Source organism: Xenopus laevis, chromosome 2L (genome assembly GCF_017654675.1).
Source record: "Xenopus laevis strain J_2021 chromosome 2L, Xenopus_laevis_v10.1, whole genome shotgun sequence".
Classification (NCBI taxonomy): domain Eukaryota; kingdom Metazoa; phylum Chordata; class Amphibia; order Anura; family Pipidae; genus Xenopus; species Xenopus laevis.
Window position 1 is genome coordinate 69,000,998 of NC_054373.1, and position 280,552 is coordinate 69,281,549.

At 40.7% G+C, this 280,552-nt stretch overlaps 2 protein-coding genes, 4 long non-coding RNA genes and 2 pseudogenes across 11 annotated transcripts; 1 reads left to right on the forward strand and 7 right to left on the reverse strand.

The window, feature by feature from the left end:
* Positions 1-4,473: 4,473 nt before the first annotated feature.
* On the reverse strand, positions 4,474-54,016 carry LOC121399960. 2 transcript variants are annotated; one of them, XR_005965381.1, is made up of 5 exons: positions 53,790-54,016; positions 14,069-14,181; positions 13,732-13,775; positions 9,152-9,182; positions 4,474-5,116 (listed from the first exon to the last, which is right to left on the reverse strand). It is a non-coding gene; the product is annotated as an uncharacterized LOC121399960 (long non-coding RNA). The 2 variants fall into 2 exon arrangements; XR_005965380.1 differs by having other exon boundaries at positions 9,139-9,182.
* eps8l3.L (EPS8-like 3 L homeolog) lies at positions 52,193-109,498 on the forward strand. 3 transcript variants are annotated; one of them, XM_018241130.2, is made up of 20 exons: positions 52,195-52,371; positions 71,837-71,879; positions 78,160-78,233; positions 88,997-89,061; positions 92,792-92,947; positions 93,287-93,430; positions 93,711-93,787; positions 93,936-94,054; positions 94,251-94,375; positions 96,858-96,933; positions 97,054-97,118; positions 98,643-98,717; positions 98,802-98,950; positions 100,203-100,302; positions 101,197-101,231; positions 101,349-101,439; positions 102,341-102,439; positions 103,774-103,859; positions 104,294-104,426; positions 109,127-109,498. In XM_018241130.2, exons 2-20 carry the CDS (start codon positions 71,854-71,856, stop codon positions 109,130-109,132), a joined length of 1,701 nt encoding a protein of 566 aa, XP_018096619.1. In that variant the 5' UTR covers positions 52,195-52,371; positions 71,837-71,853; the 3' UTR covers positions 109,133-109,498. The 3 variants fall into 3 exon arrangements, with proteins under 3 accessions (XP_041437933.1, XP_018096619.1, XP_018096620.1); XM_041581999.1 differs by lacking the exon at positions 98,643-98,717 and having other exon boundaries at positions 52,193-52,371; XM_018241131.2 differs by lacking the exons at positions 52,195-52,371; positions 71,837-71,879 and adding an exon at positions 76,914-77,150.
* A 15,294-nt stretch (positions 109,499-124,792) lies between these two features.
* Positions 124,793-127,989, reverse strand: LOC121399961 (annotated as a pseudogene). Its single transcript, XR_005965382.1, has one exon. The product of XR_005965382.1 is annotated as an uncharacterized LOC121399961 (transcript).
* LOC121399962 lies at positions 124,793-128,416 on the reverse strand. Its single transcript, XR_005965383.1, has 2 exons — positions 128,005-128,416; positions 124,793-126,302 (listed from the first exon to the last, which is right to left on the reverse strand). It is a non-coding gene; the product is annotated as an uncharacterized LOC121399962 (long non-coding RNA).
* A 93,199-nt stretch (positions 128,417-221,615) lies between these two features.
* On the reverse strand, positions 221,616-224,673 carry LOC108704539 (annotated as a pseudogene).
* Positions 224,674-227,531: 2,858 nt separating this feature from the next.
* LOC121399963 lies at positions 227,532-229,073 on the reverse strand. Its single transcript, XR_005965384.1, has 2 exons — positions 228,488-229,073; positions 227,532-228,191 (listed from the first exon to the last, which is right to left on the reverse strand). It is a non-coding gene; the product is annotated as an uncharacterized LOC121399963 (long non-coding RNA).
* Positions 229,074-231,877: 2,804 nt separating this feature from the next.
* LOC121399964 lies at positions 231,878-234,156 on the reverse strand. The gene is made up of 2 exons (XR_005965385.1): positions 232,834-234,156; positions 231,878-232,537 (listed from the first exon to the last, which is right to left on the reverse strand). It is a non-coding gene; the product is annotated as an uncharacterized LOC121399964 (long non-coding RNA).
* Positions 234,157-257,277: 23,121 nt separating this feature from the next.
* Positions 257,278-274,667, reverse strand: psma5.L (proteasome subunit alpha 5 L homeolog). Of its 2 annotated transcripts, none has more exons than XM_018241128.2 (9): positions 274,558-274,667; positions 270,221-270,287; positions 267,974-268,100; positions 263,900-263,967; positions 263,672-263,779; positions 263,040-263,098; positions 262,826-262,928; positions 259,642-259,728; positions 257,278-257,508 (listed from the first exon to the last, which is right to left on the reverse strand). In XM_018241128.2, exons 1-9 carry the CDS (start codon positions 274,584-274,586, stop codon positions 257,431-257,433), a joined length of 726 nt encoding a protein of 241 aa, XP_018096617.1. In that variant the 5' UTR covers positions 274,587-274,667; the 3' UTR covers positions 257,278-257,430. The 2 variants fall into 2 exon arrangements, with proteins under 2 accessions (XP_018096617.1, XP_018096616.1); XM_018241127.2 differs by lacking the exon at positions 274,558-274,667 and adding an exon at positions 270,851-271,227.
* Between the last annotated feature and the right edge of the window lie 5,885 nt (positions 274,668-280,552).

Below are 280,552 nucleotides of genomic sequence, written 5' to 3' on the forward strand. Positions count from 1 at the left end.
TTCGCGAACTTGCGGCGGACGCGAACAGCCGATGTTCGCGCGAACAAGTTCGCCGGCGAACAGTCCGCGACATCCCTACTGATTACACTAGTCTGAAAAAAAAAGCATAGATTTTTGTGGTTTTATTGGATTTTAGTAATTTATTTGAATTTCACACTTTCTGTATTATTTTGTTATGTCTTGTAAATTTTATCTACTATATATCCAATCGGGCGTCTCTGTGTGCCACATAGTTTGGTAAATCTGTGAATATTGGGCATCAAAGTGTTCAGTAGACACCTGTCGTTCATATTTAGGATGGTTTATGCAGATACTTTACGAAATGTGGGGCATATAATGGGGTAGATTTCAAGCTTTGAGACAATTTTCACAAATTTGCTAAAAACCGTTACGTTCAGCATTGCTTTGCAGTTTGGCAGTTTGCAGTAGAAACACATATTTACCCATATTGGATTCGTCAGAATGTGTGCTTTCTGAAAATATATGGTTTTTTGGGGTCTCTGTACTGTTAGGGGGTCAAATGTCGCATAATACACACACCAGGTGCTTATATTGCAGCAGCCAGCGCGTCAGCCGTGAAAATGTATATACACTATTGTCATTTGGGGATCTCTGTGCGCCACATTGTTTGGTATATCTATGCATATTGGGCATCAAAGTGTTCAGTAGACCACTGGCCTTCATATTTAGGATGTTTTATGCTCATACGTTACAAACTGTGGGCCATATAATGGGGTAAAATTCAAGCTTTGTGACGATTTTCAGAAATTTGATAAAAACCGTTACGCTCAGCATTGCTTTGTAGTTTGGCAGTTTGCAGTAGAAGCACATATTTACCCATATTGGATTCATCAGAATGTGTACTTTCTGAAAATATATGGTTTTCTGGGGTCTCTGTACTGTTGGGGGGGTCTAATGTCACATAATACACACAGCAGGTGCTTATATTGCAGCAGCCAGCGCGTCAGCCGTGAAAATTTATATACACTATTGTGATTTGGGGGTCTCTGTGGGCCACATAGTTTTGTATATCTATACATATTGGGCATCAAAGTGTTCAGTAGACCCCTGGCATTCATATTTCGGATGTTTTATGCTGATACACTACGAAATGTGGGGCATATAATGGGGTAAATTTCAAGCTTCGTGACGATTTTCAGAAATTTTATAAAAACCGTTACGTTCAGCAGTACTTTGCAGTTTGGCAGTTTGCAGTAGAAACACATATTTATGCATATTGGATTCGTCAGAATGTGTGCTTTCTGAAAATATATGGTTTTCTGGGGTCTCTGTACTTTTAGGGGGGTCTAATGTCGCATAATACACACACCAGGTGCTTATATTGCAGCAGCCAGCGCGTCAGCTGTGAAAATGTATATACACTATTGTCATTTGGGGGTCTCTGTGCGCCACATAGTTCGGTATATCTATGCATATTGGGCATCAAAGTGTTTAGTAGACCCCTGATGTTCATATTTAGGATGTTTTATGCTGGTAATGATACATGGACAATACGATGCTGGAAAGTTCAAGCTTTGAAGCAATTTTCAGATATTTCACCAAAACCGCCAAATTTGGCAAAGCCTCGACTTAGTAGTTTGGAGCAGAAAGGCATGGGTACCCATTTTAGATTCAGTAGAATGTGTACCTTCCAAAAATATATGGGTTTCGGGGGTAAACATATATTTCTGTGTTTTTACCCCACAAAAATGCAGTCAATGTGTTGATTTTCCATTAGCTGAAGTTACCCACAGGACTATTTGTATGCGCTAACTTCATTTTGGGGCCTCTAAATGCCAGATACTTTGGTGAACCTATGAACAATGGCCACCAAACTGTTTGGAGGACCCCTGGCAATCATATTTAGGGTGCTTTTTCTTGGTGCGTAATGATACATGGGTGATATGGTGCTGGGAAGTTGAAGCTTTGAGGCAATTTTCAGATATTTCACCAAAACCGACAATTTTGGGAAAGCCTTGCGACTCAGTAGTTTGGAGCAGAAAGGCATGGGTACCCATTTTAGATTCAGTAGAATGTGTACTTTCCAAAAATATATGGCTTTGGGGGTAAACATATATTTCTATGTTTTTACCCCACAAAAATTGCAGTCAATGTGTTGATTTTTCATTAGCTGAAGTTACCCACAGGACTATTTGTATGCGCTAAATTCATTTTGAGGCCTCTAAATGCCAGATACTTTGGTAAACCTATGAAAAATGGCCACCAAACTGTTTGGAGGAACCCTGGCAATTACATTTAGGGTGCTTTTTCTTGGTGCGTAATGATACATGGGTGATATGGTGCTGGGAAGTTGAAGCTTTGAGGCAATTTTCAGATATTTCACCAAAACCGACAATTTTGGGAAAGCCTTTGCGACTCAGTAGTTTGGAGCAGAAAGGCATGGGTACCCATTTTAGATTCTGTAGAATGTGTACTTTCCAAAAATATATGGTTTTGGGGGGTAAACATATATTTCTGTGTTTTTACCCCACAAAAATTGCAGTCAATGTGTTGATTTTTCAGTAGCTGAAGTAAAGTCCTGAACAATTTGGATGCGCTAACTTCATATTGGTGTCTCTAAATGCCAAATACTCTGGTAATCCTATGCATAATGGGCATCAAACTGTTCAGTTGACCCCTGGCAATCATATTTCAAGTGCTTTTTCTTGGTACCTAATATAGTTTGGGATATGCGGAGCAGCAAAATAAAACCTTTGAAGTGATTTTCCAGAATTTTGAAATTTTTCTAGAAAAACTGCTATGTTCAGACAAGCTTTTATGTTTGGTAGTTGGGAGTAGAGAGACATAGTTACCCATTTTGGAATCAGCAGAATGTGTACTTTTCAAAAATGTATGGTTTTCTGGGGTAAACCTACGGTTTCAGGATTTTTTGTCTTGGAATCTAAAGCATGCCGTTTTCTGCCTTAGTGCTTTCAAAATTCGGTAATATACTGCAGGGAGTTTTTGCTGAAGTCCTAAATCTCCCTAAAACTATACATATCTGGTATTGGCACGTTCAAGAGACATAAGGTTTTCCAAATCAGTTGGATTTTCATCCGTAAAATGAAATATTTTTCTGGTATAAATTGATATACTATGAAAAATGGTAATTTTTCTTTTTTTTTTGGTATTTAGCACTATAAATTTTTTTGCACAGGTGGAAATACATAAAAACTCAGGCACATTTAGAAAGCTCAGTTTCTACCGAAAAAAACAATGTATAGTTTTCCTAGGTAAACTATAGGTTTCCCCTTAGAAAATGCCCCTAAAGTGAGAGAGCACAAAATGTTTAAAAAACGGCTGGCATTTCGCGTAACCAAAATGCTGGCACTTAAAGGGTTAAAAGTTTTTTGTTTTTTTTTTTGTTTTTTTTTTTACATTTTCCACTTCAATATGGTTGCATGTTTATAATTATAACAAGTCCCCTTTAAATGAAGACTATGCTGGAAGCAACTTTCTGTACTGTATATTTAGCTATAACCATTTCAAGTACCCTCAGCACTACACTTAACCTACAAGACATTAGAGGGAACAGTGACATTGGTACTGCATACGCAGAAAATATTTCCCAATGTACTATATTTATCCCCTTACAACCTAACTATTGTTGTATCAAAGAGGACATCACAGGGTTGTCAGGAAGATGGTATTGATCATGGAAAATAAGGAATATACAAAAATATATCTACATCTACTTCATTGCAGGTATGGGAATTTGTATAGAAGAATTTAACCCAATTTCCCTATGCAGAATCATGTATTCCTTGGTTCCTTTGCAAGACTATTTGTTCCCTAACCGCAATAACTTACTCCCTTTTCTCCCTCTACTTCATAGGCTTCCTCCCATATTTTAGCCGAAGACATATTACATCAGTTGTTAAAAGAATTGCAGAACTCTCATATTAATTTTTTTATGCTTCCTCCTCATTAAATCTCACACAGAAAGACTACTTGAGAGAAGAGATAATTAATATGCATTTGGGAATTAAACCAGTCAAGTTCTCAGGTTTCTTTTACATGGATGGAGTAAACAGGAAGGACATTGAACCAGAGAACAGAATATAATACATTGTTAATTATGAGTATAAACAGCTTTAAGTCTACTTGAGAAAAGAAAAGCTCTAAAGCACTAAACTTTTACGTTACTAATATTTATAAATGCATTTTTTAATAACGTTATAAAAACATTTTACTACTAATTGTCTATACAATGTACTATATTTATATTTGATGGCATTACTGCCCAGTTACATGCTCATGGAAGGGGGAGGTGAAGGGTGGTAAGAAAAATATATACAAAATATAATAGACATCTGAATGTAATCATTGCCTAAAGGGGTTGTTCACCTTTAAAATTAACTTTTAGTATGATGTAGAGAGTGATATTTTGAGACAATTTGAAATTGGTTTTAATGTTTTATTATTTGTGGTTTTTGGAGTTTGCAAGTTCAGCAATCTGGATGCTATGGTCCAAATTACCCTAGCAACCATGCTCTGATTTGAATAGGAGACTGGAATATGAATAGAAAGAGGAGTCATAAAAAGTATCATTAACAATAAACGTGTTGCCTTACAGACCATTTGTTTTTAGATGGGGTCATTTGAAACCTGTAAGGGCCCGAAGGCACAGTAGGAGTGCGGACCAAGGAGGAGGCAGGTAGTAGCCGAGTTCGTGGTAACAGAAGGATAAGGCAAGAGAATAGTCGAGGTTCAGGCAAAAGGTTCAATCCAGGCAGCAAAGGGTCAATCCGAATAACAGGCAAGGTAGGTACACAGGAAATCAGTCAATAATATCACACCCAGGAATTCACGAAGATAAACCTATACTTGGGCAAAGTCTGTAGTGTCCAGAGGGCTTAAATAGGCAGAATTGGCGCCAAAGTTTGGGCGCAATGACGTCATGACGCTGACGCCGGCGTCAAGACGCTGGCGTCAGGACGCCGACGCACGTTCTGACGCCGGCGACCATTCCGTCGCCGGCGACCAATCAGCGGGCGAGAAGATGCTGACGTCATCATGCTGTGACCGACGGGATCCACATGGGGAAGCAAGGAGTCGCCATCTTGGACGCCGTGGCCATCTTGGAGGTGAGTAACTTCCATTTCCATTACAAAACCTGGAAAGAGTCAGAAGAAAACGGCAGATAATTAAAAAAAAATATATATAAAAAATAAATAATGAAGACCAATTGAAAAGTTGCTAAGAATTGACAATTCTATAACAAACTAAAAGTTCATTTTATAACATGACATTTCAACTAGAAAACAAATGATTGCTGCTGAAAGCTATACTTGATTAACGCACATATAAGGCCTACATGAACAGCAAACAGAAGTGTTATGAATTTGGGGATAAATGTAATAAACACTTCGCCCAAAGATTGAAAAAAGGAATCAGGCCACTCATATTACTTCGATAAAAGACAGAGACCAGAAGTTACATCATGATACACATAGTATAGTTAAAATATTTCAACAATATTTATCAAACATTATATGGATTACAAGAAGGTCTGTTTGAAATATTTTATTTGGTTTTCACAATAAACAATAAAAATCAATATGATAAATAGAATGCAGAATAAGAAGATGGGCTGCAATTAATACAATGACATATTATACAAAATGTATAACTTACAATGAAGTGATATATAAAATAGAAACTAACAAGAACTAACTAACACTAACTAAGCGAGTGGATGCAGAGACATTCATAAAAGAAAAGAAAGCATATTGTCCTTGGGAATGTCAAATTAGCCACCCTACGATCATTTTACAAATGAAGGAACTGAGATATTTGACTTCTGGTATTGGAGTCACAAAACTCAAAGTAAGGAGACCATATATAAGTCTAAATGAATCTTTGGAATTATTTCCTTTGTTTTTACTAATAAAGCTTCCTACCAACTAAGCTGGTTTACGTAAGCAATTATGTCTGTCAATGAGGGGGGCTCCTTTTGTAACCAAAAATTAAATAAAGCCTTTCTGGAGGCAGCCAAAAATAGGGTTATCAATATTTTATTTTCTTGGGACTTAAATTCTATATTAAAAATTGAAGAAAACCTACTCTCATCTAGAAGCAACAAAGCAAAACTTGGAGATTATTTAATTTTTATTTTCAAATTATTGTTCAGAAAACTTGTGACTTCCCTCCAAAATATACTGATCTTTGGACCATAGCTAGTGAAAAAGGGGCACATTACACTCATCACACTTGGAACAATATGACACAGGACTAGAAAAGGTACCGTTAGAAAATTTTTCCCATAGCCTAAGTGAACTAACAAAATGTTGTATCCTCCAACTCTCTGCCAAAATTAAATTATTGTAATTACAAATAGACTTCACCAAATCTGAAGAAGGAGACACTTGACATTGTAGAAACTCAGTCCATTTGTTGGAAACAAAGTAACGGGTGTGGCTCTGACCCATAATCATTCCAGAATTTTTTAGATAGTTAATAGAAATCAAATAGGGAATCTCCAAAAACTCTCCCAAATCTTCAGCTAGTCTATAATCAGACAAAACAATGTTTCTATTATTACGTAAAAAAGAAAGGCCAAATTGACAAGCTAGGTAATAATATCAGTCAGATTCAAAAAGCCCATAATATTTTTTTGAGTCTTGACCAAGATAACAGAGTCTCATTGGGTGGATCTAATAAATCTTTTACTAAAGACTTCTAATTTTTTCTTCAAAGAAAATAAAAAGGACTCAAGACTTTTGAAAATCTGAGGGTTTAAGTAAGAGTTCAGCCGGCATAAAAGGAGTTACCGTATAACTGTAGCTATGTCGAGAGAAAAAAATAGAGTCCCAAAAAAGAGGATTTTTAAAATTGCTAGGAATACTAACCCATTTGCTATGTAAAACAGATACAATAGCAAAGTGAGGTTCATGAAAAACTTCAATTTCAGGATTTGTAAATTACCTTGAGAGATCCACTCAATGAGATATCTGGTAAGGGCTGATAAAAGTTCTGAAATTGGGAAGATTTAAACCTTCAAGTTTAACTGGAGCTCTCAACTTATGGAGGGCAATCTTTGATTTTTTTACCATTCCATATAAACTTTTAAACTATTAAAGAAGAATCAAGTTTCTGACTAAAGGGAGATTAATTAATGGGTATATCAGCTTGGGGAATATCAAAGATTTAAAGCATATCGCTCATCCCTTAAAATCGAGGGGAGCATTGACCCATTTTTCACACATGGAAGAAACCTTCTGACAAGCTGGACTAATATTTAATGAATAAAATTATTTAAATCTGAAGGAATTATTAGTCCTAAATAATTTATCTGATTTTTGGGGTATTTCAATTGAAATTTCTTAAGTAGAGAGTTTGAAAAAGAACTATATATATATATATATATATATATATATATATATATATATATATATATATATATATATATATATATATATATATATATATATATATATATATACACAGTGGTTGTAGCACCCCATACCCCCCCTTTAAACTAGTGGTGATCCTATGCTTTTAAAATTGGGCGTTTGTTTTGGGAATATCTCTCCTTTAAAAGCCTGATTGCTGGCTGGGGAGGATTTAGCCCTCAGTGAAAAAACAGCGTTCAATGGACATTGATTACAGGTAATGCTAGAATGCACATAAAAAATAAATAAAACAAGTTAGGGACCGCCATTCGGGGTTTACCTTGATGTGGTATGGTGGCTTATCAATTTTATGATCATAACTTTGTAACAAAATAACCCCTGTTTGGGTACATATGCAATAGCATTTATTATACTTATATATATATATATATATATATATATATATATATATATATATATATATACTTTAAAGCCTTTAGAGTGCTCCCACAACCCCCCTGTTTTGATATTATATATATATATATATATATATATATATATATATATATATATATATTACTTTAGATTTATCAACATTAACCTTTTAGCCAGAAAAAGACTGGAAAATCTTGGACCAAGTCAAAAACAATCTTGAGTGAAGACTCTGGGTTTCATAAAATCAGATCAGAAACAGATCATCTGCGAAGGCTAATACTTTGAGTCGTCTATTATTGATGGTAATTCCCTTAATAAACTTATTCAAATCAAGGAAACGAATTAATGGTTCTAGTGCAACATTAAATAAAAGGGGCGATAAGGTACAGCCTTGTCTTGTACCCTTAAAAATTTCAAAAGGTGATGACTTAGCTCCTCCCAAGATTATTTGCGTTTTGGGACTATTATAGAGGCATTTGATATATTGTTCAAATGGGTCCATGATACCAAACTTTTTAAGGCACATAAATAAATGTTTGCATGTTACATTATCAAATGCCTTCTCAGCATCAATATTAATAATGGAACTAGAAATTTTATGTTTTTGGCGACAAATAAAATATGAATCAAAGCCCTAATATTTTTAACTCTTGATCTATTTTTAATAAAGCCATTTTGGGTTTCTGAAATTATGAAGGGAAGAATTAAAAAGAGAGCCTATCAGCAAGGGCCTTGGATAGTATTTTGATATCCTGATTTAATAAAGAAATTGGTCTATAGGAGGAAGGAAGGGATAAGTCTTTGTCTTTTTTCGGGATGACCAAGATTTTGAGAGTTCACTAGAGGGTAAATGTTTTCCAAAAAATAATAAATCATTAAATAAATTTGTTAGAAATGGTGAAATTTTGTCCTTCATTATTTTATAAAAAGATAGAGTTAGGCCATCAGGACCACCTGCTAGAAGATTACAAGAAGGGATAGTGCAAAAGGAAAACTAAATGAAATAAAACAGTTTATAAAAAAACACAGTTGCCATCTCTATCAACAAATAAAAGGTCTATATTGGACTCACATTCCAAGAAATAGGTGATACTATAGACAATGGCGGCTGAGAAAAGACCTGATCGGTTCAGTGCTACATATTATAAAACATACAAGAAAGAATTAATTCCTTTGTTAAGCTCAAACTTTAACTCTATAGACCAAACATAAGGTTTTCATAAACAAGTGAAAGAAGCACACATAATTATCATTCCGAAAGAAGGGAAAGATCCCAAGCTATGTGCCAGTTATAGGCCAATATCCCTTATAAACATTGACTCAAAAATCTATGCTAAAAAAATAGCAAACAGATTTAAAAAATACTTACCGAAGATACTTACTGAATTCATGAGGATCAGGCAGGTTTTATACCTAAAAGAGAAGGAAAAGATAATATCTATAAAATCCTTTATCATTAATGCATTTAGTTAAAACAGAAAAAAAACCTTGTCAATATAATTTACAACAGATGCTGAAAAAGCATTTGATAAGGTAGCTTGGCCATTTCTGGAAAAAACAATGAAAGGTTTTGTTATAGGTGAAGTAACAATAAACCGCATTTTAGCTTTGTATAAAGAGCCATATGCAAGGGTTACAGTGAATGACACTTTATCTGTCCCCATGAATATACTCAATCGTAACAAGCCAGGGGTGTCCTCTGTCGCCTTTGCTTTTTGTGTTAGTAATAAAGACTTTACTCTCCCACATAAGACTTAATTCAAAAATCAAGGGGATAAAGATCAGTGATAGTATACAGAGTATAAGACAGCAGCTTTTGCTGACGACTTGTTATTTATTTCTAGTCCAATTCTACTTGGGGTGGCAATTAAAGGGTTAATAAACTAGGTAAGGAGGTCTCCTTACCTAGTTTATTAACCCTTTAAGTGCCACCCCAAGTAGAATCTACGTTCTGTGGAAATGACACTTGAAATGCCACAGAATCTACGTTCTGCAGCATTTCAGGGTTAGGGAACGGAGGAGCGGCTTTTCAAGCTGCTTGCTCCGTTCCTTTTAGTTCCCCAGCCCCGGGCAATGAGCAGGGGCTGGGAACGAGTGGCCCCTGAGGCGTGATCGCCCAGGGGCCCCAAGGCAGCAGCAGGCAAGTGCAATATATGTGCCCTGCTGCTGCCTGCACTTTCAGAACGGAGGAGCAACTTGTAAAGTCACTCGCTCCATTCTTAGTGCTCCATTTAGGTTCCCCAGCCCCTAGGCAATGAGCCTAGGTGAAGAACAAGGGGCCCCTGGGTCCCGATCGCCCAGGGGCCCCTAGGCAACAGCAGGCACGTGAAATCTACATGCTCTGCTGCTGCCTGCACTTTCTGAAGAGAGGAGCGGCTTGTAAAGCTGCTCGCTCTGTTCAGACTCGTTCCCCAGCCCCCAGGCAATGAGCCTAGGCAGGGAATGAGTGGCCCCTGAGGGGCCCCAAAGGCAGCAGCAGGCACGTGCAATGGACGTGCTATGCTGCTGCCTGCACTTCCTGTCCGCTAAGCTCCGCCCCTTTTACAGGTCATCAGAAGAGGACGGTGCCATCTCTGCCTGCAGCTCTCCTGGACGATCTGGACCCTTCTACAACCAGGTTAGTGCCCATCCACACGCACAAACACACACTTATTTTCCCATTACACACTTACATTCACACTTACACAAAATCACATACATTTTTGGGGGATCAGGGTGGTCACACACATTCACAGCACCCCCAAACGCTTGCACACACACACAACATGCAATTGGTCAGTTGTACACACACATACACACTTACACTAAGTTGTCTCTTTTTTGTTTTTTTTTGCCTGAAAAAAACAGTTTTATTGCCATTGTGAATAGTGTATTTGCTAATTGCACTGCGCAATACCTTTTGTATGTTATTTTGGTGATTATACTGCAATTTTGGTGATTTTTGTGCATTTTTAGCCATTTTATTGCATGTTTAGCCATTTTATTACATTTTCAGCTTTGCAAAGGTGTTGTTCCCCTATTTCTGTCTGTACAACCTATTTGCCCATGCTAAAATATTCAACCATTGATTCTGACTGCTGATTATAGTAGGCGGGAAAAAAAAGCATTGATTTTTGCGGTTTTGTTGGATTTTAGTGACTTTATACCATTTCGCTTTGTTCTTTACTTCATTTTGACCATGGAAATTTTGTCTGCTATATAACCATTTGGAGGTCTCTGTGTGCAAAATAGTTTGGTAAATCTTTTCATATCAGGCATCAAACTGTTCAGTATACCCCTAGCGTTCATATTTAGGATGCCTTTTGCTGGTACGTTATGAAATGTGGGGTCTGTAATGGGGTAAAATGCTTGCTTTGTGACTAATTTCAGAAATTCCATAAAAACAGTTATCTTTAGCATTGCTTTGCGGTTTGGTAGTTTACAGTAGAAAGATATAATTACCTGCTTTAGATTCGTCTGAATGTGTACTTTCAGAAACGATATGGTTTTCCAGGGTCTCCATAATGTTAGGGGGTCTTTTGGTGCATAATGCACATACCAGGTGCTTGTATTGTAGCAGTCAGAGTGTCATATGTGAAAATTCATATGTTCTATTTTCATTTGGGCGTCTCTGTATGCCACCTTGTTTGGTAAATCTTTTCATATCAGGCATCAAACTGTTCAGTACACCCCAGGCGTTCATATTTAGGATGACTTTTGTTGGTACTTTACAAAATGTGGGGTATATAATGGGGTAAAATGCAAGCTTTGTGACTATTTTCAGAAAGTTAAATAAAAAAGCCTTATGTTTAGCATAGCTTTGCGGTTTGGTAGTTGGCAGTAGAAAGATGTAATTACCTGCTTTAGATTCGTCTGAATGTGTACTTTCAGAAACTATATGGTTTTCTAGGGTCTCCATACTGTTAGGGGGTCTTATGGTGCATAATGCACATACCAGGTGCTTGAATTGTAGTGTCATATGTGAAAATTCATATGTACTATTTTCATAGTACATAGTATGCCACCTAGATTCGTACATCTTTTTATATGAGGCATTAAACTGTTCAGTACACCGCTGTCGTTCATATTTAGGATGGCTTTTGCTGGTACGTTACAAAATGTGGGGTATATAATTGGGTAAAATGCAAGCTTTGTGACTATTTTCAGAAATTCTATAAAAACTGTTATGTTTAGCTTTAGCTTTAATAGTTTGTAGTAGAAAGATGTCCTTACCTTCTTTAGATCCGTCAGACTGTGTACTTAAAAAAATAAAGAAAATATATGGTTTTCTAGGGTCTCCATACTGTTAGGGGCTCTCATTGGGTGCTTATGTTGTAGTAGCCAGAGTGTCATACGTGAAAATTCAAATACCCTATCTGGATTTGGGGGTCTCTGTATCCCACATAGTTTGGTAAATCTATATTTATTGGGTATCAAACTGTTAAGTAGACCCACGGCATTCATATTTAGGATGCGTTATGCTGGTAATGATACATGGACAATACAATGCTGGAAAGTTGAAGCTTTGAGGCAATTTTCAGGTATTTCACCAAAACTGCCATTTTTGGGAAAGCCTTGCGACTTAGTAGTTTGGAGCAGAAAGGCATGGGAGCCCATTTTAGATTAGGTAGAATGTGTCCTTTCGAAAAATATATGGTTTTGGGGGGTAAACTTATTTTTCTGTGTTTTTACCCCACAAGAAATGCAATCAATGTGTTGATTTTTCAGTAGCTGAAGTAAAGTCCTGGACAATTTGGATGTGCTAACTTCATATTGCGGTCTCTAAATGCCAGATACTTTGGTAAACCTATGCACAATGGGGATCAAACTGTTCAGTGGACCCCTGGCAATCATATTCAGGGTGTTTTTTCTTGGTATCTAATATAGTGTGTGATATGCGGAGCAGCAAAATAAAACCATTGAAGTGATTTTTCAAAATTTTGATAACTTTTTATAAAAACCACTACATTCAGACATGTGAATGTTTAGTAGTTAGGAGTAGAGAGACATAGTTACCCATTTTGGAATCAGCAGAATGTGTACTTTCAAAAAATATATGGGTTTCTGGTGTAAACCTACTGTTTCAGGATTTTTCTGGCCTTGGAATCTAAAGTATGCCGTTTTCTGTCTTCTGCTTTCAAAATTCGGTAATATACTGCCAGGAGTTTTTGCCATACAGATGTCCTAAATCTGCCTAAAACTATACATATCTGGTATTGGCACGTTTGAGAAATATGAGGCTTTCTAAATCAGTTGGATTTTCATGCGTAAAATTAAATATTTTTCTGGTATAAATGCATATATTGTGAAAAATAGGATTTTTAATTTTTTTTTGTATTTAGAGCTATAAATCTTTTTGTAGAGGTGGAAATACATGACAACTCAGGCAGATTTAGAAAGCTCAGTTTCTCCCGAAAAAAACAATGTATAGTTTTCCTAGGTAAACTATAGGTTTCCCCTCAGAAAATGCCACTAAAGTGAGAGAGCACAAATGTTTGAAAAACAGCTGGCATTTTGCGTAACCAAAATGTGAAATTCTGCTGGCACTTAAAGGATTAAAACATATAAATTATTTCAGAACCCTATCAAATTTTAAGGTGAATTTAACGAAATCTCAGATCTTAAATATTAATACACCAATATAAAGGCAAAACTAGAGCACAGCTTCCCATTAAATGGGCAAATCATAGCATCAGATATTAAGGAGTGAATAATAATAAAATAATATTGTAGAAGAGATCCAAAAGAAATAGGGAAGGCATTCCAGAGATATCTGGAACTATTGCCAATTACAACATTATATTTACAAAAACAAAGAGGTAGATTGGAATAGAGAGCCAACAAAATGGGAAGCTTTACTAGAGAGTAAAGAAAGTTTTACTAAAGCAATTTCAACTATATATAAAATATTAATATCAAACATCTCCCTTGTAAAAGATACAGCACATAAGGAGCGGGAAAAAGATTTAAACATTATAATTACCCCTTTAATGTGGAACAAGATCCTGGCTTCAACACACAAATCATCTAGAGCGGCAAGAGTGGGAGAAATTATTTATTAATTAGTAACAAGATGGCATCTTACTCCAGTTGAATTGAAAAGGATATTTCCAGAGAGCTCAGATATTTGTTGGAGATGAGACAAGATAGAGGGAGATATGGTACAAATGCATGGCTTTGAAGGAATATTGGAAGGAATATTGGGGAAAGATTTTGAAAGTAATAGCCAAAATAACTTCTTTAAGAATCAATGAGGAGGATTTGCCACTAATCCTGCTAAGCTTTGTAAGAGATAAAAATGGATTGTCAGACCCACTTACTTTGAATTTGTTAAATGCAGCAAGAAGCTAGATCATTAATTCCCAGACATTGGAAAAAGTTGGGTCCCCCGATGTTCATGGAATGGCAGCAGCTAGTTGAAGAAATTAGAAAGCTGGAAGAGATAACCCATATACTTCAGAACATAAGCTAAAGTTATTGGGAAACATGGTTACTTTTTCTTAACAAATAGACATAAAAGCGAGGATAGAATAAATAGAAGCAGAACCAATAACCAGAAGAAAGATAGGGTTATAGGGGCCGTACAGGGTATGTTTCATTATGTTAAAATATTTATGTCTATTGTCCTTTGTACATTAAGAATTTACTTCTCTATTTTCTGTATCCCTTTTTAACCCAGAAAAGCTTTTGTTAAATTAAAAAAAAAAAAAAAGTGGAGTGGCCTTATCTATTACTTGTCTGCATTGTATTTGTTTACTCTGTTAGTAGGATATAAATATTCCATATTAGCTATGAACCCTCAGGCATATGCACATATGATACTCTTGTAAGGTACATTAGCACTTTTCATTTACCACTGACTGTCCATTACTTAGATGTGTCATGTTCTTAAAATTGCACAGATTGGGAGGATGGTCACTCTGAAAATGCCTTACGTTTACCACACATGGTTCTAGTGAATGCAGGCTGAAGTGACATTTACTTTGTGGACTGAGGTCTCCATGAATCTGATTGAAGATGGATGAAAATAGCTGAGACATTTTAGGGTTATCAATGAAATCTATTCAAAATATTTACAGTAACAGGGCACTACCCTTTAAGAGTAGTCTCTGATTTACTTCATCTATATTTTGTCCACTGTAACTGCACATATTGTCCACTGAAGAAGTTATGTTTCCCACATAGGCAATTCCACCCAATCTAGTACATGTATGTATATTTTCATATAGTGCTACTGAATATGAAGAATTGTACATGTTTACAATACAGTACTATTAACCCTTTAACCACCAAGCACGTACAGCATATGTGCTGGCGGTTCAGGGCTCAGGCTGCCAAGAATGTACACTGTACGTTCTCCTGCAGCTGAGCCCTTCTCTCTGCTTTGGCTCTGCAGAGAGTCAGGAGGGTAGACAGCCCCCTGGGCAACGTGGCTGTCAAGTCGGATCTGCGATGCGATTGTCCCAGATCCGACTTCAAAGTAGCAGAAGCGCAATGGAAGCGCTGCTGCTACTTCCTTAGCTGCTCCACGTCGCACAACCCGCCCACTCACTTCCTGCTGCGCATTAACTCTGCTGACACGCTGCCACGAGTCCTCCTTCGGTTCCAGCGATCCTCCTGCTACAAAACCGGTAAGTGCACTTTTTTTTTTTACACACTTACCTGCACATACACATACTTACAGTACATTTATACACTTACACATACATTTTAGTAAAGATTGGAATTTTTTATTTTAGCACACTTGGTCTCTTTTGTACACTTATTTACATGTATTTGCACACTCAGACAACTTTTATTAGTGCACAAATATGTATACACAAAAACTCACAAACTGGTGTTTCTTTTTTTTTACTTATTCATTGTACCGTTTGTTTTGCCTAAAAACATGTTATTTTGACAGCGTGACTATTGGATAATCGATTTCGGCCACTAATTACACTGTCGGATCAATTATTTTGTTATTTCATTGATTTACGCTATTTTTGTGCATTATTGTTCCTTATGTATCTTTAGTATAGTTTTGCTGTTTGGTGCTTTGGTATAGAAAGATTTTTTCAAACTTAGTTTGATTCACCAGAATATATGCTTTCCAAAAATATATTGTTTTCTTTTTACATGTCTTACGGCACATAACGCACAGTTGGAGCTCTCTTTTCTGCAGCTTAGTTGGCTAGCGTGAAAATTCATATGCATGTTTTTCATTTGGGGTCCGTGCATGCCATATACTTTGGTAAATCTATGCATATTGGGCATCAAACTATTCAGTAGACCTCTGACGTCCATATTTAGGGTGATTTTTCTTTATACGTAAAACATTGTGTGCAATAAATGCGGCAAACTGCAACAATTTTAGGCGATTTTCAGAAATTTTGTAAAAACCTCTACGTTTAGAAAAGCTTTGCAGTTTGGTAGTTTGGTGTAGAAAGGCGTCTTTATCTTTGTTGGATTTGTAAGAATGTGTACTTTCCAAAAATATATGGTTTTGGGGGGTCTTTGCTGTTAGGAGGGTCTTGAGGCACATAATATGAAGTCAAGGGTCTATGTTCACAGAAGGCAAATCGGCAGCAGAGAAAAATCATATGCACTATTTTTATTTGGGGTCCGCACATGCCAGCTGCCTTGGTATATCAATGCATATTGGGCATCAAACTGTTCTGTAGTCCCTTGGCATCAGTATTTATGGTGTTTTAAGAAATTGGGTGAGATAAATGCAGCCAATTGCAATATTTTTAGGCAATTTTCAAAAATGTAAAAACTATTGCTTTTATCGCCAAATTTAGGAAAGGCTTGCGACTTGGTACTTTGGAGTATCAAGACATGCATACCCAATTTGGATTCGCGGGAATGTGTACTTTCTGAAAATATATGGTTTTCTGGGGTGAATGTACCTTTGCCCCTCCCAAAAACAATGTAAATGTGTTGATTTTGCAGTACCTGAAATGACAGACCATATGGGGGTCTTCCTTTTGGGGCCCTATATGCCACGTGCTTGGGTACACCTATACATATTGGGCATCAAACTGTTCAGAGGACCATAGGCTTTCATATTTGGGGTGATTTCTCTTGATTCCTAAAAGTATGTGGGTAATGCTGCAGGGTAGAAATTTTGAAGTCTTTTTTGGAAATGTCACCAAAATCACCAAATTTAGAAATGGTTTGCGGCTTGGTACTTTGGAGTATAAAGACATGCATACCCAATTTAGATTCGTGGGAATGTGTACTTTCCAAAAATATATGGTTTTCTGGGGTGAACTTAGTTTTTTTTCTACATTTGCCCCCCTCAAAAACAATGTAAATGTGTTGATTTTGCAGTATCTGAAATGACAGACCATATGGGGGTCTTAGTTTTGGGGCCCCTATATGCCACGTGCTTGGGTACATGTCTTGCTACAAGTTCCCTTGGCAGACTTATCAAATATAGGGGTGGAAATAAAACACACACACATTGATCATCATTAAAGAAGAATAATATATTGTAAGAAAAAGAATACAATACCGATTGAAGACAACACAACGTCTAGCCGAGCTTCCCTTGGCAGACTTCTGAGAGGAACATCAGCTGGGGGACCCCGGGCCCAAATCAAATACATCGACTCCCAGAGCACATCAATCGGCCAATGGTCCTTACAAGACCAACTATTCTACACAACACGTCTGCTTGTAGGTGAAGTCCCGAAGCCCCCCCAGCTGAGCTCCTTTTTATATTGGTACAATAACAAAGTAATAGATCATTACACATAGACATATATAATAATAATAATAATAATAATAATAATAATAATAATAATAATAATGGCTACATGCCCAGGACATGGCCATGAGAATGACCATGAAAATGGAAATAACCATGTGAATGAAAATAATTGCTGTGTATAATTGCTGTGTATTTTGATTATAACTATGTGAATAAGATATGAGCTTCCTCCTTAATAAACATATTTATATGTTTATGAGTCTATTACCTTAACCCCTACTATTCCCTGTTCTCCTGCTAATGACTGAATAACTCAACTCCAGCTGTTCCTTGGTCTTCTGCTAATATCAGTACATCCATTTTACAACTAAGGAACCATATTGAATGTACTTGATCACACTCACATTCATACATGGCCTGCCATGTCACATTTGTATCACAGTACACCTATACATATTGGGCATCAAACTGTTCAGAGAACCCTAGGCTTTCATATTTGGGGTGATTTCTCTTGATACCTAAAAGTATGTGGGAAATACAATGCTGCATGCTGGAAATTTTGAGGTGATTTTTGGAAACGTCACCAAAATCACCAAATTTAGGAATGGTTTGCGGCTTGGTACTTTGGAGTACAAAGACATGCATACCCAATTTAGATTCGTGGCAATGTGTACTTTCTGAAAATATATGGTTTTCTGGGGTGAACTTGTTTTTCTACCTTTGCCCCCCCCCAAAATCTATGTAAATGTGTTGATTTTGCAGTCCTTGAAATGACAGACCATATGGGGGTCTTCTTTTTGGGGCCCCTATATGCCACGTGCTTGGGAACACCTATACATATTGGGCATCAAACTGTTCAGAGGACCCTGGGCTTTCATATTTGGGATGATTTCTCTTGATACCTAAAAGTATGTGGGTAATATGATGCTGCAGGGTAGAAATTTTTAGGTGATTTTTGGAAATGTCACCAAAATCACCAAATTTAGGAATGGTTTGCCGCTTGGTACTTTGGTGTAGAAAGACATGCATACCCAATTTGGATTCAGGGGAATTTGTACTTTCCGAAAATATATGGTTTTCTGGGGTGAACGTACTTTTTTCTACCTTTGCCGCCCCCCAAAACGATGTAAATGTGTTGATTTTGCAGTATCTGAAATGACATAACAAACGGAGGGTCTTCCTTTTGGGGCCCCCTATGCCACGTGCTTTTGTACACCTATACATATTGGGCATCAAACTGTTCAGTTGACCCCAGGCTTTCATATTTGGGGTGGGAGATATGTTGCTGTAGAGTGGAAGCTTTGAGGTCATTTTTCAAAAAATTCACCAATTTCTATAAAACATTATAACTTTAGGAAACAAATACAAAGATATTTTTACCCATTTTTGATTCACCAGAATCTGTTCTTTCTAGTAATGGGTAGTTTTCTAGGGTAAACCTACTGTTAGCGGAATGTTTGGCCTTGAAATCAAAAGTATGCCGTTTGGGGAGCGGTGCTTTGGAGATTTGGTTGTGTACTGCTTGTAGATTTTGAGCTATACAAGTGAGAAATCTCCATAAAAATATATATATTTGGTATTGCCGTGTTCAGGAGACATAGACCTTTCTAAATTGGCTGTGTTCGCATACATAAAATAAATGATGTTTCTGATATATGTGATTGTTCTTCGTGAAACATGATTTTTTTTCATTTTATTTCCCTTAGAAGCCTATATTTTTTTTACAGAAGTAGAATTACACCAAAATTCTTGCATATTGTGAAAGTTCAGCTTGTCCTGAAAAAAACAAACAAAAAAAATATTGTTTTCCTGGGTAAACTAAAAGACCACCCCGGGAAAGGCCCTTAAAGTGCCCAAAAACTGCTTGGCAGTAGATGTTCGCATCTAGGACAAAACTGCTTGCAGGGAAAGGGTTAAGACAGGTACAAACCTTTTTCTAATTAAAATTAAATACACAGTAACAAATATGTGGCATAGCAGGAAGGAGATCCCTGCCTCTAAAGGTTAGTAAGTAACAAAATACTTAATAAAATTGTGTCCAAAACTATTTCTGGAATTCCCCTTTTTTGGAACCGACCCACAGGTGAAGCTCATTCTCCTCGAGCGTAGTATTCAAGCGAAAAGTAAGTTGATGAGGGTCAGCACTAAAAATAGCTAGGAGAAAAAAAGAATATGGTAAATAGAGAACTTATAGTGTAGTAATTCGTTATGAGTGTTGTAGTTCAACACCTCCACCTCAGAGACACTAATCTTCGATGTGTACTTATTTTACTTTTTACACACCACGTGTTCAATAATATGTGGGTACAGATAGAGCCACCCTGGTTTGTGTGTCTGGTGCGCTGTAACTAAATGGGATACACGCGCTATGCGCGCTGTATGCAGTTCCCCATGTTGCCTTGACGAACAACAAAAAGTTTCATTCAACTGCATTACTGAAAATGAACACCAGGTGGCGCATGGTACACTTTGCCCTTAATAGGAAGAACTTGACATCTGCAAACTGCTTCGTATGCAGAAAAGTAAATCACATAAATGTATTGATTTTAGTCTGGGAAACTTGCCAAAACATTCCTTCAACTTCAGTTACTATTCTGTGCCACAGTCTGGATGATTTGAAAAATCGTTTTGTCACTTAGGTTGTGTTCAACTCTGAGATGGTTATGGAGTGCTAATTCCAGCATTCTTTATTGTTGGACTCTGTAGCCTAATGGTTTAGTTATTCATTTTTGAAACAGAGGATCATGAGTTCAAGACCTATAGCTGACTTTATGCAAAATGATTTACATTCCCTAAAATTTCAAATTCAATATTATATGCCATTGAATATTAAACACTAAAGACTGTTTTATAGCATATAATATTGAATTTGAAATTTTAGGGAATGTAAATCATTTTGCATAAAGTCAGCTATAGGTCTTGAACTCATGACCCTCTGTTTCAAAAACCAATACCTAATTCATTAGGCTACAAAGCCCAATGGCAAAGAACACAGGAATTAGCACTCCATAACCATAAGAATGTTATAGAATGGCCAATTCTAAGCAACTTTTCAATTGGTCTTCATTATTTTGTTTATATTTTTTTTTAATTGTTTGCTTTCATCGTCTGACTCTTTCCAGCTTTCAAATGGGGATCACTGACCCCATCTAAAAACAAATGCTCTGTAAGGCTACAAATGTATTGTTATCGCTACTTTTTATTACTCGTCTTTCTATTCATACAACAGTCTCATATTCAAATCAATGCATGGTTGCTAGGGGAATTTGGACCCTAGCAACCAGATTGCTGAAACTGCAAACTGGAGAGCTGCTGAATAAAAAGCTAAATAACTCAAAAACCACAAATAATAAAAAATGAAAACCAATTGCAAATTTTCTCAGAATATCCCTCTCTACATCATACTAACAGTTATCTCAAAGGCGAACAACCCCTTTAATGCATTTGGACAAAATAGTCATGCGTATAAAAATTGTAGCTCGGGTCAAAATTGTTCTGCATCAAAATTATTTTTACGCCCATTTACATCAAATCATTTGAGAATTTTTTGCTGTTTTGCATTTTTTACTCCGTTTCGTGAATTTTGCAGCAAAGCAAATCAAGATAGATTCGCCCATCACTATTCTCTACCCTTTCCTACAACAAATGTCCTAGGTGTGAACCTTTTTAAATTATTAGGGCAGAGACACACGCTCAAATTCAGGGAGATTAGTCGTCCAGCGTCAAATCTCCTGTTCTTTGGTCAACTAGTCTCCCAGAACTGCTTTCCCCTGCCTTCCCGCCAGCTATGTAAATTGCCGGCGGGATGGCACTCGGAGCGCTTTGTTTTCCGTGGAAACTTTGGGCGACTTCGAAAAACGAAGCGATCCAAGTGCCGTGCGACTAAATCTCCCCCCCAATTCTGAAGGTGGCCATAGACACACAGATCCTATCGTACGAATCGAGGATTCGTATGATTTTCGGATCATGTGTGGCGTTTGCAGACATCTTTCGTCCGGCGGAGATCGTCATTTGGTCGATCGGTCAGGTTTGATTTTGACCCGACCGATCCCGCCGGAGCCCACGGCACATCGTAAGCGGATCGCTCGGCCATACAGCCAAACAATCAGATTACCACCGATATAGCCATGTTTGTTAATGGCATATCGGGGAAAGATCCGCTCGTTTGGCGATGTGGCCAAACGAGCGGATCTTTGCATCTATGGCCAGCATAAGAGTGTGTCTCTGCCATTAAACCCTTGTTCTTTCAAATGCAAATGAGCTGGCTTTGGCAACCAAGGTCAGATGTACTTAGAACAATGCTATCCAACTGACCCCTTGTATGGCTCCCATTAAAGTCTGGCTGCTGTGTCTGTACCTTGTGTAGATTTTACATTGTGCTGGTACTGAGATTAACTGGCCCCTGCATTGTTCCACCTCAGATTCAGGCTGTAAATCCCCGTTTTGTTCACACCTGTAAATCCCAGTTTTGTACACAGTGAGACTCAGACTCTACATTGTTCACCTCTTCATACCCACAGTACCACAGAGAGAAGAGGCAAATGGATTTAGGGTTAGACAGACAGATTATCATTCGGGGGGGGGGGTTAGTCGTCCGGCGACAAATCTCCTCTTCTTCGGTGGTAACTAATCTTCCCTGAACTGCCTTCTGCTGCCTTCCACCTGCTAGAAATAAAAAAGCCTGGGGGAAGGCACTCGGATTACTTCATTTTCCGAATCGCCCAAAGTTTCCTCGTGAGGCACTTTCCCAATTTAGCACATGGTAAACTCCAGCACACAACCCCCACTGCTGTTCTTATATGTACCAGGCAGCTGTTAGGGAGCTGCTATCTCGTTACCTTCCCATTGTTCTGTTGTTTGGCTGCTGGGGGGGGGGAGGGGGGTGATATCACTCCAACTGGCAGTACAGCAGTAAAGAGTGAAGTTTATCAGAGCACAAGTCACATGACTGGGGACACATGTCTAGCCCTATGTGAGATTTCAAAATGAAATATAAAAAAATCCATTTGCTCTTTTGACAAATGGATTTCAGTGCAGAATTCTGCTGGTGCAGCACTATTAACTGATGTGTTTTGAAAAAAAACATGTTTTCCCATGACAGTGTCCGTTTAATCACCTTAAATGTTTATTCCTGGGATGAATTACTGGGGCAAAATGAAGTCATTACTGGGATTTGAGTTTAGGACATCTGTATATTTTATATTTAAGCAGTAACAATGAGCATTGTTGTTGTTTACATGCCAGTGGTGCAACTATTTTTTACTTTGCCCTATTAACCCATCCCAGGAATACACATTTAAGGTGATTAAGGTACGGCCAAAAGAAGGAAGGATTGTTTGGAGACTGACTACTGCTGACTAGTGATGGGTGAATAAATACGTCAGGCATGGATTCAAGGCAAATTTCCAAGTTTCACCACCCGCAAACAAATTTGTGAAACTGCGGCAAAAATTTGCCAGTGAAAAATCTGCTGCAACAAAAAAATTTGACGCACGTCAAAATTGATGCACGTCAAAATTTTTTTCAATAATTTGCATGTGACTGAGCACATGCGCCGGAGTACTGGGGATTATGTGTACAGGAATATGCATCCCCAGTGTCGGAACCAGGGGGGCCCGACGCTCATGGGCCCCCGTCGGGCCAGAACCCCTCTCTAGATAATTAGATTTGAGCGAGCTGGCACGTCACACTAAGGGGCCAGGAGGGGCTGTGCATCCCTAGTGCTTCTTAGATTCCAACTGGGCTGTATGCTGCCCCTTAAATCTTGCTGCCGTAGGACCATGTCTTTGTGGCCGTACCACAAATCCAGGCATGAAGGCAAGTAAGGCCATTGCTTTGTGCCCAAGGTCTTAGAAACCCGGCCAGATACAAGGCCAAAGCATTCTACAGACCAAATTCTACATCTGGGGATCTCTCCAATAGTCTTATGTTATGTGACAAGGCAGGATTGAGGGTCTAGGGTGGCAGCTTTAGGAGGACAACCACAAGGCAACTCTATATACAGGCAGGGCTGTTCCTGCCATGAGGCAAGGTGAGCACCTTGCCTCAGGCGGCAGTGAGCAGTCAGTTACAAGGGGCAGCAAAAAAAGCATCTCCTGTAACTTTAAGAGCCAAATTTTTGGTTTTCCGAAATGCTGTAGCACTCATTGCGCTAACTTTTAAGCATGGAGCAGGAGAGAGGGCGGGATCGGGGTTGCTGCCTTAGGAGGCAGCAGCCCGTGGATCGCCCCTGTATACAGGTATGGGACCTGTTATCCAGAATGCTCGGGACCTGGAGTTTTCTGAATAATGAATCTTTCCGTAATTTGAATCTCCATACTTTAAATCTACTAAAAAATAATTAAACCAAATAGGATTGTTTTGCTTCTAATAAGGATTCATTATATCTTAGTTGGGATCAAGTACAAGCTACTGTTTTATTATTACACAGAAAACGGAAATAATTTTTTTAAATCTGGATTATTTGGAAAAAATGGAGTCTATGGGAGGTGGTCTTCATGTAATTCTGGCTAACAGGTTTCCATATAACAGATCCTATACCAGTATTAAAAAAAAAACCATTAACCTCTTTAAAAAAAATCATAATGGGTGAATTTGATCACGATCTGCATGATTGTACTGTGCATACTCCAGTCTTGGAGGTAAAGGGGGCTGCCAGATGGCCTGTGCCTAGGCCAGGCAGCGCCGGATTTCACCAGTGGGCGCCCCCTAGGCCACGCGGTCCTAGCACCCTCCTCCCGCACTGCTCTATGGATCACAGGTGCACTGGAGCTTCGCATCCCCAGTGCTCTTCAGCAAGTAGCTGGGCATCTTGTGGCCCCTAACAACTTGCCGCCCTAAGCCCAGGCCTTTGTGTCCTCACCACAAATCCGGGCCTGAGGCCAAGCCTGTACTGAAATAAAGTTCTGGGAAAGGGGCATAGCCAAAAAGAGAAGCAGAGCCTTTATAATTTCATTTGCAAATTTTTTTAGAAGGGTGTTAAAACATATTGCTAGACAGCTACCCCTCCATGTGTAAAAGATTGAATTAATTGCCTAATTAATTTTGTGTCACTGACAACATATACATTGCTTAGCATGCCCGCAAGTCATTAATAAATATTAATGCAGTAACAAAATATGGGGAGGTGGGCCCAGGTGCAGGCTGTGCCCAGCCCCCTCCAAAATCACACCCCCCCACCCAAAAAAATCACCCTTATCCACATTTTTTTAGCTTACTCGAACTACCAGTGGACTTGCAGGGGGTGTGGGCCCTGGTACAATTGCACCCCTGCTCCCTCGGTAGTTCTGCCACTGACATTAAGGTAAGCAAAAGTGAACACAGGCTAGGTGAGCTTGTGCACTCAATTTTTCATTTTACAATCGCAGTGGCATTCAAAAAGGCACTGTAATTTTATTAATGCATATTCTTCATAGCACAATTTTTGCGTAAACTGTTACAAATAAAATAAAACTGAGATAAATAATGTAAAAATGTAATTTTTTTAATGATATTGAGTTAAGTATAAACTAAAAAAAAAAAAAAAATATTGAATATTATCAGGACTTGAACAAATACCCTTTGGTATTAAAGCTCCTTACTCTAACCACTTTGCTACAAGGCAAGTCTGCTTTATTTGGTTTCCCAATTAATAGTACCTTAACAAGTACTCAATAATATTTTATCTGTGGAACACTGTAATCTCAAATAGTTATTGAATATTAATAATTAATATGTAAATCGAGATTACATTATAATATTATAATAGCTGATGTGAGATCAGCTTGTATTGTGTAACCTGCACTGCTTAATATGTGCTAATATAAAGCTGTCCCTACATAAAACTTCTTAGAACTACAGCTCTCCATCAGAACTTGTGTTCCATACATATTTAAATAATTTTTCATGCTGTCCACCACAATAACCATAATGATCTGCTGGTATTGCACATATTTAAATAAAGGAAAATGCGATAAATGCGCCGAGGCAACTCTAGATAACTCGCTTGCTGCTAATTAGCTAGCGTTACAGCGCGTTAAACCCACCAAAAAAAGTGGCTGCATCTGTATATAGTCAGCATATAGCTCAAAAATCACGAGGTGTAGCTTCCAAATAAAGTTCTTTACTGTAAAAAGATGTGGGGCAGCAATAGTGTAAAACCGTTTTTTTTTTTACCGATAAAAATACTTAAAACTGTGCACTCACAGATTAGTAGATAAATACAGGCATATCGGGTCATCAAAATTTCCTCGCCATACTGTATCAAGTACCCCAATGTTTGTGGTTAAACTCTGACCAGCGTTGTTGCCACGTCCGTGTATGGGTTGCCTGGCGCTTAGAGACAACGTCCACAGTCTTCACCTGATGCGTTTCCTCAGAGGCTCAAATTTTAAAGTATACGGTTCTCTCCTTTTACAGATCCCGGGTGACGCGTCCCTGCACTTCCTTTCTATCGTTGCGGTGCGTCACCATGGCAAATTTACTCTAATGACCGATCCGTTTCCCACATCGCAAACCCATTAATACTTTCCCACTAGCATATTTTGAATGTCCCCAACATCGAATCACACAGCACTGTGCTGTGTGATTCGATGTTGGGGACATTCAAAATATGCTAGTGGGAAAGTTTGTGAGTACCCAACTATTATTGAACACGTGGTGTGTAAAAAGTAAAAAAGGTACACATTGAAGTTTAGTGTCTCTGAGGTGGAAGTGTTGAACTACAAGACTCATAACGAATTACTAAACTATAAGGTCTCTATTTGCCATATTTTTTTTTCTCCTAGCATTTTGTAGAAAACATCAAAAGGCAGAAGGCGCACACTCCCTAGTTATAAATCAAAAAATACAAAAAGCAAATATATGCGAGGTGCTAATCCTAAAGGAGGCTACCCATCTGTAGTTTCCAATAAATCATGCATGAAACAAAAAAATAAGGAAAGCACACTCTGTTAAATCAAATAAAGAAAAATGTATTACATGCTAGTTACCCCACATGGCAACAGCATGTCGCCCTATGCGTTTCGACCTGCTAGGGTCTTCATCAGGGGCACAAAAAAAATCATAAAAAAGGCAGAAAGAATTATACAAGCATGTCAGTTAAATACCTTGTGGCATGTAAAGCAAATCAATAGCAAACAAGCACGCATCAGCGTGTGTGACGTCACTTCCGTTTTCCAAAGTGATCAACCCGCACAACATGCATTATGGGAACACTTCCGGAACGCAAATGCGTTCCAAAAACCGGAAGTGGACGTTATATGCGTTTCAAAAAACGGAAGTGGACGTTACTGAAGCGATTGTAAAGCAGGGGAGCAAAGAGACCTAATGGATGTGATACTACAATGTTACAAATGCGCTGGAATGGTCATATGACTATTGCTTGATGTCACTAGCGCTCCTAAAACAATTTTTGTGAAACAAATAGCATTGTGGGATACCCTCTGGAACGCAAATGCGTTCCACAATGCGGAAGTCTCAAACCAATTGGAGCTACAGGGCCATAATAGGACATTCAATAAGTGTAAAACATGAAAAGCATGAAAAAAAACATGACACACAATATATGTATGTTATCCACACTGAAAGACTATGAATAATGCTTCCCTTTGGTCCATCATCTTGAATAGACATCGAACATATCTAGCATATAGCGGGGAAAAAAATATATTAACCCCTAAAACAAAAAGAAAAATATATTACTGGATGGAATATCATACATTATTCATCACAACCATTATCTATACAAGGGCAGTCATACATACCAGGGGCGTATATGTATTAGGAGTCTTAGAGCATTTCCAAAAGATGAGCATAGGCACTGTATCAGGATTATCTTGTCTGTAAAAAGCAAGATAAATTCAATGCATCATTTAAACCCATAGGAGTTACGGTATCAAGGCGGAAAATCCATTCCGCCTCTCTCCTCAAAAGTAAGGTATTTTTATCAATACCTCCCCCAGAGGAGATTATTTGATCAATTCCCATTAAACGTAAGGATGATATATTATGGTTGTATTCTTTACAATGTGTCACCAAAGGAGTAGTATCTGTCAGGACTTACCCCGGTGGTCTAGTGGGCAGCGGGGTCCACCGCCGCTCCTTCGGCGTGGACGCCCGCTGCGCAGCTCCTGCGGCTCCGGCTCACTTCCTGGTGCCGGTTTCCCCTAAGGCGCGCGCGCCGCGCACGCTCGGTTCATAAAGGCGCAGTGACGCTGGCGTGTGACGTCAGCGCGCAATGGCGTCAAATTCAAATGTATTTAAGGGGAATTTAGGTTTTAGCAAGTTGCCCGTTGTTAGGTTCAAATTAGCTTGTTCCTGGGTGCTATTACATTATCCCTGATATCTCTGCCGTGTTTGACCCTTGCCTGCCTGATTTACTACGCTGATCTCTCTAATCCTGACCCTGCTAGCCTGTGACTATTCTGATATCTCCAATCCTGACCTTGCCTGCTTTCCGACTATTCTACGATCTCTAATCCTGATTCCGGCCTGTCTGACTATTCTAACTGCTTGTGCTGGCCCGGCCTGCCTGTTCCTGGTGGCTTCCTATCTTCCAGTATCCTTGTAAACAGTCATGCCCCATTGCCTGCCAGAACTTATGCCTTGCACCTCTCGTTAAGTCCAGGTGGCATCTGAGTACGCCGAGGGCTCCTCCCGAGGCCAAAGGCGGTCACTTAACTGGTGAAGTCGAGCTTGGCATCTGTTCTGGTGTAGGGTGCCGACCGTGACAGTACAACGGGCCCATGAGACGGAAGAAAATGGAAGAAGCTCCTGCTATTCCGCAAACCACTGAACTGCTGTATTCGACCCTCCTCCAGCGCCTCGATGAACAAGAGGGGAAGCAGAATTTCATTATTCAAGGTCTGCGGTCTCTCTCTGAGAGGTTGGATGCACAGCAATCTGAGATTCCTGAGGGGTCTACTTCGTCAGTAACTCCCGGTAATAGAGATTTTTCCCATGACCCAAAAATCCCCTTTCCTGATAAGTTTAGTGGGGATAGGGGTACATTTTTTGTTTTTCAAGAGGCTTGTAAGTTATACCTCAGTTTTTTCCCTCACAACTTCCCTACTGGTGAGGATGAAGTAAGGTTCGTTATGACCTTACTACAAGGTGACCCACAAGTCTGGGCACTAAGATTACCCTCCTCTGACCCTGCCCGTTTATCCCTAGAAGCATTTTTTGCTACCATGGCCATGTTATACGATGACCCGGATCGTGCTAGTTCTGCCGACTCCGCTATTCGTAAACCCCGTCAAGGGAAAAGAGTTATTGAGGAGTATTGTACTGAATTCCGCCGCTGGTCAGTTGAGACGGGGTGGAATGATACAGCTCTTCGTAGTCAATTCCGGGTGGGTCTTTCTAGCCCTGTCAAAAATAGTCTGGTTAATTACCCTCCTTCTTCCACGTTGGATGACCTCATGTGGTTAGCCATTCAAATTGATAGGAGGCAAAGGGAAAGACGAGCTGAGGAGGATATAGTTTTCCCTACTACATGTATTGACGAGTCTCCAACTCCCTCGTTTCCTAACCCTCAGGGGGAACCCATGCAATTGGGGGCTACACGCCTGTCTTCCGAGGAAAGGGCCCGTAGGCGATCCCTGGGTCTATGCATGTATTGTGGGGATAAGGGGCATTTCCTTAAAAATTGTCCCAAGAGGCCTGGAAATTCTCAAAACCTTTGTGGAGAAGGGAAGCTCCATTTGGGTAGAGAGATTCCCTCTTCCCAATTCGCCTCAAAAAACTTAGTACCTGTAGTTTTATCCTGGCCTGGGGGTTCTGTTACAGTTTCGGCCTTAGTGGATTCGGGGGCTATTTTTAGATGCTGCCTTCGCAGAAAGGTATAATATTCCCCTTAATCCCCTCACACCTCCTATGAGGATTTCTGCTATTGATAAAAGCCCACTGGGGTCAGGTTTGGTAACCCAAAGATCCAAAGCATTATCCATGTGTGTGAACAATATGCATTATGAAAAATTAGCTTTTCACATTCTTGATGGTTCCTCGTCCCCATTAATTCTGGGGTTACCATGGCTACAGGTGCACAACCCCCACATTGATTGGGTAACTGGGGAGGTTATTCAGTGGGGTTCCAAGTGCCAAGATTCATGTCTAGCTTCCACTCTGATGGTAGCTGGTACTTCCTTAGAGAAACTCCCTTCTGTTGAGCATAGCTCTAAGTCTTGTTCGGGGGTACGTAGTTCCCTATCGGCAGTTCCATCCGCTCAAAAAAGAGCAGTAGTTAAGTCCCATAGGGAGGTACCCAAATTTCAGGTTGGGGACTTGGTTTGGTTATCCACAGGGAATATTAAGCTTAAAATTCCAGCTCTTAAGCAGGGACCCAAAGTTATTGGTCCATACCCTATTGTGGAAATTGTGAACCCAACCTCTGTCCACCTTGAGTTACCTGAGATATTTCTGTTATCTAACCTGTTTCATGTTTCTATGTTAAAACCAGCCATACAGGTCCACCAACAATCATGTCCTACTCCAGTGTTGGTGAAAAGTCTGGTCAAGTCTGATGCCAGGGTAGACCACCTTAGGAGACAGTCCTATTCCAGGTCTCCTGGTAAGCTTGAGGGTCCAGTGGCCCCTCCTAGAGGGGGGGTAATGTCAGGACTTACCCCGGTGGTCTAGTGGGCAGCGGGGTCCACCGCCGCTCCTTCGGCGTGGACGCCCGCTGCGCAGCTCCTGCGGCTCCGGCTCACTTCCTGGTGCCGGATTCCGCTCGGTTCTTAAAGGCGCAGTGACGCTGGCGTGTGACGTCAGCGCGCAATGGCGCCAAATTCAAATGTATTTAAGGGGAATTTAGGTTTTAGCAAGTTGCCCGTTGTTAGGTTCAAATTAGCTTGTTCCTGGGTGCTATTACTTTATCCCTGATATCTCTGCCGTGTTTGACCCTTGCCTGCCTGATTTACTACGCTGATCTCTCTAATCCTGACCCTGCTAGCCTGTGACTATTCTGATATCTCCAATCCTGACCTTGCCTGCTTTCCGACTATTCTACGATCTCTAATCCTGATTCCGGCCTGTTTGACTATTCTAACTGCTTGTGCTGGCCCGGCCTGCCTGTTCCTGGTGGCTTCCTATCTTCCAGTATCCTTGTAAACAGTCATGCCCCATTGCCTGCCAGAACTTATGCCTTGCACCTCTCTTTAAGTCCATGTGGCATCTGAGTACGCCGAGGGCTCCTCCCGAGGCCAAAGGCGGTCACTTAACTGGTGAAGTCGAGCCGAGACCAGGGTGCTTGGCATCTGTTCTGGTGTAGGGTGCCGACCGTGACAGTATCTTTCCCAATTTTTATGACACTTTTTGTGTTTCAAGAATCTGTCTTGCATCTCTTGATTTAATGATACTTGTTATAGAACATACAAGTAATAATTTATCTAAAGTTAGGACGGAAATACTTAAAACTAAATTAGAATTTGATAAAGTTTCAAACCAAGAGGAGAGAAATACTTTTTCTACCGAATTGGCCAACAAATTGGAGGTATTCAGAAAAGACTTGCTAACATTTAAAAAGAAAAAAACTTCTGCAGGTGGTTCAGGACTATTAAGACCGAAAATGTGTACAGGTGGTTGAGGGGTGATACCTCATTTCGGTGACCACGTAAATTTAGATTTCATCCACAAGGAATAAGATCCTCTTCCTCTGGAAGCGGAGCTGATCCAGATGATAGTGATTCCCCTGGAGAACTACATAAGTCTGGTTTTTTATCCAAGGCCAAAAAAAATCATTCAAGAAAAAAAACAGGAGAGGAAAGTCAAAGGGAAAACAGTCATACATTACAGGAGGGATCTCAAGGGACCAATTTGAGTCCTGTCAAAACTCGCAGCAAGAGAGACAAATAATATTCAACTTATCGTCTAAAACATTGACAGATACACAGGTTTGTGTACTGAGTAGGGGTTTAAGTTTTGTCAGTACTACGAACTTCAACCCTTTCAACTTTGAGGTTGAACTTTTCAAATTTTGTCGCCAACTGAATCTTAATTCTTTTTTTCTCTCTAGATCCACTGAGGAGCAAGCTGATCCAGAAGCTGAGCAACAGGCCTCCACAATGTCAAGGCAACTTAAATTAAAGTCCACTTATATGCCACCCACTTATATGCCACCCATGCCCCCAGGATTGTAAAACCGGCAGATAAGGGTGGAGGCATAGTTATAATGGATTATGTGAATTATAAAGCAGAGGCTTTGTGACAGTTAGCTGATGTTTAGTGTTATAAGAAGTTGTCGTTAGACCTCACAGTCGAATATTTGGGAAAAATCAAGGATATGGTGAGGGTTGCTCAGGAAACACACCTTATCGATGCAAAAACTAGTGAGTTTCTCATTATGAACTATCCTCGTCGCCCTTGCCTATATCTTCTCCCAAAGATCCATAAGTCTTTGGTCAACCCTCCTGGGAGACCGATTATATCAGCCTCAGGCTCAATCAGTCAGCCCATTGCACAATTTGTGGATTTGTTTCTTCAATCATATGTGACAAAGATTCCGTCTTTTATTAAAGACTCTTTTGATTTTCTGTCTAAATTGCATTCTATTGAAATTGATCAAACTAAACTGACAAATATTATATTAGTTACTATGGACATCTCCAGCCTTTATACTAATATACCTCATGATCTAGGCAAATCCACAATTTTTGCATTATTAATGAATGGGCAGATAGAAAATACTTTGGCCCTTTTCATTTACCAATTGCTTTGTTTTATACTAGATCACAATTATTTTAGGTTTGAAAACTTGACATTGTGGAGGCCTGTTGCTCAGCTTCTGGATCAGCTTGCTCCTCAGTGGATCTAGAGAGAAAAAAAGAAGATTCAGTTGGCGACAAAATTTGAAAAGTTCAACCTCAAAGTTGAAAGGGTTGAAATTAGTAGTAGGGACAAAACTTAAACCCCTACACAGTACACAAACCAGTGTATCTGTCAATGTTTTAGACGATAAGTTGAATATTATTTGTCTCTCTTGCTGTGAGTTTTGACAGGACTCAAATTGGTCCCTTGAGATCCCTCCTGTAATGTATGACTGGTTTCCCTTTGACTTTCCTCTCCTGGTTTTTTTCTTAAACAATTTTTTTTGGCCTTGGATAAAAAACCAGACTTATGTAGTTCTCCAGGGGAATCAATATCATCTGGATCAGCTCCGCTTCCAGAGGAAGAGGATCTTATTCCTTGTGGATGAAATCTAAATTTACGTGGTCACCGAAATGAGGTATCACCCCTCAACCACCTGTACACATTTTCGGTCTTAATAGTCCTGAACCACCTGCAGAAGTTTTTTTCTTTTAAATGCTAGCAAGTCTTTTCTGAATACCTCCAATTTGTTGGCCAATTGGGTAGAAAAAGTATTTCTCTCCTCTTGGTTTGAAACTTTATCAAATTCTAATTCAGTTTTAAGTATTTCCGTCCTAACTTTAGATAAATTATTACTTGTATGTTCTATAACAAGTATCATTAAATCAAAAGATGCTTTTGTTTTCTGCCAGAGATGGTGTGCTATTTTAAACAAAGCATCTCTTGATTTAATGATACTGGTTATAGAACATACAAGTAATCATTTATCTAAAGTTAGGATGGAAATACTTAAAACTGATAAAGTTTCAAACCAAGAGGAGAGAAATACTTTGAGCAGATAGAAAATACTTTGGCCCTTTTCATTTACCAATTGCTTTGTTTTATACTAGATAACAATCATTTTAGGTTTGAAAACATATTCTACAGACAAAAGCAAGGCACAGCGATCGGAAGTAATGTGGCCCCATCTTATGCCAATCTTTTTATGGCACAGTATGAAGATCAGTATATCTATAGGTCTGAATTTTGGCAGTATATTTTGGGATATTATCGCTATATAGACAATCTCTTTTTTCTCTGGCAGGGAGATGAATCTTCTTTGGTCTCCTTCATTGATTACTTTAACAACATTCCATCAACAATTTGCTTTACGGCATCTTGGAGTGTGACTGCAGTTTCATTCCTAGATATAATGATTACCTATCAATCAGGTAAATTTAAAACAAGTATTTTCCGTAAATCCACAGATCACAATAATCTTTTACATGCCACAAGTTTCCATGCACCGGCATTAATCAAAGCCTTACCATATTCACAAATGCTTAGGGTCAAACGCATCACATCTGAAACAGAGGAATTGGGGAATTCATTACCAGTAATGGCTGATAGTTTCGTGAGCGAGGATACACGCAAGAAGTGGTGGATCAAGCTATAGTCAAGGTAAATACAGAGAGGCAGAGAAGAGATACCACTAAAGAAAAGAAGGGTTTTGTTACATTTAAAGGGGACCCGTCACCCAAAAAAATTATTTGAAATCCTATTTTATCATGTTAGTCAAGCAAAATGAACTTTAATGACACTGTATAAATTATTTGAATCTTGTTTCCATCAGTCTGGAAATTCATAATTACAGCAAGCAGGCAGGAGCCATTTTGTGGACACTGTTATTAAGACAAGCCTTTCATCATCTTAGAATCATGTTTGTGCACCAGAATGGGGGACCTGATGTCCATCCCCATGCCCTGGCTACACAATTAAATGGTTAAGAGAATGGGGGAATGTAGAGAGAGCAGTGACATCTAGGAAGTGCCTAATGGAGAGTGAAAGTAAGTGCTTGCCCCTCGTCTATGCCTAGGCATAGAGGAGGGGCAGGCAATATTTGATTGACAGCTGATATTTTCAAATGAGTTTACAACAGCTATGAATGCTTTAATAAAAAAAAAAGATTGGATTTCATATTTAATTTGAAAAGGACTTTTATTATACAGATTTTTATGCCTGGGTGACGGGTCCACTTTAACATATTGTGCGTACACATTGGCATCATTTACAAACAGATGCAATTTTGGGACCTGTCTGTCATGATACCCCGATGTTTGCTTACAAACAGGGTAAAAATTTAAAGCACATTACTCGACACAACATTTTTTGGCCAATCCACAACCCGGTAACTATATATGTTATAATTGCTCGGTATGCAATAGCATGTTACAAGGGACATCTTTCACACATCCATGGACATCACAGAGATTTCAGATCAAACATTGAATTACTTGTCAATCCACATATGTGGTTTATATGACTGTTTGCCCATGTGGTCTTTACTACATAGGCAAAACAATACAGAAACTCAAAGACAGATTCTTGAAACACAAAAGTGTCATAAAAATTGGGAAAGATACTAATCCTTGTGGTGACACATTGTAAAGAATACAACCATAATATATCATCCTTAATCTCCTCTGGGGGAGGTATTGATAAGAATACCTTACTTTTGAGGAGAGAGGGCGGAATGGATTTTCCGCCTTGATACCGTAACTCCTATGGGTTTAAATGATGCATTGAATTTATCTTGCTTTTTACAGACAAGATAATCCTGATACAGTGGCCTATGCTCAGCTTTTGGAAATGCTCTAAGACTCCTAATACATATACCCCCCTGGTATGTATGACTGCCCTTGTATAGATAATGGTTGTGATGAATAATGTATGATATTCCATCCAGTAATATATTTTTCTTTTTGTTTTAGGGGTTAATATATTTTTTTCCCCGCAATATGCTAGATATGTTCGATGTCTATTCAAGATGATGGACCAAAGGGAAGCATTATTCATAGTGTTTCAGTGTGGATAACATACATATATTAAAACCAATAAAAACACTTTAAAAAAAAAACACATACATATATTGTGTGTCATGCTTTTTTCATGCTTTTCATATTTTACAATAATTGAATGTCCTATTATGGCCCTGTAGCTCAAATTGGTTTGAGACTTCCGCATTGTGGAACGCATTTGCGTTCCAGAGGGTATCCCACAATGTTATTTGTTTCACAAAAATTGTTTTAGGAGCGCTAGTGACATCAAGCAATAGTCATATGACCATTCCAGCGCATTTGTAACATTGTAGTATCACATCCATTATGTCTCTTTCCTTCCCTGCTTTACAAACGCTTCAGTAACGTCCACTTCCGGTTTTTGGAACGCATTTAACGTCCACTTCCGTTTTTTGGAACGCATTTGCGTTCCGGAAGTGTTCCCATAATGTATGGGGTGCGGGTTGATCACTTTGGAAAACGGAAGTGAGGTCACATGCGCTGATGCGCGCTTGTTTGCTATTGATTTGCTTTACATGCCACAAGGTATTTAACTGACATGCTTGTATAATTCTGCATTTTTTATGATTTTTTTTGTGCCCCTGATGAAGACCTTTGCAGGTCGAAACGCGTAGGGCGACATGCTGTTGCCATGTGGGGTAACTAGCATGTAATAATTTTTTCTTTATTTGATTTAACAGAGTGTGCTTTCCTTATTTTTTTGTTTATAGCTATTTTTAGCGCTGACCCTCATCAACTTACTTTTCGCTTTAGTAAGTTACAAACCCAAAAAACAAGGTTGACAAAGCTGTACCAGAGGAATCACAAAATAGTTCCAAGACAAGGTAGTGACATTGTGAAGTTTCCTTATCTGCACAGCTAGGGGCATATTTATCATATTTATTTGAAAAACTTCGAAATTCCAATTTAAAAAGACCAACTGAAATTAAGTCAAAGTTTTATTTGGCCGAATAGTCCGTTTTCGATCGAATAGGTCTGTATTTGGCCAAATTCGAAACGTATGAATCGAAGTAATAGAGCATTTGATCGCATTCGAATCAAAGTTTTTCAAAGTCGACCAATGGACTCCAAATAGGTTCTAGGAAGTCCCCCATAGGTTAAAACAGTAATTCGGCAGGTTTTAAATGACGAATGGTCAAAGTCGAATTTTTAAAGAGAAAGAACATGATAAATTTCAATATTCAAATTGTTTAATTTTTTTCATATTCAAAACAAATTTGGACTATTCCCTAGTCGAAGTACACAGGAAATAGCTTAAAATTCAATTTTTTTGAATTTGAAAATTCCCCTCGATCTTTGATAAGTCTGCCCCCTAATGCCCAGTTCTTTTCCCACCTCAATGACATTTGCAGTTCAATTTCACTCAAAAGCCTGTCATTATAAATGCCTCTGAATAAAATGCACCACTACTTATACTGTTGCTGGTGTTGTTGCTATCACCATTAAAAGTAAAAAGTAACGTAAAGCTCCAAAACATTCACTTACCAGATAATAGACAAGATTCAGTTCAATGAGAAAGAAATATCTACTAACTGAATACCAGAAATTCCTATGGACTGTAATGAAGTCTTCTTAAAGGGATACTGTCATGGGAAAAAAATTTTTTTTCAAAATGAATCAGTTAATAGTGCTGCTCCAGCAGAATTCTGCACTGAAATCCATTTCTCAAAAGAGCAAACAGATTTTTTTATATTCAATTTTGAAATCTGACATGGAGCTAGACATATTGTCAATTTCCCAGCTGCCCCAAGTCATGTGACTTGTGCTCTGATAAACTTCAGTCACTCTTTACTGCAAGTTGGAGTGATATCACCCCCCTCCCTTTCCCCCCCAGCAGCCAAACAAAAGAACAATGGAAAGGTAACCAGATAGCAGCTCCCTAACACAAGATAACAGCCGCCTGGTAGATCTAAGAACAGCACTCAATAGTAAAAACCCATGTCCCACTGAGACACATTCAGTTACATTGTGAAGGAAAAACAGCAGCCTGCCAGAAAGCATTTCTCTCCTAAAGTGCAGGCACAAGTCACATGACCGGTGGCAGCTGGGAAATTGACAAAATGTCTAGCCCCATGTCAGATTTCAAAATTGAATATAAAAAAATCTGTTTGCTCTTTTGAGAAATGGATTTCAGTACAGAATTCTGCTGGAGTAGCACAATTAACCATGTGTGGGGGCTCCCGACTGGTTGTCCCAATCAATATCAGGCCAAAAATTAGCCAGATATCGATCGGTCAATTTGATTTTTTGTATGATCCAGGACTGCATCGGCTAGTTGATGCGGTCCTGCGACCCATTGGAGCTCATTCGTAGTATTGTAATCCGATCGTTCAGCCCCAGGGCCGAACATTTAGATTCATCCGATATTGCCTAGCCATTAGTGGGCATATCGGGTTAAGATCCACTCATTTGGCAACCTTGCCAAATGAGCGGAACTTATAGTGTATGGCCACCTTAAGATTTACATCCCTCTCGAGTCTATCCAATAAGTATTTGTAGGGAGAGTGGGGTTTTTATGGGTGATCTTAGGCAAACAAACCTAACATCACGATGTACAATGCCAAGAGGCAGTTGAAGTTGTGTAAAGGTAATCACCACTGTACTCTGGAACAGCTGAAATACTTCCTCATACATAATGGTCTGGACCAGTTGTCCACTGTATGGGTAAGGGACCCTGGTTCCATTCAAAGCAATCCTCAAGGCTACAGCATCAAAATGCATTACTGACAACTCCTGTGACAATAGTTTGGGTACAGCTCTTTCCTATTCCAACACAATAATTGCCAGTGCATATATAATATGATGCCGACAGACATTATAGAACTTCATGTATCACTTCTCTGCATACATGTAGTATTGGTCTGAGGCTCTGGAATTTGAGTTAGATGGACATGATGCATCTCAAGCTCTTGGAACTGGCTGTAGATTTCATGGACAGAGGACACAGTTTAGTGAGAGCCTAACCATAATTTTTAATTTAGTCCTTCAGGTGAACATTATTTATTTTGTGGATTTTCTTGTCCATTAACCTCATTTTTGTAGGGCAATACAGGTACATCAGGTAGTGTGTGTACAGTTATGGTTCAATTTACATAATTATGACAAGGTTGATGATGATGCCGTTAGGAGTAATTATGCACAGCTGAAAGTTCAAAGGTTATGTAGATTATAAAGGTTAAGTATCTTTAGAAAAATTGATAGCGGTTATAATTAATCATTAACTAGGTTATCAAGAAACTGGATGGAACCTGATCAATTTTTAACCCTGCATTTGTAGCAACTTGAATTAAAAATGCCTATAACATATTTTTAGCCTGTAATGTTTAGGTGTGCTTTCTAATTGCTTCTCGTCTCCTGCCAATATATGTATATGTTCTTCCCGCACTAATGGGTATCTGTTCCTTCTCTAAAAATATCTCCATAAATAATATTTTCCCTAAAAACATTTCTGTATGTATATTGTATTCTATATTGTGTTCTAAAAGTGCCCATAGTAATTATGCATGGGGGAAAAAAAATTAAATCAAAAATTATTTCTCTGTACGTGGAAAAACAGAGAAAACAACAATTACAAAAACATCTTCCTAAATTGTGTGGCCTAAGCTGTGAATGAGGGTCAAAAAAGATGATATGTAGGCGTATTTGCCATCCTATCCTATATCAGGCTCAATGTTAAGACAATTCCTTTCCAAGGAGTTTTTATATTCTCACCAGGCTGTGGTTGGTTTTTCTCCAGATAATCTGGTTTTCTCCTACACTCTAAAAATATACAAGAAAATACTGCAGAAGGATAAAAATAGTAATAATCATCATACTGCATCTGTAACATTGTAATGAGCTATGTTGTCTGTATGTTCACCTCATGTTTATGTGGGTCAACTTAAGGTGCTTTGCTTCCTACCAGAATACAAACTGGTAAGATTGGTGGCTTCAAATTGCCTCTAAAATACATGTGTGTTTGAGAAGGTGAGAGAGCAGGGATTGATTTAAATAATTGAACATTCCCAGTAAAACACTAGAAAAATAGAAAAGAGACTTGAATGTAACTGGAAAGATTTACATTGCTCTATGATGAATCAGTGATGAACAAATATAACAATACAACAATATTATCTTATCTTAACTGCATAACAGTGTCTAAAGGGGTTATCTTTTATCTTATCAATGAAATTATGTATAATAATGTACACCCTGTTGTAAAATATAAGGATACCAAAAGCCACCTTGTTCCACAAGCTGTCTTTGTTATGGAACTCCAAGTGACTCATATTCTTATATTTTATGACAAGGCTAAATTATTGCCTATGTAATACACCAATGGTAAGTTGTGTTATAGTGAGTCAAGTGTGTGTCACAAATTTCTGATAGTTATGAATTAATAAAAATAATCTACCCTCCTTATGAGGATATTAGAGCATGTCAAATTTCTATGACAGTCCAAAAAAGACCCCTTCCAAAGTACAGCCCCTCATCAAGAAGGTGCTCAAAAGTTTATTTGGAAGAAGTCATGCCAAATAAAGTAAAAAAAAACAAAAACACACACAACAGGTAAGGCCTTTATGTGTAAAATAGATTTCCCTTGAGTCAAAAAGCTTCATTTACAAACAAGCATTTTTCTTATGCTTTTTGTTGGAGACATAGCAATCAATCAGTTCTTTGCTTTTGTTTTCCAACTTGTAGGTGACTGCTGAGATGCCAATGTTTTACACAGCAATGATAAATAGGCCCCTAAGTGTGTACAAATTATAGGAACAAACTGCCATGTTTTTTGTATCTCAATAAAATCTCCTTGATCTTGGCATTAAACCAATTTTTCTAGCAGCAAATATCTATATACAATCTTATGGTATTTGATAACAGTCAGCAAAATAATCTATTTTAGATAATGAACATAGAGCTGTTTAGCAGGATTCTTACTAATGAGTTCTTGAGCATTTGCTTATTAAAGCCCTCCAGCCAAATAATTTTGTCCATACTCAATGAAAATGTAATTTAAAAAAAATATACAAACAGTTTTGAATAAGACAAAAATATTTTCAAATGTAACTGCAGTTCTTCTCAAGGTCTTTTAATCAGGTTTAACCCTTTACCCGCCAAGCACGTACGACGGCAATATACCTTGTACGTTTTTGCCGGCGGGCATGCTTCCTGCTCTTCCGGGGCTGCTGCTGTGGGCGGAACGCCACAGAACACCCCCCCTAGGCAATTAGCTGTGGGGCCAGATCTTACTCCCAGGTGCCAGATGACCCCCAAAACAACAGGTACATCAGCAAGGTTTTGGGGGGTCATCTGTCGGTGCCACATGTTCTGCGGTGGCTGTGGAAAGCCGCAGATCAGCAGCCACCCCCCCTAGGCAATGAGCAGTGGGTCTGTTTAGCCAGCCAGGTGCCCAATGACTCCCATGGCGACCCCAAAACAGGAAATGTCAGCAAAGCCGTGGGGGTCATCAATAGGCACCTCATGTTCTGCAGTGGTTGCTGCTGGCTGCAGAAAGCCGCAGATCAGCAGCCACCCCCCCCAAGCAACGAGCAGTGGGGTCAAATGAACCCGTCGGGTGCCCGATGACCCCCACTGTGACCCCAAATAGCGGGATCATCAGCTAGAGGTGGGGGGGGTCATCGTGGGTGGCTCCTCTTCCCTGTTTGATCTGCAGCCAAGTCCCTTAGGCAAATAGAAGTGGGGCTGGATTCTTCTAACATGTGACCCCCATGGCGACCCCCACCGTTCTAGAAAGTTACAGGGAGTTTGAGAGTTCAGGGGGTTGGGCTTGTAGTAGTTGTTTTTTTTTATTTTCTTTGTCTGATATGTTTATCTTATCTTCAGTTTCTTTTCTAAAGTCTCTGCCTTGCCTGTGTTGCAGTAGTTTTGCATAGTGTGATCCAGTTAACTTTTTTCTGGCAGTGAAATCACTTATTACTTGATTTTCTGTGTGTCACTGTCCCTGAGTGTTCTTTCGATTAGGGGATCTTTTTTGTTGGCAACATGGCAAAAAGGGATTTTACTGTTGAAGAGGCTGCTGCCCTATGCATGACCTCTAGCTCAGAGGAGTTTAGTGACTCTGATTAGGAGTATGTGCTCCCTGAATCAGAAAGTGACTCTTCTACTGAGTCACCGGGTAGTAGTAGCACGGTTACTGCCCTTGAGGAGCCCATGGAGTTGGTGCAAAATGTAGAAGAGGACGTTGATGATCAGGAAGAGGGCAGCCTGCGTGGGGGCCTTCTAGTAATTTTACCCCTGACATCCCTCCATTTACTGCAGTCTATGGTGTTAAAGGACCAGTAACATCAAAAATTTTTACAAAAAAAAATTCGTTAGAATACAACTAAATAAAAACACCAAGACAAATTTAAAATTTAAAATAGCAAAGCCTTTATTAAGAAATAACTTACAGAAACTCCACTTCCTGTCCTCTTCAGAAAAGGCGATATGGCGACCATCCATCCTGTGGCGCTTGATTTCTCCTCCCTGGCTATTCATTGACAGTGTGTAGATCTCCTTCTCCAGCCCTTCTTCATCCCTCATCCCCCCTCCCAGAATCAGCAGTAGGACGGCGATGTTCGGTGGGCTCAATCTCCCTCAGTGCGGGGAAGAAGCTCTCAGCAACTTCTGTGTTGTATTGATATTCTGGGTTATGTTTCAAACCATGCTTTGAAATATACCACACTCGGCTGCAGTACTGAAAAAGTTGTATATTGGTGTATAGATTGTGGTGTACTGATTGACTTATTATAAGAATTGGCATCCCGCTTTGTGCAAAATTTATTTTCAGAGCATTTTTTGTTGTGGTTAATTTGGTATTTTCTTTTACCTAACCTGTTCCTATAGTTAGAGGTAGCACTAGGGGGTGTAGCCAAGTGAGGTGTTAGTTGAAGGACAAGCAAGCCTAAAAATTTGTGGAGCGCGATGACAGATAATTTCTGTCATCGGATGATATAATCTCTCTGATGCCACAAAACATTTTTTTTTTTACCGACACCTCATAAGCTCCCCTCTGAGTGCGGTTCACCAGTATATCGGTATTTTGGGGCAACATTGTGTTAGTTCTCACTAGAAATTTTGATTAGTATGGGCTTCGGCTTTTTTTTTTGTAAAGTTTCCTTGTGAGGTGACAATCTCCCTGAATCTCCACGTGCGTTTCTGCCCTTATTGTTGGCATCTCAAACGCTCACCTTTCAGTGCAGTTACAGGTGCCTGTGTTTCTGACAGTATGAATATGTAGTGGCAATTTATTTATTTTTTTATAATTGTGCAGATTTTCTAGTTCTAGTTTCCTAGGTGTTCTAAAAGTAAAAAATAAAATAAAATAAAGATAAAAGCAGCCTTGCCAAAGGACATTGAAGAGTACATATGAAACAGAAGATGCTTCACTAAACAGATAAAGTAGAATATTCATTAATATTAATTAGATTTTTGTTACTTGTCATTGAGGTTTTGGAGAGAAATATAATTGAGTGTTTATAAAGAACTGCGTCCAATTCTGCAAGAAGGAAAGCATGGATGGTGCCCGCTAAATAGCTGCAAGTGTGCACGTTCAAGGAATATTCACAGGTAAGGGGGGTATTTAGACTAAAAAACTGCAAGGTGGGCACTTAGAGCACAGCCTAAATTTAGCTGTTGGCCCCTGTTTTAGGGTGTGTGGTGGCTGTGTCTTTAGGTGCATCCGTACATGTAGGGTATTGTTTTGTTCAGGAGAAGTTGCACATTGATACGTAGCAGGTTTTTTTTAGTTGTCATGGTACTTTTGTGGAGAAATCCAACCTTGGAACTTTTTTTTCAGACCAAACCACAAATTTCTATGGAGAACTGCGTCCACAAATCTGCATGTAGGAAAGGAAGGATGGTGCCACTGAATAGTTGCAGGTGTGCACTTTCAAGGAATATATAGTTTGTGGGGGGTATTTCACAGGTAAGGGGGTGTTTAGACTGAAAAACTGCAAGGTGTGCACATAGAGCATAGCCCCAAACATTCAAGTTAAAAATTTCCCTTGGGGTGTTTGGAGGCAAAGTCTTTAGGTGCACCCATACATGCAGGTTATCGTTTTACTCAGTAGAACCTTTTCTTTCATATTTGGGTTCATTTGAATATTTTTAGTGGAGTCATTTTGTCAAATTCAGTTCTGACTGTAATGGTGTTTCAGAAAAAAAAATCCCCAAAAATATTGCTGCGTTTAAGGGTGATCTGTTTGACGGAAGCTACATTTAGAGCAAAAACTACACCACAGCTAAAAACCTAGAGAAACGCGGTTTCTAAAAATAATAACTTATGGCGGTACATCACTTATATCGTTAGATATGCCACGTTAACCTATAGATGCTCTTATCTGTTGTGTTCCAATGTAAAATTGTTCAAAATGCTGTTTTTTATTGGGGTGTGTTGTGGACAAGAAAAACGGGATACCAATACATATATGGTATCGTTGAATTCAGCAGAATCAGGGCTTTTACAAACAGTAAAAATTTGTCAGTAAACATAATTCTCCCTTGAAATAAATATGTATAAATTATTTCACTTTATTTTTTTTTATTTTATTTTATTTTTTACATATTTCTGTTATATCTCCAGAAAAAGTACAAAATTTCGTTTCAGTGTTCAAGCCTAATTCATTACAAAAATAAACCCTATTTAATGTGTCTTATTTCACATAGGTTTTCTTGTCAAAAATCCTCAGTAAAAGTAAAGAGTGCAAAATGTCTAAAAACTGCTTGGCAGTAGATGTTCGCATTTAGGACAAATCGGCTGGCTAGCACCATTATTTTTCGAAGGCAAGAGTATAAGTGCAGAAAATGTAAAGAGTTCCTATGGTGCTTTCACTTGCAATTATATTTACAAATAAATTTAAAAACAATGAATGTATTGAAAAGTTAGATAGAATGACATTTTCTTTCACCAAACTAAACATAGATTTTGGACAGTATATTAATTCACTCACTATTGATCACAGTTATAGAAGGGCATTTTTTTCACCAGTGCCACTATTTTCTGCCAGGTGTTGGCGGTGCACAAAACCCATAAATATATTGTACTTCTATATTAGCATATTAATATGATCAATGTGCCATTACCACCTGGATGATAATTTGTCACCCTTAATATAATCAATGTGCCATTACCACCTGGATGATAATTTGTCACCTGAATAATTCATTTGTCAATTTTATCAGGCAAGATATGTGTATATGGACATTCCAAGCCCCACAAATTGTGTATCCACTTAGAAAACCTAAGGCAGGTAAGAATGGAGCTTGGAAATAATACAGAACTGTCAAACTATTATGGTAACTATTATGGGTAAATGCATAAAGGCATACAGAACAAAAGAGGACCAAGCTTAATCATTCTTATCTCTCTGCATTTTAGCAGTTATACCATAATGTAAACACTATCCACACAGAACATTTTGGATGGATTTGTTTAAAAGCACTATATTTCTGCATCTCATATGAACTCTGAATGTTATCTAAAATGTAAACAAGTAGTCTATAAAAACTGTGTCTTGCACAGCTTTATTTTAATGTTTTGTAATACAGCTATTGGTATGTGTTACTTAAAAGCTTCCAGCAAGATTCTGTATTTCTAACATACAGAAAATGCATCTGTTTATGTGAAGAATCATTAGAGAGAGATATCAAACAGCATAAGGCCGTAATTTTAAACTGCAGTGTGGGTTTATTTGAAGCAGTGGTTACCAAGTGTTATCAAGTGTGATACAGGAGGAGTGATCATTGAGCTTTATACCCTTGTGACCTAAAACAACTTCCCCGTAAACCTCTGAAAGTGACAGTGATTCATTGTTCATAGTCTGTCGAAATCCAATAATGGTATCCTTCAGGAGTAAGCAGTGTCCAAAGTCCCACACCAATAAGTCATATCAAATTATCCATAAAAGTCCTTGCGGTATGCAAATATACATATAACATAATGAAACTGCATCAAGCCTATCATTTTTTATAATCAACTAGGTATTGCTTTATCAGCCTACCATAGGGTCGCGCAGAACATGTATAGGGTGTACAGATAAATAGCAACATTTTAGCCAACAATTATCTCCTGTACTATGTGAACTGTTACATTTAAAGTAATCTTACAAGTTGCAACTATTAAAGTTGTCATAAACAAGCTACATTTTATTATACTTGCCAGCATTTATTAGAAGTCCCCTGTACACTGTTATGTTTATATTTACTTTACACAGCAGGAGCTTCATGATGTAGCATTGAATTCTAGCTGTCCAATTAATAACTAAAAGATAAATTACTGGGGGGCGTGGCCAGCAGCCGATGTGAGTAGTTGCACTAGCTAAACGCTCTGTTGCCCAGGCCTATTACCCTGAATTTAATGTGCCATACCAGCGCAACCATGGAACATCAAAGCAACCACTGGGACCCGCTTCCACAGAGATTGATAATAGGGCAGAACAGATTGCAGAAACGGCAAATTGCCTTGACAAATACACAAGGGATAACAGAAATCCAAGCCTGCAACATCTACACAGCGTGGTGCAGCATCCCGCCTGCATCACTAGCTCCTGCAGAGCCAACAATGCAGGACCTGCTCCAAGAGATACGAGCATCAAAAGAGGCATGTACAACACGAATTACCTCCAAAATGGAAGAGATAAAGATTGATCTGTCCATAATAAAGCAGGAAATGCAGAAACTACGGGAGCGCACTGGTGGAGGTGGAGGCCAGGGCGAGCACTGTGGAGGAGATAGTGAGACCTATGTCCGACTCGGTCCTGGAACTGCGCAAAGCCCTCACACACACACAAGGCGGATGACCTGGAGAAAAGGTTGAGAAGGAACAAACCCAGGTTTGTGGGGTTCCTGGAGCACGAGGAGGGCACCACCCCGGAGCATTTCCTCAAGCAGTGGCTGAAAGCAGTACTTGGTGAGCCCAATTTATCTACCACATTTACAATAGAAAGGGCCCATAGAATACCATCCAGGCCCGTGCCTCCCTGAGGCCCCGCTAGGCCTCTAATTGCAAAACTGCCAAATGCCAAAAGCAAAGGGCAAAGTTCTTTGAACCCTAAAGAAGACTCTGGGAGGCCAAACGTAAATACGCCATGATGTACCCAGCCCGACTGAGAGTTATAGCGGATGGCAGAACCCTCTTCTTCATCAACCCACAACTGGCTGGAAGGCAGACAGTAATGGAGGGAAAGAAACGCACCCCTGGATCCACCCCAAGATGTACACCTACAAGAACTGTAAACAACGGTCGCTGCCTAGAAGGACACAGGTGAGTACAACAAAACAACTACCAGACTCATTGGGACAGCCATTGTTCACATGCAACAGCACAGAACCTGTATACAGAACATTGGACAATAACAGAAAGCAGATACCATTTGGACTTATACAATGAGACTTGGGGGAGAAGGCCAAATCCCGAGACAACCCATCAGAAACAGAGGGTGTAAAAAAAAAAAAAAGGATAGAGATAGATATATATATATATACACACACACACACACACAAATACAAGATTCCTCTGCACTCAACCCATTATCAATATTTTTAAGACAGAGACATTTTGTGCATGCTGCTACTGAAAAATGCCTTACCCTTTAAACAAAACAGGGATTGTTTGTCCATATATTGCAATATATTTAAACTGGCCAACTAAGTCATCCCATATCTGGCCAGTCCTATGCTTAATTTTCATCTGATTCATTAAGAATTCTATTGCTTCATTATACATTTTACAAAGGGACTAAACATTATTATACATTAACCAAGGGACTTTCCCTTTTTGTTATAGTTATACAGGAGCAGTGACCAGCTCCATGTAGTAGCTGCCACCCTTCCCAGCTATAGAAAAGGGCAGCCAAGTTTGGGAGTTTTACTTTGAAAGCAGCAAGTAAGTTGCATGTAAAACTTAGTCCCTTTGTAAAATGTATAATATACATTTATATATAGATATAGATATATATAATCCTCCAATGAAGAAGCCGCACTCACAGGTCTTGTCCAAATGTATAAACTGTTTATTTAAGGAACTAACGTTTCGGCTGCATCTCAGCCTTTGTCAAAGTCACTTGGTGGCACGCACCCAGGCAAGAATATCCGCATTGTCGGGAGTGCTGTGATTTTGGGGGATTGAGATTTACATGTTGATTGTCAATATCAGGCAAGGCAATGTTGTTAAACACTCCACAGCTGCAAAACCATTATACTGTACCTCTAAAGCCACTGTATAAATACATAGGTCGTATAAGATATTAAGTTGGAATGTCAGGGTGCTAAATGACCCGATCAAAAGGCGGTTGGTAATGTATTAAAAGGGAAAATGCTAAGCTGGTATGCCTCCAAGAAACAAACTTTGTAGGGAGCAAGATTTTATCCATAAAAAAAACCGTGGGTCGGCTGGCAATATCATGCCACACACAACTCACTCCTCAGGGGTAGCAATACCTTTTGCAAAAACAATTCAATTGCAAGAGATATGCACAGACCCATTGGGAAGTTTTATATTTGTGCACGGGTACATTGCTAAGCAAGAGGTAATAATTGCATCTGTATACATACAAGGATAAAATAGTGACTCAACTAGCAGAATTTCAAAGGTCCCATCCCAGAGCATAATTGATTGCAATGGGAGACTATAATAGAGTGCTGAACCCCGAACTAGACAGATGGCACAAAACAGGAAAAAACAACCAGAGAAAAACCCACATATTTTAAAAACTTGGCGAGCTCCCTGGAAATGGTAGAAGCATGGAGGCACACATGGAAGCAACCCAACAGTACTCCTGTTTTTCAACCTCACACTTAACCATGTCAAGAATAGACATGGCCTTAGTGACCCACAAAACCCTACCCTTAATAAGCCACATTTCCTACAGAGCAAGGAGGGGTATCTGATCACTCGCCACTAGTACTAAACCTTGGTTTATCCAAGACACCACAACCACCGAGATGGTCACTAAATCCCATATGGGTAAATATGTTGGATAACCAAACTAAGCTAGATCAGATAACAACAACATCATCATCATCATCAGTAGAGCAGCTGAAAACTATACAAGAACAGTATGCAAAGCTAATGCATGACAAAGCGCAAAATAAGCATCTTTTTTCCCCAAAGCCAGGGTGTTTGTGCAGGGGGAAAGGGCAGGGGAAACTACTTGTATATGTGGCCTCTTCACAAAACCCATCTACAACAATTACGGCCTTAACAAATGCACAAGGTACATTAACTACAGACCCAGATGAGATCAAACAGATACTTAAGCAGTTTTATTCCTACTATACTTCTCTTGCAGGGAGCAAGTTTTATAGATACCTTTTTGGATAGTATAACGCTCCCAGCACTCCCATGTAAAACAGGATTTATACCTAACAAAACAACAGCCCACAACATCAGAAGATTATTCGTTAACTTATCCCTAAAAACCGATGGCCCGAAAATGAGAGCAGTGCCTGCATTAGACAATATGAAGGCCTCTGATATAGTTGAATGGCCGTATCCCGGAATAGATTCAACATACAGTAGGCCCCCACTTTGCTGCACTTGTCCGCCTATTATACACAGCTACCTCTGCATCCATTAGAATAAATGATGGAATACTTCCCCTTTCAATCTACACAGGAGCACCTGCCAGGGCTGTCCCCAGACCCCACTCCTGTTTGCTCTCACTATAGAACCATTTGCCCAGGCCATAAGAGAAAATGCACAGATACAGGGCTTCCAAGTGGGTAGTATACATGAAAAAGTACAATTGTATGCGGATGACACATTAATATACTTGAGAGACAGGGGAACACCTCTCAGATTGCCCATTCGAGGTGGTGGACAGATTTAAATATCTAGAGATAACTTTAACACTACCAATACATAGATACTTGGATTTAAAGGTTACTCCTCTACTTAAAGGTTATTCCTCTACTTAAAATGGTTACAGAAAAGTGCAAAGCATAGGATAATCTAATGGGAGGACCAGCTGGAACGATATACCTGATAAAAATGATTTTAGTCCCGAAAATACTCTACATCCTCTGGCAAGCCCCAGTATGGATGGACAATACTTTCTTTGTAAAATTAGAATCAATCTTCAAAAAATTCATATGGGGCAAAAGCAGAGCCAGATTATCCCTGTCAACACTAATAAGAAGGCAAGGTAAAAGGGGATGGCTCTTCCAGATATGCAAACATACTATCTGGCTGCCCCATACCTCACAATGCTAGATGACCGAATAGATCAACCGCTATATAAGCTGTGGAGGGCCCTCACCCCAGAGCATTGGCTTTGCCACATTACAAGCTCTAATAGATGGGATGCTGGTAAAAGTCCCACTTAAGTGCAAGGCCAGCTGGGAAACTGATCTAGAACAGCTTACAGAATACCAATGGACTCGTGCACCTGTATATGGTACATAGAGACTACTACATGAGGCACAGACTGCACAAGATGTACCCGCAGACCTCACCAGAATGTAGATGTAGTGTCAATGTGGGAACATTAATACATACAGTATGGGAATGTCCGGTGTTAACAGAGTTTTGGAGAAGGTACTAGCAAAACTGTCAAGATAAGTTACTCATTAATGTGCTTGAATCATAGAAAGCTGTTTAAACTATTCTGATCATTTATTTCAGTTTAAAGGAAAACTATACCCCCAAAATGAATACTTAAGCAACAGATAGTTTATATCAAATTGAATGACATATTAAAAGAATCTTACCAAACTGGAATATATATTTACATAAATATTGCCCTTTTACATCTCTTGCCTTGAACCACCATTTCATGACTCTATCTGTGCTGCCTCAGAGATCACCTGACCAGAAATACTACAACACTAACTGTAACAGGAAGAAGTGAGGAAGCAAAAGGCAGAACTCTGTCTGTTAATTGGCTCATGTGACCTTACATGTTGTTTGTATGTGTGCACAGTGAATCGTACGATCTCAGGGGGCGGCCCTTATTTTTTAAAATGGCAATTTTCTATTTATGATTACCCAATGGCACATACTACTAAAAAAGTATATTATTATGATAATGGTTCATTTACATGAAGCAGGGTTTTACACATGAGCTGTTTTACTCAGTATCTTTTAATAGAGACCTACATTGTTTGGGGGGTATAGTTTTCCTTTAATGCATTCTACTTGACTAATCCATCTACCTTCTTTTTGAGGCAACAATTTATAGTACTGTATTAGCAACATAATATAAATTGCCCACCTAATACTAAGTGAATGAATATATAATTACCCAAGGTTTTGGGTACCAGGCAACAGGGCCTAACACAGCGTTAGAAAGCTAAAAAGCAGAAGTTGGGAGTGACATCCACTCACTACAACCTTTATAGATTACAATTTCGGCTAACTAACTATATAAGAAACATTTTTATTTTGCTTAGTCTATTTAGCCAGTTTTGATTTTTACACTGAACTGTTCCTTTAAGGTAAAGGAAGAATTAAATGCTAAACATTATTAACAGGGTCGGACTGGGCCAGCAGGAAGAAACCTGGTGGGCCCCTGCTGGCCCAGCCCTCTCGCCTTATCAGATAAGCCCCCCCAAAAATATATGTGGGCAATGCGCGCCGGCCTTAGTGCTGCCAATGCGCACTGGCGTTCGCACATGGGTCATAACTGTTCAGTGAGTTTGCAATTGATCCTCAGCATTCAGCTCAGATTCAAAAGCAACAGTTATGACTCATATGGCCCCCTCAAGTCACTGATTGGTTGCAGCCTGGTAACCAATCAGTGGAAATCAAGAATTCAGACCTTGGTCAGCAAGGCCCACAAAAGGCTGGGGCCCATCATTTTTTAAGCCTCAAACTTGAAAAGTTTACGTAAATGAGCTGCTGTGTAACCACTGGATATTATATGATCAATTGCAATGAAACTCAGACATCATCATCATCTAATCCAGGAGAAAAGTTAAAAACTACTTTTTTGGGCAAAACCAGTAGGTACTTGCAAGCAAGGGACAGTGACATTTCATGTTCCTATATACACACACACACATTTGGACAAGCAATGCAATATAACTTTTCATCTGGGAGGAAATATTGTTCCCCTGCAATGGTCCTCTAATCTTGCGGTCCTATCAGATTTTAGCATTCCATAGGGGCATTTGTTTTTTGCATACCATCAGGTATTACTTTTAACAAAAGCAACACCCAACTCAACGGCAAAAACCTATGGTATGGGCAGTCATTTTTTTTTTACTTGGAAAATATTCCTATATCTTGCTGTGCTTTTAGCACAGAACAGACTGTGTATGCATTATTATGTTGTTATATATATATAAAGCTTACTGGCTTGAGGGAGTTCATAACCCTTATTTCATGGTGCAGTGGGGGCCCAGCAATTAGGTCTTTGCCACTGGTACCTTAAAGCAGCCGTAGCATAGGGCACAAGCAAATGCAACAATGGATGTACCTAGGGGTGCAGATAATCTGTCATCTGTTGACCAATTAGACCATTCCATAGTGTCAAAGAATTACTTAGCAGTGCATTGTAGCAAATGACAAAACATGTATCTAGTGATTCCTATCAGTTCAAATGGCTTAGCTTCAAACTACCATCCTTTTAAGCAAAATCTTAGGACTGTCCACCTGACCAATGAGGCTGCAAGATTCCAAAGTATTCAGCAATGCATTTATTGAAGACAACATGTACTTTGACTATGTGATCTATATCCCCATAAACCTGCTTGGTTTCCTGGGTGATTCTCCGTATAAGCCTGCCGATTTACCCGACCAATGGCATTCCATAGTCCTGAAGAACTCCTCAGCAGCTAAATGTTTTACAATCTAATATACAGATTAATGAATTGTCTGGGGACTACACTAGATATTTATTGGTGATGGAATAATATGATTTGTGGGATTTTGGTTTTATCTCCGCTTTTCTAGTAGGTTCTATTGGTTATGTCTAAGATTTCTTTTATAAGAAAAGATATCTCTAATGAAATGAATATAAAAGGTAGAATAGTATTGCTGTATTAACATGAACAACAATGTATTCAACAGGACTAAGTGCAAGAGTAACAGAAGGCAGATGAGCAGGAACACAGTGCATGGGGAAGGAGGAGGAATGAAATTGGCACAGTACATTAGTACAGGTGTGGTAGGTAGGGGTGGGGGAGCTAATTTGCCTGGGCAAAGGACAGAGGGAGTGTCTCTTAGAAGATACTCAGATCTCATTTACAAAGAGTTCCTGAATCCAAAGACAGCTAGCTGTCTTGGCTTTACAATTCTAGCATTTATTTATATATTAAACATATCGGACCAAAACATCAGGTTTAGTGGATGGACTTCTGACATTCCAGGGTGCCATTTTTAGACCAGGTAAGAAACATGTTATCACACGTACTATACTTTATTAAGGAAGTATTTTACTTTAAAGGGAAACTATTTTAATATAGAAAGCTTGAGACATTAAACCTAGGTAAAGAATATCGTGAATAAGTATTTATATAAATCTGCTCTCAGTGACCATTGCAAGCTTCTCTTATTTAAAACGAGTCATCTAACTTCATATATTTAAAATATGCATGCTTTTAATAGGCACGTATTTATAATTTCTCAAGTTACAGTAAGACAACACCAAATTACACGTTCTGGTAACTCTGATTTAATGGCAAATTGTCATCATAAGTGATAAGTGCTTTACTATGTAAGTCACCTGAAATCTCCATTCAGAATGGATGCCATTACAGTGGAAATTTACCCCCCTTTTTTTTTTAAAGGGGTGGTTCACCTTTGAGTTGACTTAGTATGGCTAATTCTAAGCAACTTGTTGGTCTTTTTTATAGTTTTTCTTCCAACTCCTCCCAGCTTCCAAATGGGGTTACTAACCCCATATAAAAGTGTTCTGTAAAGCTGCAAAAACATTGTTATTGCACTTTTTATTACTCATCTTTCTATTCAGGCCCTCTCCTAGTCATATTCTAGTCTCTTATTCGAATCAATGCAATGTTGCTAGAGTAATTTGGAACCTAGCAAACAGATTGCTGAAATCAAAATCTGGAGAGCTGTTGCATAAAAAGCTAAATAATTCAGAAATTAGAAATTGTCTCAAAATATCACTATACATCATACTAAAATTTAATTTAAAGGTAAACAACCCCTTTAATTTAACGTATTCAGTCAGGCTTATGTAGAAAAGTTGTAAAAACATTATCTGAAATTCCAAAAATAAATGGTCTTAAAATGTTTTTACACAGATTTACAGAAAGTCATGATACTCTTAAGAATAACTTTACAACCCTCCATATCATAACAGTGGTGCAACCCCTCCCTCACCTTGTTCCACTGTGAAGTGATGGATTCTGGGACTTGATGTTCCTTTGTTTTCCATAGTGAGTAGTGTACAAAAAGCATTGCGAATCCCAGACATCACGTCACAATGTCACAATGTGAGGAAGGGATTGGCTCACTCTGTAAGTCTAAGGGAGGTGAGGAACTGGCACTTGCAGCATGGCATTTTATCCTTTTAATATGTGGCTTACAACGAGCTTTTGAAACTATTGGAGAAAATTTGCTTGTAAGCATAAGGGCAGTGGAACATGTGATATTGTGTGCTCCTTGGGTGTGAAGTTTTGGGGGAACACAGCAGGGCTCCACCACAACTGCAGGCCACTCAGACTTGCAGGAAAAACAATCTGTTTATTTTTTAACTAAAAAGTTTCCACCAGCGGTGAAATGGCAACGGAAAAATAACTTGTGTTCAGCAACAAAAGTCCAAAAAAACTGATTTTACTTACTTTAGTAGTTACAGCATCCATTACACAAGGAGACTAAACAGGCACAGGGAATTCAGCACGTGAATAGAAAGCAGCTCCTGCTCACCTTCACTTGCTGCTCACTTCCTTAAAACACCCCTTGGATTGGATGTCCAGCCCATCAATCTGGTTGGTTAACCCTGTGGTGGCTCTTTAAAGGGTGAATCTGTCCCTTCAGACTTGTACAACAAAAGCACCCAAAATATATAAAGATAAAGATATGGCAGAACATGGTAATGCCAAAGGGAAAATGCCTTCTAATTAATGTTTACATTCTTCAAATAGCTTTACCTCTGGCAAATCCAGTGAGCTCAAATTTAAAAGCATTTTAAGCAGTCTTTTGCAGACAGAGTGAATTTTCAGTGGGAAAATTAAAATACTGTTGGCAAGATAAAAGAATAAAATACTGAGGTTCATTTATAAGGACTGGGCAAAATTTGCTCCTAGCCCATAACCCATAGCAAAAAATCAGTGATTAACTTTTTTTCAGCCAGCTGCAGGTTAAGCAGGTTAAACATTGAAAGAAATCTTTCTGAATTCCTACCATTGCATAATGACTGCCACATACAATACTTTCCATTCCCCAGGTCACTGTTTTACAGTCCATAGAGTTTGTGGATAAACATTTTCTTTTTTCCATTACATTAAGAAGATAAGTTAGGATGCTTCTCTTCCTTTTTTACTTTGTGTTTGTATTTCATTTCATACACCGTGAATTGAAGTACAATTCTTTATGTTTGTATTTCATTTCATACACCATGAATTGAAGTAGAATATAATAATAATAATAATAGTTATAATAATAATAATAATAATAATAATGGGTATATCTCAGATATTGATTAGTAATCTCCAATAGTAAATTTCAAACATGATTAGTTTTTTATTTTGTTCCTGTTAAATTGGCATTAGCTCTTTATCCAAAAAATCTTGCCATAATGGGACTTCACAAGACTACAAAAAGTGTATAGTATCCCTTATCCAGAAACCCATTATCCAGAAAGTTCTCAATTAGGCCAATTCCCATAGAGTCCATTATAAACAAAAAAATTGTTTTTAAAAATAATTTCCTTTTTATCTCTCTAATAATGAAACAGTACCTTGTACCTTATTGCAATTAAACAGCATGAATCCATATCAGTGGCAAAATAGTCCTATTGGCTTTATTTGATATTAAAATGTTTTTTTTAGCAGACTATGGTGATTCAAATTATGAAAACATCTTTTACCTTGTAAATCCCAGGTCCCAAGCATTTTAGATAATGAAATAATAGATCCTGTATTATGCATGAAATGTGTATACAAGCCCGGATTTGAGTGCCCCTAGCCTCAGGGTCCTAGCAACCGGCGTCTTCTTGTGCTCCCCACCTGCACGAGCACACGTGTACAAGCGCTGGGATTTAGCACTTCTACAATCTTGCCACCCTAGGCCCGGGCCTTTGTGGCCTCGCCACAAATCAGGGCCTGAGTGTTATCCAGCTCACACTCTATTTATAAGGCTGGAAGGGGTATTCACAGCACTTGAAGAATGCAGTATTTATTATAACATTTTTTGATGAAAACAAAGATCCAGTTTTGATTCTATACATACAGTAAGGGGACTTATTTATAAATGTGAAGTGCAAAGTGCAATTAATGGATGCAAATCACCATGTTTTTTTTTACCCACTATGCAGCATTTTGACCAAAACTTCAGAAAAATAGCAGAAATCTGCTTAGTAGTGTACTGCAAAAGTTGTTATGTGACAATATGGGTACAAGCTAGAATTCTTTTTTAAAAAGATGTTCACGTTTTGCCAAAAGCAATCAATTAATGTTGTGAAAATGTAACAGGTGGATGGGTCAGGGGCTGCCCTAACCTTCCTTGGGTTACTATACACTGGTTCCAGGACCCGGGCAATAGGTCCTACTCCCAGCAACTACCAGTAGGCACAATATAATTAGACTCTTCATCTTCAGGTGGGGCCCCTGCTTACAGTATGGAGGAAGGGATACCACTCTGGTATAAGCACACATTATTCACTCTTGATGAAATAGCATTGGGAGCCAGTGGTTCTTTAAAACAGCCAAATATTTATTGAATTGGTGGTACACTTTTCAACGGTCATTTACATATTCAAGGTGAATGCTCGGATGATACACTCCACGAACAAGTAGTGGCAGCAGGTAATTTACACTATTACAAAGAACAAGTAGAAGGTGGAATGCAAAACCAATATATTAAAAGTACAATTTATTATATAATAATTAAAACACTGGCCAGCCAGGAAACACAGTGAATAAATTATGAATAAATAATTCTAAAATCAGTAATAAATACAATCCAGGTGGGCAATCACTTTTCCTGTATAGAAGATGCAAATGACTGTTCCTTGGTGTTGGTATATGCTTGTAATTTAAAAAAGAGGATGGTTGTGACTTGTAGTTCAACAAGACAGAAAAGTTATTTCTCAGAAGTTAGAGCTGGAATTTTGAAGCAGTGGAGTGTGCAGAGTATTTAGTTAGATATATCAAACAGGCCAGCCGGTAGATAGCTGAATTTAGAGGGCAGATTATAAAAAGGGGTATATTGGGGCGTCCCCCACTCCCTCCTCCTCCTTGCCAGCTGCACAGGCCCCCCAAAAGAAGTTGGAATAATCTCACCAGATACACAGTTCCAGAATTTCTCAAGGGCACAGCCGGATTTGAACTCTCAGCAGCCTTAAGCTGCTTAAGCTCCACAGTGAAACGCAATCTCTGATTTCTTTTCACGATCTCCCACTGCTTCACCGATTTCATGATCTATTGGATCACGAAGAACCAACAACTTGTAACTTTTCACGATTTTTTCGTGATTTTGATTAAAAGCATAAAAAACCAAGGACCAAGGAATGATCCCACCTGTGCAGTTTTGACCAATATAATACCCTTTCCCCATCCGTCACAAGAACTTCTTTGCATAATTTACATTATTACTCACCAATTCCCTCTGATCCTTTGTTTAATCAGCTTTTTCACTGGGTCGCCTTGTCTGCCTTTGGTGCACAATCCCCATGGAAGGCAAATCTCACAGCTGGTCTCACACTCCAAGGATCTCTCTATCTCTCTACAGTCTGTATTAAACACTGCTGCAAGAATTATCCTCCTCTCATCCAAAAGGGTATAGGCCCCTCTGCTACTGAAGTCCTTATCATGGCTTCCTATAAAACAAAGAATAACTTATAAACGCCTCCTCATAACCTTCAAAGCCCTTCATTCCTCTGCACCTAAATACATCTCATCTCTTGTCTCTCTATATGTTCCTGCCCGAAACCTCCGCTCCTCTCAGAGCAACCGCTTGGTTGTACCCCCCACTACTACTGCTGTTTCCCGTATCAAACCCTTCTCTCTTGCGACTCCTTATATTTGGAATGCCATTCCTGAATCTCTCAGGAGAGAATCCTCCTTCAATGTTTTTAAAACAAAACTCAAAGACTACCTCTGGGAGCACCTGGATAACACCTGAACTGGCACTTATATAACAGTGTAACAAACTGTAACCCACAGCACCTTATTACCCCTCTGAATTGTGTCTGTATGTTACCCTTCCATTTAGACTGTAAGCCCTACGGGGTAGGTTCCTCTAGCATTTTGTTTCCTTGACACTGAGCACTTAATCTGCATTGTAATTATATTTTATATTTTTGTGAATTGTATTCTAATAATGAACTTATTGTTACTTTTTATTCCAATGACCCCTTGTTTGTTACTACTAATTTATTGTTTTGTTGTACAGTGCTTTGCCCTCAAGGAGCGCTTTACAAATAAAAATATACATACATACATACATCCCTGAGCCTAACCATTTCAGTCCCTAACCTGGTGGCCTTGTAAACGCTGGGAGCTAACCCTTCACTAAACATCTCGTTGGAGCCTTAGCTGCTCACTAACTTTCCTGAACCTATCTGTCACTCCTATAGTGACCTATTACAGTTGCTGACCTGACACTTGCTTGCTCCTATACTGAGGTCTACCTCCCCCTCAGGCCCTCTCAGCCACACACCACCTCCTCCAGCGAGCGGGTGCACCAGAAAGAGGCAGAACACATGTGGCATACCTTTTTATAACCTCTGGAACATCCGGGAAAAAGGACCCACCCTAGCTGGCTTACTTAAATCCCTGGGGCATAGAAAGACCTTACCCTTTTATAGTTTTTATCAAAGTTAATGTGTGTTCTCATAGGGCTCTTAAAGACGAGCATTTTTACCTGTGCTCCCCTGCGTTCTGTTTTTCTGCGTTCAGCCGCAGGGGAGCGCAGGAATAGACGCATTACATTTTTTCCAATGGGGCTGTACTCAGGCAAGCAATTAATAGCTACATAGAACCAGAAATTCAATTAAGTGAATTAAAATACAATTAAATCACCAAACTACAATAAAAACACTAAAATAAACTAAAAATGGTTTACACAAGATGGTTAGCGCTCACACTAGATACAATAGTCACCCTGGACAACAAAACAATTTTAGAGCGAATAAGAAAAAAAAAAGGTTTGTGTGTGTGTGTGTTTAATAAAGTGCTACCTGGCCAGACAGCACAGAAACTAGTGCAACTACCATCAGAATTTAATAATCAGCCTTGTAGCATCGACTTATATGACAGGCCAACTTAATTTTCTGCTTGATAATCTGCAACAACCCCTAACATTAGCTTTTCAACAGATGCTCAAAGTACACTGAGCATGTGAGTGTCAGCAGAAACTTTCCAAGATGGTGACACCACTGTGTCAAGTTTGAAGTCCTGGATCATTGCTGATATTGAGAAGTTGAAACTTTAGATTGGTACAATAAGTTCATTATATAAAATATAGCAGGTTTAGCCATATTAATTTTTAGGCTTTAGTTCTCCTTTAAGCATGCAGGCAGATTCCAATGGCAGTGTATTAGTGGGCCACTTCTGGGTAGCAGGAGGGTTTCACAAGGGCTGTATTTGAGTGGGGAACAGCAGGCACGTCTCTGTCTCATCTCTGTCATCATAATCTGCCTACTGCTCCTAATGAGACTATCAGGTCCCACGGGCCCATATTCAGACATCCACGCTCACTAACTAAAGGGTTCAAAAGGCTTTGAAGGGGTGAGTCACCTTTAAATTACCTTTTAGTATGTTATAGAATGGACAAATCTAAGCAACTTTTTAATTGGCCTTCAATATTTTTTATTTTTTGAATTATTTGCCTTCATCTCCTGACTCTTTCCAGCTTTCTAATGGGGTCACTGACCCCATCTAAAATCAACTGCTTTGTAGGGCTACAAATGTATAGTTATTGCTACTTTTTATTACTCATCTTTCTATTCAGGCCTCTTCTATTCATATTCCAGTCTCTTATTCAAATCAATGCATGGTTGCTAGGGTAAATTGGATCCTTGCAACCAGATTGCTGAAATTGCAAAATGAAGAGCTGCTGAATAAAAAGCTAAATCACTCAAAAACCAATTGCAGATTGTCTCAGAATATCACTTCCTAAGGGGTCAATTTATCATGCTGTGTATAAAGTAGAGTGAAACAATAGCAGTGATGTTGCTCATAGCAACCAATCAGATCTTTTTTTCTTTTTGCCTTCTTTTTGCCTTCATTTTCTTTTTTTTTCTTTTTTTCTTTTTGCCTTCATCTCCTGACTCTTTCCAGCTTTCTAATGGGGTCACTGACCCCATCTAAAATCAACTGCTTTGTAGGGCTACAAATGTATAGTTATTGCTACTTTTTATTACTCATCTTTCTATTCAGGCCTCTCCTATTCATATTCCAGTCTCTTATTCAAATCAATGCATGGTTGCTAGGGTAAATTGGATCCTTGCAACCAGATTGCTGAAATCTCCACGTTATGCCTTACCACCGGCTAGAATCTAATTCGCCGACAGGATGGCACTCGGAGCTCTTCGTTTTCTGAAGTTCCTCGTGAGGCAACTTCGGGTGACTTCGGAAAGCAAAGCGCTCCCAGTGCCATCCTGCCCTCATATTCTAGCCTCATATTCTAGCCAACGGGAAATCAGTTCCTGAAGAAGAGCCGATTATCAAGCGACATATAATTATAATATCGTCTATGTAGCGCCGCCCTATGGCTCTATGACAATATTATAATTATATGGAAGGGACCAGAACAAAAACTCTTAGATATGGAGATTAATGTAAAGACTTTTTTAAGAGAGTGGATTCAAACAATTATGTACTTCCGATAAGTAACCACCATCCACAGTGGGTAAGGAATATCCCTTTCGGACAGATGTGTAGGATAAAAAAGAATTGCACAGAAGAGGCAGAATTTTCAAAACAAATATATTTTATTAGTAACCATTTCAAAGCTAGGGGCTATAGGGAAGAGTTAATAAAAAAGTCACAAGAACAGGTCCAAAAAAATAGAAAGACGAGAACTGTTAGAACCGGAAAAAAGGAACCCAGAAACAAATGACACAATAGTGTTCTCTACAACATACAACCCCTTAGCAAAAGAGGTGAAGAAAATAATAAATAAAATTTGGGAAGTTCTATTTTGTGATGACGATTTAAAACAAACAATACCCCAACACCCAACAATAGTGTTTAAACGAGCCAACAACCATAAACAAATAACTCATTAACTCAAACAGAGAGAATAAAAAAAAGCCAGTAAAAGATTGGGCAGGTTTTCATCCTTGTGCCTGCTGTAGGGCATGTAGATACGGACAAAAAATAAATCATTTTTGTCAACAGTAACAAAAGAAGAACACAAGATAAAGGAAAGTATCAAATGCACAACTGAAAATGTAATTTATTGCATACAATGTCCTTGTAACCTACAGTACATAGGAAAAACAAATAGAAAACAGCGGGACAGGATTAGAGAACACCTGTTAAATATAGAAAAAGGTGTAGAATCCCATAGAATCAAGGTGATACACGGCAGTAACCCTAAGGGCTTTTTGTTTTGGGGAATAGAAACCCTAAGTAAGAAATGGAGAGGGGGAAACATTATAGAGGTAGATGTGAGAGTAGATGGAGATTTTAACTTGAGGTATTTTCTATAAGAAACTTTTTATTGACAGTATCTGACCAATTAATATGTTTTTTAGGATGAGATTTTTTGAATTCATGTATGTGGGAAGTAAATAATTTTTAAAAACTGTGAATATTGTCATAAGAAAAATCTGATGGATTCATATACGTAATAAAAATTTAATTTTAAAACATAAAAATATTAATGAAAAAACAAACAAGTATTTGAAGTTGATTTCAGTGTTTCCCCCAAAAAACTTTTCAACTAAGATAAAAAATCCGTATTGCTGTGCATATTCCCCATCAGATTTTCCAAAATATGTATATTTGTGTGAAATGACAGAAGATTTTAAATATTGGGATGTGGAACACTTTTAGCGAAGCGCATGGTTACCATGGCAATGGGACGCATGAAAGAAAGAATAAATGCAAATTATATAGGAGATGCATCACCTAGACAACCAGGACTGGTAATAAGGAAGTGGAACTTGTACAAACACAATCTGCACCTCTGTGGAAGTCGGTAAGTGACATTATCCCCAAGCGCTGAGGAACCTACACGCGGAGGGAAGGACACTGCGGCTCAGAGTCAAACCACCAGCGTCTCGTTCTGCTAAAAAGCATAGGCGAGCAACTGAAGGGATGATTTGATATGCCTAATTCTTACTACAAAATTATGAGTGCATTTTTATTAAGATTTTTTAAGTAATAAAAGATTTAACACTATCAGTGTGTTCCACATCTGTCTGCAGCAAGGATCGCACCTGGAGGATATCCCATCTACATTTGTGATAGGCTGGCTTTATATTGAAATGTTTGTGAGTACCCACCTATCACCTGCACGTGGTGTTCAATTAATGAATAGGAAAGCAGTACTCTTAATACACAAGTGGGTGAAGGTGTTGATTTACAACTCTCAAAAAACTTACTACACTATACTGTATATTCCCTATTTGCTATATATTTTTTTTCCCTAGCTTTTCAGTGCTGACCTCTACAGTCTGTTGTGCCTTTTCTGGTTGAAAAAAGACAAAGTCCATCAAGTTCAACCCCTCCAAACGAAAACCCAATATCCATACACACACCCCTCCATACTTTCACATAAATAATATATATATATACCCATATCTATACTAACTATAGAGTTTAGTATCACAATAGCATTTGATATTATTAATGTCCAAGAAATCATCCAAGCCACTCTTAAAGACATGGGCTAGGTATGATGTACTCATAATATAACAAAATACATAGAAAATAATTGCACACAAAAAACCAGGAACACATTTTTTTGGTTGGAGGGTAGGCCGCAGCACTGTTTTTATTAGCATTTTAACACTACAAACAAAAGTTTAAAAAACAAAAGTTTAAAACAAAAGTTATAATTTTTTGATATCATAAAAAAAAACGGCCAGCCTCTGCTCATGCCCAGCAGGCCACCATGAGACTATTCAAAACTTATCAAATTATAATATCCATGCCATATTTATTTGTTATGGCCACCATGTCAAGCGCGTTCAAAACCTCTAACTGCGTTTGACAACCCTCCAATAAAAAGTGCCTTCTCCAGTGCAGTCTGTAAACCATTGTTAAAGATATCGTTCCCTATGTCGGACAGGTGAACACCATCAGTTCTATAAAGACCCAATTCAACTGGTTCCAAATCAAAGTGTCTAAATACAATAATACTGAGAGTTTTTGAAAATTTGCTCACACAATGGTTTACTTTCTTTCTGCATTTTTCAAGCAGTTTCTTTTCTGGTGAAAACCAAACCCATTGCGGCACAATTTCTGACCAAATAATGATCACATCTTCCATCATTGCCCGAATTTGCAAAAGATCTCTTTTAATTTGGCTCATTAAATCAACTGTTCTACTCTTCCCAATGTCATTCCCACCAAGATGAATGAGTATTATGTCTGGGTAACCCCATTTAACAAGCATCTGTAATAACACTGAGATTAAACCTCTGATACCCATGCATAATATCTTGCATTTTTGTCTGTCCAAGCTCAAATTGACTCCATATGATCTGATGCGTGCTCTCCTCCTTTTTTACCAAAAAATATAGGAGTGTCCTAGCATACAGATCTTTATCGTAGGGCCTAAAGCCTAAAAAATAAAACAGAATTGTAAACCATACGACCCATAGCTTTAATTGTGTTCTCGTTGAGACCCAAAATAGCCGCCTGCGTAGCAGCCCCAATCCGAAACGAATGTGTTTTAAAGCCTTTAGTAGGAATGCCCAGTTTTTGTAAGCACATCTTTTGCAAGCTGGCAAATTGAAATCTTGAAACAAATTTACCATCCTGGTGAAGAAAAAATGGACCTGTGAGCTTCTGTCTAATGGCTGCGAAATCTAAAAAAGATTTGATTGGACATAAGGTGCTATTGTACAAAGGACCTAACCATGAGATTAAACCTTTTGCATTCTTGTCTGTTTTAGAGTTGTTCACAACTATTTTTAACTTTCCATCAATAATGGTTAAATCATCAAACCTGCAATCCACCCTGTTTTATTCTTGATGGGGGAACCACTTTGCTTACCCGTAATGCTGCAAAAAAGGCAATTATGAATACAGCTCTAAACAATATACATTCATAATCACTCAAAGCAACTCCAGGTAAAACAAATACCAACTTACTCAACAACTCCATCGTAATGGGTTTCCTTGTATCCACAGCTTTATTTCTTCTAGCTATACCTTTCAATATCTGTTTTACCAAGTGTATTTTAGTAAAGTCAAACTTACCCATAAGTTTTAGGAAGAAAGAAATTCCAGCAGTTAATTACTGCTTCTTTTAACTTCACCAAACCAAATCCCATAGATACTCTGGGCACGCAGTTCCTTGCACTTCCGCTCCTTCCTCTAGTCCCCAGAATATCCCAAACTGTAGACGAGACAAAATCCCGTGTCTATCCAATTTTGAGGCCACGTACCTACACTCCACTGACCTTCAAAAAATGCACCATAGCCAACTGAAGAAGCTGCATCCGTAAATAATTGTAAACTATCACTGTCAGGAAATTCCTTTTGCCAACATGACTTTTTGAGACCATTAAAATATATCAGAAATTGCTGCCAAACTTTGAAATCCTCCTTCGCATCAGCTGTGATTCTAATATGAAAATTGGGACTTTTAACTCCTGCCATCAGGCTTGCTAATCTTCTATTAAAAACCCTCCTATGGGTAATATGTGTGTGGCAAAGTTCAAATGCCCAATCAAAGATTGTAGTTCCTTCAATTTCAATTTTCTTAACCATTAAAGCTTGAGAAATTAACTTTTTCAGCCTCTCCAATTTTTCCATAGGTAACCTGAACTCCATATTAACTGAATCAATTTCTATACCAAGAAATTGTATTAATGTTGTAGGTGCAACCGTTTTCTCCTCCGATAGCTGCACACCAAACTCCTTCGCTATCCACATAAAAACCCTAATGACAGAAAGTTTCTGTTTCCTTTGGGCCAATAAACAAAAAATCATCTAAGTAATGGATAACAAAAGAAGATCCGGATTCAAATTTTACAGCCCATTCAATAAATTTGGCAAAAACCTCAAAATAAAAACACGATAGTGCACAACCCATATTTAGCCTTTTATCGTAATAATAATTTCCATCAAAATGAAAACCTAATACCCAATAGCAGTCTGGGTGTATAGGCAAGAATCAAAAAGCAGATTCTACATCCGATTTAGCCATAAGGGCTCCTTGCCCACATTTTCTAAGAATATCCAAGGCTTGATCAAAGGATGTATATGAAACAGAACATAAATTATCATCAATTCCATCATTTACAGAATTGCCACAAGGGTATGATAGGTGATGAATTAACCTAAATGTGCAAACTTCTTTTTTAGGAACAACCCCCAATGGTGACACTTTGAACCTTTGGAATGGAAATTCGTTAAATGGACCTTGAATCCTATTCAATTCTAACTCTTTTTGTATTTTATTCCTGACCACATCCTCATGTAACTGAGCTGATTTCAAATTATCATAAACACATGTTGACAGCTTAATGTTCTCAATTGGAATATGAAATTCTTCACTAAAACTTTGCCTAATTAACATGGCCATCTGTTGGTTTGGATAGAGCTCTAGCTAAGGCAACATTTTTAACCAACTCACTGGGGTTTGTCAATTTTTCCTGACTGCTCTTTTGATGTTTTGAGGTTAACTGCATATTTCCTTGCACAACGAAAGGAAGGATGATTACCGTTGCAAACTGAACATTTGTGTTTGTATCTACAATTAGCCTGCCATTTACACACTGACTCATTATAAGCCCAACAACAATTTGGTTTGGCAGCTGGATTCTTACCTGTGGTATTCGCAGCAATAGGGGGTCTAGGAGCTAGCATTCCTAACCACAGATCTACATTTTTATTTCCCCAAGTGACTTCTGGGTGGACTGACATTTTTTGTCTAAATCTATCGTCATAGAAATACCATGATAATCCACGATAACTTTTGTAAGCTTCCAGGATAATATCAGCATGTTTAAACAATTGCAGTCCTAAGTCAGCACATTAGCATAGATACAAAAGGCTTGCAACCAATTCCGAAAAGTACACGCTATAGGTCTCCTTCTGTCTTCCTCGTTATCTACCTTGTCAATTTTAAAATCTTTTGCAGAAGGAATGACAAAATGTCCATATATTCACCTCTAACATTTTTTTCCTTAACGCTAAGATGCAGACCCAATGGTGTAGTGTTACATGTTAAAGCATCTTTTTAACAGACCTCAGGTACTTTAGAACCTGAATTAGCTGCAGGAGCTATATTGTTAAATAATGATGATAGCGAGTTAATCACCTCTCTGAAAGTTTGTAGTTCAATATTACCTAAGGCACTTGCGACGTTCTGTCCCTGTGATGAACCTGCTTCCTGTGCTGTTGGTGCTGGTCTAGGGCTTGCTGTAGATGTGGAAGGTCCTGCTATGGGTAAAGGCAGCAGTTCCTGAGCGTTGTACACAGCTTTTTTATAGTTAGGCCCACTTGCAACAGCGGACCGACTAACTGCTCCTGGAACCACTGCCTCCCCCCCTGATGTGCCGGACCTCGCTGGAACCTCCGTGCGTGCTTCCTGTCTTGGGGGTGAAATGGATGGCCACTCTCCCTCTGGGTACTGCTGGGCTGCGGTGCTCCTCTTGGCCAGCTTCTTAGCTGTAATCTTCTTGGATGAGGCAGCTCTCTTCTTTCCACGAACAATCTACCTGCGAGATGTTTACAGCTGGCTAGGCTCCGCCTCCCGTTCCAGCACGCTGGCCACCTCCTCTGACATAGCATCGTCGTCTGTCACTTCCTTGTGTACGCGCGGGTCCTTAGAGCAGTTCTGCAGAAGCCGACGTAGATCTTCAACGCTGGCGGAGTTCCGCACCCACTGCAGGACCTGCTAGACATCCATGCCGGCGCTCATCCTCGAGTCCTCAGCCGCAGTCCTTCTCCTCTGCTGCCTTTCGCCAAAGAACTTGCACGATGTTGCCGCAGGTTGTGACCAATCACAGCAGCGAAAATCACCTCACCTGCCGGGCATGTACACTCAATCAAGAAAACGCTCGGCAGGTGAGGTTAACCCCACACAGACATCAACCAGCCCATGCCTGCACAGGGATAATTCCCTGCATAGTACATTAACAGAGTCAGCCATCACAACATCACGAGGCAGTGCATTCCACAACCTCATTGTCCTCACTGTAAAGAACAACCTATGTTGCTTCAAATGAAAGCTCTTTTCTTCTAGTCTGAAGGGGTGGCCTCTGGTACGGTGATCCTTTTTATGGGTAAAAATGGTCCCCTGCTATTTGTCTATAATGTCCTCTAATGTACTTGTAAAGTGTAATCATGTTCCCTTAGCAAGAAAAAGAAAACAACCCCAATCTTGACAGTCTACCCTCATAATTTAAGTCTTCCATCCATCTAACAGTTTAGTTGCACGTCTCTGCACTCTCTCCAGCTCATTTATATCCCTCTTAAGGATTGGAGTCCAAAACTGCACTGCATACTCCAGATGAGGCCTAACCAGGGACCTATAAAGAGGCATACTTATGTTTTCATCCCTTGAGTTAATGCCCTTTTTAATGCAAGACAGAACTTTATTTGCTTTATTAGCCACAGAATGACACTGCCCATCATTAGACAACTTGCTATCTACAAAAACCCCAAGATCCTTCTCATTTAAGGAAACTCCCAACACACTGCCATTTAGTTTATAACTTGCATTTATATTATTTTTGCCAAAGTGGATAACCTTGCATTTATAAACATTGAACCTAATTTTTCAATTTGCTGCCCAGTTTCCCAACTTAGACAAATCACTCTGCAAAGTGGCAGCATCCTGCATGGAACCTATAGTTGCACAGTTTAGTATTATCTGCAAAAATAGAAACAGTACTTTAAATGCCCACCTCCAGATCATTAATAAATAATGTGAAAAGCAAAGGACCCAGTACAGAGCCCTGTGGTACTCCACTAACAACACTGGTCCAATTAGAAAATGTTCCATTTACTATAGAGAACTGGTATAATTACCCTTTAGGCTGTATTCTTAAAGGTATCTTGAACCCCTGCTTCCATCCAAAGCAAAATCCAGTAATGCAAACGAGTTTGGGGAAAGAATACCAACAGGCGCAAAGTTGCTGCACAGGTGCCTTTATTCACCATCACACGGTGGTAATGTTCCATTTACCACCACTCTTTGTAGTCTATCTTTTAGCCAGTTCCCTATCCAGGTACAAATACTATGTCCTAGGCCAACATTCCTTAATTTAACCAGTAACCTTCTGTGTGGCACTGTATAAAATGCTTTAGCAAAGTCTAAGTAAATCACATCCACTGCCATCCCAGAATCTAGGTCCCTGTTTACCTTCTCATAAAAGTTAGTCTGGCATAGTCTTACACATAAAACCATGCTGGCACAAACTCATAGTATTATGATTTGCTATGAAGTCCAGTATGTTATCCTTTATTAACCCTTCCAAAAGCTTTCCTACCACTGACGTCAGACTAACTTGCCTATAGTTTTGATGCTGAGAACTGATCCCTTTCTGAATAGCAGCACCACATTAGCAATTCGCCAGTCTCTCTGCGCTATGCCAGACCTCAATGAATCCTGAAAAATTAAGTAAAGAAGTTTGGCAATCACAGAGCTAACCTCGTTAAGTACCCTGGGATGAATACCATCTGGCCCTCGGACCTTTGTTTATCTTAACAAGTCTCTTTTGACTTTCCTCATGTGTGAACCATGCATCATTAGTTGTATTACTAGAATTGGGACTATTAAGAGGGAAACCTTCATTAACTGATTCCTCATTTGTGGAGATAGACTAAAAATATGAGTTCAGAAACTGTGCTTTTTTTTTCATCAACCAGCTGACTTCCCTCTGATATTAAAGGTCTTACCCCTTGTTTTCTACTTTAACATATTTAAAATAATAATTTTGGATTCTTTTTACTGCTTGCTTCAATATACTTTTCCATATCAATTTTAGCTTGCCTTATAGTTTTTTTGCATGATTTATTGTACCTTATAAATGATTCAGCTGTCCTAGCTAACTTGAAAGCCTTAAAAGCACACCTTTTCTTACCCACCTCAACACCAAAACTTCAACCCCAATTGAACCAAAAAGGTTTTTATTTGCAATGACGTTCCTTGCTTACAAGGGGGTTGGTGACCAAGAGTCAAGCAAAACTACCCAATGAGAAAGTTGGTGAAGGAACAAAGAAGGCCACTTGAAGTATTGATTTATTATACCAAGAGAGAGCACACTCCATGAAAGCTGGAAGTGATTGGCATCCTGACTGTGTACACACTGTTCAATAAATTGATTTGTTGTTTTAAAGAACCAATGTTGTTTGAGAAATAGTGAATGTTGTGTGCCCATACCAGAGTGGTATCCCTTCCTCCATTCATAAGCGGGGCCTACCTAAAGCTGTAGAGTCAAATTATATCAGTGCCTACCAGGGGTTGCTGGGAGATAGACCCCTTGCCCAGGTCTTGATAATAGTAGACAGTAACAAGAGGACACTGCCCAGGTCTTGAAACAGTAGACAGTAACAAGAGGACACCCCTGACCCATACACTTGTTACACATGCATAATGTATCTAAACTACTAGTATTCATATCAATGATAGTCACTAGCTCAATGAGACAGGTGGGAGGCAGAGTCTATGCTGCAGCTGATAAGAGCAGCTTCTAAACTCTCTATCTGTATAAAAGATTTATATTATAACTAAGGAAGAACAGGACCCATCCTTACTGCTGTGCAATATTAGAAAACAATTTACTGTACGTAACCATAACACCAGATACATATTTGTTTTACTACATGATACCTAGCAGAGTTTAATATATTCTGTAACATCTCTAGTCTGATAGAACCTTAGAGGAAGGATAAATGTATTTGTTGGTCATCAAACAAAATAGCAGAACTTAAAAATTGCGTCAAGCAGAGCCTTAAGATGGCCATAGATGCAAAGATCCGATCCTCGAATCCACAAACAATCAGACTTCCTCATCTCCCGACCTCCCACTAACCATTCAGATTAAATAAAGTAGTAAAAGAACAGATCAGCCGATGTTTTGCCCCTGACAGCAATTGTACGAAAGTTATGTTGGACAAAGCTGGTGACAGTCTCCCACTGAAAATCGTCCGAAAAACGTATGAATCAAGGATTTGTACGATCTGATCTTTACGTCTATGGCCAGCTTAGATATGTAATAAATCAACAGTTGCAGCTGGACTTTGGATTTAATGTGTAGTTACCACTTGTGTTTGACTGGGAGTGACAGATGCTTGACTGCATTAGAATTTGAGATTTTCTAAAATTCATTTTGCCTTTAAAATTCTTTGTATAAATATTTTAAAGCCTGGACTTCTAAAAATGGTATAATAATAATAATTAAAATTAAACAGCAATTATTCCCTCAAACAATTGTGTTTGGTACAGGGGAATACTTGCATATGTTGCATACATATCTCCCTGTACAGTCTATGATAAAACCTGGTATATTGTCCCCAGGGTCCTGACCCTTGTGGGTCCCACTACCGCAGGCCCACTGCCTGCCTCGGGCTGGGGCAGATTGGTTTGCATAGGCTGCATGAGAAGGTCTGAAGTGAGGCGGCTGGGGGGGGCGAGGATCTGTAATGAGTGTGAGGGTCTCTGCAGCTGAAGTGGTGTTATAATCTGATATACAGGTTACATACAAAAATACAACCAATAATTTACACAAGATGTAACATAGTAACATAGTAACATAAGTAAGGTTGAAAAAAGACACATGTCCATCGAGTTCAACCTTTTTTTTTTTTTTTTTATTAACTACCTATCTGCCAGTTGATCCAGAGGAAGGCAAAAAAAAAAACCCATGTGAAGCCTCTCCAATTTGCCTTAGAGGGGGAAAAATTCCTTCCTGACTCCAAAATGGCAATCGGACTAGTCCCTGGATCAACTTGGACTATGAGCTATTTCCCATAACCCTGTATTCCCTTACTTGCTAAAAAGCTATCCAACCCCTTCTTAAAGCTATCTAATGTATCAGCCTGTACAACTGATTCAGGGAGAGAATTCCACATCTTCACAGCTCTCACTGTAAAAAACCCCTTCCGAAAATTTAGGCGGAACCTCTTTTCTTCTAATCGGAATGGGTGACCTCGTGTCAGATGGAAAGACCTACTGGTAAATAAAGCATTACAGAGATTATTATATGATCCCCCTTATATATTTAAACATAGTCATCATATCACCCCTTAAGCGCCTCTTCTCCAGCGTGAACATCCCCAATTTGGCTAGTCTTTCCTCATAGCTAAGATTTTCAATACCTTTTACCATCTTAGTTGCCCTTCTGTGTACCCTCTCTAATACAATAATGTCCTGTTTGAGTGATGGAGACCAAAACTATATGGCATATTCTAGATGGGGCCTTACAAGTGCTCTATACAGTGAAAGAATGACCCCCTCCTCCCTTGACTCTATGCCCCTTTTAATACAGCTCAAGACCTTATTTGCCCTTGATGCTGCCAAAGAAAGCCCTGCTCATTAAATAAATATATACATATAAGAGTCTTTATTCAGGCAGCACCACTTCTCAATATAACATTCAAATGGAATATGTATCAGGAAGTTATGCCAACTTCTCAATTACTAAAAATGAATTTATTAAGTTATGTTTAAAGCATTTTCACAAACAGACAAGTATTTGAGTAAACTTCCGATTTTGCCTGAGGAATGTCACTGTTAGGGGCAGATTCACTAAGGGTCGAATTTCGAAGTTAAAAATACTTCGAAATTCGACCCTCGAATTGAAATCCTTCGACTTCGAATATCGAAGTCGAAGGATTTAGCGCTAAACGTTCGTTCGATCGATCGAAGGATTTTTCGTTCGATCGAACGATTAAATCCTTCGAATCGAACGATTCGAAGGATTTTAATCCAACGATCGAAGGAAAATCCTTCGATCAAAAAAAGGTTAGCAAACCTATGGGGACCTTCCCCATAGGCTAACATTGACTTCGGTAGGTTTTATCTGCCGAAGTAGGGGGTCGAAGTTTTTTTTAAAGGGAAAGTACTTTGACTATCGAATGGTCGAATAGTCGAACGATTTTTCGTTCGAAACGTTCGAATCGAAGTCGAAGGTCGTAGTCGAAGGTCGAAGTACCCAAAAAATACTTCGAAATTCGAAGTATTTTTCATTCGAATCCTTCACTCGAGCTTAGTGAATGGGCCCCTTAATGTCCAAAACCCCATTCTGCATAACAGGTCCCATTAATATATATACATATATATATATATATCAAAACAAGCTACTGGTTTATTATTACAGAGAAAAAGCAAATTATTTGTTTAAAATGCAGTGGGAGATGGTTACTCCAGGTTAGTCAGTCAAATCTTCCCATATATACCCAGATTATTAAAAACGAATTTATTAAGTTATGTTTAAAGCATTTTCACAAACAGACAAGTATTCGAGTAAACTAATTAGAGTTACTTTCCCATGTTTTATAAGTCTAATTATATTTTTCTGTTGGAATTTCAGCATTTTTCATATTGAAGATGAATAATTACATGGATGCAATCGAGTAAGTAATTATTTTCCTCAACATAAACTACTTTTCATGATTCATTGGGTTGGATAGTTTTGTGTCATCTGCAAGCACTGATACATTACTTACAATACCCTCCACTAAGTCATTAATGAACAAGTTATACAAAAGTGGACACAATCCCAAGCCCTGAGGGACCCCACCTTACCATACTCCATGTAGAGAATGTACCATTAACAGCCACTCTCTGTACCTGATCCTGCAGCCAGTTTCCTATCCATGTGCAAACAACTTTATTAAGCCCAACACACCGTAATGTATAGAGAGCAGTTGTTTGTGGGGCATGATAACGCTTTGGCAAAATCCAAATAGCTCACATCTACTGCCCCCTCACTGCCCAGCATCGTACTTACCTCATCATCAGATATGTCTGACATGACCTATCCTTCAAAAAGCCATGATGCCATGATGTCATTCACTTGGACAAAATTTTTAATTTGATCCCTTAACAAGCCTTCCAATATTTTGCCCACTACAGATGTGAAATTTACTGGCCTATAATTGCCAGGCTAAAATCGTAATCCCTTTTTAAATATTGGAATGACATCAGCTTTTCTCCAATCCATAGGTACTATACCAGATGAAAGTGAATCTGAAAAAAACAGAGATAGGGGCCGGTCTAAAACTGAACTAAGCTCTATTAGAACCCGGGATTGTATGCCATCTGGCCCTGGCGCCGTGTTTACATTAATTTTTATTAAAACTTTATGAATCATATCCTGAGTCAGCCACTGACTAGATTGAGCTAAGCCATCAGTCCAGCTATGAAGTGATATATTGTATACACTGAAGAAAAGAACTGATTTAGCACATTTGCCTTTTCTGTATCTGTTACAACCATACTGGTACCATTATTTAAAGGAGCAACACTCTCAACTTACATCTTTAATATACTTAAAAAACTTTTTGGGGTTAGTCTTAACCTCAGCGGCAATGCACTCTTCATTTCCTTTCTTTGCCTTCCGGATTGCTGTTTTATAACATTTATTATAGTGTTTATATTCATTAAATGCAGTTTCTATCCCAACAGACTTGTAGTCTCTCTTCTTTCCTATTAACTTCTTTACTTATATAAATAATTTATATTTTCATTCAACTGCTCCGTCCATTCCTTATCCTACACGTTCCTTGTCTAACACGGTCCTTATCTTCAACCCGACATGCTGCATCACCTTTCACCCCACTCCACCTTCTCCTGCCTGTTTTACTTCCACTCCCTGGGCCTGCACTTAACCCGTAACCTTCTGGCCAATGCATTTTTTTTTTAGACAACTTGCAGAAATAAAACAGTGGCACGGTTATGGCAGCAGTTCCCCAGCCTCCATTTTCTCCTAAGAAAAAAAAAGCTACGGTATTCTGAATCACTGCGTCCCGCCCGATGGGATGCAGTTATTGAAAAAAAAGGTTCACAGAAATAGACGATGTTGCTGTATCCCTCAGAAAGGAGGGGGGAGATAACAGAAAGTTTATATAGTGTAGTAGTTTCAATATTAAATAAACACACCCACAGTGTCCTCCAACATTTACTAAAAACACTTTTTTACTGTGATGCAAAAAGAAACATACAATTGTGTGTTAAGTTAACTTAATCACCATGTGTGTTCATTTAAAACTTTTTTCACCCTAAGAATCTACAAAAAACCAACCTTTGGCTTGGAAGATGAGGAGTTTGTAAATAATTGGAATAGATCACTAGAAGAATGTAGCAATAAACTTATAGGACTTATTATACAGAACACACAAAAGACTTATAAATAGTTGATAAAAGAATTAAAGAACTTCAGAAAGAAATTGAACCTTTTAAGGGAGTGGAGGAATTTGACACACTAGAGTTAGAAGCCACTAGGAGATTGCACATACTAGAAAAGGAAGTAATTGACACAAAAAAGAGAAAATTTGGAAGGGATAAGGAGGAAAACAAAAGAGGAAATAGTGGAAATAATAAATTAAGATATAAGGAGCACAATTTAAAATACACATATATAGAGAAACAAAAAGGAACCCTTGCCAACAAAAAATTGGGACAAGCCGAGATATGGAGAAATCAGGAAGATCGAGAATTGAATATAGATTTCAGTAATAGTTTGAGTAACCCACTAAGAAAGGGGAACACGAAAAAAGGAACAGATTCACATAAAAATGGGAAAAAAGAGGGTAAGACAACAAACACCAACACAGAGGGATTTTTTAGAGAGGGGACACCAAACCAACTGGGGGCAAGGGAGGGGACACCAATCCAATTGGGAAAGAGGAAAAAATTGGCCATACCAACACAGATATCACAAGAGAGAGGATACAAGAAGCAACGAAACACAAGGGGGAAGAATAAGATACCAACAACCAGCAAATGTGGGAAAATGGAGATAGGGGAGAATTATAGGAATGAGATGCAGAAAGGAGTGAGAAAAAGAAAGGAATATTTAATTTGAGTACACATAATTTAACAAAAATGCAGGAGAAGGTACTTCAGAAAGGCCTAAATTTTGCACCCAGTAACCAACCAAACTGTTTCAATTTATTCATAGATGCCCAGAAATTTATTCAGAAGTTAACTTTAAAAAAATACTTCCTGAATAATAATGCAGAAATTAAAAATTATGAGACAAACATGACCACTACAGTAAAAAGAAAATCAAAATTTATACCCTCCCAAGAAAAAGGGAAAGCCATTGAAACTTATGAAAAACTAGTGCTAAAAGACTTAGAAAAAATAGGACAAAATAAGAAACAGAATATAACGAAGTCAGAAAGAGAGGCCTTAAAAGAGTTAACAGAAAACAAGACAATAATAATAAAGCCCGCAGATAAAGGGGGTGGTGCAGTTATTATGAATGTAGAGGATTATAAAAAGGAATGTGAAAATCTGTTGGGTGATACTACCACATATAGAAAGTTAGACAATAACCCAGGTGAGATTTTCCAAAAGAAATTCGAAACCCTAATATTTAAAGCTGAACAGGATGAAGTAATTAATAGGACAGAAAGGGAATATATAATTAATAAACATCCCAGAACCCCCCTGTTCTATATCCTACCTAAAATTCATAAAAACCCCACTACACCACCAGGAAGACCAATTATTTCAGGTATCAATTCCTTGACTAGCAATTTGTCACACTATAAAGATACAAAACTACAGCCATATGTTAATACATTGCCATCCTATTTAAAGGATTCAACCCAAATATTAAATATTTTAAAAGGATGCAATTGGGATCCAGAGTGGCTTTTAGTCACTCTGGATGTCAAATCATTGTATACAAGTATTCAACACCAACAGGGGATCAGGGCTGTGAGAGGATTGATGCATGCAACCGAGAAAGGATTACCAGGCAGAGCGCGAATCCACACAGTTTCTAGGGGATCAGGGCTGTACAACACTTCCTAGCAAAAGATAATGACACTAATCAGGAACAAAAGGAATTCATAGTAAACAGTATGCAGTTTATATTGGATCATAACTATTTTTGGTATGATGGGGGTCACTACCTCCAAATATGTGGGACCGCGATGGGAATGAGGTTTGCGCCCAGTTATGCTAATTTATTCATGGGACATTGGGAAGAGGTTATATTGAAATCTCTAATACAGGACGAAATTAAAAAATTTTCTACAACAGATCAATTCAAATGACTTTAATCTAGAGTTCACTTTGAATTACAGTAGTAAAAACATAGAATTCCTATATTTACAGATATATATTGCAAACAACAGACTACAGACACAAACTTTCTTTAAGGAAGTAGATACAAATAACTACATTTTGGCCTCAAGTAACCATGACCCCCAATGGATAAGGAACATCTCAAAGGGACAATTTAGAAGAATAAGAAAAAATTGAAGCAGTATAAAAGACTATGATGCACAATCAAAAATCTTAAAAAATAGGTTCCTGGAAAGAGGATACAGGAAAGAAAATATACAAGGGACATTATAGGACATGAAGAAACAGGATAGAGACAAAATATTGAAATACAAAAAAAAAATACATCAAGGAACCAAAGTGGAGGAGAAATTTAATATGTGTTTTGTGACGCAATATAATTCAAAGGCAAAGGAAATCCGTAAAATTATAGAGAAACATTGGAATGTACTGAGTTTGGACAAGGAATTGGAAAAAGTTCTCCCAGAAAAACCTAAAATTATATTTCAAAAAGCCCCCAATATAAAACAAAAATTAATACATACCTGTATGACAAAAAATGGTGAAAAAAGTGTGACATATATCAGGGGTGTTTCCCATGCAGTCTATGCAAGGCATGCCAATTTAGTATGAAAACAAAACGTTTTATAAGTAAGACATCTGGGGAAAATGTTGAGGTAAAAGATTGAATAAAATGTGACACAATAAATGTGATCTACAAATTGGAGTGTCCATGTGGCCTCCAATATGTGGGGAAAACAAATAGGAAACTAAGAGAGAGAATGAGGGAACATATAAATAATATAAGGAAAGGAAATGTAAAACATCTAGTGCCGAAACATTTTTTAGAAAAGCTTAACAAAAATCCAACAGGTTTAAAATGGGTAGGGATTGAAAGAGTTAAGAAGGATTGGAGAGGAGGAGACTTGGTCAAAAAGACCCTACAAAGGGAAAGTTGGTGGATCCATAGGTTAAAAACCTTGGTTCCACAGGGTCTGAATGTGGATTTTAATCTTAGAGCCTTTTTGGACTAAAAAACCAAAACTACCTCCTATCCAATATCCCTGTATTAAAAGAATGGGGTAAATGAGAAAGCCTTTTATGAATAAATTTGTATGGTGTTTTGATTGCAACTACAAATGTACATTTTTTAGATTGTTAATTTTTAGATTGTAATTTTTAGATTGATTATAATATATTGTGAAGCACAATACAGCAATGTGATGTAACTGATATGATATAGGGAAAGATTGCTTCATTTTAGCACAAAAAGGAGTTAACAGAAGATTGTGAAAATGTTTTAGAGGAATAAAGTTTTTTGAAAAGACTTGTTGAAAAAGAAAAAAACGATGGGGGATAAATCAGTAGCAGAGAGCAGGGAACGTCCGCTCAGGAGGAAGCCGATAGGCGAAACGCGTTAGCGTGATTACGCCCCTACGCTCTAACCGCGCAGAAGCGCCAAGCGTATTTACGCCTGTGATTTGGAGCAGCGCCGCTCGTGATTTCTAAAAAAAACAGCACAAAGTTCCAAGGGACGCTGAGGAAACCCAAGTGCCAGAAGGACTTTACAAGGACATTTCAATGTGCTGTACCAGAGTGTGTTTGTGAGTGTGTTTTTACTTTTTTATTAAAATGTTTTAAAAGCGCTTCTGCACAGGATACTTTGTTTTATCTCACCATCAAGAGACTAAGGAAGAAGGAGCCTGGAGTAGAGACCATCCTGTCTGTGTTTCACATTAGTTGAAACTCACTTCTTGTGAGTATATAATACCACCGGAAAGCAACAATCCGGATTTGTGTTGCTAACCTCACTATCCCCTAGTAACGGATCCACCCACCCCCACCTGTTCTCTCTCTCTCCCTGATTGAAATAAGGGTGAAAAAAGTTTTAAATGAACACACATGGTGATTAAGTTAACTTAACACACAATTATATGTTTCTTTTTGCATCACAGTAAAAAAGCGTTTTTAGTAAATGTTGAAAGACACTGTGGGTGTGTTTATTTAATATTGAAACTACTACACTATATAAACTTTGTTATCTCCCCCCTCTTTTCTGAGGGATAAAGCAACATCGTCTATTTCTGTGAAGCTTTTGTTTGGGCAGAGGAGGGCACTAAAAGAAGTTGCTGGATTTTGGGGTAACTTCAATCAATCAATTTTACATTGAATTCAATCAATTTTACATTGAAAAAAAGGATAGTATTATGTAGAAAATTCTGAGACAATTTGCAATTGGTTTGCATTTTTTTATTATTTATGGTTTTTGAGTTATTTAACTTTTTAGTCAGCGGCTCTCCGGTTTGCAATCACAGCAATCTAGTTGTTAGGGCCTAGATAATCGTAGAAAACATTATTTGATTTGAATAATGTATTCATCAGCAGCTTTTGTCAAGGGTTGTCACATTACCAGTATTTTACAAGCTTAGCCAGGAGAATGTTGTCAATTTTCTTCATAGGAAATAAATATATTAGAAGATTTTTTCTGTAAAAATGTCTGAAATTGTGAACTACAACATCTAGCAGCTTTATCAGTTTTCAGCACTGGGTGTTTATAGTGTAACAACATAAAGATACTCATGATGGATGGATTATCATCTCTCTCCTTTACAGTGGCGTATTGGCACAGCATGAAGGCTTGACACGATCCAGAAGCATAAGTAGACCAACTGCCAAAAATATCTATCGTAAGGACTTTTTTTTTTCAAATGTATTCTAATACAACCTCTGTAGACTCCAGGTCAATTGTACTACATATATCATAGGGTATTTTCCAACTTGATCAGGTAAACATGGGAACTTTTAACAGTGGTTTGAGATAAAAGTCTACAAATGGGTCCAAGGAACAAAGCATGGGGGAGACCCAAATAACAATAAAGTACAACACAGAAGAATAAAATGAAAAAAGTTAACATGCAACTAATACAGTAATCTGAATCTATGATGGGGATTTAATAATATATAAAAGTTAATATAATGTACCAATCTAGTAAGCATTGTTCAGTCTATGCTTTACAGTCTTGTCTCAAGAACTGTTATTAAAATCTAGGTAATACTACCTTTAACAAAGTACATTTTCCTTAAAGATGTGTTTCTTTCATTAGTAAGCCTACCGTTCTGTTTTTAGGATTCAGTCCGATTAGCTTTTAGTAGTTCAGTCTCCCTGACCTGGTATGAAACTTTAGGCCACACTTCTGGCTTGAACTCTGCAGGGAAATCTTTCAGCTGGTGATGCTTCTCAATAATATTGATGAAATAGCCTCAAATACAGTGAACCATTTAGCATAAATATCCCAAAAATGAATCATATAATCTCATTATAGCACACAAAGAATGTAAAAAAACATGTATGAATCCAATAAGATTCTTTCATCATTTTGTACAACTATTATAGAAATTACACTCCCATTGCCTGTAGTACAGTTATGGGATCCAAATTACAGAAAGTCTGTCTCCCATGGACTCCATTCTATCCAAATAATACATTTTTTTAAATGATTTCCTCTTTCTCTGTAATAATAAAATAGTACCGGGCGAAGTCAAGATGGTGACCCGAGAACACGCATTTTTGCTGAGCTCCGTCACTAAAACATAATCCTGCCATAAATCCTAACATTCTAAAAATAAATTTCACATGTGAAGATTGCTGATCCCCTTGACTAAAAGATGGGCAAACATGGGGTAAAGAATACTGCAACCCGGATGGAGAAACACTTGTCAGCCAACGACAACCGAGGCTGAAACCACTCAAGACCAGGTCTCAGTTGCGCAGCCAGCCACGTTTGTATGTACAGTGCCGGTGCCCCCAGAACAAACAAACATGGACCTCCTGGCGGCGATCAATAAGGTCCACTCCAGCATGTCCTCCCAACTGGAGACCATCAAGTTGGATAGGTGGCACTTTGTCGAAAAGTGTCTGAAACTTACCCTAGGCACAGATACCTTCTCTCCGTTACTTGTAACTGAGCGTGTCTATAGAGTTCCCTGGATACCTTGCAACTTGGAATGTGCAGCTACTTCTATCGACAGAGCCTATATAGAGACAAGAAACTCTATCTAGCACAAGAACCAATACTTCTCCTCAGTTAAAGTTATATCAGTTTGGGGCTAAGGCCCACCTTGTCAGGGAGCCGGGAGGTCCCTCCAGGGAGGTAGTCAGGATCGAGGAGGAAGCCCTCTTGAGGGAGCAAGGTCGCGGTGTCCAAAGGGTTAATCAAAAGAGTAGTCGGGATCCAGGCAAGAGTTCACAGGCAGGCAGATATCAGCAAAGTCCAAAGTTCAGGCAAAAGGGTCAGGATATAAATCAGGAACAAGATTTAGCAAAATAAGCTCACAGGAAACCCAGGATACACTTAGGGAAAGTATTCCTATACTTGGGGGCCATTCTGGTGTCTAGATGGCGTTTTTATTTTGAATTTGGCGCCATTGTGACGTCATTGACGTCCTAACGCCGACGTCGGCGCGCTGACGTCATCGCGCCGGCGCCGCTACCCACGTGGCGGCCATGGGCGCCGCCATTTTGGGAGCGATGCCGGCAGGGGAGGACGCGCCGCCCGGAGCTCCAGGACCTGCTCCAGGCGATCGTGACAGTACCCCTCCCCTCACGGGGGGCCTCTGGGCCACCAGGACTTGGCTTCTGGGGAAATTTAGAGTGGAAATCCCTCACAAGACGAGGAGCATGCACATCAGAGTGTCCTTCCCAGGAGCATTCTTCAGGGCCAAAGCCCTTCCACTTGATGAGGTACTGAAGAGAGCCCCTGGAGATTCTGGAGTCAAGGATCTTTTCCACCTCATATTCTTGTTGACCATCCACAGAAATAGTAGGAGGGGGAGACTGGTTCACAGAAAAGCGGTTGGAGGTAGCGGGTTTCAGCAAAGAGACATGAAACACGTTGGGAATTCGCATCTCAGGGGGAAGCTGAAGTCTGAAAGCCACAGGATTGATCACCTCCGAGATGGAGAATGGACCCACAAACTTCGGACCCAACTTAGGAGATGGCACCTTCAACCGAATGTTCCTGGAAGACAACCAGACTTTATCACCAACCTTGTAGGGAGGAGAGGGTCTACGTCTACGATCTGCAAACGTCTTGTGAACCAGAGCGCTCTTCTCTAAGTTCGACTTGGTTGCAGCCCAAATAGCAGACATGTGGGCTGCATGGTCATCAGCAGCTGGGACGTCAGACAACACAAAGTCTTGGGGGAAGGCTTGAGGATGCTGACCATACACCGACATGAACGGAGACCTTCCAGTGGAAGTGTGGCATGCATTATTATGAGCAAATTCCGCCCATGGGAGGAGATCAGACCAGTCATCTTGACAAAGGGAGACGTGATTCCTCAAGAACTGTTCCAAAGCTTGGTTTACTCGTTCAGCTGCTCCATTAGTCTGGGGATGATAAGCGGAGGAGAACTGGAGAGTAATACCCAGATCATTGCACAGGGAACCCAAAACTTAGCAGTAAACTGAGAACCTCTGTCAGAGACCACTTCCACAGGAAAACCATGCAGACGGAAAATATACTGAATGAAGAGCTGAGACAACTCCACAGCAGAGGGAAGCTTCCGCAGGGGAATGAAATGGGACATTTTGCTAAAGCGGTCAATCACCACCCAAATCACAGTGTTACCACTAGAGGGGGGAAGTTCAACAATAAAGTCCATTGCTAAATGAGTCCATGGACGAGATGGGATAGGCAATGGTTGTAATAATCCACTGGGGCGAGAATGGCTAGGTTTGGATGTAGCACAAACGGTACAAGCAGCAACAAAGTCTTTGACATCTTTTCGGATAGTCGGCCACCAGACTAAACGTCGAAGGAGTTCAAGAGTCTTTTCAGGACCAGGATGTCCAGCTTGCTTGGAACAGTGGGTCTGTTGAAGAATGGTCAGACGTAACTCAGAGGGAACAAATGCCATCCCAATGGGGGTATCAGGAGGAGCAGAAGATTGACCAGCCAGAATTTGATCAGCGAATTGAGGGTACAAGGAAGCGACGATCTTGACAGGAGGAATAATAGGCTCTTGTCTTTCAGGAGTACGATCCACCAGAGTGAAACTTCGAGACAGAGCATCGGCTTTCCGGTTCTTGGAGCCAGGGCGAAAAGTCAAGACAAAGTTGAAGCGGGAGAAGAACAGGGCCCACCTGGCCTGATGAGGATTCAGTCTCTTGAGAGAATGTATGAACTCCAAGTTCTTATGATCAGTGTAAATCGTGACCGGAATTGAAGAACCCTCTAGGAGGTGACGCCACTCTTCGAGAGCAAGTTTGCCAGAAGTTCTCGATTCCCTACATTGTAATTCTGTTCTGCAGGAGAAAACTTTCTGGAGAAAAAGGCACAGGGGTGCAATTTCCCATCGGCAGAATGTCTCTGGGATAGAATAGCCCCAGCACCTACTTCAGATGCATCCACCTCAATGCAAAAGGGTAACTTAGGATCCGGATGACGGAGGACTGGGGCAGAAGAAAATGCGTCTTTTAGGGACTGAAAAGCTTCTACAGCAACTGGAGGCCAGGACCTGGGATTACCCCCTTTTCGGATGAGAGTAAGGATAGGTGCAATACGGGAAGAGAACCCCCTGATGAATTGCCGGTAGTAGTTGGCAAATCCGATGAACCTTTGAATAGCCTTGGTGCTCAAGGGAAGGGGCCACTCTTGGATTGCTGACACCTTAACGGGATCCATCTCGAAACCTTCTGGGGAGATGATATAACCCAAGAAAGGAATCTTAGACACCTCAAAGACACATTTCTCCAACTTGGCGAAGAGAGAGTTCTTCCCCAAACGAGAGAGTACTTATTTCACCTGGGAGCGATGAGATTCAAGGTCTTTCGAGAAGATTAGGATGTCATCCAGGTACACGACCACAGACTTTCCCAAGAGATCCCGGAAAATGTCATTCACGAGCTCCTGAAAGACAGCGGGGGCATTACAGAGGCCAAAGGGCATCACGAGATATTCATAGTGCCCATCCCGAGTGTTGAATGCCATCTTCCATTCGTCCCCTTCATGGATGCGGATGAGGTTGTACGCCCCACGGAGATCTAATTTGGTGAAAATCTTAGCCCCTTTCAATTGGTTTCAAGAGTTCAGCAATCAAAGGCAAGGGGTACCGGTTTTTAACAGTGATCTTATTAAGGCCCCGGTAGTCAATGCAAGGACGTAGGCTTCCATCCTTCTTTTCCACGAAGAAGAAACCTGCCCCGGCAGGAGAAGTAGAGGGGCGGATAAACCCCCGCTGGAGATTTTCCTGAATATAGTCTTTCATAGCGGAAGTCTCAGCCGGAGAAAGAGGATAGGTGCGACCCCTAGGGGGCATGGTTCCAGGCAGGAGATCAACAGGACAATCGTATGGTCGATGTGGAGGAAGGAATTCTGCAGATTTCTTACAGAATACATCAGAAAATTCCCTGTAGAAGGAGGGTAGAGTCTTCAGATCAGACATAGAGATATTCACCCTCTGGAGGGGTTCAGCAGGAAGACAGTGCTGCTGGCAAAATGGGCTCCAATGGGAAATCTGTCCTGCGGACCAATCAATGGTGGGATTATGCAGGCGCAGCCAAGGGAGACCCAAAACAACAGGAACGGATGGGCAGGAAATAATTAGGAACGATAGTCTTTCTTTATGCAGAGTCCCAACCTGCACAGGCAATTCCCCAGTCGTCTTAGAGATAAATTCAGCCTCCAGGGGTCTGTCGTCAATGGCAGTGACACGAAGCGGAGTGGACAATTGGAATAAGGGAACTTCCATGTGTTTGGCGAAAAGAGCGTCCATGAAGTTCCCAGCAGCTCCAGAGTCAATGAAAGCTGAGCCGACAATGGTTTTAGTGGCTAGGCGAATCTGTAAAGGAAAGAGAAACCTGTGAGTGTTCTCTTGAGACTTCGGAGTAGTGCCCCCTACATGAGTTACCCTAGATATACCTCGGGGAACAGAACTCGTGGGCTTCACCGGACAAGAGTTCGCAAAATGAGACTGTCCGCCACAATACAGACATAAGCCAGCCATTCGTCTACGGAGTCTTTCTTGTTCGGAGAGACGAGCCCTTCCAACTTGCATCGGTTCCTCCGGAGGAGAAGGAGAAGCTTGAGCAGCTGGAGTATGCAAGAGAGGTCTCTGGAAGCGAGGTGCCAACAAGGGTTGAAATCTTTTACAACGCTCCCTCTCTACTTGATGCTCTCTGAGACGAGTGTCCACCTTAATGGATAGTGCAATCAGATCTTCCAGCAGATCAGGGAACTCCCTGGAGACAAGATCATCTTTAATGCGAATAGACAGACCTTGATAGAATACGGCCTTATAGGCATCGTCAGTCCAGGAAGTCTCAGCCATCAAAGTTCTAAAGTCAATAGCATAGTCTCTGACACTGCGGTTTCCCTGCCGGAGTTGTAGAAGACGAGACGGAGCATTAGTGACCCGACCCGGGGCATCAAACACAGTACGAAATGCTTGAAGAAAAGCCTTGGCATCAAAAGTCAGTGGAGAATTCTTCTCCCAAAGCGATGTTGCCCACTCAAGCGGTTTGCCCACCAAACGAGACATCACATAGCCCACCTTGGAACGTTCATTGGGGAAGTGCGAGGGTTGAAACTCGAACTGGATCTGGCACTGTGTAGCGAAACCTCTGCAGGCCTGTGGGTCCCCACTGAAGCGAGGAGGCGGCGGAATACGAGGCTCACCAGGCGAGCAACCTGTGGTAGACGAGACGACCGTCACGGGAGGATTTACAGCAGCTTGGGAAGCAGAAGGCGCTGGAGGCACTCGAGAGAGAAGGGTATCGAGTGCCTGCCCTATGCGGTACTGCTGGGCTTCATATTCCTCCATGCGGGATGCCAGTCCGCGGAGCGCTTGTCCGACATCAGGCGTAGCTTCCTCAGTAGGATCCATGGCCCAAGTATAATGTCAGGGAGCCGGGAGGTCCCTCCAGGGAGGTAGTCAGGATCGAGGAGGAAGCCCTCTTGAGGGAGCAAGGTCGCGGTGTCCAAAGGGTTAATCAAAAAAGTAGTCAGGATCCAGGCAAGAGTTCACAGGCAGGCAGATATCAGCAAAGTCCAAAGTCCAGGCAAAAGGGTCAGGATATAAATCAGGAATAAGATTTAGCAAAATAAGCTCACAGGAAACCCAGGATACACTTAGGGAAAGTATTCCTATACTTGGGCGGCATTCTGGTGTCTAGATGGCGTTTTTATTTTGAATTTGGCGCCATTGTGACGTCATTGACGTCCTTGCGCCGACGTCGGCGCGCTGACGTCATCGCGACTGCGCCGCTACCCACGTGGCGGCCATGGGCGCCGCCATTTTGGGAGCGACGCCGGCAGTGGAGGACGCGCCGCCCGGAGCTCCAGGACCTGCTCCGGGCGGCGATCGTGACACACCTCAGTTGGCAGGTCGGGACATTTGGATTTTGCAGGACTATACTTGTTGCTCCTACTACTGTTTTCACCAACTTTTTATATTCTCTCTTCTCTGTTCTTCAACCCTTTCCTCATACATCTATTGAACCGTCATGTCTAAGCATGTTAACTCACTGTTTGATTTAATACCAGCCTGCATGTTTTCTAAGGTGACACCTATCAATGCTCAGTGGGTCGATCCCCAGAGTGGGCCTAATCCTACTAAACTGTACCAATATCCTAACGATGCAGATTGTTTCACTCATCTCCTGGAATGTTAGGGCATTAAACTCGAAATTCAAAAGGGCCCTTCTATTCGATTATCTCAAAAAGCACAGCCTGTCACTATTGTTACTACAAGAAACTCACATAAAACTGTTATCCCTTAAAAAAAACCCTGGGTGGCAAACGCCTACCATGCCCTCTTTTCCACCCACTCTTGAGGGGTCTCGATTTTGGTCAGGAAAAGAATCCTCTGATAACAATCCAGACTGATTACTATGGAAGATACATAGTCCTCTAATGCAGACTGAATAATCAACTGCTTACCCTGGTAAACATATATCTCCCTCCCCCCTTTTCAACAACGCTACTTGGCCATATCACCATGGTCCTTGCCTCCCTCCCGACAGCACCAATATGCATCTTTGGCGATTTCAATGCCATCTTGGAACCGTTAATCGATAGGCTCCATCATGTGGGCACCCACATTCAAAACTTGTTCAAATGGGCGGAAGCCCTAGCCCTTACAGAAGTGTGGCGATGAAAGCACCCGCAAACCAAACAGTACCAATGCCACTCAGTCCCTCACTTCTGCCAAATAGTGGACACAGCTTCATACCTACCTAGGGCCTTCTCTGATCACTCCCCTCTAATGATTACAATCCTTTCAGTACAAGCTGGAGACTATCCCCACTATCTCTTACAGTCCCCCCGGTTAGAGAAAAGGCCCATGAGGAATACCTCTGGTACTGGGAATTTAACCAAGCCTCAGCACCACCAGGAACACTATGGGAGGCATCCAAAACCGTAGCTTGCGGCGTCCTAATAGCCACAATAGCAAACACCAGGAGAGAAGCCAGAGACAATCAATTCTTATAAGACAATCCACCCAAGTAGCTGGCCTCCGCAGGAGATCACTAGAAGAAAAAATAGCTCTCTACGTGGATGACCTCCTGCTATTCCTAGCGGACCAGTATGACTCTCTCAAGACCACACTCACAATACTGGAACAGTTCAGACCATACTTGAGCCTCACAATCAACAAAACCAAATCAGTCTTACTGCCAATTGACCCAATACTGCCCCCTCACTCGAAACATATGAAAAAAAATGGCTCACACGTTTCAAATATCTAGAATAGTGATTACCCTCCAGAACTCACAATACATTACAGACAATTTGGAACCCTGATACAGCAGCTTAAATCAGCACAGGACCTCATTACTGATCACACTTAAGGTGAACCTCGACAAAATGATTTATCTCTCTAAGCTACTCTACCGACTCCACAATTCCACAGTATGGGTCCCCCTAAAGCTGTTCTCCCAGATAATGTCTATACTTACTCCATTTCTATGGGCCAACAAGACTCCCCGTCTATCCTGGAAAAGACTGACAGCCCCAGTGGATCAGGGAGGCCTAGCATTACCCCACCTATAGTTATACTTCCTAGCAAGACAACTATACCACATTCACACTTGGTTCCACATGGAAGATGAAGAGCCTGCCCTAGTCTTATTGGCAAGCCTGGTGGGCTATGCAGGCATCAGAAACCTCCCCTAGAGGAGACTGATGGATTATGCCAAGCAGCTCTCAACAATCACACAATAACATCTACAATCACATCAACAACTCCCTTCAAGGCATGGAGAGCCACATGTGGAGTGATGGCTGAACAGCAACCTTCCCCACCTTCGAGACCTGCAAGAATTTAGCTACTGGCTTACACGAGACATCAAAGCCCTGGGTGACCACTTAGTGGAAAACCAGTTTCCCACTCTCAATCAACTTAAAGATTGATCAGGACATCAAGACATACACCTATATACAGTAAATATATGCAGCTACGGCACGCATTTCGGTTCCAATTCTCAAATTTAAAAGTATGTACAGTATGCTACACCCACATTTGGGTTTATAATGTCCAAAGTAATAAGGTGTTTGAATCCACAAACCATGTGCAATGTTGTTGGTTGCTCAATCAAGCAGTGACCTGGTTTCGCCACTTCCAGAAAATGTATCATGTAGGAATAGAGTTTCACTGGAGAGCAGTATTTTCAAGTGCACCAGAGGAAGGACCCATGAGGTCCGAAACATGTAGTGCCTTGCAACCATAATAAATCACTTGAAAATACTGCTCTCCAGTGAACCTCTATTCCTACACCCAGGACCGCCATCAAAAATCGCAGGGCCCCATAAGACAAAATTTCCTGGGCCCCCTGGGCTGCGCCCACCGCAAGCCCCACCTACAGGTCCGCCCCCCACCACACAGTGAAAAAACAAAAAATATTGGTGGCTAGGGTTCCCACATGTTAATAAAAAATAAAAAGATATTGGTGGTCAGGGCCCCCCATAAAAAAAACATTTGTGGCCAGGGCCCCCCCATTAAAAAATATTGGTGGCTAGGACCCCACATGAGAAAAAAAATTGGTGGCCAAAATTGGTGGCCAGGCCCCCCCCACACACACACACATTATAAGAAAATTGTTGGCCAGGGCCCCTTAAACATCCATGCCTTCCTGAAGTCAGCAGCTCTCAGAAAGATGGCTAATCAAGTAAGTGTGGCGTGGGTGGGCCCCCCTTACCCTCGGGCCCCCTACAACTCTCCCCCCCTGTCCCTCCCTGATGGCTGCCCTGCCTACACCCACATTTGAGCTGGTCCTCATGAACCCACAGTAAACTGACTGTAAACTGACCTCCAGACTCTACAAAGCACTACTCAAAACATCCCCTTCTTCCTTTGACAAAGCTCTACCCAAAGGCAATCCTTTCTACAGGCAATAACAGATGAGCTTTGGGAAGAGGCAACAGACTCTATCTACTCTGTCCTAATCTACTCTGACTTATCCAACTAAAATTCTTGCATCAAGTCTACATTACCCCTAGCAAACTGAATAAACAAACCCAGGGGGCATCTGCCCCACATGTGGGGAGGGGGAAGCAACCCACACATCAACAAATACTGGAAATTAATTGTGGAATACATGTCCGATGAACTAGCCTACCAGGACCCCTGCTTCCCAGAGGTGTGCTTACTAGGCCTGGTGGATGACATACTGGCTCTGAATAAAAACCAGATCACTAATCCGAGTGCTGGTATTGTATGTGAAGAAGCTTTCTATGATCAAATTGATGGCACGCCAACCTGCCACAGTGCCCGCCAGGATAGCACTGATTAATAAAACACTCCCACTGATTAAACTCACATATGAGGGACGAGGCTGCCCAAAGAAATTTGAAAGAGTCTGGACCCCCTGGTTGCAAGCAAACCCTGAAACACAAATTGAATAATTAACCAGGAGTATGATACCCCTCTGACTAGTGATATAAGCAGGACCCTAACACAACTAGCCCCAGTAATAATACCCAATGAACTAAGCCCAATAGATGTTAATATGCAATGTTACAGTAAGTGTGAATATACCTTGCAGAACTGACTAATGTTAAATGTGATGGTTCGTTCTCATTGTTTTCTATCAACTCTTGTAATGTTAAAAGCATAAATAAAACCTTTAAAAAATAATAATAAAACAGTACCTTGTACCTGATCCAAACTAGGATATAATTAATCCTAATTGGAAGCGAAACCAGCCTATTCCGTTTATTTAATGTTTACTTGATTTTCTAGTAGACTAAACGTCTGAAGATCCAAATTACGGAAAAATACATACAGACAACCCCAGGTCCAGAGAATTCTGGATAACAGGTCCCATACCTGTACTACATCATGCAACTTTTATTGCCCATCTTAATGCAATGCATTCATGGCAATTTTTGAAATTTGGAGTATATCTGATTTTTATAATTATGTCTTTTTTTTTTCAAATCTTGTGCAGAACAAAGAAAAGAGTACGTACAATCATTATCTACAGCTGTCACCAACTTTCAGCACCGAGTAGAGGTAAAAAATACATTAAATAACAATGAATGAATGAATGAATAAACAGTAGTATTGCAAATTAGTGAAACAGGAAATGTCTTTTGATAATTATAAGTACTGATATGGTTAATATCGGATACCGAAGTCTAAGGATTTTGCGCAATTCCTTCAATCGAACGATCGAAGGAATAATCGTTCAATTGAACGATTAAATCCTTCGAATCAAACTATTCGAAGTATTTTAATCCATCGATCGAAGGATTATCCTTCGATTAGAAAATCGTTAGCAAGCCTATGGGGACCTTCCCCGTAGGCTAACATTGGCCTCGGTAGGTTTTAGGTGGCGAACTAGGGGGTCGAAGAGACAGTACTTCGATTATAGAATGGTCGAATATTCAAACGATTTTTAGTTCGAATCCTTTCGATTCGAAGTCGAAGGTCGTAGAAGCCAATTCGATGGTCGAAGTAGCCAAAAAAAACATTCGAAAATCGATTTTTTTCCCTCTATTTTCCTCTATTCCTTCACTCGAGCTTAGTAAATGGACCCCATAGGATCCCTATACATTTACTATAATTTTCTTTTGAATATTGTATAATATATTAAGACTAATAGATGAATGTTCAATTATTTAGATGAATGTTCAATTATTTTGCTGCTTCCAGTCTTCTACAAATGTACTCTCTAATTAGCTTGTTGCTTTAGTCTTGCCATTGTGTTATGCCGCCTGGTCACAGCCTTCCTAATCATCACCCACGGTCACTTTGTTAGGTTGAAAAAAGACACAAGTCCATAAAGTACAACCTTTTAACTCTATTTTAACCTGCGTAACTTTTAGTTGATCCAGAGTAAGGCAAAAAAACCCATTTGGAGCCACTTCGGTTTCTCTCAGAGGGGGGAAATTCCTTCCTGGCTCTAATCCCTGGATCATCTCCCTCCCTTGCTAAAAAGCCATCTAACCCCTTCCTAAAGCTATCTAATGTATAAGACTGATTCAAGGAGAGAATTCCACATCTTCACAGCTCTCACTGTAAAAAACCCCTTCCGAATATTTAGGCGGAACCTCCTTTATTCTAATTGGAATGGGTGGAAAGCATTAGAGAGAAATGATCCCCTTATATGTATATAAATAATTATCATATCACCCCTTAAGCACCTCTTCTCCAGCGTGAACAACCCCAACTTGGCCAGTCTTTCCTCATAGCTAAGATTTTCCATCCCTTTTGCCAGCTTAGTTGCCCTTCACTGTATCCTCTTTAATTCAATAATGTTGAGTGCTAGATACCAAAACTATACGCCATAATGTAAATGGGGCCTTACCAGTGCTCTAAACATTGGAAGAATGACCCCCACTCCCATGAATCTATGCCCCTTTTAACAGACCTTACTTGCCCTTGAAGGGGCTGACTGGCATTGCTTGCTACAGCCAAGTTTATTATATACAAGGACTCCAAGGTCCTTTTCCATAGTGGATTAGACTAGTGCAGTCCCATGAAGAGTATTAGTGGCTTGGATATTTTTACATCACAGGTGCATGACTTTACATTTATCAACACTGAACTTCATTTGCCACTTAGCTGCACAGATTGGCAGTTTGTCAAGATTCTTGTTGCAAGGATCATTCTTGATTGAATTAATTGGGCTGCATAGTTAATGTCATTGCAAACACTGATACATCACTTACAATACCCTCCCCTAAGTCTTTAATGAGCAAGTTAAATAAAAGTGGACCCAATACCTATCCCCGGGGACCCCACTAAGAACCTTACTCCAAGTATAGAATGTACCAATGACAACTGCCCTTTGTACCCGATCCTGTAGCCAGTTTCCTATCCATTTGCAAACAACTTCAAATCAAATTCGTCTGACATGACCTATACTTCATAAAGCCATACTGATTATTGCTCATAATGCCATTAACTAGGACAACATTTTGAATGTGATCTCTAAACAAGCCTTCAAATAATTTGCCCACCACAGATGTCAAACTTTCTGGTCTATAATTGCCAGGCTGAGATTGTAATCTCTTTTTAAATATTGGAAAGACATTTCCTCCAATCTATAGGTACCATGCCACATGAAAGCTAATCTGAGAAATCAGAAACAGGGCTGGTCTAAAACTGAACTAAGCTCCCGAAGAACCGGACTTAGTTCTCTCTTGGTGGGTGCAGGGTCCAAAAAAGGATAAGGCCCTAATGTGGGCCGAAACGTCGGAGCTATGTACGAAATAAAACACTTTGGTTAAATGAAAACTTTGGTGTGCGGATCCTCACTTACAAATCGTTATATATATATATATATATATATATATATATATATATATATATATATATATACATCTCCCGCCTTGATTACTGCAACCTACTCCTTGCAGGTATTCCAACAGGTCACCTTTCACAACTCCAATCTGTTCTAAATGCGGCTGCTAGACTCATTCATCTATCTCGCCGCTCAACATTAGCTGCTCTCATATGCATGTCCCTTCACTGGCTCCCAATCTCCTCTAGAATCAAATTCAAATTACTAAAACTCACTTTCAAGGTCATTAATAATGAAGCCCCTCCCTATATTTAATCTTTGATCTCCAAATACACTCCTTCACGAAACTTTCGTTCTGCTTCTGATCTTCGCCTCGCTTCTCCTCTCATCACCTCTGCCCATTCTCGTCTACATGACTTCTCTCGGGCTTCTGCTTTTCTCTGGAACTCTCTGCCTCGAGCTGTCAGACTTTCTCCTTCTTTCCAAACTTTTAAGTGCTTCTTAAAGACCCACCTGTTTAAAGAAGCTTATTTAATGTGCCTTAATTAATCAATCATTGCTGTATCATAAATCACAAAATTGTTTCTAAAATCCCAATGTCTCAATTGTACCCTAACCTTTACTTTGTAAATTTGTAGGGCCCTCTAATCCTATTGTACTCTGTAACCCTTGTTTGTTATCCACCATTTATTCCCTGTTTGTTATAACTAAGGTAAAGCACTGCATATCTTGTCTGCGCTATATAAATAAATGATGATGATGATGATATATAATGAAGGTAGGTATCAGCACTCACAATATAGTAGTCACGGCTGCCTGGTTGCTGTCCTCGGTGAAGATACATACATTTGCAAAGATGAAGCTGCACTCAAAGTTTCTATTTTTTATTTTGATTGTTGTTTCTGTTTATTTACTGATTAACATATGATTATCATTGTACATAGCACATGTGTTTTCTCACATGGTAATTTTGTATGTATGTATTATTAGCACGGAAGTATACCAATTGGTATACACGTCACTTCTCATTTGTTTCATTGGTTTCTTGCCACAGTGTGTTTTTAAACCAGTGTTTGTAGTTCACTTTGAGAAAAGATGGTGTACCAGCCAAAACTTCAGTTGTGCCAAATAAATATGATTTCCTCTTCATAAGACCTGCGAGTGCGGCTTCATCTTTGCAAATTTATTTAAATAGTGTATATTATATACTTACTGTCTGATACCAGTGAGATGTCTCCTCGATGTCTCTTCGTGGGAAACATATAGTAATTCCTATAGATGCATTGTAGTACAAAAGTAAAAGTTGATCAAATAAAAGGATCTGATTATGATGACAAACTGACTAATGATAAAGCGTTAGCTGGCACATTGTAATAGTCCTGATTAAGTCATAATAATTTGTTTTTTAAAAGTATATATTTCAAAGATACATGTGTCAGAACACAGCCATCAATAATCACATAATACTACATATTTGGGTTTTTCTGCCATCAGCACCTCTTGACATGTGACCTGGATAATGAACGTCGCAATGTAGAGGACTGTTTGAAACATCTTAGTTTCCTTGAGGCACAAGGAAGAGTCTGGGGTCAAGGATTGATTCTACAGTTGGATAATGGAGAAATATTACTGAAGGACCCAGAAACCAAGGTAAGACCTTTTGCAGGAATGTAACCATTTAACATTGTAAATAGGTAACAAAACCAAGATAAATAAGGCATTAATCATGGGTGAAGTCATGTTTTTTATGTTTATTGACTTGCTGCCACTAAAATTACACATGCAGGCATAAATCATTGTCACTTTTGGGAATTTCTGTGATTTTTAAGCATTTGTTATTAATGTGAATTTCACAGAATGCATTTCCATATTGGATCAACTTGCAGTTTAGGTTGAGTCACTTAAATATAACTGTTCAAGCTGTTTATGGTATTTTATGATACTACCAAGTGTAGTTAATTTGACTTGTACATTATGTCTTCATTATAGGACAATCTGGAGCAAGTGCCTCTGAAAAACGTTGAAAACTGCAGTTCTTTGTTAGGGGGTTCTACGTACAATTCCCTTCTCACCATTAAAGTTCAGAGTCAACAGAAAAAAAGCATCTTCTTTTTCCAGTGTGATGAACAGCCAGTGAGTGATGCCACTACAATGGCAGAAGTTAGATATTACGGGGTTTATTTATCAAAGGTCGAATTTTAGAGTTACGTGAGCTTTTTTTAGACCTCGAATAAACTTGTTCGAGTTTCTAATTTAAGAAAAAACTTGAATGTAAAAAACTCGAATCAGTGAATCAGTTTAACCCAAAATAATCGATTTTTGACTCAAAAATAACCTTGAAAACACAACTATACCTTTAATAAATCTGCCCCTATGTTTTATTAATTTTTGTATACCTTCCTCTCCTTCTTAGGCTGATGTCCTCCATACAAACCTAGAAAAGGCATTAAAGCAATTCAGATTAAACATAGAAAGCAAAGATACCAACAGGTATTTTGGAACTACCAAATCTCTATTGTAAAGCACCGTGGAATATGCTGGTGCTTCTTAAATCATTTTTAACAATAGTACTAATAATTATATTATTATATTAATTATGTATGCTGTGTGGCTGACAATGTATCTTTTTTTGCCTTAGGTATAACTTGGAGAACTCCCAGCCTCAAAATAGTTTTTTAGAACGGAGTCAATCACCACATTCTAGTGGAGACAGGCACAGTCCCAGATTACAAAGGCAACACATATACCCCGTCGATGGTGCGTGGAAATACAGTGTTTTTATAAATAAATGGATGCCAGTAATGCTAAAAATTTTCTTTAGAAATAAAGTGTCCACATAAGGATTTCAATCTCAGGGTTCAGTGCTTTTTCAGGCTATATTTCTGATGTGCTGACATCTTGCTAAATTGCTTATATTAGTAAATATTCTTCTCAGTGAATTATTTTATTTCAGAATCCCCTATACAGCAAAGGAGATTTAAGCACCCTGAAGAATTCCATGCTCCTCCAAGAGCCAAGCCTCCCCTATCCTTCCAACCAAGCCCTGTCAATTCAGAGCCAGAGCCAGAACATGATATTGTGAGTGTTTTCATTGTGTCCTGTGAAGGCACATGGTCTAATGTATGTATGTATGTATGTATAAGCATGAAGCTAATTATTCAGTAGGTATGGGGACTTGTCTGTAAAGTGCCATGATGTCTGCAATAACTATCATCACACATAAAAATATATCATAGAACATCATATTACTTTTAAGGGATTCTGTTACGGTTTTTATGGTGTAGTTTTTATTTCTAAATTACATTGTTTACACTGTAAATAGTTCACTCTACCATGTAAAATTTAATTCCTGAACCAACACATGTATTTATTTTTTAGTTGTAATATCAGGTCATTTTACCAGGTCATTTTGCCTGGTCATGTGCTCTCAGAAAGTGCTAGTGCTGCACTATGGAACTGCTTTCTGACAGGCTATTGTTTCTCCAATGTAACTGAAGGGTTTGTGTTTTGAAAAAAACATGTTTTCCCATGGCAGAATCCCTTTAAGGTTCAAAGCATATCACATGTTGAGCCACAAAGAACTGCTGTGGCCAAAATTGCTTACTTCTAATTATTAACAAATGCTGGTACTGTCATCCAATGAATGCTCAAAAGCACTGCATTTTACATGAACCCTACCAGTAGTATTAGACCAGTGGAAAAATAAATTTCCTATTCAAATCAATGGAAAGTGACTACTTAGGGGGTAAAGCAGGACTGCAAACATCATCACAACCTGAGAATGATATTATATGATAATACATTCATATGAACAAGTTTGGGAACCCGTCTTAATACTTTGGAGTTTTGTTTATCAATGAAGTAGCAACTTCATTTTAATATATAACATGCCTTAAGCTCCCCATAGACGCGACGATTCTTCTTGCCGAACAACCGATTTTAAGGAAGCCTGACCAATCCTTCGAAATTATCGTGCGGTTAGTGTGATTCGAATAATCGTACATCTTACGATTTTTCGGCCGACATCTGTCAGGAAATTGATCGGCCAGGTCAAAAAATCTTTGTCGGTCCCAGTGCAATCTATCTATGTTTGCAGGGCCAAGCAGGCAGCTCCCCTTTGTTTTCCTGGCAAATTGGTCTTTTTAGTTGGTGGTAAATTCATACGATCGTACGATCGTTCTGAGAAGATCGTGGTCTCACGATCAGGATCTGATCTTTTAAAAATCTCAACATCTATGGCCAGCTTTATAGGAACAGTAGTATTTCAGCAGTGACATAAAGTTTATTGGATTAACAGAAAATATGCAATATGCATCAAAACAAAATTAGACAGATGCATACATTTGGGCACCCCAACAGCAGCAATATGTTCTTGCAGGTCTTTGGAGGTGATCTTTGGGTTGTCTGTAACCATTCTCACAATCCTCTGCATATACCCCTCCTGTATTTTTCTTGGCCTGCCAGACTTGGGTTTTACAGAAACTGTTCCTGTGGCCGTCCATTTCCTGATTACATTCCTTACAGTTGAAACTGACAGTTTAAACCTCTGAGAGGTTTTTTAGCCTTCCTCTAAACCATGATACTGAACAGTCTATGTTTTCAGATTTTGAGAGTTGCTCTGAGGATCCCATGCTGTCACTCTTCAGAGGAGAATCAAACAGAAGCACACCTTGCAATTGGCCACCTTAATTACCTTTTCTCATGACTGGACACAACTGCCTATGAAGTTCAAGTCTTAAAGAGCTAGTCCAACCAATTTGGTGTTGCCAGTAATCAGTATTGAGCAGTTACATGCATTAAAATTAGCAAAATTACAAGGGTACCCACATTTTTGCACAGCCAGTTTTTCACATTTGATTTAATTTCATACAACTGAATACTGCTTCACTAAAAATCCGGAATGACTTTTAATATATTTTACACAAGGGGTACATTAATTTTGTTATACATGAGTCTTGTGATATAAATTTTATCACCAAGCACCATTTATCAAGATATAGTTTACAGAATAGTGATGACTATCTATAAAGTCAGTGGAATTTGTAGGTTTAGCTGCTGCTTGAAGTTTTCCTTTTTTATTACAAATTTTCCTTTTTATTATATATTTTAAAACTATTACCCTTACTCATTTCAGTTGTTCTGGAAAATAATCCTTTTAAGGTCTCAAAATCCAGCAGTCATGTAAATGGTGGGTTTCAAACTAGATCTTGAATGGTCTGAATGGCGTTAAGATAAAATTTCACTCATAAAGCAGTACAGAAGTGCTGCTGTGATTACAGTTTCCTAAGTTATAATAACTTTTTAATATTCCAATAATTCCACTTTATTAAATATTTTCATTACCACATTGTTTGTTTTGTTGATAGTGCCCTTTGCCTGTTTTAGTGGTGTTTTTAAACCAAAGTAATTACGCTTATATGCTCAATAGTAAAGGATGCAATCATATTTATTTCATTTTATATCCAGATATGAACTGGATCACAATTCAGTACTGAATGCAGCAAGCAAGGCATTGAACTGGAGTTCTGTTTTTTATGCCGTTTATCTATTCCTCCCACAGGAAGTTTTGAATCATGTCCTTTGTGATATTGAGTTATTTGTTGGAAAACTGAATATTGATAAGAAGAAAAAGAAAGGTGAGCAGATTTAAAGGCAGAAATACAGATTTACAAATAAATGTTGAAATAAAAAAGTAATATTAAGCATTTATGATGCATTAACCTTTTCTTCCACATTTTTTACCAATCTGTCTACAGCAACGTTTCCTGATTCAGAATTTGTAGACTGTCTGCAGAAAGTCAAATATGCCTTTATTTTGTTGGTAAGTTCCTGTGCAGTATGAGTATGAAACATATTTGAAGTACATTTGGTTGAAAGCCTACAAGCACAGTAAAATATACCAATAGTATGAAACATATTTGATATCTCTAAAACACAACATAAAGGGATATCAGAAGCTTATATTGCATAAAGATACAAAATTCTGCAGTGTTTGCTTTGCAGTACTGTGTTATAAAAAGAACAGATGTTGCTCATAGCAACCAATCAGATCTTTTTCTTTTGTATGAGCAACATCAACGGTACTGCTTCACTCCACTTTTACACAGCATGATATATAGGCAAAGATCCTAATTTCCAAGTAAAGCAGTAGCTCAAGTCTTGACAAGTTAAAAAGGCTTTATTGAGACAACATAGGCCTAATGTGTTTTGTGCCTGTGTGAGCACTTATTCATAGGCTGTATGTCTCAACTAGGTACAATCATTTTAAAGGAGTGTCGACCAATTAGAATACATTACATTCATCACAAAAAGTTTTGACCAATAGGCGAGAAGCTCAATTCACAGTTTGCATCCTGAAAAAAAGAACCAATAGAAATATTTTACACAAAGACACCCCATATAAAAACTTTACAACCAATATAAAGAAAGAAAATTGAAGTAGAAAATAAGAAAATTCAGAAAAAATAAGAAAAATTAAACTCACATTATAAACATAACAGAAAATTGTATGTTATTATATCAAGAAAATTATCAAATAAAAAAATAAAGAATGAGGATTCGTATAATGAAAAATCATCAGAGGGATGGCACTCGTGGCTCTTTGTTTTACGAAGTCACCCAAAGTTTCCTCATGAGGTAGGTTCGGAAGACTAATCTCCCCAAATCTGCTTGTGTGCCCTTACACATAGATAAAGAACAAACATCTCAAAATCATGTTTTGGTCCTTGCCATATAACCAGTAGGACATCTATATAGCGGCCTTAATAGACCAAAAAGTGTTTAGGGATTATAGATTATAGATGTACAGGTCCTCCCACCATCCAACCAACATCATAACGTTAGCATATGAGGGTGCAAATTTAGCCCCCATTGTTGTACCTTGTTTTTGTAAATAGCATTTGTTGTTATACAGAAAGTAGTTGTGATATAGTAGAAACTCAATGGCTTCCAATAAAAATGATTGTAATTGCGTTGAATATGTACTGTATTTTTGTAGGTGATATTCAATGGCTCTTAAGCATATATGATGGGAGATGCTTGTATATAATGATGTGACGTCTAAAGAGGCCCATTTAAGGGTGGATAAATTTTGATATGTTGGCTGTCCCTGATGTAACTGGGTAGTTGAAGGACTAGTGGTTGTAAATATGTGTCAATAAGCTGTGCTAGAGGTTCTCCTAAAGAGCTAATTCGATAAAGTGGTGTGAAAGTGATACCTTTACTGGCTAGCTGAGATAATAATTACAGCAATCTTTAGAGGATTTCAGTTCCTTTTCAAAACGGATTACAAAGAAGTTATGTTGGCTCATTTATTGAATTTACACAATAAAAATTCTTTTACTAGGGGAATGTCCATAAACGAATGCAGCAACCAAGTGCACCTGATCTCATCCATTTGGTGATGGATACTCTGGCCAAGGTTAGGATGACTGCTCCATGCATTACCATAATGCAATTTGTTCTTATAAGTCTGTCATAACTTGCACCATTCTCTCTTGTATAGATTGTAGGCAAATGTCCACGAAAAGACTTGCCACCATCTGTGGTATCTCCACTACTTACTGAGAAGGCACTGATGCTTCTGAGTTCTTGTGTGACAGACAAAGAAAAAAAATTCTGGGAAAGCTTGGGGGTTGCCTGGATGAAGACCAGGTTAGCATAATAACATCATAATATAGAAGATCTTACAAAAAAACAGGTACTGTAAATGTAGAGTACACAAATAAAAATCGTGTTTAAGCTTAACAAAGAATTAGGCACATTATACTTTGGACTTTTGTACCTGCCCAAGGAAACCTCAAGATCTGTGTCTCCTGAAGTTGTCCCCAGCAACTCCCATTTTCTACTCTGCTCACAGCACATGCTTTGGGCTACTGTTTGTGACTAAAGTTTAGGAATACAGTGCAGTATATTGAATATAAAAATACACTACAGGGCTGATTAGTAACTAATTCAGATTCTCATTACATGGAAACTCAGAAACCAGTGCAATTTGACTCAGAATTTAATAATCTGCCTTGTAGCATCAGATTCCAGTACATGCAAAACTAATTTTCTGCTTGATAATATGGAACAACCCCTGATCTTACTTAGCTGCTCAGAATACACTGACCATATGTAATTGTTAGGTACACCTAACAAAATCCAATATGGTGACCCCATGTGCCCAATTTAAGACCCAAATAGAGATTATTGTGACATAAGGCACATTTAAAACTCAAACAGTTACAGCCAATACCAGTCAATGCTTCAGCAAGTCAGTATGTCTGTGCAGACCAGATTTAATTCCAAAAACACAGCAAAATCAGCCAGTATTGTTAGTTGCCAGAACAGATTTGAAAAGTGCAGGTTGATAAAGGGACTCATGGTTACAAATGATTATTACATTAAGGGGCAGATTTATCAAGGGTCGAATTTTGAGTTCATTTTTTTCTTTTGAATAGAATTTTTTGAATTCGGATGAATGGGATCAACCTGCAAACTCGAATAATTCAAACTGAATTCGATTTCGAGTTTTTTCACCAAAAAAAAACGATTTTCAGGATGTCTCCAAACAACTTCAAATTCATTCCAGGATGTCCCCCATAGGCTAAAACAGCAATTCAGCAGTTTTAAGGTGGCAAATAGTCTAATTCGAATTCTTCAAATTCGAAGAGCCAGTACATGATAAATTTAAATTTACATTTACTTTTTTTTTTTTTAAAACTCAAACCGAATTTTAACTATTCCCTACTCGAATTACACTAAAATAAATTCGAAAATTTGAATTTTTAAATTCGAAAATTACATTTTCACTTCGACCCTTGATAAATCTGCCCCTTAATATACAAATATTAAAAATATGGTGAACTTCAATTATATTATATGTTAATATATATGTTAAATTTCAACATATTAATCCTAGAGCTGAATGGCCAAATGGAAAGAATATTCCTCAATATGTTCCAACTTTTTCTGATGGGTGGGTCATCCCTGACATCCCTTTTAGTGATGTTTCATCCCAGGTATGTAGAGGGAAGACACTGATAATTCAATCTATGTACAAAAATCTAATATATCAATGGACAAGTCTTTACTGCTGTGATTAGCCCTGTCCTTGAACTTATACCCACTATAATCATGCCTCCAGTTAACTTGTGGTTGGCAAGATATTATTGGAAGGAAAATTATTCTGGTTTGGGAATGCTTTGGTACTATTTTCTTGTTTACTTCACACATTCACACATTCAACGCATTCAGGGGTAGATTTATCAAAGGTTGAGTTGTGTTTTCCCGAAAAATTCTAATTTTTAGAGGGTCAAAACAAACTCGAATTTTTGGGGTTTTGAAAAAATAAGCTGGAAATAGCTTGAATCTGAAAATATTCCAGTGAAAACCTGTCAATGTCATGTAGAAGTCAATGGCAGAGGTCCCTTGAAGATGTTAATAGCCTTCATGATGTTCAGGTTTTTTCAGTGGGTTTTCCATGGAAAACTTGATTAATTCGAGTATTTGGGTTTTTAACCCCTAATTCACTGATTCAAATTGTTTAATCATTTAAAAAACATTCAGTTGTGAGTTTATTCAGGGTATAAAAAAAACCTCACAAAGCACACAAAGCTTGACCTTTTATAAATAACCTCCTCAATGTGTCAGACAGATTGAAAAGGTGTAATGGATGCTGACATTTGTCCTTGCAATGTTCTAAATGTCTTCAAATACCTTTGTGGGCTACCAAAACTCTTAAAACAATGCTTCAGATTTAGAAAGTTGTATGTAGTTGTATGTAGTTTTTTGTCTTCCCAAATATGCTTGATCAATACAAACAGACTTCTTATTAGGACCAAGGGTACACATTTTTGTGTGAATTACTAATTTAGTTTGTTTTAAAATAAACGTTTTAATTAATTTAATTCTAGAAGTCACGTAGTCCAGAGACACCATTACGCAACAGGTGAGTGCACTTTGCTCAGCATTATATCCCTCGTCACCCTCATTAATTTGTTATGTCGTGTCTGAACGCCCTACTTGATTTGCATATGCTTATCATATCCATCTTTCCTTGATACAGGCAATTTCAGCCACTCCTTAAGAACGTCCTTCATGACTTTGAAGCAAGAAATAATCGAGAACTGTCAGTAAGAAAAGGCAATATTGTGAAGGTGAGATAATTTTTTCAAACATAAAGTCCCCCATAAAGTTAGAAAAAAAGCAGATGAAGCATAACCACGTTAAGTGAAATACGTTACATAAGTATTAAGTATATGCATGTTATTTAATGGATTATACAATTAATATAGTATTTAATTTTGCACGATTTTATATATGTGTGTGTCACTTTTTCTTGAGAAAGGTCTGTGTTAAGACCAAAACGATGAGCTTTGAAAAAAGGTCACGGATACAATTTTTTACAAAATTCTGTATTACAACTTGCCATCCAGGTGTTTTTTGGTGTGTACCCTCTTGCATATGATATATGCATGCACAGGCAAAAGGAGTAGTAAGAGCACTCCAAGGTTAATCAGTACAAGTGCTACTGAGCATGCTTCAGTCATGCTATAAATGGTTTTATCAGTGCACATTCCTTGACCCAATATTTGCTAAGCCACCATAGCATCAAAGTAAACCCCAATGGCATTCTACAGAATTTGATACAAAAAGGATAAATTATATCTTATGTGGAATCCATGTACAAGGTACTGTTTTATTATTACAGAGAAAAGGGAAATAATTTTAAAATGGAGTCTATGGGAGATGCTCTTCCCATAATTAGAAACTGACTGGAAAGTGGGCTTCTGGATAATGGATTCTATACTTAGTAATATAAATAGAAGCTGACATGATGTCTCTTATTAATTTAATCTTATCCATAGACTGGAATGAAACTCTACTGGCCAGTCATATATGAATATATATATATATATATATATATATATATATATATATATATATATATATATATATATATATATATATATATATATATATAAACTAGAATTCTCCAGTGTATACACTATAGTTCTTTTTTAATGCCTGTGTTCCTTGCCTCTCTTTATTTGTCAGGTTTTGGACCAGAGCCGGCAGTGGTGGATGGTGCAGAATTCTCAGGGCCAGCAGGGATTTGTTCCAAACAACATCCTGGAGAATACAGATGATGATCAGGTACTGTGAAAAAAATAACTGGGGAAGTTATATGGTTTCTGAACCAGAGACAATTTTCAGTTCCAGAAATAAAACTAAAGAATAACAAAACAAAACCATACAGAAATGTAAACAAAATACAACATATAAATAATTTACAGATGAATACAATATGTTAATCTTAGTTTGAACCTCTTATTTTTTGTAACCAGGATTTACAACACATCAGAATGCACATCAGAATGCTTCATGAAATTGCTTACTTTCTCCCAGTCAGGTTTTACATGTTTGCACTTGCCCATCCATGGATGTGGTTGATTTGTGGATGACTGCATGCATGACTAAAAACAGTATAATTAAATTTGAGTTCAAATGCAATTGTTAACTTGAAAAGGCAGATCAATTTTTCTAATTCAGAATTTTGGACTTTTGTTTTGGTGACTAAGATAAGAAAGGAGACAGTAATAAAAGATATGACCTGTACTTAACTGTGCAAATGATTATTAATTTTGTGTAGTTATTTCTACAACATAGTTAGAAAATTTGACAAGTGAAATGAAGGGGGAATTCAGATATGCTTATGTGATACTCACATGTTTTCTTCTTCTTCTTCTTCTTCTTCTTCTTCTTCTTCTTCTTCTTCTTCTTCTTCTTCTTCTTCTTCTTCTTCTTCTTCTTCTTCTTCTTCTCTTTCCAGCTCTGTGAGGCTCCAAATATATTATTATTGCTACTTTTTATTACTCATCTTAATTACAACCGGATTGCTGAAATTGCAGACTGGAGGGCTACTGAATAAAAAGCTAAATAACTCAAAAACACATATAATAAAAAAAATTAAACTAGTTACAAATTATTTTAGAATATCACTCTCTACATCATACAAAACGTTACTTTAAGGGTGAACAAGTCTGACTGAAGTCTCAGTGGGGGGAAAAAGTGCTGCTGTGATGAGTTATCTTTTAGGCAATTATTGAACAAATAGCCAGGGGCCAGATACTTGGGCCTTGGGAATTATAGGAAAATGGGTCTTTCCATAATTTGGGTCTCCATACTTTGTCTGTAAAAAATAATTGAATCATTAAATAACCCGCCACGATTGTTTTGCCTTCAATAAGGATTAATTATATCTTAGTAAGGATCAAGTATAATATGCCTTACAAATTTGATTAAAATGGAGTCTAAGGGAGATGAACTTCCCGTAATTCGAAGCATTCGGTTTTCTGGATAATGTTTCCCATACTGTAATATTGATATTTTCCTTATAGTTATAGGAAAACATCAATATCACTTTACTGAGTGAGTAAATAAAACAACAGAAATTCAAAATGAAGCTCACATATTATGTGCCTATATAGGCTCCTATAAATTCAGTGGTACTTAATCCAGGCTCTCGTCCAGAAGAGGTGAAAGTGTGGCTTCAACAAAAAGGCTTCTCCAATATGTAAGTAAACCAATTTTACACTTATGTTGTCCTATTCTATTCTACTGTATCTGCATATGACTAATCTCTGATTTCATATACAGTAATTCCAGTTATAATATTTAATGTATTGCCTAAATAGAGGCATATGTGTCTTGAGGCAAGATTTTACATGGGCCCTCCTTTAAATAATCGCTAAAAAAAGACCATGACCCCAATCAACACCGGCTTCTGAATTGTACACCCACAAAAAAACATTTCCATAAAACCTATAATACATAGGAGACCGTACCCTGACTTCTTGTAATTTAAATTGTATTCTTCTGCAGTGATTTTTTTTAAAAAAAAGAAATTGTCAGAGTCCCCTCAGTTAACAGTGCCTTGGTGTGGTTACACTCCCCGCCCCCCCCCCCCAGTTACCCTGCTCACACTCTTTTTTTTTTTTTATCACGCAGCACTGTGAGATGTCTTGGAGTTCTTCGAGGAGATCAGCTTTTGGAGCTAAGTCGTGATGACCTGAAGGCTGTGTGTCCTGAGGAAGGGGGGCGTGTGCATTTGCAGTTGAGAACAGTGGGAGCATCTCTTGGGGTAAGGTCCTTTGCCTGTACTGCTTGTACAAACCAACCAAGTACATTTTTATTGGAACCGACAATACAGGTATGGGACCTATTATTCAAAATGATTGGGACCTGGGGTTTTCAGTATAATGGATCTTTCTGTAATTTGGATTTCCATACCTTAAATCTAATAGAAAACCATTTAAACATTAAATAAACCCAATAGACTGGTTTTACCTCCAATAAAGATTAATTATATCTTAGTATGGATAGCGTACAAGGTGCTATTTTATTATTACAGAAAAAAAGCAAATCTTAGTGCATTTCGTTACTAATGACAAAATAAATGGTAGATGGAAGACCTTAAAGAGTGATTTCAGGAATCTAGGCTCTAAGATCAAGGAAAGGTCTTCCAATTTCATCTTTTCTGAAATTTTGCCCGTGCCACGTGCAAGTTTAGGAAAACAGCGGGAGTTTAGGGAGCTAAATGCGTGGCTCAAGTCTTCGTGTAGGAAGGAAGGGTTTGGGTTCCTAGAGCACTGGGCTGATTTTTCCTTGGGGTACAACCTATACAGTCGTGACGGTTTGCACCTCAATGGAAGGGGGTCCACGGTGCTAGGGGAAAGAATGTCTAAAAGGTTGGAGGAGTGTTTAAACTAGGCAAGGGGGGGGTTGATATAAAGAATTATGGGGAAGCTAGGGTAGACGGGCAGTGGGGTTAGTAAGGGGTTATGGGGAGTGAGGGGGGCATATAGTTTACCAGCTAAGGAGGTCCCTCTGTTACAAGGAAAACAGAATAATACTAACTTAACATATAATTCTCCACTAAGTAATGCAAATTTCAAAAGTCAAAGTTGTAACCTACGCTGTATGCTGGCAAATGCACAGAGTTTGTCAGGTAAAATGGGAGACCTAGAATTAATTGCATGCTCTAAAAATTATGATATAATTGGTATCACTGAGACCTGGTGGGATGAAACATGTGACTGGATTGTGAATTTAAATGGTTACACCCTTTTTAGGAGGGACAGAGGAATTAAAGGGTGGAGGAGTGTGTTTGTATGTAAAGCCTGAATTAAAGCCATGCGCTAAAGAAATAACCATAGCTGGCACTGGTGAGGGTGTAGAATCCCTCTGGGTAGAGATTTTGACTGGGCAAAAGGTTACAAAAAGAATTATCATTGGTGTATGCTATAAACCACCTCGTATAAGTGTCGAGTATGAAGCCCAGCTACTCTTGCAGATACAATCGGCTTCACAGCTGGGTCAAGTTGTTGCTATGGGTGACTTCAATTATCCAGACATTGACTGGGGTAATAGGGTTGCTAAGACAGAAAAAGCTAGTAGGTTTGTAAATATGCTGAATGACAACTTTTTATTCGAGCTCGTTCAAGAACCTACTAGGAATAACTCTCTTTTGGATCTTGTAATAACTAATAATACTGAACTCATCTCTAACATTTGTGTAGGTGAGCATTTAGGGAATAGTGATCATAAAATGGTCTCCTTTGAGATTCTGTTGTAGAAGCAATTCTATAAGGGAGTAACTAAAACACTAAATTTCAGACGTGCAAACTTTGACAGTATAAGAGTATCTCTGAAACATATTAAGTGGGAAATGAGTTTCACAGGGTTAAACACAGAACAAAAATGGGAAGTCTTTAAAATGCTGCTTAATAAATATACTTGTCAGTATATTCCACTTGTAAGCAAGGAACATCGTTTTGGTTCAATAGAAGCATTGGTGTTGAGGTGGGTAAGAAAATACATGCTTTTAAGGCTTTCAAGTTAGCTGGGACAGCCAAATCATTTATAAGGTACAAGGAGGCCAATAAATCACGCAAAGAAGCTATAAGGCAAGCTAAAATTGATATAGAAAAGGATATTGCAGCAAGCAGTAAATAAAATCCAAAATTATTTTTTAAATATATTAATAGTAAAAAAATGAAGCAGAAGGGGTGGGATCCTTACTATCAGAGGGGGTCAGCTGGTTGATGAAAACAAAATAAAAGCGCAGATTCTGAACTCATAATTTTCATCTGTCTACACAAACGAGGAACCAATAAGTGAAGGTTTCCTTCTTAATTATTCCAATTCTAGTAATACAACTAATGATACATGGTTCACACATGATGAAATTCAAAAGAGGATCCCGTTCTCTGCCTCAAAACTATAGGCCAGTTAGTCTGAAGTCAGTGGTAGGAAAGCTTTTCGAAGGGTTAATAAAGGATAAGATACTGGACTTCATAACAAATCATAATACTATGAGTTTGTGCCAGCATGGTTTTAAGCGTAATAGATCTTGCCTGACTAACTTAATTTCTTTTTATGAGAAGGAAAGTAGAGACCTCGATTCTGGCAGTGGATGTGATTTACTTAGACTTTGCTAAAGCATTTGATACAGTGCCACACAAAAGGTTACTGGTTAAATTAAGGAATGTTGGCCTGGAACATAGTATTTGTACCTGGATAGAGAACTGGCTAAAAGATAGACTACAAAGAGTGGTGGTAAATGGAACATTTTCTAATTGGACCAGTGTTGTTAGTGGAGTACCACAGGGCTCTGTACTAGGTCCCTTGCTTTTCAACTTGTTTTTTAATGACCTGGAGGTGGGCATTGAAAGTACTATTTCTATTTTTGCAGATGATACTAAATTGTGCAGAACTATAGGTTCCATGCAGGAAGCTACCACTATTCAGAGTGATTTGTCTAAGTTGGAAAACTGGGCAGCAAACTGGAAAATGAGGTTCATTGTTGATAAATGCAAGGTTATGCACTTTGGCAAAAATAATATAAATGCAATTTATACACTAAATGGCAGTGTGTTGGGAGTTTCCTTAAATGAAAAGAATCTAGGGGTCTTTGTAGATAACAAGTTGTCTAATTCTGGGCAGTGTCATTCTGTGGCTACTAAAGCAATAAAGTTCTGTCTTGCATAAAAAAGAGCATTAACTCAAGGGATGAAAACATAATTATGCCTCTTTATAGGTCCCTGGTAAGGCCTCATCTGGAGCTTGCAGTGCAGTTTTGGACTGCAGTCCTTGCTGAGGGATATAAATAAGCTGGAGAGAGTGCAGAGACGTGCAACTAAATTGGTTGGAGGGATGGAGGACTTAAATTATGAGGGTAGACTGTCAAGGTTGGGGTTGTTTTCTCTGGAAAAAAGGCGCTTGCGAGGGGACATGATCACACTTTACAAGTACATTAGAGGACATTATAGACAAATAGCAGGGGACCTTTTTACCCATAAAGTGGATCACCGTACCAGAGGCCACCCCTTTAGACTAGAAGAAAAGAACTTTCATTTGAAGCAACGTAGGGGGTTCTTCACAGTCAGGACAGTGAGGTTGTGGAATGCACTGCCGGGTGATGTTGGGATGGCTGATTCAGTTAATGCCTTTAAGAATGGCTTGGATGATTTTTTGGACAGACATAATATCAAAGGCTATTGTGATACTAAGCTCTATAGTTAGTATAGGTATGGGTATATAGCATTTAATTAAAAGTAGAGAGGGGTGTGTGTATGGATGCTGGGTTTTCATTTGGAGGGGTTGAACTTGATGGACTTTGTCTTTTTTCAACCCAATTTAACTATGTAACTATGTAACTTTATTGGAGACAGCTTTCCGTAATTCAGAACTGGTTTTCAGATAACGCATCCCATACCTGTAGTTAAAAATGGATAATTATGTGATTATTTTCTTTTATCAAATAGGGATGTGCTGATGCTCCCCTTAGGGCCCCATTCACTTGGTATTTGTGCTAGAACAAACTCAAGTTTGCTATACTGTAGAGCAGGGGTCCCCAACCTTTTTCATCCATGAGCCACATCCAAATGTAAAAAAAAGTTGGATAGCAACATAAGCATGAAAAAAGATCCTGGAGGTGGGCTGTAAATGGTTATTGGTATACCGTGTGTGGACTTGCACAAGAAGCTCTGTTTGGCAGTACACATGTTTTTTATGCAATTAAAATTTGCCTTCAAAACTGGTCAAAAAGACCAACTTTGAAGCCACTGGGAGCAATACCCAAGGGGTCAAAGAGCAACATGTTGCTCATGAGTCACTGGTTGGTATCACTGCTGTAGAGAGTAAAAATAACACAACACTTAAAAGGAATAGGTAGGAACTATGGGCATACCTCCCAACTGTCCCATTTTTCACGGGACAGTCCAGATTTCGACAGTTCAGTCCGCAGTCCCGGGTTTGTTACTGAAATATCCCAACTGCACTTCTGCACTGAACAGCCAGATAAAGATACAAAGTTTCTAACTTAATTGGCTTTTGGCAGAGAGCCCAGAATAGATACTTATATACTTTTGTTATAGTTTAAGATAAGAAAGTCTCTTGGGAGAACTGAGACTCGCATATTAAATGGCAATTGACCTTCATTTGCAAAACTGTAATAACACATACAAACCACAGAAATGTGTTCAAACTTTCATAACCTGACAAATTTGTAAAATTTGAACATGGTAATTGGGGGGTGTGGCCACAGAAAATGGACATTGTCAAAAAAGTTGATGCTCTCCGCGTATCTGTTTTTCTGTTTCCAAAATGTTGGGAGGTATGTATATGTACAAATAGGAATGTAATGATAAACATATACACATGGGTGGTCATGGTAAGTAACCTAATGATACTGTATAGCTTGCATCCTCTGATAAGTAACAGGTTTTAGAAAGTTCATATAGCTATATTTCCAATTAATTTCTGTCTCTATTGTTTCAGACATGAAAACACTTTGGAACTGTTAAGAAGTTACAATATATTTTCATACTTGGTCTGCAAGGACCTCCAAGAGGATCTATGTGGAGTGAAGCTGTACCTTCTTGTGTCAAAAATAATTTTAGACTGATCCTTGAACTTCAAACTAAATTTTCTCAATAAACTATGGAAAACTGTACCCTTTTCCAAACACCATAAATATCATCAAAATGCAATTATTTTCTACTCTGTATGTTTATATATACAGTAAAATATCCATAATTGGCCTTTAAAGGCCCTCTAAACTTAGCTATAATTTCCCAGTATTTTCCCCTCTAACTGTATGTACACTATTAATTCTCAGTTGTCAATAAATACAGTATTTTTTGCATCTAAGCTAGGCTTGTTCCTAAGAACTTTAAATACATGCCAATAAATTATAGAAATAATGTATTCTCCAAACCTATTAACTTATTAATTAAATTATAAGGAACAAAGTCAAACAACACCAAGCACAGGGAGAAAATGAAGACATGGACTATTGCAGCTGGTTGTAGAGTTTTCTATGGCTCTAATAAAGTTGTGCACAGATGTGGATAGACATTCACAAGTGGATGGACAAATTGCAGATCAGCCTGCAAACCTGTCAGTTAAACCTTCAAGTAGGTATGCAAACCAATCCAGACAGACTAGCGATCCCATACATCAGGGCCCTATTTTATATACTTAAACCAAAAATTTCCCAAGGCCTCAGCCGACTGCTCTTTCTAAGAAATCCAGCCCTGGAGCTGAACCATAGCATGGAGTAAAAATTCTGATATTTTGACACATTTTCATTTCTTTGCAATGGACAAAATAGCCAAAATTGTGTGTCATTGTCATTGTATAGACAATTTACTCAGAAACCTTGCTTATCTAGATGGGCATTAAACAAATGCTGAGAGGGCCGGACCATGGCATAACTCTATACTGAAACCTTACAAAGATTTCAGTGTAGAGTTATGCCATGGTTTACAAATATATAAGTAAATCAAAGAAATATAACTCTACATAACACAAAGAACATATGCATAAGAACAACATGTCATGCTCCTTTTGATAATTAAAATACAGTTTTTCCCCAACTTAGTTTCACTTTACTTTTAGTACATTTTTGCAGCCTGGAGGTGAATGGTTGATTATACTCAGCATGTAACATTTCTAAGAGTAATTATTTTTCTAGTTCGCTTTTATAATGTACACAAGCAGGTTTTTAACACAACAAATTAGGAAAATAGGGGTTTTTTGCCTTTACTTTGCAGAGAAATAGGACTTTGCCATTACTTTATTTACTCATGAAATTGTAGTCTTCCTGACTACCCCAGGGCCTCTACCAGACTCTGGACCACCATAAGGTTAGCATCTTGTTACTTACAGTACAAAGATAACTTTACTTTATTAGTCACACAGCCTACTTCCATGTCAGCTTCACTTTCCCAAACTCTGCCTTTCTCCACGTACAGTCACAGGTCTCTTGGCACTTGCTTTCTTTCTCAAGCTCAGTCTCCACAGGCCTATTGGTTCTCTCTCAGGCTTCCTCTCACCCACCCAGAACAGCCAGAACAGTTTTTTAACATTTCCAAGAATGTGCTAGTTTCTCTGGACTCCAGTATACATATATATATTGAGCTAACATCTGCTTTTACCTGATCTATATAAAGAAGTCATGTACTTTAAGGCTAATTTTAAATATAAAGTATTATATATTATGCTGTGCTATACAATAATGGCAAAGTGTAACCATTAATACAGATTACGTACAAATACAATAGCAGATAGCAAAATGCTTTTAAAAAGCAGTGTAATACATGGGTACAGTGGCATAACTACAATGCATTGGGCTGCCAGAAGACTTGCTGTAAGATGCTATAAACAGTCACTATTATAGTGGGCTAATGTAGGGCAGTTTGGACCTCATTGTACTTGAAGCCTATTTTGAATCCCTGTCTGGACCTGCAACCCCCCTTAAAACCACCTGCTCATGTTCCCCGATTGTGCAACCTTAGGTAGGAGAGTGCTGGGGAGGAGGATTCCTAATAACTGTACAGCAGTACAACAGGCCCTCTGTTATGCTCTTGTTACTCCACTGTCTGAAACTATTACTTCTGGGCTGGCAGGACACTGGGAAAAAAACATGCTGGCCCAGACCCACACCCTGCATTCCTCCTAACCCAGCTCTCTCATAACCCAGACAGCAGCGCTTGCGCTCTGTAAAAAGTTACATGTGCGCTAGGTGGGGGCTGGTGGGTGGCAGCAAAGTGTTGACTTTGCAGTTTGGGGAATGTGTGGGGGGACCCTGAGGCTGCAGGCCCTGGGCCCCCCATTCCAATTCTGCCTGAAAGAACAGGCTGTTGTGGGATTTTTATGTCACCCTCAGGCTCAGTGGGTAGGACGTCTGGGCCCCTAAATTTGATTCCGATGTTTGGGTACTATCTGAAAGGAGTTTGTATTTTCTCCCAGTCAGTGTCGGACTGGGACACCATGGGCCCACCCATAAACATTTAACCAGAGGCCCACTAAGTAATCTTAGACCAGGGGCCCACTCTCACTACTATTATACTCACTCAACCTCTATTCCCCTAGTCTCTTTTCTTTACATACTATAAACTAGTATTCCATCTATTAAGCCACTTAGTTCTCATTGAAATAGGGAATGGCCATGAAACAGGCCAAATGTCTAGCAGCATGAGGGCCCCTGACTCCTGGGCCCACCGGGACTTTTCCTGGTTCCCGGTGGGCCAGTCCGACATTGCTCCCAGTGACTGTGTAGGTTTCCTCATACACTCCAATAACTAGGCTCCTATTTAAACATAGTGTATGAAAATGTGACAAGGATTTTAGACTGATTTGAATGATAAACATAGTAACATAGTTACATAGTTAAATTGGGTTAAAAAAAAAGACATCAAGTTCAACCCCTCCAAATCAAAAACCCAGCATCCATACAAACACCCCTCCCTACTTTCACACAAATTATATATACCCATACCTACCTATTTGATAAAAGAAAATAATCACATAATTATCCATTTTTAACTACAGGTATGGGATGCATTATCTGAAAACCAGTTCTGAATTACGGAAAGCTGTCTCCAATAAAGTTACATAGTTACATAGTTAAATTGGGTTGAAAAAAGACAAAGTCCATCAAGTTCAACCCCTCCAAATGAAAACCCAGCATCCATACACACACCCCTCTCTACTTTTAATTAAATGCTATATACCCATACCTATACTAACTATAGAGCTTAGTATCACAATAGCCTTTGATATTATGTCTGTCCAAAAAATCATCCAAGCCATTCATTAAGGCATTAAGTGAATCAGCCATCACAACATCACCCGGCAGTGCATTCCACAACCTCACTGTCCTGACTGTGAAGAACCCCCTACATGCTTCAAATGAAAGTTCTTTTCTTCTAGTCTAAAGGGGTGGCCTCTGGTACGGTGATCCACTTTATGGGTAAAAAGGTCCCCTGCAATTTGTCTATAATGTCCTCTAATGTACTTGTAAAGTGTAATCATGTCCCCTCGCAAGCGCCTTTTTTCCAGAGAAAACAACCCCAACCTTGACAGTCTACCCTCATAATTTAAGTCTTCCATCCCTCTAACCAATTTAGTTGCACGTCTCTGCACTCTCTCCAGCTCATTTATATCCCTCTTAAGGACTGGAGTCCTTAAACTGCACTGCATACTCCAGATGAGGCCTCACCAGGGACCTATAATGAGGCATAATTATGTTTTCATCCCTTGAGTTAATGCCTTTTTTTATGCAAGACAGAACTTTATTTGCTTTAGAAGCCACAGAATGACACTGTCCAGAATTAGACAGCTTGTTATCTACAAAAACCCCTAAATCCTTCTCATTTAAGGAGACTCCCAACACACTGCCATTTAGTATATAACTTGCATTTATATTATTTTTGGCAAAGTGCATAACCTTGCATTTATCCACATTGAACCTTATTTTCCAGGTTGCTGCCCAGTTTTCCAACTTAGACAAATCACTCTGCAAAGTGGCAGCATCCTGCATGGAACCTATAGTTCTGCACAATTTAGTATCAACTGCAAAAATAGAAACAGTACTTTCAATGCCCACCTCCAGGTCATTAATAAACAAGTTGAAAAGCAAGGGACCTAGTACAGGGCCCTGCGGTACTCCACTAACAACACTGGTCCAATTAGAAAATGTTCTATTTACCACCACTCTTTGTAGTCAACATTCCTTAATTTAAGCAGTAACCTTTTGTGTGGCACTGTATCAAATGCTTTAGCAAAGTCTAAGTAAATCACATCCACTGCCATCCCAGAATAGAGGTCTCTACTTACCTTCTCATAAAAAGAAATTAAGTTAGTCTGGCAAGATCTATTACGCATAAAACCATGCTTGCACAAACTCATAGTATTATGATTTTCTATGAAGTCCAGTATCTTATACTTTATTAACCCTTCAAAAAGCTTTCCTACCACTGACATCAGACTAATTGGCCTATAGATTTGAGGCAGAGAACGGGATCCTTTTTTGAAAAGAGGCACCACATTAGCAATTCGCCAGTCTCTCGGCACTATGCCAGATCTCAATGAATCCTGAAAAATTAAGTAAAGAGGTTTGGCAATCATAGAGCTAAGCTCGCTAAGTACCCTGGGATGAATACCATCTGGCCCGGACCTTTGTTAATCTTAACATGTTCTCTGTACTATATAAATAAAAGATAGTAAAAGATAAAAGTGGAAGGTGCTATATAGCAAGCAAATGGAAAGACTCAACCCCTCCAACAGAACAAGAATTTCTGAAAATGTTCAATAAAAATAATTTGACAAAAAAAAAGATAAAAGTGGAATTCAATCATACAAGGACATGGCAGATACTCTGGCCTAAAAGTAAACTGGTAGAAGTCTGTACTGTTCCCCCTGGATCAACCTCCTGCCTAATCAATATCCCCCAGACAAGACCTACAGGTGGTTGATAACTTTAAATACTTGGGCCTTTAATTAAACAAAAATATAACCGAGTTTACCAAGCTGAACTTAGACCCAGCAATCCAACACTTTACCAGGGTTGTGGCTGCATGGCAGCACCTGCCACTCACGTTGTGGGGAAGAGTGGCCTTATTTAAGATGGTATTTTGTATTTATTCCGTAACTCCCCAGTGCACATACCAAACAGAGTTTTTCGGAATATAGAGAAGATGGTAACAAACTTTATTTGGAAAAACAAAGCCCCCAGAATAGCTAAAGAGACACTGGATGCCCCCTTGGACAGCGGAGGCCTGGCACTGCCTAACCTTAAGGCCTACTATTTGACGGCATAAGCAGCTCATGTTCACTGGTGGTTGGTGCCTAATGCAGAGAACCCGAATATGCAACTACAGGCTGCTTTTCTGGGCTCGATAGAAGCAATGCAAAATGCTCCCTATAAAGCACAAACAGACATCCCCAAGGTGCTGGCAGTAATAACAAAGCCCACAGGGTCTGGGTATCTGCACTCAACATAACAGGGGTGGAACCACCATTGCTCTCCACAAATCTACCACTCTGGAGGAACTCCAACCTCATCCACTTTATTGATTTCCCTGACTACCAAGATTGGCTGCTGGGAGGCACTAAAAGGCTGACAGATGTTTTGGTTGATGACATATTTATACCTTATACTGTGTTAAGGGTCAAGATGTTGACTCCTAACCTGAGGCTGCATGCCTACTTTCAACTAAGGGAGGCTTTTATGAGACAATTTCGCTCTCAGTCACTAGTATTTGAGGAATATCCACAACTGAAGCTTGAGAGAGCAGAGATGCCGGTCAAATTGACATCCCAAATCTACTGGCTGTTGGTCTGAGCCCTTATGGCCCCGTTCCACCGCACCTACCTCAAATGGCACGACACATTGGGAGGTCTGGAAGAGGACCAATGGGAAGAAGTGACTGACAACTTATATCACTTATTATAACACTGCGTATCTTGACAGCGCTATATAAATAAATGATGATGATCAATTTTTAATATCTTCCCGAGATAGACTGATACAGTACAAATTCCTGCATCAGATTTACATGACACCCACCAAACTGTATAGAATTGGCAATTGCCATAGGTGCCAGGCTGAGCAGGCAGACTTTCTTCACATGACTTGGCAATGCCCCCAAATACAATCATTTTGGAGAGCAGTTACAACATACCTCTCAACACAATTGGCTTTCCCCCCGTTGCTTACTCCCCAATGCTGTTTGCTTTGTGTACTGGATGGAGCTATCACAGACAAATGCATGCACCTTCTTGCTAGAGGGCTATTATACTACGCAAAAAAGTGTATCATACTAAGATGGGTGGGGCCTAGAGCTCCCACATTGAAAATGTGGCAAAAGCAGGTTAATAATGTGCCCCCTTTGATTAAACTCACATATTTAGCACAGGGATGCCCTGACAAATTTGATAAAATTTGGCAGCCATGGACTGATGCCAGTGACGTAACTACCGGGGGAGCAGGGGGTGCAATTGGACCAGGGTCCGTACCCCCCGCAGGGCCCCCGGCAGATCGCGCCACGCTGTAGCCGGTTGCAGACGGCTACAGCCGCAAAGTAAGTCAGCACGGAGGGGGTGGGGGTTACGTTACTGAGCATAATACTTGTCTGCTCCTGGCAAGTGTCTGAGCTGCCAGACAGACCCGGTACAGCCCGGCCAATACATACAATAAAACAGTAGCAGCTACGGCGACACAGCAGAGTTTCCATGCAGAGAAAAGGAGGCGTGACATCAGGCAGTCACATGACTGCCGTCACGTGGTGCCCAGAGCTTCCAGGGCGCACTGTGGGAAATAAATAATAACTTAAGCGATAAGTGAATGGAGAGGTGCCTGCCGGGGTTGTGCAGGTTGAAGCACTGTCCGTATTGCTGCCGCTTTCCCTGCTGACAGTTTTATTAGGAAGAGCCCTAAGAAAATGTTTTTCTTGCTCTCCCCTCTCTGGCAGCTCTGGTCTGGCTCTGTTCACAGGGCTTTTGAACTGTCTAGGCTGCATGGGGGGGAGCAAGGGGGGGTTGAGAACAGAGCAGCAGCAGAAGAGCCAAGTGCTGGTAAGGACTTGGACTGTTTTTGTTACTAGTTATTAATCTGCCATAGTGTCATCTTGCTATGAGTTCTGGGGGTATTTTACATGAAATTGCCTTTCATTCTGCTAAGTGTTTTATGGGCATTTTTTTCAGAACACTGAGATACTTCAGAAAGAGCTAAAATAGATACTCAGCTATATATATATATATATATATATATATATATATATAAATATATATATATATATATATTCAAAGTGGGCATGCAGGCCTGGATTTGTGGCAATGCCACAAAGGCCCGAGCGGCGGGCCTAGGGTGGCAGAATAATACAGACAGCATGCCGCCCAGCCACTTACCGGGGAACACTGCTTCCCAGCACCGGAGGGGGGTAAACGGGCAGGCGATATAACTGTGCGCCAGGACTGAGTGGCCTCTGGCCACCCGCCCACTAAATCCGGCCCTGTGGGCATGGTCTAACATCTACAGTAACGCCCCTTAGTTTGCTCATAGCCATTACAGAGAGCTCCCATAGAGCTATGGCAGCATAGGTATCCCCCTATACTAAGCACAATTCAGCAGGAACAGCCCCCTAAGTTTGCTTATAGTCTGTACAGAGAGATACCATAAAAGTATGGCATCATAGGTATTCCCATGTACTAAGCACAATTCAGCAGGACCGCCCACTGGTGATCACCTGATCATGTTTGCAGCTGGGTGGAGAAAGCAGTTTGTGTGTGTGCTCGTTAACTCAATCATGAGCAATTGCAGCCCTGGAGGGAGTGGTTCTTCTTCCAAGGAAGCTGATCCAGGAAAGTCCCAGGCCTCAACACCATCTAGGCCTGGGGTGCTTCTGCAAAAGAAGGGGTTTCTGAGGGGCCCCAAGCGGAGTCTTCTGACCATGTTGCTGGATTCAACCCCAACATGCAGCCAACTGACCCTGGATTCCATGAGAACATGGCAAAAGGAATGCAGAGGTACAGGGAGAAAAAGGCAGAGATTGCTGCTTTAAAGACTCTGATAAAGAACAAGAGGCATGCGTGTGCAAATGCATACAGTCTGGCCCGGCCTAAAAAGCGGGTGATAATGCCGAGAGGTTCCGGCAGATGGAGAAAAGGCACCAGGAGGAGAAATACAAAGCGTCACTTAAAAGCAGAGCGATCAAGGAGGTACCCAGTGATGAGGAGCCTGACAGCTCTGGGGCCCTCCAGCCATACCAGCCAGCCCCAAGGAGCCCTGGCTCCCCCTCTGCTACACCCACTGGTACCCCAACTGTTTCACCTACAGGTACCCCCACTGGTACCCCCTCTGGAACACCGGGTCTTCTCAGAGAGATGAGAGCGGCAGAATCTCCTTGCACTCTGAGACCACAAAAAATGGTCTTTTCCTCTGAGGAAATAGACGACATTGACCCAAGGGAGAAGGTGAAGCAAAGGAGGCAGAAACAGCAGCCTGAAGTAAGTGACTTTATTTATTTGGCAAGTGATTTCCCTGCTCTGCCCCTGGCCCAGAATCAGCCCGTGTCTCTGGGAGTCTACCAGGCAGCCCCACAATCTGGGGGTACAGCAGCAGTAGCTGAGAATGTCGGGGTGCAGTCGCCACCTGCTGTGTTGGCCGCATGGGCACAGAAACCTAATGCTAATGTGGCTGCAGCAGAGAACTCTGGGAATGTGCCATCTGTAAGGAACGCAGAGCAGTCAGTTGAGAAAAATCCTGAAACTGAGGCACTTTGCCACACTGCTGCAAATAACAGCGCAGAGAAACAAGATGTCCCAAATGTTGCTAGGGAACTCTCACAGCAACCAGATGCTTCAGCCATTCCTACTACATCACATCTGGAAAGGACAGAGCTGGCAGTGATAATCACGTTAAACAGAACTCACAGCGCAAAGGTGCAGTTGTTGGGCAACAGGAGGATCAGAAGGATCAGAAAAGAAAGAGGATGACCAAGAAGAAGACCAAGAAGGCCACTAAAGCAGCCGTCCAGAAGGAAACAAAAGACTCTAAAGTGGACTCTTGTATTTCAGCAATTCTGGATGTTGCTGTTTCTGGAGGTGCGAGTGTGCGTGGGAGTGACTGCAGTGAGGAGGAGATCAGTGAGCGGATGCCTGAAGTTTCGGCTGGTGAGTGCACTGAGAAAACAAAATCTGTTGGTGCATCTGTGAATGTGAGTGGGGGTAAAGTGTCAGGGGGTCAGGCTGTGCAAGTGTCACATGTGCAAGAGGTGGGTGTCAGTACAAGTGCTTTGGGTGCAGGTGAAGCAAATGTTGCAATGGTGGGTTTGAGTACAGTGAATGAAGGGGCGAGTGGGAGTGGCCAAAGTTTTGCAAATGTTATTCGTGGCAAGGAGTCTGGGGGAGTGAATGGGGTGAGACAAAGAAATGTGCCTATGACTGGGGTGCGTGTGGGGCGTGGGGATCAACCCGCAGTGGCGCAATTTCCCCGGGATGGGAGGGTGTATCCCTCAGATTCTGGGCGCCGTAAGAATGTGGTGCAATTGCAGTGGGAGGGGGAGGGACCCTTGCCTGATGGAAACATCATAATTGACAAGATTTGTGATATGGGCTTTTCTGCTAATGACCTTTATTGTTTTGTACATAATAAGGTTTTCAAAGACTATTCCATCAGCTTCATGAGAGTCCAGGAGTTAGACGAGTTTTGGAGCAAATTCAGGGAGTTTTCTGACTCAGGCATGTGGGAGGGTTTTAGAGCTGTTCCCATATTTAGACCTGGGGTCTGTAAGGTCACCATCCTTCTAGAGAATGAGTCCATCACCCCTGCAGATCTCAAGGTTTGGCTCAAAAGATATGGGGATGTGATAGGAGAGTTGGAGATGGTTTTTGGGTACAGGGGGGATATGGACGGGGATCTGGCAAGCTAAAGTCCGCCTGCGCACTGTAGGCAATATACCCCAGCACATCCCCAGCTCCGCATACATTGGCCGGGATTTAGTCTGTTGCTTTTATCCCAACCCAGGGAATGTTGGAAGTGTGGCTCCACCAGGCATTTCGGTATCAGTTGCGATGTACTGAAATGCACCATGTGCCTTGGAGTAGGTCATGTTGCCAAACACTGTCCTAAAAGTATAAGGTGCAACTTGTGCGGGGTGCTTGGCCATGCGTACGGTTCCTGTCCTATTTCGTGGCAAAGCATAGATGAGGAGTTCAGGATGGAAGTGGTGGAGCCTGAGACCGAAGCCCCACTGGTTCAGGTTGTTGCGATGACTACTCTTGTGCCAGATCCTGACCCAATCATCCCCCACAATCTATCTCAGCCTCCCAAAACTCCACCGCCTCCCAAAACTCCACAGCCTTCTGAAACCCCACAGCCTCCTACATCTTTTAGGCCCATGAGGGGTAGGGGAAGAGGGAGGGGGCAGCCTAGAGGTCAGGTACCAATCCCCCAAGGAGTAGTTCAGGAGACCCCCCCCTTCTGAACTGCCAAGTGTGGCTCTTTCCATTGTTAAAAACACATTGGGGGATTGGGTTATGGCAGGTAAACCCCTTAAAGCTGCTGAGGCCAAAAAGAAGGCTTATAAGACTGTGAATGGGGGGGAATCACAGAAAAAAAGGTAATGGGGAATGTGCAGAAAGTGCCCATTCATGTGTTCAGGAGGAGGGGGTGGCCTAATTCCCCTATCTGCAAATAGGTTTGCCCCATTATCTTGGGGGGAGAGGGTAGAGCATGAGGAGCAGGAGTTTGCAGAGGAGGAGCAGCGTGTGAGTAGGGAGCTTGCAAGTTCTGACTCTTCCTCTTATTTTGAAAAAATTGATCCTGCTGAAGCAGAGAAACTCCCATTTGGTATCTCTGCAAAGAGGGAATGTTCTGATGATGATAGAAAGGCAAAAAGGAGGGTGGAAACCTCATCCTCTTAATCACCCTGTAAATGGCTGTAGTCCCTCCAATACGTGTCGTGACCATTAATGTCGCGAGCGTCAAGTCTGTAGGGCAAGGGAGGCGGCCTTCTTTTTGCTCTCCCAAGTTGAGGCAGAGATTTTATTTTTGCAAGAGACTAGATTATGTAATCCACAGGTGCCCTCCTACTGGTCTCTTGCGGCCGAGACCTACAGTGGAGTGGCGGTCCTATTTAAGACCAATAAGGTAACAGTCAAACGGGTGATTGAGGTAGAGATGGGTAGATGTATGGTCTTGGACGTCCTGCTGAACGGGCAGAATCTTCGCCTTATTAATGTGTATGGCCCTCAGACACTGAAGGCGAGGAGGGAGCTGTTTAGCAGGATCAAGCCCTTTCTTTTTACAGCCCAGCCGATAGTGTTTGGCGGTGACTGTAACACCGTGACTAGGCCTATGGATAGGGGAGGTACTGCAGGTCGGCTGGGCTACGATAGCATCTTCCTTAATAGCATGGTTAGTCAGGTCGGTCTAGAGGATGTGCACATTCACCACTTCCCTAACCGCACGGGTTTCACCTTTTTTAGAGGAACGTGTAGGAGTAGGATAGACAGGTTTTTTGTTACGCAGGACTTCATAGTGTCTCCTCCTGAGGTGACAGCTGTGGAGTTCTCTGATCACTGTATGGTGGGAGTGTCCTTGAATGTCTCAGAGTCCCCTCCGAGGGGAAGGGGTCTTTGGTGCCTGAATTCGGCCCTCCTGGGGGAGGAGTGTGTAAATCAGTCCTTCAGGGATTTTTTTCAGGCTCAAGAATCCTTGTTAGATTTCTGCAACACTAAGGCAGAGTGGTGGGAGATGGTCAAAAAGAGGGCAGCAGGAGTCTTTCGAGGCCTAGCTAATGAAATACAAATTGATAAAGAACGTGCCTACCAAACTCAGAGAAGAAAGTTAGACAGATTGGTGTCTGATGGTGGCCAAGGTGGGGAAGTTGCAAGGGTCCATGCCCTCATGAAGCAGTATGACAGGTATTCTTCCCTGGTTTTGGAGAGGGACTACGGGAAGCACCACTCGCCTGACCCTTTCCAAAACTGTAGGGAAGTGTTTTCCCGCAAGTCCATACATGGCTTGCAAAATGAGGCTGGGGTGCTAGAGACTTCGGTCCCTGGTATTCTCAGAGTTGTTAAGAACTACTATGCTGAACTTCTGAAGGGGCAGGGGCTCTCCCAGGCCAGTATGTCTTCCTTTCTGGAAGAGATCCCTTTTCTGCAGGATGAGAACATTCCTTTTGACGAATTGGAAAGTGAGATTGGAGTTAAGGAGGTCAGGACAGCGATTGAAGGCCTTGGCCTCAAAAAATCTCCAGGGCCTGACGGCCGAATTTTATAAACAGTTTGTTGATATCCTGGCCCCTCGTCTCACAGAGGTATTCAATAGCACCCTGGAAGAGGGCCTACTCCCTCCCTCCATGAGACACTCAGCTCTTATTCTCCTGTCCAAGGGTTTGGACCAGTCTAAGGTTGAGAACTGGCGCCCCATCGCTCTTCTTAATACAGACAGGAAAATTCTGGCAAAAGTCATGTTTAACCGCCTTTTTCCTTTTGCAGAAAGGCTGCTTTCCCCCACTCAGCACTGCACTGTGAAGGGCCGCAGCACCTTTTCCGCTGTCCTTAACATCCGGGAGGTCATAGAGCGGTGCAGGATCTGCGAGTGGGGTAAGTATTTGCTGAGTTTGGATCAGTCAAAGGCTTTTGATAGGGTAAACCATGAGTATCTCTGGTTACTCCTTGACAGGTACGGTCTTCCGGGCAAATTTATAAATTGGCTAAAAGTTTTGTACAGAGGGGCCGAGAGTTTGCCCCTTATGAATGGTTGGTCCAGGGAGAGCTTTGGGGTGTCTTCTGGGGTCAGACAGGGCTGTCCTTTGAGCCCTCTGCTTTATGTATTTGCCATTGATCCCCTCATTAGGCGGATAGAGGGCGATGCATTAGCGGGGGTTCCTCTGTCTCCTGGGAGGGCCCTGAAGGTCTCCGCTTATGCAGACGATGTCACAGTAGGCGTGTCTAGTGGGGAGGAGGCAGAGACTGTGGCAAGTATTCTAAGGGACTACGAAAGGGCCTCCGGGTCCTTGATTAACCAGAATAAGTGTGAAACTTTCTGGATGGGGAAGGGAGATCCTTCCTTCAGTCTCCCGGGTGTCTTCCCAGTGGCCCAGCCCAAAATTAAAATTCTTGGCATTGAATTCGATCATGGTGATTACGCCAGACAAAACTGGGAGGGCAAATTGGAAACCGCAACTGTTCTGGTGAACCGGTGGAAAGGGTTGAAATATACCCTCAGAGAAAGGGTGGATCTCATCAAAACCTACCTGATTCCAATCTTTCTCTATCTCAGCCACGTGTGCCTTTTGCCAGAGGCTTTCTATGTTAAGATCAAAGGTCTCTTCTTCCAACTGTTATGGGGGAATAAGACAAACCTCATCAAAAGGAATGTTACCTACCTACAAAGGAAGGAGGGGGGTCTCGGTATGGTGAACCCCATTGTGTTCTTTGTGAACACCTTTATTAAATACAACTATAACAGCCTCCTTTTGGAGAAGCCTCCTTTGTAGGTGGAGATCTTCAGAGTTTGGGTTCTTCCTTATCTTGAGTGCTGGCAGAGAGGCGGCTTGGTAAAGAGCGTGCGTGCTCCTTGTGACGCTCTCCCGCCTTATGTTGTAGTGAGTCTGAAAGTGATGAGGCGGTGGTGTGTGTCTGTTCGGGAGATCAGGGCTTCTCCCAGAAGGGAGATTGACGGGAGAGTCTTGGGTTCCTACTTTCATGCATCACTGGCCCTGAAGGACTGTCCAGACGAAGTGTTGAGATCAGGGCTCTCTTTAATCAACTCCCCAAGGGTCCCCCCGAAGTTTAGGGACGTCGTCCGGCGCTCCTTCCATGGGAAGCTCTATGTTAATGACAATCTGAAGTACAGACGCACCGATGACCGTGATTGCCCGCGGGAGGAATGTTCTGGGGAAGTGGAGACAATGGACCACTTTTTACTTCAGTGCCCATTTAACATAGATGTCTACAAACAAGTCTCTGTTGCCTTGGCCATTCCTTGCCTCTCTGGTTGTAGTTACCAGGAGTGGGCCTATGGGACATTCAAGCGACACAGGGGTTATGATTTGGGCACTCTTTTCTTAGTCAGCTCTGTTGTCCGCTTTTACACCTGGAGTGCACGGTGCAAGGTTTCTCTGAGGCGTGAAATCCTCCCCTGTCCAGTGGTGGTGGAAATGATACTGGGGGAGCTCGGGAAGATACGTTCTTTGGAGAGACAAAGGATGGATGAAGCAAGGTGGAAAGGCCTATGGAGTGGCATTCAGTTTGACCCACCGTGAGTCTTTTGCTAATCCTGATGTCTCTTTGGTGTTGGGCTAATTCTTTTCACCCCTGTAGATTTTGCCATTTTCTATTTTTCTGAAAGGGCTCATACAGTTTTAGGTGAGTAGCCCAATCTTTTGCCTTCCTGGAGTCAGTGTGTTCGTTTGTTATGATTAGAGTGGCAGTCAGACTGTGCCACTTGTTTTGCTTTGTTGAACTTGCATTTATATACAGAATACAACTGTATAATGTAAATAGATTTATTCTGTAATTATGTTTTTATTGAAAATGTATATATGACATTTATTTGGAATACTATTTTATTAGTTTTTTTGTATCAGGATGCAAGACTTTAATAAAGAAAAATTTCCCCTGTACTAAGCACAATTCAGCAGGAACAGTCCCTAAGTTTGCTCATAGTCTGTACAGAGAGATACCATAAAACTATCCCAGTCCCCTCAGTCTGAAAAAATGCATTACTTTTCCTTGATTTTATATACTGTTTTCCCTAATTTTACACCATTTATTTATTATTATTGTTATGGTGTTCCAAAAGTTCTCTGTTAATGTCATTAGTGATCTTAAAAGGTCTAAGATATTTGCCATGGTTCTGTGTGTAAATATTTCATTTCATTTAGTCTGTGCCTAAAGTCATGCACCAATTCACATATTGCTCTAGGTTGTACATGTAATACAACTGGCAGATGTTGTGTATTCCGCAATATTATCCGTATAGTGTATAAGAGAAATGTAGAGTCCGCAATTTACCACAGCCAGGTAAAAGATGCAACCAAGGTTCCCAGAGATGAAACGATTTATTCAGATTATCCAGCCCAGAGACAGCAAATGATACAGAGATCTTTCAAAATGTGCCCACAGGTTATACTTCCTTCCTTCTCTCTCTCTCCCTCTTCTTCCCTTTCTCTTCTCCTCTGCTTCCTAATCTCTCCTGCTCTCCTTCCCTTTCTCTTCAGCCCTCCTTCCCCTTTCTTCTTCTTCTTCTTCTTCAGCCAAAAAACCAATTCCATTGTTATACTGTTTCTATGCCATTGACCCAAATGGGGAATGGTTCTGATTGGCTGATGACAAGTTAAACAGGAAAACCAGCTAATTTCTTTAGATGTCCCTTTTACCAATAACAACTGTACAAACAGTTCCTCTTTGAAATGTAAAAGACCCTCTCCAGATGGTCTCTTGGAATGTGTCCCACCTATTTCTTATCTTGCATTTTATTACAAGACAGGATGAGCTCCTTTGAAGGAGTCATAAAAACTCAGGATGCCTTCTACCTAAGGATTAATTACAATCGGTCTATATATATATATTACTACACTCCCCCACTTGGATCAGTTCTACTCAGAATTGATCCACAACATATACAAAAATCTCTTTTTTTAAAAAAAAATTAATAAATAATATGATGCCATTATGTTGTAAGGAATGCTAAACCAAGGCTCTTAAATATTTATAAAAAAATTCTGCTAGAACTGGTTACATATCACTTCTCCAGCTCTTTATGTTCCCTCATTTAGGATGAATAAGGTATCCAACACTATTGCAAGTGGCAGTTTTGGTGTATGTTATGAATTAGACGAATGAGTCGATTCTCTCCTCAGTTGATATGTTCAGTCACCATTGAGAAATATGCACCATCTTACTGTATGAGCCATACTCAGTATTTGCAGAGAATTAGTGCAAATCCTTATGCAGACTGTGGAACTGTTCATGTCCACAAATTCCATTCTTTCCAGAGTTGGGGACTTTATGATCCAGGCAGGATTGTTTGCCACTTCCATCACTCCCCCACTTCCCTACTCATAGACAAAATAATGTCCTTGCTGCATTTGGTTTTCCTCCAAAGGCTTGGCTCTCTTTATTCCATTTTGCTCTCAGTAACAGTTGAGTTGAGTACATAGGATCTTGTACTTTTGCTGGTGTTAGATGGCATTGTCTCTCTTTGTCATCCTTCAGTCTGTATTCCTGTTCCTTTCACATCCCACCTTGCCACCAACTCTAGCTTTGGACACAATATCACCCTGACCTGATTCAGTCAGAATATTAATGGTTGTACTTTACATCTGCAAATATGCAGCAATTACATCAATATTCTGAATATATATTCTTTTATTTTTTTCTAAATCCACCCATGTCTATACATTTAGCTCCCAATACCCTCTATTGACCATATGCTAAATGTGAGCCCTTGTTTAGCAACCCTAGGCAGATACACATAATTAATCAATATATTTGTACTATCTCTGGGCAATTCTCTGGGATATTTTTTTTTTACATTAAAAACAAAACATGTACAGTATACAGAAAGAAAAACATGGAATAACAGTAATGTAAATGTTGCATAAGCAAAAGTCTTAAGTGTTTTTAGAAACTTTGCAAACAATGTCCTTTTTGTATGTTAATGAGTTCTTTTAATTTACTTCCTTTCTTTTCACAGAGGACTCTTGTCACACATCTTTAGTCCTTAATCACAATCGTAACCTGTTTTATTTGGGGAAAAACTTTAGCTCAGAGGAATTCTGTAGAACATATATTGAAATCACAACAGTATCCAGTCTACTGCACTATTGTATCCATTCAAAAGTTTGCTCTGTGGTGTCCAGCTCCAACACCTTTCCTTAATTATTATGTTAATGTATTCACTCCCCCACTTGAAAGCTTTGGTTCCTTGAGCATTTTTTTTTTTGTTGCAGGATAGACCTGTGCTTTTGCCACTCACATCCATAAAATTACTGTTAGGAAGCCATGAATAAAATTTTAAAAACAGTTCAGCATGATTCGATTATCTCCAGTCCTACTTAATTGTGGTATGAAAAATGATAAATAAAAGTAGTGACCAAAGATTCAGGTACATTGATCCTTCTGCTGGAAGACCTTTTCCTGAAAGATATAACTTGGAAAAACATATTACTCCATGTATTCCACATAAAACAACAAAGTTAAGTGCAAAAAAAAAACTATTAAAGTGTTCTACATTGGTATTCACAGGTTTATAGCTCTGTGTTGAATACCTCCCCCTTGGTCTGTAACACCAGAAGTTGTAAGAGAGACACACCTTAATTTGGACAATTCTGCCTCCAGCACAGAAACGTTTTGTTTCAAGAGATCTCTCTCAGCCCTTATGGTATCATATTCCATTTTAAGCTTGTCATGCTCTCTTTTCAGTTGGGAAAAGGGTATCCAGGATTGTCTAGGAGCCCTATCTTTCTTCTCCTGTTCATATTTCCCTCTTTCTCTCTGCCATTCTGAATTGTAAGCTCTATTCCCTCGCTGAGGCCCTCTAAAACCAGCATACTCTTTCTTTTGTTGTCCTTCTACCCTAAAAATTCTAGCGGCATCAACTGCAAAACTTTCCTTTCTACTCCTTTTCCTCCACAAATGATCTGCCCTTAATAACATGTCTTTTAAATCAGTAGGGTCAGGTGTGACTGATAATATTCCTTCCCTGACATCCTCTTCTAAAGCCTCCAACAACATCATTTGATGGAGTAAGCCACCATGTTCAAATCCTGGATTACCAGTCATCAATTGATCCATCACTGTGGCTATCCTATCACATAGTTCATATGGACATTCCTGTTTCATCTGTTTAATCTTACCAGACAATGACACATTTAAAGTAATGCCATACAACGCTCTCAGCATTTCTCTAAAAACATCCCTTGTCCTACGCTGTTGTCCACAGTTCTGTACAATCCTAACCCACAAACCATTTCCAACAACTCTTTGTAAGATTCGATCTATATCATCTGTATTCAGGTTATATGTCTCTCTAACCCTTTTTAATTCACAGAACCATTTCATGAATCTATTTATGTCATATCGTGGTACCTGCCCAATCTCTCTAACAATAGCATCCATCTCCTGAGGCTTTAATTGCTTTGATAGGAGCTGTACCTCACCTGAATTGTCAGTGTTTAATACAGTGGTAGTGACAACAGGGGCTGCTGGGAAACTAGATGCTTGATCCAATTCATTCCATGAATAAATTTGTTTGTGCTCTTTAAATTTGGAAATATTGTTTTGACAAAGTTGATCAGATTTTTCACCAACTTTATCAAAAGCAATATTTACTGCATGTTTGTGTTCCTCCAGCTCCTTCTCTATATCCTGTATTTTCACTGACAATTCATCATTTGTTTTTGTTAAACGGTCACACAGATTGGCTTTTTCAATTAATGCTTCACCAGTAGTAATGGCATGCAATCTTTTCTAGCAGAAATCTTTTCATTTGACTCTTTCAGCAAAGTTTCATACCTGTCAGTCTGTTCTGTAAAATCATTATCCTTTTGTTTAATAATTTCTGCCATTTTTAAACAACAGGACAATAATCCCTGAAGGACCATTCCTTTACGTTTTGATTCCTTAGTTTTCTTATCAAAAACCATGTCAGCTTTAAAAATTTTCATTAAATCCCATGAATCTTTACATTCCTGTGGGATTTCATATGGTCCCCCATGGTTTTTAATATAATTTAATAACCACATGCTGACATTTTCTCCCTTATTGCTTTTATCAACAACTGCAGCCATTATCAAAAAAAAAAAAAAAAATGCTAACAAGAAATAAGTAAAAAAAAAAAGCAATGTTCTTACCAACCCTTGAGGTTCACAGTCACCAGTGTCCAGACCACAGTCCTAGGGTTCCAACCTTCCTTCCTTTCAGGGCTCAACAGGGCTTGCAGGCTTTTGGGTCACTAATCCTTCACGCTTCTTCTGGTCACTAGTCACGGCACCAAAATGTTGTGTATTCCGCAATATTATCCGTATAGTGTATAAGAGAAATGTAGAGTCCGCAATTTACCACAGCCAGGTAAAAGATGCAACCAAGGTTCCCAGAGATGAAACGATTTATTCAGATTATCCAGCCCAGAGACGGCAAATGATACAGAGATCTTTCAAAATGTGCCCACAGGTTATACTTCCTTCCTTCTCTCTCTCCCTCTTCTTCCCTTCCTCTTCTCCTCTGCTTCCTAATCTCTCCTGCTCTCCTTCCCTTTCTCTTCAGCCCTCCTTCCCCTTTCTTCTTCTTTTTCAGCAAAAAAACCAATTCCATTGTTATACTGTTTCTATGCCATTGACCCAAATGGGGAATGGTTCTGATTGGCTGATGACAAGTTAAACAGGAAAACCAGCTAATTTCTTTAGATGTCCCTTTTACCAATAACAACTGTACAAACAGTTCCTCTTTGAAATGTAAAAGACCCTCTCCAGATGGTCTCTTGGAATGTGTCCCACCTATTTCTTATCTTGCATTTTATTACAAGACAGGATGAGCTCCTTTGAAGGAGTCATAAAAACTCAGGATGCCTTCTACCTAAGGATTAATTACAATCGGTCTATATATATATTACTACAGCAGAGAGGCCTTGCATATGCCCCCCATAGTGTTAAATGGGTGGTTTACCTACAGGTTAACTTTTAGTATGTTATAGAATGGTAAATTTCTTTTAATATTTATTCATTTCTCTCCTTCTGAGTCTTTCCAGCTTTCAAATGGGGATCACTGACCCCATCTAAACAACAATGACTTGTAAGGCTATACCTTTATTGTTATTGGTACTTGTTTTTTTTCATATTCCAATATTTCATTCAGATCGATTCAGTCGCTAAGGTAATTTGGTCACTAGCAACAAGACTGCTGAAATTGCAAACTGTAGAGATGCTGAATAAAATGCTAAATAATGCAAACCGCAAATAAAAATAATGAAAAAAACAATTGCAAAGTTTCTAAGAAAATCCCTCTGTGCACCATATTAAAGTTAATGTAAAGGTGAACAACCCCTTTAATGCTAAACTGATTAACCCTTGTCATTAACACAGTAAAAAATGTATTTCAGACTTCTGTGCTCATATGCTTTGAGTACAGGTATGGGACCTGTTATCCAGAATGCTCAGGACTTTGAGGTTTCCAGATAACGGATCTTTCCGTAATTTGGATCTTCATACCTTAAGTCTACTAGAAAATCACATAAACATTAAATAAACCCAATAGGCTGGTTTTGCTTCCAATAAGGATTAATTATATCTTAGTTGGGATCAAGGACCATCTACTGTTTTATCATTACACAGAAATAGGAAATCAGTTTTAAAAAGTTGAATTATTTGATTATGGATTCTATGGGAGACTGTGTTCCAGTCCAATGTATGGGGTGGGGGGTCAGTTTCACCAGTTGTAGATTTATGTACCAGGGCCATTAGGGGTCTAGTTACTCCACTGACTGATGCTGAAGGAATAACTCTCATGGGTGAATAAAATCTACAACCAAATGGGCATAAGTGAAATGTACATGAAGTATCTTATTAATTTTGGATGAAAATGAGAACTGTTAATGTTCCCCAGGCGGGACCATAACCCCCCCCCCCCCCTTTTCGATTCCTCCCCTTGTCTTGTGAATGGAAATCCATAAAAATGTATTGTTTAAAAAAAAAATTCAGTTGCTTCCAACAACAAATCAAAAAGCTTTTAAATAGGAAGGTATAACAAAACACGACTAACTCTTTACAGGCAATGGATTTCAGATCTGCCTGTGCTTTATTTTGCCATGAACACCCTCAGAAAAAGAATAGAAACCCAAAGATAGTGACATAATGGAACGAATCAGGGCTAGAATCACAACATTAAAATGCAGTCAGTTAAGTGGCTGACCAGTTTACTATCCACAATTCTTTAAAATACAATTCATATTTGATCACAGCTTAGTAAGCACAAAATCCATGAGAGGTTTAAAAAATTTCCAAGTTCCAAAATGTAAAAACAGGCAGGTTCACAAAATTCATATGAGTGGTGTTGAAATGAATAAGGAGTGGCTGAGGACAGCATCTGGTGACAGCAGGTGGCTGGTTTTGCCATATGGAAAGTTTTACCAGCCTAACCACCAAACATTCAAGTAATATTAATGTAATAGATGGATAATATACATAGCTATTCCCTCCAAAAATTTCAGCATAATAACAGGCAATTCTGCCCACCCCACATCAGTTTTCTGTAACCTATTTTTAATTGTATCTATACTACAGTTTGTCATGAGTTTGACAATTGACATCACACTCTCAATCACTTTTTCCACCTCAACTCCAATCCATATCCTCCGGACATTGCCAAAAGTCTGTTCCGCCTGCTTTTATTCAGTGCTTTGACTTTCCCACATCTTTCTACCCACGCCTTAAAAAATCTGGCAATTCAAACAAAGCACATTTCTTTTCACTCTGTAAATGCTGGTGACTGATTGCTTTATTGAAAATCACGTTACCAAACAAAATAAACATCAGGGAGGGGAAAAAGAAGGTGATCTGCTTACAGAAAGAAGAAAAAAAAGAGCACAATGAAAAATAGACTTGTGGACATGTTCTGGTTTAAAACAGAAAAGTGGACTTCCGGGGGGTGGACCCAAGAGACGGCTGCGTTTTAACAGAGCTCCTGGCGGCTGCCGATATACAAACAACTTTAGCAGCACAAACGCAAACCAAAAGCCACAAAAAACACAGGATAAACCAAGGGGGAAAGGATATTGAGGTGATACAGCTCCCCCTCACTTTGCATCCCCGAAGTCACCCCGCTGGTATAACAACATCATGGACCCAGACCAAACATAAATCAAAGGCGCAACAAATAAAGAAGGCAGTTTACAGAAAAAACAAATGGCTGCAGCTGCAAGACAACCAGTGCCTCCGAAACGGTAAGTCCGATCGTGGGAGGGTGAGCACAGTGGGAAGGGCGCAATTTGGTTGCGGGACAGAAATACATGAATATTAAATTGCTAACCATAGTGACCATGTAAAGACTTTTTACTACACACCCATGGGCATATTCTACAAATAATCTGGATCTCTCAAAAGATTTACTAAGGTGACAAATACACACCTAAACTTAAAGCAGAAAACAAGCAACAAGTGCTGCAAGATCACACAACCTACTGTATTGGCACCAGTTTTGGAATGGATAAATATCTTGGCTAAAACACTACTAAGCCTCAAAGAACAAACAGGGCCAAACTAAAAGATACTAAAAAGTCAACAGAACAACAACATACAGAAATAGAACCAGAACTACAACATTGCCAGGGAAACATCTACTGCGGAAGAACTAGTTCATATACTTGGTCCCTTATTAGATCAAAAACTAGCATCAATAAAGGAATCAATAACAGAAGTCTTACAACATGAAATCAATCACTCACAGAGGTTGACAGAGGCAGAAGACCGCATATCCTCTCTGGAGGATGATCTTGAAAAGGCACAAAACGTACTTGACACTCAACAGAAGGAAATATCTCTATCCAGCAAAACTAAAGATTCTCAATAAAACTGACGGCAAGCCACATTTCTTTGAGGATCTAAAAAAAAGCATTGGAATAAGTCAAAACCCACCAAGAAGGCTGATTTCTCAGATCAAGAGCAGTATTCATCTGCTCCACTGACTTTAAAGGTCTAATGTTCTTGATGAAACCTATCAAGATACTGAAGAAGTTGGATTGCTCTATATCAGACAGGAAACGAAGAGGAACTTCAACCCCTCTATGGCTTTTCCTGATCAGATGCAACTGAACTTGGCCACAGAGACATCTCCTAATCTTCCTGTACTAATCGATGTGGACCACTCTATATTAGACAGGAAACAAATTCCATTGGAAAGTGGAACTTCAACCTTTATATGACTTCTCCTGATCAGAAGCAGCTGAACTTTGCCACAGCGAAATTCTCTAATCTTCCTGTACTAATAGATGATATGCCGAGAAGGTTAAAATTTAGGTTGCTTCAAAGTCTAGTTAAAATACACAAACAGCTCAAAGAGTTATGTCATCTTTAATATCAAGAAATGTGTTAATAATGTTGAATTATTTAATTATATGGCTGAGATAACTGATTTACTTTGCATGTATAGAATAGTGTTTAACGGTTCCACTTATTTCATATATATAATACCTATGAATAATCTAACAAGATACCCAGGTGGTTTGATTTCTTTATATCAGACAGGAAACAAACCCCGACTGGAAAATAACTTTTAATCCCACAATGGCTTTTCCTGACTAGATACAGCTAAACTTTACTGCAGTGAGATCTCCCAACCTATCTGGACATACAATTGCCATCCTGAAAAGGGTAAAATTTAATTTGGTTCAAATCTCAAGGACCAGTTAAAAAATAGAATCAGTTTAAAGAGTTGTTTCATCCCTAATACTAAGTCATATGTTCAACATGACTGTATTATTCAAATAGTAAGGTTGAGATAACTGACTAACTTAATCATTGGGTTTTGGTTTATTCACTAGTTTCACCATAAAACGTGACCATGGGTGTGATACAAAAATGACAGCTGAGAATGCTGTCACAAAACCCTGAGTTATGGAAATTGTTCAGTTATTTTATTTTTTATGTTACATTATGTTATTTGGAGGATAAATTACGCTCAAAAACATTATATTTCCATTTGACCTTCATCAATCCCAGACACTGGCTTGCGTGCTGGGACAGCCAGACCGGGCAATATATTAGATTCAAGTCATATGTTTCTTTAAAAAGGGTATAGGTTAACTTTAAGATGGCTGGTACTAATGATACCACAGATACAACATCTGATAAGTATCTTAAAAATATTAATTATCTCATGGAATGTAGGGGGCTTAAATACCCCATCAAAAGACAGAAGGTATTAGACCATCTTAAACGAGAAAAAGTACAGAAAGCCTTTTTGCAGGAGACCTACTGGCGCAGACAGGATACAGTATTAATGCGTGACAGATGGATAAGTTCCATAACTACTGCATCCTATACGTCAAAATCCAGGGGTGTAGCAATTTTGTTAAATAACTCCTTAAATAGTAAGATTGGGAAAGTGTATAAAGACAAAATGGGTAGATACCTAATCATGGACATAGATATCTATGGGACTAATTATACACTTGTAAATGTATATGCTCCTAACACTGACAATCAAATCTTTTTTTACAGAATTACTTCGAGGTTGGACCCCTGGGGGACATCGAAACTGATTTTCGGTGGTGACATGAATACGGTGTATGACTCATATATGGACAAATCAGGTACACCCACAACGCACACATTGAGAAGAACCAAACCTCTACACACTCTTTGTAACCATCTGCAACTACAAGACATCTATAGATATTTATATCCGGACACTAGGGACTATACTTTCTATTCAGCAGTTCAAAACTCACATTCACGAATAGATCATTTCTTTCTTTCAACTAATAATTTAACATCAATAGAAGACTCCAGTATAGGTAACAGACATTTCTGACGATGCTCCTATAAGATTGATCTTAAAATGATCCAAACCACAACCCTATTCCCACAATTGGAGATTCCCAACTTACCTTTATCAGAATGAGGATTTTAGAAACTACCTTAAACAAAATTGGGCTAACTACATTGATGATAATTTAACACACTGGGATAACAAAAATTTACTTTGAGCCACAGCCAAACCAAACTAAGAGGTCACATATCATTTTTAATTAAGAGGAAAAGGTCATTTGATGAGAAATATTGTTTATTACAGAAGGAGCTCACTCTTTCATATAAACGTTTTAAACTTACCAATTCATCAGCAGACAAAAAAGAAATATACAGACACAAAGGTGCTTTTCAACACTTTATTGACAGAGCAAATGCAACATAAACTGAGTCACACAGCAAATAGATATTATCACTGGGGGAATGTCAGGGCCCGAAGGCTCTGTTGTAGTGTGGACCAAGGAGGAGACAACAACACCAAGTTCGCGGTACAAAAGGATTTATCAGGAGAATAGTCGTAAGCAGGCAAATGGTCAATACAGGCAGCAAGGATCAGAATCGTTAAACAGGCAAGAAGTCGGTACACGGATAATCAGAATAGCAAGAAATCACACCCAGGAACTATACAAGATAGACCTATAATTGGGCAAAGACAGAAAGGGCAATTGGGAATAAATAGTCCAAGGTTGGCGCCAAAACCTGACGCGGTGACGTCATGACGCCGACGCCGACGTCCTCACGTTGACGTCCTGACGCCGACGCACATTCTGACGCCGGCGTCCATTCCGTCGCCGGCGACCAATCCTGAGGCGACACGTTTCTGACGCAGTCATATTACGACCAGGAAGAGCCGCATGGTGGGGCAGGAGGTCGCCATCTTGGATGTCCCGTGGGGTAAGTTCTACACTTTCCATTACAGTACCCCCCTCCTTAGGGGGGGCCTCAGGACCACTGAGGCTAGGGGAAGAAGGAAAAAGTCTGTGGAACTTACGAACCAGGACAGGTGCATGTACGTCAGAGCTTCTCGCCCAAGAACACTCCTCTGGACCGAACCCCTTCCACTCGATAAGATATTGAAGAAAGCCCCTGGAAATACGAGAGTCCAAGATTCTTTTGACTTCAAATTCCTTATGATCGTCAACCAAAACAGGAGCTGGAGAGGAAGAAGAAGAGGGGCAAGACATAGCAGGTTTAAGCAGGGAAACATGAAAAACATTGGGTATCCGCAGCTCAGGAGGAAGTTGAAGACGAACAGCCACAGGGTTGATGATTTCGATGATAGGGAAGGGGCCGATGCATTTAGGACCAAGCTTGGGTGTAGGAATCTTGAGACGAATGTTGCGTGTGGAAAGAAAAACTTTATCACCAGGAATATATGGAGGGGAAGAAATCCTTCTTTTATCAGCAAACTTTTTCTGCACCAGGGAACTCTTCTCTAAGTTTGCCGCAGTAGCATGCCAAATAGCCAACATGTGTCACACGAGTATGAAGAGCTTCGACCTGTAGATAACCCTTTTGCTGGGTAGGGTGCTCAAACTGTGAAAGGATCACCTGCCTGTGATCCAGAATATATGTAGGAAACCAGGTACACTGTAGCACACCAGACGTGGAGATTTAGTGCATCAACATTTCTTTATTGGCCTGAAACGTTGCCTTACATGTATCTACTTTTGGGGCCAATAAAGAAATGTTGATGCACTAAATCTCCACGTCTGGTGTGCTACAGTGTACCTGGTTTCCTAAATAGCCAACATGTGAGCAGCTTGGTCATTGGCCGCAGGCACATTGGTAAGAAGAAAATCCTGGGAAAAAGCCAAAGGATTGAGACCATAAACACAGAAGAAAGGAGACTTCTGGGAAGAAGAGTGCAGAGCGTTGTTGTGGGCAAATTCAGCCCAGGGAAGAAGATCCGACCAATCATCCTGGCACAAGGACACATGACAACGAAGAAACTGTTCCAAGGCCTGATTGACCCGTTCTGCGGCTCCATTAGACTGTGGGTGGTAGGCAGAAGAAAATTGAAGAGAAATGTTAAGAGCTTTGCAAAGAGATCTCCAGAACTTGGAAATAAACTGGGAACCACGATCAGACACAATCTCGGCAGGAAAACCATGGAGACGAAATATATGTTTGATGAAAAGTTCAGAGAGTTCGGGAGCAGAAGGCAGTTTCCGAAGAGGCGTGAAGTGAGCCATTTTGCTGAATCTGTCGATCACCACCCAGATGACAGTGTGACCAGACGAAACAGGGAGATCGACAATGAAATCCATCGCCAAGTGAGTCCAAGGTCGAGATGGAATGGGAAGTGGCAAGAGTAAACCCTTGGGGGGGGAATGTCCGGACTTAGAAACAGCACAAGTGGAACAGGACAAAACAAAGTCTTTGACATCTTTCCTTAGGGTCGGCCACCAGACCAAACGAGACAGGAGCTCGGTTGTCTTCTTAATCCCTGGATGACCGGCCTGTTTGGAACTGTGAGATTGGGATAAAATGGCATGACGAAATTCCGGAGGGACAAAGGCAACACCAAGAGGAGTCTCTACAGGAGCCGAAGACTGAGCAGAAAGTAACTGAGAGGCACATGAAGGAAACAAGGCAGCAATAATCTTGGTAGAGGGCACAATGGGTACAGGATCTTCGGGGCAGGAATCTTCAGGAGCAAAGCTTCTGGACAAAGCGTCAGCCTTCCTGTTTCTGGAGCCAGGACGAAAGGTGATAATAAAATTAAAACGAGAAAAGAAAAGTGCCCACCTGGCTTGCCGGGGATTGAGGCGCTTGAGGGATTGAATAAATTCAAGGTTCTTGTGGTCGGTAAAGATTGTCACCGGAATAGATGAACCTTCAAGCAAATGTCTCCATTCTTCCAAGGCCAACTTAACGGCAAGTAGCTCCCGATTGCCCACATCGTAGTTCTGCTCAGGGGAAGAAATTTTTTTGGAAAAAAAAGCACAAGGGTGGAGTTTACCGTCAGAAGAAGATCTTTGAGACAGAACTGCTCCAGCTCCTACATCAGAGGCATCGACTTCAATGAAGAAGGGTTGAAGGGGTTCAGGGTGTCTAAGAATTGGAGCAGAAGAAAAGGCTTCCTTGAGGGTCTTGAAGGCTTCGAGAGCTTGAGGAGGCCAGAGTTGAGGTTTACTCCCTTTACGGATCAGGGCAAGAATTGGATGGATCTTGGAAGAAAAGTTTTTGATAAATTGTCTATAATAGTTGGCGAAGCCAATAAATCTCTGAACTGCCTTGATGCTGGTAGGAAGGGGCCAATCCAAAATTGCAGAAACTTTGGCGGGATCCATCTTAAAACCTTGTGGAGAAATGATGTAGCCAAGAAAAGGAATGGAAGAAACTTCGAAGGTGCATTTTTCCAATTTGGCAAAGAGATTGTTTTTCCTCAACCTGGAAAGAACTTCACGCACTTGGCAACGATGATCAAAAAGGTTTTTGGAAAAAATAAGAATTCTAAGTACACGACCACACACTGTCCCAAAAAATGTCATTGACTAATTCTTGGAAGACCGCAGGAGCATTGCAAAGACCGAATGGCATGACGAGATACTCGTAATGGCCATCACGAGTATTGAAAGCGGTCTTCCATTCGTCTCCCTCACGAATCCGAATAAGATTGTAGGCCCCACGTAGATCCAGCTTAGTAAAGAAACTAGCCCCCTTGAGCTGATCAAAAAGTTCAGAGATGAGAGGAAGAGGATATCTGTTCTTTACGGTGATTTTATTTAACCCCCTGTAGTCAATGCAGGGCCGCAAACTACCGTCTTTCTTTTCAACAAAGAAGAACCCTGCTCCAGCAGGGGAGGTAGAAGGACGAATAAAACCTCTTTGAAGATTCTCCTCTCTTCATAGCAGAAGTTTCGGAGGGAGAAAGTGGATAAGTGCGGCCTCGGGGAGGCATAGAGCCGGGTAAAAGTTCGATAGGACAATCATAGGGACGATGAGGTGGGAGAGTCTCAGCGGACATCGGAAAAGGCTTGGTACACAGGAGGGAGAGAAGAACTTGAAGACACTGAAGAAACTTTGACAACAGGAACAGCAGGTAAACAGTTGTGTACACAAAATGGACTCCAACGGGAAATTTGTGAGAAGGACCAGTCAATGACCGGATTATGAACACACAGCCAAGGCAATCCCAGGACAACGGGAGTTGAAGGGCAATCGATAAGAAGAAAAGACAGTCTTTCCAAATGCATAGTGCCCACCTTGAAGGAAAGTTCCTGAGTAGACTGCGAGATGATGGCAGAAGAAAAGAGGACGATCATCAATCGCCAGGACTCGAAGAGGGGTTGCCAAGGGTTGGAGCGGAATGGCATGGTTATCAGCAAAGGCACGATCCATGAAGTTGCCTGCAGCACCAGAATCGAGGAAGGCCTGAGAAGAGATCTTCTTGGAGCCGAACTGGATTTGAACAGGAAGAAGAAAACGTTGAGCAGAGGAATGGGGAGGAGAACAAATTCCACCCAGGTAAGTCTCCCCAAGCTTACCTAGGTTTTGGAGTTTCCCGGCTTCACTGGGCATTCCTGGGCGAAGTGGGCTTTTCCCCCACAGTAGAGGCATAACCCAGCAGCCCTTCTCCGGAGCTTCTCCTGTTCGGAAAGGCGTGCCCGACCGATCTGCATTGGTTCTTCAGGTGGTAAAGAAGAAGTAGCAGGTGCCGCAGGAGGAGGAGGAAAAAGGTTGGAAGCCGGACTGGGGAGTAAGGGTCTTTGGAAGCGTGGAGCCAGGGTGGGTTGGAACCTGGAAAACTTCCTAGCACGTTCCCTGTCAAGTTCGACTTGGAACTCCCTCTGTCGGGTGTCAACCTTCACAGCCAACGCAACAAGGTCCTCCCATCGAGAAGGAATCTCACGAGATACAAGATCATTCTTGATGCGCATCGCCAGACCGTTGTAGAAGGCAGCATGGTATCCATCATTATTCCATGAAGTTTCTGCCACGAGAGTTCGGAATTCGATGGCATATTCAGGAACAGAACGAGTCCCTTGCTGCAGCTGGAATAAACGAGCCGAGGCAGAAGTAGCCCGACCTGGAGCATCGAACACTGTGCGAAGGTCCCGGATGAAGGCTTTGGCATCGTCGATTACCGGATCCTCCTCCTCCTTCTCCCAAAGAGAAGCCCACTCCAGAGCTTCCCCTTGCAGGCGGGTGATAATATAGCCCACTTTTGCTCGCTCCGAGACAAACTGACCTGGAAGCAGGGTGAATTGGATCTCACACTGGTTGATCTGACACCACTTTGGAGACATCATATAGGAACTACAAATACAGACTAATGCCTGAGATGCCAACAACCTAGAGCTGACCTCATACACTGTCTATGGCTTTGCCCTAGTATCCAAAAATTATGGGGAGAATTTCAGGGATATTGGAAATCTCTAACACAACTAACTGCACCCGTCACATTAACACGGGCAATTTTCGGAATACCCCCCCACACAATTGAAACTTACACGTTCAGAGTGACTCTTAGCAGAAAGATTAACTGCTGCAACCAGGAAAACTATCTTACATCACTGGCTTTCTTCATCTGCTCCTCCTCTCTCATTAGTCAAACAACATTTTTCATATGGATTGGCTGGAATCTATGACAAATAAAGGACATCATACAGAACTTTTTTTTCTTAACCTGGATGAGTTACATATCCTTCCTTCCCACACACATTAAACACCTATTTACTCATTTAGACATACTACCTGGTTTTACACAGAATTACTATCTAACAATCCCACCGTACAGGAAACATATCTATATATCCTTTCTCATTCACAGAAACAGAGCCATCGATCACCCCCCAGGAGTCGCCAAATAAACCGGATGTTACATTCAAAAGGGGCGGAGTTTGCCTGCTAACTAAGATGGACGCTTGATGCGAGCGCTCCGTCTGTGAGGAGAACGGAATGAGGGAATAATATAGAACGGCTTCCCCCAGCGACCTCAACCCTACAGCTAATCATCGAGTAAATGAGGGGGAATAAGAAAGCTCAGAAGAAGAGCCAAAAAGCGGTCACTGATTTTTTTACTGCTGCCTCTCCCAAAGCCACATGCGAAGACGCGGACTCCAGCGCCATCTTGGATCCGCCACGCACCTCCAAAGCTTCTCAAGCGGCGAGCATGGCAGACGGCACTGCGGACCATTCTCCAGCTACAGCTGCACAGATCAAGGATATGCTCCAGGACATGCAGCAGACATTGTGGAGCGACATTAAACTACTTACCGAGATCTAGGTGAGCGTACGGCGCATCTGGAAGACAGGATGGGTGAGTTTGCGGAAGCGCACAATGAGCTGGCAGACGTACACACCAAGGCCCAAGCTGAGCTAGAGCGCCTTTCTGATAAAGTCATTGATCTGGAGGATAGGTCCCGCAGGAACAACCTGCGTTTTCGGGGCATACCGGAGTCCGTGCTTCCCAGGGACTTGGAGCAGTATGTTACTGATTTGCTCAAATTGACCCTGCCCGACCTCCATACTTTGGAATTGGCTATGGACCGTATACACAGAGTCCCCAAACCTAGGGCAGCGCCGGATAATGTACCCCGCGATGTGCTCGCCAAGTTTGTCTTTTATCAAACAAGGGACAAATTGCTCTCTCTTGCACGCAAGAAGGAAAATTGGCCTGCGCAATATCAACGGCTTGAAATTTATATGGATTTGTCCCCTGCAACCCTGGTGCGGCGCAAGGTTTTCATAGATATTACAAAACTCCTGCGGCACCATGACATCCCGTATCGCTGGGGATACCCAGTCAAGTTGATCGTACAACGAAATGGGATGCCCACCACTCTTTCCACAGTGAGCGACGCTAAGAAAGCTCTCGAGAGGTGGGGTCTTACTCCGGCTGCCGACCCTGGGTCTCCTACGCGGAAGCCATCATCCCCACAGCCACCGCGGAAATTTCAGCAGGATTGGCACAAAGCTTCACGCTCTTCTTGAGTTTTAGAGCTTTCTCTCATGGATGTCTAGCTCTACTGGAAGTGTTAACTCCTTTGACGACGAGGTCTGATCATCGTTCTCTTACCCCACAGGCTCCAGAACTTTTCTTTAGGAGTCGTCCAGTGGTTACCTACTGAAAACCACATTTCATAGGTTTTCTGTTCTACTTATGCATTATTTGCGTATTGTTTCTTTACTGTTAGTTAGAGTTGTTTTGGGATTTTTGTTCTTACGTATATGGTATTGTCTACTTACTATGCTAATATGTATTGTTTCCCTCTTGGGTGAGTGTGCATGCCCTGAATACAAATGGTACGTTTTTATTCTTTAAATTGCAGGGGGCTGAATTCCCCCAACAAGCGTAACCAACTCCTTCACGACGCCTGCAAATCAAACACGGATTGTACTGTTTTGCCAGGAGACATATTTCTGTAAGTCGGCCCCTCCCAAATTCCACAATAAGAGATTTCCCCATAATTTCCACGCCTATTCCAGCAACAAGTCTAAAGGGGTTTCGATTCTTATTTCGTCCAGGACACCGTTCGTTTTCAAGGGCATGCATGCTGACCCTGCAGGTAGATACTTGATGTTAATTTGTGAACTTGCTGGCACCACATTTTCCCTGATTAACATCTATGCCCCCAATGACAATCAAACTGTTTTTCTGAATAAGGTTTTGTCCAAACTTCTCCAGTATAGAGTGGGGAAATGTGTCGTAGTTGGAGATTTTAACATGATCTCTGACCCAACTGTAGATTGTCTTAAGGGTAACAGGGGCTCTATCTCTAAGTCGAAGAGCAGTCACTCTAAAGCCTTCACTAGTTTGTTACACGCGCAAGGGTTGATTGACGTGTGGAGGGCTAAACATCCTGGAGCCAGAGATTTTACATATTTTTCTCCCCGCTTCCTTACCCACACGAGAATTGATGCGTTTTTGGCAGATCCCCAAACCTGTACTCAAACTACCAAAGCTTGGATAGGGTTACGGACATGGTCTGATCATGCCCCCATAGGTCTTGAGATCCCAAATTACACCTCTCTTGGGGACAAACTGCCGTGGCGCTTGAACGGTGGCTTGTTACTTAGAGAAGAGCACAAAAAGCATATAGAACAGACTATTACACAATATTTTGCCGAAAATTCCGGAGGGGAAGTCAACCCACAAACAGTTTGGTTGGCTCATAAAGCAGTCCTTCGTGGGGAATTTATCTCTCTTGCGAAGACTCTTAAAAAATCTAGGGAGGAGACTCAGTTGCAATTGGAAACGAAGCTTAGAGATCTTGAAAAACTAGTATTTCAACGTAAAATCTCCCCATCTCTGCCGGAATTAGCTGAAACAAGACAAAAACTGAATGACATTCTGTCTGCAAAAACCTCCTATAGGCTGAAATTGCTTAAAAAGTTATTCTACACTAAAGGCAACAAAGCGGACAAATTGCTTGCAGCACAATTAAAGAAACAGCAAGCCCAATCTAGAATTAGCCACTTGGCTTCCACCCAGGGCAATATAACAGATCCCAAAGCGATTGCAGATCAGTTCGCTAAATATTATTCGGGCCTATATAACTTAGGAACAGATGCTGCCATGGTGAAGCCCACCCTGGACGTTATTAAAGCATATTCAAAGGATTTGACACTCCCTCCCCCCTCCCAATCGCACATAGACATCCTGAACGCACCGATTTCGGGGGAGGAGATTGCTGCGGCGATTAAGAACCTTAAAACCAACAAATCCCCTGGCCCCGATGGTTTTTCTAACATTTATTATAAATTGTTCTCGACTATACTCACACCATCTTTACTCCACGTCTACCAGAACATTATGGACACTGGGTCGATCGCTCCAGAATACTTACAAGCTCATATAGTAACGATCCCCAAACCTGGGAAACCTCAAGACCTGTGTCAGAGTTATCGCCCGATTGCTCTCCTGAACACAGATCTGAAGCTCTATGCCAAAATTTTAGCTCTTCGCCTAAACCAGGTTCTCCCGTCGCTAATTAATCCTAACCAAGTTGGCTTTATCTTAAATAGACAGGGCTCTGATAGTACCCGTAGATTCCATAATATCATACACATACTGAAAACTCAGAAGACCCCAGCCTTGGTTTTATCGCTTGATGCGGAGAAGGCGTTTGATAGGGTCAACTGGGACTATATGGCTGAAACTCTTAGACATTTTCAATTAGGTCCAACGTTCTTAAAAGCAGTACATCCTTTATACACCAACCCCTCTGCTAGAGTATCCACGGCAGGGGCCCTATCGGACGCCTTCCAGATATCGAATGGTACGAGGCAGGGTTGTCCCTTGTCCCCCCTCATATTTGCATTGATGGTCGAACCATTGGCTTCTAAAATTAGAGATAACCCAGACATCATGGGAATATCCATCCTTGCCGAACAACATAAAATAGGGCTCTTCGCGGACGATATTTTACTCACTCTTAGGAATATCCCGATTTCACTTCCTAATGTATTCAAGGAACTTCTGGAGTTCCAATCGGTTTCCTGGTTTAAAATTAATCACTCTAAATCCCAGGCTCTTCCATTTAACATCCCGCATCTTTCCTTGCAAAGGTTTCAACAAGAGTACGATTTTGAATGGAGAGATTCCTATTTGCAATATCTAGGCTTGAAACTGCCCAGGGACCCCGCTAACATTTATAAATTGAATTATCAGCCACTTCTTAGATTGGTGGAAGCTGAATGTCTTCGGTGGAAGGGGGAATCTGTGTCTTGGCTAGGTAGGATCGTATAAATAAAGATGAACATCTTCCCTAAAATACTTTATCTGTTCCGGACCCTTCACATAGCACTTCCCCCACATTTTAGCCCTGCTCTGCAACGCACCATTAACAAATATATCTGGGCTAATAAGCCCCCGCGTATAGCTTTTCGTTGCTCCCAGTATGCTAGAAATGTTGGGGGTTTGGGCATTCCTAACATCAAATTGTACTATATAGCTACCATACTAGAAATGGTGGTCCGCGCACACTCCCCCCCTGGTTTCCGAAATTGGGTGGATTTGGAAGCCGGCTTTGCCGTGGATAAAAATTTGGTTCAGCTGTTTTGGCTTCCTAGGCGCAATAGGCCTTCTACTTTGACCCTGCTGCCAACCACTCAGCTCTCCTTGCATGTTTGGGACACTATGACTACCAAGCTCAGGATTAGAACGTTCCCGTCTTCTTTGACCCCTATTGCAGCTTTGAAATATCTTATTCCAAATGTTAATCTCCGTTCTTGGGAGCTTTGTGGGATATATAACGTTGGTCAGTTGTACGTTGCCTCTACTATGAAGAGGTTTGAGGATCTGGTTGCAAGTTTTGGTCTGCCACACTCCCAGCATTATACATACCTGCAAATATCTCATCTGTTGAGATCCCGTTATTCGAAAGCTGCTGATGCAAGCTACAATACTGGGATGACGCACCTGTGTGGTAAAGTGTGGAATGGTAAGGGCATCATCTCGGACTGCTATCGGCAACAACTTCAGCTGCCTGAGGATTTTAAATTTTCATATATGCTGAAATGGGAGGATGAGCTCCAACTCCAGATCTCTCCGCAACAATGGTGCAAGGTTTTAGCTGCTACCAGAGGTGCTACCAGTTGTACCAACCATGTTGAAACGCACACCAAAATTACGCACAGATGGTACCTTACCCCACAACGTATTGCCTCTATGAATCCACTGTATTCCCCACAATGCTGGCGAAAATGTGGGCAACTTGGGACGCTCTTGCACATGTGGTGGCATTGCCCCGTTATTAGACCTTTTTGGACTGCTGTTTTTGGTCTCCTGACGACTCGACTGGGATACACGCTACCTTTTCAGCCCCAGGTGGCCCTTCTTCAACTTTACCCTCCACATCTTGCTGGATTAAACCGTAAGCTTCTGTTTCATGTATTCAATGCTGCAGCTAACTTGATAGCACAATCTTGGAAGCAATTAGAGACTCCTAACATTCAGCATCTGCTTAAACAGCTAGATTCTAGAGAGTCTATGGAGCGGTTGGCAGCGGGGTCACTGGAAGCTAGAACTAAATGTGCGCAAATCTGGGATGATTGGCACTCTGTACAAATCCAGTAGTGATGTTTGTGAATTGTGCATTTAGCCTATTTGCTATCGTGACTGTTTGTAGTCCTCACTTTGTTCCTTCATGCACTGGGAAACTTTTCGTATACCATGTACGATCCATTTTCTTTTCTTTTCTGTTGTTCTATTATGTTTTCTCTTTTCTGATATCTCCTCTCACTCTGCTTGTTCATTGTGTAATTTGCTTATGATGGTACTCGATGCTTGTGTCATTTGCGTTACTGACCTGTTTATACTTTCTCAGTATGTACATTTTGACTCTTGCTGTTTCACAATAAACTTGCAAGTTAAAAAAAAAAAAAAAACCCAGAAAAGTGAGGTCTTCCATTTGTAGAGGGCCCTATTTTTTGTTGCCCCAGGATGCCGTGCGGTTGTTAATCGGGGTCTTCAGGAAACAGGAGGACTTCATGTAAGCATCAAACGGTAGCTTGTATTAATACAGACTAATAGTATAAGACTAAAATGAACTGGAAGAATAAGGCTGATTAAATATGTCTGAGAAGAAAAATAAAACAAGGGAAGTGAATCAGTGCAATGAGCAGTGCCCATCTTTTGTGATATTGTCTTTGGTGATATACACACCACCGGCAATAAAGAACACAAGAGATCTAGAGGTGAATATTCAACAAGAAATAGTTTATTACTCACTGTAATTTCTGTTTCCTGGTCACCTTCCATGGCAGCATTCACTCATGGGTTAAACCCTTCCGGGCCAGCTGGACAGGACCTACTCCTAAAATCTTAAATATTGAGCCACTCCTTTACTTACCCATCTTCGTTATAAGCTTGTACACACAGGGTGAGAATTCCCTAGTAAATGCTGCCATGGAAGGTGACCAGGAAACAAATTATTGTGAGTAATAAACAATTTCCTGTTTTCCTAGTCCCCCATGGACAGCATTCACTCATGGGAACTACTAAAGCTAGACTCAGGGAGGGACTACCATACACATATGCTTTATTCAGCAGAATGTACAATCAATTGTAAAACTTTTCTTCCGAATCTAGCCTCTTGCGAGGCAAGTACATCCAATTTATAATGCTTTATAAAGGTATTAACTGATGACCATCTTGCAGATCTGCAGATTATCTCTGGCGATGCTCTGGCTTCCATTGCTCAGGAACTCGCCAATGCTCTAGTGCAGTGATCCCCAACCAGTAGCTTGTGAGAAACATGTTATTCTCCAACAATTGTTTGTCCACAATTCTAAAGACTTGGCATTTGCATTGCTTCTTTTTGGGAAAGAAGCTGTCGCGCAGGAGCCCTATCGTGATACTGGTACAAACTACTTCATTTTTCATGTTGCTCTCCAACCCCTTGAATGTTGCTCCCAGTGAACTCAAAGCAGGTGCATGTTTTTGAATTCTAGGCTTGGAGGCAAATTTTGGTTGTATAAAAACCAGGTGTAATGTCAAACAGAGCCTCAATGTAGGCTGACAATACACATAGAGGCTACCAAATCACAGCCCTTATTTGGCAGCCCAAGAAAATTTTTCATGCTTGTGTTGCTCCCCAACTCATTTTTCTTCTGAATTGCTCACAAAAGGTTGGAAATCCTAGTAGGGAGTGGGGGACGCCCCAATATACCCCCTTTTTATAATCCGCTCTCTTAATTAAGCCATCTACCGGCCGGCCTGTTTGTTATATCTAATTAAATACTCTGCACACTCCATTGCTTCAAAATCCCAGCTTCAACTTCTGGGAAATAACTTTTCTGCCTTGTTGAACTACAACTCACAACCATCCTCCACTGCTTTGAAAATTCCAGCTTTAACTTCTGGGAAATAACTTTTCTATCTTGTTGTACTACAACGTCCAACCATTTTCTTTTTTAAATTATAAGCATATAACAACACCAAGGAACAATCATTTTAATTTTCATCACAAAAAAAGTGATTGCCCACCGGGATTGTATGTATTACTTATTTTAGAATTATTTATTCATAATTTATTCACTGTGTTTCCTGGCCGGCCAGTTTTTTTGTGATTATTTAATAAATTGTACTTTTAATATATTGGTTTTGCAGTCCACCTTCTACTTATTTTTCGTAATTGGTTTTTATCCCCAATAGGACCTTGGGGATTGAAGGTGTGTAGTCTCTACCAATATAATACCCCTCCCCCGTCCGTCACAGGAATTTTTTTGTGTTGATGACATTAGGCCCAAAATTTTCAGACAATGGCGCACTGTTACTACTGCATGGCTCTTGAAATCTTTTACTGCATGAACCATTTTTTTGTTGTTTTTCGAATGGAAGACTTACTCAGTTTTCTTTTGTCTGAAAATATGCTCCAAAAAATGTCAGGGACCTTGTTGGACACAAATTGCTCTTTTCTATATTGATGATCCATCCATGCATCAGTAGAAATTATATTACTCTTTCTGTACAGTGACTTGCCTCTTCCTCTGATCTTGCTGTCACCAGGATGCCATCTAAGTAGTGGAACATCGATATCCCCTCTTTTCTTAGTTCGGCTAAGAGTGCAACTAGGATCTTGGAAAAAACCCTTGGTGATTGGGACAATCTGAAAGGAAGGCACTTTAATTGGACATGTTTCTCTCCGACTGCAAATCTTAGAAACTGACAAATTGGTAGATGAAAAATACATGTCTTTTAAATCTATATTGGTGAACCAATCTCCGACTGAAATGGCCTGAATGATTGACCTCAATGACTCCCATCCTGAAACTTCTTTTCTCTAGGAATTTGTTCAGCTTCTTCATATCTAGCACCGGTCGTAGTGCCCCTGAAGCTTTCTTCACTAAAAATAGCCTTGAATAGAACCCTCTTGTTCTTTCCGCCCAAGGTACTGTCTCAACTGTTTCGGAGACTAATAACTGCTCCATGTATTCTTTTATCAAACTTAAACCTTCTGACTTTTGAAATGAAGAAATTAAAAAATAATCTCTTTTGGTAATGTTGCAAATTCTAGGTCGAAACCCGCCTTGAATTGTGTTGCACACCCAGCAATCTTGCACATTTTCGGCACAGACTTGAGCGAAGAGAGTTAATCTGCCCCCTACCCCTTCTGAGCCAAGACACCTTCATTGTCGTTGTGATGTAGAGGCTGAGGAGGAAAAAAATACCTGCCCTTCTGGTATTTCCTCTTGAAATTTGACGGCCAGATATCCATGAAGTCTGTCTGGAATATTCTCTTCCAGGTCTATATTGTTTTGAAGATCTAAACAATCTATCCTTATCTCTGGCAAATGGCGGATCAAATTTTCCCCTTTTAATCTCTCTTTCTTGTGGAAGAAACACACTTTTCCCTCCATAAACTTTAATAATTGCATCCAGTTTCTCTCCAAAGAGCATCTTTCCTTCAAAAGTAAGTTGACCCAGATCATACTTTGAAGCAGCATCTGCAGACCAAGGTTCAGCCATAAAGCTCTTCTTGCTGCTACCGACAGTGTCATAGATCTGGCTGTGAAATGTAACAGATCCACCGAAGCTACTGACAAAATCAACTGCTGTTTCACAATCTGCTAGCATTTCTAGTAACTTCGGTCGTTTCACATTTTGCTGCATCATCCAAAGTCTTTTCTTTTTCTGACTCTCCACCTAAAGAGGACACAAATATGGTGTGTGCTATAAAATATATGTTTATATGTAGATATAGAAATGAGAGAGATGAAGATGAGGAGGGAGATGAAGAGGAGGAAGTGGAGAAAGATGAAGAGGAGGGGAAGATGAAGAGGAGGAAGGAGATGAGGAGGAGGAGGGAGATGAAGAGAAGGAGGAAGAGGAGGAGGGAGATGAAGCAGAGGAAGGAGATGAAGAGGAGGAGGAGGAATATTTCAGTAACAATCTGGGAGGACTGCTGGTTGACCTGTTAAAATCAGTGCAGTTGGGAGGTATGCTTACAGCCCAATAGAAAGCAAAAGTATATTTTAAAAAGTAGCCGCCCTAAATAAAACCCAGAATGTTAATTCCTCAATCCCAAACTCCATATTCTTCCATTCAGGGTCATCTACACTGAGGAAGTCCAGTCCTAGCTTTTCTTTCTCATCCAACCACTGACTCTTGTCATAATTGGGGGCTGAAAAAGAGAAATGTGTGTAAAACTAGACAGGAGATATTTTGTTGCAAAACCAAAATTACAAAGCATTTCTACAGAGTTCTGTACAGTCATCAGTCCAATTTTTTCTAGCCTCCCAGGCTTGCTGCACTCTATGTGGCCAGTAAAAAGGTATTTCAAATGGAAAATTAAAGAAAAAAAAAGTAATTAAAGAAAAAAAAGTATATATTTATTATACATACACCAAACTGCATATTTATTTTTATTCAACTCTACATTTATTTACTCCTGAAAACAGGTTACTCATTCTGCACAACACTTCACATTAGGCAGGCACCAATCCGGAACATCCAACGAAAGTAGATTCCAAGAGCCAAAAATGATATATAAAATATAATACTTTATTTTACATCACATCTAAAAAAGAAGAGTAACGCCTGACGCGTTTCGTGTCACAAGAACTTTACTCTTCTTTTTTAGATGTGATGTAAAATAAAGTATTATATTTTATATATAATTTTTGGCTTTTGGAATCTACTTGCGTTGGATGTTCCGGATTGGTGCCTGCCTAATGTGAAGTGTTGTGAAGTACTCCCCTATGCTGAAGGTCTGGGGCATGTGCACCCGGACCCAACTGGGAAAGCGTTAAGCTTATGATAATGACATATTAAGACTTGTGCTTCTCGTGAAACTATTCGGATTTTTTGTTACTCATTCTGCAGTCAGAAAATTATGATTAAACAATTTTATTCAAAGGAGTATTTTACCTTTTTTTTTTTTTTAATTCTGGTAGTTTATTGAGTGAATAAAAGCAAGCAATTTACAACAAATAATCAAGACAAGGGAAGCTACAGTGTACACGTCAAAATATAACAAAGAGAAGAAGGCCTATGAGGAGTTCAGTCCTAGCTATATTTGTGAAGTTTTTTTCATTTACCTTTCCTGAACCCTTTTGACTTAAACTGCTATAGGTTGTCTTGGGTGCTGGGGGTAAATGTTGGTCCAAGGACAAAAAAACTTTGAAATTTGGTGGGGACTCCCCTTTTTAGGTACATTAAATATTTAGTGTTGCAGGTATCCTGCATTATCGCTTTCCAAGTAGAGAAGGTAGGACTAGTCACAGCTCTCCAGTTCTAAGTGATTAATCTTTTTGCTAGTAATAACGCCTTAAGGAGAAAGAGTTACTGGTATATAACTTAAGGTCTTGTATTATGGCCAAGACACATGTTTTAGGTATTCTGGAAAATGTTACCTGTAGCAACCGCTCTAAAGTATCTAGTACTTCCCCCCAGTATGAAGTAAGTTTAGTGCAGCTCCACAGCATGTGTATCAACGTTCCCATGTGCAAAGCACACCTAGTGTTGGCATTAATGTAATGGTGTCTGACAGGGGTGTAGTAAGCCCTGTGGAGAATATATAACTGAATTAGCCATAACCAATAATTGGGGGATACTGACTGAGGGGCTTCCTGCTCTTCCTGCCATTCCTCATCTAGGATTGGGCCCACATCCACCTCCCATTCATAGCCCATCTAGGTTGTTTCCGCGCACTTCTTGTAGCAACTTAGCATATAACATTGTGACCAGACCTTTTGTATGTCCCCTCTTGATGTATACCAAAAGGAAGTGCGTGGAAAGTGATATGTTGTGACGTTTGTATGTGGCACTGAGAGCACGGCTGAGCTAGTGAAAGGTCAGCCATTGACTGTGTGGAATCTGGAATTGGTCCTTCAATTGTGCAAAAGAGATTAGTTTACCATCGTGCCACACATCCCCTAAAGTAGTCACACCACGGTCTGACCAAAGACTCTTTGGGCCTAACTTTACCAACAGGGGATAGTCATGGTTATTCCATATTGGTGTAAGTGGGTCCGTGACAGGGGATTTAATTAGTGTATTCGCCATTTTCCACACCTTACGTAAGGAAATGACTGGAGGGAGAGTAGTGCTTGAGATGTAGTGACAGGTTTCCCTAGGATCCATCACTGGATTATGCGTAAAGCCAGTCAACTGAGCCCATAGCGAATGCAGTACGCTATGATGCGATCCTGATGTTTCTAGCTTCAGATGTAGTCTGGAGTGGGCCCGCACCAGTCTCCTAAATACAGCATTCATTTTAAGAAAGTAAAGTTTTTGTATCCATACAGGGGCTTGTTGCAGTATATAGAGTAGCTTAGGTAGCATAATCATTTTATGAGATGCACCGGTCCTGTGGGGCCTACCCATAGGTAAGCCCATGACTTAAGCTTTTGGGACATCCAATCATTCAACGGGTCAAGGTTAAGAGTTAAGTATTGTTGGGGGAAGGTTGTGACCCTAACTCCTAGGTAGGTGAATTCCGAGACTACTTTAAGAGGAAAGGTAGTCTCTCTTTCCTCCTCTGTAAGCGGGTCCAACATAAGGGCGGTGGATTTGGATTTATTTATTACCAGCCCAGAAACAGCACCCAGAAACAGCACCAAAGTCTGCCAGGACATTCAGGGCATTAGTTACTGATTCACCTCTATCCCCCAGATAAAAGAGGGTTATGTTGTTATGAGATCTGATGATGTAGGCCAATGGCTCAATGGCCAAAGCAAATAAAAGAGGGGAAAACGGACAGCCCTGCCTAGTGCCTCGATGGACAGGGAAGGAAGGGGTAGACATACTGCATGTTTTTATAGAGGCCATGCATTATATAGTAGTTTAACCATGTTGATGTACTTTGGGCCAAATCCAAATTCTATTAACAGTTGCCAGAGATAAGGCCACTCAATGGTGTTGAACACCGTGGCAATGTCCAGGGCTACCACAATCCTCTGGCCTTGAGGGAGAGGTTAGTGTAGATATAGTGTAGTGGAGAGGTTAGTGTCTACAGATATTTAGGGCTGTGGATTTGCCTGGCATGAAACCGGTCTTGTCATCATGGACCAGGTGGTGAATTACTCCACTCAATCTCATGGCCAAGACCTTAGCTAAGATTTTAACATCTGTTAAAAGATTTTAACATCTCTCACACAACTTAGGGATAATTTCTTTTTTAAAACGTTTATATATTTCAATTGGTAGGCCATCTGGCCCATATACCTTACCATTCAGGAAGCCATCTATAGCTTCCGATGTTTCTTGTGCTGAGATATCCGCATCCAGGGTATTGACCTGCTCTACTACAGGCAGGTGAATATCAGTGAAATATGCTGCTATATATTTTCGATGTATAGAGATGGGTTTAAAAGTCATGTAAAATCCTTAGTACCTCCCTGGGTTGACTATGTAGCACTCCCTGTGAGTCGTAAAGTTCAGTAATTACCGGGGGCGGCTTGTACCCTGGCCATATACGCTAGTAGTTTTCTGGCCCATTCACCTTGCTCATAGAAGTTAGCCTTGGAGAAAAGCAGTTTCCTCTTAGTTTTTACATGCATATACACTGCATATGCCTGTTCTGCTTGGCACATCGCAATTAATGTGGGTGGCGAGGAGTCGGAATGCATACGGGCAGAAAGGGTATCCACCTCTTGACTTAGCTGCATTTCGAGTCGGTGTGAGGCTTTTTTGACAGCTGTAATCTCAGTGTGGAGGGTGGACCTGAGAGTGGCCTTAAAGGCCTCCTAAACAGTTGGTGTATTGACTGGGGTGTAATCTAAAGAGAACTATTCCTTAATAGAGTTGGCAATTGCTGCATCGTTATTTTTAATATTGAGCAAGACCGGGTTGAAGGACCATTGTCTATTACCTTGGGTAGTGGGACCTGTATGCCAAGTTATTTTAAGCGGAGCGTGGTCAGAAATACCTCTGGTCTGATATCGAGCACCTTGTATATTTGAGAGGAGGCCTCTGGAGAGAAATACCATATCTAACTTTGATAGAGACATGTGACATGTGCATGAGAATCCGCGCTGTGAGGGATGACAATGACGCCAAACCTCCATCAGAGAAACATCCGCCATCAAGGCTGCTAAATTAGATACCCTGGCATTGGGAGTATTCCCCGAGCTCCTTACTCTGTCCAAATGCTCATTTAAAACGGTGTTAAAATCGCCTCCACACACAATATGAGCATGTGGGAAATCCGCTACATACTTCACAAATTGTACAATACACTCATCTGTATATGGAGGCAGAATGTACAGATTGGCCAAAACAGTTTCTACTGAGTTAATCTTACAATTCAGAAAAATAAATCTGCCCTTAGGGTCAGATCTCAGACAATAACTGGAAGTGCACAGATTTTTTGACCAATATTGATACCCCACCAGTGTAGGGGGAGTACGTGGCATGGAAAGCCCAACCTACCCAGGGACTTCTGAGGGATAGAATCTTACTCCCTGTAAGATGGGTTTCTTGCAGTAGTAGGACATCTGTATGGAGTGATTTGATCTGATCTAGCACCAGCTTTCTCTTAACCCAGTCATTTAAGCCCCTTACATTCCAAGAAAGTGGGGAAAATATGCCATGAGGAGGTATTGTATATATTTTGACCTTGGAAAAGGCAGAAAAGACCACTCAGGCCTGTGTTGTATAGAGACATAGAGACATGCAAACATTTCAATTCCACCTGTTTATCTTTTAACATTTCTAGTGTGATCCTGGAAATAAGGCATAAGTGAGGAGTGTAGACATGCAAACATTTTAGAACTACCTGTTCATCTTTTAACATTGATAACTGGATAATGCCCGTCTCCTGTACATAAGTGTGGGGAGTCCCTCCCTTTCTGCTGAACCCCAACCGTGACAGAATTTGTTTCCTGAACCAACCAACAAAACACATTCTTAATGAAATGTAGTTAAACAGTTCAAATGCTGTACTTGACAGCTGAGAGGGTTCCGATCACAGTTTAATCCTGGGCCCACTGGCCAACAGCCAGGATACATGGAGAAATAGCATGACATGGAGAAATAACCAGAGTACAATGCTAGGAATGCCATGTTAAAACTGGGCCAGGCCTATGGAAGGCATAACGTGACACAATCATGTCTAAAATATGTCACTGCAGCTCAATTCAGGTAAGATGTACAGCACCCTGTATTTCAAAAAGTAACAACATTAGAATTATGTAGACCACATGCTCACGTGCCAAGTAGACACCCGGGAGAAGGTGCGTGGATCCCCATGACCAGTTCTGGAACAAAGAATTTTGTAATCCAAATTGGGGGATCATGAGGCCCTCTGGGAGATACACTTTATAATGTTGCGTTATCAAGCCATGTAAATCGGGTGCTGCCATTTATCTGGATCCGAAGCATAGCTTTCTTCGCATACCACGATCTTTGCCCTTGAACCTCCAGAGAAAAGTCAGGGTAGAGAGATATCCTGGTATTCTGGAAAGTGTTCTGCGGCACGTTTCTTGCCATCCTGTGTAGGGCGTCCCTGTCCTTAGCATTTAGTAGCCGTGCAATTAAAGCCCTAGGAGGAGCCCCTGGGATAGGAGCGTGCATTGGGATCCTGTGGGCCCTTTGTATTGTGAAGGCAGAGGAGAGCAGTGGCACTTTCTCTTTTGCCTCCACTCTTTCAGGGAAGCCCACTAACCTTATGTTATTCCGATGTAGGCTGTTTTCAAGATCATGCGATTTTGCTTGACACACTAGGGGTCATTTATCAACACTGGGCAAATTTGCCCATGGGCAATAACCCATGGCATCCAATCAAATTGCTGCATTCATTGTTTTACTTGCAACTGGCTTTATAAAGCTAATCACTGATAGGTTGCTATAGGTAACTGCCCATGGGCAAATTTTCCCAGTGTTGATAAATGAGCCCCAGTGTGTGTGCATGCTGGAGCTCACTAATCTGTTGTGGAACAGGTGCACGTGTTTTTCAGTGTGTTAATACAGTGTTCAGCTTCCACCGTACGTTCCCGGAGTTTTGAATGTCCTGTTTAAGTATGAGTACACCACTATAAGCTCCTCAGTTTTGTCAGTAATTAGCGTTGAGCAGGTTTCCCTGGTCGCTGCAAGCAGATCTGCCAGAGTTGGTTCTTGTATTGCAGCAGGGCTATGTGCGGGAGAGGATCCTGGGGAGGGCGATGCAGACGGGCCATCTCTGCCAGGCCCACTATCATGGGCAAATCTTCCCAGCCTCAGGAGCTTTTTTGAAGGTTTTGTTGGGGCCCATCATGGCACAAGGAGGTAAAGCCAGCCAAAGAGGCTGGGTGTAGTTTGTGGTGGAGCGGTACTTTATCTCACCGGGGAAAACTTGGTGTCGGCCAGCGGAGCCCAACAGAAATGCATCCTCACATAGATGCAGTAGCTACGCCCCTGGGGGGTCCTTAGTTAGCCCTTAGATTAGGCCTCAGGCTGGTAGGGGGTCACCCACCCACTGTATTGCTTGAAGGACTTATTATATAGCTAGTTGTGTGGGTGATAGACTTTGAGGTGCTGGGATGCTTTTTCTATAATATGCAGGGCTCAGGAGCTTGGGTATTCATGGGGTTTTCCTAGGCATTTACTTGCCCCCAGGGCTGGAACTAGGGGTAGGCAGAAGAGGCAGCTGCCTAGGGTGCAACAATTGGGGGTGCTGGGCAAACCAAACTCACCAGACACAACTTGCCGATCTAAAACGGCAGCAGCGCTGCACATGCATGTAAGCGTGTGACGTCACCGAGTATGCGCATAGGCGCGTAATGTCACCGAGTAAGGGCATAGCCTCGCAATGTCACTGTGCATGCGCATAAGCGTGTGACATCACAGTGCTTGCGACAGGGGTAGTTGGGGCGAGCTGGACAGCTGAGTCGCCTAGGGCGCACGGCTTGCCTTGCCCGCCTCTGCTTGCCCTCCTCACTTGGCCTGGTCTCTTCCTGCAGTAAGTGAGTGTGTGAGCTGCACCCCCCCACCAAAGGCCAGCTATGTGTTCTTAAAGCCGGCTGCCACTAGCTCTGAGTCAGATCCTGCTAAGGCCTGATGCGCAGGCTTATTCAGGCGTCTTATTTATTTAAAGGCAGTAAAGGGGGGCCCCAGGGCTCCAAGTCTGCGCACCCTACCAACACAGCTCACCAGCAATCTTGGTGTAGCCTCCACGGAGCTTCTTGTCCGTCTCCAGTAGGGACCGCGCCGTCAGTCGGGTCACAGCTGTGGACTGCAATCACACCCGAGGCCTTGCAAGCGCCGCTAGGCCTCAACTGGACCCTAGGGAGGTTCAGCGGGGCATCCCTGAGGCAGTCCTGGCTAGGGTGGTGAGTGCTGGGTGGTATGGGAGGATAGGGTATTTTTCCAGGTGGAGCCCTGGGAAAACCCCAAATGTGCGGCCACGCCATTGCCTGGTTAGCCACGCCCCCTGAGCCTTTAAGTTAACTTTTCGTATGTTAGACTAGCCAATTCTTATGTCTCAGTTGGTCTTTTTTATTAATAGATTCTCAATAATTTGCCTTCTGACTACAGCTTTCAAATGGGAGTCACTGACACTGGCAGCCAAAAAAATATTGCTCTGTGTTGGCTGTAGTTTATTATTGTTTGTTGTTGTTTAATGTTGTTGCTTTTTATTATTTATCTTTCTATACAGGCCCTTTCCTATTCTAGTCTCTCACTTTAAGTTAAATTAAGGGCGAACAATCTCTTTAAACGTCATCTTATAAAAGAACTTTCTAAATACAATCAATTTATAAATACAAATTAAATTATGTGGGATTAATAATGTTAGCATGGTCTCTCCATGTGTAAACTACATGGAAGATTAGCCGTTTGGCGTGATACGCCTGTCAGATGTGACACAAGCTGCATGCTGCATCACTTTGAATGGCAAATCTTCTGTGTAGTCTTCATTCAACTAGATATCATCTGATGCTGTCTGATCGACTTTTTTTCTCATTGAAATACACAATGTCTAATATAAATGCATGAATAAAACACACCATCTGACTTAACATTACAGCTATGGCGATAAGATTTTGTAGGATCCAACAAAATTGTTGCGTGGCAAGATCATATAAAATCTGACCCACAAAACCTCAAAATCTCCCATGGAGTTTAGCACTTAGGGGCAAATTTACTTACCTTAGAAATTGCACCAGCGTTGGCTTCGCCACACTACACCAGACGTAGATCGCCAGGGCTGCGCAGATTGACGAAGATCCGAAGTTGCGCACAAGTTACCGATCGCTTGCGAAGTTGCAATTGCGATGTTACGATCAGCGGTTTGAAGTTACGCTATGGCAAATTTGCATACGGCATGCAGTACTATGGCCGTATATGCAGCAGCAAACACATTACACTACACAAGGCCAGGGAACCTTAATACATGTGTTCTAATGCCCTACACATGTGCCCACAGTGTAGTTTAGGTGCCATATGTTATCAAATGTAGGGGGGAAGAAGGGTACCCAAAAAAAAAATTGATCTTTTTCAGCCTATCACCCTATAAAAAGTAAAAGACGCCAGTGTTTTTCTGGGACTTAGCAAAAATGTCAACTTTTTTTGGACCATCCATATCTACTCTATTGCACTTTGCCTGGTCTAAGGTGGCGAACTAAAGTCTGGCGCAAGAGGTAACATTCACAAAAATCCGCAACTTAGTGAATTAGCTTAGTTACATCCTTTCACCAGAGCGCAACTTCGCCTGGCATAAGTGTGCGAAATAGCGCTAGAGTAGGTCCACTTCACTAGCGAATTTACGCCAGCACCCATTAGTAAATCGTCGAAGTGGCAAAATGATGTCACATTGGCGAATTTTCACTAGCGTTAGCCACGTCCCCCTTTAGTGAATTTGCACCTTAGACTTTCCAGATCAGTGTAATAAAAAAAAGTAATACAAGACTCACAAGTAGCACATACCCTGCAGGGGGCCAATTCTCCTTCCCAGAACGGTCTATTTACGTGTGTCTGTTCCACAAAGTGCAGCCATGTGGCCCTAATTTCCCCAGGAAAAAGGTTAACCATGCTGTTTTAAAGAAGAACTAAAGCTTAACTAAAGAAGTAGCTAGAAATGTTGTACATTACATTTTGGGCTTCTGTACCAGCGTAACCAGCCCAAGGCAACCACAGTCCTTTAGCAGGGAAGACCTGTGCCTCCAAAGAAGCACAGTAGTCAGGCCCAGATTTGTTGATTTGTGGATATTGTCCTCCTTCTAAATCCTCTGATGAGTTTAAATGCTTTACAGCTGGTTATGTGCTTTCTGGGTTCTGAGCCAATCATGAGAAAAAAACATGTCACACTCCCTACCACAAGCTCTGTTAAAGAGACAACAGTCTATTTAAAAGTATCTGAAAAATACATGCATCAATGGCACCACCAAAAGTATAAAGATAAGTATTAAAGTGTGTTTTTCTGTTCAACACAAGATTACTAGTCAAGAATGATATTGAATTAGTGCTGCCTAGAATAATTAGGTGTCCTAATATTCAAAAGTAATATGGAATCTGGACACAGAATACCATAACCCACATTGCTTTCATCTAAATTTTTAAGGATACATTTTATTTATATTTTAAACAAATACGTTTGCAGCAGTGTCCCACAAAAACGTTATAAGCCTATATACAGACATGCTTTATAGTAGCTAATTAATACATAAATCATAGTTAAATAGTTAACTGATGGTGGGGCAAAATGCTGTTTGACATGCTGTCAGTAAATGACTCCTATAATTTTTGGCTGCTAGGATAAGTTACTGTCAACTACCAAAGAGCATTTTAAATTGCCATATAGAGAAAGGCAAAAGAATATAGCAAAAGAAAAAGGCAAATAATTATTTAAAATGAAGACACGTAATAAAGTCGTAAAGAAAAGGACTTTTTGAAAACATAATAAAAGTTAACCTTAAGGGCACCTATCACAACACAAATGTTTGCCCTACTGCAAATGCATGTGATATAGGATTGGGAAAGTCCTATGTCTCACACACATGTGCATTATGTGCAAGCTAAGGCACTTATTATGTGCATGAGCACAATATGGGTGCATGCACTGGGAGCTACCTCTTTGTGTTGGGGGCAGAGGGCTGGTTAGGGTGCTTTTCTTAAAAAATACTATTGTTTATCCATCTGGTGCCCATGTAGGCACCTGTTAATCACCTACTCCTGTAATGTCCTGGAAGAATTAATTTTGAAAATAAATTGCAGAGTCCTCAGAAGTGAAGAGGCAGCAGGTGGGATAGGAGCATGCACTAGGGCAGTGCTGTCCAACTGGTGGCCAGCAGCCCACATCCATCCCGTGAACCCCCTTGTGTGGCCCCCCACATGAACGTCTGCCTGCTGTGACTGCCTACCTTGTGCAGGCTTTAAAAAGTATCAGTACTGAGATTTACTGTCCCCTGCATTGTTTACACCTCAAATTCAGAGAGTAAACTCCTGCATTGTTCACACCTTTAATCTACCCTGCATTGTTCGCTTCTGTAACACCTATATTGTTCACACTCCTAAAGCCCTCTTCAGACCCAGACTGAAAATGCCCATGTTGTTCACACCTCATACAGACTGCTAGAGGGACACCAGCATTGTGTCATGACATGTCATGGCATATGGGAGGTGAACCTGGTGGGGGTTTGTTAGCATTTAAAAATACTTTTTAGGGTTCCCCAAGTTGTTTAATCATGTGCTGGGGGGTACTATGTTATCCACAGGGGAGGATGAAGTCTTGCAAGGCACTTTGTATTTGTTCAATTAATCGTGTTTTTCTAGTTTTTCTCCAAAGGCATTCTAGCCTATGGGAGGGGTTTTATAAACGATGGGGCTGATTCACAAGAGGTCAAAAAAGTGAGTGTTATTTCTAACATGCCTTAAGAATGACATCACTTCTTATATTTTTAGAATTAACATTAACTATTTTTTTTGTTAATGTGTTAGTGGCTGTAGGTAAGGCTCCAGCTCCTCATAAAGGCTTTAATTGCTGCCCTATAGCTTCTCACTACATCTTCCTCTATTAATCCATCTGATGTTGTTCAGTAATGCCTAGTCCTGGGAAGTGTTACATTTTGCAGTAATTATCGTACTAATTTATGCTTTTATTGCTTAAAAGATGTTTGTGAATTATGTGTAAGGATTAATTCTATTCTATAAATATCGCAACGCAATTAGAATACCGCCTTGCAGTAATGTAGAATTAATGCTTGTGATATGTCTATTTGAAATTCTGGATCATTGCTGCTATTGAGAAGCTAAAACTTTATGCTGGAGCAATAAGTTCATTATATAAAATATGTCATTTAGCCATATTCCTTTTAAGGGTTTAGTTTTCCTTTAAGGATTGGAACAAAAGTGGAAGACATTGTCAGTGGAGGTGATCTATGTTTTAGTGATGTTATGTTTATGTTTCAGTTGATAATAAGAGATTATTATTTCCAGCAATGATAAAATAAAAGCTAATATAGAAGTATATATCAGGTAAAAGACAGATAATTACCATAGAACCAGGGAGATTAATTATAATAATTAATCATACAGAAGAGCCAGAGGAAGTTTCTTAAGAAGAATCTACACATTGTAAACAGCAGTGAAAGAGCTAATAAATTCCCCAAAACAAAAATATAATGTGGGATAGAGTGGTTCAGTCTGCACCTGGTCTGTCTGTGCTATCCTGTGCAGTCTGTCTATACCCATATTGTGTTGATCTAGGTTCTTATGGTACACAGCTTTTACTAGCAATAACACAAGACACACAATCAACCAGATTTACAGTGGTGTACCTGATGCATGTTGTCAGAATTTTGCAAGCAACAATAAAAATGTAGTGCATATGCATGTGGTTGTATGACTATGAAGATTTTCATTCATCCCGGTATATTGTATCTAGTATAAGTAATTCTAAATCAACTGGACTTGCAATAAAGCAATCTACTTTGAATGCTTTTTATTGTGTCTGAGGATTTCTCTTTAGTTCTCATGTATGTTAAACTTAGTATTATTTAGTTCTGGTTTGAATCCCATAATACATCTGTCCTATACCTTTCAGGGTCACTAACACACTTTAGTCCCTGATTAGCCATAGAACATGAGAACAAATAGGGTATTACGGACTAAAAAAACATTTCAGTGAATGTTTGGACTTCTTTTCAATTGCCATTTCATGCAATCACCAAAAAGATTCCCTGAATCAGAAAAAAGTAATTCTTCAGATCATCACACATAAATAAATGGTATCCCCAGACAGTTTTGAGCCCAGTTTTCCTGTTGTAATATTAATGGATAAAGCTTGGTGTTTTGTCTGTGCATATTAAACACCTATGTAATTTATTAAGTGAAAAGCAATGTTTGGGGCCACTGGGAATGGTCGATGCTTAAATTGTGTTAAACATACAACCATATGTACTGTATCTAGTATAAGTAATTCTAAAACAACTGGACTTGCTGAGTAATTACTGAAGATGTTTTAGGCTTACTAACAGGCTACTGACTGGAAAAAGCAACTAGAAGCAAACAAATCAACTGAAAAGGATACGTATTTGATATTAACTGTTATTTTATAGTAAGGTTGTATTTAAATAATGTGGTCTTGGGTGCTTAATAGCAAAGTTTGGTGTGCTATTGTGTGCTAAGTTTGTCATAACCGGCTTTACATTGCTGTTAGTTTTCCCTCAGTTTGAGGGGGTGGTGTTTGATTAGTTACATCTGAACAGACTGTATAAATAGAACTCCTTGGAACTCCAGTAGAGCTTGTCCTAGTGTTTAGCTGCTCTTAAGTGTTAGCTCTTTAAGTGGGGGATCTGTAAGTAGGGATGCACCGAATCCAGGATTCGGTTCGGGATTCGGCCTAATCCTTCTGCCCGGCCGAACCAAATCCAAATCCTAATTTGCATATGCAAATGAGGGGTGGGAGGGAAATCACGTGACTTTTCGTCACAAATCAAGGAAGTAAAACATTTTTCCCCTTCTCACCCCTAATTTGCATATGCAAATCTTTCACAAAGGATTCGGGGGTTCGGGCGAATCCAAAATAGTGGATTCGGTGCATCCCTATCTGTAAGAAGAGTTACAAACACACAGTGGAGTAAAATAGGAAACGAAGGATGCCTTCCAGGCAGCTCTATATACCAGGCAGATAAACCAGCCACACCCTCCTCCTAGGCGAAACACACCTCCCTCAGCTCATTGGTCAGTACATTCGAGCATTGCTTTAAATAAGTTTGCTAGATATGGAGTGTGTGATATCATCTGCTCCTACTGTATCATGGCTGCAGAAGGAGGGAAAAGTGGTTTGAAAAGAGAGAGGATTCCTGCAGAGAAGCAGAATTTCAGAGGGAAGTTTTATGTAGGAGACTGCACAGAACTCTAGAGAAAGTCACATACAGGTGGTAATCTGGGTGCAGGCAGGGAATCTGTGTGTGTGTGTAGGCTGTGTTTTTTTAGTGAACTACACTGACATCTTAATGTGACATGGAGGCTCTGAGGACAGAGAGCTGCACATTGTCTTTCTAGCTCAAAACATAATTGCTTCCCAACAATCCGTTTTACATATGTGTGCAATAAATATGCTGTACAAGAGATTGTATTGTGTTTCTTAATGCTAAAATAGTAAGATGTAACCATGTGCTTTCTGCCTCCCAGGATGATCTCATTTATGTCCTGCCTGTTAGAATGGTGATGTTACTATGAGCTGCCTGACAGGCTGGTGTCATCCTAATGCATGGTGTTCTCTATAATTTTGTTTTTTTACCTCATTCCATTCTTATTCTAGTACTCCTTCCGATTCTGCTTCTGCTGTATTTCCTCTCTATATATTCCTCTCTGAGTCATTTTTGTCTCCCACTTCTGTTAAGCTGTCCATTTTTACCTTCACCTAGAAGAGGACCTGAATAGAAAGATTTAATTTAATAAAAAGTAGCAATAACAATAAAAGTGTAGCATTACAGAGCATTTGTTTTTAGGTGAGGATCAGCGACCCCTATTTGAAAGCTGGAAAGAGTCAGGAGGAAAAGGCAAATAATTTAAAAACTATACAAAATAAATAATCAAGACCAATATAATTGAAAAGTTGCTTAGAAATATCCATTCTGTAACATATTAAAAGTTAACTTAAAGGAGAACCACCCCTTTAAGTAAATCTTTGCTTTCTCAGGCAACAAATCTTGGTTTACTTCAGACAGTTCTTTGAATCACTGGCCAGAAAACATACTCACTGCAAATTAAGCTAACGTTTCCTCATGAGGAAAGGAGGTTCAAACTAGGTCAAAAGTTTGTTCTAAAGCCTAATTTTTATATTATTTTTTTTTCCCTGTTTTGATCTGTAACTGGGATAATGAGTGCTAGCAAGATTGAAGGTCTGACTCAGTTCACAGTCTGCCATATGTATGCAGATTTGGAACAAGAGATCCAAAATGCTTACCTCTGTGGTGGTTGTGAGCAAATTGCCACTTTGGAGGCTCGAGTTAGAGCACTAGAGCAACAAATTGCAACACTGGGGTCGATTAACAATCTTGAAAGGAGTCTTTTGCTCACTGAGCACGACCTAGTGGGGTCAGATAGTTTGGGGGGAAAAGAACAACAGCAAGATGTTGAGGCAACTAGCTGGGTGACAGTTATAAAATCTAAGGTGGGCAAAAGGAAAATGGAGGCTGATCCGGAGCTTATACATCGCAAAAAATTTGCCACATTGTGTGAAGATGATGGGAGTATGAACTCTGGATTGGCAATTCTAGATGGGTCCGATCTCTCTAACAGCCGGGAGATCAGTTTCTCTAGTAGTGGTGTGGAGGAGAGTAGAGTCAGGCATAAGCAGATTGTGGTTGTAGGGGACTCAATTATTAGGAAAGTGGATAGGGTAATTTGTAGTCCGGATCGCTACAACCGAACAGTTTGCTGTCTACCTGGTGCCAGGGTTTGGCATGTGGTTGATCGGATAGACAAATTATTGGGTGGGGCTGGGCATGACCCAGCATATCAGTACTAATGACAAAATAAATGGTAGATGGAAGAACTTAAAGAGTGATTTCAGGAATCTAGGCTCTAAGATCAAGGAAAGGTCTTCCAATGTCATATTTTATGAAATTTTGCCCGTGCCACGTGCAAGTTTAGGAAAACAGCGGGAGTTTAGGGAGCTAAATGCGTGGCTCAAGTCTTGGTGTTGGAAGAAAGGGTTTGGGTTCCTAGAGCACTGGGCTGATTTTTCCTTGTGGTACAACGTATATAGTCGTGACGGTTTGCACCTCAATGTAAGGGGGTCCACGGTGTTATGGGAAAGAATGGCTAAGAGGTTGGAGGAGTGTTTAAACTAGGCAATGGAGGGGTGGTGAGATAAAGAATTATGTGGAAGCTAGGGTAGCTGGGGCAGTGGGGTTAGTAAGGGGTCATGGGGAAGGAGTGAGGGGGGCGTACAGTTTACTAAAGAGGTCCCTCTGTTACAAGGAAAACAGAATAATACTAATTTAACATATAATTCTCCACTAAGTAATGCAAATAACAAAAGTAAAAGTAGTAACCTATGCTGTATGCTGGCAAATGCACGTAGTTTGTCAGGTAAAATGGGAGACCTAGAATTAATTGCATGCTCTAAAAATTATGATATAATTGGTATCACTGAGACCTGGTGGGATGAAACATGTGACTGGATTGTGAATTTAAATGGTTACACCCTTTTTAGGAGGGACAGAGGGATTAAAAAGGGTGGAGGAGTGTGTTTGTATGTGAAGCCTGAATTAAAGCCATGCGCTAAAGAAATAACAATAGCTGGCACTAGTGAGGGTGTAGAATCACTCTGGGTAGAGATTTTGACTGGGCAAAAGGTAACAAAAAGAATGATCATTGGTGTATGCTATAAACCACCTCGTATAAGTGTCGAGTATGAAGCCCAGCTACTCTTGCAGATACAAGCGGCTTCACAGCTGGGTCAATTTGTTGCTATGGGTGACTTCAATTATCCAGACATTGACTGGGGTAATGGGGTTGCTAAGATAGAAAAAGCTAGTAGGTTTGTAAATATGCTGAATGACAACTTTTTATTCCAGCTCGTTCAAGAACCTAAGGGCATCTCTGCAACATATTAAGTGGGAAATGCTTTTCACAGGGTTAAACACAGAACAAAAATGGGAAGTCTTTAAAATGCTGCTTGATAAATATACTTGTCAGTATATTCCACTTGTAAGCAAGGAACGTCGTCGCAAAGCAAAACCTTTTTGGTTCAATAGAAGCATTGGTGTTGAGGTGGGTAAGAAAAGACGTGTTTTTAAGGGTTTCAAGTTAGCTGGGACAGCCAAATCATTTATAAGGTACAAGGAGGCCAATAAATCATGCAAAGAAGCTATAAGGCAAGCTAAAATTGCTATAGAAAAGGATATTGCAGCAAGACGTAAAAAAAATCCAACATTATTTTTTAAATATGTTAATAGTAAAAAAATTAAGCAGGAAGGGGTGGGACCCTTACTATCAGAGGGGGGTCAGCTGGTTGATGAATACAAAATAAAAGCACAGATTCTGAACTCATATTTTTTATCTGTCTACACAAATGAGAATATAACAATCTGTTTACCTCGGATCCCGGAGGAAGGTAGCTGATCCAGGAGAACTGATGGTAACAGGAACCTCTCTACGGCTCCGGTATTCACCGACGCCCTTTTGGGGCCCCGGGCTTTCTGCTGCGGAGGTGGTAGAGAAGCCAGGCGAGTTACCAGGAGCGAAGTAACAAGGGATCAGGCAAGGCGTAGTCAAGTGCAGGCAAAGGTCGTTTCCAGAAGATGGGTTTCAAAGAAGCGAAGTACCAAGGGGTCAGGCTAAGGCGTAGTTAAATGCAGGCAGAGGTCGAATTCAGGCAGCGAAGGTTCGGAGGTCAGGAAAACAGGCAGAGGGTCAAAACCAGGAAACTCGAACAACCAGGGCTTTAGCAGGAACAGTAGGAACTGAAGCCAGCTTGGGCAATGTGAGGAGGAAGAGGAAGGTATTTAAGGGAACAGGAACCAATCAGGAGCAGGCTGTGGAAGACAGACACATCAGGGACCAATAGGTATTTAAGGGAACAGGAACAAATCAGGAGCAGGCTGAGGAAGACAGACACATCAGGGACCAATAGGAAGCCAGGCGCCTAAATTAGAGGTCATTGCTCCTAAGTATGTGAGCGTCCATTCCTGCGCAGGCGTCCGATTTGACGTGCACGGGCGCCTCGATGCCGGCGCCCAAGTTGATGCGTGCCTGCGCTTATGCGCCGGCGCTCAAAACCAGCGGCGGGTGTTACAGTACCCCCCCTTTCAGGAGACCCCTCCGGGGGCTCCCAGGGTTTGTCGGGAAACTTCCTGTGGAAGGACCTCAATAATCGGGGGGCATGTGTATCAGCAGCATTCACCCAAGATCTCTCCTCAGGACCAAAGCCTCTCCAGTGGACCAGGTACTGGACTCCCCTTCTAGACTTACGGGAATCGATGATGTCTTGCACCTCAAATTCTTGATGACCATTCAAGAGAACAGGAGGAGGAGGTGCTTCCATAGAAGAAAATGCGTTCTGGACGAAAGGCTTGAGCAAAGAAACATGGAACGAGCTTTAAATGTTCATGCTGGGAGGAAGGGCCAACCTCACTGACACTGGGTTAATGATTTCCTTAACCTTGAAAGGACCGAGGAAGCGGGGACCCAGCTTAGGACAGGACTGCCTGATCTTGATATTTCTGGAAGAGAGCCAGACAGTGTCCCCTACCTTGAACCTGGGAGCAGGGCGACGATGCTTATCGGCAGCCACCTTCTGGCGCGAAGAAGCCTTAGTAAGGGCGGAACGAGCATCTGTCCAGATCTTCTGAAAGTCCCGAAACAGGGAGTCAGCCGCAGGAACATCCACCTTGACAGCAGTTGGAGGAAGAGCTGAAGGAGAGAGACCATAGACACAGAAAAAGGGAGAGCAGTTTAAGGAGCAATGCTTAAGGTTATTATGTGCAAACTCAGCCCAAGGAAGTAGATCCGACCAATTGTCCTGATTTTGCGAGATGAAACATCGGAGAAACTGCTCCAAAGACTGATTCGTCCTCTCAGTCTGGCCATTACTCTGAGGATGGTAAGCCGTGGAAAAGTTCAAGTGAATGTCCAAAAGTTTACAAAAAGCCCTCCAGAATTTTGAAACAAACTGAACACCACGATCAGAGACAATGGAGGAAGGAATGCCATGCAGACGAAAGATCTCCTTGACAAAAAGTTGAGCAAGAGTGGAGGCGGTAGGCAACTTCTTCAAGGGGACAAAATGTGCCATCTTCGAGAACCTATCCACGACAACCCAGATGGTAGTCATCCCCGAAGACTTGGGTAGGTCCACCACAAAGTCCATAGCAATGTCAACCCAGGGTCGGGAGGGAGTAGGTAGAGGTTGAAGAAGGCCACAAGGAAGAGATCTTGAAATCTTCTGTTGGGCACAGATAACACAGGAAGATACAAACAAAGAGACATCTTGTTTCAAGGAGGGCCACCAAAAATATCTGGACACCAGGTCAAAGGTCTTACCGACACCAGGATGCCCTGCCAACTTTGAAGAATGAGCCCAGCCCAGGACTTGAGGAACAGAGGAAGCAGGCACAAAGGTTTTCCCAGGAGGACACTCAGGAGGAATAACGGATACAGGAGCAACGATGCATTCAGGAGGGATAATGGGAATGGGAGGAAGAACCAAAACTTCATCAGTAGAAAATGATCTGGACAAAGCATCAGCCTTGGAGTTCTTTGAACCAGGACGATAGGAGATAATGAAGTTAAACCTGGAAAAGAAGAGGGCCCAACGTGCTTGACGAGGATTCAGTCTCTTGGCGGCAGAGATGTATTCCAGGTTCTTGTGGTCCGTAAGAATGGTAATGGGTTCAACCGAACCTTCCAAAAGATGACGCCATTCCTCCAGAGCCAGCTTAACCGCCAAAAGTTCCCTGTTGCCAACGTCGTAATTCCTCTCGGCAGAAGAAAATTTCCGGGAAAAGAAGGCACAAGGGTGTAGGGGACCCTGGAAATCAGGCCACTGAGAGAGAATGGCTCCAACACCGGACTCTGAAGCATCCACCTCCAAAACAAAAGGTCGAGAGACATCTGGATGAACTATGACGGGAGCAGAACAAAAAGCTTGCTTCAGATCGTCGAACGCTCTCTGAGCCACAGGAGACCAGACAAATCGTGTTCCCTTCCGGGTAAGAGCAGTAAGGGGGAGGACAATGCCAGAAAAATTCTTGATGAATTTCCTGTAAAAATTGGCGAACCCCAAGAAGCGTTGGACTGCTTTCATATTAGAGGGAGGAACCCAATTCAGGACTGCCGAAACCTTGGCCGGATCCATTTCAAAGCCGGAGGGAGAAATGACATAACCAAGGAAAGAAATTTTCGATTGATGGAACTCGCACTTGTCGATCTTGGCGAACAAATGATTCTCTCTGAGACGTTGAAGGACTTGCCTCACATGAGAAGCATGGAGAGACTCACAAGAAGAAAAAATCAAAATGTCATCCAGATAGACAACAACAGAAGAATAGAGGAGATCTCGAAAAATATCGTTCATAAAGTCCTGGAAGACAGCGGGCGCGTTGCAGAGGCCAAATGGCATAACTAGATATTCATAATGGCCATCACGTGTGTTAAACGCTGTCTTCCATTCGTCCCCTTGACGAACCCGAATCAGATTATAGGCTCCCCTCAGGTCCAGCTTCGAAAAAATGTTGGCGTCCTTGAGTTTATCGAACAGCTCAGGGATAAGGGGAAGAGGATACCTGTTCTTAACGGTAATCTTGTTTAGACCCCGGTAATCGATGCACGGCCGAAGACCCCCATCCTTCTTCTGGACGAAGAAAAATCCAGCACCAGCAGGCGAGTTGGACTTCCGAATAAACCCCCTAGCCAAATTTTCCTGGATGTACTCCTTCATGGCTTGGGTTTCAGGCACAGACAGAGGGTAGGTTCTTCCCCTAGGAGGGACAGTTCCAGGGATCAGGTCAATAGGACAGTCATAGGGCCGGTGGGGGGGAAGAACCTCGGCACTCTTCTTCTCAAAGACGTCAGAAAAGTCTCTATAACAGGAAGGAAGAGACTCAAGCGTGGAGACGGAGCAAATGGAGACTGGAGAAGAGGATGAGGAGGATAAACAATTAGAGGAATGTATGTACACATACACTTATTATGTCTCTCATTTATTTCTTCTTTACATTCTTTATTCTATGCTTTCTTACACATATACTCCCAAATACACATACACTTTCCCTTACCACTACCATACATACCTTCACATTTCACTTACACATGTATACACACTATTGTGCAACTGCACATATCACTCTACCTTGATTTTAATTATAACACCTGACTTCTACTTTTCTAAAATGGGCGTTGGTTAAGGCAGTCTCTCCCTCTTAAAAGCCGCTCAGCAGTTGGCGGGGGAGGATCTAGCACAGAGTTGAAACCAAGGCACAGGAGATGTTTATACAAAGAATTGTTACTACAGAGAGGTAATGTACCTTGTTTATTATGACTAAAGATAAATAAGTTAGGGACCACCATGTGGGGTTTTACCTTGACGTGGTATGGTGGCTTATCAATATTATGATCATAACTTTGTAACAAAAAAACCCTGTTTCAAAATTACATGCACTGGCATATTTACTTGAATTACTTAGACAGGGCTTTATACTTTTTGAAATTATACTTTTTGAAATTGGCCTTAGGTGTGCATCCACAAACCCCCCCATATTGATGTATTTGCCTGAAGCTTTGGCTAAGCTCATGTGGTTATTGCACCCTCATACCCCCCCTTTATACTTTTGGTGGTCCCCCTCACTTGTTGTGCCTTGGTTTGTGCAATCGCTCTCTCTTAAAAGCCATAAGTGCTGGCGGCATGGGAGGGTCTAGCCGTGAAAAAACCAACGTCCCATTAGACAGTACTCTATGTACACATACACTTATTATGTCTCTCATTTATTTCTTCTTTACATTCTTTATTCTATGCTTTCTTACACATATACTCCCAAATACACATACACTTTCCCTTACCACTACCATACATACCTTCACATTTCACTTACACATGTATACACACTATTGTGCAACTGCACATATCACTCTACCTTGATTTTAATTATAACACCTGATTTCTACTTTTCTAAAATGGGCGTTGGTTAAGGCAGTCTCTCCCTCTTAAAAGCCGCTCAGCAGTTGGCGGGGGAGGATCTAGCACAGAGTTGAAACCAAGGCACAGGAGATGTTTATACAAAGAATTGTTACTACAGAGAGGTAATGTACCTTGTTTACTATGACTAAAGATAAATAAGTTAGGGACCACCATGTGGGGTTTTACCTTGACGTGGTATGGTGGCTTATCAATATTATGATCATAACTTTGTAACAAAAAAACCCTGTTTCAAAATTACATGCACTGGCATATTTACTTGAATTACTTAGACAGGGCTTTATACTTTTTGAAATTATACTTTTTGAAATTGGCCTTAGGTGTGCATCCACAAACCCCCCCATATTGATGTATTTGCCTGAAGCTTTGGCTAAGCTCATGTGGTTATTGCACCCTCATACCCCCCTTTATACTTTTGGTGGTCCCCCTCACTTGTTGTGCCTTGGTTTGTGCAATCGCTCTCTCTTAAAAGCCATAAGTGCTGGCGGCATGGGAGGGTCTAGCCGTGAAAAAACCAACGTCCCATTAGACACTACTCTATGTACACATACACTTATTATGTCTCTCATTTATTTCTTCTTTACATTCTTTATTCTATGCTTTCTTACACATATACTCCCAAATACACATACACTTTCCCTTACCACTACCATACATACCTTCACATTTCACTTACACATGTATACACACTATTGTGCAACTGCACATATCACTCTACCTTGATTTTAATTATAACACCTGATTTCTACTTTTCTAAAATGGGCGTTGGTTAAGGCAGTCTCTCCCTCTTAAAAGCCGCTCAGCAGTTGGCGGGGGAGGATCTAGCACAGAGTTGAAACCAAGGCACAGGAGATGTTTATACAAAGAATTGTTACTACAGAGAGGTAATGTACCTTGTTTACTATGACTAAAGATAAATAAGTTAGGGACCACCATGTGGGGTTTTACCTTGACGTGGTATGGTGGCTTATCAATATTATGATCATAACTTTGTAACAAAAAAACCCTGTTTCAAAATTACATGCACTGGCATATTTACTTGAATTACTTAGACAGGGCTTTATACTTTTTGAAATTATACTTTTTGAAATTGGCCTTAGGTGTGCATCCACAAACCCCCCCATATTGATGTATTTGCCTGAAGCTTTGGCTAAGCTCATGTGGTTATTGCACCCTCATACCCCCCCTTTATACTTTTGGTGGTCCCCCTCACTTGTTGTGCCTTGGTTTGTGCAATCGCTCTCTCTTAAAAGCCATAAGTGCTGGCGGCATGGGAGGGTCTAGCCGTGAAAAAACCAACGTCCCATTAGACACTACTCTATGTACACATACAATTATTATGTCTCTCATTTATTTCTTCTTTACATTCTTTATTCTATGCTTTCTTACACATATACTCCCAAATACACATACACTTTCCCTTACCACTACCATACATACCTTCACATTTCACTTACACATGTATACACACTATTGTGCAACTGCACATATCACTCTACCTTGATTTTAATTATAACACCTGACTTCTACTTTTCTAAAATGGGCGTTGGTTAAGGCAGTCTCTCCCTCTTAAAAGCCGCTCAGCAGTTGGCGGGGGAGGATCTAGCACAGAGTTGAAACCAAGGCACAGGAGATGTTTATACAAAGAATTGTTACTACAGAGAGGTAATGTACCTTGTTTACTATGACTAAAGATAAATAAGTTAGGGACCACCATGTGGGGTTTTACCTTGACGTGGTATGGTGGCTTATCAATATTATGATCATAACTTTGTAACAAAAAAACCCTGTTTCAAAATTACATGCACTGGCATATTTACTTGAATTACTTAGACAGGGCTTTATACTTTTTGAAATTATACTTTTTGAAATTGGCCTTAGGTGTGCATCCACAAACCCCCCCATATTGATGTATTTGCCTGAAGCTTTGGCTAAGCTCATGTGGTTATTGCACCCTCATACCCCCCCTTTATACTTTTGGTGGTCCCCCTCACTTGTTGTGCCTTGGTTTGTGCAATCGCTCTCTCTTAAAAGCCATAAGTGCTGGCGGCATGGGAGGGTCTAGCCGTGAAAAAACCAACGTCCCATTAGACACTACTCTATGTACACATACACTTATTATGTCTCTCATTTATTTCTTCTTTACATTCTTTATTCTATGCTTTCTTACACATATACTCCCAAATACACATACACTTTCCCTTACCACTACCATACATACCTTCACATTTCACTTACACATGTATACACACTATTGTGCAACTGCACATATCACTCTACCTTGATTTTAATTATAACACCTGACTTCTACTTTTCTAAAATGGGCGTTGGTTAAGGCAGTCTCTCCCTCTTAAAAGCCGCTCAGCAGTTGGCGGGGGAGGATCTAGCACAGAGTTGAAACCAAGGCACAGGAGATGTTTATACAAAGAATTGTTACTACAGAGAGGTAATGTACCTTGTTTACTATGACTAAAGATAAATAAGTTAGGGACCACCATGTGGGGTTTTACCTTGACGTGGTATGGTGGCTTATCAATATTATGATCATAACTTTGTAACAAAAAAACCCTGTTTCAAAATTACATGCACTGGCATATTTACTTGAATTACTTAGACAGGGCTTTATACTTTTTGAAATTATACTTTTTGAAATTGGCCTTAGGTGTGCATCCACAAACCCCCCCATATTGAGGAACTCCAGGAGGACAGCTTTCCAGAAGACCAATCAATCATAGGGTTATGTAACTGGAGCCAGGGTAACCCTAAAATGATAGGGGTCGAAGGACAGGAGATGGCCAGAAACGAGATCTTTTCTTTATGGAGGTCACCGACTTGCAAATACAGAGGAGAAGTGGAGTGGGTGATAAGACCAGGAGAGACGGGATGTCCATCAATCGCATGAGCCGCCAGAGGCACTTGAAGAGGGACAAGAGGCAGGGAAGAAGCTCGGGCAAAAGAGAGATCAATGAAGTTCCCAGCAGCACCTGAGTCAATAAAGGCTTGACAAGGGATGGTCCTGGAGAGACGTTTAATACAGCAGGGAACCAACAGACGAGAGAAATTTCTTGATGGAGAAGAAGTGGCAGTGCCCAGGACGGTCTCCACCCGCCGACCTAGGCTTTGGAGTTTCCCTGCGGCCGAGTTTGAGGCTTATTAGGACAGGTCTTAACAAAGTGACCCTTCAGGCCACAATAAAGACACAGACCTGCTGTACGGCGACGAGACCTTTCCTCAGGCGTAAGTCTGGTAGCCCCCAGCTGCATGGGTTCCTCCGGCACAGGAAGAGAATTAGCCGGAGCAGCTGGAATGTTGGAGTCGAGGAGCAATCTATGGGCTTGTGACTTGGCCGAAAGCCTCTCCTTCAGGCGCACATCAATGCGGATCACCAGAGAGACCAGGTCTTCAAATAGCGGAGGAAGATCTCGAGCAGCCAATTCATCTTTAAGGGACTCATTGAGACCATTCCAGAAGGCAGCTACAAGGGCCTCGTTGTTCCAGGATACCTCCGCGGCAATGGTACGGAAATCTATGGCGTACTCAGCTGCGGAGACTGCCCCTTGGGAAATTTTCAGGAGGCGGGTAGAGGCATTCTCCTTCCTGCCGGGGGCATCAAAAATCTCACGAAAAGTGGAAAGAAATGCCGTGGAGTTGTGAACCAACGGATCATCCCGTTCCCAAAGAGGAGAAGCCCAGGCCAAGGCTTTCCCATGAAGCAAGGTCATGACGTAGGCCACTTTGGACTTCTCATTCGGGAAGTGTGAGAGTTCAAAATGAATCTTGCATTGATTCAAAAAACCCCGACAGGTCTCTGGATCACCAGAATAGCGAAGAGGAGCTGAGATCTTGGGTCTCCAGGAAAAACTCTCCCCGCTGGACAATGGAGCCGGAACCAAAACTGGGGTTGGTGGTGCAACAGAGACAGGAGGCAGCGGAGTCTGGGAAGCCTGCAAGGCATCAAGGCGATTTGAGAGGTGCTGCAAGCTCTGGGCAAGGTGCAACTGAGAAGCCTCGGAGTCCTCGAGACGCTTCATAAGGGCCTCTAAGACTGTCTCCAACGAGGAAGAACGACCAGCGGCTTGGGAGGGATCCATCCTTTTGGCCCAAGCTAACTATAACAATCTGTTTACCTCGGATCCCGGAGGAAGGTAGCTGATCCAGGAGAACTGATGGTAACAGGAACCTCTCTACGGCTCCGGTATTCACCGACGCCCTTTTGGGGCCCAGGGCTTTCTGCTGCGGAGGTGGTAGAGAAGCCAGGCGAGTTACCAGGAGCGAAGTAACAAGGGATCAGGCAAGGCGTAGTCAAGTGCAGGCAAAGGTCGTTTCCAGAAGACGGGTTTCAAAGAAGCGAAGTACCAAGGGGTCAGGCTAAGGCGTAGTTAAATGCAGGCAGAGGTCGAATTCAGGCAGCGAAGGTTCGGAGGTCAGGAAAACAGGCAGAGGGTCAAAACCAGGAAACTCGAACAACCAGGGCTTTAGCAGGAACAGTAGGAACTGAAGCCAGCTTGGGCAATGTGAGGAGGAAGAGGAAGGTATTTAAGGGAACAGGAACCAATCAGGAGCAGGCTGTGGAAGACAGACACATCAGGGACCAATAGGTATTTAAGGGAACAGGAACCAATCAGGAGCAGGCTGAGGAAGACAGACACATCAGGGACCAATAGGAAGCCAGGCGCCTAAATTAGAGGTCATTGCTCCTAAGTATGTGAGCGTCCATTCCTGCGCAGGCGTCCGATTTGACGTGCACGGGCGCCTCGATGCCGGCGCCCAAGTTGATGCGTGCCTGCGCTTATGCGCCAGCGCTCAAAACCAGCGGCGGGTGTTACAGAGAAACCAGTAAGAGAAGGTTTCCTTCTTAATAGTCCCAATTCTAGTAATACAACTAATGATGCATGGTTTACACATGAAGCAATTCAAAAGAGACTAGAACATGTTAAGATTAACAGAGGTCTGGGGCCAGATGGTATTCATCCCAGGGTAATTAGTGAGCTTAGCTCTGTGATTGCCAAACCTCTTTACTTAATTTTTCAGGATTCATTGAGATCTGGCATAGTGCCGAGAGACTGGCGAATTGCTAATGTGGTGCCTCTATTCAAAAAAGGATCCCGTTCTCAGCATCAAAACTATAGGCCAGTTAGTCTGACGTCAGTGGTAGGAAAGCTTTTCGAAGGGTTAATAAAGGATAAGATACTGGACTTCATAGCAAATCATAATACTATGAGTTTGTGCCAGCATGGTTTTATGCATAATAAATCTTGCCAGACTAACTAAATTTCTTTTTATGAGAAGGTAAGCAGAGACCTCGATTCTGGGATGGCTTAGACTTTGCTAAAGCATTTGATACAGGTCCACACAAAAGGTTACTGGTTAAATTAAGGAATGTTGGCCTGGAACATAGTATTTGTACCTGGATAGAGAACTGGCTAAAAGATAGACTACAAAGATGGTGGTGGTAAATGGAACATTTTCTAATTGGACCAGTGTTGTTAGTGGAGTACCGCAGGGCTTTGTACTAGGTCCCTTGCTTTTCAACTTGTTTATTAATGACCTGGAGGTGGGCATTGAAAGTACTGTTTCTATTTTTGCAGATGATACTAAATTGAGCAGAACCATAGGTTCCATGCAGGATGCTGCCACTTTGCAGATTGATTTGTCTAAATTGGAAAACTGGGCAGCAAACTGGAAAATGAGGTTCAATGTTGGTAAATGCAAGGTTATGCACTTTGGCAAAAATAAGATAAATGCAAGTTATACACTAAATGGCAGTGTGGTGGCAGTTTCCTTAAATGAGAAGGATCAAGGGGTCTTTGTAGATAACAAGTTGTCTAATTCTTGGCAATGTCATTCTATAGCAAATAAAGTTCTGTCTTGAATAAAAAGGGCATTAACTCAAGGGATGAAAAAATAATTATGCCTCTTTATAGGTCCCTGGTAAGGCCTCATCTGGAGTATGCAGTGTCGTTTTGGACTCCAGTCCTTAAGAGGGATATAAATGAGCTGGAGAGAGTGCAGAGACGTGCAACTAAATTGTTTAGAGGGATGGACATGATTACACTTTACAAGTACATTAGAGGACATTATAGACAAATAGCAGGGGACCTTTTTACCCATTAAGTGGATCACCGTACCAGAGGCCACCCCTTTAGACTAGAAGAAAAGAACTTTCATTTGAAGCAATGTGGGGGGTTCTTCACAGTCAGGACAGTGAGTTTGTGGAATGCACTGCCGGGTGATGTTGTGATGGCTGATTCAGTTAATGCCTTTAAGAATGGCTTGGATGATTTTTTGGACAGACATAATATCAAAGGCTATTGTGATACTAAGCTCTATAGTTAGTATAGGTAATGGTATATAGAATTTAATTAAAACTAGGGAGGGGTGTGTGTATGGATGCTGGGTTTTCATTTGGAGGGGTTGAACTTGATGTACTTTGTCTTTTTTCAACTCAATTTAACTATGTAACTAACTATGTAACTAAAATTTCAGGCTATTTTGAAAAGCAGAAGTGATGTACATGTTTTACCAATTGTGGTTTACATTACTGAGGGTGGAAAGGAAACTAGGGACGCTGTGTCACCTGAAGTAGCATATATTTACCACAGGAAAAAATGCCCTATGTGCCATTGCCCTAAAGGATTTATTGAGCACAAGTGCAGTGTACGAATTTTATGTAAAATGTGACATTTTTTTCCATAACTCCAACATCTTTGCAGATTTGAGGGGGTAGCTTTTGCAGTAACTTTAGAGCTGTAAATTAATTTTAGACAAGTTAAATGGAACCTAATACATAACATTTTCCCCCACAAGAGGTGCAGACTAGGAGAGGATGAGTTACTTATATCCCTAATAAACAATAATTTTTTTTCCTGCACTTATTTGTACAATGAGAAAGCTGAAATACAATAATTTCCTCAATTCAGAGTGTGGGCTTCATATGTAATAGGTGCCTTTTACAGTAAATGATAAAATAAGAAATGTTGTCACAACTCCAAATGTACTGCAAAGTGGACACCCCCATTGTAGGAGATGGTATGTGTTGAGCAGTTTCTTTGGCCTTCCCTCATATTTTATCATGCAATACATGGTCGAAACTTAACAGTTTTCATAAAAATTATAATTTGCATCAGTTGATGTCTTCTGTTTTTTTATGGCAGCTTTCCATCTGCATAGAAACACAGGCTGAGAAAAAACTGATCCAAGCTGATTCACTCTTCACTGTAAGTGAAATGCATGTCAGGCAAGGAGTTGGCTTGTGTGCACACACATGTATACTGTTGTGTTCCATGCTCAGATCTACTCCATGTGTCTGCACACATGCTGATGCATCAGGATAGGCATAGAACTTCTTATATAGACTTTTTCTCAACCTGCATTTCTATACACAGGCTAAAATACATAAGTGACACCTTGTGTGTCTGCTAGGTTCTATGTCATTCAAACACTATGGCACGTGATAAGAAAAGCACTAGAGAGCACCTGCTGCTGAACATGTAAAGTACCCCTATAATTTGTTATTTATTCTGACCCACTCACTTCTGTACACAGTTTTTAAAAGTGTGAACAAGGATTTAAAATGTGCTCACAGAAGATAATTTTTATGCACACAGGGAACATTGTATACTCATTTTGTGGCAGTGGAAAACTATTTGTGTGCATAAAATTATAAAGCATAAACCCTGATGTAAAATATTTTAAACAGAACTGTTTGTATTCATAACTCTATAAACAATATAAAGACTGAAGGCTGACTAGCCATGTTCCTACATAGCTTTAAACATGGCATAATAGAACTGAATATGATGACACATTTTCCATATTACTTAAGGTACAGCAGGCTGGATTTGTTGTGTGCTGAATATAGTACAATGTCGCTAGTGCAACCTGGGTGGCTGCTAGTCGACGTGTAAAGCTCCAGCTACAAAAGCAGATCAATTTAAAGGAGAAGGAACGTCAATTCTAATCCACTTCCCCCTTCAATAGTCCTCATTTAGTACTGTCTAATCGCTACTTTTTTCAGAAAATTGAACTGACTAGCATAGAAATAACTTTGGAGGTCAGGAAGGGCTAGTCCCCCTTTCTTAACTGAGGCCTGCAACATTTCAATGCTAATCCTAGGCCTCTCTCCTGCCCAAATTAAATCTCTGATACATGCCTCAGGCTGCTTAAACCACGCTTTTTGAACTTTGGCAGGAATATCATTTAAAAGATATTGACCCAGCCTGAGGGATAAGGGTAAATTAGCCCAATGCTGTAATTTAGTTTTCATGGATCTAACTATCGGGGCTAAGTTTAGTTCTACATATTTCTTGGGGTCATTGTGTATTCTAATACCCAAGTAAGTGAATGAGGAGACCCATAGAAGTTGCGTGTCTTGGTGTCTTGGGACACCTGAATCTATAGGAAATATAATTGACTTCCCCCAATTGACCCTAAGGCCTCAAAGCATTTCCGAACTCAGTAATTTCTTGCAACAGTATTGAGAGGGAATCTTTTGCGTTGGCAAGGTATATCAGCATGTTATCCGCATAAAGCAAGATTTTCTCTTCCAGCCTCTGTAATTAAAGTACCTCAATATTATGGTTATTTCAAATGCTAATGGCTATTGGCTCTATGGCCAGCGCAAAGAGCAGAGGCAACAGTGGACACCCCTGTCTCGTGCCCCACGGCAAAGCAAACTCCTGCGACAGTTCTGCATTCATCAATATTCTGCCTCTGGGTGAGTCATACAGTGCTTTAACCCATTTAACAAACTCATCTCCCAACCCATATCTGGTCAAAAGTGGCCACAGATAGGGCCACTCCACAGTGTCAAAAGCTTTTCAGTGTCCAGTGACACAACAATTCTTTCACACATAACATCATGCGTGGCCCACATATTTGTGAATATGTGCCGTATGTTGACATCAGTGGCCCTATTCGACATAAAACCCTGTTCGATCTGGGTGGATCAGGCTTTCAATAACCCTCTTCAATCTATTCGCAAGTATTTTGGCTAATATTTTTATATCCAAATTTAATAGGGAAATGGGCTGATAGGATGCACATTTATCCGCTGGTTTCCCATCTTTTAGTATAAGGGTAATTGTAGCCAGCTTGGAACTATCTGGCAACTGAGCCCCCTGTGTGATTGCATTCAAGATTGAACTGAGCTTGGATCCCAAGAATTCCTTATTAGCCTTGTACCATTCTATGGGGAGCCCATCTGGCCCTGGGGTCTTACCATTGGGAAATGTTCCTATTGCCTCAACCACCTCCTCAGAGGTTATCTGCTTGTTAAGACCCTCTGCCTCCTCCAGAGAGAGTCTAAGAATTGGTGTACTACGTAGGAAATGGTGTAATCTGACTCTTAGAACTACAGTATATAGTTTAGTGTAAAAATTAACAAATTCCTAGAGGATCTGATCCTGCACTCGAATTTCTTGGCCCCCTTCAGATACGTATAAACCTAGGGATTGAAGTTAGTTGCCTGGGATCCTTCGAAAGGATGGCTAGAAGTTTCCCACTTTTATCCCCTTTATCATACCAGAATGCGGCTCTCTGAAGTTCCCCCTGTGAATACTTTTGGAGATATGCCATATTATCCTCCCTCTGCACAGCCGCCAGGTCTGCTTCCAGTAACTCATTTGGATTCTTAATAAATTCTGCTTCTGCCTCTCCCAACTTCCCTCGAAGAGACTCGAGTGCAGCATCCTGTTTGACTCTAGCTGCCTTAATTAACGAGACATATGCCCCTCTCGCAAATGCCTTGCCTGCGTCCCAAACTACTTGTTCTTGGGTGGATCCCTGAATATGTGCCCAATACTCTTTAAACTGTGTTTGAAGGCGTCCCTAACCTGGTCATGACTAATCCACTTTGGAGGCAGTCTCCATTGCTGCAGTTTACTCCTCCTTCCCAGCTGCAATTCTACCTGGAGGGGAGCATGGTCAAAACAAATTCTTGGCATGAAGGAGATAGATTTTGTTATAGAAAGGGCTTGGGGAGATGCTACAGCCAAGTCAATTCTGGACAGCGCTGAGGTGGATGTGGTATAACACAAATATTGCTTCTCTGCTGGATATGCCCATCTCCAGACATCCGTAAAATTTGTGGCATTCAGCCAATCCCCCAGAGCCCCAGATTTCCCCCTGAGTGGCCTGAGCCTATCCAACTCTGGGTCTGGGACCGCATGTTAACTTTTCCTGATGAGGATGGCCACCCCCCGGGAGTACGGAGAATATTCCGCATGAAAAGTGTGACTTAACCACCTTCTTTTCAACGCCTGAACCCTTTGGCCTATCAAATGTGTCTCCTGGAGTAAGAGAATATCTGCCCCCAGTTTCCTAAGAAAATCCAACACTAGTGACCGCTTCACTTTGTCAATTATACCCCTGACATTCCAGGAGATAATTTTAAGACTGATTTCTGCCATATTGTATGGTTAATCTCCTATGGAACAGTACAATGACTGGCAACACATTGGTACTTACACATTTTAGGGAGCTCATCTTGAGGGTGTGGTAGAAAAGAGAGAGAGAGCAGAAAGAATAGGAAAAAAAAGAGCATGACATAACAGATAAACCCAAGCATTAGACCCCCACACGGTATCCTCCCCCCAACAAGGAGATACATTTTCCCAAAACAGAATATACTCAAAGGGGGTGTGGGAAAAATAGAAAAAGGTCTAACTAGCCAAGTAGAGTGATCATCGCATAAGGGTGCTGTACTATTTGCAATATACCAGTTCTAGTTGCACTTAAATATCCTAGAGACAAACTGGATTCAGTGTAGAGGGAAATGGTAGACTGGCCATTCCAAGTGTTAAGTTAATGGGTTCCGCCATCAGTGAAGCATAAACCCCCCCCCAAAACTGACAACAATGGTAGATGCACAACTCTTTGGAAGTCATACAATTTGTACATCCACAGGACTTATCAGTATCGATCCAGATCTTGTGCTTTAACGTTGTTCCCTTGAAGGACTTCGGGCGTTGGTGGGTCTATACTCCAACCACTCGAGTGCTAATTCTGGTCGCTCAAAAAATGCACTTTTCTTCCATCCATCACTTTAAGTTTTGCTGGATACAACATGGCATATTCCAAGCCTAGGTCTAGAAGTTTACGCTTGACTCCTATGAATGAACTGCGTTTCTTTTGAACTATAGATGAATAATCCGGGTATAGGGAAATCTGAGCTCCAGCATATTGAATATCCCCTTTCTTCCTGGCCTCCTTGAGCGCAGTATCTCTATCTCTGTAGTTGAGCACTTTAATCAGGAATGCTCGAGGTGGTGCACCTGGAGGTAGGGGTCATAAGGGAACCCGATGTGCACGTTCTACTACAAATTGTGGCAAAAATATATTCTGACCCAACACTTCTTTGAGCCAGTTTTCAGCGAAAGTCTCAGGGTTGGAGCCTGCACTTCTTTCAGGGAGACCTAAGATCCGGATGTTTGAGCGTCGTTGGCGGTTTCCCATATCATCTATGCTGTCTGCCATATCCTGAAGCTGATGCTTGATGTCACTTACTTCCTGAGGCAGTGTAGCAGTACGGTCTTCCACTCCACCCACTCTTTCTTCAAGTTCACCCGTTCTCTCCATAATTGTCTGGATGTCCTGCTTGATCAGTGAAAAGTCAACCTTGAGTTCCTCGATCTTAGAGGTGAACATTGAGGTTAAAGTAGTTTGACACTGCAAGATGGCAGACATAAGGTCTGCTGGAGTGGGATCTACAGGTGAATCTGGTACCAGTTCTCTTTCAGCCGTGGCAGAGCATGGGGGAGACGCTTGCGGGGTGGGAGGAGCGGAGCTTGCATTCTCATGAGTAGTGTTGCGAGCACACTTCTCCATACGGACCAACGCATCAGATTTAGGTTTTTGCGTAAGTTTTCCCCATAGCGGGAAGAGTGGATATGAATAGTTACTATAGCAATATAGTCTCTGAGTTACCAGCTAACGTGTTTGTATCCAATATGCAATGAGGTCTAGGATGGTCGCTGAGGATAGAGATCACATGTACAGCATAGCCTTACATGATATCTTACTTGCCCTATATCTGTTCACTCAGTCAGTCGAGCTCCAAAGGCCTGCAGTCTCCTCCCAGCCCATTTGTATTAGGGCCTGTGGCTGCAGAGGGTATATTGGCAGTGCAGTAGGGGAATGAGGCATGTAGAGGCGTCAGGGCACATACCACCTGTTATGTCTCCAGGGGTTGTCAGCAGTGCCAGGTGTTTGCTGTTGCACCAAACTTCCGGTTGGCCCGCCTCTCCAGGTCGCGCTCCTACGCGAGGCCCAGGCTTCCGCCCCTTGGGTAGGCCTCGATCTGCGCTCCGATTGGATTGGTGCCAGAAAGCCGAATTTAGGCTTTTCTGGCGGCGGATGCTGGGCTCTGGCCAGTTGGAGTGGGAGCAGGTAGCTTGGGGGCTGTTTGTGACCTGGATGGGGCAGATTATGAACTTGGCCCCTGGAGCTCTGTAAAGGTGCATCAATAACATAGAGCGGCTAGCACGGAAGCCCGGGAAAATAAATTTATGCAAATAAATATAAGGAGCATGTCCCTGAAGAAGAGAAGATAGCTTCACATTACAGGTATGCACAGAGCTACCTATGAACTGATTTATTGTGACTACACTGCCTGAGGCAGCGAGGTGGGAACAATTAGAGATTTTGCCTAGGTCACCCTGCCACAGGATAAGGTTTCAGCAGGCAGTGTGTTTACCACTGACTAACACCATGGAGACAGGATTTGCTCTGCCTGTAAGTTCTTAGACAGAATGCCTTTGTTAACAGCCTTAGTCTTTATTAAACTTTCATTGTCCTTTAAGAGCTGTAGATCTAAGCATTAATTAATCACTTTTTCAGAAAGTATTACATATAGATTCCAATTTGGGGGAATATTTATTATAGCGTGGAACTAGTTCTTGCCACAGTCCCCTAGAGTTAAATTTTGCTGCTATTTATTTGTATGGGGGTTTGGGGAGCATATTTTTTTTTTTTTTTTGCTCAAAGAAGTTTTATTAGAAAGAAGAATAACACAGGGAGATAAAAAAATAGGAGTACAATGGAGTACAATCAGGCATACATTTGACCATGCATCATATTATAAAACTCGTAGAGATTACTCTGGCTGTGGCCCAAAGTTAATGTTAATGTGGCCATCCTGTGCTCAAACTAGGCTAAGTAACCCAGAAGTACCTAATTATGTTGGGTATTTAATTGCCATCCAAGGGGAGGGAGACGGTACAGTCCAAACTACCCATCCAAAGGCACTATATTTGTATATATTTAAGCAGCTGACTTTTTTTTGCCAAGTGCTGCTCTTTCCATTGCTGCTACATTATCCATAGCAATTTTCCATTCTTTGAAGGTCATGGGGAGCAATTCTTCCAGTGAAAGGTAATCAGCCTTTGGGCCTGAAATAGTGTTTTGGTGATAAAAATCATGGTATATTTGTCCAGGGTTACATCCAGATCCAAGGTTAAAAGACAAGATCTAACACCACATTCACTCCACCCCGGGACGGCACTTGTCAACCAATGCACATATATCATGCCAGTACTGCTGTAGAGACATCTAAGGCACATTGGTGATTGAACTACCTTCTGTAACGGTTGGCACCCAAAACCAGAACAAATACCAAGCACCCTGGTCTCGGTTCGTGCTTCACCTGTAGTGTGACCACCTTTGGCCTTGGGAGGAGCCATCAGCTACTTGGATGCCACCAGGACTTAAACGAGAGGTGCAAGGCTATAGGTTCTGGATAGGCAGAGGGGCACGACTGTAAAGCAAAGTCTTTGGGCAAAAGGTCGTAGTACAAGGCGATAGGCAATAGAGTAGTCAGATCAGGCCGGGTCGAGGCAGGCAGAGAGTAAACGTAGTCAGGCAGGCAAGGGTCAAACCAGGAAGTCAATCAGAGGGTTAAGCAGAAGAGGTAAGGGTCAGGATCCAGAGGTCAGAATAGTCAAAAGTCAGGCAGGGGTCACAACAGGAATAAAAACAGGTTCAAAACAGGTTCAAAACAGGATTAGCAAAAGCTCAGGAAGCACCAGGAACAAACTCCTATAACGGACAATGTGATAAAAGAAAATGTACCTTTAAGTACATTTAAATTTCGCGCCATTGCGCACTGATCACATACATCAGCGCGCCTTTAAGACGCAAGGAGGCGCGCACTTGGAACCGGCGCAGAACCATCATGGCGGGCGTCCCCGATTGGAGTGCCGCGGGCATCCCCGCTTGGAGTGCAGCGGGCGTCCCCGCCGACCCCCACCGGGGTAAGATTTTGTTACATTACCCCCCTCTCTAGGGGGGGCACTGGACCCCCAGGCTTACCAGGAAATTTGGTGTGAAATTGCTTCCTGAGGCTTTGATGTCATCTATTGAGACCCAAGAGTTCTCCTCAGGACCAAAGCCCTTCCACTTTGTAAGATATTGAAGCTTACCTCGTACGAGGCGGGAATCGAGGAACTCTTGGATCTAAAATTCAGGCTGACCTTCAACCAAAACTGTGGGAGGAACAGACAAATGACGAACATGAGTGGCAGGTTTCAGGAGGGAGACATGAAAAGAATTAGAAATTTTAAAAGTAGCAGGTAACTGAAGACGAATAGAGGATGGGTTAATTATTGCAGTGATGGGGTATGGACCTATGAACCTGGGACCCAGTTTGGGAGAGGGAACCTTCAACTTAATATGTTTGGTGGATAACCACACTGAGTCTCCTATCTTATTCTGGGGTGCCTCCCCATTTGGTCTATCATTTCAGGTACTGCAAAATCAACACATTTACATCATTTTGGGGTGGGCAAAGGTAGAAAAAAAGTACGTTCAACCCAGAAAACCATATATTTTCAGAAAGTACACATTTCCCCGAATCTTAATTGGGTATGCATGTCTTTCTACCCCAAAGCACCAAGCCGCAAAGCTTTCCTAAATTTGGCAATTTTGGGGACATTTCCAAAAATCACCTCAAAACTTACACCCTGCAGCATCTTATATCGAACATACCATTGGTTATCAAGACAAATGACCACAAATATGAAAGCCTGGGGTCTGCTGAACAGTTTGATGCCCAATATGTATAGGTGTACCTAAGGATGTGGCATATAGGGGCCTCAAAATGAAGACCCCCCCACTTGGTCTATCATTTCAGGTGCTGCAAAATCAACAGATTTACATCATTTTGGGGTGGACAAAGGTAGAAAAAAGAACGTTCACCGCAGAAAGACATATATTTTCGGAAAGTACACATTCCCCCGAATCCAAATTGGGTATGCATGTCTTTCTACCCCAAAGCACCAAGCCGCAAATCTATCCTAAATTTGGCGATGTGGCGACATTTCCAAAAATCACCTCAAAACTTCCACCTGCAGCACCTTATTTCATACATACTATTAGGTATCAAGACAAATCACCCCAAATATGAAAGCCTGGGATAGGATTAATGAAGTACAAAGCATGTAAAGACCCCAGAATATTCCTTGTGCATACTTATTTGATGTCTTATATCTACACTAATTTCCAAACATTACCAGTTTTATATGGGATAAAAGCTACAAAAAGTTATGGTAACCCGTAAAAGCCATAAATTTTTTTGGAAAGTACACATTCTGAATGGGTAATTATGTCTTTCTACTCCAAACTACTTTACTGCAAAGCTTCACTAAAGGCAGCGTTTTTATGACATTTCTGAAAATTGTCTAAAAATTTTGCAATTGCCCGCATTTATCTCACCCAATTTCTTACATACAATTGTAAAACACCCTAAATATTGACGCCAAGGGTCTAATGAACAGTTTGATGCCCAATGTGCATAGATATACCAAAGCAGCTGGCATGTGCGGACCCCGAAAATATTTGTGTATTTGAATTTTCTCCGCTGTCTTTTCGCCTTCTGTGAACATAGACCAGTTACTGTATATTGTGCCACAAGACCCCCTAACAGCATATAGACCCCCAAAATCATATATTTTTGTAAAGTACACATTCTGACAAAAATAAAATTGCAAAATAAAAAAAAAAGCCTGAAAATAAAAAGAATAAAGCTAACTTTGTAAAATGTGTATTGTGTACATGGATGTGTATGTAAATGAGTGTATAAGTGTTACATAAAGGCCACCTACCGTTCTGAAGTCCAGGAAGGTCCTGGGCAGCCAAGCGGGCTCCTACAGCAGAGTCCACACAGCAGGAAGTCCTGATCGCGCTGGAGCAGGCAGTCAGAAGACGCAACACAGAGACACGTGTCTGCATAATGGAAGGCGGGTCCTGTGACGATCACGTCGCAGAACCCACGTGAACTCCCCCTCCGGTGTCCCTGCTCGTTGCCTAGGGGGTTGGGAGACACCGGAACCCTCTTCTGAAGCGACAATCGCCGCAGATGCAGAGAGGAGCCCTTTACAGCCAAGAACGTAGGTACTACGTGCTTGGCAGTTAGGGCTTTCCCCTGCAAGAACGTAGTACCTATGTTCTTGGCAGGTAAAAGGTTAAAGGTGAAATAATTGTGATATAATATGAATCTCATTAATTCACCCAAGAAGATGATAGTCTCTTCAGTTTCCCCAGAATATCGATATAGGAAATATGACAAGGTTTTAAATCCAACTTCATGTTTGATAGAAGTGTACAGGGATTCTAAATCCATGGTTATAAGAATAATATCCACATCCATTTGTATGTTATCTATGATACTGAGGACGTCCATTGTATCACGTGCATATGATGGTAGACGTTCCACCTAGAGGCTTAATTCTAAGGTCTATATATTGACTTGCCTTTTCTGTTACATTGTTATTTCCAGATACTATAGGTCTCCCCGGTGGTTTTTCAGTATTTTTATGTATTTTGGGTAATAGGTAAAACGTTGCTACTCAGGGATTTTGGACAGTCAAAAATTGTATTTCCTTTTTGATAATTACGTTATTAGCAGAGGCTTCACTAATTATTCTATCACATTTCACCTTATAGTCAGTTGGATCGCCTCATATCATTTCGTAACTGGATGAGAACAACTGTTTATTTGCCTCCTCCATATACATGATTTGGATTGGTAATTGGCCAAATTACTGTATTCCCTCCTTTATCCGATTGCTTGAATTGTACATCATCCCATTTAGGCATTTCTTGAATAGCCTTTTTCTCTGTAACAGATATATTCTGTTCATATACACGTGGTTTTAACTTAAGAATATCCCCACATTGGGACAGATATTAGATGCTGGACAAAATTGTGACCTAATTCTTAATTTCTTTCTCTAATCATCAAACGTAGTTAATACTTCATCACTATTTTGTTGTTCACTTAGGTTTTCTTCAAAGAGTTCCTCTAAATCTAGTAACGCTTGAATTTCTATCGGTGTATTAAATTCTCTCTTCTCCTTATCAAACTGTCCAAATTGGTTTTTTAGGAGTAATTTCCTAGCAAATAATTGTTAATTTTTTACTGTTTCGAATGTATCCAGTTTATACATTGGGGAGAAAGAGAACCCTTTCTTTACAATCTCCAAGTGTGTAGCTATTAGAACGTGATTGGATAAATCGATCACCTTTAATGTCTGGTCTTCTTCTGATGTTTCTTGTAATGAGGGGCATAATCTATCCTCTTCTTGTCCCTCAATTGGGGGTTTCCCTTGATTGTTCTCAGTTTATCTGGCTGGTCGGAGTGTGTGATGTATCCTTCACACCCCTCCCAATTCCTAAAAAAATTGGATATTCAGCTGGTATTGTTTCTCCCTGCTTATTTGGAATGGTTATGGGTAGTCTTTCCCTGCTGGTTCCTACATTTTCATTGTCTGTATTATCCCTTGTAATTTGTGTGTGATTAGAACCTCTAACCAAATCAGTATGTTTGTTTGCATTAGTATCTTGTGTTCCCTCTATCCACTGCCCTTGCTTTTAATTCCACCTCATTTGGGTATTGCTTCTAGGTTTCCACTTATTGTCTAATTGTGTTTTATACCCCTTTGCACCATAGTTCCCTCCATGTGACCACCGATAAACCTGTCCGCTGCTAAAATCCTTAATATCCCAATGTAGTTTGTTCTTTTTACTGTCTAGTAGTGATGACTCAACCTCACTTCATTCAGCATTTCGGCAGATTTATCAGCAAAATCACCTTCACTCTTTACTACCTCTAAATCAGATTGAACTTGCTGCATCTGTGTATCTAGCTGAGTAAGTTTTGTCTCTTCCTCTGTTATTAAAATATCCATCAATTTACTTGAGCATTTGTTAAAAATAATTAATATACATTACTTACCCCCAATATGCTGCTCTTTCCTGCTGTTTCAGTAAGAAATCAAACCGGCGCTGTCCCACGGCGTCCAAAGGGTCTCCGCCATCTTCTAGCTTCATCTTTCTTCTTCTCCTCTACGTGCGCGCAGCTGTGTGCCTCTTCCGGGTCTTCATGACGTCACTTCCTCTCTCACTACTGTTCCCTCAGCGTCTGTCTATGCAGCTTTCCCCGTGTCCCTGTCACACAGCCTTTGCCTCCTTTCATGTAGCATTACCCCTCCGTGTTCCTCTCCCCCCCCTTCCTCTCACTGCCGTTCCCTCATACAGCCTTCTCCCCTCCTCTGTGTTCCTCTCACTGCTGTTCCCTCATACAGCCTTCTCCCCCTCCTCAGTGTTCCTCTCACTGCCGCCTTCTCATTTCCTCCCTCTCCATGTTCGTCTTACTGCCGGCTCCTTTTCTTAGCGTCCCATGTCAATGCAGCCTTCTGCCCCTCTGTGTGCCTCTCACTGCCGTTCCCCTTACCCAGCCTTCAACTTTCCTCCCCCTTCCATGTTCCTCTCTCACTGCGTGCTCCTCTCACCATCGCTGCTGTCAGTCTAGCGTTCACTCCCCTCACCAACTCGTAGAACAAAGTAAAAGAAAAAAAAAAATTACACGGCCAGAAAAGGGAGAACGTCTGCGCTGGTTGCCGGCTGCTATGCTCTGAAGCTCTTCTAACTTCCGGGTTCCTGCCGGAAGTCCTGGGAGGAGGAGCACTGCCTGGGACGCGCACGTACTGCAATGAGTGAAGATTGGTCGCCAAATCGCCGTTTTTCTAAAGTCAGGTCAGACCATGGAGGGGACTTTTTACTGGGGACTTTTCAGGTAAAAGGAGGGTGAATATGGAATATCTATTAGGTCAGGGGTATTATATGCAGGCTGTAATTTTTATTTGTTTAATAAAAAAAAATGATGTTACTGGTCCTTTAATTCAGTGGGTTGAACAAAAAGATTGCATACAAAGTGTGAGGCAACCAAAACTTTTTTTTTAACTCAATCACTATTTCAGGGTCTCAAAAGTAATTTGACAAATTAAAAAAGGGAAAATAAAATGTTCATTTCTAATACTTGGTTGAAAACCCTTTGCTGGCAATGACAACCAGATTCGGGGTTTCCTCATTTTTAATGCTCTGCCAGGCTTTTACTGCAGCGGCTTTCAGTTGCTGTTTGTTTGCGGGCCTTTCTGTCTGAAGTTACGTCTTCAACAAGTGAAATGCATACTCAATTAGGTTCAGATGAGGTGACTGATTGGCCATTCAAGAATATTCTACTTCTTTACTTTAATAAATGTCTGGGTTGCTTTGGCTGTATGTTCTGGGTCATTATGAAACACCTTCCAATCAATTTAACTGCATTTAGCTGGATTTGAGCAGACAGTATGTCTCAGAATTCATTCGGCTGCTACTGTCCTGTGTCACATCATCGATAAACACTAGTGTCCCAGTGCCACTGGCAGCCATGCACGCCCAATCCATCACATTGCCTCAACCATGTTTTACAGATGATGTGGTATGCTTTGGATCATGAGCTGTTCCACACCTTCTCCATACTTTTTTCTTGCCATCATTCTGGTAAAGGTTGATCTTGGTTTCATCTGTCCAAAGAATGTTTTTCCAGAACTGTGCTGGCTTTTACCCTTTCTATTCTTGAGGCTTATGAGTGATTGCATTTTGCAGTGCACCCTCTGTATATAATTTCATGCAGTTTTCTCTTTATGGTAGACTTGGATATCGATACGCCTACCTCCTGGAGAGTGTTGTTCACTTATTTGGCTGTTGAAGGGGTTTCTCTTCACCATGGAAATTATTCTGCAATCATCCACCACTTTTGTCTTCCGTGGACGTCCAGGTCTTTTTGCCTTGCTGAATTCACCAGTGCTTTCTTTCTATCTCAGGATGTACCAAACTGTAGATTTTGCCAATCCTAATATAGTAGCAATTTCTCATATGTTTTTTTTTCTGTTTTTGCAGCTTAAAGGATGCTTGTTTCACCTGCATGGAGAAATCCTTTGACCACATGTCTGTTCACAGCAAAATCATCCACATACAAGCGCACCCCCCCATCAACTCCATGGCTTTTATCTGCTTAATTGATGACATAACAAAAGAATTGCCCACACCTGCCCATGAAATAGCCTTTGAGTCAATGGTCCAATTACTTTTGTGTTAAAAAAAGACTTTAGTTCCTCACATTTTGTGCAATCTTTTTGTTCAACCCACTGAATTAAATCTGAAAGTCTGCAGTTCAACTCATTGTGGTAATGTACAGAACCAAAATTAGAAAAAAGTTAGAAAAACATAATAATAATAAAACTGTACTGGTATACCAAGAACATACACAGTGAGAGGCAGTGTGCACTGATACCCCATGCACATTAAATAAATACATTTGCAAAAGGCTACATATTTATTGCTGTTGCTACTTTTTATTACCCTAGCAACCCGATAGCTGAAATTGCAAACTGGAGTGCTGCTGATTAATTAAATATTTAAAAAAACACAAAATTATAAAAATTAAAACCAATTGCAAATTGTCTTAGAATATCACTCTTACTAAAAGGTAACTTAGATGGGAACAACCCATTTAAAATCCTCTTTTTACAAGGTGTGTGTCCCTTAAATAAAATGTCCCGTCCATGTAACCAGCATTGATTAGTGTCACGGATACGATACTTGTGAGATGCACATGACTTTAGGTGTGGCTAAATCAGGGGTCACTAACTCAGTCTCTCACACACAAGTTAGACTAAAACAAAAGCACCCAAAGACCAACCAAACCCCAGAAAATGAATTCGCTGCCACCATCTATCATTAACAGGTAATAGAAACCTAATGTGACTATTCCCCTGCTCTCTCAAATAGGTAATAACTCACAATATACCAATGCATTAAAGTGGACCTGTCACCTACACATAAAAAGCTGCACAATAAAAGTCCTTTGCAAATTAAATATGAAGCCCCAAAAATTGTTTTCATTAAAACATCCATACCTGTTATAAAGGTGTTTAAATATCTGAACTGTAAATTAAATATTACCTGCCCCGCCTCTATGCCCGTGGCATAGAGGAGGGGCAATCAATTACTTTCACTTTCCATTCAGCACTTCCTACATTTCACTGCTCTCCTCACATTCCCCCTTCCCTCCTCAGGCTCTATAATTGTGTAGGGCACTGCACATGGACATCAGGTCCCCCATTCTGGTGCATACACAAGATTTTGGGGTGATACACAATTTCCCTTAATAACTGTGTCCACAAAATGGCTGCTGCCTGCTTGCTGTGATTGTATAATTCCAAGAGAGAAGGAAACAAAATTTAAATAATAAATACCGTGTAAGTAAAGTTTATTTTGCTCAACTAAGATGATAGAAAAAAATTTGAAATTATTTCTTAGGGTGACAGGTCCCCTTTAAACACCCTCTCACTATAGTCAGGGTAAATTTCTATTCTAATTCAACCAGTACTCCAGCACACCAAGGGTTAATCAGCATACATATATATATATATATATACACACACATACTAGCATTTACATTCAGCATGCAGAGGGTTAAGGCTCACAGTTACACTCTTTTTTAGGCTAGATTCATTTAGAGCACCAAAGACAAACTTATTAAAGGGATCCTGTCATCAGAAAACATGTTTTTTTCAAAACGCTTCAGTTAATAGTGCTACTCCAGCATAATTCTGCACTGAAATCAATTTCTCAAAAGAGCAAACAGTTTTTTTTATATTCAATTTTGAAATCTGACATGGGGCTAGACATATTGTCAATTTCCCAGCTGCCCCTGGTCATGTGACTTTTGCCTGCACTTTAGGAGAGAAATGCTTTCTGGCAGGCTGCTGTTTTTCCTTCTCAATGTAACTGAATGTGTCTCAGTGAGACATGGGTTTTTACTATTGAGTGTTGTTCTTAGATCTACCAGGCAGCTGTTATCTTGTGTTAGGAAATTTTATTTAAAATTATTCAGAATTACAATAAATATTAAACATCAATCAGATGAACAATCAAGAACAAATCAAAGCATTCAAATGGTAATTAAATACTTTCCCACATTTTTTTGTAAGAATCAGAATATTGACATTCCCTGGTTTTAATAAAGACAATGTCTCTGCAAATGGTTTCAGTCACTGTTTCAATTGAAAGGCACAATTGGCTGGTAGTCATCTTAGATCTCATATGCCACAAGTGGTAGCGTATAACAGCAATCATTATATATAGGATTGTTCTGTCCTTGTTGGCAGCCCTTTGATTTTCTACTACTCCATAGGAGAACTCTGAAAAGTTTAGATTTCTAATCAGATCCATATTAAGGCGATTTGCCATGCTCTCTCTCAAGGAACAAGACACTGAACACTCTATAAGAAAATGTTCTTGTGACTCCTCAACACCACACCCCCATGGACATTCTCTGTCCACAATATTTAGGTATTTCATGTTGCCTCTTACAAACAGTTTTCCTTGTAGTGAAAGCCATGCATTGTCCCAATATTTCTTGGGCATCCTCTTGCTCATTAAAAATGTAATACTTTCCTCTAACAAATGTCCTGGACAATCTTTGACACTAACTGGGGAAACAAAATGAAGATCTAAGATTTTCCAATATAATATTTTTCTTCGTTTTGTTCTCAGATCTTCTGAACTAATACTCAATTTTTTCAATGTTTTTACTGCCTGCCGCAGATAGGTGGGTAAAAGGCCTCCTCTTATCCTTACCTCTTTCACTCTGCCGCCGAGTAACCAATCCTTGATAAAAGGCAATGCCCAGTCTCTAACACTGGGTTCCCACAGAGATTCTTTGCCTTGCACCACCCCTCCAAAGTTAAACTTCAGAAAGGCAGGAAAGTGATCCCTCTTTTTACTGGGTTGAGCCTGTTCCCCCAAAGCATTTGCAAGAACAGGCTCCGGATTCTGGCATAGAGAGATTCTGGCAATAAAAACACATGAGAGACAAAAAGAAACACCGGAATCAGGAGTCTTGATAATGTCAATTCTTTCTCTATAGGCCAGCCTCCATGCCTTCCATCGCTGAACTGTTGCCACACCAGCGTTCAGTTTTTCTTCCCAATTTGCGTTCACTAGATCTCCCTTCCCAAATTTAATCCCCCAAGATCTTAACTAAACCTGGGGCCACTGGAAATTATTCATGCTTAATTTGGTTCCTCGTCTAAGACCCAAAAAGCTTCCAACTTTTCCTGGTTTATCAGAGTAGCTTCTGATGTACTCCAAAACCTTTCCCTCCTCCTCAGGTTTTGATATCACCAGAGTAACATCATCCGCATAGGCTATAGACTTAAAGGATCCAACCAGAGGAAAAGGGACCGCCCCCCCCCCAAGCCCACTATCCTGCAGTCTCCTCAGGAAAGGATCTAGAGAAAAAACATACACCAAAAAATCTTCACCAACCATTAATCAGTGGGAAGCTCTTCGCCCCTTCATACAGAACTTTAATCCATTCTACAAATTCTTCTGGAATGCCGTATCTGTGCAAAACAGCCCATAGATACTCATGATTGACTCTATCAAATGCCTTTGCCTGATCTAGAGACAGAAAGTATTTTCCCCACTGCCAAGCTTTACACCTCTCCAGTGCTTCCCTTAGTGACAGAACAGCCCCAAAGATGTTCCTACCTTCTACTGAACAGAACTGAGAATCAGAAAGAAGAGACCCAGTTACCTCACCCAACTTCTGTGCAAGCACCCTTGCCAGAATCTTCCTATCACAATTGAGAAGGGCAATTGTCCTCCAATTCTCATTGTGCCTCAAATCCTTCCCCTTCGATATCAGAACCAGAGAGGAGTACTGCATAGATGGTCAGAGATGTTTTTCTAACAGGCAGGCATTAAAGACTTGGGCTAACACTGGGGCCAGATCTTCCTTGAAGGTAACATAAAACTCAGCTGTTAACCCATCTGGTCCAGGAGCCTTCTTTTTCTGCTGTTTATCTATTGCCTGCCTCACTTCCTCCTCCGTTATCTCTGACATCAAAGGGAAAAAATCCAAATTAACAGTGTTCGATACTGGGGTTGTCTTTAGGAAATCATGAATCCTTTCCCTTTCCAAAACTTTTTCTTTGTAAAGATCAGCATAGTAAGCCCCTATAACCTCCAGGATTCCCTCCCTAGATACTTCTAAATTACCCTGTTGGTCAAAAAGACTCTCAACCCACTTTTTTTTAACATTCTCCTTACAGTTCTGGCAAGGGTCCGGGGAGCACAAGGCTCCATAGTCCCTCTCCAGAACCAGGGACTCAAGCCGTTTGTACTGCTGCTGTCTTAACAAATACTTAAGTCGGTCTAAATTTTTACCCCCCTCCCCTTTCGAAATACAGACTTCAAGTTTCCTTCTCAAGGACTGTCTCTCCTTCTCTCTAGCCCTCCCCTTTTTAAATGAGGCAGACGCAAAAAAGATTTGCAAAGTATCCTTAGCCGAGTCCCACCATTCCGCAACAGAATCATAAAAATCTATTTTTGACTTTTGAGCTTCAAACGAATTCCTAAAAAGTATTTTAGTCTCTTCATCTTCAAGTATTCCTTTACCCAGTCTCCATAACCCTTTACCAAAATTTACATTTCTGGCTATCCCATAGCGAAAAAATAGACCTAGATGATCAGAAAATTCTACCACCCATTCTTTAAAGTCAGAAAACTTGTCACCTTTTTTAACAAAGATAAAATCTATTCTGCTACTTCTTGGGCCACACCTGTAAGTGTGATACCCTTTTCTTCCATTAAAGGTTGCTATATCCTCTAATCCTGCATCTTCTATTAACCGCTTGAAAAACAAGGTTTCATATTTATTAATCTTTCCTGTTCTATCGCTTTCTCCTAGAACTTGATTAAAGTCTCCTGCTAAAATTACTGGTATTGTTGTGTAAAGGAAAGGCTTTATGTCACTTAATAAAGAACTCCTATCAGAAATGACCTGGGGCCCGTTACACATTAATGAGTCTTATTAAATGCCCATCTACAGTAATATCCAATAATAAACACCTTCCTATCTGTATGTCAACAACTTTTTTTAATGACAAAATGTCTATTGCCTTTAAAGAGGATGCCCCCCCCCCCCGGTTCATTAGCTATAGACCAGTATGACATGCCTTCCCTCCAGTCCCTTTTGGCCATTTTAACCTCATTTAGAGATGAGAGTCTGGTTTCTTGTAAAAAGATCACATCTGCTATAGTTTCCTTTAAGAAATCATATGCCAGAAACCGTGTTTTTCTGCTCTTAATGCTACATACATTGATAGACATAAAGTCAATTACTGGATCCATTTTTTTTCTTTTTGCCCAAGACCAAACTCTCATCTCCATTTCTTGCTCGTCTAAGGACACCTCATCAAGATCTTTTTTACTTTTTTTTCTACTGGTGTCTAGGGATGTAGCGAACGTCGCGAACCCCATAGACTTCAATGGGAAGGCGAATTTTAAAAGCTAGAAAAGACATTTCTGGCCAGAAAAATGATTTTAAAGTTGTTTAAAGGGTGCAACGACCTGGACAGTGCCATGCCAGAGGGGGATCAAGGGCAAAAATGTTTCTAAAAAATCCATTGTTGACACAGCGCTGCGTTTTGTGCTGTAAAGGGCAGAAATCACACTACATTTCTAAACCTGTGTAATAAAATGCTTTAAAACGTCCGGCGTCTACATGCCAATCAAGTCGTGTAAAAGTTACAGCCTGTTCACACGCAAAGACGAAACGCGGTGCTTACTGCAACGCAAAAAGACGCAAAGAGCTTTAATGAATGATACCGTCAAGTGAGCAAATAATAGTTTTTAATTACTAGTTGCTTGTCACCTCCAGGATGTTCGTCCTGTTGGTGGCAATATTTCTGTAGTGGTGTGTTTAGCAGTCACCGTGCTTGTGCGCACGTGCACGGTCAGGCAGAGGTAATTCAATGTACAGTGAAGCGAACCAAAAAACACTGATTCTGCAGTGTGGGCCCAGTTTTGGTCTACTTTATTGATCACCTGCGGTGACCATAAAAGATGCGATTTTGCCACTGTTGCAGAACCCTGAAAAATTAGGCATGTGTACTTTCCTGAAAAATTATGTTTTTTTTGTCGCAGCCACTGAACCAGAAGTCCAGAAACAATATGCCATATAAATGCTGAAAATATTAATTTTTTTTTGTGGCAGCCACTGCAGCACAGAGGCCAGAAAAAATATGCCATATAAATGCAAACAATATTAATTTTTTTTGTCGCAGCCACTGCAGCACAGAGGCCAGGAAAAATATGCCATATAAATGCTAACAATATAATTTTTTTTGTCGCAGACACTGAAGCACAGAGGCCAGAAAAAAATATGCCATTTAAATGCTGAAAATATTCTGTTTTTTTTGGTCGCAGCCACTGCAGAACAGAGGCCAGAAAAAATATGCCATATAAATGCAAACAATATAAATTTTTTTTTGTCGCAGCCACTGCAGCACAGAGGCCAGGAAAAATATGCCATATAAATGCTAACAATATAAATTTTTTTGGTCGCAGCCACTGAAGCACAGAGGCCAGGAAAAATATGCCATATAAATGCTGAAAATATTCTGTTTTTTTGGTCGCAGCCACTGAAGCACAGAGGCCAGAAAAAATATGCCATATAAATGCTGAAAATATTCTGTTTTTTTTAGTCGCAGCCACTGAAGCACAGAGGCCAGAAAAAATATGCCATATAAATGCTGAAAATATTCATTTTTTGTCACAGCCACTGAAGCACAGAGGCCAGAAAAAATATGCCATATAAATGCTGAAAATATTCTGTTTTTTTTAGTCGCAGCCACTGAAGCACAGAGGCCAGAAAAAATATGCCATATAAATGCTGAAAATATTCAATTTTTTTGGTCGCAGCCACTGAAGCACAGAGGCCAGGAAAAATATGCCATATAAATGCTGAAAATATTCAGTTTTTTTTGGTCGCAGCCACTGAAGCACAGAGGCCAGAAAAAATATGCCATATAAATGCTGAAAATATTCTGTTTTTTTTGGTCGCAGCCACTGAAGCACAGAGGCCAGAAAAACTCAGGATTTACCTGGATTCAAATTAAACCAGTAGGGTTTGCACCCTAGTTTGTAACGGTGGTGGAGGGAGGAGGACGCTAAAGGACAGCTGTATGTGGAGTCATGAGGCGTGCAGAGAAGGACAGCTGCATGGGGAGTCAGAATCAGAAACTCAGAACAAGTCTTCCGGCGTGCAGTAACCCTCCGAGATCCACCCCTCATTCATTTTAATAAAGGTCAGGTAATCCACACTTTTGTGACCTAGGCGAGTTCTCTTCTCAGTTACAATCCCTCCTGCTGCACTGAAGGTCCTTTCTGAGAGGACACTTGAGGCGGGGCAAGACAAGAGGTTCATGGCAAATTGTGACAGCTCTGGCCACAGATCAAGCCTGCGCACCCAGTAGTCCAGGGGTTCATCGCTCCTCAGAGTGTCGATATCTGCAGTTAATGCCAGGTAGTCCGCTACCTGCCGGTCGAGGCGTTCTTTGAGGGTGGATCCCGAAGGGTTCTGCCGCTGCCTTGGGCTGAAAAACATTTGCATGTCTGACATTACAGAGTGGCCAAAGTGCTTTGTCCTTGCAGGTGCGCTCGTGGCAGGATTACTGGCACCTCTGCCCCTGGAATGTTGATGAGTTCCTGAAGTGACATCACCCTTAAAAGCATTGTACAACATGTTTTGCAGGCTGGTTTGTAAATGCAGCATCCTTTCAGACTTGTGGTATGTTGGTAACATTTCTGCCACTTTATGCTTGTACCGAGGGTCTAGTAGAGTCGCGACCCAGTACAGGTCCTTCTCCTTAAGCCTCTTGATACGGGGGTCCTTCAACAGGCATGACAGCATGAAAGACCCCATTCTCACAAGGTTGGATGCAGAGGTATCCATCTCCGCTTCCTCGTTATCAAGGACTGCATCATCCACGGTCTCCTCCCCCCAGCCACGTACAAGACCAGGGGTCCCCAAAAGGTCACCACCAGCCCCCTGGGAAGCCTGCTCCTGTTGGTCCTCCTCCTCCACAAAGCCACCTTCCTCCTCTGACTCCACTTCTGACACCTCTCCCTGCGTTGCAGCAGGTGCCTGGGTTTGTTCTGGTGATTCCGACCAGAAATCGTGCGCTTCCTGCTCCTCGTCACGCTGGTCTACAGCCTCATCTGTCACTCGTCGCACGGCACGCTCCAGGAAGAAAGCAAAGGGTATTAGGTCGCTGATGGTGCCTTCGGTGCGACTGACCATATTTGTAACCTCTTCAAAAGGGCGCATGAGCCTGCAGGCATCGCGCATAAGCACCCAGTAACGGGGGAAAAAAATCCCCAGCTCTGCAGATCCAGTCCTACCACCCAGTTCAAACAGGTATTCGTTGACGGCTCTTTGTTGTTGCAGCAGACGTTCCAACATGAGGAGCGTTGAATTCCAGCGAGTCTGGCTGTCGCAAATCAAACGCCTGACTGGCATGTTGTACCGCTGCTGAATGTCAGCAAGGCGTGCCATGGCTGTATAGGAACGTCTGAAATGGGCCGACACCTTCCTGGACTGCCTGAGAACGTCCTGGAATCCTGGGTACTTTGAGACAAAACGTTGTACTATTAAATTCAGAACATGTGCCATGCAGGGCACATGTGTTAAATTGCCCAGTCTCAGTGCTGCCAACAGATTGCTTCCATTGTCACACACCACTTTTCCGATCTTCAGTTGGTGTGGGGTCAGCCACCGATCGGCCTGTGACTGCAGAGATGACAGGAGTACAGATCCGGTATGGTTTTTGCTTTCCAGGCACGTCATCCCCAAGACAGCATGACAGCGGCGTACCTGGCACGTCGAATAGCCTAGGGGGAGCTGGGGGTGCACAGGTGTGGAGGAGGAGGAGGACCCAGCAGCAGAGGACGAAGAAGAGGAAGAAGACGAGGTAGAGAGCGAAGGAGGAGTAGAGGTGGTGGCAGAACCGCGTGCAATCCGTGGCGGTGACACCAACTCCACTGTCGTTGTTGAGCCACACATTTCCTGCTTCCCAGCCATGACCAAGTTCACCCAGTGGGCAGTGTAGGTGACATACCTGCCCTGACCATGCTTGGAGGACCATGCGTCAGTAGTCATATGGACCTTTGGCCCAACACTAAGTGACAGAGATGCGGTGACTTGGCTCTGCACATGGTGGTACAGGTGTGGTATTCCCTTTTTTGAAAAAAAATTGCGGCTGGGTACCTTCCACTGAGGTGTCCCAATTGCTACAAATTTGCGGAAGGCCTCAGAGTCCACCAGCTGGTATGGTAAAAGCTGGCGGGCTAAGAGTGCAGACAAGCCAGCTGTCAGACGCCGGGCAAGGGGGTGACTCGCAGACATTGGCTTCTTACGCTCAAACATGGCCCTCACAGAAACTTGGCTGGGGGCAGATGACTGGGAATGGGAACTGGTGGTCAAGGTGGAAGGCGGAGTGGAGGGTGGTTCAGACGGGTCAAGGACAGCAGAGGTAGAGCAGTAAGATGCTGGACCAGAAGGAGGGTGGCTTTTAGTTTGCCTGTTGCCTTTGAGGTGTTGCTCCCAAAGTGCATAGTGCTTGCCGTTCATGTGCCTTCGCATAGAAGTTGTACCTATGTGGCTGTTGGGCTTCCCAAGACTCAGTTTCTGACTGCACTCATTGCAAATTACAACGCTTTTGTCAGAGGCACACACATTAAAAAAATCCCACACTGCTGACCTTTTTGAGGCTGGCAATCTGGGGGTAAAAGTAGAAGTCGGCGGCGTTGGCGGCAATGGCGGGTGCGTTGGCCGGCTGACCACAGGTGCCGATACATGTTGTTGCCCTACTGTTCCCTGCGAGCTGTCCTCCCTGCTTCTTCTAAGTCTTATTCTCCTCCTGCCTCTCTGACTCTCCGTCTCTCCATCTGAACTATCCTCCTCTTGCTCTCTTCTACTGGGCACCCACAAAACATCAATCTCCTCATCATCATTCTCCTCAGATGCATCAATTTCTTCTAACAGCTCACAGAAAGAAGCAGCAGCGGGGACCTCCTCGTCATCACTCATTATGTCCATCTCTGTTGTGTTCTCTGCCAGAATTAAATCTGGTGTAACGTCCTCATCTCCTTCATCTTCTTCTGCCAATAATGGTTGCGCATCACTCAGTTCAAGAAACTCATGTGAAAATAACTCCTCTGACTCCAGTGAAGAAGGGGCGCCGGTGGTGGAGGAAGTGTTACGTGGGGTGCCCATAGCAGTGGAGGATGAGGATGTTGTGGTAAAGTTAGAAACGGTAGAGGATGGGGTGTGCTGTGTAAGCCAGTCAACTACCTCTTCAGCATTTTGGGAGTTCAGGGTCATTGCCTTTTTAAAACTGGGCAATTTCCTAGGGCCACAGGATAGCATAGCAGCACGGCCCCTAGTGCCTCTGCGTGGCGGCCTGCCTTTGCCTGGCATTATTTTTAAAACAAAAACAACAACAACTCAGGTGGTGTTTCTGGAGACGGTATTATTATTGATATTTAGACAGAATGTGAACAAGCTCACAGAGCTAGATGGGAGTGGTTTGAAAATGAAGAACACACTGGGCAAATAATGCCTACAAGGTCAACGTATACACTACAGCAGTGGTGGATACGGAATATATTATTGCTGCTTGAAAAACGTCACTCAGGTGGTGTTTCTGGAGACGGTATTATTATTGATATTTAGACAGAATGTGAACAAGCTCACACAGCTAAGTGGCAGTGGTTTGAAAATGAAGAACACACTGGGCAAATAATGCCTACAAGGTCAACGTATACACTACAGCAGTGGTGGATACGGAATATATTATTGCTGCTTGAAAAACGTCACTCAGGTGGTGTTTCTGGAGACGGTATTATTATTGATATTTAGACAGAATGTGAACAAGCTCACACAGCTAAGTGGCAGTGGTTTGAAAATGAAGAACACACTGGGCAAATAATGCCTACAAGGTCAACGTATACACTACAGCAGTGGTGGATACGGAATATATTATTGCTGCTTGAAAAACGTCACTCAGGTGGTGTTTCTGGAGACGGTATTATTATTGATATTTAGGCAGAATGTGAACAAGCTCACACAGCTAAGTGGCAGTGGTTTGAAAATGAAGAACACACTGGGCAAATAATGCCTACAAGGTCAACGTATACACTACAGCAGTGGTGGATACGGAATATATTATTGCTGCTTGAAAAACGTCACTCAGGTGGTGTTTCTGGAGACGGTATTATTATTGATATTTAGACAGAATGTGAACAAGCTCACACAGCTAAGTGGCAGTGGTTTGAAAATGAAGAACACACTGGGCAAATAATGCCTACAAGGTCAACGTATACACTACAGCAGTGGTGGATACGGAATATATTATTGCTGCTTGAAAAACGTCACTCAGGTGGTGTTTCTGGAGACGGTATTATTATTGATATTTAGACAGAATGTGAACAAGCTCACACAGCTAAGTGGCAGTGGTTTGAAAATGAAGAACACACTGGGCAAATAATGCCTACAAGGTCAACGTATACACTACAGCAGTGGTGGATACGGAATATATTATTGCTGCTTGAAAAACGTCACTCAGGTGGTGTTTCTGGAGACGGTATTATTATTGATATTTAGACAGAATGTGAACAAGCTCACACAGCTAAGTGGCAGTGGTTTGAAAATGAAGAACACACTGGGCAAATAATGCCTACAAGGTCAACGTATACACTACAGCAGTGGTGGATACGGAATATATTATTGCTGCTTGAAAAACGTCACTCAGGTGGTGTTTCTGGAGACGGTATTATTATTGATATTTAGACAGAATGTGAACAAGCTCACACAGCTAAGTGGCAGTGGTTTGAAAATGAAGAACACACTGGGCAAATAATGCCTACAAGGTCAACGTATACACTACAGCAGTGGTGGATACGGAATATATTATTGCTGCTTGAAAAACGTCACTCAGGTGGTGTTTCTGGAGACGGTATTATTATTGATATTTAGACAGAATGTGAACAAGCTCACACAGCTAAGTGGCAGTGGTTTGAAAATGAAGAACACACTGGGCAAATAATGCCTACAAGGTCAACGTATACACTACAGCAGTGGTGGATACGGAATATATTATTGCTGCTTGAAAACGTCACTCAGGTGGTGTTTCTGGAGACGGTATTATTATTGATATTTAGACAGAATGTGAACAAGCTCACACAGCTAAGTGGCAGTGGTTTGAAAATGAAGAACACACTGGGCAAATAATGCCTACAAGGTCAACGTATACAATACAGCAGTGGTGGATACGGAATATATTATTGCTGCTTGAAAAACGTCACTCAGGTGGTGTTTCTGGAGACGGTATTATTATTGATATTTAGACAGAATGTGAAAAAGCTCACACAGCTAAGTGGCAGTGGTTTGAAAATGAAGAACACACTGGGCAAATAATGCCTACAAGGTCAACGTATACACTACAGCAGTGGTGGATACGGAATATATTATTGCTGCTTGAAAAACGTCACTCAGGTGGTGTTTCTGGAGACGGTATTATTATTGATATTTAGACAGAATGTGAACAAGCTCACACAGCTAAGTGGCAGTGGTTTGAAAATGAAGAACACACTGGGCAAATAATGCCTACAAGGTCAACGTATACACTACAGCAGTGGTGGATACGGAATATATTATTGCTGCTTGAAAAACGTCACTCGGGTGGTGTTTCTAGAGACGGTATTATTATTGATATTTAGACAAAATGTGAACAAGCTCACACAGCTAGATGGGAGTTGTTTGAAAATGAAGAAGAAGAAGAACACACTGGGCAAACAAGGCCTACAAGGTCAACGTATACACTACTACAGCAGTGGATACGGAATATATTATTGCTGCCTGAAAAACGTCACTCGGGTGGTGTTTCTGGAGACGGTATTATTATTGATATTTAGACAGAATGTGAACAAGCTCACAGAGCTAGATGGCAGTGGTTTGAAAATGAAGAACACACTGGGCAAATAATGCCTACAAGGTCAACGTATACACTACAGCAGTGGTGGATACAGAATATATTATTGCTGCTTGAAAAACGTCACTCAGGTGGTGTTTCTGGAGACGGTATTATTATTGATATTTAGACAGAATGTGAACAAGCTCACACAGCTAGATGGCCACTGGGCAAATAATGCCTGCAAGTGCACTACTATTGGTGCACTACTATGAAGAACAGCAAACAGCACTGGACACCTTAAAGAACAGTAAGATAAGTAAAATAAAAAAAAAATTATATGTATATTAAAAAAAAAAATATTCCGGGTTGGTGCTGCTGAACTACTAGGAGCAGCACAGTAGCACACCAGTCCCACTCCCCAACACTGCTAGACTAATAGCACTTGGCTGTTAAAGTAGCAAAGTAAAACAACAAAAAAGAAAATAAAAGCAGTCCTTACAAGGACTATTGGGTTATTACAGCAGTCAGCAGATGAGATCAGAAGAGATCAGTGCCCACAGCAGGCAGCTACATACAGAGCACTGCAGTAGAAGGTAGATTACTAGCCAGCAAAGCTACCCTAAAATGTCCCTCAAATCCCTGCAGACTTCTGTCCCTCCAATACAGAGCAGTATCAAGTAGATTACTAGCCAGCAAACTTACTATCAACTGTCCCTCAAATCAGTGAAATCACTAGCAGCTCTCTCCCTACACTAGCTCTTCCAAGCACACACAGGCAGAATGAAAAAATGCTGCAGGGCTTCAGTTTATATATGGAAGGGGAGTGGTCCAGGGGGTGTGGGGGTGGTCCAGGAGGGAGAGCTTCCTGATTGGCTGCCATGTATCTGCTGGTCTGGGGTGAGAGGTAAAAAAAAAGCGCCAGGTAAGGCGAACCCAAAATGGCGAACGTCGCGCGACGTTCGCGAACTTGCGGCGGACGCGAACAGCCGATGTTCGCGCGAACAAGTTCGCCGGCGAACAGTCCGCGACATCCCTACTGGTGTCCTGTACCTGATTTTTTCTCTTTTCCCTCTCCTCCTCTTCTTCCATCCTCTCTAGCTCTTCAAATTTTTCTACCTCCTCCCCCCATGATTTTTCTCCTAAAACATCAAATCTGTTTTGATTACTAATAGTCATTTTACCAACTATGTTTTTCTTGTTTGCACTTCTTTTCCTACTTCCCTTTCCAACTGTTTTCCATTCTTCAGTTTTTCCTTTTTTGTTCTTTTCCCTACTGCCCCCTGCTGTTACCTCAGTCTGAGTTTTAGTCTTATCACCAGTCACTTCTGCCACACCAGTCTGTGCTATGGCACCAGTATGTATTTGGTTATCAACCTGCATTTGTTCCTCTGTAACATTACTGGTTATGTCTTTTCTTAATTGCTCCTCGATGTTAGGGACTGGTTTTTAAACATTGTGCCATACTTCTGGACAGTTCTTTTATGCATGGCCAGATTTTAGACATAAATTACATTTGATCTGTTTATCACAGTCTTTACCAATATGGCCAATCTCCCCGCAAAAAGCACATTTCTTTATGCTACACTTTCCTGCTAGGTAAGTTCTAACACCACATTTAAAGCAAAGTCTTGGTTGCCCCACATAATAACACACACCTCTATCTCTCTCAATGAAGAAGGATGTAGGCAAGTGCTTTTGATAATAACCTTCATTATTTAATTTAACTTGCACTTTGTAACCTCCCACCCAGAATTCTTCTTCAACATAAATTTTAACCAATGGGGAAAGTACTGTACACTGCCTTTTTAAGTATATCAATATATATTCGGGGTGTACTGTCTCATTTTTCATCATTATGTCACATTCTTAAGTTCTGGCTTTGAGATGGGAGTTACTTTAAAATTTGCCATTCTTTTGTATTTTTTGTTAGACTCCAAAATTCCTCCAAACCATATGGTAACTTAAAACTTAGATCAAATTCTTCATCAGTTATATTAATCATGGCACATACATCATCCTTTGTGAAACCTAAAATCTGTTTTACAAGGTTTCTGGCCACAAATCTCCTGCCTGGGAATTCCTCCCTCTCTCCATCCCACTTGATTGTAACTGCATTTTTTCTTTTCCCATATTCTTCCTCTTGTTCCTCCACCTGTGTCTTGTCAAACAATTTCTTTATCCCCCACACAATCCCTCCCCCCACAGGAGAATCCTCATTACTGCAGGTACCTGACTGCACTTCATTAGTCTTGTTAACATTCTGTGTAGAAACTTCTGTTAGAGGTGCAACAGTTTTTTTAAAGGCAGAAACATTTCCCTTGACCACATCATACATTAACACTTTATCTCCAGATGTTTTAGCCACCTGTTCTAAAGACACAGTATCAGTATATGAGGGCTCAGTGGTCTGACCACCACATACATTACTTTCTTACAAAAAACTATTATGTCCTTGTTCAGAGGAAGAAACAGAAACATTTCCATTTGCACCACCCTCCTCCATTAAAGAAGTGCTGGCAGCCCCCCCCCTGAGGAAAGAGAAGAAGGATTTTCCTGTACCAGCATAACATTTGCATTGTGAGTTTCAATAGACATATTATCAGTGGCATTTTCACTCAATAACTCAGAAATTTTACAAAGCCTTTGTTTTGCTGTATCACCTCCCCCACATTTAATTTCATCAAATATTTTCTTATTGTAGTAAAGTTCCTTCCAAGGTTCGATAACATCCAAGATATTCTTAATTTGTATGTCCACATCTTCCAAGTCCTTTTTTAAATAAGCCAGTTCTCTAATAGCTTTAGTTCTTTTTTGCCCTTTTAGTAGTTTGAGATCCTTAATCAGCACGTCTATTCCTTTAGTTAATACAGTGTAAGGGAAGGATGGGTCCCATCCTCCCAACCCCTCCCTGCCTCCCAGCAGGGAGGGAAAGCCAGGCACGGTCTGGCCGGAGGATCTGCTTTGATCCTCCAAGCCGGCGGCGCCGAACAGACGCACGCGCGCGGGGTGACGTCATATCACCGCGCCGGCCCACGTGTTAGAGCGGTGCATGCCGGAGGAGGGGCGTGTGTGCACGCTGCTGGGCGGACTGAGCAGGGTTTAAAAGGGCCAGCGCAGCTGCACTCTCTCTCTTCTTCTTTTGTGGAGCGCCCACCCGGAGGACATCACCCCCCTGGACAACGAGCATTTAACCCTGGCTGAGTATATCAAACCCCTACTATCCCACCAACGAATCCCATTAACCCCTACTGCTCAAACCCCTACTATCCCACCAATGAATCCCATTAACCCCTACTGCTCAAACCCCTACTATCCCACCGACGATCAAACCCCTGCTATCCCACAAACGATCCCACCAACGATCCCACTAACCCCTATTCACACCCCTATTATCCCACCAACGAAAACCCTTACTGATACCACCAATTCGCTATCCCTTGTACCCCAACTTGTTTCACCCTTTTGTTGGTTTAGGGAAAGTTTAGCACCAGGAAGGGCGGGCAATTATAACGTGTGTGATTGTGTATGTGTAGTTAGATTGTGGGTGAAGTTTGGGGATTGTTAGTGTAAATGAGGATTGTTTTATTTAGTTGTTTTATGTTGTGTAATTGGTATATCTGCATTAGGGGTAGTTGCTGTTTTTATTGTTGAGTGTCGTATTAAATATATATTGTGTTATTTGTAACTACTGTGTTGTGTTTGTTATTATGGTAATTACAGTAGTAAGCGCATGCAGATAGTTAGTACAGTACAGTATATAGCGTACATAGTGAAAGGTCAATTAAGAGTAGTTCTTTAAGGAATAAATAGGCAGAGTTATCAACCAATGATATCGCCTATGTATGAATACTAAGTATCAAACACCTGCATAAACAGCGATAACGAACACACCCCCTTAACATACAGATTGCTTGATCTCAAGATTTTTTAATTCATTTAGTGCACTAATGATTTTATCGTATTCTATAACTGTCCCATCATCATTTCCACAGTCTTTATCAAGCACATATCCATCACAAACCATTTTTCCTCAGTGTCTGCTGAAACAGTACATTGTCTCAAAGTTTCCCTTCTATCAGAAACAACTTCCACCTCAGCTTCCCATTCCCCTTTAGTGTCACCAACAAAAACATCCTCAACAGTATTAGGTAAGTTGACACTTACCACTCTATCAGCCCCTGCAGTCAGTGTCCCTCCCTGGTTTGCGGATCCCTGCAGCACACGCTCAGCAACTTGGTGAGCGATAGATTCAGCCGCATCCTCCTTTGCCACCGCTGTTTCCAAATCTCGCTGTACTTTCTCCTCACTAGCTGATGAGACTCTGCGTACTTCCGGATTAGACGTCTTCCCTGCAGCGTCGTGGTTCCCCACAACAGCTCCGGTGCTGGCGTCCTGCTCCGGGTGCCTCTCGCAGCTTTCCTCAGCCTCCTCTTGTGAGGAGGAATCGTCTTCCAACAGCTGGTGCCTTGTTGGTCTTCCTTTCCTTACACGATCAGCGGGTAGTGGCACCCGCAAGGGCCTGGGAGAAAACATGCTCTCACAGCACACTCAAAAAGCACGTCCTCTCACTATGAGGGTATAGCTTCTTGTTTTAGGAAGCTGCTATCTGGTAACCTTCCCATTGTTCTTTTGTTTGGCTGCTGGGGGGAAACGGAGGGGGGTGATATCACTCCAACTTGCAGTACAGCATTAAAGAGTGATTGAAGTTTATCAGAGCACAAGTCACATGACTTGGGGCAGCTGGGAAATTGACAAAATGTCTAGCCACATGTCAGATTTCAAAATTGAATATAAAAAAATCTGTTTGCTCTTTTGAGAAATGGATTTCAGTGCAGAATTCTGCTAGAGCAGCACTATTAACAGATTCATTTTGAAAAAAAAAACATTTTTCCCATGACAGTATCCCTTTAAGTTATATATATTTAATATTATAAAAGGCATAACAGTGCAATTAACAAAAAGATGTTACAAAAAGAGACATACATTCAATAATACAAACAGTTTATAAAATAAAAGGGAAAACATGGAAAACCTATACTTAGCTTCAAAGATATAGAATTCCTGGTTCTGGAGACAAGGGGAAACAATGAGATAACTTCCAATCACAATTAGTCCTCCTAAGTAAATCTGCTTCTTATTCAGAAGAGCTGACTATTTATCAGTGACTTCAGGGCATCACTCCCCCTCCCTCAGGAATGTAAGGGGGCATGGCCTAGCAGGACACAGATTTAGTTATTTTAGTCCAGTAAGAACTGGACCAAGAATATAATGACCATAACTCCCTATAGGAACATGGGAGAGAAATGATATATTAATTAGATATTAATTCTCTCATGGATTCCTATAAGGCTCCATGAGGGGTTGTTTTGATATTTTAATATGATGGAATTAAAACTATGTTTTAACTATAGAATATAGAATAACTATAGAATGCTTATGAATAATTTTTTTTATATGATATAAGTTTGGTCACTAGAGGTCTATAGCATGCCACAAATTGACATTTACTATACGTGTATATAGTTCTGTATCCAAGGTTTCTTATGTGTAAATATGTTTTAGGATGTGTTATGTTTGACCTTCACTTCACCTGTGAGGGGGCCTTCCTGGGAACTTTAAGCTCTCCCTCCTTGGGCTTTCCCCTCTCCACATGGAATGACTCTTATCAGCCAGGCCTTGGAGAAGAACATTACTGCTCTGCCCTCTCTGACCATAGCGGAAAAGAGGCCTATTATGTGTCTGATTTAGGTGAAGAAATGTTTGTTTATGATACATTGGCCTTATTAACTCTATCAAGCATGTATCATGACAGTTAGATTTACCCAATATCCCAAAACTCAATATTTTTTTATACTGTGAGCTATTGCATAGGTATGCATCGAATCCTTCTGCCCGGCAGAACCAAATCATAATTTACATATGCAAATTATGGCAGGAAGGGAAATCGTGTGAGTCGGCCAGGGAAGTAAAAAATGTTTTTTCTGCGTCCCTCTATGTTGTTACACACGGGCAGGACACAACTGGCAGATAGGTAGTTTAAAAAAAAAAAAAAAAAAAGGTTGAACTCGATGGACGTGTCTTTTTTCAACCTTACTTACTATGTTACTATGTTATTGCCCCTCCCAGACCTGGAGGTAGGATCTACAACATAGCCAATTAAAATGAATCATGACCTTAATGACATTAAAACGACCACATGACTTCCTCCTCACCACTGTTATTTTTTTGTCCTGCTGGACAGGGAGGTAGGATCTCCCTCCTCACTCTTTTTTGGTAAATTTTGATAGAAGTCAAACACAGTTTTTGTTTTTTCTTTTGTATTTTTTGTATATTTTTTACCTCTGTGTAGACACATGATTTCCAGGTAATGAAGAAGAATTTACCTGATGCCCCGAGACGCATAATCTGTAAATTGTTTTTTTATTGGGAAGAAATGCAGGTGTGGGCATACACATGGCCCTACCCTGCGCTACAATAGCCCCCCTGCTATATGCCCAGAAAGGCACAAGATTCAATATAGTGCTTTTTAAGACAAAGGTGTGGACATCCCACATTTTTACCTGTGAGCTTTTTGGCCTCCACTCAGTGACGTCAAGATGCTCGGCATCAAACACCAGCGTCACAAGGACCTGGAACATGGAAGTGCGCACCTACGCACCGACAATCTTGGAGAGACGCGTCAGGAGGTAAGAGACTGCAGCAATCTCCCGGCACGTCTTACAGTCTGCTCCTAACAAGCAGCCTGCCACCAGGGCTCTGACTGGAGTATTCCTGCTGTCTAGCTCATGTTGTCTGTTAGAGTTCCAGTGTTCTTCTGACTTAATGTCATTTGAGGTCTTAGGTTTGTGAGCCTGAGTTCTCTGTGCAGACACAGTAGTTTTGTGTGCTCCGGGTGTTTCCAGGACTGGCTACGGTGTTTGTACCCCATTTTTCTTATGATGTTGCCGCACTCAGGCAGCTTTCCTATTTCTATGGTGCCTTTTTGTGTTATGTAGGCTTTCTCTTAGAGATTCTATTCCCATCTGGTGGTTTTAGTTAGGAGCTCAGTTGTAGTATAACTACATCTACTGAGTTTTGTTGGCTGTATGTTTCCCTTCTTTAATTGTTGATATGTTGAAGGGCACTTACTGTAATGTCTGCTGGCACCTTATCAGGCTTGATGCCAGCTTGTAGTCTATGGCCCTTAGTTTGAGTGGCCTCTGGTCTCTCACCATGGAGTTTGGCTTGTGTGGCCTCTGGCTTTCATTATGGCCCTTGGCTTGTGTTGGGCCCTTGTTTTGGTCCTTGGCTCACATGGATGCTCTTCAAGTGCTGTTGCTGTTGGATTTAACATGGCTCTTGGCTCATGGGTCTGCTGGGCTTTTACCATGGCCCTCGGCTCATGGGTCTGCTGGCCTTTTACCATGGCCCTCGGCTCATGGGTCTGCTGGCTTTTTACCATGGCCCTTGGCTCATGGGTCTGCTGGCCTTTTACCATGGCCCTCGGCTCATGGGTCTGCTGGCCTGTTGCATAAATCTTTGGCTCATGTGGCCTTTTACCAGGGCCCTTTCCACGTTTCTTTGGTTGGCCTTTTCCAGGGTTATTGTAGCTGCTGGCCTTTTTCCATGGACGCTAGTTTTTATTATAGTCCTTGGGGGCTTGTGGTTGCTGGCTTTCATGGGACTGTCAGCCTTTGCTGTGACCTATTGTGCATTTGGCCACTGGCTGTAGGCAGTGGTAGGCGTGGCTGCAGTTGTTTGCTGTGGCCCTTGGCGGCATTCCTTGGCAAGACAACAGCCATTGGTTTTGTTTCGTCTATAATCTTTGCATGCATGGTGCTGGTTAAGCCAACAGTAGGCATGATTGGCTATTTGGTTGGATCTAACATAGGTTGTACCATCAGCTGAGTTTCACAGCCCATAGCTAGTTTTGTTGCTGATTGGTATTCAGCAGCTGCAGTTGGTCATATGTTGTTGGCTTTATAGCTGACCTTTGTTTCTGCCTTGCATGCATTGTTTTTGGTCTTGTATGCCACTGCTTATTATCAATAAGGCTGGCATACATAATAGCTGGTTTGTCCACCAGTGGTTTGCATGTATGGTGACTGGCTCATTTGCCAGTGGATTGTGCATCATTACTGGTTGGTACCAGCATTTGTAGGCTATAAGCTTCTTGCATGCCTGATTTCGGATTGTGACACCAGCTGTTTGCTGGTTCAGTAGCCTTCTTGATGTAATAGCCTCTGCTTTTGTGGGCGTTTTCTAGCACTGTAATTGGCTTGGGTCCCATTTGCTTGCTTTTGCAGCAGTTGGCTGGGGCAACAGCATATCTGACTGGTAGATGGCCTTAAGTCACATTTGAGTGGTCCAGCAGCTGACCCTTGTGCTTTTGTATGCCCAGTTCAGATTTTGTGGTTGGTGGAGCTACTGGGCTGTACCAGCATGGCCCTACAATGGTTACAGTGAAATGCTGGATTAGGATATCCCAGAGTTGGTGTTCATCTGGTTAAGTCTTCATTGGGTGTTTTTCAGCATTGAGTTTGTGGATCTTTGGCTAATCTCTGGTGTAGAGTTGACTCCGGTCAGCGCTGGTGTGAGCTGCTTCCATTAAGCTGCAGGACTAGGGTAGCGTGGGCCATGTTTTTTTAGGACCATCGGATAGTGCTGAGGATCGTGTATTTCTCCAGCACTGGTTATAGATACATCCAAGTAGTGGTTAGTTTCTAATCTGGATATATTGGTTTCCTGGTGGTTACTAGGGTGTTTTAGTTCTGAGATGGCTGGTGCCATCATTCTGGTTATGTCCTAGAGGCCTTTTGTTTTAACAGTTGCAGGATTTTAGTTCTTCCCCAGGTGGGGTTTTATGTCAGTTAGCCATATTGCAGGTATCGCTTTAGTTGCTGAGGGAACCTTTTAAGCAGAATATGGCTATTCTTGATCTGCAATTCTTGATCTGCAATGCTTGATCCTCATGCCAGTCTCTGTAATTTAGTGATGGTTTTTTGTAGCTCTTGTTGTCAATCGCTTACCATGTCCTAGAACATGTCGTTCTTGTGCCTTTTATCAACCTTTTCAGGGACATTTTATCAGCTCCCCTGTTGGATGGATGTGATGCTGGCCTTATTACTCAGGGCTTCCTTAGCATCAGTTTGGTTATTGCCTTTTATTTTTAGATTGTACTGACATGGAGGGATGCAGAAAAAAATGAGAATTCCAATTGACTACTTAACTTAAATTCCTTTTCTTCTAGTCTCGACATGTCAGTACAGGGTTTCCCATCCCAAGTTATTTATTTTGGTTACTGTACCACTATGGAAATTGTATAACAGTGGTGAGGAGGAAGTCATGTGGTCTTATAGGTCATGATTAATTTTGATTTGTTATAGGTCTTACCTCCAGGTCTGGGAGGGGAAATACTGCCTGTGTGTACTGACATGTCGGGACTAGAAGAAAAGAAATTTACGTCAAGTAGGTAAGAGAAATTCAAATTTTTCCCTTCCCACCCCTAATTTGCATATGCACATTAGGATTCGGTTTGGTATTTGGCCGAATCTTTTAGCTAAAAGCTATTTAGCTTTTTACTCAGCAGCTCTCCAGTTTGAAATTTCAGCTGTCTACAGTCCAGCAGTCCAAATTACCCTAGCAACCATGCACTAATTTGAATAGGAGGTGGGATAGGAATAGAAAGATGTTCAATTGTTTTTCATTCTTTTTTTTTATAGTTTTAGTTTTTTGCCTTTTTATTCTGACTCTTTGCATCTTTCAAATGGGCATCGCTGACTCCCTTCTTCTAAAAAACCAAATGCTCTGTAAGGCTACAAATGTATTATTGTTACTTTTTATTACTGATCCTTCTATTCAGGCCCTCTCCTATTTTTAGTCCAGTCTATTCAAATCAATGCATGGTTGCTAGGCTAATTTTGACCCTAGTTACCAGATTGCTTAAGATGCAAATTGAAGAGCTGCTGAATAAAAAGCTGAATAACTCAAAAAAAAGAAATTAAAACAAATTGCAAATTGTCTCAGAATATCACTGTCTACATCATACTAAAAGTTATCTTTAAAGGAGTGGTTCGCCTTCAGAATAAAGTTAGTCAATTAATTCATGGGCATATATTATTCATTTTACTAATATACATTATTTAGCAAAAATGAACGATTACATAGTTAACTAACCCAAAAGACACGACTCCACAGCTCTAAAATCTTCTCAGACTGTCTCTTTCAGAAGGGTTCACCGACACAGGTCCAGGGTCTTCCCTCCCTCCCTTCAGTAAAATTTTGCCATCACTAATGTGTGCTACAGCTGCTTCAATTGCTTTGTGCACAAACTCATGCACATCATAAGGTCTCCTCTCACAAATGCTGGTGGAGTGAGGGAGGGGGAGCGAGGGGAAGTCATAGCATTTATCTGAGCCAGCCGAACAGCTTCAACAGATCTGATAAGGAATGATCTGGACAAGATGCTGCGTTCTACCACAACTGCCGGGGAGGGAGTACATTCAAATTAGTTATTAAATGCAGCTGCTTTCCTGCACAAATAATTTCTTCTGTCTGTTACACTATATGGGGGGGATATACTGCTTAGACAAGCAGGACAAATTAACTCTTACATAACCATCTCTGCACTAGGCAGGTTAAAGTGTTCTATTATATTCAGAAACTACAGATGTAAAGCCATTTAAATGATTTTCCTTATGACTAATATTGTTGGATAGTCACTCCGCCCCCTTGAAAACTAAGCCTGTGCGAGAACAGCAGCTTTTCAATTGAGTTTTAAACTGTACAGTTGCAAAATAGGTACACAATTATTACGAAAAATAATTCTCATTCTTAGGGGACTATAATCTTTTGTTTATGAGTAGCAGTGAAGAAAGGTGAACAACCTAGTCAAAAATGTTGACGGTTTCTAGCTTAAATGTTGAAGGAGATTTTAAACAAGGTATGACAAAGGGTACAGTTAAAAGTGCTCTCATAGAGAACAGGGTGTAGTAATGGGCAAGGGGAAAGACAAATAATGTCTGTGGTTAGTGGTGTGCACATTTTATTGCTTAACCTTTTATTTTGAAAACACTTCATAGATTTAAATAAACAGTGAGAAAAAGGGTTGGATAAAAGGTTAAGGTGCGAATGAGTTCATAATCTCACTCATATCTTTAAAAATATGTTTTAACTCTGGAATCATAACTCTGTCCCCAAGTATTAGGCCAAATCCAATTTTTGAAAAAATGGTGCTGGAATTTGGCCAAATGTGGTGATTTGTATTCTGTAAACCTTTTGCCTTTCCAGGAGGGATAGAGTAAATAGCAAATGTGTAAGTGTATGTCTTTTGCAGATAAAATTGGTTTGCTTAATGCTTTGTGGAAATTCTTTTGTTTCTGTAAATAGTTCTGCTTTTAGAGATTTGTCTCCTAGTTGCATACTACTGGAAGTGTATTCGTGTGACACCAATAGTTCACATGCTTGGCAGTTGACGCATGATTTTCCACAAGAGTACCAGGAAAACATAGTCAGACTGCCCTCACTTGGGTTACTAGGTCATTTTACACCACTTTAAGGCATCATGGGATATCCTGAGGACTATTTAAGGAGTAGGCATGGATATGTTAGCTATATGACTATATGTATAGATATATGTATTTCTAGATATCCACTATTTACATTTTATATGAACATGTATAACATCATACTCTATCACTATTGTATGATGCTTGATCATTTACATACTATATATGTACAGATATAGGAACTTTTATCTGGAAACATGATATCCTGAAAGCTCTGAATTACATGAAGCATGGAGTCAGTAATAATGGTTAATTTATAAAAAATTACCTCAATCTAAGGTTTCTCTGAAAAGTGATAAAAATGTTTGGGTCTCTTTTTTGAATATGAAAGCATGCCTCCCAACTGTACCGATTTTCACGCAACAGTCTCGATCTTGACTAGCTCAGGCCACTGTCCTAGAATCTTATTAAAATGGCCCACTTTTATCTTTCACCTAAACAGTTTCTGAAACTTAACTAAATAAGAGGCTTTTGGCAGAGAGCATACAATACTGCAATTAGAGATAATTACAACTAATAAGAAAGCATGCCTCCCAACTGTACCGATTTTCACGCAACAGTCTCGATCTTGACTAGCTCAGGCCACTGTCCTAGAATCTTATTAAAATGGCCCACATTTATCTTTCACCTAAACAGTTTCTGAAACTTAAGAGGCTTTTGGCAGAGAGCATACAATACTGCACTTAGAGATAATTACAACTAATAAGATAGGCAGGTCTCTTGGTGAACTTAGACTTGCAACTTAAAGGGCAATTTCACCTTCATTAGCAAAACTGTATTAACACATAAAATATGACTATAAAACTCCCAGAAATCTGTTCAAACTTTCCATAACCTGCTAGATTTTGTAAAATGGATCTGGTATTTAGGGGTTATGGCCCCAAAACAGGAGTGGACAAAAATATTTGCAGCTAAATTCAGTAGATCTTTTTTTGTCCCTCTTTACATTTTTCAAATGTTGGAAGGTATGTGAAAGCACCTGTCCTTTTTTTTAACATTTTTCCTCCTCTCTAGACACCCATATATATATATAGAGACACAGTGAATCCTAATATTCTTGGATTCGGCTGGATACCAAATCCACCCCAGAAAATTTGGCAGACCAAAACCAAACCCTGATATGCATATGCACATTAGCCAAATCCCAAAGTATCCTGTGGCATGCAGGTGTTGTTACCCAGTCTAAATCTGTCATTGTATATGTATAGCACTATGTATACAAGGAACACTATACCAGTAAATGTGTGCATTCAGTAGTTGTCTAATACTTATCTCAAATCTGCAGGTCAGAATGTCTGGCTGCCTACTTTCTTGCAAAGTAGTGAAGATACTTTTAAAATTGGTTTGCTTAATGCTTTGTGGAAGTTCTTTTGTTTCTGTAAATAGTTCTGCTTTTAGAGATTTGTCTCCTAGTTGCATACTACTGGAAGTGTATTCGTGTGACACCAATAGTTCACATGCATGGCAGTTGACGCATGATTTTCCACAAGAGTACCAGGAAAACATGGTCAGACTGCCCTCACTTGGGTTACTAGGTCATTTTACACCACTTTAAGGCATCATGGGATATCCTGAGGACTATTTAAGGAGTAGGCATGGATATGTTAGCTATATGCCTATATGTATAGACATATGTATTTCTAGATATCCACTATTTACATTTTATATGAACATGTATAACATCATACTCTATCACTATTGTATGATGCTTGATCCTCTACATACTATATATGTACAGATATAGGAACTTTTATCTGGAAACATGATATCCTGAAAGCTCTGAATTACATGAAGCATGGAGTCAGTAATAATGGTTAATTTATAAAAAATTACCTCTATCTAAGGTTTCTCTGAAAAGTGATCAAACCTGACTGTTTTGGGCTGTTGGATTTTGAGTTCATACTGCCACCTGTCAGTCATGATGTAAACTACAACATTATACTGGATTTTTTTTAAAGAGGGCAAAGGGAACAAATCCACTGCTGTGTTAAATAGTAGTTGCATTTATCATCCAGAAAGCTGTTATCGAGAATGTTGCAAAATATAAATATTTCCCACGAGTTCCATTTAAATAAACATTTGTCAATTTATAGATTGATTTGCTTTTTTATTATTATAATAAATAAGAACCGTTTACTGTTAACTAATCTATCATAAATCCATGTTAATGGCAAAACAACCCTGTTGAGTTGTTTCACTACATAAATTTTTAGTTCAGTAGAATAAAGGCTAATAGATAACAGATCCTATATCTAACAATTGTTATTTCAATTAGATTTTCACTGTGCCATTTTTATATTTCTTATACATTTTTTAATTAGTTGCCCTCTTCTGATTATTTTCAGCTTTTAAAAGGGGATCGCTGACCCCAGCAGCCAATAACTATTGCTCTGTGAGGCTGCAATTTTATTGTTATTGCTACTTTTTTAACTTATAATTCTATTCAGATTTTAGCCTCTCATTCAAACCACTGCCTGTTTGCTAGAGTAGTTTGGACCCTAGTAACCTGATACCTGCTGAAATTCCAATTGGAGAGCTGCTCAACAAAAAGCTGTATAATTCTAAAACAACTGAAAACAAAAAATAAAGACCAGCTGCAAATTGACTCAGAATATCAATCTCTACATCATACTAAAAGTTAATTTGAAGGTAAACAACCCCTTTAATACAAAAATACCACTTATAATTAATAGTAGACATATAGAGAGGTCTATTTCTAAAAAAACAAAAACAAACATTTGTTTCCCCTATCAGGAGTGAATGACTTTGTTCAGTATGCCAATGTGTGTTGCCTAAATTTCACATTATATGCATAGGGTAGGACGTGACATGAACTCATTATGTGTATGTGTGTGCCCCAGCATGGCCAACCACACCAGGGGGTACATTTATGCAAGAGTGAAGTTAGAGATCACCACAGTCCTCTAGAGTGAAATTCTGCCACTCTCCATTAATTTCCATGGGATTTTTAAAAGAGTATTTATAAATGGGTGAAAGTGAAGTTCATCCTCTGACAAATACACCTTTCAAAATCCCATAGAAATGAATGGAGAGTGGCGGAATTCCACTCTAGAGACTGTGGCAATCTCTAACTTCACTCTTTGATAAATATACCCTCAGGAGTGGACTTGTGGCAGAGAGGGCACATTTCTGGAAAAAAAACTATTGTTTCACCTATCTGGAGTGTAGGCTCTATTAGTTTGCACCACCAGTGAAGGAGACAATTGTTCTGTGATAGGTGACCTTTAAGCTTCCTGTGAAATGGTCAGGAATTAGTTTATGTGTAGCTAACATGATATATATTTCAGATGAGACTATTTGTGCAGATCTCCAATGAATCATCCTGTGTGAGGCCTGCTTCATTCTGTGGAGGTTTATGTGTTACTTATTATGAACAAATAGTAAGATGACATGCTACAATAAAATCAGGGCTTTGGTTTCAGTACAAATTTTCTTGCATGTAGATATGGCAAAGTTGAACAGCACATGTAAACTAGTAAACAGCATACTGTAGGGGCTGTGCTGACTTTGCATTGCATGAGGTAGATATAAAGGAAACCTGAATGTATTTGTGGCAGTGCTGCACTTTTAAGCATTTTAGTGTGGCACTGGCAGCTGCTAGTGTTACCAAGCATTGCAAGACAATGTGTCTCCCATATGGTTATGTGTAACACAGAATCTACAGAGCTGGCGTGGCTGGTACTTCCGTGTTAACTCTGTACATTCCACATTCAACACCTAAAGGGTTAACATGGCAGATATTGTTTCTAACCAAACCAAATACTCCAGCACATGTTTTCTTCTTAAGGGTTTATACCAGTGTTTAATGTCAAGCCAAAAATAGTAACCCTTAAGCAATAAACGTGTGCTGGAGTATTTTGTTTGGTCTGAGTGGTGGAGGTGCCGTCCTCCTATGCCCCAAGCACCGTGCATGATATTGAGAGACCAGGTGTGCACCTGCAACCTTTTGCTGATCTAAGATATTGTTTCTAACAACTAGTTGCTATTTATTCTGCAATACATGGGTTATGGGTTTTCCAAAACCGGGAGAAAGTATACACTGGTACAGTAGAATGAATTAAGGTCTTGCAAACAAGACAAGAAAAAAAGAACTCTTAAATCACAATAAAAAACAAGATCTCAATAGTTACGAAAAAATAATACTAAGAATAGAAAAGTACCCTGTCTGTAACAATTAAATAAATATCTAGTGATTAAATCCCTTACAATAGGATAAGTGGTTAACTTTAATTAAAGTGCAATGCGTGCCTGATCAAATAATTCATCAACAATTTTAAGTAAAATCAATCACTTCCCAAACCAATTAATTCCCAAGCCAATTCATGAATATTAAATATAAATATAAAGTGCCAGTTAGTGCATATATCCAATGGGTGTTACCCAATTAATGATGACAATCAGTTCATTGACAACTCATGAGTGTGCTAGAATAAATTAAGCTAAAAATGACCAAAGTTAATTAAGAAGTGCAAATAGTTTAGACACGGTGCTTTTAAATAAATTGATGTTCTAGAAGAGTCAAAATTATACTAGAATAGTAAAGTGCCAGGCATTTAAATATCCATTACTAGAGAAATAAGTTAATTCTACAAGATCTAAATAGATTTAAATTATGACCAAAATTGGACAAGGGCTAAACAAAGTGCTACGGTCTTGTAGAAAGGGGAGAGGATATAATGAAAAAATAGAAGGTGGAGCTGTCCCTAATGCTAGCTGCCTATTAATTACTAAGACTGGGACACCACAAAGGAGAAGGCAGGACAGGGTAACCGAAACTGTGGCCTTGTAAATTAACTTGCTCTGATCTTAATTGAGGCTATGTTAAACCTGAAAAGCCACAAATCGCCGGCCCCTTAGAATAGAAAGAAGAATTGATAAGGTATAAAGTCGACAGTAGCAACAATGGATGAGCCCAACCCAATAAAAATGAACCAAAGATAAAATAGTTTGTTAAAAACCAGAGGTTATAGCGACTCGCCAACGTGCGTTTCGCTTAATAGCTTTATCAAGGCAAAATGGTCCTTTTGTATGCGCTCCTGAAATAAGTTCTGTCTATTGTGTATAGCTTGTGCCAGAGCTGTAGTGATGCTGGCATTGCACTTGACCTATGCTGTACTTTTTTTTTTCCTCTTTTTTTCAAAAGATCAGGTTTATTCATGGTTAAGGAGAAAAAAGGATAAATACAGATGTTTAGATAATAGTTTATTTTAACTCCAGGTTTCAACTTTACATGTTAAAAGATTGGAAGAAGGTAAGGAGGAGTGGGGAGGCACAATGGGTGGGAAGAGGCACGATGGAGAGGGCATTAGAGAAGTACAAAGGATAGAGGGCTTGAAGCAGACAGAAAGGAAATGACATAGGAAAATATACAAAATCGGGGCACATTGATCTCAAATAAATGGGAAGTTGAGAAGTTACAAAACAAAAAACATGGGAAAACATTTCTTAGGTAATCTTTTCTGTTCATATTTTCTTTTCTGTTCCTTTTCTAGCGGGGAAGTGAATCAAGGTGATTCATAAAGTGTTCACCTCACCCTGAAATACCTGCCTAGTCAGAGAAGTATCACCAAATAAAGCATAATTAAAAAATAAGTGTCTATCACTGTATTTTGGAGATTACTTATTATTAAAAACGGGATATTCTTTAAGCTACTGGTGAGGGAAAAAGCTGTACAAATCAGACATGGCAACCTATGACTCTCCAGCTGTTGTGAAATGACACCACTATTTTTCTGTAATTTTTCCTAGTTGTCATTTTGTCATGATGACTACTCAAGTTTTAAGTCTTGGGACTAACCTTTTTTGCATTCTTTTGTAATCATCCCTGCTGTATGTCCCCTAAACACTGCAGTAGGATGGAATTTGTGCAATGTGCAAAAGGCAAAAAAAATATGTAAATCACCATGTTTTTTTATCCACAAGGCAACATTACACCCCCCCCCCCCGAATTCCAGTTTAAGTGCAGGTGCCACAACCCCCATGTGACTTAGTAATGCAAATTGCATGTTGCGACCTTGATTGTGGATTTATAACACAGCATATCTGGCACAGAGATAACTACATTACAGGAAATGAAAAGGGAACAAGTTATTTGGGGGTGTTAAATATAAATCTATCATTATAAAATGGTACAATCCACTTAACTTTAAAATAATTTCTATTTTTTATAGTTTTGGTACATCTTTTTTGTTTGTTTATAAGCTGTTCTTGTACCCTCCAAAGTAGCTTTAATATAGAGGTACCTATATCTCTGCGGGGATGGGTTTACTTGTAGTTGAAAGAGCTAGTTTACATAGGTGACCATGTTACAACTAAACAATACATTAAGTCGCACCAAATGACACCAACTATGCAGCCTGATTTACAACAGCAGTTTACCTGAGTGTATATACAGTGTGTGTGTATGTTATTTATTTACTGTATACAATTGATGGTTCATGCAAATGAAGGGTCTTCCCTTGACTGGCACTTGAAACATCTTTGTACACATTGGATGCCACATGGCAGTTAAAACAACCAGTCAGTGGGATAGAGATCCAAAATCCTGTTTCCATTCAGTCACTGAATACTGTAGCATATCTGTAGCACTGTACTAAACAAAATAGTACAGGTATAGGATCCCTTATCTGGAAACCCGATATCCAGAAAGCTCCCATAGACTATTTTATCCAAATAATCCAAATTTTTAAAAATGATTTCCTTTTTCTCTGTAATAATAAAACAGTAGCTTGTACTTGATCCCAACTAAGATATAATTAATCTTTATTAGAAGCAAAACCGGCCTATTGGGTTTATTTAATGTTTAATTGAATTTCTAGTAGACATAAGGCATGAAGACCCAAATTATGGAAAGATCCGTTATCCAGAAAACCCCAGGTCCCGAGCATTTTGGATAACAGGTCCCATACCTGTAGTAACAAAATAGCATCATAAGAAGCCACATATGTAAACTAGCCTTTTATCCCTCCACAAATTCAGATACAATTGGCATTGTATACTATAATGCTTCACTGTATGACATTATGAAACATTGTAAATACAAATTCTATGATAGATTGCTTTTAAAATAACCCACAGATTGTCTTGTTTAACACAGTAATATGTAAATGACATGCTCTGGCATTAAAAAAAAGTTATTGATTAAAACCCATGGGACTGACAAATGGCAAGAATTTTGATTCTGTGCGATAAGCAATAATCTGTATAGTTGGAGAGTATTATTAGCCAATACAAGTAGCAGAGAATTTATTATGGTGCCTTATAAAATTAGGAAGGACACTTTGGCAGTTGGGAAGAGGTGCAATGGTTTATGTTTTCGGAGACTGGCCTGTACTGATTTCATCTCTGTTAACAGCTGTCACATCCCATAGTTGGTCTAAGAGTTCTGAGGTTTCTTCTGCTATCTGACCTGGAATTCGAAAGTCCACAGCTGGATGTCCCCCTTTAAGAATGTTGTGGGTAGGGGCTCTAGGTTCAGGTGGGCAACTAGTCCCTTGTAGGAACTGCAAGAAATTTTCCTCAATGGAGCCTTCTCTGCTGGGCAATCGTAGCTCCTCTTCTCCAGAACCACCTCTTTTAAAGAAGCAGCCTACCCACCTCCCCAGTTCCAAACGGATTTGCCTGTTGAGACATCCATAGAAAATAGGGTTTGATGCAAAGCAAAGGAATCCCATCCAGGTGACAACCCACTCTACACGTGATCCAGGTGGCAGAGGAGGAGAGCGCAGTGCAGCATACAGGTGGAAGCCAAAATAGGGCAGCCAGCATAGCAAAAATTGACCTCCTACTGCAGCCAAGACAGCTGCAGCCTTCCCACCTCCTCCCCCACTTGGCAGACGCTGCTGTGGTGTCCCACGAGTACCTCCAGAACCAGTCACAATCGTGGAACGACTGCTTACAGATCCTGAACGCCGCCGCTGAGGAGGTGTGTCCATCCAGGTAGGCAGAGGCCCATGATGAAGGGCAGCCACCCGTGCCACCTTGAACATGCTGCAGTATACAACAATGATGATGGTAAGAGGCAATAGAAAATAGAATGAAGAGTAGAACAGAAGAAATCCTGCACAGAAGACAATGCTGCCCCCTCCCTGTAGACTGCAGTGTCCAGGGCCTGGGGGTTTCCAGCCCAGTACAGGGACAAGTGAAGTCAGAAGGGCCTTGACCCAAACCCCAGCCAGAACCCAGCTGACCAATCCCATAGTCATTTTGACTTGGTATCTCATTGGATGTACCACATAGTAGTATCTCTCTATGTTTATGGCAGAAATAGACAAGATACCTGTGCTGGTCAGACAAACACTCAAGAAGAGGTAGGTGCGGCAAGCCATCTGCCCTAAACCTTGACCTTCATACAGATAGATACTCCCACCTCCTGACAACATGGACAATGGCATAAGGGTTAGGGCAGCCAGAAGATCCACCACACATAAGTGGAAGACCAAAATTAACTTCCTGAGGGATAGAGTTTTCATAATGACCCCCATGATCGCCACATTCCCAGCAACTGCTAGAAGGTTCATGAGAAGCATGAGGAAGAGAGCTCCATACTGAGGGGTTGTGGTGGATGTGGCACCTGAAGAATTGAAGGAGAGGTTCTAAGTGTGAGAGGGAAGGGAGGTATCCATGGGGATGATTTGGATTAAAGGTCACCATAACCCTTCTGCTTACAGGACCATCACCCATCATACATCAAAAGGAAAGTAGGGTTCTGAAAAAATTACAGGAGAATAAAATAGCCAAGCATTGGGGATAGTGAACAATGGAAAATCCACATGAAACTGCAAACAATGTAAAGGAGCAAATTTACCAAAAGAGGGAAAGGGGAGAGACAAGAAAAATGATAATATAGTAGGACAAGGGTTGCTTCAAAATAGACAGAATATATGGATGGACTAGAGGTCAAAGGGATGAAGGGGAGAGAAAGGGGATATTGTACCAGAAAAAGGTCACATTTCGGACAAATGTTTGTCACAAACAGCTATGCCTTCTGCGATGGTCTGCAGCAAGGGGTTTGTCTGGCCCACAAAGCATCACTCTTATATCAGAGACAGTATTGCCCAGTCAGGGTATTGCCCCTTTAGGTATTCTTTCCTAAAGGGTGTTATTCTTTTTTGAAGTGTATTATAATATCCTACAGAACATTTTTCTGTTGTGTAGAACATTCCCACCAACACTATGTTACTGTAGATAGCAGAACATTCTTTCTGCTTGTATTCTGCAAAACGCCATTCAGAAAACTGAAATCATTATTCCTTTCTGTCATTCCTTACATCTTCTTCTGCATACAGAAGGACACTCCTCTAGATGCCCGAGCATCCATACAGTCGGTAAAGGCACTCCCAATCTGTATCCAGGGAGGCAGTGTATGACACAGTTTCTTGTAGTACTGTACAGAAGATCATTTGTGTCATACTGGCTGCTCAGTTGTGGTCATTAGATGCACAAAGCCTACATGAAAAAGGTTAAAAGTGTTAAACTAAGTATAGTGAGGGCCCTTTCTAACATACACTGTTGAGACTAAAAAATAACCCTTTGAAGTGAATGGTTGCTTTACATTGCATCTCAGACTAGCATGTGAAACTGTCTAACACGTGAAACTGTCTTTACAGTATTAAAGCTGCCTCCATAATTACTGTACAAATGCTTCCATATGTATATACCACATTGACTGCTATATATATCATCTGCATCTCTATTATTTTTAGATCCTGTTTATATAACCAAATATAGAGGTTTATACTTACTACCCATTCTCCAATGTGATTGCATGAGACCCTTCCAGAATAATTAGGAATCTACGGTCAGCTTTTCTCCTTCATCCCATATACCTGCCAGCCAGAGAGCAGGAGAGCGGAGCGGCAGCTCAGCCCCCCAAGCATCTCTTGCACAGCATTGCAGTGATAAAACCAGCAGGAACAGGGTCCTATAATCACTCAGATTTACACTCACATACACTCATCCATTTTTAGTCTGGGCAAATCTAAAACACTGAGGGATTCTGCATCTGTATAATAAAGAACATAAATAATATATTTAGCAGAAAGGTGTGGTAGTCTCTCCAATAATCAAATAGGACCTTTGCTTGTACATGTGTGCTAATGTGGGTACTGTCATCACTGGGCAATGTCATCATTTCAGTTTCTATTAAATGGAAAATAATCTATTTAGATGTGGGTGTGTGAGTTTTCTAATATTTTATGGCAAAACAGTGACAATCTCAATGTCATTTAAGCAACATAAACAGCACAGACAACCTGTGACCTTTAGGATTTGGCAAATTACTTCTGCCAGTTTAGCTTCCAAGGGGAATGTTGGGGGTTGTATTTCCTAAGCTGATAGTGTGCTGAAATTTTACCTGTTCCTCCAAACGAAGCTTCCTGTATAAATTCTATTGTATATGCTGAATATGTGGGTTTTTTTATAAATATTTATATATTGTTATTAATAAAAGATAAGCACAATAGAATGTTATTATTGTTATAGCAATTCAGCCTATTTTTCAGTTTTTAGTTTTCATCAACTAAGGTTGATTTTACCCAATTGTAGCGTGCAGTATTCACATGCATTTAACACTTACTGTACAAATACAGCACCCACGCCTGTTGCAACTGGATGGATCACGAAATACACAGGCGTGTCAAGCAAAACTACTGTTATCCATTTGAGTCTGTCCATTTTGTATTGTGCTGTTTTTTTTGCCAGGCTCTGTTTGTCTGGGTCTCTCCCCATCTTCTGCTGCCATGTCTCTTCATTTGTCACCATAATTTAGCTCTCTCCTCTCTGACCACCTGTTTCCAACATGAGAGCAGTTAAGTCTCACTGCTGTTCTTTTTGTGCTGTTTGCCTTACTCGTTATTTGTTAATCTCTTTATGTTCTGTTATGACAAAGAATTTGCCTTTGTCACTCTGTTTATCTACTGCTGTCATGAGACTGCCTCTGGTTCATTTTACTCGCTACATTTTGTACTGATCTGTCCATATCACTTCACTTATGTCAAGCTGTTACATGGCAGTCTGCACTTCATTCTCTCAGTACTAGAACTGTCTCTGGCCATGTCTATGGCTCTGTGTCCTGCTGTCTCTCAAGGTCCTTTGTTGCTGTTCAGTTGCTGTTGCTGTTGTATTTTTGGGTCCTTGTGTCATAGCAACATGGTCATATGACCATTCTGAATATTCATGAGCGCCTCACGTTCTTAGTAGCAGAGGACTATGGGAGACTATTCACCAGGAGGATACAGAGCCAATTACGTGTCATTAAACTAGGCAAGGGGGGGTGGGGAGATAAAGAATTATGGGGATGCTAGGGTAGATTGGGCAGTGGGGTTAGTAAGGGGTCATGGGGGAGGAGTGAGGGGGGCATATAGTTTACCAGCTAAGGAGGTCCCTCTGTTACAAGGAAAACAGAATACTAACTTTATTATGATATAATTGGTATCACTGAGACCTGGTGGGGTGAAACATGTGACTGGATTGTAAATTTAAATGGTTTCACCCTTTTTAGGAGGGACAGAGGGATTAAAAAGGGTGGAGGAGTGTGTTTGTATGTAATGCCTGAATTAAAGCCATGCGCTAAAGAAATAACCATAGCTGGCACTGGTGAGGGTGTAGAATCCCTCTGGGTTTGTAAATATGCTGAATGACAACTTTTTATTCCAGCTTGTTCAAGAACCTACTAGGAATAACTCTCTTTTGGACCTTGTAATAACTAATAATACTGAACTCATCTCTAACATTTGTGTGGTGAGCATTTAGGGAATAGTGATCATAACATGGTCTCCTTTGAGATTCTGTTGCAGAAGCAATTCTATAAAGGAGTAACTAAAACACTAAATTTCAGACGTGCAAACTTTGACAGTATAAGGGCATCTCTGCAACATATTAAGTGGGAAATGCGTTTCACAGGGTTAAACATAGAACAAAAATGGGAAGTCTTTAAAATGCTGTTTGATAAATATACTTGTCAGTATATTCCACTTGTAAGCAAGGAACGTCGTTGCAAAGCAAAACCTTTTTGGTTCAATAGAAGCGTTGGTGTTGAGGTGGGTAAGAAAAGACGTGCTTTTAAGGCTTTCAAGTTAGCTGGGACAGCCGAATCATTTATAAGGTACAAGGAGGCCAATAAATCATGCAAAGAAGCTATAAGGCAAGCTAAAATGTATATAGAAAAGGATATTGCAGCAAGCAGTAAAAAAAATCCAAAATTATTTTTTAAATATGTTAATAGTAAAAAAAATTAAGCAGGAAGGGGTGGGAACCTTACTATCAGAGGGGGGTCAGCTGGTTGGTGAAAACAAAATAAAAGCGCAGATTCTGAACTCATATTTTTCATCTGTCTACACAAATGAGGAACAACAATGATGATGGTAAGAGGCAATAGAAAATAGAATGAAGAGTAGAACAGAAGAAATCCTGCACGGAAGACACTGCTGCCCCCTCCCTGTAGACTGCAGTGTCCAGGGCCTGGGGGTTTCCAGCCCAGTACAGGGACAAGTGAAGTCAGAAGGGCCTTGACCCAAACCCCAGCCAGAACCCAGCTGACCAATCCCATAGTCATTTTGACTTGGTATCTCATTGGATGTACCACATAGTAGTATCTCTCTATGTTTATGGCAGAAATAGACAAGATACCTGTGCTGGTCAGACAAACACTCAAGAAGAGGTAGGTGCGGCAAGCCATCTGCCCTAAACCTTGACCTTCATACAGATAGATACTCCCACCTCCTGACAACATGGACAATGGCATAAGGGTTAGGGCAGCCAGAAGATCCACCACACATAAGTGGAAGACCAAAATTAACTTCCTGAGGGATAGAGTTTTCATAATGACCCCCATGATCGCCACATTCCCAGCAACTGCTAGAAGGTTCATGAGAAGCATGAGGAAGAGAGCTCCATACTGAGGGGTTGTGGTGGATGTGGCACCTGAAGAATTGAAGGAGAGGTTCTAAGTGTGAGAGGGAAGGGAGGTATCCATGGGGATGATTTGGATTAAAGGTCACCATAACCCTTCTGCTTACAGGACCATCACCCATCATACATCAAAAGGAAAGTAGGGTTCTGAAAGAATTACAGGAGAATAAAATAGACAAGCATTGGGGATAGTGAACAATGGAAAATCCACATGAAACTGCAAACAATGTAAAGGAGCAAATTTACCAAAAGAGGGAAAGGGGAGAGACAAGAAAAATGATAATATAGTAGGACAAGGGTTGCTTCAAAATAGACAGAATATATGGATGGACTAGAGGTCAAAGGGATGAAGGGGAGAGAAAGGGGATATTGTACCAGAAAAAGGTCACATTTCGGACAAATGTTTGTCACAAACAGCTATGCCTTCTGCGATGGTCTGCAGCAAGGGGTTTGTCTGGCCCACAAAGCATCACTCTTATATCAGAGACAGTATTGCCCAGTCAGGGTATTGCCCCTTTAGGTATTCTTTCCTAAAGGGTGTTATTCTTTTTTGAAGTGTATTATAATATCCTACAGAACATTTTTCTGTTGTGTAGAACATTCCCACCAACACTATGTTACTGTAGATAGCAGAACATTCTTTCTGCTTGTATTCTGCAAAACGCCATTCAGAAAACTGAAATCATTATTCCTTTCTGTCATTCCTTACATCTTCTTCTGCATACAGGACACTCCTCTAGATGCCCGAGCATCCATACAGTCGGTAAAGGCACTCCCAATCTGTATCCAGGGAGGCAGTGTATGACACAGTTTCTTGTAGTACTGTACAGAAGATCATTTGTGTCATACTGGCTGCTCAGTTGTGGTCATTAGATGCACAAAGCCTACATGAAAAAGGTTAAAAGTGTTAAACTTAGTATAGTGAGGGCCCTTTCTAACATACACTGTTGAGACTAAAAAATAACCCTTTGAAGTGAATGGTTGCTTTACATTGCATCTCAGACTAGCATGTGAAACTGTCTAACACGTGAAACTGTCTTTACAGTATTAAAGCTGCCTCCATAATTACTGTACAAATGCTTCCATATGTATATACCACACTGACTGCTATATATATCATCTGCATCTCTATTATTTTTAGATCCTGTTTATATAACCAAATATAAAGGTTTATACTTACTACCCATTCTCCAATGTGATTGCATGAGACCCTTCCAGAATAATTAGGAATCTACGGTCAGCTTTTCTCCTTCATCCCATATACCTGCCAGCCAGAGAGCAGGAGAGCGGAGCGGCAGCTCAGCCCCCCAAGCATCTCTTGCACAGCATTGCAGTGATAAAACCAGCAGGAACAGGGTCCTATAATCACTCAGATTTACACTCACATACACTCATCCATTTTTAGTCTGGGCAAATCTAAAACACTGAGGGATTCTGCATCTGTATAATAAAGAACATAAATAATATATTTAGCAGAAAGGTGTGGTAGTCTCTCCAATAATCAAATAGGACCTTTGCTTGTACATGTGTGCTAATGTGGGTACTGTCATCACTGGGCAATGTCATCATTTCAGTTTCTATTAAATGGAAAATAATCTATTTAGATGTGGGTGTGTGAGTTTTCTAATATTTTATGGCAAAACAGTGACAATCTCAATGTCATTTAAGCAACATAAACAGCACAGACAACCTGTGACCTTTAGGATTTGGCAAATTACTTCTGCCAGTTTAGCTCCCAAGGGGAATGTTGGGGGTTGTATTTCCTAAGCTGATAGTGTGCTGAAATTTTACCTGTTCCTCCAAACGAAGCTTCCTGTATAAATTCTATTGTATATGCTGAATATGTGGGGTTTTTTTATAAATATTTATATATTGTTATTAATAAAAGATAAGCACAACAGAATGTTATTATTGTTATAGCAATTCAGCCTATTTTTCAGTTTTTAGTTTTCATCAACTAAGGTTGATTTTACCCAATTGTAGCGTGCAGTATTCACATGCATTTAACACTTACTGTACAAATACAGCACCCACGCCTGTTGCAACTGGATGGATCACGAAATACACAGGCGTGTCAAGCAAAACTACTGTTATCCATTTGAGTCTGTCCATTTTGTATTGTGCTGTTTTTTTTGCCAGGCTCTGTTTGTCTGGGTCTCTCCCCATCTTCTGCTGCCATGTCTCTTCATTTGTCACCATAATTTAGCTCTCTCCTCTCTGACCACCTGTTTCCAACATGAGAGCAGTTAAGTCTCACTGCTGTTCTTTTTGTGCTGTTTGCCTTACTCGTTATTTGTTAATCTCTTTATGTTCTGTTATGACAAAGAATTTGCCTTTGTCACTCTGTTTATCTACTGCTGTCATGAGACTGCCTCTGGTTCATTTTATTCGCTACATTTTGTACTGATCTGTCCATATCACTTCACTTATGTCAAGCTGTTACATGGCAGTCTGCACTTCATTCTCTCAGTACTAGAACTGTCTCTGGCCATGTCTATGGCTCTGTGTCCTGCTGTCTCTCAAGGTCCTTTGTTGCTGTTCAGTTGCTGTTGCTGTTGTATTTTTGGGTCCTTGTGTCATAGCAACATGGTCATATGACCATTCTGAATATTCATGAGCGCCTCACGTTCTTAGTAGCAGAGGACTATGGGAGACTATTCACCAGGAGGATACAGAGCCAATTACGTGTCATTAAACTAGGCAAGGGGGGGTGGGGAGATAAAGAATTATGGGGATGCTAGGGTAGATTGGGCAGTGGGGTTAGTAAGGGGTCATGGGGGAGGAGTGAGGGGGGCATATAGTTTACCAGCTAAGGAGGTCCCTCTGTTACAAGGAAAACAGAATACTAACTTTATTATGATATAATTGGTATCACTGAGACCTGGTGGGGTGAAACATGTGACTGGATTGTAAATTTAAATGGTTTCACCCTTTTTAGGAGGGACAGAGGGATTAAAAAGGGTGGAGAAGTGTGTTTGTATGTAATGCCTGAATTAAAGCCATGCGCTAAAGAAATAACCATAGCTGGCACTGGTGAGGGTGTAGAATCCCTCTGGGTTTGTAAATATGCTGAATGACAACTTTTTATTCCAGCTTGTTCAAGAACCTACTAGGAATAACTCTCTTTTGGACCTTGTAATAACTAATAATACTGAACTCATCTCTAACATTTGTGTGGTGAGCATTTAGGGAATAGTGATCATAACATGGTCTCCTTTGAGATTCTGTTGCAGAAGCAATTCTATAAAGGAGTAACTAAAACACTAAATTTCAGACGTGCAAACTTTGACAGTATAAGGGCATCTCTGCAACATATTAAGTGGGAAATGCGTTTCACAGGGTTAAACATAGAACAAAAATGGGAAGTCTTTAAAATGCTGTTTGATAAATATACTTGTCAGTATATTCCACTTGTAAGCAAGGAACGTCGTTGCAAAGCAAAACCTTTTTGGTTCAATAGAAGCGTTGGTGTTGAGGTGGGTAAGAAAAGACGTGCTTTTAAGGCTTTCAAGTTAGCTGGGACAGCCGAATCATTTATAAGGTACAAGGAGGCCAATAAATCATGCAAAGAAGCTATAAGGCAAGCTAAAATGTATATAGAAAAGGATATTGCAGCAAGCAGTAAAAAAAATCCAAAATTATTTTTTAAATATGTTAATAGTAAAAAAATTAAGCAGGAAGGGGTGGGAACCTTACTATCAGAGGGGGGTCAGCTGGTTGGTGAAAACAAAATAAAAGCGCAGATTCTGAACTCATATTTTTCATCTGTCTACACAAATGAGGAACAACAATGATGATGGTAAGAGGCAATAGAAAATAGAATGAAGAGTAGAACAGAAGAAATCCTGCACGGAAGACACTGCTGCCCCCTCCCTGTAGACTGCAGTGTCCAGGGCCTGGGGGTTTCCAGCCCAGTACAGGGACAAGTGAAGTCAGAAGGGCCTTGACCCAAACCCCAGCCAGAACCCAGCTGACCAATCCCATAGTCATTTTGACTTGGTATCTCATTGGATGTACCACATAGTAGTATCTCTCTATGTTTATGGCAGAAATAGACAAGATACCTGTGCTGGTCAGACAAACACTCAAGAAGAGGTAGGTGCGGCAAGCCATCTGCCCTAAACCTTGACCTTCATACAGATAGATACTCCCACCTCCTGACAACATGGACAATGGCATAAGGGTTAGGGCAGCCAGAAGATCCACCACACATAAGTGGAAGACCAAAATTAACTTCCTGAGGGATAGAGTTTTCATAATGACCCCCATGATCGCCACATTCCCAGCAACTGCTAGAAGGTTCATGAGAAGCATGAGGAAGAGAGCTCCATACTGAGGGGTTGTGGTGGATGTGGCACCTGAAGAATTGAAGGAGAGGTTCTAAGTGTGAGAGGGAAGGGAGGTATCCATGGGGATGATTTGGATTAAAGGTCACCATAACCCTTCTGCTTACAGGACCATCACCCATCATACATCAAAAGGAAAGTAGGGTTCTGAAAGAATTACAGGAGAATAAAATAGACAAGCATTGGGGATAGTGAACAATGGAAAATCCACATGAAACTGCAAACAATGTAAAGGAGCAAATTTACCAAAAGAGGGAAAGGGGAGAGACAAGAAAAATGATAATATAGTAGGACAAGGGTTGCTTCAAAATAGACAGAATATATGGATGGACTAGAGGTCAAAGGGATGAAGGGGAGAGAAAGGGGATATTGTACCAGAAAAAGGTCACATTTCGGACAAATGTTTGTCACAAACAGCTATGCCTTCTGCGATGGTCTGCAGCAAGGGGTTTGTCTGGCCCACAAAGCATCACTCTTATATCAGAGACAGTATTGCCCAGTCAGGGTATTGCCCCTTTAGGTATTCTTTCCTAAAGGGTGTTATTCTTTTTTGAAGTGTATTATAATATCCTACAGAACATTTTTCTGTTGTGTAGAACATTCCCACCAACACTATGTTACTGTAGATAGCAGAACATTCTTTCTGCTTGTATTCTGCAAAACGCCATTCAGAAAACTGAAATCATTATTCCTTTCTGTCATTCCTTACATCTTCTTCTGCATACAGGACACTCCTCTAGATGCCCGAGCATCCATACAGTCGGTAAAGGCACTCCCAATCTGTATCCAGGGAGGCAGTGTATGACACAGTTTCTTGTAGTACTGTACAGAAGATCATTTGTGTCATACTGGCTGCTCATTTGTGGTCATTAGATGCACAAAGCCTACATGAAAAAGGTTAAAAGTGTTAAACTTAGTATAGTGAGGGCCCTTTCTAACATACACTGTTGAGACTAAAAAATAACCCTTTGAAGTGAATGGTTGCTTTACATTGCATCTCAGTCTAGCATGTGAAACTGTCTAACACGTGAAACTGTCTTTACAGTATTAAAGCTGCCTCCATAATTACTGTACAAATGCTTCCATATGTATATACCACATTGACTGCTATATATATCATCTGCATCTCTATTATTTTTAGATCCTGTTTATATAACCAAATATAAAGGTTTATACTTACTACCCATTCTCCAATGTGATTGCATGAGACCCTTCCAGAATAATTAGGAATCTACGGTCAGCTTTTCTCCTTCATCCCATATACCTGCCAGCCAGAGAGCAGGAGAGCGGAGCGGCAGCTCAGCCCCCCAAGCATCTCTTGCACAGCATTGCAGTGATAAAACCAGCAGGAACAGGGTCCTATAATCACTCAGATTTACACTCACATACACTCATCCATTTTTAGTCTGGGCAAATCTAAAACACTGAGGGATTCTGCATCTGTATAATAAAGAACATAAATAATATATTTAGCAGAAAGGTGTGGTAGTCTCTCCAATAATCAAATAGGACCTTTGCTTGTACATGTGTGCTAATGTGGGTACTGTCATCACTGGGCAATGTCATCATTTCAGTTTCTATTAAATGGAAAATAATCTATTTAGATGTGGGTGTGTGAGTTTTCTAATATTTTATGGCAAAACAGTGACAATCTCAATGTCATTTAAGCAACATAAACAGCACAGACAACCTGTGACCTTTAGGATTTGGCAAATTACTTCTGCCAGTTTAGCTCCCAAGGGGAATGTTGGGGGTTGTATTTCCTAAGCTGATCGTGTGCTGAAATTTTACCTGTTCCTCCAAACGAAGCTTCCTGTATAAATTCTATTGTATATGCTGAATATGTGGGTTTTTTTATAAATATTTATATATTGTTATTAATAAAAGATAAGCACAATAGAATGTTGTTATTATTGTTATAGCAATTCAGCCTATTTTTCAGTTTTTAGTTTTCATCAACTAAGGTTGATTTTACCCAATTGTAGCGTGCAGTATTCACATGCATTTAACACTTACTGTACAAATACAGCACCCACGCCTGTTGCAACTGGATGGATCACGAAATACACAGGCGTGTCAAGCAAAACTACTGTTATCCATTTGAGTCTGTCCATTTTGTATTGTGCTGTTTTTTTTGCCAGGCTCTGTTTGTCTGGGTCTCTCCCCATCTTCTGCTGCCATGTCTCTTCATTTGTCACCATAATTTAGCTCTCTCCTCTCTGACCACCTGTTTCCAACATGAGAGCAGTTAAGTCTCACTGCTGTTCTTTTTGTGCTGTTTGCCTTACTCGTTATTTGTTAATCTCTTTATGTTCTGTTATGACAAAGAATTTGCCTTTGTCACTCTGTTTATCTACTGCTGTCATGAGACTGCCTCTGGTTCATTTTACTCGCTACATTTTGTACTGATCTGTCCATATCACTTCACTTATGTCAAGCTGTTACATGGCAGTCTGCACTTCATTCTCTCAGTACTAGAACTGTCTCTGGCCATGTCTATGGCTCTGTGTCATGCTGTCTCTCAAGGTCCTTTGTTGCTGTTCAGTTGCTGTTGCTGTTGTATTTTTGGGTCCTTGTGTCATAGCAACATGGTCATATGACCATTCTGAATATTCATGAGCGCCTCACGTTCTTAGTAGCAGAGGACTATGGGAGACTATTCACCAGGAGGATACAGAGCCAATTACGTGTCATTAAACTAGGCAAGGGGGGGTGGGGGGGTGAGATAAAGAATTATGGGGATGCTAGGGTAGATGGGGCAGTGGGGTTAGTAAGGGGTCATGGGGGAGGAGTGAGGGGGGCATATAGTTTACCAGCTAAGGAGGTCCCTCTGTTACAAGGAAAACAGAATACTAACTTTATTATGATATAATTGGTATCACTGAGACCTGGTGGGGTGAAACATGTAACTGGATTGTAAATTTAAATGGTTTCACCCTTTTTAGGAGGGACAGAGGGATTAAAAAGGGTGGAGGAGTGTGTTTGTATGTAATGCCTGAATTAAAGCCATGCGCTAAAGAAATAACCATAGCTGGCACTGGTGAGGGTGTAGAATCCCTCTGGGTAGAGATTTTGACTGGGCAAAAGGTTACAAAAAGAATTATCATTGGTGCATGCTATAAACCACCTCGTATAAGTGTCGAGTATGAAGCCCAGCTACTCTTGCAGATACAAGCGGCTTCACAGCTGGGTCAAGTTGTTGCTATGGGTGACTTCAATTATCCAGACATTGACAGGGGTAATGGGGTTGCTAAGAAAAAGCTAGTAGGTTTGTAAATATGCTGAATGACAACTTTTTATTCCAGCTTGTTCAAGAACCTACTAGGAATAACTCTCTTTTGGACTTTGTAATAACTAATAATACTGAACTCATCTCTAACATTTGTGTGGTGAGCATTTAGGGAATAGTGATCATAACATGGCCTCCTTTGAGATTCTGTTGCAGAAGCAATTCTATAAAGGAGTAACTAAAACACTAAATTTCAGACGTGCAAACTTTGACAGTATAAGGGCATCTCTGCAACATATTAAGTGGGAAATGCGTTTCACAGGGTTAAACATAGAACAAAAATGGGAAGTCTTTAAAATGCTGCTTGATAAATATACTTGTCAGTATATTCCACTTGTAAGCAAGGAACGTCGTTGCAAAGCAAAACCTTTTTGGTTCAATAGAAGCGTTGGTGTTGAGGTGGGTAAGAAAAGACGTGCTTTTAAGGCTTTCAAGTTAGCTGGGACAGCCGAATCATTTATAAGGTACAAGGAGGCCAATAAATCATGCAAAGAAGCTATAAGGCAAGCTAAAATGTATATAGAAAAGGATATTGCAGCAAGCAGTAAAAAAAATCCAAAATTATTTTTTAAATATGTTAATAGTAAAAAAAATTAAGCAGGAAGGGGTGGGAACCTTACTATCAGAGGGGGGTCAGCTGGTTGGTGAAAACAAAATAAAAGCGCAGATTCTGAACTCATATTTTTCATCTGTCTACACAAATGAGGAACCAATAAGTGAAGGTTTCCTTCTTAATAGTCCCAATTCTAGTAATACAACTAATGATGCATGGTTCACACATGATGAAATTCAAAAGAGACTAGAACATGTTAAGATTAACAAAGGTCCGGGGCCAGATGGTATTCATCCCAGGGTACTTAGCGAGCTTAGCTCTGTGATTGCCAAACCTCTTTACTTAATTTTTCAGGATTCATTGAGATCTGGCATAGTGCCGAGAGATTGGCGAATTGCTAATGTGGTGCCTCTATTCAAAAAAGGATCCCGTTCTCAGCCTCAAAACTATAGGCCAGTTAGTCTGACGTCAGTGGTAGGAAAGCTTTTCGAAGGGTTAATAAAGGATAAGATACTGGACTTCATAGCAAATCATAATACTATGAGTTTGTGCCAGCATGGTTTTATGCGTAATAGATCTTGCCAGACAAACTTAATTTCTTTTTATGAGAAGGTAAGTAGAGACCTCGATTCTGGGATGGCAGTGGATTTGATTAACTTAGACTTTGTTAAAGCATTTGATACAGTGCCGCACAAAAGGCTACTGGTTAAATTAAGGAATGTTGGCCTGGAACATAGTATTTGTACCTGGATAGAGAACTGGCTAAAAGATAGACTACAAAGATGGTGGTAGTAAATGGAACATTTTCAAATTGGACCAGTGTTGTTAGTGGTGTACCACAGGGCTCTGTACTAGGTCCCTTGCTTTTCAACTTGTTTATTAATGACCTGGAGGTGGGCATTGAAAGTACTATTTCTATTTTTGCAGATGATACAAAATTGTGCAGAACTATAGGTTCAATGCGGGATGCTGCAACTTTGCAGCGTGATTTGTCTAAGTTGGAAAACTGGGCAGCAAACTGGAAAATAAGGTTCAATGTTGATAAATGCAAGGTTATGCACAAAAATAATATAAATGCAAGTTATACACTAAATGGCAGTGTGTTGGGAGTTTCCTTAAATGAGAAGGATCTAGGGTTTTTTGTAGATAACAAGTTGTCTAATTCTGGGCAGTGTCATTCTGTGGCTACTAAAGCAAATAAAGTTCTGTCTTGAATAAAAAAGGGCATTAACCCTTTAAGTGCCACAGAACGTAGAATCTACGTTCTGTGGATCAAAGGACCAAAGTGCCACAGATCGTAGATTCTACGTTCTGCAGCACTTCCGGGTTTGCGAGCGGAGGAGCGGCTGTTAGAGCCGCTCGCTCCGTTCCTTCACGATCCCCTGCCCCTAGACAACGAGCAGAGCAGGGGATCGTGTGGCCCCTGGGGCGCGATCGCCCAGGGGCCCCAAAGCAGCAGCAGGGACGCGTTTCCTATGCGTCCTGCTGCTGCCTGCACTGCACTTCCGCCCAGCTCCGCCCCCCCATGGCTGCTGACCGTTGGAGCTGGAGATCTGCTGCGTGGGACCCTTTATCAACGATCTGAAGCATCTACCGCAGGTAAGTGTAACATTTACACACACAAAAACACACAAACAAACCAACACACACTTATTACAGTAATATACACTTACATTCACACTTACACACACTCACACATAGATTTTTGGGGATTGGGGGGGGTCACACACACTCACAGCACCCATGTACACTTGCACACGCGCACACGTGCAAATAACATGCAATTTACCCGTTGTGCACACGCATATGTACATATATGGCTTTGTGGCTTTTTTTTTTCTTTTTTTCTTATCGCATCGTCTCTTTTTGGGCTAAAAAAAATGTTTTATTGCCGTTCCGAATAGCGTATTCGCTAACCGTACTGTGCAATAGCTTTTGTGTGTTATTTTGGTGGTTATATTGCAATTTTGGGTATATTGGTGCATTTTTAGCCATTTTATTGAATTTTTAGCCATTTTATTGCATTTTCAGCTCTGCATTTGTGTTGTTCACTTGTTTCTGTCCGTATAATCGATTTGGCCCAGCTAAAATATTCAAATGGTAATTCTGGTGGCCGATTACACTAGTGTGAAAAAAAAAAGCATTGATTTTTGTGGTTTTATTAGTTTTTGGTGATTTATTTGAATTTCACACTGTTCTGTGTTAGTTTGTTTTGCCTATGTAAATTTTATCTACTATATATCCATTTGTGGGTCTCTGTGCGCCACATAGTTTGGTATATCTATGCATATTGGGCATCAAAGTGTTCAGTAGACCCCTGTCGTTCATATTTAGGATGTTTTATGCTGATACGTTACGAAATGTGGGGCACATAATGGGGTAAAATTCAAGCTTTGTGACGATTTTCAGAAATTTGATAAAAACCGTTATGTTCAGCATTGCTTTGCAGTTTGGCAGTTTGCAATAGAAACACTTATTTACCCATTTTGGATTCGTCAGAATGTGTACTTTCTGAAAATATATGGTTTTCTGGGGTCTCTGTACTGTTAGGGGGGGTCTAATGTCGCATAATACACACACCAGGTGCTTATATTGCAGCAGCCAGCGCGTCAGCTGTGAAAATGTCTATACATATTGTCATTTGGGGGTCTCTGTGCGCCACACTTTGGTATATCTATGCATATTGGGCATCAAAGTGTTCAGTAGACCCCTGGCGCTCATATTTAGGATGTTTTATGCTGATAAGCTACGAAATGTGGGGCATATAATGGGGTAAAATTCAAGCTTTGTGACGATTTTCAGAAATTTGATAAAAAGCGTTATGTTCAGCATTGCTTTGCAGTTTGGCAGTTTGCAGTAGAAACACTTATTTACCCATATTGGATTCGTCAAAATGTGTTCTTTCTGAAAATATATGGTTTTCTGGGGTCTCTGTACTGTTAGGTGGTCTAATGTCGCATAATACACACACCGGGTGGTTATATTGCTGCAGCCAGCGCGTCAGCCGTGAAAATGTCTATACATATTGTCATTTGGGGGTCTCTGTGCGCCACATAGTTTGGTATATCTATGCATATTGGGCATCAAAGTGTTCAGTAGACCCCTGGCGCTCATATTTCGGATGTTTTATGCTGATAAGTTACGAAATGTGGGGCATATAATGGGGTAAAATTCAAGCTTTGTGACGATTTTCAGAAATTTGATAAAAACCGTTACGTTCAGCATTGCTTTGCAGTTTGGCAGTTTGCAGTAGGAAAACATATTTACCCATATTGGATTCGTCAGAATGTGTACTTTCTGAAAATATATGGTTTTCTGGGGTCTCTGTACTGTTAGGGGGGTCTAATGTCGCATATTACACACACCGGGTGCTTATATTGCAGCAGCCAGCGCGCGTCAGCCGTGAAAATGTATATACACTATTGTCATTTGGGGGTCTCTGTGCGCCACATAGTTTGGTATATCTATGCATATTGGGCATCAAAGTGTTTAGTAGACCCCTGGCGTTCATATTTAGGATGTTTTATGCTGATAAGTTATGAAATGTGGGGCATATAATGGGGTAAAATTCAAGCTTTGTGACGATTTTCAGAAATTTGATAAAAACCGTTATGTTCAGCATTGCTTTGCATTTTGGCAGTTTGCAGTAGAAACACTTATTTACCCATATTGGATTCGTCAGAATGTGTTCTTTCTGAAAATATATGGTTTTCTGGGGTCTCTGTACTGTTAGGTGGTCTAATGTCGCATAATACACACACCGGGTGGTTATATTGTAGCAGCCAGCGCGTCAGCCGTGAAAATGTCTATACATATTGTCATCTGGGGGTCTCTGTGCGCCACATAGTTTGGTATATCTATGCACATTGGGCATCAAACTGTTTAGTAGACCCCTATGTTTATATTTAGGATGCTTTATGCTGGTAATGATACATGGACAATACGATGCTGGAAAGTTGAAGCTTTGAGGCAATTTTCAGAATATTTTACCAAAACCGCCAAATTTGGCAAAGCCTTGCGACTCAGTAGTTTGGGGCAGAAAGGCATGGGTACCCATTTTAGATTCTGTATAATGTGTACTTTCCAAAAATATATGGGTTTGGGGGGTAAACATATATTTCTGTGTTTTTACCCCACAAAAATGCAGTCAATGTGTTGATTTTTCATTAGCTGAAGTTACCCACAGGACAATTTGTATGCGCTAACTTCATTTTGGGGCCTCTAAATGCCATATACTTTGGTAAACCTATGCACAGTGGGCACCAAACTGTTTGGAGGACCCCTGGCAATCACAATTTGGGTGCTTTTTTGTGATACGTAATGATACATGGGCGTTATGATGCTGGAAAGTTGAAGGTTTGAGGCAATTTTCAGATATTTCACCAAAACCGACAATTTTGGGAAAGCCTTGCGACTCAGTAGTTTGGAGCAGAAAGGTATGGGTACCCATTTTAGATTCAGTAGAATGTGTACTTTCCAAAAATGTATGGGTTTGGGGGGTAAACATATATTTCTGTGTTTTTACCCCACAAAAATGCAGTCAATGTGTTGATTTCTCATTAGATGAAGTTAACCACAGGACTATTTGTATGCGCTAACTTCATTTTGAGGCCTCTAACTGCCAGATACTTTGGTAAACCTATGAACAATGGCCACCAAACTGTTTGGAGGAACCCTGGCAATCATATTTAGGGTGTTTTTTCTTGGTGCGTAACGATACACGGGTGATATGGTGCTGAGAAGTTGAAGCTTTGAGGCAATTTTCAGATATTTCACCAAAACCGACAATTGTGGGAAAGCCTTGCGACTCAGTAGTTTGGACCAGAAAGGCATGGGTACCCATTTTAGATTCGGTAGAATGTGTACTTTCCAAAAATATATGGGTTTTGGGGGGTAAACATATATTTCTGTGTTTTTACCCCACAAAAATGCAGTCAATGTGTTGATTTTTCATTAGCTGAAGTTACCCACGGGACTGTTTGTATGCGCTAACTTCATTTTGGGGCCTCTAAATGCCAGATACTTTGGTAAACTTATCAACAATGGCCACCAAAATGTTCAGAGGAACCCTGGCAATCATATTTAGGGTGCTTTTTCTTAGTACGTAATGATACATGGGTGATATGGTGCTGGGAAGTTGAAGGTTTGAGGCAATTTTCAGATATTTCACCAAAACCGACAATTTTGGGAAAGCCTTGCGACTCAGTAGTTTGGAGCAGAAAGGCATGGGTACCCATTTTAGATTCTGTAGAATGTGTACTTTCCAAAAATATATGGGTTTGGGGGGTAAATATATATTTCTGTGTTTTTACCCCACAAAAAATGCAGTCAATGTGTTGATTTCTCAGTAGCTGAAGTAAAGTCCTGAACAATTTGGATGTGCTAACTTCATATTGGTGTCTCTAAATGCCAGATACTTTGGTAAACCTATGCATAATGGGTATCAAACTGTTCAGTGGACCCCTGGCAATCATATTGCAGGTGCTTTTTCTTGGTACCTAATATAGTTTGGGATATGCGGAGCAGCAAAATAAAACCTTTGAAATTACTTTTCAAAATTTTGAATTTTATTTTGAAAAACCGCTATGTTCAGACAAGCTTTTCTGTTTGGTAGTTGGGAGTAGAGAGACATAGTTACCCATTTTGTAATCGGCAGAATGTGTACTTTTCAAAAATGTATGGTTTTATGGGGTAAACCTATGGTTTCAGGATTTTTTGCCTTGGAATCTAAAGCATGCCATTTTCTGCCTTAGTGCTTTCAAAATTCAGTAATATACTGCCGGGAGTTTTTGCTGTACAGAAGTCCTAAATCTCCCTAAAACTATACATATCTGGTATTGGCACGTTCGAGAGACATAAGGCTTTCCAAATCAGTTGGATTTTCATCTGTAAAATGAAATATTTTCCTGGTATAAATTGATATACGATGAAAAATGGTAATTTTTCATTTTTTTTTTGGTATTTAGCACTATAATTTTTTTTGCACAGGTGGAAATACATAAAAACTCAGGCAGATTTAGAAAGCTCAGTTTCTACCGAAAAAAACAATGTATAGTTTTCCTAGGTAAACTATAGGTTTCCCCTCAGAAAATGCCCCTAAAGTGAGAGAGCACAAAATGCTTAAAAACGGCTGGCATTTCGCGTAACCAAAATGTGAAATTCTGCTGGCACTTAAAGGGTTAACTCAAGGGATGAAAACATAATTATGCCTCTTTATCGGTCCCTGGTAAAGCCTCATCTGGAGTATGCAGTGCAGTGGTAGAGGGTAGATTGTCAAGGTTGGGGTTGTTTTCTCTGGAAAAAAGGCACTTGCGAGGGGGCATGATTACACTTTACAAGTACATTAGAGGACATTATAGACAAATAGCAGGGGACCTTTTTACCCCTAAAGTGGATCACTGTACCAGAAGCCACCCCTTTAGACTAGAAGAAAAGAACTTTCATTTGAAGCAACGTAGGGGGCTCTTCACAGTCAGGACAGTGAGGTTGTGGAATGCACTGCCGGGTGATGTTGTGATGGCTGATTCAGTTAATGCCTTTAAGAATGGCTTGGATGATTTTTTGGACAGACATAATATCAAAGGCTATTGTGATACTAAACTGTATATTTAGTATAGGTATGGGTATATAGAATTTAATTAAAAGTAGTAGAGGGGTGTGTGTATGGATGCTGGGTTTTCATTTGGAGGGGTTGAACTTGATGGACTTTGTCTTTTTTCAACCCAATGTAACTATGTAACTATTATCATTTATGATTTATAATTATGGCTTGCCTTTTTACACTGTATGCACACATTTTAATACTCAGCACTGTGAATGTCAAATGGTCATAATATATTCTAATAACTCAACAATAGATAGAATGATTGATGGACATCAAAAAAAAACAAAACTGATGCGACAAGTTGGAGGCGCCAAATATAATGGGAGTGATAGAAATATCGCAGGTACAAACTACACACAACACGACTGTCGGATGAAGACTCAGCGTGCAACGTTCACATCCAACAGTCGTGTTGTGTTGGATGCATGTAGTTTGTACCTGCAATGTTTCTATCACTCCCATTATATTCAGCTCCTCCGACTTGTCGCATCCATTTCTAAACAATGCACCAGATAGTCAGCCCTTAAAGGGGAACTATCGCGGAAATGAAAATTTAATATAAGCTTCAACATAATTAAATAAGAAACTTTATAATACAATCAATTAAAAATTCTGTACCGTTTCTGAAATAATTGTCACGGTCGGCACCCTAAATCCATAACCAATGTTTAACAACTATACCTGGTGGTCTAGCGGGAGGGGGTCTGCAGCCCCCTTGGCGGGGACGCCCGCCACGCTGCTTCTCTGGGCTGCAAAAGGGGAATGGTTAGGGGGCGCGCGTTCCTCCTTGATTTATGTGTGCATGCGTGCTGGCATGTGACGTCAGCGTGCAGTGGCGCGAAATTTAAAAGTATTAAAGGCACAGTTTGGATTTTTCACATTGCCCGTTATAGGAATTGTTCCTGGTGCTTTCTGAGCTTTGTGCTAACTAGTTATTCTGATTCTGATTCCTGTTTTGACCCCTGCCTGGCTATTTGACGATCCTGATTTCTGAAATCCTGACCCTTGCCTGATTACCGAGTTCGATTCTGCTTAACCCCTCTGATTGACTTCCTGGTTTGACCCTTGCCTGGCTGACTACGTTTATTCTCTGCCTGCTCTGACCAGGCCCGATCTGACTACTCTATTGCCTTGTACTATGATCTTCTGTCCAAAGACTTTGCTCGACAGTCGTGCCCCTCTGCCTATCCAGAACCCTCATCTTGCACCTCTCATTTAAGTCCAGGTGGCATCCAAGTAAGCCGAGGGCTCCTCCTGAGGCCCAAATCGTTCCGACCCCACGATTACATTGAACAAAATACTCAAGGACTTTATTAACCAAGCTTTTCTGCAGAATATTATCACCAAAAATGAACGCAACTTCATTCTTAATTTTCACCCCAAAACACCCTTTTTTTACTATCTACCCAAAATACACAAAAACCTCCATAAACCGCCCGGACGACCCATCATCTCAGGTATTGATTCTATGACCAGCAACCTTTCCTGATTTCTGGACCAACATTTACAACCATTAGTAACAAACCTTCCATCATACCTTAAAGATTCACAACATCTCATACAATTACTGTCTCACATCTCTTGGTCCCCTGAATATCACTGGCTCACCTGTGATATCACCTCTTTATACACCAACATCCCCCACCAATTCGGCCTTTTAGCAATACAACACTTTCTCAGTACTCTTCCCCTCATGCCACCTTTACAACAACAATTTCTTGCACAATGTACAGAATTTATACTCAACAACAACATTTTTTCTTTTAACGACAATTATTATCATCAGATTAGCGGTACAGCAATGGGGAGCTCTTTCGCACCATCATATGCGAACCTCACCATGGCCTATATCGAATTACACTTATTTGGTTCAAATCATCCCTTCACCGAGAACATTGTCCTTTACAAACGTTATATTGATGATCTCTTCTTCATTTGGAAGGGGGACATCATACTCATCCCATCTTTCATACACTTCCTTAATACTAATAGAGCCGGCCTTCAATTTACCTCACAACACCATCCCACATCTATTGATTTTTTAGACCTCACTATTTTCACAGAACATGATCAGATAAAAACCAAAACTTTTTTTAAATCTGTAGATTCCAACAACTTCATCCACTTCAAAAGTTTCCATCATCGACCCTGGACTCAGAATACACCTTACAGTCAGTTTAGACGCATTTATAGAAACTGTTCCGATCACCGCGATTATACCACACAATCCAAAATACTCACGAAAAAATTCTTAGCAAGAAAATACCCGAGAAAATTAATCAAAGACGCCTGTCATCAAGCAAAACAACAACCCCTTGATCACCATACCACTACCATGATCAATACCCAATTCAATCCACCCCCTCGGTTCATTACTCAATACAGTAAAGAACACCAGGGAATCAGATCCATACTTAACAAAAGATGGGAAATTCTACTTCAGGACCCATACTTAAGACCCCTACTACCCGACAAACCATTAATCACATACAGGAAAGCACCAAACCTTAGGAATTTATTAGCTCCCAGCAGGCTCCGCAATACCAAGACCAACAACAACACACCTGATCAAGTACCACTGACATTGGGCTCCTGGTCCTGCCACCGCCCCCGCTGTTTAGCCTGTTCCTTTGTTTCCAACACTTCCAATTTCATGTCCACGGTTACCAATATCCAGTACTCAATAAAAAAACACTTATCCTGTCAATCTAAATTTGTAATTTACATCATCACTTGTGCCTGTCATCTCCAATATGCTGGCAGAACCACACAAGAGGCCCGTAGCCGGATAGGTCAACATAAAAGGAATATTTTGAACAAATTCCCCATGCACAGTGTTTCATGTCACTTTCACTCAGCACACCAGAGCAATCCCGACACTTTCTCCATCACCCTTATAGATAATATCAATGAGACAGAACTGGCGGCATTTGAAAAACTTAAAAAACTTGAGATGTATTGGATCCAAACCCTAAAGACACTCATTCCTGAGGACTCATTGAGGTCTTAGAGAAAATTTATTAAATATCAACCCCCATAATCATATCCGTTTTGTTCCGTTAACACTTTTAGTTAGTCCTCTCTTTTATGTTTCTTTTATTTTTTTTCATGAATTTTTTACGTATTTACGACTTACAGTCTCATGTTTTTACTATGAATAAATAATATATATTTTATTTTTGGTTCAAACTTCCAATGTTTTTAGAACATTGGCATATCGTATATTTTATATATCAATGTATTATATTGATTATAGCTACTGTTGGACTTCACCATTTGATCACAGTATCTGATACTTTATGGATGTATGTTTTTGATTACAATTTTTAATATATGTTTTAGATAATGTTTTTATTATTTTGTATAAGCAACCTGTTTTTGCTCCATATGGTTATTATTCAGGCATCATGCACTATGGCACTCCATTTTAATAACCTGCCCTGATATAAATTTAAAAAAATTTTCTTTTATTTTTTTCTTTTATTCAACTCCACTTGTGGTGAGCAGTGGCGAGTCACTTCAGCAGAGTTTGTGCACCAGTTTGTTGATATAGATGCACAAACCACAACCTCGGCTTTTGCCGGACAATGCAGCGTTTCTGTCAGCTCGTAGCAGGCTAGCTGGATAGCCTAGTCAGTGATGTTTGTGTTTAGCCATGTTTCTGTGAAAATATAGATGCAACAGTCCTTTATTTCTCGCTGGCTTGAATGCTGGAGCAACAGATGATCCATCTTGTTGTCCAAGGAGTGAACGTTTGAGAGCAGGATTGACGGTAGCCCTGGTCGGGATGGGTTAGCCTTTAGCATGGTGCTAACGCCCGCGTGCTTTCCTCGCTTTTGTTTACGAGCGCAGCGATTGCGTCTCGGCCAGCAGTGTCTCGCAGTCCTGGTCTTTGTTCTGAACTCCAGTGCTGTTCGCAGGCCCGACTCCGCAGAATCTCTATCAGCAGATTTGGTGTAGAAGTTGTGCATTTCTTCCTGATTTCAAGCAGAGTGTGTCTGTCGTAGGTAGTACGCATATTGACTAATAGTAACACAAAAACAAACAAAAAACAAACGTACAGAAAAAAAAATTTTGAGGTTATCTACAAATATCTATCATATTCGGTTCCTTTCCATATTATGATGATTTTTTTAAAAAAAAAAATTTTTATTGAGGTTATCTACAAATATCTTTATCATATTCGGTTCCTTTCCATATTATTATGATGTCATCTATGAAGCATCGCCATAGGGACAGATTCCCACCGAGTATCAGTGCAGGGAGTACATGGCATTCCTCGCAATATAAAAAATAAAATTTGCATAACTCAGTGCGAACATAGTCCACATGGCAATCCCACATGTTTGGAGATATTTGTCATTAAACCAGGAAAAATCATGTTCAATATTCAATACTTTAGTAGTATATTCAATACTTTTTAAAATTAACTCTTTTTGTAAATTTGGTATACTCTCATCTCTTTCTGAAAAATGTGCCATTGCTTTCAAGTCTTGATTATGACTGATGCGGGTATATAGTGACTTAACATCCAGAGTTGCTAGCATCATACCTTCCTCCCACTTGAAATCTTGCATTATTTCTATTAGCTAAGAGTAATCCCTCAGGTAGGAAGGTAAAGATATCACATATTTTTGTGATTATTTCAATATATTGTGATAGATTGCTTGTCCGGGAACCTATGCCTAATGACTATTGGTCTCCCAGGGGGATTATTTATTTCCTTATGTATTTTTGGGAGGCAGTAAAAAACTGGATGCTGTATTCACAGATATCTCCGTTCCTCATCTTTTAGGATTTCTTCATTCCTAGCATTATCAAGTAGACATCCTAATTTCGTATTGATTATTTCCAAGGGATTCGTTTTGAGAATTTAATAGGTTTCCCCATCTTTTAAAAGTTCTTGGCACATCTGCAGGTAGTTTAAATTATCCATAAGGACTAGTCCACCTCTCTTATCCGCCTGTTTAAATATGATGGATTCATCTTTCTTTAAATTTTCAATAGCTAATTTTTCTGTTTTGGTTAAACTGAACGTTCCTTGTTTCATTAATTTTGCATCATAATCATCCTGCAGCTGTGTCAAGTCTCTTTTTATTAGTTCTTTGTATGTCTTTATGCAATTAACCTTTTTCTGGGTGGGTATATATTCAGATCTCTTTCTTAGAAGTGTATGAATGTATTCAGAACCCTTTGTTTCACCCTGTGTTTGGTAATTTTTTTCTATATGAGTCTTTTTCAACAATAATTTTCTTATAAATTTCTCAGTGTCTATAACCATTTTACATTTATTTGGTTTGTTCAGGGATGCAAAAGTAAAACCCTTCAACAGCACTCTTGTTTCTACTTGTGTTAACTTCCTCTTAGATTGAAAATTCCTGTGGGTGTTAATGTTTTCTTTTTGCATTTCTTTCCCCTTTTAGTGCCCTTTTGAATATAATTTTGTGCGTTACCACCTGTTGTGTTCTCTCCTCCCTCCTTTGACCCATTCTCCAACTCCTTTCTTGAGGTTGTGTGCTGGTCGCCAATGGTGCATAGTGGTTTTGATTGTGAAATCCCACCTTTCTTCCATTCCTTAGATCCTCTCATTCTGCATTGTCCCTCCAATTTCGTGTTTTCTCCTAGTGTATTCCCTTGTGGTCCCCTTCTAACAAAAATTCCCTTTCCCGACTGACTATTGTATATTTTCTTACACTGTTTCCTTCTTTTTTATTCTCTTCAAATTGTTTTGTCGTTCTCTCACCAGGTGTATTTCTTTGTGTTAGTGCGTTCCTATGTGCATATTTCTCTTTAGTTCTCTCCCATCTTTTTATATGCCCTGTCACCAAAACGGGACTCTCAACCACACTTAACTCTTGGGTTAGGCTTTAAGAGGTTACACTCAGTCTCTCAATCACACTTATACACAGGTTAGACTAACATCAGACACCCCAAAGCACACCAACACCCACAAAACAAATTCGCTGCCATCATCTATCATTAACAGACAATAGAAACCTAATGCGACTACTTCTCTGCCCTCTATAACCGGTAATAACTCACTCTAGAGCAGGGGTGTCCAAACTACGGCCCGCGGGCCAGCTGTGGCACGCAATCCATTTTTAATTGGCCAGGGCCGGATTACCCACTAGGTGCCCTAGGCACTTGCCTAGGACGCACCTGATTTTAGGGGCCCGGTCCAATGGAGGAGCAAAAGAAGGGGAGGGAGAGAGAGAGAGAGAGAGAGAGAGAAGGAAAGGACAAGAGAACTAAGGAGGGAGGTTGTTATGCGAAGACGGAGGTTTGTGGATAACAGTTTTCTTCTGGCCGTGAACAAGGAGCTGCCAGCAGTGTCTGCTCCAAAGAAAGCAAGTGTCAGGCATAAAGAAGGCACTGGAGTCCCGTAGTATCGTCACAGTTCGGCAGCATTTTCCTACATAAGGAATATAATCCCCCGGCCAGGCCTTCTCACTTCACTTGTCACCTCACTTTACCTCAGAAGAAGATGCGGAAGATGTGGCAGGCCAGCGGGGGGCAGGTGATGTTTTTCTCCATCCTGGCTGGGCGCCCGGCCCCTTGAGCTAGGCAGGCCCTAGGCAGGCCCTGATTGGTGGAAGTCTGGGAGTGGAGAATCGGCCTATCTGCCGAGGGAATTTACCGCAGTACTAGTGGTAGTTGTGTACTTGCCGCCTAGCTCAAATGTCAAATGTTAAAATCAACAAGCTTCAAACAACGCACCTGGATGAATTTATCGTTGCCGCTGATTTCAACCACGCAAACCTGAAGTCAGTGCTTCCCAAATTCTTTCAACATGTGAACTTTGCTACAAGGGGAGAGAACTGTTTCGACAAAGTCTACACGAACGTACGCGGCACCTACAAAGCCTTCGCGCGTGCCCACGTAGGTACATCCGACCACCGGACAGTGATGTTATCACCCACATACACATCGCTGCTCAAACGCACAAAACCAGCCAGAAAAACCATCACAGTCTGGCCGAGTGGAGCTGTGGAAGCACTTCAGGACTGTTTCGACTGCACAGATTGTAACATCTTCAGGGAGGCTGCTACCCACAATGGCTCCATCAACTTGGAGGAGTACACAGCCTCTGTGACCTGCTACATCAACAAATGCATAGAGGATGTTCCCGTCTCCAAAACTGTCACCACAAGAGCCAATGAAAAACCCTGGTTTACAGCAAAGGTTCGTGCTCAAGAGAGAGAGATGCCGCTTTACGTTCAGGGTACAGAGCTGCTCATAAAACAGCCAGAGCCAACCTCTCTCGAACCATCCGACAAGCAAAGCAGGAGTACACACTGAAGATTCAAAATCATTTTGACAACACAAAAGACTCCTGCAACTTATGGCTTTCACACAGTACAAGCCTGCGCGGAGCAGCAGCGACAAAGATGCCACATTCCCAGAGGAACTGAACAAGTTATATGCATGGTTTGACGCGTTAAACAAAGAGCCTGTGAGGAAAGCCACGCCTCCTCTCACCGACCATGTCATCTGTCTACCCGCGGCCAACGTAAGGCGAACCTTAACCAAGGTCAATCCACAAAAGGCTGCCGGACCAGACAACATTCCTGGTCGTGTGCTCAGAGACTGTGCTGATCAGCTGGCTGACATCTTCACTGACATTTTTAACACATCGCTAAGCCAGATGATCATCCCCACATGCTTCAAGTCCACCACCATCGTTCCAGTGCCAAAGAAATCTTCAGTAACCTGCCTGAATGACTACCGTCCTGTTGCACTAACCCCGGTCATCATGAAATGCTTCGAGAGACTTGTGATGGCACACATCAAGAGCACCCTCCCCCGCTCACTGGATCCACTACAATTTGCATATCGGCCAAACAGGTCAACTGAGGATGACATATCTTCTGTACTCCACCTCTCACTAACTCATCTGGATAAGAAAGACAGTTATGTGAGAATGCTGTTTATAGACTTTAGCTCAGCATTCAATACCATCATCCCTCAAAAGCTGAGTGGGAAACTAAGCAGCTGGGATTGAGCACCTCTTTGTGCAATTGGATCTTGGACTTTCTGTAAGAGAGGCCTCAGTCTGTTCGTATCGGCGACAACGTTTCCAGCCCAATCAGATTGAGCACAGGAGCTCCTCAAGGATGTGTTCTCAGCCCGTTGTTGTACACATTGCTGACACATGACTGCATAGCTAGACACAGCTCAAACTACATCATTAAGTTTGCCAATGACACAACTGTGGTGGGGCTCATCAGCCACAACGACGAGTCGGCGTACAGAGATGAGGTTCAGCAGCTGGCGGTCTGGTGCAGTGAGAACAACCTGTCACTGAATGTGGATAAAATGAAAGAGATGATCGTCGACTTCAGGAGAACTCGCCATGCTCACACACCGCTCAACATCAACGGCTCCACATCTCTGATGACCTCACCTGGACCACCAACACCGCCTCCATCACCAAAAAGGCTCAGCAGCGTCTTCACTTCCTAAGACGACTGAAACGGGCCAGCCTTCCGCCTTCCACCCTCACAGTGTTCTGCAGGGACACCATAGAGAGCTTCCTGACAAGCTGCATCTCCATCTGGTACAGTAGTGCCAGTGCTGCTTACCAGAAAATTCTACAGCGGACTGTCAGAGCAGCTGGCAAGATCATTGGAGCAGCTCTTCCATCACTACAGGACATCTCCCACAAGAGTTGTGCAAGAAAGGCCTCCTGCACTGGACTCCCCACACGCTTCACACGGACTGTTCACGCTGCTGCTCCCATCCGGCAGACGCTTTTGCAGCATTAAAGTCTGAACAGCCAGACTGCGGAAAAGCTTTTTTCCACAAGCGATCAGACTCCTCAACTCACTGTCTGCCCTCCCACTACATTTCAGACACACCTTAACTTTGTGAACTGTTTTTTGCACCATTCTAAAGCTTTACACATGTATATATCCAATTTCTGCCAATATATTGCACATTTCAAATGTTTACATATTTATTGTGTATTCTAAGTGCCTTTTTGTGATATGTACTAGCTGGAGCCAAGTTGTCTCGTCTCACTGTGTATTCGTATACTGCTGAGATGACAATAACGTTTACTTTGTCTTTGAATTATCCCTGACATAGTATGGAGTTACAATTTTTAGATTTGGAGACTTTAGTAGCCAGGGTCTACATTCCACAGATCCAGTCCAGCCATTGGAGTTCACCTTCCACAGGAAAGCTGTCCTGTGGAAAGGCTTTTTAATTGGAATGGGGAAGTCTCTCTCCCAGTAGGACTCAGCAGGTAGGAGACCTGGCTGTGTTAGGAACCCCCAGAGGAGCTGGGAGTGCCACCTGATACTGCACGAAGCAGCAGGAGCCTGTGACCCTGACAAAGTTGTGCCAGGAGGCTGAACACTACCAGGAAAGAGTTCTATGTAATGCCAACAAGTAACCATCACCCACAATGTATAGAAAATATTCAATTTGGACAGTTGTGTAGATTGAAGAAAAATTGTACTGAAGAAAATGAATTGGTAAAACAAATGCAATTTATGAACCAGCGTTTTAAAGAAAGGGGATATAAAGAAAGTGTGTTAAATATATCGGGATATAAAGAAAGTGTGTTAAATAGATTGGTCAAAGCTACAGAATATTAATAGGCAAGACCTTTTAAAACAGAAAAAAAGGATAATTAAGAAAAAGACAAGAAGAAAATTGCAAAAACATTCAAAAGACTTTGGAATGTACGGACGAGGACCTTAAAAACAAGCCATTCCAGAACAACCCACAGTAGTTTTCAAAAGGGCAAATTATCTGGAACAAATGCTTACAAAAACTTTGTAGAAACAAGTTATATAAAAAAAGAAACGTAAAAGAGATGAATAGGCAGCTTTCTATCCTTGTGCTCTATGTAAAGAATGTAGGTATGGACAAAAAAATCCAAAATACATCAGTGTATTAAATGCACTACAAAAAAATTAATATATTGTTTAATAAAGTAATATATTGTTTACAATGTCCATGTGGTCTTCAATATATTGGCAAAATGAATAGGAAACTACGGGACAGTTTTATAGAACATATAAACAATATAGAAAAGGGAAAGGAATCACATAGAGGCAGATTCACTAAAGGGCGAAGTGACTAACGCTGGCGCAAATTCGCCAGCGTGACGTCATTTCATAACTTCGCCAATTCACTAACGGGCGCTGACGTAAATTCGCTAGCAAAGTAGACCTACTCTAGCGCTACTTCGCACCCTTATGCCAGACGAAGTTGCGCTATGGCGAATGGGACGCAACTACGCTAATTCACAAACTTGCGCATTTTACTGAACGTTACCTCTTGAGCCAGACTTGCCTTCGCCACCTTACACCAGGCGAAGTGCAATAAAGTAGATAGGGATTGATTCAAAAATAGTTGAAATTTTTTCTAAGTCCCAAAAAACGCTGGCGTTTTTTCCTTTTTTAAGGGTGATAGACTGAAAAAGATCGTACATTTTTTTTGGGGTACCCTCTTTCCCCCCTACATTTCCTAACATATGGCACCTAAACTATACAGTGGGCACATGTGTAGGGCAAAATAGCAACTCTATTTTATTTCATGAAGTTTTCCGAGGCTTGAGTAGTGTAATGTATTTGCTGCTACATATACGTCCATTCAACTTTAACTTGGCGCCGTATGCAAATTAGGCATCGCTAGTGTAACTTCGCTTTGCTTGACGAATTAACGATTGCGCAAATTCGCTACCATTCGCCTCCCTGTGCGCAACTTCGGATTTAAGTGAATTAGCGGCGCCCTGGGAAAATTCGCCTGGCGAAGTGCGGCGAAGGCGTCGCTAGCGCATTTTCGCTGCTTACTGAATTTGCCCCATAGTGTCTCTAACCATTTTAAACTAGTTAATAAGAAAAACCCTAAAGGTATGATCTATTGGGGTATACAAAAGATAGATGAAAAATGGAGAGGAGGAGATGTGGTGAACAATACGTCACAAAAGTAAATTAATTCACACTTTGGATACGTTAGAACCCAAAGGGTTTGAATATTGATTTCAGCCTTAGAGCTTTTTTTATGAGAGTATTCTGAAAAAATATAATTAAGATATCAGTCTAAGAAAAACCCCAGGGAAAAGCGATACTGCAAAACTAGAAACTAAATATTTGTGGTATATTGCAAAATATTGTAATCTACTGTAATGTATGCAAGGACAGGGTCAAATGAATTGATAATGGTGATTGTAGGAAAGGCAAAATGAATTACTAGAACCAATTAATGAAAAATTTATGAAAAAGAAAAATCTATTTATCTATTTTATATGGATTTTACATATAGTGATCATATTAATTCATATAATTATTAATTTATTCATATAAATATATACTTCCTCTTTAATCAAAGAATTATTAATTCAAATAAGATATTGCAGATTCCTGTTTTAAGTATTTATTGAATCTTGATCAAGTGTAAGATAAGAAATTTTTTGTCATTTGAAATGTAAAATAAATGTGAATATAGCTGCGCATCCTGTAATTCTGGAGCGAATAGTAAAAAGTTCGGAATAGGAAAACTGGTCGTTGTCTTGGTGACACGCTCACTTATTGAGAAAAGGAAGAACGGAGGACGCGTCACCATGGCAACCGGACTGCGTAATCGAGGCATGTGCACTACATCGCTGAAGCCTCTGAGGAAGTCGGAGCTTAGACGAAATGCGTCAGGTAAAGCATTGTGACATCAACCCTGGACACCCAGAAAGGTAACTCGGTGGAGGAGGACAACTCTGGCAGTGGTCGGACCCCCAACCCCAGAGTTTACTGAGAAATTGGGCAGATTACCAAAAGGAAGACTTTACATGCCTATACAAATATCACAATTGTGAGTGAATTTTTTGTTAAGTTTTTAATATAATAAAAAGGTTTTACACTATTAAGTGCTCCACAGCTTTCACAGCAGAAATGGATACCCGTTAAAGCTACTATGATTAATTGATGTGCGCTGATTAATGCTTAACGTCTGTGAGTACTATTACACATGGCGGTTTAAGTTGGTGTGACAATACATTGACAGCCTGACATACCAAAAAAATACACATGGTGGATTTATAGAGAGTGGGTCTGTTAGTCCATATTAGTACAATACACTATATTATTCTTTTTGTTATTACTTGTTTCCCTGAGCTTTTTAGCGCTGACTCCAACCTACTGAAAGATTTCAGTAGCAATAGTTTTTACAAATAACTTCAAAAGCTCTGGAAATTTTTAATAAATGTATATTGAAAAGTTGCTTAGCATCGTGGTTTTTTATTTTTTTTATTTTGGGGTTAACTTGCTCTTTAAAGGAGAGCAACCCGATTAACTGTGGAAAAATGTGAAGCCAGATTGCTGCAAGTAATAGGTTTTACTTGTGGGAATCTCAATATTATCCTATGGAAAATCTTTTTCTAAATATATGTTGCCCGCAGTAGTGAAGATTTAACCCCAGACAACAAATCTCCTTGTGTGTCATCACCCTAAAGATGTAACAAACAAGGGAAAGTAGTGCAATATATTTAAGCTGGCCAACTACGTCAACGTCATCCCTGGCATGGCCAGTCCTAAACTCAACCTGCAGGTAAAACTGTGTAAAACGTATACTGAAGCAATAATGAAACAGATGCAAGTTGAGGACTGGCCATACCAGGGATGACTTTGACGTAGTTGGCCAGCTTAAATATATTGCAATATATGGACAAACAATCCAACTTTAAAGGGTAAGACTTTTTTTTTTAGCTCAAGTCTCAAAAGTGCAAAAGTGTATTTGTTTATATCATCCTAAAGATGTATCTTATGTCCTTAGTCTAGTGGCTCACTGGCTGTATCTGAAAGATGCACTAAAAAAATATGAAAACCTCTAAAAATTCCTAGCAAAAAAAGAAAAAAAAAAAATCACAAAAAAAAGTCTGAATTGGTTTAAAATTTTACAATAGGATCAGTGCTATAGAACCTAGACAACTTTTACCTGGTGGTACTTAAAACAAAAAAAAAAAATAGGAAAAACCAGGAATTTTTAGAGATTTGTGGAAAAAAATCAAGATTTGATCGTTAGTAAATGAGCCCCTTAAAGGCCTATTTATCAATGGTCAAGGCCCAAGGGCTCCGGTTAAGAATTACACAGTTTGAGGTATCCAAGGGGTTAAGAAGTTCAATGTAGTCATGTCCAGGCAAAGAGTTAGCTCAGGCAGCAAGGGTTCAATAAACGATGAAACCTAGATCAAGATCAGAATCATTAGAAATAGTAATATAAACACACAAATCAGAACCTATGGCGTCACAAACTGACATTGCACGTTGACGCTACATGTTGTGACGCCGCGTGCATTCTGACGCATTGGCGACAGAACGTCGCGGTATGCCACGTGGCTCCCCTGGGCCAAGAAGTTTTTGAAAACACAACTAAAATCACAAACTCTAAAAATATGAATGTCATAAGATTTAAATATCAGAATAAAAAAGTAAAAACTGAAAATTATGCAGAATGATGCGCTAAAAAATACAAATACATCGAAAATATGTTTTTCTGACAATTCCTAGCAGAAAAAAAATCCAAAAACCTCTAAAGTCTGAATTGATTGAAAACGGATCAGCACAGCTCCCACTACTTTCTATAAGACCTCGACAACTTTTACCTGGTGAAGTTTTGCATTAGTGTAGAGTAGAAGTATGAACGGAAAGTTATGCTGAATGATGCACTAAAAATCCAAAATACAATTCCTCGCCAAAAAAAATCCAAAAACCTCTAAAGTCCGAATTGATTCAAAATGGTCCAATAGGATCAGCATAAATCCCATTGACTTCAATAGGACCTCAACAGCTTCTACCTGGTGCAAGTTTTGAACTACTGGTTTTCTCAGACTTACACTTAATAAATCTTGAATTTTTAGAGCTTTTAAAAAAAAAAAAAAAAAAAAAAACAGGAAAACCACAAAGTTTTAGAGAAACGTGAGAAAAAAAAACACGATTCAGTTGTTAGTAAATTGGTCCCCTAGTATTTGGTAGAGAAATTAGCAAATGTTTTGCATGATGGTTATTACAATGCAACGATGTGATGTTCTCAATAGGCTGTGCATATGTGAAAGGTAGTGATTATCACCTGTACACTGTGACATCCAAAAAGATAATATTACGTTTCAAAATTCAAAACTAGGTGTTAGGTGTTCAGTTCATCCTCAAATTCTAACATCTGCTGTTCCATGCCTGTCCACACAAACCATCATCTATATAGCTTCTATAAAAAGCACCATATGTCCTGAACAAATGGGGATCATTTACATGTTTCGTTCCATAGCCATTCATGAAAGCATTAGCATAACGCAGGCACCACCTGTTAGCCCATTTCTGTCCCTGTATGCTGTGAAATGAAAAATTGCTTCTCGAAATATACATTCCAAGAAATTCAACTGGAAAACCTTCACACTGTGGAATGTTGAACACGTGAATTCTCAACGCCAATAAGCCCGATACATTTCGGTGCCTTTTCACTCAAAGGGTGGGTATACATTTTAACCAATCACTTGGGAAAACATGGTTTCTGGCTCCAGGTCTTTTTTTTTTTAATATATATCCACATCCTTACAGCACTTTTAAGCATTTTAAAATTAGTATACTAATTCTTTGTTTATTTATTTCACAGAATGACTATAGGATCAGGTATTATGACCACTAACAATCTGTCAGTTCAGTTATTTTATGATTTCATTGTTTTGCCTAATTTTTATTTGATTTATTTTAGTTCTATCTTTGCATTGTTGTGTATTAAATGTATTTAGTGTAGCTTTGCAGTTTGATAATTTGGAGTAGATAGAGGTTTTTAATAATTTTGAATTCATTAAAATGTGTACTTTCCAAAAAAGATATAGTTTTTAAGGGTCTTTGTACTTTTAAAAGGCTTTTACAACAAATAATATGCAGACAGGGTGTTTTCTTCATAGCAACTGAATTGGTTATTAATTAATAATACTTTAATAATACTTGCCACATACTTTTGAGAATCCATGCATTCTGTAAAATCTATGCATTCAGTAGACTCTTGGCGTTCATATTTAGGATGGTTTATCCTTGTATGCAAGACATTTGGTGAGATACATATGGCAAATTGCAAAGCTTCTCGAGTACTACATGTCCCAAAGAGAAAATGTTAACATTTCTTGTTGTTATAACAAAATTCCCTCTACCACCCTTGTGCAACAAATCTGAAATCATTACAATAGGAAAACTGTTTATTTTCAGTAACTTTCTCAAGGTTGCATCTATATACAGACATGTTTAGATTAAAAAAAACAAAAAAAAGACAACTGGAGAAAGCTAAAGACTGGGAGTTGTGGTCAAAACCGTTGAGGAGATTCTAGTTAGTCTTAGATGTCTTTAATAACTTCCTCTAGCTCCTCTTTACAATACATATGAAATTTCTTCCCAGGTTCTATTGTGGCAAGCTGTGGAAAGATAAAAGGGGAGTGTCAGTTGAGGAGAACATGAAGGAGGGCGAGTCTGTAAGGGGGGGGGGCTGCTGCTGTGAGTTTGATATATGTCAGCAAGGAATCTCTGCCCCTGCAATAGCCCAAATATAGCTACATGACCCCAGAATAGCATTTTGGACAGGTCCCCCAAACCTCCTGTTCAGAGAGAGGATCTGAACCTTAAGCACCATGCTGGGGAACAGTGCTAAGATTCCCAGAGCAGGAATATGCATCCATTTCCTCAAGAATCCAGGAGGAAGGAGAAACACACACAAATCTATATATAAGTTAAAAACTAGAAAGCACACATATATTAAATGAACATTATCATATTAATCTTAAAGTGCATTTATCTTAAAGCTTAATACACCAAAGCCCATGTTTGTTTGGGGCTTCTACACCACCAGAAACATGCAATGTGTGTTGGCGTAGATGCATGGTTATGCATTTATGATGCAAAAAAATGTAGGGCCCTTATATTGTTCAAGGGACCATATAAGGCAATGGCAGTTTTTGGGGCTTTAGAACCAATGATTGGCCCTCATTGTCTACGCTTGTATGTTCCAGTAAGCATGTGCAAAGACTTGTAACTTGGAAACTTGGAAGTCCAGTGTGCTTTTGGGCAATCGGCATAATAGGCACTGCACTGATATAAGGCTTCATTAAGAAATATCATATTAAACCATTCACAGGGGATAAAAAAACATTACAAATTACATTAGGTAATGGAACATTTACTTCACCAGTTAATTTTCCAAGGTTTTTGAAACTGGCATCAAATGCAATTACAAAGTACCTTTAAGTCCAACACAGCAGCCAATAACTTAAGCAATTATAACGAAGAGCATTAAAAAAAATACTTTGTAACAGAGAGATTTTACACTACATAATGAATTATTAACTTTGAGATTAAAGATGGCCATAGACGCACATATATTGTATGAAACAAATTTTCATATGACATTCGATGTGTGTATGGTGGGAGACAAGCTGACCGATATCGGAAGAAGACTTTAAAATCGGTCAGCTTGATTTGCCGCTTTTGAAGGCACCTGAACATTGGCCATTGTTAGTCCTGAATCATCAGATACAGGTAGAATTCTATTTTTTCTACCTGTATATCTGATGATTCAGCTCTACACGTGTGTATTGAAACAAACAATCTTTTTTGGATAGATCATTTTCAGGAAAGATCATAATTGTAACATCTATGGCCACCTTAAGTGTTTTTTTGTAACTTTAATTTTCAGGTAAGCTTTTGTTCAAGTACAAGTGCTAAGATACAAGTTTTAGAAATTGTTTAAAAAAAAAAGAGAGAAGAAGAAAAGGAGAACTAAAGCTCAACAAAAACTAGGCTAGAAATACTGCCCTTATGTTTTAGGGTTCCATACCAGCCCAAGGCCACTCTCATTACTTGGCAGCTCCCTAGCATCAGAATAATAATTTACAACAAACGCTAAACTAAGCTTCTCAAACTAAGCTTCTCAACACTTCTTTGAAGGTCTGGCTCAGCAGCTGTCCTACTCCCTGGTGCTCTAATGGGCAGCAGTTCCTCAAGTATGTATATATGTGAAGGTTAAGCCACCCATGACCCCTTTCAGTAGTTATCAGCCCATAAATCACTCTCGCATCTGAATTTTAAGGGGGCTCTTGATCAAAGTAGAGAAGGGAAAGCTGCAGAAACAATCGCCTGTATTTCATAGCAGGTACAAAGTTTTAACAGACATGTATTACGAAGTTGTTTTATTTAGTACTAAGAATCTATACATACACATTTATAAAATTACTGTTCTGTATATAAAACATGGCATTTCTAGCCATATTAATTTTAAGGGTTTAGTTCTACTTTATGCAATTGGTAGCAAAAGCAATCTTAAAAATCTTAAAAATTAATTAGTTTCTACATATTAAAAAGTTACACAAGACACTTGTACATCCTACAGTGACTGTTAATTTTTTTTCTTCTACAGTTTAATAAGAAAAACCATTAAATAAATAGAAATGAATTATTAAAAACAAAAAACAGTTAAAATGAGCAGTAGTGAGTCAAGCCCGTGTTGTATTAAGCCTATTTAATGCATAATATACAGAAAACAAATTAATAAGTACCTCAATGTTTGTTGCATTCAGCTTCTCCTCCATCACTTGCTTCAGAATGGTGAGGGAAGATTTAATGGCCTCCTTCAGTGTCATGGACTGTGAAGAAGAATAGAAAAATGTACAGTTAAGCAGTTAAATTCTTTACTATACACCTAGGGGCAGATTTATCAAGGGTCGCATTTCGAAGTGGAAAAAACTTCTAAATTTGACCATCGAATTGGATTACTTCGACTTCGAGTGTTAAAGTCGAAGTTTTTTTGTATCGAATTTGCCCGTTTTCAGTCACAAGAAGATCGTTCGATCGTACAATGAAATCCTTCGAATCGAACGATTTCATTGATCGATCGATTTTCCTTCTAAAGACTTGAATTTGCTTCTTGACTTCTAAAGACTTGAATTTGACTATGTGTTAGAAGAGGTCCCCATAGGCTAACATAGCAATTCGGCAGGTTTAAGATGGCGAAGTGTCGAAGTCGAACTTTTTAAAGAAACAGTACTTCGATTTTCGAAGTCGAACTTTTTTACTTCGAACTGAAGTCGAAGTCGAATTTAGGCCTATTCGATGGTCGAAGTACCAAAAAAATAGTTCGAAATTCGAAGTTTTTAACTTCGAAAATTCACTTCGACCCTTAGTAAATCTGCCCCTTAATGGCAATAGTGGTCCCAAGTATTTCAAATAATATCCATATATCTCATACTTGTATTTTTTCCACTGATCTACTACAGACTAAATACTACCAAAAATCACTTGGGACGGGCAAGATAGTCTTCATTACCCATTCTATTCTTTGTGTCAGTGATGGTTATTTTAAATGTTAGCTCTTACACACTGTACACCAGTTTTGTCCAACTGGCAGCCCACGGCCCCCCTTCTATGGCTCTCCTTTGAAATATGGCAACTGTGACTGTTTACCCTTGTCCAAGTTTTAAAAGGTATCAGAACTCAGATCAACTGGCCCCTGCATTGTTCACACCAAAGATCAGGCTTGTGTTCTTTACAATTGTAATCCCATGTACTGTTCATGCCTGTAAAATCCTGTATTGTTAAGCCTTGTAAGGGCCTGCACTGTTCATACCTGTAAAACCCTGTACTGCTCACTCAGACTGTCAGAGCCCACATTGTTCACACCTCCTGCAGACTGTAGAAGCAGCACTGTCACTGTAAACAGTTCAGTAAAGTACATGGTCCTTACTTGCATGGTTCTGATAAGAATTATTGTCTCCTACCCTGCTCTTCCTATGCCTGCTCTACCCTAACTGTGTGCCCAGCTCTGCCTGTCCAGCTCTGCCTGTGTGCGCGCCCTACTCTGCTTGTGTGTATGTGCACGCCCTACTCTGCCTGTGTGGGTGTGCGCCCTAATATGCCTGTCCAACTTTGCCCGTGGGTGTGTGCCCTGCTCTGCCTGTCCAACTTTGCCCATTTGTGTGCACCCCGCTCTGCCTGTCCAACTTTGCCCGTATGTGTGCGCCCCACTCTGTCTGTCCAACTTTGCCCATGTGTGTGCGCCCCGCTTTGCCTGTCCAACTTTGCCCGTGTGTGCGTGCCCTGCTCTGTCTGTGTGCCCTGCCCATGTGTCTGCCCCTGTGCGTGCAACCTGCTTGTGTGTGCGCACCCTGCTCTGCCCGTGTGTGCACACGCCCTACTCTGCCAGTCCAACTCTGCCCATTTGTGCGCCCTGCTCTGCCTGTGTGTTTGCGCCCTGCTATGCCTGTGTGTGCCCTGCCTGTCCAACTTTGCCAGTGTGTGTGCCCTGCTCTGCCTGTCCAACTTTGCCAGAGTGTGTGTGCGCCCTGCTCTGCCTATGCACGTGCCCTGCTCTGACCGTGTGTGTGAGTGCCCTACTCTGCATGTATAACTTTGCCAGAGTGTGTGTGGGTGCGCCCTGCTCTGCCTGTCCAACTTTGCCAGAGTGTGTGTGGGTGCGCCCTGCTCTGCCTGTCCAACTTTGCCAGAGTGTGTGTGGGTGCGCCCTGCTCTGCCTGTCCAACTTTGCCAGAGTGTGTGGGTGCGCCCTGCTCTGCCTGTCCAACTTTGCCAGAGTGTGTGGGTGCGCCCTGCTCTGCCTGTCCAACTTTGCCAGAGTGTGTGGGTGCGCCCTGCTCTGCCTGTCCAACTTTGCCAGAGTGTGTGGGTGCGCCCTGCTCTGCCTGTCCAACTTTGCCAGAGTGTGTGGGTGCGCCCTGCTCTGCCTGTCCAACTTTGCCAGAGTGTGTGGGTGCGCCCTGCTCTGCCTGTCCAACTTTGCCAGAGTGTGTGGGTGCGCCCTGCTCTGCCTGTCCAACTTTGCCAGAGTGTGTGGGTGCGCCCTGCTCTGCCTGTCCAACTTTGCCAGAGTGTGTGTCTGTGTGTGTACTGCTCTGCCTGTCCAACTTTGCCAGAGTGTGCGCGCCCCCCGCTCTGCCTGTCCAACTTTGCCAGAGTGTGCGCGCCCCCCGCTCTGCCTGTCCAACTCTGCCAGAGTGTGCGCGCGCCCCGCTCTGCCTGTCCAACTCTGCCAGAGTGTGCGCGCGCCCCGCTCTGCCTGTCCTACTCTGCCAGTGTGTGCGCGCGCCCTACTCTGCCAGTGTGTGCGCGCGCCCTACTCTGCCAGTGTGCGCGCGCCCTACTCTGCCAGTGTGCGCGCGCGCCCTACTCTGCCAGTGTGGGCGCGCGCCCTACTCTGCCAGTGTGGGCGCGCGCCCTACTCTGCCAGTGTGGGCGCGCGCCCTACTCTGCCAGTGTGGGCGCGCGCCCTCCTCTGCCAGTGTGCGCGCGCGCCCTCCTCTGCCAGTGTGCGCGCGCGCCCTACTCTGCCAGTGTGCGCGCGCGCCCTACTCTGCCCGTGTGCGCGCGCGCCCTACTCTGCCCGTGTGCGCGCGCGCCCTACTCTGCCAGTGTGCGCGCGCGCCCTACTCTGCCAGTGTGCGCGCGCGCCCTACTCTGCCAGTGTGCGCGCGCGCCCTACTCTGCCAGTGTGCGCGCGCGCCCTCCTCTGCCAGTGTGCGCGCGCCCTACTCTGCCAGTGTGTGCACGCGCCCTACTCTGCCAGTGTTTTTTATTGAGGATTAAGTAAATGCTGATTTCTTTTTATAAAAATGAATGTTCAAACAGGACACTAAAGTAAATGACAATACCAAATTTCTATGCTTTCTGAATAATGTATTTCTAGATAATGTATCCCATACCTTATTCTTTAGATACCAGTACTCTTACCTTGTGATATACCTCCTGCAAAGAACTCTGAGCACCCTCTGATGCAGAGCCAATGGCACGGGCATCACACTGAACAAAAGTCCCTGACGGGTCCATGTGGAATCTACAACACAAATGCATAATGCAATGACAGTTCACCATGGTACCAAAGTGAAAGGGTAAATATACATATATTAAAAGCCATTAAAAGCCATTTTCTAAACAGAACACTCACAGTTGAGGTCCTTTCTCATCTGCTCCTCCAAAAAGCAATGCCACACCAAACGGACGGCTCTAAAATTCAGTACATGAGAGAGAGAACAGTATAAGGAAACATTATTAAATAGGATGCACCGAATCCAGTATTTTGGATTCGGCCGAACCCCGAATCCTTCGTGAAAGATTTGGCCGAATACTAAACTGAATCCAAACCTAATTAGTGGAAGGGGAAAATATTTTTTACTTCCTTGTTTTGTGACAAAAATATGCAAATTAGGATTCGAATCGGGCAGAATTATTTGGCTGAATCCGAATCCTGCTGAAAAAGGCAGAATCCTGCCTGAATCCTGGATTTGGTGCATCCCTATTATTAAACATTATCGTGCAAATACACTACTACAGAGGGGAAATAATTGTGCACAAAACAAGAAGATATTCAAAGAAAAAAAATAAAAGAAGAAAAAGTAGTGTCAAGGGAAATAGGAAATTCTACAGTGAAGAAGTGCATATACACAGACTATGGGATAGTGTATTTAGTAAATGCAAAGAGAAAACAATAGTAACATTAAAGTAAATTATCACAAGACAGCAGCATATAAATTGATTTGGGAAGGATTTGAATTCATATATGTCACTTGCAAAGCTTACCATTGCCCCAGGGTCAGCATCCTCCTCTCCAAACTGCAGAGCTAGGTTGGAAACAGCTTGTGTAACACTTTTAACCGTCATGGTCTCATTGTATGTAAACCAATGATTCTGCATGAAGCAACATGAAAGATTTTCATTGCTTTTCAACCCACACCCCCAAAGAAATCATAAAAATATCACATAATATATTGATGATTAACCAAAATTAAGTTCTTTTTTTTTGAGTACCTGTGTCTCCACCCGGGCTTTATCAATCAAAGTCTTTGCATCTGCTATTAATCCACTCATGGCGCAACCTATGAATTGGAATGGAGATTAATAGAATATATTTCCCATTTATTTTCTGAACGGCCCGATTAAAATTAACTATCAGCATGGTGTAGGAAATTATATTAGGAGACGTTTAAAATGACATATGGATGTTGGGCACCACCAACTAGATTAATCCCAAAGATAGATTTTTGTTCATTTTTTATCAGATGCATTTCTGCTTGTACCCTCTTCCTCTTTCACTATGCCAATCAAGTCAAGCCTCCTAGGTTGCTAGAAAATGGGTTTCCAAAATCAGATTTTATTTTAAACTGGAGATCAAGAATATGTGTTAGCTTTGTTTTCTCATTGTAAAGTGAACACACCCTTGTATCTTATAATGCACACTAAATGTTTAAATTAGCAGATTGTGTAGTAAATCTATCCTTTATCACCTTTTGTTCTGTGTTGTCAAAGCTAAACAATGCCATCTCTATGCAGTCCGCATATCGTCGGTGTCTTACATCTGCCACCGTGTCAAATATTACTTTCCAATACTCTTTTATGAAGTCACAAGAGAACCAGATATGGCTGAATGAGCCTTCCGACCTATCACATCTCCAGCAATTAGCTGACACATTCTGATACATTTTATGTAGACTCTGGGGCGTTCTATACCATCGGCTGATTAATTTGTAATTTGCCTCCTGCGCTCTCGTCGATTTAGCACCTTTGTGCGCTCTCTCCATTATCTTATTCTAGGTGGCGTAATGTAAGTCTATGCTGAGTTCTTGTTCCCATTGCCGCATTCCCATTACTATACATATGTTCCAGGCAGCAAGAATGTTGATTCCAAAATATTGGAAGAGTCAGCAGGTGCCAAATAAAACTGAATGGATAAAAGAAATGGAAAATACTAGGCTGATGGAGGAACTACTGGCAATCAAGCATGGAACGTCTCAAGCGTTTAGACATACTTGGGCAGAGTGGATTCATTATATAGATTCTAATCAGGACCTATAATGTAGATCGGATATGACGAATGTGGATACAAATACAAGACTACAGAGGGAGAGATAGTCAACTAAAACTAGTCAATTAAAACTAACTCTAGACCTGCTTCCACAACCCTTTCTTCCTATATTCCCCTTTCCCAACCACGCTTTTATCTCTCTGACCTGCTCACTCTTTTCTTTTCTTCCCCATTTACTACCCTACCCAGTACACGATAGAAGGATGGTAATATGCAAAACCAGAAGTCAGGTGTTTAAGACTCAATGGTTAAACAATGCCAGTTAGCAAAGTAGCAGTGATGTATTGTAATCAGTTGAAGATTATTGTTGGAATTGTGATGACTTCTGTACAGATCTGATCCCCCCCTTCTTTTTCTTTTTCTGTACCCCAAGTTTATGTGAAAAAGTAAAATAAAGACTTACAAAAAATAAATTAGCAGATTGTGTCCCCTGTAAGAAAATACTTTTTCTTTATAAACATTAAATTTACTGCAGTAAAGCAGTTCTGACACCATACTTTCTTTCAGTAGTGCAAGTTGGGCTGCTGGGGAAAGCAGTGAAATTTCCACTTGTTTCTAAGGGGGGCAGTTGTTGAAACAGCTTTACTATAACAAATATACTGTAGATTATTTTATTGAGAAAAAGCACAATCGTCCTGGGGTAGCCACAGGCACTATCTGCTTAGAAGGCTCCTAAGGTGAAGTTTTCATTTAAAGGAATAGTTCAGTGTAAAAATATAAACTGGCTAAATAGATTTTAGAGGTTGTGAAAAATAGAAAATGTTTCTAATACAGTTAGCCAAAAATGGAATCTAAAAGCGAGTAGCGAGTAGCTGTCTAACATAACAGAACAGAACCCAACTTCCTGCTTTTCAGCATCCTGAGTTAGTCAGCGACTTTAATGAGACATAACTGTTCATAGAGTTTGCCATTTATTCTTAGCGTGCAGGGCAGATTCAAAAGCAAACAGTTATAACCTATGTGCCCCCCTCAAGTCACTGATTGGTTACTGCCTGGTAATCAGTGGAAACCAAGAGAGCTGCAAAGCAGGAAGTAGTGTTTTGGCTATTATGTTAGACATCCAGTCACTCCAGCCTTTATACATTACTTTTTTTGCCAAACTTTTTTTTTTACTAATTATATTGAAAACATTTTTTATTTTGCACAGCCTACCTATATATACTAATTATTTAGTAACACCTCCATAAAGAACTATTTTAATGCTTTATTTAAAAATACCATAATAAATATCTGGTTCCCATTGTAGGGATACAGCGATATGCCGACATGCCTTCTACCACGGCAAAGTGCACGCTCCACGTTTCCTAGCTCGACTGGAAGTAAGTTGAAGCAGTGCTAGAGATTTTTTCAGCCTGCCTGCATTATCATTTAGTCTGATTTGTGCTGTGAGCAGTGAAGGCAGCACCAGGTCAGCTATAAATCTTAAAGTCACAAAAGACCCTCATCATCTCCCTCTCATGCCTTCACGCAGCTCTAAAGGTGGCCATACACAGGGAGATCCGCCATGTCATGGTCCGATTGTGGGACCACATCAACGAAAAGATGCGGCCGCAATCCGATGGGATTTTTAAACCTGCACGATCAGCATCTGCCCGACTTTCGGCCAGATATTGATCAGGGACACGGTCGTATGGCCCCACACCGACTTGGTCTGTCTGCAGCTTTTATCGGCCTGTGTATGGGGGCCATAACTGAAATAAGTCAGGACGGCAAAGAGATATGACTGCACACACATCTCCTCTCCCCAAAACCTAAATGAAAGTAATTTAAAACAAGGGGCAGAACAATAAACAAAGCAGGCTAAAGATTGCTCTTACGGCTGCTGCAACTGGCTTCCGGTTTTATAAGATATCGGGAGATGTGGACTCGCATGTGTCTGCAGCTTAGGGCATGTCGTCATATTGCCTTACTCCAGAAGACACTGCACAACTGGAAGTATACTTTTATTATGGTATTTGTGAATAAACCATAAGAAATAGTTAGCTTTGTGCATGATAGACATATTATTGGAGGGGGCTATAAAGGATTTTTAATAGTAAACATTTTCATGTTACTGTTCCGGTAACTCATAGATAGACCAAGATCTAAGCAACTTATCAATTGATAGGTTATGGTGTGAACAAGCAGTAATTGTGAATGCCAAAATATAAAGTTACATGACAAAGGTAATGCCCACCAATTTTTGCAGAAATTTAGGTGAAACCTAACTTTTTAAAAAGAAACAACTTTTTTCACTACTTAAGAAATTATAAACCATACTAAATAATAAATATTCAGATAAAATATCACCATTTTACATATAACGTATAGTTTTAAAGGGGCAGTATAGTACCTTTATTAATGTGAGTTTGATGAATTTTGTTTTTGAGGAATTTTTTTGTTTATTTTTTTAAAACAAGAAATATCTATAGTTTTTGTTATTTTTTTACACCATTTAGAGCAAAGACTGAAAATGAAATCAATATCCCTTACCGGTTCTGCTGAAACACTGTTTAAGGAATAGTAAGTAATAGTAATATTTGGTAAAACAAAATAAATCACAGATAAATCCTTTGTATAATGAGGGGAAAGCAAAGGCTGCACCTCAAGGCTAACATCAGACTACTGGTGAAGAAAAGGAAACTTCTCAATGCCACCCATGTCTCTTAGCAGTGACAGCTATGGCATACACCTGTCACTTTACACACAGGTTGATTTTATCCCAAAACTCATGTGTCCACTCTGCTGGTCTGGCATTATATAATGGCACATGACATTTTCTTAGTTGGAAGAAGAAACAGTAATTTATCCCATATAACCATTTTCTGCCTGAAATATGTCCCATGTGCACAGTGACAGGAGAATTCTACACCCATCAGTGAATGAACAGATTCTGTGGTAGGGGGTCAAATCAGTTTGGGAGGAAATGCAGTGTGTGAAATAAGCCTAAGCAAGGGATGGGTATGTTGAGTTTCCATGATTTCCTTTTTTTATTTAAAAGAATAGGTGGATTACATTTATAAGGAGACTTGCAATGTTACCTATGTGTGCATCAATTTCTACAATTTTTTCAATGCTACTAGGCTCCATCAGGGGGGAAGTAATCCTCTTCTCAACTGCTAGACATACCCCCTCTGAAGTCTGGATCCCAATTGCTGTTGAACCAAGCTGAAGAAAACAAATGATAATAGCAAAATGTACTGCAAAAATTGTTCCTACAGAATAGGTGATGTTTTGAGAAATAAAACATGTGAACATGAGAAGCATACAGGAACACAAAACTTTTTTTTAAAGGAGAAGGAAAGTAATTTTTACTTGGGGTTGCCAAAGTTAGGCACCTCCAAGTGATCGCATTTACTTACCTGACACCCTGGGCGGGTGCACCTATCAGGAGAAAACTGCACTGGCCTGGGGTTATGCCAGTGAGAACCATGATGGGTGTAAAAATGTCAAACAACTCAAGACGTTACTTTTTTTGGCATTGACCAAAAAACACCATTAACTTTCCATGTGTTTTGACTGCAATACTATGTTAACTATTACACATGGCTGAAATATGCTGTGTTTTCAAGATGAGACCAGCATTTCTCACGAAAATGTGTCACTGCGTCATTACGTGGATCACAGCACCTCATCATTAGTGGTGCCTGACATAATTACATTATGTAATTATGCCAATGTAATGATGTAAAAATCATTAAGGAAATGAGAACATAATCACAATGGAGTATAGGAAGTTAAAACAAAACACCTGGCTGAAATTAGCTTGAACCTGCTTGTGTTTATGCATTAACTTAATTACAATGCTAAGGGGATTATTAAAACATAGTGAAAACCACCATTTGTCTATGTTCAGAAATGTTTGCCTTGGCTAGATACTAAAGGTCTGGCTTAATTTGAATCTTACAAACAGAGAAGGCATTCAACCACCTTAGAACCAAACATTCATTCAGGACATCACTTAAAGGGATACTGTCATGGGAAAACATGTTTTTTTCAAAACGCATCAGTTAATAGTGCTGCTCCAGCAGACTTCTGGACTGAAATCCAATTCTCAAAAGAGCAAACAGATTTTTTTTATATTCAATTTTGAAATCTGACATGGGGCTAGACATTTTGTCAATTTCCCAGCTGCCCCATGTCATGTGACTTGTGCCTGCACTTTAGGAGAGAAATGCTTTCTGGCAGGCTGCTGTTTTTCCTTCTCAATGTAACTGAATGTGTCTCAGTGGGACATGGGTTTTTACTATTGAGTGTTGTTCTTACATCTACTAGGAAGCTGTAATCTTGTGTTAGGGAGCTGTTATCTGGTTACCTTCCCATTGTTCTTTTGTTTGCTGCTGGGGGGGGGGGAGGGGGGTGATATCACTTCAACTTGCAGTACAGCAGTAAAGAGTGATTGAAGTTTATCAGAGCACAAGTCACATGACTTGGGGCAGCTGGGAAATTTACAATATGTCTAGCCCCCATGTCAGATTTCAAAATTGTATATAAAAAAATCTGTTTGCTCTTTTGAGAAATGGATTTCAGAGCAGAATTCTGCTGGAGCAGCACTATTAACTGATTCATTTTGAAAAAAAATGTTTTTTCCCATGACAGTATCCCTTTAAGAATACATGCGTCCTATTTATCATGTGTATAACAATTAACACAAGAAAAATTTGGTAAAAGCTTTGTAAAATAAATGGCCAATATATCAACTGCATGGATATGATGCCATTATTTTGCACCATTTACACTGGATTACACAGAGATTTGCAATTGCTAAGATTCCACAGATACATAAATATGCCATTTTTTTTACAAGGATATCTGGTAATGAGTGGTGTATTTTGTTGCAGGGTGTATTTTAAAAGCAGGGTTCTACTTTATTTTTTTTATTGCATAAGGTTGCAGTTGTGATTGCTCTTTGTAGTGCTAACAAAAGTTATAACAACAACAACAACAAAAAAAAATATGTATTTTATTCTGATTAGAATCTGTATATGGTTTTGCATAATGTATGATTTTTGGATATGGTTAAATACTGTATCCTTCATAAAAGATTTGGCAGAATGCCTAAATGAATCTAACCCCTAGTTTTCATATTCACATTTCAGGAAAATAAAAAAAAAAGTAATATAAAAAAATAATTATATGCAAAAATGTAAGTAATTCATTTAACATGCAGGAGCAGTGAACGGCCTACATTCGAAAGCTTTATTCTACACAGGAAAATCTTTAATGCAGCTTTTACTTGTGTAGGCCACGTACATACTTTCACTTTCTGTTGTATGTACCAGAATTACCTTTATGGCTTCGATTGCGTACTCAACTTGAAAAAGTCGGCCCTCAGGAGAGAATGTGTTGACCCCTCTGAAAAAAGATCATTTGTTGCAAATAAATGACACCTGTCATTGATACTTTTACCATTTAATACTCTCATATATAAATTTAATCTGAATTAAAACAAAATACAGAGTTCAGAGGGCCCACCAGGTTGCTCCCATCCCATGATTTGTACCCATGAGTGATGCTGCACATTCACATGCATAATACAATTTTACATTGCTTTATACATTTTACAGTAGTAATACATATTGAGGTAAGCTTGTCACAACTTTAAAGTATTTTACAAAACAACCTATGTGCTGATCATTTTTTCTGCAGCCTTTTGTCATGACATGGTGAATTTACTGTGTATATAGCAAAGAAAGAAACAAGAAAACAGCATGACATGAAAACATTCTGGACGACCTATTTTACCTCATTTAAGCAGTTAACGCTGTAAAAGCGATTAGACTTTACATGTGAGGTCTCCAGGTCATAACATGGCAGAACACAATATTATTGAAAAAATCCTAAACAAGGCCCAGTGTTTCCACATGACTCAGCACAGCAATCGTTTTTTTTTTCTTTTCCATTCTGCAAACTCTCACCTGTCATATTCGGAGCGGGTTAAGAACATGGTTCCAGACACAATCAACGATATCAAGCTCTTCAATTAAAGACAGCTAGAACTGGCAAACCACAGCAAATTGGCAAATCTACCGGGATAACAATTACCGGCTCACACCGCGCATGCGCCACATCTGGTCGCCCATTGGCTAAACGCAGTGGGTGGAGTCAGAGAAATGAAGACAATGCGGAGCATACTTGGAAATGTAGTTCGTACCGGTGAGGAAGGTGCTTTCCGGGTTAGGATGCGTTGTTCTAGTTTCGTCGGAAACGTATTTCTATTGCAATCTCTAGAGTAGCAAATAAAGGTTTTCAAAGGCTCTGACAAGACTTTTGTTTATTTTTTTCAGCTGTGGTTAAAGTGGGAGGCTTCGATAAAATTTGGAACTTGGACCCCATTCTTGTTACCCTCACACGCGCCTGCGTTACGTACGGTTACGTATCCATATTTTAGTTGATTCATTCATTTGTGACTAATGTGTATGCTGCGTGTTTTGTTGACTGTTGTGTTCAGTTGAACTGCAGGCAATTTAATATACACGTGTCAGTTTATCTGATCTAAGGGACACAATATACAGTATACATCCTATATAATAAAGTTGAAGTGTCTCTGCGTCTAGTCCCTGTGTCGGTGGAATTGCGCTACTGCGCATGTGCCCCACAGACCGTCTCTGGTGAATTTACGCTAGCGTCTCTGGCGAATTTACGCTAGCGGAGTAGATAGACGCTGACCAGAGCGTAAATTCGCCTGGCGAAGTGCGGCGAACGCTCGCGAAGCCTGCGCTAGCGATCTTTCGGCACCATGTGACAGGAGTAGCTGCTGGAACTGCGCATGTGCCCCACGGACCGTTAGCTGCTGGAATTACCTGTCCGAAGAGAGGATCTGCCGCCTGCCACCTGAAGAGGATCCGCCGTCTGAAGAGGATCCACCGCCGCCTGAAGAGGATCCACCGCCGCCTGAAGAGAGGATCCACCGCCGCCTGAAGAGAGGATCCACCGCCGGCGTCTGAAGAGAGGATCCACCGCCGCCGCCTGAAGAGAGGATCCACCGCCGGCGTCTGAAGAGAGGATCCACCGCCGGCGTCTGAAGAGAGGATCCACCGCCGTCTGAAGAGAAGATCCACCGCCGTCTGAAGAGAGGATCCACAGCCGCCAAAGGAGAAGAAGAAGCCACCGCCGAGGAAGAAGACGTCACTATGGAGAAACTGCGTGAAAGGGCCCCGGCGAACTTGACAGGTAAGTCCCACTGGCCACCAATGTTAACCCCCCTGGCCACCAATGTTAACACCCCCTGGCCACCAATGTTAACCCCCCTTGGCCACCAATGTTAACCCCATCTGGCCACCAATGTTAACCCCACCTGGCCACCAATGTTAACCCCCTCTGGCCACCAATGTTAACCCCCCTGGCCACCAATGTTAACCCCCTCTGCCCACCAATGTTAACCCCCCCTGGCCACCAATGTTAACCCCCCCTGGCCACCAATGTTAACACCCCCCTGGCCACCAGCATTAACCCCCTGGCCACCAGTGCTACAAAGGGAGCCCTGCCTACTAATGTTACCCACTCTGAAATGTTGGGAGGTATGTGACGACATATGTTCTAGCGCCCCGTTAATTTAACGGTCTTAATGTCTAGTAGAATATAATTTGCAATACAATACTGGCTGCTCATTCAGGTTCACACTAAATCACAGTGTGGAAACTGTACTTTTAATATCACAATTCATTAATGATCAGCACTGCAGCCTGCCCTTTGCTTCTATTACAGATCTATCCACACAGCTACATTTATGAATTTAGATTATGCCAGAGCATGTTGCAGTGCCACTGACACTCCTTAACAAGAGCAGAAGATGGGAAACTGCTGGGGACAACTTTGAAGGCATGGATTACTGTTTTAGGGCTGATGAACCTCTGGGATGGAACTGTAAATTCAATATGTAAAATAATATCCAGTGTTTGTAGCTAGGGTTGCCACCTGGCCGGTATGTTACCTGCCTGGCCGGTAAAAATTATAGTTGATCCCAATGTTATTAATAGGGAAAAAGATAAATGTATAGTAAGACCGTTATTTTTTCCCGGAAAAGGTGGCAACCCTATTTGTAGCCTGTTTCTTTAAAACAACACCTTGTAACAAAGTTATGGAAACTATAGGCTTCTTGCTCGGCTTTGCAAAAAAATTAATTTCCTACAAATCATCTTTCTGACCTGATATTACCTTAATATATACATCTAGTTACTGTATTCAGGTGTAGTGTAGAAAAACAGGTTAATTTTGGTTCCCCTGGCAAATGTTATGTGGACACCCATGCTTAGACACATCCTCTCAACTGGTATTGTTATTCCTCTGAGCACCTACATCTTATGTTCAGAATTATGCTGTAAATGACAAAATATTTTTGTGACTTTTTATTATGTGGTCAGTATGCCATTGAGGGGACAGCTGGGAATGCTGTAGGGACCGCAGTGAACTGTATACTCCATTTATTATAAGCGCCAAATTATACTGCTGTTCAATAGAAGAGTGTATGTGTCAAACATGCCTATTCAAACTGATACAGGAGGTCCTGTAGGATTGAGCTTACAATTAGTGATGATCTAAATTTATCGACAAGTTTCGCCACAAAAATGATGCCCCTAGACTTCAATGCATCTCTACATACAATTGAATTTTATGAGTTAAGCAAGAGCTTAGCTTGTGATATTCTATCAATTATATATATTAAAGGTATCTAATGTATCAGCCTATCAGGTAGAGAAATCCACATCTTCACAGCTCTCACTGTAAAAAACCCTTCCGAAAATGTATATGTTATACATCATTTAATCACACATTCATATACATGCAGATTTAGACAGTACTGTATTTACACTGACAAGCCCAGTAATCCCCCCCCCCCACCTCGCTAGGCTACCTACAGGGGTTTAGGTGTGTAGCAGTGAGAATCCAAAAAATGAAAATATAGATCAGCGCCTACGGCAACAGAAAAAGAAACAGAAACAAAAAATAGTGTAGTATGTCTTAGTTCTTTTCTGCGGTGTATTGCCCTTTAAACTTCCAATCTTATTGGTAACATGCAAAAATTCCTCCAGTTTCCTCCACATTTAGTATGAAGGAACAATCACACATAGGGATATATTTTTGCACAGGCTGTAATCTCTGTCAAGGGGCCCGCAGCCTGTGACACACATACATACAGTGGCACACATACACACACAGTGACACACATACAGACAGATACACACACACACACACAGTGAAACACATACATATAGTGACACACACACACATACAGACAGATACACACACACACAAACAGACAGATACACACACACACACATACAGTGACACACACACAATGACACGCACACACACAGTGACACACATAGACAGATACACGCACACACACAGTGACACACACACACACACAGTGACACACATACATACAGTGAGACACACACACAGTGAAACACATACATACAGTGACACACACACACACACACAGTGAAACACATACAGACAGATACACACATACACATACAATGACACACACACAGTGGCACACATACAGACAGACACACACACACAGTAACTCACACACTCGATCTGTAACTGACTCCCTTGCCCGGCTGCAGCCTCACTAAATCCACCCCTCCCCCAAGCCAAGCACCTAGCAGTTACTCACAGTTCATCAGATGCACGAAATCCAGCCATGCTTTCAGTTGTTTACCGGCACCCGCTTCCCTCCCCGCACTACACTAAACTCCAGTCACGGGGAGGGGAGGGCGGAGTTTAGGACAAGCTTCCTCGAGTCTACACTGAAGCACTGTAGGTTCCGCCCCTCAATGACGCCGTGGTAGGAAACTTTGACACTAGGTGTCGGTATGATGCTAAGACATACTACACTATTTTTTGATTCTTATTTCTGTTGCCGTAGGCGCTGATCTATATTTTCATTTTTTGGATTCCTTTTTGTGCAGCTGAGAGACTTTGGGAAGATCGGCAAGAAAACGTTTTTTTTAAAGGACTTTGTTTATTTTTCCTAAATATACCTTTGTGCTATTTGTGTGCAGCAGTGAGTCCCCAGTGCTTCCAACAAAATTGGAATGCGGTTGGGCGGCACCTAGTCCAAAGGTGTTATAACAGGCTGTAATCTCTGTCAAGGGGCCCGCAGCCTGTGCAAAGATATATCCCTATGTGTGATTGTTCCTTCATACTAAATGTGAGTGCAAATTTGTTTTAAAAATCTTTTTTATATTTTTAATAAACGTTGTTACACTATCCTGGATTTATATCTCTCTATGGGGACATGAGGAGCTGACAGGAGAAGGAGGGAGAGATCTGCTACATACTACGGGCCATATACCCTACCTACAGTTTGTAAGTAGGCATTTTAGCCAAACGGTGGTGGAAAAATACTGGAGGAATTTTTGCATGTCACCAATAAGAGTGGAAGTTCAACGGGGAAATACACCTCAGAAAAGAACTTTGAGACTAGGTGGTGGTGTGATGCTAAGACATACTACACTATTTTTTGTTTCTTTTTCTGTTGCCGTAGGCGCTGATCTATATTTTCATTTTTTGGATACCTTTTTGTGCATCTGAGAGACTTTGGGAAGATCGGCAAGAAATAAATATACCTTTGTGCTATTTGTGTGCAGCAGTGAGTCCCCAGTGCTTCCAACAAAATTGGAATGCGGTTGGGTGGCACCTAGTCCAAAGGTGTTATAATGTTATAAAATTTGCCTACATTCTTTCATAACACAATTGTGGTTATAAGCTATAAATGAATGGGAACATGCAGTTAGGTTGGCAAATGAAGGAGAAAACAAGATTTGGTATGTGATAATTAAGTATGCACCAAATTCACTATCTTAGGATTCGCCAGAATCCTGAATCCTTTTTGAAAGATTCGCCAAATACTGAACGGAATCCGGACCCTAATTTGCATATGTAAATAAAAAAAGAGTAAAAAAAGAAGAAAACACTTTTGACCTTCTTGTTTGTGTGATGAAAAGTTATGTTTTTCTGGAATGGATTTGGTTCAACCAGGCACTTGTGTAAGTTTCTATAGTTTCTATAGTATATTATATCATTATTAATAATATACCTCAACCCACTTACTAGGGTTTCTGGTTCTTTTGAGCAAGCAGACAATGAATCCACACCAATGAGCGTATATTAAAGTGATATATTGTAAAATAAATCAATTGATTGTTCTACATAAATGATTACACTTAGACTAAACAATAATTACAATATTTACAGTTACACATTACACAAGTCTACATTGATGTTACCAAAAAGGTAGGGGAATAGAGTTCAGCTTCAACTCTGTCTTCCCCTCTGGTCTTCATTCCTCACATGTTGTTTTGTCCCAGGCTCCTCCAGCTCTCTAGCTGCCTCCTCTCAGCTGCCCAGCTCTCTTCACATTTGTCCAGTGTTCTTTTATCCTGGGTTCTCACCTGCCCCCACAGAAACCCTCCCAACTGCCAAGTTGCTGTGATAAACCCCCAACTTGCCTGCATCCTGTGCATCCTACACAACCAGTTTTATGGTCCCACAGCAGACATAGGCCTTAGTAATGACAGGAAAACCTTTGTTATGATAATCAGGGCTTCATGTATGTTCCCTGAACAACAGCTTTCATATTAAATAACAAAATCAAGATGGCAATTTCTTACAAATCCCCACCTAGAGGGCGAAGGACTTCAAAAGGAAAGAGCCCTCTAAATTAACAAAAAGCATAACATTGCCAATGCAGGTACACCCATTAATACACTGTTATTGTATATATTGGAGCTGAAAGTGATAGGATTATTGAGACCCAAATGATTTAACACTCACAAATATTTTAAATTTGGGATACTGTGAGTTCAATTTTAACCTAATTACACAAACACTCACAGTTGTTCATACTCATAATGTATAACCCTTCAGCCAGTTATGAGCCCACACACCCCAACTTTTAGAGGTGTAATATCCAGCTTATTGCGCTGCTTTGTCTGTGCCCCACTTACCACCTGACCCTGCTCCACCCAGGTCTGGGCTGGATCCCATCTTAGGCCTCTACCTTTAGAAAACCATGGTCTTTGCACTTTGGTGTTTGCAACACCCGACACATTTCTGCTTACCACAGTTTTCATATTAAAGAGACCACACAGGAAAAACAATTTATTATTTTAGGGTAGGGTGTAAATGTCTGTGGCACATTTTATTAATCAGCATCGCTGGAATGAGCATTTCAATTCAGCAATAGGTGTGAACGTAATACCAAGACTGGCCTCAGGAAATTCAGAAGATACACTACACTAAAGTGTGCAGCACTATCTTGTTCCAAATCACTAGTGAGATGTTTCTCGCCTTTGTCTCAGTATTTCCATATCAGTTTCATGCCTGATTATCACAACCCAACAAAACAGAAATTAGCATTATTATCAGAAGAGAGATCATTTGGGACAGAACCCACACAAGAGTTATTTAACAACAAAAGAACAACACAAGAAGTAAACTACTGTCTCTCGCAGATCTGTTATGTAAATAACCCCATGCATATCAATGTAAGACACTTGTACATTTGCATTTGCTGAAGGCTCTGGTAACTTTTACCATGTAGACTGTATATTGGAGTGTCTTTTTGTTTTTTTAAACACCCCACCTTGAGAACTGCAAATAATTATAAACTACAAATACAAACCACGACAGGCAAACTTTGGAAAAAAGAAGTCAAAAGAAAAAAAATATAGAGTGAATACTGCTTTGATTAAGAAACACATACTGATGTTATCAAGCAGCATGCAGTCTATGTAAAAAATGTTCATAACCTGTTGCTGCTGAAACAAGAGGAAAAAAAAATGTCACTCAGGCAAAAATACACCAAAAATAACAATTCAAAATATGCCCCAGTGCTTTTTACTCTGCTGTAGACTAAAGCAGCAACTATATTCAAAACTCCAAAGTGCAGGCAATTCTAACTATTGTAAACAAAAATATTTTAGAATTTGTTCAATCTGACTGTACCATATCAATTTAGAGGCTTTTCCTTAAGTACAAAAAGTAAAAAAAAAACAAATAGGTAAGGTCCTCTATAACTCTTTTTTTTCCATGAGATAAAGGGAGAAGGGAAATTCTTCTTTTTGTGAATTGCCATCCTGTTACCTGGAAAACAAACTCATAGAAGACATTAGCAACAATTTACATCCTCTTTTGTTCTTTTCATTTGAGCAATCTTTATCATGAGACTCTCCAATTCATTGTTAAATTTTCCCCATACATTTTTCAGACTTGAGTTCTCTTCACTTAGCCTTTCATTTTGAGTTTTAAGAACATTGTAGGGAATCAATGTATTCCAACTCTTGCTTTTATTTTGGAATCCCCACCTAGAGGACTTCCAGCTTTCATTTCCATTGTACATATTCTTATGATTGTACGTGTTGTTAAAAAGCATGGTACAATTTCTTGCTATGTGCCCAACTCTGGAACATGTATAGCATCTAAACACTTTCTTTTGTGTACATTTTTTATCTGTACTATACACACTTTGTTTCTCAGGGTGGGTAGCCTTTATGGCAAACACCCTTTCACTGCCAGGCTGCTTCCTGGGTTGAATAGGTTTGTAAACCTGTACTTTAGGAACGTCCTGCTTTTGTAACGCAGTTCTATTTTCTGTACATTTCAATGTCACTATAGGAGGCTTGGCCTGTCTACAACAATCCACCTTTAGCATTTTACTTTTGACTGCTAATTCACAATTCATATTGCTGTCTTTCATAATTTTTAGCAGTGTTCTCTACTTTAACTGCAGAAACTACACAATCTCTTGCTCCTAACTGAGCCTTTAACTGTTTAAGCTCATATTTGCAATTAGATTGATCAGCCCCTGCTTTTCTAAAGGTTCAAACTTTCTGCATCCCTCAGCCTTTGTTTGAGCTGCTCATTCTCTATGCAAACCTGCTTGTATTCTGCAGTAGTGTGCTGGTTGCTAACTGTAATTAGCAGCGGCATTTTCTACAGAAAATTTTAGAGAATCTACTAACACATTTAAGCAATGAACCTTTTCTTCAAGATTCCATTTTTGCACAGATAAGATTTTATACTGCTCTGCTATCCAACAGGCAGCATAAACCAGTGCACCTTTACCCTTTGACTTAAGGTGGCCATACACGGATAGATCCGCTCGTTTGGCGATGTCGCCAAACGAGCGGATCTCCCTCCGATATGCCCACCTTGAGGTGGGCAATATTGGGCTGATCCGATCGTGGGCCCTAGGGCCCAACGATCGGATCCTAGCGTTCGCCAAACGGGCGGTCGGATCGCGGGACCGCATCAACGAACAGATGCGCCCGCGATCCGACGGGATTTTTAATCCCATCCGATCGAGATCTGGCCGACTTTCGGCCAGATCTCGATCGGGGAAGCCCGTCGGGGGCCCCCATACACGGGCCAATAAGCTGCCGACTCGGTCTGTCGGCAGCTTTTATCGGCCCGTGTATGGCCACCTTTAGGCAGAAATTTGTCATGAATTGCCTTGGACACATAATCTTGAGCCTTAGCCCATGGATCTGGAGATCCTTGCATACATTTAACAATCTCTCCTATGCATTTGACCATGGCCATCTTTTTAGCTAAAACCTCCATGATTATTTTAACAACAATTAAAACAACACAAAACAATCAATTAATTTAATACACAATATTACACACTCATAAATATGGATTAAATGCCATGCATTGAACTCCTGCCTGGCTCGCCATTTGTTAGTTTCTATAGTATATTATATCATTATTAATAATATACCTCAACCCACTTACTAGGGTTTCTGGTTCTTTTGAGCAAGCAGACAATGAATCCACACCAATGAGCGTATATTAAAGTGATATATTGTAAAATAAATCAATTGATTGTTCTACATAAATGATTACACTTAGACTAAACAATAATTACAATATTTACAGTTACACATTACACAAGTCTACATTGATGTTACCAAAAAGGTAGGGGAATAGAGTTCAGCTTCATCTCTGTCTTCCCCTCTGGTCTTCATTCCTCACATGTTGTCTTGTCCCACGCTTCTCCAGCTTTCTAACTGCCTCCTCTCAGCTGCCCAGCTCTCTTCATATTTGTCCAGTGTTCTTTTAGCCTGGGTTCTCACCTGCCCCCACAGAAACCCTCCCAACTGCCAAGATGCTGTGATAAACCCCCAACTTGTCTGCATCCTGTTGAGCAAGTTTTCTCGCATACACCAGTTTTATGGTCCCACCGCAGACAAAGGCCTTAGTAATCACAGGAAAACCTTTGTTATGATAATCAGGGCTTCATGTATGTTCCCTGAACAACAGCTTTCATATTAAATAACAAAATCAAGATGGCAATTTCTTACACTTGGATTCATCAGAATTCTTCTGAAAAAAGCAGAAACTTGGTCAAATCCTAAATCGAATCCTGGATTTGGTGCATCCCTAGTTATTCTATGCCTGACTGCCCTTCGTGTTAGCTTTACCAGTTCCTGGCATTTACCAAAACTGTACTTATTCATAATGTTCATATAAAAGTCTCTATCTTTTCTCTTTTAGGTATATTTGGATTATAACCCATCCCCCAAAGCTGCTCCAATTACTCCTCTTAGAAAGACAGACATATACCCTGTATATTTATATATAAGAAAAGTCTATACATAATT

Bases quoted from the DNA above. Each gene is read 5' to 3' on its own strand.
- eps8l3.L (XM_018241130.2), top strand. From the start codon at position 71,854: ATGAATAATTACATGGATGCAATCGA. The intron at 92,948-93,286 runs GTAAGACCTTTT...TCTTCATTATAG, and splicing joins TGAAGGACCCAGAAACCAAG to GACAATCTGGAGCAAGTGCC. The intron at 98,718-98,801 runs GTTAGGATGACT...TCTCTTGTATAG, and splicing joins TGATGGATACTCTGGCCAAG to ATTGTAGGCAAATGTCCACG.
- psma5.L (XM_018241128.2), bottom strand. From the start codon at position 274,586: ATGGCTGGATTTCGTGCATCTGATGAACT. The intron at 263,968-267,973 runs GTAACATTGCAA...TCCAATTCATAG, and splicing joins AGAAATTGATGCACACATAG to GTTGCGCCATGAGTGGATTA. The intron at 262,929-263,039 runs GTGAGTGTTCTG...TTTGTGTTGTAG, and splicing joins GATGAGAAAGGACCTCAACT to ATTCCACATGGACCCGTCAG.